This window comes from Homalodisca vitripennis, chromosome 5 (genome assembly GCF_021130785.1).
Source record: "Homalodisca vitripennis isolate AUS2020 chromosome 5, UT_GWSS_2.1, whole genome shotgun sequence".
Lineage (NCBI taxonomy): Eukaryota > Metazoa > Arthropoda > Insecta > Hemiptera > Cicadellidae > Homalodisca > Homalodisca vitripennis.
This window is the reverse complement of record NC_060211.1, coordinates 95521775-95758805: the sequence shown is the minus strand read 5'-3', so window position 1 is coordinate 95758805 and position 237031 is coordinate 95521775. Positions and strand designations below refer to the sequence as shown.

Genomic DNA, 237031 nt, shown 5'->3' with positions numbered 1-237031 from the left:
ATGCCAAATTTCAAAGTTTTTAATCTCCACAAATGTTCTTTTAGGTATGTAGGTCCAAATGACATTGTTGAGGGGACTCATTGGGATTTTGAGTTTTTCCCTTAGTACATTTGCCCAGTAGAGTTGGATTGGCTAGATCTTGAAAAAATAGGTTTAATAAATGTCATTAGGTTTTCAGGCAAGTGAAAATGGCTGCCATGATCATAGTTTTCATTGGATTTTACGGCTTTGCGGTACTTTACACCAGGGTTTTCTTCATCATCTGGACATAGTCCATGTTGAGGCCTTTCATTAGAAGACATCACATGGAAAAAACTCTGCCCAAATGGCTTTTTTCATGTCTTCAACAGAGTTTGTGTTGCGTACTAATTGCCAATCCGTAGTATTTTTGGAGCTGAATAATGGCAGAATCTGTTAGCTTGTTCTTGCCGCCAAGTCGTGAGCCGTCAGGGAGTGTTTTAGTCTTAGCTTTTAGATTTTTTAATCTCGATCCATCCGTTTCTGGACATGGCCTATGCATTCTATCTTTGTTATGGCGAGTATCACCATAGGGCTTGGGCTTCGCATACACTGGAGTACGCCTTGCTGTCTCCATCACCAAGGTATTCAAGGTAACGAGCCTCATTACAATGCCTGCGAGCGCTGAAAAATTGCGACTGCTCCAGCAACTTCCATGGCTCCACTAGAACCTTCAAAGTTTGCGATACAAGCCATCACCATGCGTGTCTGTTTTAGTCTATTAGTGCATCTGCAATATTTAGATAAAAATCTCGATGTCTAGGACCTTTACCGGTTGATAAAGATGTCACTGAGTTTACCACTCCATTTAGTGAAAGGTGACCCCGCTTCTGCCATGAGCCATCAGCAGCTATAGCGAGGTCTCTGCAACCATCATTATCCCGATACAGTTCTTGCACAGCACTTTTGCATTGACTTCTTACACACTAACTCAGCAATTGAACCCAAAGTAATGCTCATGTTCATGATATCTCAAAGGCGGAGGTGTAAGATTCATAAAAGCGCAAATTTTCTCCGCAGCCACTCTACCTTTGCCTATGTTACGCATAGCATAAACCAAACGAAGATTTAGGTCATAAAATGTGTTAGGCCTATCAGACTTTGCTTCATTCTGATTAGTGTTAGGCTCTGACTAATTCAGAGTTTGTCACAGTAATAGTGTTTTCACAATCAGAACAGCTGACTATAATTTTTGATGCTAGGCCTACAATGTGTTTTACTTTGTAAACAAGTTGGCCATGGCAATTTTTACACACTGAAAACGTTACTAAGAGCCTCATTCAACAATCCTAAATCTATATTAAATATACAGTTTTCAGACTCATCATTTTCATTCAAATTGGTACTGTTTCAAAAAAGGACTGACCTTCTTAGAAGATGCCACTTTGAGGTCTTGGCCTATCCACATTTGGAGTATTGGTACCTCGATTGTTACTTGATCCTGAGAAAACTAGGCCTAGGACTAGTTGGAGGGTTATGTTTGATTTCCTTTGAAAAACGCGTTTCTTGAAAGCAGGCTTTGAACGTGGCATTATAAAATTCACTACACTTATAACAAAAAATACTCAGACTCTCCACTAAACTCACAAAAAACCATAATCATTTACGTAATTTTCACTCTCTAAAACAGAAATGTCAGTAACCAAATCATGTATGCTACCTAGGTTATAAGCAATGGTTATAAAACAGATGTTTTGTTGGTTAGTGTAAGTTGTTGACATAACAAACTGTCACTGCCAACCAAATCATGAACATGACTGCAACGAAGTAGTACTATAACAGCACCATTCAAAGTGTGACTGCTACAGGCCCGAAACTGCCTGCAGGCCTATTTAAAAAAAAATATTTCGGACACTTCTAGTCATCATAAAAAAAATTTAATACCACCATTGTTATCGGGAAATTCCAAACTTTAATAAAAAAAAAAAAAAAAATTTGTAATTTTTTGAGATTTTTTACGAAGTGCTCCCCTTAAGACCAAAACTTTATCAAAGATAGTTGTGCTAGGTTTAAGTGTGTAATTTTGCATTATTGAAATGTATGATTAAAGGTTGTTTCCAAAATACCATTTTAACTTTTATTCTTAACCGGTGGTTCAAAAACAATACAACAGTGACAATGGCATTGGTCACGATATGGAACTTTTAAAGTCATTATATCTGGCGTGTAATTTCGTAAATCACTACTTAGAACATTAATTTTTAACAACGATTTAATTATATATGACTTTGTTGATTCATCGTGGCCGGCCTCTGTTTGTTGGCATGCGCAAACCTTCAGACCTACAAAAGCAGTGTTGCCAATATCGTACGCGACCCGCTCGTACTGGGGCTGCAAAAGGAAACCGCAATAAGTTATAAATATTGTTTTAATATATTTAACTAGTTGCTGTTACCTTTTATCATAATGTTTTTGGACCTCCTATGGCAGATTTAAAATAAATTGCTTGCTGTGAAGCCGTTTTCAAATATTTATACATATTTTCTGTTTTGGTAATATATTAATCTCCATAACCACCTGTCTGAGTACTCTGTCAAGCGATCATTTAAATGTATTGTAAATGTTTCCACAGGAAATAAGTAAATCAATATGTCGTGTTTTCCAATATTTACATTTTATTTTCATAATTTGCTGTAAAATTTGACCAGAAATTGAACTATTGTTAACTTAAGTCATATTTTTGGACGCATTCTGTGTGTGCCGTTCGTTATATTCACATCAGCAACAATACCTAAACTGCTTGCATATCAGATGGTAGTAAAGTTGTGATGATTATTAGTGCCATATACTTTGTCAAGAGTGATTAAGATATTATGTGTAATGACATATGGTGTACCAAAATATTTTGAAGTACGAAAGTCTCAAGCAATAGTGCAGAGATGTGGTGCTGGCATAAAAGAAAATCAAGAGCACGTAGACCAAAAAAGCGTTAAATTCCAATGGGGCTACTAAATATCAAGCAGGACGATCCACTCGGAATAATTAAGAGAAATATTTATTTTAACTAAATAAGTACTAGTAATTATTTACGATTAGTAATTTACAGAACAAACTAGTTCAGACTATGACTGATTTTCCTAACATCTAAAAAAACACTATCTTCTTTCTTTCAACAAAAACTCTCAACAAATCACTATGGAGTTCATTATTAACTACACATGTTTAATGAAAATTAAGGACCTCTGATCAAAATAGCATAACATATGTTTTACAGGCGAAATTTGGTGTGGATAAACTACATGTAGTTTTACGCTTGGAAAGAGAATGTTTAAACCACATTGAACAATAGTCATTAGGCTACCTCTTGCAGTCCAGAGTGGAAGGAGCAACACCGCCCTCGGGAGTCTGGCTGTTTGCGCGTTCCAACGAGCAGGCGCCGGCGTGGTAAATGAATGAACAAATTCTGTTCTATTAAAATGGTGTTAAATTAGTTTTAAATTCTGATATAAAAAATTACACGGGCATTAAGAGACCCTATTACACGACAAATGCCGAATGTTTTAAACTACAGTGTGAATCCTCAGCACCACAGCATAATCTCGGATTGATATTTCACTACTTTAGGATATTTACTTTACTGTGCTCTTATTGTATGCTTCCATATAATATTTTTTTAAATTAAGCCAGAAAAATCCTCTACCTAAAAGTAGCTTTTAAGATGGACATGCATGTTAACTCGTAAGAACTACAGACCACATGCAGGGAGATTTTAGGTTTTAGGATAATAACTTTAAACCTTGCAAAAGAAGTGTAATGTATAAGGTATAAGCCTTATGTATGACACCCTTTTTGTGCTGAATGTAATATAATTAAATTAAACAGTATAATATAATACATTACAATGATAATGTGTTTTGCATTATTTAGACTTTATATTATTATATACTTAAAATAGAAAATTAAACTGCTAGTATGATCAGAAAATTTAAACAATAAAATTTCTTGAGAATGCGCCGAGAATTGAGTAAACGAATCAGGAGGACCGATGAAATAGAAGAGCCATTAATAAATTGCCGTCTGCCACATTGTTTTAAGTAATTTTAAAATTCAATTTTGTGGGGAAAATGTTTTACGTTTATTTAGAACTTCCACTATAAGTGGTAAGCTGTCAATGAAATAAAAGAATATATGTAAGTAGTTTAAGGTTTCCTATTCTGTTTATTACTTATATTTATAAAACATGATTATGGCTTTTTACCTCTTTAATTTACTTAAACACGAATTTATTTAAAACCCCTTCTTATTACACATAGCCTACAGAGCTTAACTACAAACACTGTACCAAATTTTAAGTGCATATACTTTATCGTTCAGTGAGTGAATATAATTGAGTGGTACGGTATTTTATTTTTATTTAGATGTAGCCTATAATCACGATTATGGCCGCTATTCTGTAATAATACGCATGGAAGTCATTCTACAAGCGAATAGCAAGGTCAAGTTCGTTGTTGGGGCTAATCGACTATAGAGGGACGGAACCTAAGGTTGAAAACCTTTTCCATACAACTTCTGTACCTTGTGGACAGATGAATTTTAAACAAAATTGGAATGGACTTTCAACTTGATGAATTTAATCCTGGATAGGGTCTGACATTAAGATTTGATATTTCTCCCCCATTCAACAGATGATGTCTTTCTAACTTCATTTCAATTTCTAAATAACTTATTTAATTACACAAGTCTATTTGTTTCTTGAAGTCTTTGTTGCCTTGAACTATATGTAAATTACAGACCGTAAACTCGTGTATAACATTGTGTAATACTAAAATTTTGTATGTGACATTATTCCTTGTACAAAAAATGAATAAAGAAATGAAAATGAAAAAACCGTACTTTTGGGTAAAATGGATGGAACTCTAGGCAAAATCCATTTTATAAGCAATTACGCTAAACCATAGGTTGGATGGACTCTAATTGAAATGATTGTTTTATGGAACAAATAACCAAGCATAGCTTATAGCCGGTTTTGAAGACTTGGAAGTGGAGTCCTCAGACTTGAACATTATATTGACACAATAACTAAATGACTTAAGTTTGTAAGGATTTTAAATAAATTTAGAATGTTTCCAGCACCCCTGAGATAAAGAGGTGAATCTGTAGGAACAAATATTATTTTTATAAATATGACCTTGCCATTAAATCTTAAACAAAATGTTCTATGAAATAAATACTACCACTACACAGTGGATTTTTTCTAATTCTGAGTCCGAATAGGGGAGCTCCAGAGAAAATACCCAGAAGCTAGGAGCTCGTAAAGAATGAGTTCCAAAAGCAGGGAGTTAGGTATCATACATCAGAAGTTCTCAGAGGCTGGAAGCTTCCAGTAGCCAAAATCTCCAAAGGTCATAGTGGATGCCAAAGCCCAAAGCTGATAGAGCGTAATCTGTCAGAGACTACAGATTCCACAGGCCAGACGCTTCCCAATGCTGAGAATTGTCGTAGACCGGGAGCTGCCAGATGCCAGGGCCATCCAAAGGCGGGATCTGGCTGAGGCCAGTAGCTACTAAAAGCCGAGAGTTTTAAAAGTCTGTTATAGCTGCCAGAATCTAAAAGTAACCAGAAGCTGAAAGGTCCCAAAGACCAAAACCTGCCAGAAGTCATAGTAATTGCCAGAGGCCAGAAGCTACCTCAGGTTGATACAAAACAAAGGCCCACAAATGATGAAGCAAATTAGTTTTCATTTGCGGATGATCTAGGCTTATGGGTTAAGACTTCTAATGCTACGAGCTTGGCTAAAGTAGTTGATTAGGGTTCACGGTGATGAGGTATAGGATCTCAGGATTAACCTTGACTAGAGAAATGAGGATGATGCTTTGTTAAAATTCCTAGGAATCACACTACAACCCAGTCTCAAATGGATAATCATATTAATGGTGTTGCTGCTCGTTTTGCCAAGGAATTTCCTTATGTAGATTCCATAAAAGATAGTGTTACCCCTAATGTTATGTTGAAAACACTATTCTAATATTCACAGTTATTTAACTTATGGTGATTTCCTTACAGGGTAATGTTGGATTAGCAAGTAAAGTGTTTGACCTACAGAAAAGAGCTGTGCATTTAATTTCTGGAGTACCGGCAAATGCACATTCTAGGCCACTTTTTATTACCTTGGAATCCTTACTCTGCCATCTTACCATATATTATATACGGTTATGCTCATCATATGTAACCTTTCTAGGTATTCCATATCAAACCAGACAAAGGCACAACATTAGTATAGTCAGTTGCATCTACAGTAGCACCCAAAATACTTTCAGTTAAAACATTATAAAATTATTTAGTCCATTACCACAGAATATTAAATGTTTTCCTCAAAGATGTTCAGATCAGTAATTAAGACTATTTTAATATATGCATGTCTCTAGAATGTCCAGGGTTTTTATAGTGTTGATTTTAATTATTGTAATTTGATAAACTGACTTGTTGATTTTAACTTGGCTTATCAGCTCATTTTACTGATTTTTGACATTGTAATGAAACTGTTTTCCTTAACAATAATGATTCTTGATTATTGATTCTATTAAATATGCATACAAAAGTCTTGATGCTGTCGTTCACAGTTTCTGTGACTTCATGTTCATAATTATCTTGCATTCATATGTACATCTGATTATGATGTTGGTACATGCAAAAGAATAATAAAGATTAAATTCATGAATAAAACCACCAAAGGGTTACATAAGACTTATTCATGTGGTACCTCATTTCAAAAGTCTTATAAATAAAAAAGTCAAATCTGTATTAAAAATTATTGTAGATGCTTCTTGACATAAAATAAATTATACAGAAGTTTAGGAATTTGATCCAAGAGAGTAGAATATGATAAGATCCTTTTCACTTTACACAAGAAGAGGAATGGATTAGTGAAAGAGTTGAAGTGTGATGTGTTGCAAGGTATCACAAATTTGTACATGTCTTTTAGGAGAGATGAGAAATGAATTTAACCTTAGCACTCGCAGTCGATTTTTTATCAAACCTGTTATTGGATGATTCGCTCACTTTTTCATATGGTATGTAAAAGATCATGGTTTACTGTAAACCTACATGCATTACCTCTAGTAATTTTGTTCATAATGGACTAGAGAAACTGTGATGTATGATATAAATTATTAATATTAATATTTAAAATTTTCATTTTAAGTCAAAGTTATAAAAACCAGTTATAAAAAATAAAAATGTAGTGGTGGTGTAACTAGAAAGATAGTTATGTAACCAAATTTAAAATTCCAAAATAATATTCTAGTTTTAAAAATGTATAGTTTAATGGTTTTTATGTACTGTGTATGACATATTACAGTATAAAAACTGGAAATCATACTTGAAAATCATAATTTTTTGTCATGGAAACATTTAACATTTAAAATTATAGCACAAAACACATCAATTGATATGACAACATACTCAATGACATCACAATTAACATAAAGGGAACAAATAGACACAATTATTCAGCTTTCCAATGATATATAAATCATATGGTTTTTACAAATCATCTTTTTTTCTTCTCTTTTAAGTCTCAGCTTAGCTATGTTGGTTTCGATGTACACTGGTTTATTTTTCAAAGTACACACAGACTGTTTCGTGTCTATACATGATTGGCCCTCCCCGAGATTTGAACCCGTGATCTCTCAGTTAAAGAGCTGAGACTATAACAAATTAGTCTACGGAGGAGGACTTATAAATCATATCACATGTCATTGTTAACCATTTTGTATATCTCATTTGATCTTGTTTGAAAGTTGTATAACATTTTCTAAACCATAAATAAAAGGTTAATGAGCTGTTTTGTTAATCTCCCAAGTTTTATTATGTATGTACTAAAATATAACATTTTTAATACAAATTATGAAGGAAACAGGATTTTTCCGGACATTTGCCATCGTTCAGTGAAACAAAAAATCAACAACAACAAAATAACAAAAAACAAAAAATATCCGGAAAAATCCTGTTTCCTTCACTGAACGATGGCAAATATCCGGAAAAATCCTGTTTCCTTCACAATCCTTCCATCGTCAAAAATAAACTTCAAACAAAGAATACAAATTAATCAACTGAGATGAAATAAATCAATTTATTGTTTTTTATTTCAAATGTAATTTAATTATACAAAATATGAATTGACACAATATCACAAAATACAAACATCTAGATCTACAAAATATTGATAAATAATTTTTAATGCCAACTGATTCACAAAATTTGAAAATCACTATATGAACTGATAATAGAATGTAGTATTATTATGTTTATTGCTACACCCAAACAAAAAAAAAAAAAAAAAACTATGATGTGAACTGATTTTAGAATGCAGTATTATTTTTATTACCTACTGATCCATACATTGGAAAATCAGTGTGAACTGGTTCTAGAATGAGTTATTTTTATAATGTCATTTATTATTTTATCACCGATTTATTATCACTGATTTTTATCAGTTTTATATTGCTAACATCACGAATGTTACAATTATTGCAATAAATAAAAATTATTTCCACACTCTTTGACAACTGAACTTTAATTATGAAGTTAAAATTCTGTGTGAAATTTAAAATTTTTAGTAATTCTGTTCAGGCAATATGGTAGAAATAACTGGTATAGTTTTAAATGAAAAATGAAATTTTACAATAAATAACTTTGTAGAAAACACTCACTAGTCCAAAATATAAGTTGTATTATAGTGTATAATATAATATACTAGCAGTTACCCGCGACTTTGCAAGCAATTTCTAGTCATTGCACGTGTTATAAATTTATGGTCATTATAATTTATTCAGGTTTTAGTATTTTTTGTGGCGTAGTTTATTTTGCCTTGTTTCCCTGATCAAGAATAAATAAATAGTAAATTTATATATATATATATATATATATATATATATATATATATATATATATATATTTCTTTTATTACCAGCTGTTAATACTTTCAGCTGAAGTTCATCAAAGAGGCAGAAACATTTGTTTACATTTAAAATTTAGAAAATTATTATTGTAACGTGCTTGATAAGTAATGTAATGCAGATTGCATAGAAGAAGTTATTACCTAATTTCAAATTTAGATTACACCAATGATCAATAAACTATCTAATGCAATGAAAATACTATTAAACGTTGTTATAAAAACCACCTAAAAAGGCCGTAAATGTCTCACATAAGGTAATCGAATTTGGTTAGATCGAAGGTAAATGAAAAGAGCCGAAAGAAGACGCTTTGATCGAAATTAGTTTTTGTTGATACATTTTCTTGATCAGAGCACAAGGAAAACCACAACCACAATAATACTGGAAATATCTTAGACAGAAAATTAATTTTAACATACCGAATTTGATTCATTATAACCTAATTAGTTTATCGAGATTCATCAATATAAATTATTGTACTGAATAACTTATCAACACCTAGCATAAACCATGAAATATAGAGGTAGGAAATATGGCACATACCTTCATAATGTGCTCAAGAGGCTCACGAAAAAACTACTATCAATTATATCAGGAATGTTGAGAATGCGATAGAAAAAGAATATGTGAACACAGTGTATTGTTTTTCAACAGGAAATTGCGTGCGAAGCAGCGGGCTACGTCTAGTATATATATACATACATACATACATACACAGGTCTGAGAAATCTACTTCTGTCAAAAGACAACTAACAGTATGATTTTATAAGTCTTAAATTTATAGTAAAAGTTAGATAGTAACTTTGTCTTTGATATCTGTATTACAGTACTTACCAAACACTGCATACTTAATATTTTCTAAACTGTATAGTTAAAAGTACATTTTTATTAAAACTTTTAATTTTTTTATCTGGATATTTTCTTAGTCTGTGCTCAACAGCGGTTGCAGAAAATGTTGAAATAAGACATGTTATTACTATCAAATTTACTCTTATGCTTTCAAAAATGTAAACGAATTGAAAATAGTTATTAAATTAAATAAACAATAGCTGTGCTGTCATAAAACAATGTTTACACAGAACAGTTGATTACATTTAGCAGGTTCTATCAATTAATAATATTTATTTGCTGTAATGCAACTTTAGAGGCCAAGATAGGATTTCTCAAAACTTTAGAGACCAGTGGGGTGTAGCCTAAATGGATTTTTAAATTAATAATAAGCTTATATGTTAACCTGGGACCCTAAGAATTTCCATGTAAAATTTCAGTACAATCAATTCAGTAGTTTTTACATAACACACACACACAAAATACACAGGCAAACAGATTTTTATATAATAGTATAGATGTATTGTAGTACAATAAAGAAATGACAGACAATTAAAACAAGACTAGCATCAAGATTACAATTACACACAAATCTAGTAATAAGAGAGTGCACTGCTTATGTACAAACAAGTATAATATCTCATTATTAGATTCAATTATCACAAAAATATTACAAAATAAGGTATAATTTTTACTTCACTGTGCTAAATACAGTGGATAGTTTAATACTTTAAATTCTATGACAAATTTAATTATATCATACAGTATAAACAACTGGACCAGTGGGAACGTATATATTCATCTTCAGGCTCTAGTATCTATAACTTTATAAAGTAGGACATTTTAAAATTTGGCTATAGTCTAATACCCTTAATTTAAATATGCTTTAATATAGTTAATTCTTTTAAATAATTTCTTAAAATATATGGCTTAAACAATAAATTAAAATGTATATCTTAAAAGAATTACAGTATTTAGATATATAGAAGGATATAACTTTGATACATCATTCAACTATTTTAATACTTAGATTCAGCAATAAAATACTTTAAATTTAGTACTACCATCAACTATAAGGTGTATAATAACACTGAAACTAATGATGGTTTAGTTACCAAATTAATTTAAAAAATCTCATATAATATTCAGAAGAAGTTGGGGGAAGTGATTTTATTGGTTAGAAAACTTTATAAATTCCCATAAAATTTAAAAACACAATTCTTAAAATAAAATGCACTATTCAAGATGAAGACTTAACAGCAGCCATTTATACAAACTATACATAGTGCTAAGTAATACCAGTGATGTATGTAAATAGGTCTTTACAGAATATATAAATAATTACAAAATATTTCACATTATTGATTATATTTAAAATATGATATTCTTCCATTTTTCTTTTAAGGGGATATTAATAGGATATGTCTGTTTGCATACAACATGTATGTCATCTATGTAGAAGAGCTAAACCAAATGGATAAAACTTATGAGAAAAAGCGGAAACACTACAATACTAAATGAATATGATCTTATGAAACTTATTACAGGCTGACAGAATGATCACAGGTTGCTTACACACTGTTGCTGTTACTATTATTGAAAATTAACTATTGCATACACAGAAAATAAATTTATAGCGTATCCCTATTACAGATCAGAACTTGTAAATACTTATCAACATAAATAAGATTCATAAAAAAAAGTTGGTAGGTATTATTTTAACAACATCGTGACAGTTCCGTGAATATTTTTTTCGGACCTTAGACCTCTGCAATTGTTTATAAATATCTTCAACAGAAGAAGAAATAAAGGAATGCCTGAAAATTAAATAGTTTTCTGCACCACAAACCTTAAATAGTTATTCCTATCGTATGAATAAGAAAATTATAAACACACTTCTGCTAGCTGTTGATTTGAAGCTGTCTGGAGGTAGCCTCTGAGATCTCACGTAGTCTCCTGGTACAAGGTGCCACTAAAGTACTGACCCACTCTGAGATAGTCCTCTCATAGTATACTTCAGGCAGATGCTGGAGAAGGTATCTTTCCAATGATTGCCACTCTTGCTCCAACCTACAGGAATAAAATAATCTTAACTGGTAGAAACAATAAAAATACAATTCCTACCTGACTCAGATAGAAGTGGGAAACCTTTCACAGCAATTGTTCTATTCCGATACGGGTCCAGCACACCATTTCCTGATCCTTAACCCTTTACTTAGCATGTATTCATTTAGATACATCATCCTGAGTGTATCCATGCTCAATTCTGTGACACATTTACTATATACTGCCATGTAAATAGGCTTAAAATAAGTATGAAAGCTTTCCGTTTTAAGATATTCCCATTATCCAGCAGGCTTTTACAGAATCTTTGGAAGAGATTATGGCAGCTGACTTCCAGGGAGCATTTGCAGTGTGGCAATCACATTGGCAACACTGTATCATTGCTCAATGAGCTATTTCGAAGATTTAACAATAACTGGTGATCAAATCAACTAATTGATCAACTCGGAGACCTCAGGAGAATTCACTCCTGGTTGATTAATACCTACCAGTAGAACTATACTGAGTACAGCAAAAGTCACTGTGTTACATAAATCTGGACATCCTTATGGATGTCCGGGAGCGAAATACTACTAACTGCTGTCTCTGGAAGTCAGCTGCCATAATCTCTTTCAAAGATCCTGTAACAGCCTGCTGGATAGTGGAAACAAAGGGTAAATTTTCAGACTTATCTTTGATTGATCTAGTGTACTGTGAAGAATGACTGTTTGAGGGGATGAGGCTCCCTTAAGGTTAAAGGCGTTTTAAAAGTATAAATGAAAGAGTGTTTTCTCTGTCTGCTTTGACTGGAAGAAACTGGAACAAAACTACTCCTTCTTCCCATGTAACATGCCTGAGATAGTACTCATTATCCCTCCTCAAGGAATCTCAACAGGAAGCTGCGCCTATCCCCGATCTTACCCATCCTAAATATTCTTTCTCTCCAAAAGCAGCACAATGATTCTTTAGGGCTAAGTACAAAGAGGGTTTCTTCACCTTCTTGTCTTAAATAAAAAAAGTAGTTTCAATAATAAAGTGCTCCTTCCTATACTATCTAAATTAATAATTAGTGAGAGATATATTCAAGCTATAATTAAGGTAGTTTCCATTCAGAAAGTGATGTCATTACCTCTATTTGGATACTCCTTACTCATGTATCAGATTTTCTGTATATGAAATGTGTATTCAGATTCAATTAGATGTCAGTAAATAATATTTAAATGTAATTTAAAATACATATCATAATTGTAAGATAACATTATATGCAGAGACAATTTATTATCATGTGTTTCTATAGTTTGAATATTAAATTTTAGTTCATCCAAATGACCCATTTTTTCTTTCTGTACTAAAAAACATCTGAACAGACAAGTTATACTACATTATCATGTAAAAGTGTGTATTGTGTAATGGGCTGTTTAATTTGTTCATGTGATAAAAAAGAAGAGTGCTCTATGATTAATCATCAATATAACATTGCTTTCAGGGTACAGTTTCTTTCTCAAGGCCCATTTGGTAAATCGTAAGGCATTGATGAATAAGCGCACGAGTTTACAAAGACTGAAGTTTATTTAGACTTCACAATAAAATCATATAAATATTTGAATTTTTGCTACATGGGATTAATTTGGTAAATTTTGATTAGAATGAAGTTCTAATAATAATAATAATAAGAATGGCTATGAGTTTGGTTTCTATTGCAAGCACACGTGAATAACCCAAAATTTGAGATTTTAGTTAATAATCTGAATTTTATGTTCTTTAAAAATGTTTTGCCATGATCACTTGAATGTTAAAACTATTTATATTTAAAATTTAGTGTAGTAGGTTAATTATTTATGTGAATTTACATATATTAGGTGGGCGGCTGTAGACTAAGATCCCAGTTGAGCTTTAACTGATTCTCACAAAGGAATAGACATTCTTCAGGCTGCAAGTGTCAAATTTGAGTTTTGTAATTTTAAATAATAAATGAACTTTAACAATATGAATTATTTCACTGAATTTAAAATGTTATGTTATTTATAATTGATTCTATTTTATATTATTATAATACTTTATTATGAAATGTGCTTTATAAAAACATTGCATATAGAAATTTGCTTGAGCTCTAGAACTCTATATTATTTCCTGGTAAATACTTTTTAATAACTTAAATAGTTTCTGGCTGATCTTAATTATTGTAATTATTTGTTCTACATGATCAATCAATGTTACAACATCATAACTGCCATTTGCCTACTCCCACGCTTGATTTGAATGTTGTAAAGTCGTATGTAATAAACAATCTACCTTTTATTATTTTAATATAAGAGGAAGACAGATCAAGCTGGAAATACATCTCAAATGCAAGGTAGCTCAAACTATATGATGACTAAAGAGTGAAACGAGTGTTCAAAATTAGTTCTAATCCTAAGCCAAGGTAATACACATTAATTTAACACTTAAAACACAATGTAATCCTCTTGTTCCTTGACACAATATATTATAGTCAATAATTTTCCATTTGCACAATAAAACTTGTTTTTATAATTTTTTAAAATTATTCTTTTCATGATTTAAAAATTTTAAACTGGGTATACAATTGCAAATCAAACACTGTGATATGATAGCTACGTGTGACATGTTTGGTAACACGTATGAAGCTGTAAAACATGAGTGCAAAACAAATGTTTGCTGTTCATGTTGAACACTTATGCACTTGGAGTTGGTATGGTGTGTGCATCAAAATGACCTGCTGAAATGTTTCAAATTATAGTAATATGTTATGAAAAAGTCTATAAAAGTTAATACTTACTGCATACTTATTGCATTAGGCAATTGTATTTATGACATTAGCTAAAAAATATGTAGTAGGTGTGTCATGTTTTTGTGTACATTTAAAAACATTATATTAGACCAATTGATCATCCATTTGTTAAATTACTACAGATAATCAAAACGGGTAGTCAAATGTATTGTATAAAAGAGAGAAGGAACATGAAACATTTGAAAATAATAAATACTATTACTACTACATAGTAACTCACTCTTTAAAAACTGAATGTAAACTCTCGATCTGCATGGGGTTGGTGAAGTTGTTTTCTATTTGCCAAGGATTTAGCCATGTTTGGATTCTGAAAAATATTGAAAATATAAAGTGCTAATTCTTCTGAGGAAACTTCTTACCTTTAAACAATAACAAACATATTATAAAATATCACTTAATAATACTGGACTTCACATGAACGAGTTTCACTTATTTCATTACATAAAGGAGTTTCTCAGCGGTAAGCACTTCAGTACTGATGATGAGGTGAAATAAGCAGTTAAAGATTGGTTATCCTCATAGGTGGCAGACATCTACGACATCAGCATTAAAAATCTCGTAGAACGTATGACAAATGTTTAAACAAAAAGGGAAACTATGTTGAAAAATAAAGAAAAATGTCAGGATCAAATAAAACTAGATTTTTAGTAAAATTTGTTGTTATTTATGATTGTTGTTAATGGTTAGGTGTAAGAGAGGACTTAACAGTCCTAAACTTGCCAATTCAGTTTGTTTTTCTTTGTGTTCAATAAAGACATCTTTCACTTAATTTAATTTAATTTCATTATTTATTTCTTATACGAAATTGAACCTTACTTTCTGGATGACCCTCCAGACCCTCCTTGACGGATCACCCTCCCTTGACAAGATAAGTAGAGCGTGACAGTAAAAATTAATTGTTACGAAGTCAAGGTTTACAATTTGTAATCAAAGAATTCGTTTATGGTGCAAAAGCGTTGATTTTGTTGCCAGTTCTTCAGGTCTTGGGTAAAGAGCTGCTTGTTGCTATTCTTCAGTACATCTGGCAAGGCGTTCTACATATTGGCACCAATATAGTTTTGTTTTCTGTGGAACTAAGTTGATGCACAGACAGGCTGTAGTTGTTTACATGCCTGGTATTGTAATGGTGATTAGATATACTTTTAGCTGTTTCTGATTCCTTAATGTTGACATTGGTTATCTCGTAATGTACATGTTGACCACTGTGAGAATCTTTGATTCTTGATAGGCTCTTCTACTCAGGTTTATTTGGACTGTAGATTATACAGAATTACAATTGTCCGTTTCTGAAGAACAAGAATGCGTTGCATGTTTTCAGCTGTAGTGCTGGCCCAGACAGCAATCCTGTATCAAAGGTGTGACTTAAAGCTTGGCACACTGTTAATGCTCAATGTGTGTCATGTCACTTAAATTTTTCATTCATCTTATTATAAACAAGCCTGAGGGTTGTTGATTGCAGAGGGTTGATGTATGCTGTCCATGAGAGTTTTTCATCCAGTGTTGTACCAAGGCATTTTATAGTTGTGAGTTCTTATATTTCAGGTAGTCTTCTGATGTTCTTGCTTTGCCTACCCAGGACTAGCTGTTTGGTTTTACTTTAATTCACAACAAAATCATTGTAGTGGTAGTATTGTATTGCCATGTTTAGGGCAATAGTACAAGTTAATCACCTCTTGGTTTACCAAGGAACAGTGTGTCATCAGCATACATAATCGTTCACTATAGTTTTGCATGTACATTTGAAGTCACTTATTATTTGATGGCTAGAAACTGAAAATAAAGCATTCTCAACTAGAAATATTTAACTAAGAAATGGAAACTATAAATGAATTTGAAAGACAACTTCTGCATGAAAAACAATAGTGAGGAAGTAAAAAAACCTCTGAAGATTGTGGCAGAGAAAAACAGAACTCATACATGACCATAAAATATTATAAAAAATCTCAAGAAAGAACTTGCACAGTTAAAGAAAAGCATTAAAAATACTAAACTGAAAGGGTAATTAAAAAAAAAAAAAATACATTGTTATAATTTGTATAAGTTAAATATTTTTATAAAATACCTAAGTGATTTTTCTAGCTGTTAGTACTTATGTAGCCTACTGTTAAAACTTAAAACAACTGTGCATATTTACAATAATTAAAAGAATGATGAAAATATAACCAGTGCAGTCTGTATTAACTTAAATTAAACCATAAAAAGAATGTGCTGAATAATGTGCTTGGCACTGTTCATTGATGCATAGCACTGTAGAATTAAAACTTGTACTTGATTTCTGCAGTGTTTTTTTTTTTTTAAAAAAAAGCTTATTGACATTTTAAATCAGATTTTAAAATAATTTTTTAACCATGAAAACATAATGCTCAATGTTCACACTCACTGGTCACTATCCAAAACATGGTTTTGTTTTGCTCGTAAATTGGCCAGCCACTCTACACCCACAGCTACCTTCCAACCTGGGAAACCCAACTCTTTTGGTATTGGCTGGGGTCTGTAAACAAACAAAAACGCAAGATTACTGAGAATTATTGAATTGCTATAAAACAAAACAAACATCACATTGTCATCATGTTCTTACAAAAAGAGCTAATAAATAGATGTGTGGTAACCAAATATGTTTAGGGAATACAAGGTACTTACCAAAGCATGGATTATATCATATAAGGGTTATTGTGTGAGAGGAGGTTTTGTGCTAAATTAAAAGCAAATTTGAAGTATTTTTAAAATATACTCCTCCAGTATCAATGCACTTTTAAAGTTGAATTTTCCAAATGAAGAAAGCACCCAGACACTTAAATTTTTTGTATAAGTAAAAACATTTACTAATTATGTTTTCTATTTCAGTTTCTAATTTACTAAGGTTACAAAAATCTGTTTCTAGTTTTAGAAATCAAAAGTTACAAATAGCAAAATTAGAAAGCACTTTACCTCACACAATCCTGTTTATATAGCTGTGTCAGATGAAGCACTGAGATAAAGAATTAGACTTCAAAGTTAGCACAATGTTTGATGAAAATTGTTGAGTGTATTATCTTCTTCTAAAAAAATTATGTCCTTTCACCTAAATCATACAAACAAAAGAAAAGAAAACTAAAAACCCTACATTATTTTCTTAACTGAATGCTCTTTTAAAGCACATTACAGTTGGTTCATTAAATTCATATAGAAATGTTCACACATCAATCTGCTAATCTAATAACTTCTAGCTTTAACACTTAACTATCAAATGCCAAGTGGGGCACTTAATTAGATTTACAATTATAATAGTCTAGTAATATACACTGTAGAAGTGTTATATATTGTAAGACATACGTAATTAATAGTATAACACAATTCATAGAATCAATGTACAGATAGTTGCTGGAAAGGAAGTCTTGTATTACAATTCGATACAAACATCCTCTGGATGTAAGTGGATACGCACATCCGCCCAGACACCGATGATGAACAAACAGGAAATGCTTGTTTAAGCAGCGGAAATGCTTATTTCTAAAAATCATGCGACGATGTAAGGGACAGCCATGGTGATATGAAAAATTGGTACTCACCAATTATGATGGAGAGATTTGGCAGAGGCGTGGTCATGAGCTGGCGGGAGAACAACATCAAAAATGAGGAACAAGGAGGAGAGGAGGAAGTCGAGGACAGGATTCGAAAAGCGACGTTCGGGAGTCCCAGTGCTTGTGTTCGTGTGCGGGAAAAATCTTTTAGGTGTAATAAGTGTCAAGTGCAAACAAATGTAAGTTAAGATAATCTTGTATTTAATTTTAGGAACGTAGTATTATATATCAGGATTCATTAACCCTCCGGCTGGCAACGTCGTAAATTACGACTCATTTTTTCCCGCTGTGAACTGGCAGAGTCGTAATATACGACTCATTAAACATCGTCTACTAATTACGTCATAGTTCCGATAATTACCGCTCGAATCGCATAAAAGTTATATCACTTTAATCACAAGATCCCAAGCCTTCTAATAATGTATTCACTTTTATATATATGAATATTTGTTATTTTACTGGCCGCTAAAAGCTCCCGACTACTTCCGCGTGACGCGACTCGGCAACTGTTAGTGCTTGTATATAGTCTTGTTTTTTTCAATTCTAATTTCATTTATAAATAAAAGTGTTTATAACTATGTATTTTCTTTTTGTGCACAAGTAAGTGAACATTATGCATATTTTAGATTTTTAAATAAAATTAATTTTGAGTTTTTTTTTTAATGGCTTAATATAAAAAAGTGTTTTTTTGAAAAAAAAAGTTTTGAGTTCTGACCATCAAACATCCACCATTATTTAGGCAAGTCAAATTATAATTATGTTTATATTGTACAACATATTCTGCAGAGTAATTTGATGTATAACACTTTTGTGTTTTTTCCAATAATTAATTGTACAGGATAAAAAATTAAAAACTCTGCACAAAGCTTCAAAACAGGGTGCCAGTCAAGGCTCAAATGCGCGCCAGCCGGAGGGTTAATCAATTTAATACGTCTCATTTACAATTCCAAGGTACCTGTACCTAAAGTAATGAAAAGAAAAGATTATAATGTGTAGAAATCAAAATGAATAGTTTAATATTGAAATTCATATTTTCTTATTTCATATATTTTATTTAAATGTTCTCAATTTGGAAAAGTCTCTCATTTGTTTTAATCATGTAAATTTATGTAAATGTTTAGATATTTTAAAAGAACGTTTTCTCATGTTAGTTCATGAACACATATTTATTGCAACACTACAAAAATTACTAATAAATGTTATAGTTAAATAAATTAAACATAAATTGTAATGAATAATTTAATATTAAACATAATTGGTATTAAATTTTGTGTTCAATGTGTCGGTTGACGTTATCCATTGTTAATTAAAATTTTAATCAATATAATGAGATGCTATTACAAATCAAATATGTGTTGGTTCATTTGAGGGTGTTGTGTTGCCAATCGAACCTGTTATTTAAATCCTCTCACAACAGCCCTTGCTCATAATACATATATATTTCACAACCTTAATCTAAACAAAACCAATCTTAAAAACCTTACAATATGAGTATCAGTACTTCTCTGAATATATCATATGAAGTTGTATGTAGTGCTGCTTCAGCATAAAAAACAAGATTGAGATATTTAACAAACTTGCCTTAGGATGATAAACCAAATTAGGAATAGTAATACAGGTTAGCCCAGAAACTATTTCACTCTAAAGTTTAAACTTCTTTCACTAAATGATCCCATTAGCAACAACTAACATTAGAATAATCATCAGATAAATAAAATTGATAAAAGATTATCTTATGGTAAAGTATCTATCCATTATGTATAAAATTAAAAATGGACCTTTTTTACATGAAAGATTAAAAATACCAAGGAATATGAAGGGAGAAATGAAATGAAAAGAAAATGAAATGAAATGAAATTCATTATGAAGGGAGCATTAAGAAGAATAATGTTCATAAAAATAAAAAAATTAGTTCCATTAATAATGTAATTTTCAAAAACTTTGTAAAAAATCTAAATAATCTTAGGTTGTAAGCTTGAAAAAAATTCAGCTATTATTTAGATTAACAGCTAATCCCAAAACATTTTTTTAACACAAATAATGTTTCATTAAACTGACCTTGGATAAGGGTTGAGGGAAAAACTGTTCTCTGTATACCCGAGCTGCTTTGATACAGAACGAAATACCTCCTCATTGAACTGGCGGCTCAACCAAATTTGAATGCAGAGGGCTAAGCTAGGAAGTGAAGGAGGTAACAGTTCACACAGGGTGGCATAGTGATCGTATCTGAAATGTACAAAAAACTTACGTTTAAATATCTTGATTTATAAAATAATACCACCCACTTAAACAATACTACAACAACATAAAACAAGATAAAATACACCCATTTTGGCCCTGGATTGGATAGTAACCTGTACAAAGTATGAATGGCCTAATAGACAAAATGTTAATAAATTAAACCTGTTTACTAATAGTGCTAATTAAAAAAAAGTTCAATGCAATGAATTGTCTTCTTATAATACATACAGGTAATTAATGAAATTGCCATTAGGAGATAAAAGCACCAAATTTAGAATATTTGTGGACAAAAAAAATGGTTTGTTCTATTAAGTTAACAAGAATACTTGTTTTATATAACATTTTCCTACAATAACAACATAAACCAATACAAAGTATCCTCCTCATAAATTGGTATTTAAATTTGGTATTCATTCATATGAAATAAAAGTTACATGCTTTTAAAAAGTTATTGAAGTTATAGGAATAAAAGTAAAAAGCCTCTGCTGTACATAAAATCTCTGAGACTAATCATTATTTAAAACATTAATAAGTGTAAAAATACAGTAACTAATATATATTTACAATTGATTTTGTTGTAAGTTTTTTTACACCTGAAGGAGAGGATGGATTTCAATTCTCAATATGTAGTGTTGTATTTTTGTAACATATACTGATTCCAAATGTCCAAAATCCTGTTATCCTTTCAAATTATTCATCATCAGTAATAATTTTTAAACAAAGAACTTAGAGCATAGTTGATTAAAAAGTGGATAAACTTTTAATTTGTTGTACAAAATGTTTTATTATAACATTAGAATTAATACTATAACGCACACACACACTCACGCGCACGCGCGCATATAATGTAAATGCCATCGTTCCTATTATATGGCATTGGGACTGACCCATGCACAACTCTTAGAGCAATGTTAATGCTATCAAAATGAGAATATAACAGTAGATGACCTGGACCAGCCAGTGAAAGCGATGCCGCAGACTTGCTGAAACCTGTCACTGATCTGCTCCTGGGTAGCAAGCCACTGTTGATGGTTAGAGACGTGATGTGAAATGACTGGCAACAGCTGACAGCTGCCTGTCGCCCCCTTGAAGGCCGAAGCCAACCAAATCCGAGGGAACACTTGACTGTACTTGTGCCACATTTCTGTAAAACAGTTGATTTATATTTACAGTATGGGAAATTTTGAGATATTTACTCTTATTTTACTTTTCCTATTTATGAAGTAAATCTTAAAGATTGACTGCTGGTAAATATTTATATTTTTGAAATACTACAACAATTTATTATTTTCTTCACACTAGTTATAGCAATTGTAAGGAAAGGGAGAGTTATGTTGTTCATCACAGCAGCAAAATGTTCTAAGCTATACGCACTCCCTGGGTGGTTAAAAACAAATGGCAATATTGATAGGTGGACTTTTACAACTCATGATCTCCCAGCTATTGTATGTCAGCAACCAAATGGCCATTTTCAGTGCGTTTCAAAAATGCAGGTTTAGTTTTAAATTAATGACACTGCAGGTTCAGGTGTGATTGTTTCAGAAACATCCTGCTACAAAACGTAATTTATGTACTAGCATTACAAGAAAGACACACGTAAGACCTGCTATTCACAGGGAACTGTGCTTATATTTTTAATATAAGCTTTTAGATGGCATTGAGCACAAGTGAGTGTAACTATGTTATCGATGACAAAACAGTCTGCCATAACAGCTGTGATGACGACATATTTATCGTAAGTGAAATTACTTGAAACTACCATTGTCAACATTAAAAAATCATCCAAAACCCAAATGTCAAACACATTTTAATATCCTACAACATAATATTTAACTTTAATGTCATTACAAGCAGTGAGAATACTCCTCTGATTATGATAATGACAGGAGTCTGATGACTTAGCCTGTAAATAATAACTTACTTTTGCTTTTGAATACAACAGATTTACATACTTTGTACTTAACTTGTTGCCAAAAATGGTATTCACTGGACTTATGTTTCTGTTTAAATCACCGATCTTTAAGACCTATCTCAGCGTGCAGGAAGGTTCTTCGTGCCTTACTCCTATCATAATGTTGACCTGTTCTAATAATGCCAATGCATGGATACTAATTCCACTCATAAGACCCTAGGTCTCGTTGGTACTTTGCCAAAGCTGAGAGGTATTTTACGCAACTTGATAGTAGCAAGTTTCATTCCTCCTACAGTAAAACAAATAATATAAAATTTAAAAAATTAATTATGTTTTAAAATCAATGCCTGCTTTGTGTTCAACTAATATAGTAAGGCAAATATTTTAATTTAATTTTTTATAATTTCATAACAATTATAGTAAATTTTACCGTGTGATTACTATCATAACATTGTATATGTGCTAAAATAGAATTCAAAATGTATTCCTTGCATTTTTAATTTAACTTTTAAAATTAGAATCTTTATTGTCGGCCCACAATAACTGCATTGACAATGTCATCAAATGTTTTATACATATACACAGTATAACACCAACATTAAAGAATAAAATAATACATACTACATACTTATGGTAAATAGTACAAGTCACAAAGCATAAAAACTAAAAGAATAAATTATCTACATTACAAGAAAGCATTTCGTCTACTGTATAAAAAGCTTTTTGTTTTAACCATTTAAGCAGAGCATTTTTAAATTGTGTGCAAGAAACATCTTTGGCTGTTAAAGGTAACTTATTAAATAATTTTATACCAACATAAAAGTATGTGTGTCAATAAGGTCTCGATATCTGGTGGAATAATCATGACTAGAGTTTCTAAGACTAAGTGTTTCAAGGTTTTCTTTAACAAACATTAAACTTTGAAATATAAACATACAAGGTACAGTAAGAATATTATGTTCTTTGAAAAAAGGTTTACATGAGTCACTAAAGGCTATATTGAAAATTGTGCGTAAAGCTCTTTTGGCATAGAAAAACCTCCTTAGCACCAGTTGAATTACCCCAGAGGAGAGTTCCATACAAAAGGTGTGAGTGGAAAAGTGCAAAGTACGCTTTTAATAGCAAGGTGAAGCTAGTACAAGTTTTGAGCTTTCTTAACAGAAAAATTACTCTGGATAAACGGGTACAAAGAATATCTGTTTGATTTTTCCAGGTAAGCTTAGTGTCCAGGTTAATTCCAAGTAGCTTAACAGAGTTATGTACAGAGTTATTTCTTAAACTAAAAGTAATAAGTTCAGTCTTATCTTCGTTAATTTTTAAGCCATTAGCGGAAAACCAGAGGTCAGACCTCTCCTTCATGTAGCCAATCATAGCCGAGTTAATTTCAGAGAGCAAGTTAGAGCACATCAAGTTAGTGTCGTCAGCGTAGAGTACACTTTTATTAGGCAATAAATTTGATGTAAATTGCATAGCCTACCAAATTTAAAGACATACAGTCAAACTTAGATAATCCAACATTTTAAATTCAAAGTTTCGGTTATAATGAACTTTTAGCCAAGTTCTCTGGTCACTCTTAGGTAGGAGTACACCACACCACATGTCAGGATTCGCTGAGGTTGCATTCAAAATTGTAAGTGTGAAACTCATTTTATTCTCAAGATGTCCAATAGACATAGGATACAGAACACAATTATACATCCCACTAAAGAGAAATTGTGTCAGCGTACAAAATGAGTATCAATGACATTCAGCCAAATTTCATAGTTGGTCATGCACCATCATAAAACTCACTGTTGTCTATGTAGTAATGAATTTCAAGCACAATTTAAAACCTACAGATGCAATTTTTCTTGATATATCTTGCTACATATATACATACATATACACAAAACACATACTTGTAACTTGTATCAGGAACACTAAATATATAAAAAACAAGCTGGCTTAAATTAATATTGAAATTTCAATAAAACAACAAAATTAACAACTAATAAAAAGCATAAACTACAAAACTTTAAAATTTCAAATCACTTATCATATATTGATCTACAGAATAAAAAGTTTTCTCTTTCAACCAAGTACTTAAAACATTTTTGAATCTAATCAAACTAACTAACCATGTCTTTTTGGGTTTTGTTACACTGTTTAGTTGTTACCTTTTATAAATAATAATATGATTATTTTAATAAATGATTCCTCTTAAGTTAACAATGTAATTTCATATAATATTACCAAATGTTACATGACGGAAACCCTCTATTGAGGAATGTCAATTAATTTAAGTGATTTATTACTTTATTTTTTATAATGGGTATATACTGTGACAATGTCAAGTGCGATTTCATTGTGTCTAAAGAATAATAAAGAATCTTGAATCGTATGACTAATAAAATTATACTACTATAACTTTTTTTTTTAAAGGATTGCTTTACCATAAGCAAAAGATGTGTGTTTAAATACTGTTATAACAAAATATAATACGGAGTAATTAAACCTTACACTAAAAACTTATACAAAATAATCACCTTTTGTTAGTGAAAATGTTTGGGCAGGCTGGTAATGCCACACCATTGGCTCCACTAAATCTCCAATTTTAAATTCTGAAAATACAAACAACAATCATTTTTAAACATTTCCATTTTTTATTAACTAATAAGTGGTACATAGAGGACACTTTTACATTTTTAATCAATTAACTATATTATAAATTAATATACTTAATTAGGATTCTTCCTCATACAAAGTGTAAGATGTACAATCCTAATTATTCTGAACTGTATGTGATTAATGTGGAAATATTAAGATAACTCATAGTAAATCACCATGATTCACCTAAATAGAGCAAAAAGATATATACTATAAGAGATTATAAAACTGCTATTTTACCATTATAACCCTTGTGATCGGGAGGCCACAAATGTTGCCTAGACTTATCACTCACTCAGCTCGGATTGAGTCTCATATGGGGGGCACTTGGGTAACAATGTATGTCACTTTTCCTCTGATTTAAATGGCAATATTTGACCTTTGGTTCAGCAAATTACAGAGATTTCAATTAAATTCCCAAATAATTTACAAAGTTTATTAGCTTCAAGTTTAAAATTTTATCAATTGGTTATTTATTATTTGCTTTGTAACGAACCAAGTAATATGCAATTTAAGTTATTGGTCATCCAGTTTTAAACGTATTTTTATATGCAGAATAAAAATACAATCCGTCTCAATTAGGTCTTTATTATCAACAGTATATTATCTCATTCAATTAGGTCTTTATTATCAACAGTATATTATCTCATTTCCACATTTTGAGCTTAATGTGCACTAAATGCACTAGTATTTTAATGAATAAATAGGATTCACTAAGGCAGTTACAGTGACCTTGACAATCGGATAAAAAATATTTATTAATTATGAGTACTAAGATGTGTTCTGCAAATAGAGAAATATTAATGTAGTTACTTATTTGGCTGAGAGGTAGGCACCTTCCAGCTCCAGCTGGATAAGGATTGAATTTAATAACTGTGCAATATAGTGGGCCACACTGCGTGGCCCGCCAAGCTGAGGGACAGGATGTGGTTATAAATCACCAACATATGGCAAAGAACACCCCATGGCCACATTTGTGGCCTGGAAATATGAGAGGACAATCATGTATTTGATGCTGATCGCAAAGGGTTAATAACACCTACCTTGTTATAATAACATTCAAACCACTCCCCTGTAACTTTACAAGTCCTCTGTTTAGGTGAGTCTTATGTACCACTAAGCTATAAGTAATAACTGAATTGAATATAGAAAGCCCTTACTACACAAAATATAATGATATTTCAATACTTATGTTAAATTTATATTTTTCTTAAATATTTCTCCATTTAACTCTGAAGCTACACATTAAAAAGTGTTGTAAAATCTTTCATTCCTAACCATTAATATCAGTGAAAGCTTTTTTGGGTTAAAAATATGGTGGGAAACTAAATTCTTTGCAGTTCGATGGCCATCTGGCTACCACTACTTCTTTAACAAGTTAGAATTGTTTTGTTTGGAATATCTTCTCAGGTCAGGTGGTCAGCATTGCTGGCAGTTGCAGTTTTTTGTCAGCACGTTTTTAGTAATTTGGTTTTCCCTTCGATTGGATTTCCAGCAAAGCTGTTCATTAATGATTCTTCATCATCCTTGTTATCCAGCACAAGAATTCAAGAACTTTTTTTATTACATTATATAATTTTGCTGGGAAAAATGCAAAAAAGAAATTCCAATGGCCAGTATTGCTGCTGGCTATCTAACCTGATGGGAACCCTCATAAAATACTACCCCAAGAACAAAAGTTTAACTCCACAAGATAGCTTCTGTTAGACAATAAGATTATCTTCCTGTACAGTAAATAATAGTTGTATTTGCTTTTACCCTTATTATTATGGGTACTACATAGCTATAGTGATGAGTAGAAGTTAGTTTTTATGTAAAAAAGTAAGCACAGGTATTGAGATAAATAATTCAGATTAGGATTATAATATTATAAGTTATATTGTAGTAAATGTAAACAATAGTCTAATATTGTGAGTACAGCCAGTTAACTTAATTAGCAAGGAGTAAGTACATTATTACGCTTAGGTTAGTTATCAATGTGCCATAAAAAAACTTGGGGATGCATGAAGGCACTCTTTTGCTACTTGAATACAAGTTGCTGAATGATCCTGCTATTCATAAAAACTTTCACTCTTGAATCATTATTAGTTCTGGAGTTTTTAAGGTAGAGAAGACAACATACCCACCTTGTAATACTGACTGGTCTACATTCCTCAGCATGTCGTCCCACATGATCGGTCGAATGTGAGGATATCGACTGCGTAAGTGAGAGAGCACCGCTGTAACGTGCAACAAGAACGTCCTCTCTTTGGATTTGGCTGTGCACAAGGAGCACAGACCTAGGTGCCACACCTATGTGGAGAACACCTTCTTTAGTATTTCGATTCAATTTCACTTTGGTTACAGAAAACTGGAACTAAGGTTCCTGCTCAGAATGTTCAAGAGTAAAATAGACCTACCTCATCTGCTCCAATGTGTATGTGTCTAGCTGCCGGGGACAACTGTATCATCTGGTCCAACATTTCAGTAACCAGTGGCAGGGAAAGAGGATGGGAGGGGCAGATTGAGGATGGATAGTGTGGCACCTCTCTCAACTCCCGCCATTCTCCATGTTTCAGGACAAACTGCAATGTATTAATATTTTATGTTATACTTATTGTGATAAGTGTGTGATAAGTAAATCAAATTATGACAATAAAGACATAAAATAAATATATTTTGCTGCATAGACTAGTATATTTCAATTGAGATTTATTTAAACAAAGAAAAATACTTATATCTGTATAACTATTATTTTATATTTCACTGTTATATAAGCTATTGTACCATATGTTAGCCTAAAATTATACAATGAACATAAAATATGTAATTATACGAGGGTCGTCCACAAAGTAACCTCCGTTTTGAAATAAAAAATAAACCAGTTGAGATACAAAAAGTTTATTATATAAATGTTAAAACTACAGCTTTTCTCTACTTTTCTACATATTCACCATACAAATTCAAGCACTTATCATATCTTTTAACAGTTTTTTAAATTCCGTCTTTAAAAAAATCTGCCGCCTGAGAACTTAGCCAACCTGTCACAGCGTTTTGATGCTCTTCATCACTCGCAAACCTCTGAGATGCAAGCCACCACTTCATGTACGGGAAAAGATGGAAATCACTGGGAGCCAGGTCCGGGCTGTAGGGGGGGTGGGTCAAAAACGTCCCATTTGAACTTTTCCAAAAGTTCTGTTGTTCTTTGAGCTGTATGAAGACGGGTGTTGTCATGGACAAACACAACACCAGATGTCAGAAGACCATGACGCTTGTTTTGAATCGCTCGTCGTAGCCATTTTAAGGTTTCACAGTAAAAGGTTTCAGGAAAATGATCCGAAAGTTCCGAGATTGTGAAGCGACGGTTCTTGCAAATTTTCTCATCCACTTTGTTCACCAAGTCATCACTGACGAGAGATGGCCTACCACTCCGGTCTTCATTGTGAACGTTCGTTCTTCCATTAAAAAAAAAAACGAACCCATTGACGGACTACACCTTCACTCATAATGTTTGGGCCATACACCGCACTCAATTCACGATGAATTTTAGCTGCTGTGTAACTTTTTGACCACAGAAATCTTATTACACCACGAACTTCACACTTGGCGGGATTTTCTATCACGGCGCTCATGTTTTTGCGTTGTAACAAAAGAACGCGCGATCGCACGATGCTCTCCCTTGCACAGCTAGAAGCGTACTGAACGGCTGCGCACACCGATGTGAGAATGGCGGCGCTACCCCCACTACTTATCGCGCTACGCCCAAACGGCGGTTACTTTATGGACGACCCTCGTATATATTCACAATGCTCGATTTCTATAACTATAGGTGATAGAACTATTACAGATGGAGGAATTTAGCTGCAGGCACAGAACCCAAATACTAACTTTTCAATAAATAAATATTATATGTTTTGCTCGTTGCGTTTACTTGCTAGCTGAAGGTGCAACAATTTCTTTAATGTCAGTTTAAAATTAAAGTTATTTTGAAAAACACGTTAAATGACACTGTAACAATTGAAAAAACAAGGATATGTGTTTCTCTAATTATTTAATTTTCAGTCACTTCAATAATACTTAGTTAATAAAAGGCTGGAATTAATTTAGTTTTCTAATAACAAATGCAACACACAATGATTGTTTTTTTCATTGGAGTTCTTCAATTCCATTCAAATGGTTATCTTCATCTGGGTCAATGTCACTGATGTCTGTATACGAACCATTTCCAACTGATATAATAAAGGATTCTATAATATTGTCAATCTGGGATTCAGATTGTACAGATTCTGAAGAGTACAGGATGTATTCCTCTTAGCTAAACAACCTTTGACTTCGGCCCAAATTAACTCAATGGGATTGAGGTCTGGCGGAAGTTGTAAGATGTCATGACCCTCCAACTGAACAGTTTCGTCTAAGGCGTACCGGACATGTCTTAGTTTATGTAGCTACACAACTTTGTACAGTTTACGTAAAAACATATTGTCACCTAATGGTATTCTGCTTTTTCAAAGCCACGCCTTCATGTTTTGCTTCCTACTTTTTGAAATAAGAGTCTTTTTCAATTTGTTTGTTATGGTAGGGTGTGTTATTGACTACCAGTACTGAATTTGGTTCAAAATTCGGTAACACTTTTTCCTTCATCCACGTGATAAATATGTCCTCATTCACGTTGTTGAGGTACTCTCCACTGTGGTTGCTTGCTTTCCAACAGGTAAAAGCATTAGGCACGAACCCTTTCTCTCCATCCAGTGGTAGAGAGGACTTTATAGTCCTAACTTCGCCCCTAATAAAGACATTTTTCATTTCACCCGCATGGATAATTAGCATCTCGCCCTTGGAAATCAGCACGTGCAACCCTTTACTTGAGCCATCTGACAAAGTTTGATTAGACACGTGAGACGATGGTATGTAATACTCGTCTATATAAATTATTGGGTGTACTTGCTCCCAACTGTAATTTTTCAATGCCCTCAAGTACGTTAATCATATTCTCTTGGATTTCTGGTTTTCAATTAATAATTTCCTCAACTTTTTCAATTAAAATTGTATGCACATTTACCTTTCACAACACATTTATCGAAGTCATCTAAATAAATAACTGTTCTTTGTCATTGTCGGTTTTTGTTTGGTGTAGTATAACTTGCCTCACACTGATCATTAACCTTCAATTTTTAAACTCACTGTTTGTTGTTTAATCACTACTCGCTCTGATACTGCAATTGCTGCAGCAGTTCTTTGTCAAGCCTTCTACAATGAAATATTAATAGTTTGATGATCTGCCTCTTCCTTCATAAATTTAAAACATTACTCACAATTCCGTGGTCCTGACTATGAATAATTCTACCTTTAACTTTTGACTTTAACTCATCAGACATTAAAGGAGGCAGTTGCCGATGAGTCACAGGAAATGTTTTTGGACACAGCGCAAAATGCTACCCCGCCACCCCTCCTATCACCACACATTTAAGGCGAACCGGTGAAGTCCTTGATTTGTACCTACAGAGGGTCTGGGGCTATGGAATACCAATCAGAAGGAAGGGAGTCTAAAAAATGTAGAATATAGAGGTCTCAACAGTGTTTTGAGGTACAGAAGGAAGTTTTCCACACAAGCCGAAAGTACTTAAGTTTTCTTGGAAAGAAGTACCGAAACACCATTTTGTCTCAAATAGAGCACTGCATATTCATATAACATTTTATTTTTGTATGACCAAAAATCAATTTTTAATAAATACATTTAATATAAACAAATTCTTAATCACAAAAATAATAACTTAAGGTCTTTTAAAAAGAATTGGTTAATTTAATAACCAATGCAACAATATTCAGGTACGAGTTCCAATTTAATTTTCATTAATTTCATAATAGATCTGGGGCTAACCTCCAAATGGCCGAAGGTCTGGACCAATGGGATAGCAGACAAGTTATTTTCCACGGCCAAATCGTGAATTTTTCGAACATCACTTTCAGAATAGACAGGGGTTGAAGAGGCGAGGGAACCAACACCCGCAAGACGGCCAAAGTAAGGGAACGTGTCCTCCCACTCCAACAGCAGACCAGTGGCTCCCCATGCTGCCAGCACTGGAAACAGCTGAGACCAAAATACAACACAAGGATGAAAAATTGTCAAGTAAGCTATTCCAGACTATTATCTTCAAAATGTATAACGAATAATTTTTGTTAAGGAAAATATTGATACTTGACAATAATTATTCCTCACAACAGTTTATAAACAACAAGAAATTACTATTTTACATTTTGGTATGCTATAACCAGAGCATACTGAACCTTTCTATTATACTTATATAGTTCACTAAGGGTTAAGCGTTGTTTAATAAAAGGCATTATTTATACATTCTAAAGTATTTATTCAACTATACAACATTAAAAGGTTTTTATTGCAATTTTACAATAAGTCTTTATTTATAACATCCAACAACAAACTAAAAATGGTTAAATAATGTGCACCATAAATGTCCACATGGAGTGAAAAATACATTGTATTAATCACTCACAGAAACTCCAAATGCTGTTAAACTAACTTTCATCTAACAGAATTTGCACAACTGGTGGGTCATATCAGGTTTTTGAAAGGTTTTAAATTACACTATCAATATACAAAATATCCAGCACAATTTAGATTGTACAACTGTGTTAATATGGAAATTGGAGCCCAATACATTTTTATGCTTAAAGTAGCACAATAGTAACACTACAGGTACAATAGCATTTAGAATTCATACCTTTTCTAAAAAATCTACTTTAAGAGGGGCTCTCTTGAGGTCCAAATGGATCAGCCTGAAACAGTCAATACCAACATAATATGAGGATAAAATTAACACCAATTAAGGATAATGACTGTATCAATACATTTGAAAATATTTAGAATAATAAATTATACTCCAAATAAATATATATATATATATTTCCCCTTGCCTTACTAAAATAAAAACACTTCCAAACAATTACAAGTTTTTTAATTATTTACAAATGCTGGCAAAATGTTACTAGGGGGAGTTCATTACCAACCTGAATCTTTCACTGAGTGCACTATATATGTAGTAAAATATCACCGAGTTTTAAATAATAATATTTAAGTTCAAATCAAACTTAAATATTATTGAGATTGAACTTAAAGACTATTTACCTGATTTCTGAGGCAGCCATTTTCTTCTTTTATTCTTGAAAGACAAATGTTCAGATTTCACATAGCCTACAATGAATAATAGAAAAATGTTACTATTATCAGACTCATTAGCATAGATTTCTTATGTAATCGTAATCATTATTTCTTAGCCACAGGACGTACCATTATCTGGGCCTGAAATCACAATGTTGTATAAGTCCACAAATGAGTAGTATTCAAACAACATAGAAAATAATTAGTATACACCTCCAAGAGATCACTTAATGGATTTATACCAAGCTTTATTAATTTTTAAGCAATAATAGTTTATTTATTGAATGTTAAAAAAACCTAATGTTGTCCTACAGAGCAATTTCATTCATCCACCAAATTCCGAACTTAGTGTACTGAAAGCTGATAAAGTGATATTTGTTACTTATTTCACAATGGTATTGATGGAAAAAATGAAAGACGACTCAATTGTTTCATGCATGGAGACCTGAAACAGCTAAAAAAAAGCTTCCAAAGTGCTGAAAATGTGTGACCATTTTGAACATTTAACATTACACAGATCTAAGGTTAATTAGTTGCAACAGTAAAACCAATCAACACTGGATACAAGGAACAATATAACCTGCCAATTTGAATGGAGTGGAACATTTGGGGTCAGATTTGCAGAATGTTCTCCTAATAGAGACCTTTAATATTATGAACTACTTGATCTATGCTCTCATTTAAGATTTTATTCTGACTCCTTGTTGGTCGTCTCCTTATACTAAGAAAAATAAGTTATTTGCACGAATATCTTTTATGTATATTATTAATGTGTAAATTTTTATCAACAATTCTTTAAAAAATACAAAGTTATATAGGTCTGATGATGTGTTCCTTGAACACGAAAGGCCTCACAAAAATTACATTCAATAATTTGTGGAGTTTTTAAATTAAGTACTGTAATATAAAACTGTTCTCATACAACCTAACTTGATTGTCAGCTATGGCGGTGATTATTAAGTTTTATGCTTATGTAGGTAATTTATTAATCACACTAACGTTTTATTACTGAACATACACCGATGCTAATGGTTCATTTAGCAATAACATAATTTATTAAGTTTGAAATTACTCACACAACAGTTCTAAAACATTTCAAAACATGAAATTTAAAACAACTTTAATAGGCTGTGAGCTGAGTAAGTTGAAAAAATTACCAGAAATAAAAACATTTAAAAATGTTGTTTTAAATCAAAATTTGGAAGAAAATATAGGATTTCTAGGTATTTTTAAATTGGTCGACATACTGGAAAATTGCAGTAAAATTTTGATATTCTAAATTCATATATTTTATTATCACTAAAAAGTAGGTGAAAGTTATTGCAGTTTGTAATTTTCACATAGTGAGAAATAAGTAAGTTTTATACTGATTTATTTGTTACTGTATATTAAACAAACGTGAGTTAGTTTTTAATTAATCATTAAATGATACTTTATTAGAAATAAGAACATAGCTGATTTTAATATAGGCTATTTTGAAATGTACCTATAATGTATTAGAGATTAATATTTTGTTGTTTTATTGTTCAGTAGTTAAAATAATCAAAAATATCAATGATTTGATTATATTGGTTGCTAATCATACTACAGTCTAAAATTTTGAAAAGAAGTTAAATAAGAACCCATGAGTGTGAACTCAACAGACTGGGTTTCAGGTAGAGAATGATAAGCGGACCGGTTTTATTATATTGATATTAATAAACAATACTGCATAATTTATTACTGTACACCCATTGATATCATCAACCAATACTCATTAGTTATTTAACTGTCAACTTCATCATCTGTACTAACTAAACACATTTTCAGATTGTAACCATGATATTTGATAAGTGACTGAAAAATGTTAGATAACTAACCGAAATAATGTTGATATGTATGTGATAATCAATATTTCAATATGTTTGTTTTGTTATTATTATTTAAGATTTCTTTATTATTTAAATGAAATTATTTCTATTACCCATCCTGTTTGTTTGACAGTTATAGTTACTTATAATGATTGTCATTGTATATTAAATTAAACCTTTTAATTTAAAAACTACGACTTTAATTTAGTATTTTAGATATGTTAATAGTTAGTTCTATTTGAAGTATTTATGATGGGTAGAGGATGATAAGTGCACCTGGTTTTTTATATCGATATTAACAAACGATATTAGGGTCATTCTCCACTAAGTAGCAAATTTCAGAGTTGAAAATTCCAATTTATAAACTATAAAATAAAACAGAATTTTTTCACTAATTTGGTTTAAGGTACCTTGCTTAAGATGTCAGTGAAACAGGAAGCACAAATCACCACTCATTTATAAGATATTAATTTTTTTTTTTATTTCAACACACAGTAGAGAGAATAATTTCCACAGTGGAGAGAAATGGCCACACGGTTGAGAGAAACACAACCACAGTTGAGAGGAAAATACTATAAATTCTCATTAATTTCTTGTATTTATATGAAAATAAGTATATACTAAATTAAATAATTATATGTAAGATAAAAATAGATTGTTAGCATATTATAGCCATCGAAAAGTTACAACAACTCACTGAAGGAACTAATGTTTTTCTTTAATGTTTATTGGCTTATTGAAGACTTGAACGATTTTTCGTCCTTTAACCAACATGGATGGGCTTGGCAGAACCTCAAGAATGTTGTTTTTTGACACATGGCTCACATCATTTTCAATGATTACAAATTCACGGTTTGAGCCACTGCTTTGAAAAGCTTGAACCTCGTATTTTCCGTCAGTTTCAATTCTTTCGATGCAGCACACATAGGAATACCACAAGCTGGTACTTGGATTCTTTCCCATTGAAGAAAATTTTACCAACAGGAAGACGCCAGGTGTAAGGGTTGCCTCATCGATAATCACAGCTTGGGTACCATCAGGGTCATCTTCTGCCATTGTTACATCGTCAAGAATTGAAAGCGATGATGGCTCTGAGTCTGCTTCTGAAGGTAGTTGGTGTATACCGAGAATGTACTTCTCACAGTCATAACAAGAGAAGCAGCTCAACGAGTTCATCTTAAGAATGTCTGGATATGAAGCGGAAAAAACCACCTGATGAACTTTCATTGATCCCACATAAGGAGGTACTTTGGTGGGGATCATCGTGGCCAAAGTTGTCACATCATCTTCCTCAACGATAGCGAGGCGCACTCTTCTTGTGTGAGTTTGTAAAACTTCAATGAAGGTTCTAAAATCACTGATGTCATTACCAAGTGCCACTACCCTGTCGGCTGTCCTTTTCAGACACCCCCCAATTCCATCTGGGGCACCTTTCCCGTGCCCAGGAGCTCCGTAGTTCCACGTAGCAAATTTAAGGTTTTCAAAGCAAGCTCGCAGGGCCCTCGAAAAAAGATAGAACAGAGTTCTATTCCTGTATTGTGTTGCAGGACAATCAGATAGGAAGTGGAGCACATTGACTGTGGGCAGTTCTTTTTTGATGTATTCAAAAACATGTTGTAGATGTGCCCACACAGCGACAGGACCGTGCTTATTATATTCTGATAAAGTGCAAAATGACTGAGAGGTGGTTTCACTGTAGATGTTTTTTCGATAATAAATTTCTACTGTGAAGAAGTGTGTACTGCTTTCGGCTTCCACCGAAGTGGAAGGATTGAATTTCATTTGCATATTTCATATTATAATTTTCACTGAAGTCGCAGTGAATGAGCACTTCATTTTCACCAAGCCTAACCTTCAACTCTTTTATTTTTCGGAACTGGTGAATCATAATCGACTCGTGGAACATGTAAGCATGAAAATCTTTTTCAAAAGAATTAACTACCTCATGTGAAGATGCTGTAACAGTTGTTTTGGTGACATTTTTAACACTCTTTCCATTAACCAGGGAGCTCACTGTAATCCATTTACTGTAATTTCTTTGTTATCATTTATAAAGTAGGGAATTGTAAGATCTTTGCAAGCATTGCACTGTCTTCGAAGGCAAGATATGTTCCCACTGTCACAGCAAATATTCTCAGCTATGCCTTTCGGAGTTGCTTTGTCAACAATACCTGCTTTGTGAAGGGCAGCGGCCAGATATTCTATGTTGGCATGTATCTTGCAGGCAACAGTGTTCCGGTCATCAACGTGTGGTTCTACGACCCAGAATGGCCTCAGTTTGCAGAATGTGCTGTAGCAAAGCTTATAGGAGGAATTCTCGCAAAATTTGCAATGCAAGTTCTTGATAGAGTCTAATAAGAAACGCTTTTGTTTCTTTATTTTCTTTCTTGTAATGCAATCTTTCTTCCCAGGACAGATCTTGCTGTTATCATCTTGTTGAAAGAAATTTTTGACATCAGTTCTTACGGCATATGTAAGTTTAGTCATTCTGGTTCGCAAGTAACCGTTGTTGGTCAAGTGATGGCGACTCTTGTTGAAGAGACTTGGCTTCACATAGTTCAGCTGTGTAAGTAGACGATACTTCTTCATAATTTCAAAATTTGGTGAAATCTTTGATTTAAGCAGAGCTTTCTCTTTGGTCGTGGAGCTTGAGTATGTGTCTTTAAGCGTTTTTCTCATGGTTTCACCAAATAGTAAACGCCTGGCTATTTCCTTCTTATCATTTTTTTTTAATTACTTGTTTGACTACTGACTTAGGCGACTCAGATTTTAAGCCAGAATTATTTCTGAGTAGTCTCATTTGTAATGTTCTTACTTTTCGTTGGAGTATTTCCCTGCTAGCTGCAAGTTTTTTATTTTCACTGACCAAACGTTGGTAGGCAGTTTTTGCTTGATGTCTTTCCCTTTTTGTAGCACTCAAACTTTTATTATGATTTAGCTTTTGCACTGGTGGTGAGCCATCAAAATTTTGGCAGCTTGTTACGTCTTCTTGCACATTTTCATCTGAAGTTTGTTTCTTTATCTTCTTTCGCTCATACGCTTCTTTTGCTTTTTTCCGCCATTTCTTGCGCAGTTCTCGTTGTTGTCGGTTAGTCATCTGCTTCTTTTTTTCTTTCTTCATTTTGTTCCATTTTGCCTGCTTTTCAGCCTGTAATTTTGCAAGAGTTGGATCCTTCTTGATTTTTTTCTCTTCTCAGGCGTTCTGCAACCCTTTTTTTCAATAGAGATTCCTCCCGATCCGCTTTCTTCCTCCCCATTATTTAGCTCTGCAATAGTGTTTCAATATATCAGGTGTTTCAAAACTCAGTTCAATAAAAGTGTTTTGTTAACACGTAAAACAAAAATGTCTAAAAAGTTTTTACTTGTGCAGCACGGGAACCCATCGCGGATCACTGATGTGCAGGCAGTGAATGGGCCAAGTGGCACAGTGAAGAGTTCACGAAGCGGTACATTTTTAATTGCCTCCAAATAATTATAATAATGTTTGTAAGATTGCGTGAACACCTTCGCTAGTCAACTAAGATTGTATAGCAAGGTTTTTGTTAAGTTTTTTTAAAATCTTTAATAAAATTCACCTATAACGCAGCTGTATGTAGAAGTTGAAGAATTACTCAGTTGAGTTTACTCTCTGCATGTAGTGCAGCTGATTGTTTTCCTCAACTGTTACTGTAGCAGTGAATAGTATCGTAAAGAGTGACCCAGACCCCTACTGACCGAATTTAGGTCAAACAATGAATCGGATGTTGTTATCGCTTCACCTGAAATGCGTGAGCTATATTTAGACTATGTATTTCCTGCCACTCGCTCTCGTCTTATCTTATCGCTGCAGGCCCATTATGATAAATATCTTGTGTATTTTAAACCACGAGCTTGTTTACTGTCGATGCCAATGATTTGCTTAAAACACTTTTAAAATAAGATTCAAAGAAGACCTCGACAACTGTTTGATAAAAATATCTTTTAATAAACCGCGAGCTGTATTTTGGTTAGGGTAAAAGTGGGTGTAAACTACTCCCTCACCACTAAACTTTGATGAAAGAAAGAAATTTATAATACTTACCTGTTTGAAGTTATGAATTCCACAGTTAAGAGATGCCTGTGGTGAGGAACTTCACTTTTACAGCACAAAAATGTCGAAACGACCGGGAAATAGACGTTTTACAGTGAACAGATTCCTGCCTTTTAACGATCACGTGATGAGCAGAGCTGCCAACATTAGTTACTCTCTCTATGGTTACCCACTACGTATTGGCGCACATTTCAAAAAGTGACACGGTTGAGAGACTTGATTCTTGTAACACAGCTTCAAAGCTCCGTGTATTTTCGTCAGTAGACCGATAAATTTTGTCAGTGCTTTCTCTCTTCTCTACAGGACATACTGACACATATATATTTTTTTCATCCTTAAAAGCCTTGAAAACAGCCTAATTATTCAACAAACAAGTATTGAACTCAAGGTTGTCACAAGCCACAGTAGAGAGAAAATGGTACTTTATTAATTTTTTAAATATGATTGCACATACAGAAACATGTTTTTTAATTATGGATCATGTGATAACCAGTTCCCTCTATTAATATTCAAAATCACCGCATCTCTCAGACTATAAATAACAGAGCTAGAGTTTTGTAACATAAATTTGCTACTTAGTGGAGAATGACCCATTACTTAATATTTTTGTAACTACTGATATAACAAACTGATAATGATTTTTAACAATAACTAACTTGTATCAACTTTAAATACTTTTTCAATAATAAGACATTGCCTTATATAGATAATAACACAATCAAAAGCTTGTAGAGGACCGTGAAACAAAGTTTAAAATGTGGCATATGAGAAGACTTGCTTGCAGATCATCTATTTAAGTATTTGTACAAAAGAAAAGTATGGTTTTCTAGAGAGGATGCTTTAGGCATATTTCATATTTTCTGTTATAAATGTTTGTAATTATTCATGAGTTTTTCCTTTTGGGTAGGGTACGATAAGCGGACCAGGTTTTTTATATCGAAATTGGCAAACGATATTACTTAATCATAACCACCGATGTAATCAATCGATACTGATTAATTATTTTGAACAAATAACTTAAATAATCTATATCAACAGCTGTAAACACTTTGAAATAATACATGTAAGGTAATATTTCAATTTTACATATAAATAACGGTACTTTGGGATTATACCGACCACACCAGTATGAAGAAGAACACAAAAATAGAAATTTATAGAAACAAAACATGACAGAACGAAAAAACAACAACTCTTTAATTACAAAATTACAAACTAACAAGCATTTCCAGGTATTGTAATCAGTATTGTTGTTGCTGTTGTCTTATTTTTCTCGAGAATCCCGATCACGGCAGGCCGCGCGGCATCACATGATTATTTAAGATTTTTGCACGGTACATAATTGCCTTTCCATTACAATTCGATTTATATTTCTGATCAGCCCCTCTAGAATTTGATATTTTACTGATAGGTACTATCTCGAGGGATGTTTTTCTTTCGTTGACATCAGCGTGGGCTTCGGATGTCCGGAGGCACTCGCATTTTGGGTGGCGGAATGTGATCAAGAATAAAAACAAGTTTTGAGTGTTTTTTAAATAAAGAGTTTAGTTTGGTAAATGTTTGTTTTTGTTGAATTTTTGTGTTTGGAGAAATGTAGAGGTAAAACACGGAAGTACAACAAAGCGATGCACCAGCTGAACGGGCGGCGAGACTCTGCAATCACGTTATCTACTAGACGCTCGACTTTGCCCTCTGTCTGAGGATGGGGAGGGGTTTGCGATAAGACAATTCCTGTTTTATATTGACGAAATATTGTTCTACGCTAATCTAGTAATCAGTAGAAACGAAATGTGAAATAACGATTCATGTCTGGGTGTGGTCGGTATAATCCCAAAGTACCTAAATAACATTTGATTATTAAAAATGGCAATCAATTTTAGAAAACTACACGACATTGCTTTGAAAGATGATAAGACATGTTTTACGTGGCTTCAACATTTTGGACTCGTACCGAAAAATCTATTATGTGAAATTTGTGGGAAAGAAACAACTGTAACTGTGAGAGGAGCAAATATGGTCATCTTCAGTTTTCCTAATTTTGCTTATAATAATTTGTTTCATCACTGTAAATATTAAATCCATATTTTAATTTAAAACATATGATTGTTATTGAGGACTATAGACACTTTTATATCGATTTTATATGATAGTCTAGGATTTGAGATGCGAATATTAGGTATCGATGATTACATTCTTCTATATAAAAAACCGGGTCCGCTTATCGTACCCTACCCTTCCTATTTCCAATTCTAATTTGTTTCTTTGATTGTTATAGCTCCTTTATTATTTATAAGATTGTCACTTTGCGTATTATATTAATTATTTTAATTTCAAACATGATTGCTATTATGAATATAGATATGTTGATGTAATTGATACTCTTATTCGATACATGAATATTAAGTATTGACGATTTTACAAATTGATATAAAAACTAGATCCCCTTATCCTACTCTACCCTTGATGATAATACTAAGTAACATAAAACCGGGTTCTGCTTATCCTACTCTGCTCAGAGTTTCTGTTCAAGATTTAGTAGCCTAGCTTTTATTAAAGATATTAGGCGCTATAAGAAACACAATAATTTATACCATGGAAGCATATTATATTATTCTTCCTATCATTTAATATTTTAAAATTATTTAGTTTTAAAATTGTGTCATAACTTGTTATAAATTTTGTTGGAAATTTGTGTCATAACCTAGCCTTACCAAACAACTGCTCAGTGTATAATATACATTGACTATATTATAGTCAATAAAAATCTGATGTCGGCTTAGTTAAATAATTCACCTTTCCCACCTCGTCCAAACTCCACGTGAAAGAATTCCAGCCACAGTCACATGACATGGACAAATTGACATTTTCAACCGAATTCAGTAAACAATTACAAACCCAAACATATCATCAGCTGATTATGTACCAAACCATATGATTTACAACCTGCTGTAAATTAAAATAAAAAGGATACGCATGGCTTTTTTTTGTATAATCTATGATGTCGACTGTTGTGAATGGTGTAAAATTGGCGGGTTTGTAGGAATATTAAATATTGGAAGTGCTTACTTTGTTCTTCTGATGCTCTGCTATGTTTTAGTGTTGTTAGTAATTTAATTCTATTTCACATTGTTAAGTAGGCCTAATTGGTTATTGTTTTCGTGTTGTAAATTTTATAAAGTAAAGTTTTCCTTTGGTGAGTATTTTATTCAGATCTATCAGTTGTAGGAAGTAATGAAGGTATTTTGCAATGTAATAGTAGAAACAAATATAACCTATAAATATGATAGGTTAGGTTTGTAATTATTAGTTATTAAAAATAAACCAGACAATTACTAAAGTGTTTAATATATTGGTAACGTATATGTAGTAAGCTAAGCCTTTCTATTATATAATATATAACTCAGGCCGCAGTATAATAAGAGAGCACCACAACAATTGAATCCAAACCAATTATCGATTATAAATATCTAAACTATCGAATCAAAACCATTCTTATATTTATTTACAGTGAATTAAAGCTAGCTGATTTTAATGTATTATAACAATAATGTTAAATTAATTCAAACAATATAGTGTAATTTGTGGCATTTGAGTAATGGCCGCATATACAATTTTCAACGAACGTACATTATTTGTGTCACAAGCTGTCAGACACCCTTATTCTGCAAAATAGTAAGAAGTAAGTTTTACATCGCTTTATTACACTTAATAAATACACATAGATAGTTTTTAACTCATTAAATTATTACTTTTAACATATAAAAATTAGCTGAACTATACTACAATATGAAATAACATAATTCGGTTTGTTATTGTTCAGTAGTTTAGATAATCAGAAATACCGAAGATTTGATTATCGTGGTGGCTTTTTAATAAGTGCAGTGGTAGACTTTAATTAGTGGCCTACACTCGTTATTTAGTTGTTTTTATTGAATGGTTTGATTTTTCCAATCGGAATGAATAATTTTATGTTACAACTTATATAACTTATCATGTAATTTAGACTTATTAGATACAGTAAATTTGAATGTAAACAATCTACAACGAGAAGTAACTAATTTTGAGAATTTGAAACTGGCAATGAATACGAGAAAATTTTGTGAGATATTTGTTCAAAGTAACAAGATTTGTTCAAGTAGCTTCAACATGTGGGTTTGGTTTCTGGTAACCCTTGGAGAGAATTCTTTCCTCTATTTCACAAAAGCGGTTGCTCTCTGCTATCTAAGCAAGCATAAATATTGTAAAGTTTTCCTGATATGACAGTCTAGCCTACAGTTGGTTTTATTTTGTTTTATAATTCTTGTAACGTACGATTATTATATCGAAGTTGGATAATATATCAAATCATTCAATAATATACTAACAATCAAATAACGTGTTTAGGCCGCTTATTAAAGTCTCCCATAGTGCAGCTATAACTCTTCCCTTCCTAACTTTAAAATAATATCTTTATTAAAATGAAATTTGAACTTTTAATCTGCCAACTACAACAATGGTAGCCTAAATATGAATTTAACGGCTTGAGTGGCAAAATATAGATTTCACATAAATAACTTATTGTAATCGTCCTCCTGAACAAAGCCATATTATATAGAGTTTAAGAATTGAACATGAGAAATAATGAAGCTGTAGAACATTAAACGTTGAACTGCTTTCCTTGCAAGATAGTAGGAAGTTTTGGTTGAATAAATTTACAATATTTATTTGCTCTGACAAGTTGTGTTTTCTAGCTCGCAGTAACTCGTGATCAGACCCTCTAGAAATTTGATTTGATTTTGCAGTGGTAGGTACCTACCATCTTTTAGGATGTTTTTCATTCGCTATCTTTAGTGTAGGCAGCACCAAAAGCATGCTCACCTTAATAATAAATTGCTTCTAAAAGAATCTGACACCAGTTATATTTGTTTGCAACTATTTACACTTTTAATAATGGAGTCAAATATTTAGTCTCAGTAACTGTTATCATGAAAGCAACATGATTTTAGAGGTAATGTATATTGAATATGTTGCCATTTTCTTATTATTGAACAATTGCTTATTTTAATGTAATAAAATTGTTTTGAACCCTTTGTGTACCAATGTCCTATCATTGGTAGTTTGTTTGATGTCTTCCCAAAAAAAGTCAATGAAGCTAAACACTAACATACTATAAACTACAAATTAAATGCATAACAATAGGTAATAATCCAATAAGAATATATAGTAACATGTAACTAATTATATATAAATACATAAATGAATAGTATTGTTTACAATGTGTGTGTGCCAAGTAAAAACTATAAACAATATTAATTAAAAAAGACATACAAAGGAAACAAAGTGGGGATGAGTAATCTACAACCAATTACATGTAACATAATTTGTCTTTAATGTAATATAAATGTTTATTTAGGAGCATATTTTGAGTTAGCCAGTACTCTTCGAATTGTTGAGGCACTTTCATTGAAGAAATCAATTTTATGGTAAAAGTTGTTTTCAAAAGCCCCGTCATTCTCACAAGTGGACTATGGAAGTCATAACCACATGAGTAGTGACCCCTGCCGAACAGATCAAGTGACCTGAGAGTCCTTCATGGATCATGGAAACCGACTTGGGAGAGGAGCATTAGACAGTCGAGCTGGCTATTCATTAATTTAGCAAGAAATAAGATATTGGTGACTTCAGCTGGCTTGAAGATCCAGAAGTTCAGCGAGTGGCACCTCTCTGAAATGCAGTGCCTGATGCATCCCCACCAGTCTTAAGAACTTTCTCTGGATAGCTTCAAGCATATTAATCAGACCAAGCTGGTAGGGGAATCAAACAGGGCTGATGTTCAAAGGATAAAAACAGTGTTTTTTAAAACAGCAGTCATGCCATGAGTTGACCTTGCGATGAATTCTAACATCCTGTGTACACGTCTGCATAAATCACAAATATGCTTATTGAAGGAGGGATCAGCAAACAAGGCACCACCCAAATCCTTTATGGCGGACACCCTATGTAGTGGTTGACCAACCAAAGTGTACTGGAAATAGTGTAGATCGTGCTGTCGGCTGAAAGTTGTTTACAAAGATTAAGTTTCATGTTATTTGTTTTACACCAATGCAGGACACTGTTGAGGCCAGACTGCAGCCAACTCAAGTCCTCTTGGTTAGAGACCGTTGTAAAAATCATGTCAACAGGGAAGAGTAACACTTCCACTGGCAAGATCGAAGTTATATATTTGATAAAAACAATAAATAAGGATGGGCCCAGTAAGGAGCCTTGAGGAACGCCCGAGATTTGATAGAACTCAGTTGATAGTGAACCTGGAAATTTCACTCAGGCGATGCAGGTATTCACTGAGTCAAGAAAGTAGTGGGCCTTGGATCCTATAATCCTCCAGTTTACATATAAAAATGAAGTGGTCAACTTATCGAAGGCCTTGATAAAGCCAACAAAGGCTGTTGCCCAGCTGTTTTCCTGCCTTGAAGGCTGATAATATACTTTCTCCAAGCAAGTTTGTTAATGTTGATCTGGCGGCGGTTAAAACAATGTTTGATGGGCAAATTAGAGGATTGAAAAAAAAAACTTTAAGTCGAGACAGTACAAGTCCTTCTCCACAGATGAGAGGATGATTATTACTGAATTATAAATAAAATTATAAGCATTGTGCATAAGTCAAGTTATGTGTTCTGATTTCTATTAGGTTGGTTTGGTTTTAAGGTTCTGTTAGGTATGTAAGCTACGTAAAAATGTAACAATTACTGGTACTTTGGGATTATACCGATCACACCCAGACATGAATCGTTATTTGACATTTTGCTTCTACTGATTACTAGATTAGCGTAGAACAATATTTCGTCAATATTAAACAGGAATTGTCTTATCGCAAACCCCTCCCCATCCTCAGATAGAGGGCAAAGTCGAGCGGTCTAGTTGATAATGTGATTGCAGAGTCTCGCCGCCCGTTCAGCTTGTGTGTCGCTTTGTTGTACTTCCGTATTTTACCCATACATTTCTCCAAACACAAAAATTCAACAAAAACAAACATTACCAAACAAAAACTAAACTCTTTATTATTGAAAAAGAAAACACTCCAAACTTGTTTTTATTCTTGATCACACTCCGCCACCCAAAATGCGAGTGCCTCCGGACATCCGAAGCCCACGCTGATGTCAACGAAAGAAAAACATCCCTCGAGATAGTACCTATCAGTAAAATATCAAATTCTAGAGGGGCTGATCAGAAATATAAATCGAATTGTAATGGAAAGGCAATTATGTACCGTGCAAAAATCTTAAATAATCATGTGATGCCGCGCGGCCTGCCGTGATCGGGATTCTCGAGAAAAATAAGACAACAGCGACAACAATACTGATTACAATACCTGGAAATGCTTGTTAGTTTGTAATTTTGTAATTAAAGAGTTGTTTTTTCGTTCTGTCATGTTTGTTTCTATAAATTTATATTTTTGTGTTCTTCATACTGGTGTGGTCGGTATAATCCCAAAGTACCCAATTACTTTTGGATCTTTTATTCATAAAACAATTAAATGTGCTAAAAAAAGACTAAAATGGCACTTTTTTGATAAAATTGATTTACTATTATTGTGACTTATCTACATGTACATAGTTTCATACTTATCTATAGATCTTTATAACAAATATTTTCATGTATAAAATATTTTTTATTTACTAAACTTTACAGTTTCAACTCAAAATTTAAAACATTTTTAAACTGTTAAAATTTATTTTAATTTTGAAAGTAATAAATGATTTTTTAAATGTTTATTCCTTTTGATTATTCAATTTATAAGGAACTATTTACAAAACTAAATTACTTTATATATCTCTATAAACAAATGTACAGTAAGTTCCCAAACAAAAGCCTGAAAAAATTGAGTCAGATAAACTGATGATAAAAATGGGGGTCGTTGAAATCAGTGCTATTTGCCAGTGTTTGTTGATAGAACATAAAATTAAATAAATAATTTTGTTCTCTATTTTAGCCATAATTTAATGGGCTATGTATAAAGACAAATTTTTATAGAAATAATGGCTTAACATTACATTAATATTAGTTTAGAAAGAGTAGATACAAATATAGATTGTCTCTAAAGCCTTGACCTGGGATTTTACAATATTGGTTATTTGTATTACCATAATAAGTGGTGTGCCATTCTAGTAAAATATTCAAGTTAAGCTTATATTGGAACAAAGAAAATTATAGCTTCATTTTATGTGAGTTCAGTTCCAATATTTTTCAGTGCTTTATGAAAAAAGGGTTGTCATGAGCATTAATTCAATTTAGAGCATGATTTTTGTTATTGTTCAGAGAAGGTGAATGGTATAGTACTTATTTAATATTTTAAACACTCTAATATATTATATGTATACTTAAATTTTTAATTGTCTTACATAATATGTTTAATTTGTTGTTGCTTTATGAAAAATGCTGTTGTATAAGTCTGTTTAGTAATAATTCAGTTTTCCAAATTCAGTTTATTTCTTGTAAATTAACATCTGTTTTTATTCAGATATACAACTTCTAGGCTGTTGCACACAATTTTGGAAAGAACCAACATGGCTGACGAATATCCAGACCCAGATGAAGAATTTGAGCTAATGCATGCCGAAGAAATGGAAATGCTAAATGAAATGGATAACATGGATTATGGTAAGTAAAACTATTATTCAATTAGATTAATATAAATGTTCAGATATTTTTCTACTTACACATTATACTGACTACACTTACAGGTTTATCCATTTTTTATAGAGAAACTAAAGAATTTATCGAATTATACTAAATATATCCTTATTGTTCTGACGGTTTACCTTATTTTTTATTGTCAGTCAAGTGACCCATCTGCACATCAGCTTGGCAATCAGTCATAGGTCCTGTCGGCATGGCAATTAGCTTTTCAGCAGTGCCATGGCAAGTACTACATTTGTATTAACCTACCCTCCCTATATTCAACCTGTCAAAACCATATCTTAATTCGTCAAACCTATCGGGTGCTATGAGAAGCAACTTTTAGTTTTGAACGCATGGGTAGCCAAACAACACTTGAAAACCTCAAGCATTTAAGCAACTGACAAATGTGAATCTTTGACACAAGATAAGCTGCAAAACTTAACAGCTATCTTGCTAGAACTATACCAAATTAAATCCAGTCAGAACAACATGGAGACCGCCCTCAAAGATTTGAGTGCTAAGTGCCTCAGTGTCACTGTTCGTCAAGTCAAAAAAAGCTAGTTGGATATGAGCAAAGCACCCAGACTGAAAATATCCCCCTACAAAACACCACTTGACAGTACCTGTCTACCACAAACACACATGGCAACCTTCGAAGACCTCAAGTTATAAAGACCAATGGAGGTGAACGCAGAGACAAAATAAGTGTCTCCCTTCAGTTAAGGTTTAAGGCTTTCCAGAATAAAAACTGCCATCTTCCAAAGGAACAACCCCAAGAAAGCGACAACTTACCAAATCCCATTGAAATAACCGCAACATCCACTCCTGAAGCCCCTGCCATTGAACCCCCTACACCGATGAGAAGGCTACCCATAACTGCTACATCTTGACCCCTCAGAAACCTTCTTAGAGTTTTATGAAAAGAACATTGAACAATTCAAAGCCAACTACTACAAAAATCATCTCTCTCATATAGAAACGAACATCTCACCTTTTTTAGAACCAGGCAACAACATCTGACCTCCAACATAATCAAAAACAAGAAAAAGGATGGTAAACCAATGGCAATATTTCATCAAAACACTGACAGAGTGTCAAACAAAATTGAAAGACTAAATCGCTAAGATCGTTAAAACCAGATAGGCTATAGTGATTTTAACAGAGCACGGCCAGAAGAAGGAAACTCTTGAGAACACCAGACTCACTGAATACTCCATGAAAACAGCATTCTGTCGAGAAAACCACCAAAAAGGTGGAGTAGCCATCTTCACACGGACTCCATAGCAACAAAAACAGAAGCAGTTGACTTAAAGGATTTTTGCATTGAGAACTGGAAAATGTTGCAGCAGAAAAACACTACAATACTGATTGGAGACATCAACATAGACTGCCTTGCCAAAAGGAACGACCACCTAGAGCTAACGGACACACTTGATGGCTTTGGCATGTACAGGGTTGAGCTTCCTCCCACTAGAATTACACCAACATCACAAACCTCCATAGACTGTGTTTGCACTAACCTACCAACAGCAGATATAAAGGTGCAAGTACTCAACACCTGCATATCTAACCACACAGGCCAGATATGTGAAATAGTGAGCGCAAGCACAGAACCACCAAGTGCTCCAATAACTAAAAAAAGGAACTTCAGTAACAAAAATATATTCAAGAAAACCTTACAACAGGAAAACTGGACAGATATCTACAACACAATAGATCCAAACAATGCATATGCTAAGTTCAACACTACCATCCAACGGGCACTAAACCATGCATGTCCTTTAAGCGTCACAAGGCACAAAAAGAAGAAAACTCCCACTATAAATGACCAAACAGCAACTGACTTAAAACAACAATACTTGAGAGCACAAAATGTTGAAGGCGTGCGAGAACGAACTAATAGAATCATTGGTAGACATTACCAACAAGTCCTTCAGCGCAGGAATATTTCCTTCGGCACTCAAAATCGCTAAAGTATATCCAAAGTTTAAAAAAGACTCTCCTACTCAGGCAGTTAACTACCGACCCATTTCACTTATACCCACCTTTTAAAAAGTGATTGAAAAAATAGTACTAACAAGACTGTTTGAACATCTTCTCAAAAACCAATTGCTAACACCCCATCAACACGGCTTTCTGGCAGGGAAATCTACTACTACAGCACTGATTAGCTTAGTGGAATTCCTTTTTTGACCAACCAGAAGAGGGTAATACATCAACAGTAATCCTCCTAGACTATAGTAAAGCATTTGACTGCCTGAGCCATGACCAGCTCTTCAGTAAGATAACTAATTTGGGAATACAAAGGAAAACAAAGGAATGGTTCTCCAGCTACCTATCAGGTAGAAGTCAGTTTGTGGAAATAGTAACACACCTCAAACAACAAAACGGAAACAATGAAATCCTAACTAAAACCAACCACGCGAGGGGTCCCTCAAGGTTCAGCCTTGGGGCCTGTTTTGTTTATACTGTTCACAAATGACGTTCCACAGCATATGCAGTTGTACTGCAATTCCCTTATGTATGCTGACGACACAATACTTCTTCTTGGGAGACCTAATGTAGAACAATTGGAGGTTGACAGTTTCATTGCACTGAATATGGCAGTTCAGTACTGCCAGAACAATGACCTTGCTGTAAACGAAAATAAAACAAAACAGCTAATACTGGGAGGACAAAGAGAACATACTGGAAGGCTTCCCGGACTAGAAGAAATCACAAACACTAAATATCTGGGTGTCACACTGGACGATAGACTCTCATGGACAGCACATATAGACTCCCTCTGCAGTAAATTAAGTACAGGACTTTTTGTCTTAAGGCGAATTAAGAACAGATGTGACTTGGCGACAGCAAAAGTAGCCTACCATGCCTTCTTTGAGTCACATCTTAGATACGGAATTGCTGTATGGAGTGGTACTACCGCAGGAAACCTACAACGTGTCCTTGTACTCCAAAAGCGAGCTATTAGAATCCTAAAAGACTTACAATCGAGAGACACCTGCAGGGAAGCCTTTCAAGAACTCAAAGTCCTCACAGTTATTGGTTTGTAAATCTTAGAAGCAACAACTCATGTTTACATCAAGATGCCAGACCTGGCAAACAAGGGAACACAACAACACCAGTATAACACCAGGCACATCTCCATCTACTTTCTACCAATACATAGGCTCAGTTCAACTGAGAAGAAGACCAGCTACATCGGGGCCAAGATGTGGAATGCTCTGCCTGAAAACCTGAAGAAATCAAATAAGCTGCTTTTTGGCCAATATCTCAAGACGTGGCTGCAAGAACGCCCATTTTACTCTTTAAATGAATTTTTCAATCATTAACCCGTATTGTATTGACCTGGTTGGACCTGTATTGTTCTTGTGTACTGTAAATTCTCTTTGACACCATTCTCATCTTGACGATGATGTAATAAAGATATTTTGACTTTGACTTTGACTATACTACCCAGGCCAAATATATTGGTCTTTAGAAAAAAAGTAAAAATAGAATCTAACTAGCTTACTTTTTTCTTCTGCTCTAACCTACTCTTCCCAAAGCTCCATCGAAGTCCAAACTGTCCAGGAGAAATTGTGATCAGTATGTTTCTGTGATGAGATCACATTGATTTGGCATAGAAAATTACTTATTACAAATCCCTTTGATCATCAGTGCAGGCTTGGGTTGTGCCACCTCGCACTGCTAACACAAAAAGAAATAAATTCCCAGAGATAAATAAATTCACCTAAAGTCAAGTACAGACCAAGTTAGTGCTCTGGTCTGGATTGTTATTGCATTGATTAATTAGATAATGTAAGAATATATTTACACTTTTATCCATTTATAATACATATTAGACTGGTTATCATATACAGGACCGTTTTACTATTTCCTCCATGGCAAGGGGCCATGACCTTTGAAACTTCTTATCCTGGGGTGTACTCATAAACTTTCTTTGCTATCCCCAGTGGGGTGGGGGTGGGTGGGTTATGGAATCTCACAGCAAATCAGGAGTCTGGGATCCTCTCACAGAAAATCTTGAAAAGCATTATTTTTAAGAACGAGGTTTTATTCATCCTGAGAGGAAGAATTAGAACTAAATATACTTTACATGCTAAGATTTGTTTTGATACGCTGTTTTAATACACTATAAAAAACAAAAGTAAATAACTCTTATGAATAAGACATAATAATCTTAATACTGTTACAAATACCAAAAACAACAATTAAAAATATATATTATTATGACTAAACCTTTTATACATATTTCACTCTCCAAAACATACAATTTTCTTAATAGGCCACTGATCAGGTTCAAACATTGTAAGTTCCTCTAACAGATGTATTGGACGTTTGATCAAATGGAGGTCTCGACAGACAGGGTTCGTGGCTGGATTTTGTGGATAATACTTTTTGCAAGTTGTTTACTCTTTTTGCAAGAACCTTTTCTGAGGGTGGAACAACATTTCCTTCACTGATGGTTAATTATGCTTCTAAAGTTTTATTTTCAGGTATTTTTAATTTATGGCCTCTACTAATGTACACTTCTCCTTTTAAGTTGCTGCATACATCACAGTTGTTTTATGGTTTTACAGAGATTCTGAGAGCATAGAAAATTCTGCTAGGATGTTATATATTATTGTTAAGTTAAGTATAAATCGGGAAAATGGCAGTTTTTTTGACAAACCACTGTACGTTGTTAGCTCTGTAGAAGCTCTAGTTTTATCAATTTTAAATTATCCAAAGTACTTAATAGTTCCAAAAAACCAGGTCAGTGCAAGGCCCTTTTGTTTTTATCAATAAAGTAGGCTGTTATAAAAGTAGTTTTGGTTATCTTTAAGTGGGTGTTGTATGTACATTAAAGGCATATTATTCAATTATATCTCTTTTAACTAAGAAGTGATTCTGTCATCAGTTGTATGGCTAGCAGAATGTTAATATTCTAAGATCTTTTTTCTGAAAGACGTCAATAGCAGTTTTGCTTGATCCGTAGATAAATTACCAAGTAGCTACTTATCTGTTAAAAAAATGTGCTTTAATAAGAATAAGAATTTTATTCTGCCAGAAAATATTCCACACAAACACATTGGCACGTCAATACAATGTTACAACTTTTGTAAAACAATGATCATTCCAAAAGTCTTGCTTCGTCCACACTATTGAGATGTACTCTTCCACCGAATAGAATGATCTTTTACAAAGAAAATAATTTAGTTTAGCTTTAAATTCCATACAGTTAGCATCCTTATACCTAATGGTAACTTATTGTATAGTCTAATACCCATCCATCATCATTGGACTTTTGTCGGTTTTGCCTAGAGTCTAGTTTGAGGTAGGTTGATATTGTTACAACTTCTTGTTTCATAATTGTGAACATTTTTCCTTAGGTTTACTTTATCTAAATTAGCTTTGAGGTAAAATAGGCATTGTTGTATATATAAAGAGAATAATGTCAAAATTGTAAAACGTTCTCTACAACTATGATATTTATTGACTCCTGCTAATATTCTGACAGCTTTTTCTGTTTTGCATTGACACCTTTGATTGTAATTACAAATTACATTTGAATAAAATATTAACAGAACTAACTTTGTTTTCGTTTAAGCACATGTTCATCAACCAAGAGCTTGTTTAGTAGAAATACATGAACTTCTAATTTTTATAACTGAAAAAACGCTATTGAAACTTTTAATAATGCATTAGTGGTGATAGACACTGACATAGAGACAACTAAAAAAAAGGTTGACTAAACTGTTTTTAATTGAACAATGCTTATCAAGAAGTAATTATAAAAACTACACAACTGCTTTTAGTAGCAAAAAGAATTGTCTAAACTAACTCTAACGCTCTGAACTGAGAGATAGCTTAGTGTCTTCTGTGTTTGCACTGACGACAGATAATATGCTATGACGAGATGAGAATAGGCTCGGATCACAGCACCCTTTCTTGGTTTGTTTAGGCATAAAATACACTACTAACATTTCAAACAACAGAGTTGAATGGAGTAATACCTCAAGTAAAACTTACACAACAAAATCTACTACTAGATCCTTAGTCTCTGGAACACATTTTATCCATAAATGAATTTTTCTTCCACTAAAGCATAATAGAACGATGTTCCAGAGCGTTCCAGCCCCAGCACCAGTCCACCCCTGTTCTTATCACTTGGCAAGGTTTTCTCATTTTTCTTACTTTTTAAGTACTGCCTGGTTGTCATACTAAAGTAGGAAAGAAATTTAAGTTGACCCAATAAGGAATTGCTTGGAATTATCCCGACCACTTTAAAGAAGGGCCAAATGCCCAGTGTTCATTTTTAGAAATTACTGTTTATTATGTTTGTTTTGATTAGATCTATACTTGTATTAAGTTATACTATATCTTGCTATACTTGTATTAAGTTATGGTTTCGACTAACAGTGTTCATCTTAGTTCTGTTTATTATGTTTGTTTTGATTAGATCTATACTTGTATTAAGTTATGGTTTTCGACTAACAGTGTTCATTTTAGTTCTGTTTATTATGTTTGTTTTTGATTAGATCTATACTTGTATTAAGTTATGGTTTCGACTAACAGTGTTCATCTTAGTTCTGTTTATTATGTTTGTTTTGATTAGATCTATACTTGTATTAAGTTATGGTTTCGACTAACAGTGTTCATCTTAGTTCTGTTTATTATGTTTGTTTTGATTAGATCTATACTTGTATTAAGTTATGGTTTCGACTAACAGTGTTCATCTTAGTTCTGTTTATTATGTTTGTTTTGATTAGATCTATACTTGTATTAAGTTATGGTTTCGACTAACAGTGTTCATCTTAGTTCTGTTTATTATGTTTGTTTTGATTAGATCTATACTTGTATTAAGTTATGGTTTCGACTAACAGTGTTCATCTTAGTTCTGTTTATTATATTGTCTATTTAACGGTAATAATTATGAGTTATTAGTTTTTATTTTGTAAATAAGTAAGAAAAATATACACTCTTTCAAGAAATTAATTTTTTTATTATTTGTTTTTTTAGATGATATGATTCACAATGCTAGACCCAAAGCTAAAAGAAGCCTTGATTTCAACAGTCAGAAAATTAGCAATGGCACTAATGAGAAGTTATCTTCTGAACCAGAATTACTGCAAAATAATTCTATTACTTCTCTTAATGAATGTGAAGAAGTATCAGCTGGTGGTACTCACTCAACAAGCACTGTGGCCAACAATAGCCAGGAGCCTGTAAGTAATATTGGAAACAGTAGTTTATTATTGTCAAGTTTCACAGAAGTTTGAGCACTCTAAAGTTGTAAACTGATTGTAGATTTATGTGTTATGTTAAAATGGTTATCCATCATTATATATGATGATTTATTGTTACTTTTTGTATCATTAAGTGTTTTGTACTTGTATTTTGGTTTAGGCTAGTTTATACAGCAGTGAATAATAACAAAGCATATTATAATAATCTGTCACTGTGAGGTGAGATTGTAGACTCATTGAAGTAATGTAATTAAAATATACTATTATTTGCTCCTTTTAGGTTAAAATTCCAATAATTTACATTTTCTTACCTCTGTCACATCCAAAAATAACTATTGGCTTTATTTCTTAGTGAAAATCATGGAACAAAAACCAGTTACACAGTTTACGCTAGTACATTAACACTCTGAAGGCCAACATTTACACTTAAATAAAAATTTAATTAAAGTAGTTAAGACCCCAAAAGAGAAAACCAAAAAGGAGTAGAAAATGAAAATGAGTTTTCTTACCTGACTAAAAATCTTGAGTTAATCAGCTAAAATGTCTCAGAAATCGATTTAATAATAATACGATCATACCAAGCCATGTTGAGCTAAAACTTCTTTGTTCAGATTTTTTTGTACATACAAGTAGCAAATTCTTAGGGTCACTATGGAACCTTTGTTTTACTTTGAGAAGATTAAATTAAACTGGACATTGTCTAGTATCCAGAGTTCACATATTTTAGTATGCGCTGTTCTACCTTGCCTTGGAAATATGAAAAAGAGAGATAGAAGATGGAACCAGAGTAGGATTTTCCCAGCAGTGTTTGAGCAGTTGTTTGGAATGTACATCAATCAAAAAAGAATGGAGTGAAGTTTGAAGGAAAATCAGACAGAATTACCATATTTATGTTTTATAAATTTTAATAAACTAATTCCAGAAACATTTGACTCTACATTGCACAAAAAAAAAAATTTATGCAAGTTAATTGTAAAAATAATCTTTTTCCTATGAATGCTTTATAATATGAACAGAGAAGGATGCATATTTATTCTAAGTACTGTTATATTGTCCTCCAAAAAAATTGAAGAAAAATGAGCATGCTGTTTTGTTTCAGGTAAATACAGAAAACATCATGCAGGCTTTAAATGAAATTCCGGAAAGTAACAAAAGAAGAGTTGAAGACTTATTTGGAGATATTGATGATATAATTTTTGACGATGAACGTATGAAAATAATTACTAATACATACTTTAAATGAATTAGATTTTTGTTACATAGAGTTTTTTTGTTTTACTTCCGAGAAAGCCATTCTTATGTTAATCCATTGGCATGCTATTTTTCATTGGCTTTTTAGCATCTAGGACTTTTTATTCTTCATAATTTAGTTAGTTGTACAAACTTCAAAAGTCTTAGTTTTATTGCAAATATAAAATTTCACCTAATTACCCTTTGAGTGTTTTAAATTCATTTCAAAACAAATAAATGTTTACTGTTATATATATAAATATTATGTAGCCCCACGTGAAATATATAAGTATAGTATTTCATATAAAAAAAAAAAACACGTTTTGATCATCAGCATTCTTACTCTTCATATGGCATAGATAAACAATATTTAGCTCTTACAACTATGCAAATATGAAACATAAATTTTAAACCAATTCAGTAATAACCTTTAGATAAAATAATGTAAGACTGGTTCAAGCTTTGGAGCCAACTGGCCAAATTCTAATGAACTGAGAAGAACCATTTGTGCTACAAGATCTATGCCTACTTGATTGATCGTGTTGTAAGGGGAAGTATTATAATCATGTGTTTTTATGTTGTTTTTGTTTACATAGTTAGCACTTATTCTTTCTAAATGTAATCATTAACTTAGTTGTGTACTTGCTTAACTCGTTCAATGCAAAAACCATTCATTAAACAAATATTATCCAATAAAATTGGTGGAAAACAAAAAACAAACTAAATCTTTTCATGCAAACAAATTTTATTGTCGTAAAAAGCTGAAATATATAGTCAAGATTATTACTCTATCTAATCTATTACTCTGGGAAGAAAAATAATAGTTTTTAGGCTACAAAATTAGATACTACTTTTGGCTGAGTAATTTTCAATGTTCTTTCAATAAATATCTACACTACTTAGATAAAAAAATTTTAATTGCTGTGATATTCCTAAAACCCTTTTCCTTTTCAAGCAGATTTTTCTGGACAAGCCTCACAAAGAAAAATTGGTGTCTTTCTTCATGCTATTTCTGTAGTAAACTTGACATTGTTTTCTACCTCTCTTTCATTTGTTTGTAAAGCTAGCTTTATAGGGAAATGCCTTGCAGGACTTGATTGTCATTATTTGCATTGTGAGGTCCAGGTGCATGAAAACAATCACGGCCACTCAAAACCTAACATTGTCATTTTCTTGACACCATTATGCTTATTGTACAGTATAAAAGCATGCAGTACAATCCATGAAATATATTGTTGTTGTAGTCAGTCACTTGTAATTATTTATCTTACTCATTTTTAATTTAATTTTATCATTTATTTATTCTTGATAAATTACTACTTATTTCCACCTTTATTTCCTCTAAGAATCATACTACTATTAAGATGAGTCTCAGTTGCAGGCCAATTTCTCTTGCCTTCTTAACACAAAGAGAAATTAATTACACACTGAATATTTTGGTATATCTCTGTTTTATCTTCTTCATTTAAAGGAGTTGCTATTTTGTCGAAATTACGATACTCTGTTTACTGATTTAAAAGTTAAATTAAATTACTTTTAAATTGTAGAGGAATTCTAATTTTTTATACTTTGCAGATAACATAAGAGTAAAATGTTTCTATAGAAAAATTACGGTGTTTATAATTATTAACATGTAATGATAATAATCATAATAGTTTTTGTGCCACAATATTGTGATTAACAAAATCGTGTTTAAAATATAACAATGTAATATTGAATTTCATAAATATCATCGGTTTGGTACCATACAATACTAAAATAATACAATATTTCAATGTGACTATATCTACTTAATATGTGTTCAAGTGTACTTTAATATTTTCACATGCAATAATTGTGCCCTTTGAGCAACTGAAAACGACCTGATATTATCTTAAACATGCTGTACTTAAGAAAATACACATTTTAATGGCTGAAATAATTGACTTTCTGTACTAAAATCATGTTTCCAAAATAATTAAAAATGTGTGCTTTTTGTAGCATTTGCTAAGAAAACCAAACATGATGGGTTGACTGAAGATGAGCGACAATTACTCACCATAGAAACAATTATACAAGAAAGAAAACGACTTCAGGAAGAAAAAATTTTACCACGATTGACAAATGCAAATAAGAGGTAAGAAAAATGTAGAATCAATCCTTTCAAACTTAATATTTTCTGATTTGGTAGTACAGAAGGTGTGATGTTTAAGCACTGTTTTACAGTTTAAAAAACATATACTCTAGTCAAATATGTATTTCTAAATGAAAGACTGTTTCTTAATGTACTTCTCTAGATAATTGTAACTAATATTAATTCATTAACATTGTACAAGCAGTTTTTGTGACAGATCATAAAAGTGTCATCCGATTACCTCTGCAAAATGGATATATGTTCTCATCATCTTCATTGTGGTGTTGGTCACCCAGATACTTTTTGGAATGTAGAAACAGTTTGTAGTACTGGCAGTTTGTATATTGGAACTATACAGAGAGTGAGGGAGTTGTTTCCACTGAAATGATTCGATGAATTCTTGGGTTTGATTATCTTGGAGTTAAACAATCCTCTTAAATAATAAATAAATAAAAATGCCTTTTATTACAAGCATTTATCAGTACAACTATTTTCCGGAACAACTCATGTCATCTTCAACTATTTATATTACAGAAAAATGTACATAACGAGTGCACTACAATGTTTCTGACATGATCTCTAATCATGGTGGAGCAACCGAGTTTTCTACACATAACGTAGCTATGTTAGGAAGAGTTGATTCAATTTGAATGTTGAGTTTCACTCCAGTTCACGTGTTGTTTAAAAATGATATTTGTATTCATTTCATATTTTCTAATAATATGTGTGATTGTAGATCCTTCCGGTCAGATAAGGTAATACTTTCACGCACTGTTCCAAGATGGAATTTCATGCCACTCACTGATAAGAAAGGAGAAAGAATTTATGCTAGATTGCACTCAGAAGAAGCATTTGAAAAAGAGGTAAATCTTAAGTGTAGACTGCATGTATGAAAATATTTATAAACACTGTGAGAAAAAGATTTTTATTAAGTAAAATATTTATTTAATTTTTTAATATTTATAATGAAATCATAGAAAGATTGGTAAATTTGATATTTACATTTGATTTCAGCTATCAGATATGTCCAACCAGAACCATAAAGGTGGATTATTGTCTGTGCCTTTTGAACAGTTGCAGAAGCTGGCTCATGAGCAGGTACAATCCAAATACATATATTAGTAGTTTTATTGTTCCTTTACATATGAACATTGAGAACTCCTGATGGTATCTGGGAACTTATTGCATCAAACTACTTTTTTAACTGAAACCACTAATTTTTGGAAAATTTGAATTTGATGAAACCGTTTCGGGGATATAAATTTTTAGTGATAATTCTATTCTTATTGGAATATTTAAAAAATTTTATATAAGGAACAGTATTCTTAGTTTTTTAGTGTAAATTTAATGTGGGTTTATAATTTTCAAAGTTTTTAAGGCATTATTTGTACATTTATTTAAACTGAAGAATATGTTGCTTTTAAGCCTATATTTTATTTCAGTTACAACTAAAGTGGGACAGAATCGAGAAGAAAGAAGCTGAAAAGAGGACAACGGAAGTAGAAATTATAAATGATCCTGAAGAAACTCTTTGGGTTGAAAAGTACAAACCAAAATCATATTTAGAACTACTAAGTGATGAGGTGAGGAAAGTAATAGTAAATTATATTGAGTGGTATTAAATACAATAAAATCTGCTGATTCTACTGTGGTGAATTTGTTCATATACCAGTGAAAATTCAGATTATGTTACTATAATGGAATGAAGGTATTGTGTGTGTTATCAACAAGGTATTCAGATATTTTTAGTGTTGTGAGTGTACTTGTTCTACAGGAATCAAGGATCATACGAGGTGTGTTCAAAAAGTATCGCGAATTTTGTGTATTTTCAAAAATTATTTATTTATTCATGAATATCTATTTTGTCTCCTTCAAATTAATCCCCCTGGGATTTCCTATCTTCACAGCACTTCAAAAAATCATTTTTTTGTATCTTGTTCAGCTCCTCCTTCGATGCCGTCTCTATCTCTTAAATCGTGGCGTAGCGTCGTCCTTTCATGGGCCTCTTCAGTTTCGGGAACAAGAAAAAGTCACAGGGGGCCAGATCTGGGGAATACGGTGGCTGTGGTATCATTAGTGTGTTGTTTTTGGCCAAGAAGTCGCGTACAAGCAGCAATGTGTGAGCAGGGGCGTTATCGTGGTGCAAAAGCCAATTTTTGTTTTTTGAAAAATTTGGGCGTTTCTGGCGGGTTGCTTCGCGCAAATTGCGCGTAACTTGCAGGTAATATTCCTTATTCACCGTTCTACCTTGTGGCAAGAACTCATGATGCACCACGCCCCTGCAATCGAACTTTGACCGAACTTGGCGTGCTTTTTTCGGTCTTGGTTCGTGCGGCAGCTTCCATTGAGATGATTGAGCTTTGGTTTCCACGTCATAACCATAAACCCACGATTCTTCACCAGTTATGACCCTCTGGAGCAAATTCGGGTCGTCGCGGACAGATTCCAACATCTCATTAGCAATGTTCATGTGATGCTGTTTTTGATCAAAATTGAGCAATTTTGGTACGAATTTTGCGGCGACCCGTCTCATGCCCAAATTATCGATTAAAATCAAATGGCACGAGCCAATCGATACGCCTAGGTCCTCGGCAATTTCTCTAACAGTGATTCGACGATTGGCTAATACCATTTTCTTCACTTCATCAATTTTTTCGTCTGTTGCTGAAGTGCTCGGGCGTCCGGCACGCTCTTCGTCGTTCACATCTTCTCGGCCTTCTGAAAACATTTTGTACCACTGATAAACGTTGCTTTTGTCCAAAGTAGCTTCTCCGTATGCCACAGTCAACATTCGGAATGCATCCGCACACTTAATTTCGTTTTTCACACAAAATTTGATACAGGTTCTTTGTTCCATTTTTTTGAATAGGTAAATCGAAGACGAACCAAAACACGTGCAAGCAAAGCAGCTGTCAACAATTAACTGAAGAATCAAAATGGCCAAAATTGTCAAAATAAGTGAGAGACATATGTACCAACATAACACCACAAAAAAATCGAAATTCGAATATATATGGATTGTAATAATATAATTAAAATTACTTCTTAATTTCAGTAGCTTTGTGAGCTTGCTTGTTTTAAAACTACTTGTCATAAGCCTAGAGTAAATTAAACACAATTTTAAACTGAGCAATCTTTTATATGTATCTTGTAGATGACAACAGTAAATCAGTATTGCTGTACAAGTACAACATTATCAATCTTTTAATCGAAACATTGAATGAATATTTTGAGAACAAAATAGAAAAAGTTTTTCTGTTTCACTAACAGGGAACACATAAAGTACCACAGTTTTAGATAAAAGAAAATGAGAAGAATGAACATCATTGTGAACACTACAATGCAAAATTAAAGTCAAGTGGTTTCTTTTTGGAAAGATTCTTTATAGAAAAATTACTTGGTTCTTAATATGATCGAGACATGGTAGTTCTAGATACTTCAACTCTTTTTACAGAATACCAATCTTGATACAGACTTATTGGTGTAAGTAGACCTACACAGAATGCACAAAAAAATTTACTGAGCTGTCAAAAATCTGGGTTATGAAAAAAAAAGCTTGTTTCCATCAAGTTTCCAGTCTCTAGCATATAAATATTTTATACTGTATTACGGTCAGGTTAATCGTTATTACATTTTTGTGTTAATTATGTGTTTCAGAGTACAAATCGAGCTCTTTTGCAGTGGTTAAAATTGTGGGATAAGGTGGTTTTCAATATAGATAGAAAGGTGAAAGTGAAGCCCAAAGAAGAACCCAAAGCAAAAGGTAAATTTGAAGATGAAGTATTTATATGGATTTAATGTTCATAAAAATAATGTTTTGTTAACATACGATGACAGTTGAAAATTGGTCTTTACAACTTGAATCCTCTGAGAGATTTTGAAACACATATTTGAGACATAGAAACATATATTTGAGACATAGAAACATATATTTGAGACATAGAAACATATAAGGGAAGAAATTATTGAGATGGAACACTCAAACTTAACAGCGGTATTTCTCTTTTGTATACCTGATATCTGTATTTGATAGCTTTTGTACTTGTGTGTTGGACTCCTTAGATACAACTGCCTTGCATGTCTAAATTATTAGTCTTTATTCATTTAGACTATATGTATTTAATTGGACTGAGCATATTGACAGTAGACCTTATTCTCCACACCATGGATGTGACTTGAGTTGCCTCACAGATACCTAGGAGCATTGGTTGAATGTGATATTTTTTCAAGAATATTAACAAGTCAACAAAATGTCATTAGTTTTAGAGATTTAATTATGTAATGTTTGAAATATTTAATCCTTGTATAGTAAAAGGCTGCAATATAACTGCCAATAAATACAACTTGGGAACAATGGACAGCTCAAAAGTTTATTGTAATGTTATTGCGCTGCTATATCAGGTGGTTGGTCCGGTTAGAGGTAAACAACTTCTCATCAGCTTTTGCATGACTACTAATTCATGGAGCTCCATAAGCCCAAGCCATTACAAATGTAATGTATTTTAGATCTATACATTTTCAATCTAGTAAATAATTAGCTACAATGTTTATAAGTGTATACTCATGTACTCGTATGTGCTTATTTCTAGGAGGAAGGTTCCAGAGGAATACTGGACCTGTGGTGAACGATGAGCTGGATGAACATGGCAGACCCCACCACAAGATAGCACTGTTGTGTGGACCTCCTGGGCTGGGCAAGACTACTTTGGCACATCTGATAGCCCATCAAGCAGGTCAGTTTGTTTTACTCAGGTACGAGTTAAGCGTAGGTAACTGAAAAAGTGTGTGTAAGGAGTGGAATAATTGAGTAGTTGAGTAGTTTTGGACCTGTACTGATACTGTGTATTCTCAAACTTTAGACGGATCTTAATGTTGTTCCCTAACTTATAGAATGTAATAGCAATGAAATGTGAAGATAATTAAAGTTTTGAAAACAGTTGAAATATTTTTTGATCACATATAAATAAGTATCTACATTCTCGAATTATTCACTGCACATTGGTACATTATTCATTGTTATGGAAAATCTCTACTTGATGTTGAAAGATTTCAAAGATTGAATGACAACATTCAGGATCCCAATGCAAAATTCAATGTAAATGGTCCAGTATCATTATCCTTGTTATTTAAACTTGTATGTTGTGAATGTTGTTTATGACAAATAGTGATGGAAAGTTGTTTTTTTGTTATGATATCAATATTTGAGCCATAAGTTATTGGATATTGGATATCTAAAGATTAGATATTGGAAACCAAAGAATCAATTAAATGTTCTAAACATGTTTCTAGAAAGAAATATCACTATTGGTGTGCATGAATAAGTTGCAAAGTATTTTTCAAAATTGATGAAAAAGCAAATTAAATTGGATTCTATGTAACATTTTTATACTGCAAATCAGGAACTCACAATCCTTGTAAGATTCATAAAGATAGAAAAATTACTTGATTACTCATGAAGTATACAGTATTTTGTATTATCTTAAAATTTTAGCCTGTTTGGTCAAAACTTTATATAGAGAGTAAAATCAGATTTAGTGTTATAGAAAAAATAAAGAAGCAAAGTCAACAACTTTTTCTTTTGAACAGTAGTGTCTGTATTGACTTTTACATGCTTATCTAAAATGGAATCATAAATCAAGCAGCTTAGCTTTACTACTGTTAATGACAGTGGGGTTTTATCTCTGTAATAACTAAGCCAGTTCAGTTAAAATAAAAACAGAAATTAATGAGGTTTTTGAGACGCAAAATGTTGATAAAGTAGTATTATAATGTATGACTGAAAAATATGTATTTAAAATGTTACATTGAAATTAGACATTGTTTTAAATTTAGAAAACTAACATTTCAAGATTTACAAAAACAATAATTGTGCAATTTTTTGAGAGAGATCAGCAATGATTGGAAGCTAAAAAAACATTTGTGCCACTCTAGCAATTATTAATTCAATATTTACCACCCAGGTTTTAGAATTACATTTGAAACAATTGACAACTAACAATTAAATTTGTATTTATTTTGCATAAGTAAAATAATTACTCAGACATATCAAAGTTTTAATACTTTTTATTAGAAATCATGATAAAGTTATTCGCTACTTAAAGAAAATTGTTCTATTTTCATGCTTAATAATTAAGACTAAATATAATTTTAAAATTGGATCCTTTAAACTAAATTATATCAATTAAGGCTCAATTTTCTTAATCTTTACACTGCTGCTTATAAGCAGTGTTAGAGGTTTGGTAAAAAAATAATCAGGTTATTTCAGTAATTATTACGTAATTTACTCAATTAAAAAAATTGTTCTTTTCTTAGCATTAATAATTTTATCTAGATTTAAATTATATACTTAAAATTAAATCAGTGTTCAATCATTCTTGAATTGTGGAACAGCACAAAGCGAGAAAACAATACACAGTCCAACATTGTACTGGCAGTGCAATTTGCAATATAGGACAAAAGTTATGTCCAGTAATAGAAAAGAAACATTACGTCTCACTCTGTAAATCAACATAAGACCGTTAACTCATGGAAGCACAACATAAAACCAGCTACGCAACCGACATTCAACAAATCTTTTCCAGAATAGAATGACATTTAGAAATCTATTAACTCTTTATTTAAAGATTATTATTGACTGTGGATGATTTAAATGGATAACAGAATTTTATAGGGAGTTGTCGTCATTTGTAATTTTCGTTATTTTTTCAAATCAATAAGAATACAATTTTTTATTAAAACACTTTTTCACTATTAAAGCTTAAACAAATATTTTATAGATATATCAAAACAGATACAACAAACACTAAAACTGCACTGTTTGGTATTAAAATCAATAAAATTATTATTGCCCAAATGTAATATAGCAGTGTAAATAATTTACTACAATAAACGCAGATTCGATCTTTAAAAAATCTCAATTTTGTTTGGTTAGTTCTTGGAGGTTTTTGGAAGCGCTAACAAGAAATTTTAAAGTATAATTCTCAAGTACCTTATTTAGTTTATTTGGAGAATAATTAAATGAAGTTTTAAATGAACATTTTAAAATTTTATTACTTATAAACTTTTCTTATAATAACAATAAAGACTACAATAAAAAAATAAAGCATTCTGAATTAATGTAATATAAAATAAATTTGAATGTATGATACAAAAATAAAACTAAAATATCAAACTGATGGAAGTGTTTTGTAATGGTTAAAAAAATAAAAAGTTATTGAATTTAAATTTGTCACAGTAAAATATTGTACCCTATGTATCTAAATTATTTACAACTTTATTGCTAAAATAGGTCAGTAAAGAAAATTAAGGTTAACTAAACAACTATTGATTTTGTGCATATTATTCACAGGATACAATGTGGTGGAGGTGAATGCCAGTGACGACCGCAGTCCCGAGACTTTCCGCACACAGCTGGAAGCTGCCACACAGATGAAGGCTGTGATGGGAACTGAGCGTCGGCCTAATTGTCTGGTCCTGGATGAGATAGATGGAGCACCTGCGGTCAGTTGTTGCTTTATATTATATTTTCATTGTTCTTTGTGTAATCTTTATAATTGTAATTAATGATGGATGATTTGAAAGGGTAACAGGTTTTCAGACGTATACCATTATTATATATTGCACAGTAATTTAACCTCTTCTTCATGAAGAAAAAAAAAACCTTAAACACTGGTTTAACGCATTGAGGATTGCTACCAATCGTAGCAATCGCTCGTAATAACCAACCGTTTTTAATGTTGCTTTATAGTTATATAATAATGCTTATTAGAATATGGTGTTTTGTAGACAATTTAGTATCTTTAACAATTTTCTAAATTTTTTTTCCAAATGGTCATACCAGGGCGCCTAGAATAACTGCAGGATAGCCTCTCTTTTGAGAAGGAAGCACAAATTTGGAAAACCGATGGCTTAAGGAGAGATGAAAGAGTACGTCTGAGATTCAAAAGACTAAACTTCTGAATTTCTGAGGCTCTGAGTTCCTTCCCGACTATCTTTCAAGCAGAAATGCTTGCAATAAATCTATGTGTCTGGATCAACTTATCTAGAAAACGTAAAAGGGTGCTAAGATCTATATCCTATTGAACAGTAAAACTGCGCTGAGATCTCTCAGCAGCTTCACCTTTGTGTCTGAAATGGTCTGGGATTGTCTAAAATTACTTAAAGCCCTGGCTTCCCATAGCAAAGTTACTCTGATTTAGACAGCAAACAGGTTGGCAAGTGTTGAAATCATGAGACGGCTCGTAGGCCCGGCACCCTTTTGTGGCTTGGCTAAGTGTCAAATCAGGAACTCTGCTGTCACAAAATAGGTGGCAGAGTAGTATGGGGAAGACTTCCCTCTACTAGGAAAGCCTCACAGGTCTAAGGCAAGTGAAAGCTGTCATAGACACCTCAATCGATAAACAGCATTTGGACTTGGAGTAGACCAGACATCAGATTATTCTCTGTCCAGCTAACACAACATTGTCTTCTTTAACTACCACCTTTTAAGATGGGTATTTCTGTCAGAGATATGTGCTTCAGCGGAGAGTCCAGTAGACTGTGTAAACTGCTTTACACATAATTTGTGACTGCAAAGCGATTAGGTGTCTAGAGAATTCATTGGGTGCTGAGGTAAGATTTTTAGCTCTTGAGGTTTATCAAGCTGTTCTGTTGTAATTATTTCACCTGTTATTAGCAGGTGTCTATATAATTAACAAATATTCCAATAGACTGAGAGAGCATTCACTTTACTTTGATTTTGAAAATTATAACTCTACATCAGTGTTTGGGTTTTATTTCTAATGCAATATGCCAATATTGGCTTGCAAAGTCAGTTTATGTTAGGAAATAAGGTGCCGTCCAAACTTCATTTTATGATATTGGTGCAGCTTGAAATAGTCAACGAAAGATCGTACTGTTTTTATTATAAGATCAGTATTTGAAGGCGAAAAACTTTTTATTGTGTGACACATGTAAAAGAAAATCAGGTTTACATCCTGTACATTGTCAAAAAATCCTTAGTTTCCAAAATTAAATTTTTGTAAATATTTTGTATTTTATAAATACTACTAAATGTTAATAAAAACAATACTTTTCCAAATTGTTTTTGGACGAGGCCTTTTGAAACCAAAGGTTTCGTCATCAGGGGACTCCACAAAATGAAACCTTTGGTTTCGAAAGGCCTCGTCCAAAAAATAAACAATTTGGAAAAGTATTGTTTTTATTAACATTTAGTAATATTTATACATTTTCCAATTGCTCCAAGAGTCTTCAATTTTGTATTTTGTTCTGAAAAAGTGATTATGGTATAAATGTACATGTAAAGTTGCAATTTTAACAACAAGAACTACAAAAAGTATAATGTAAGTAATTGCTTACCATTTCTGTCATTTTATGCCTAATTTTATTCACTCCACATGTTTAGAGGTCTAGGAAACGAATATACTTTAAACAAAGTATTAAACTACTGATCAAGGAAAATGACATTTTGGACTCTTACAAATTGTGGTGCAATCCACTGTCAGGTTGAACCTGATGCAGCGCTAACATGCATAGCTTATGCTACTTTGGGGATATGAACCTCCTGTCTGGTCATGCTCAAGCAATTCTTGCTCACTAGAAAGGTGATTCACACTGTAATCCAGATTGAGAGCCTCTATCCCTCTGGCTTTTTGAACAGAGTGTGTTACCATTTCAAAAATAGCTCTGCCGTCCTGTGTCGCTAAGGTATTGAGAGCAAACTCTCATGCTTCCTTGTTGAAGCTTGGTTAAACATAGGAGTAGATATTCCTATTAGGGAATTTGTTGTTAGGGAACATTGTTGTTCAACATTGTTTTGTCTCTTCAGAAACAGATAGCATATTTCAGCTGTAACTATGTTACTACAGCATACTCAGATTAAGAGCTTTCTATCCCAGCCAATGCAGAAGACTAATTACTTCTACTGAATACTTCCTAGCTAACAAGATCTTGATAGACAACAACTTGTTATATATCTTCATGGATTACTCATTTAATAGCATTGCTCGTTTTTTTTTGTTTTACTTGGATATACCTGTACATATTTGTGATATTTTATTCAGTTTCCATAAAGGTGCAATTAATATATTTAAAACTGAATTTATTTAGTTTATTTCTCTAAAATATTTATCTACACAGTTCCACCAATGTTCAAACACTTGTCCTGCTGCTGTTGCTGACAATTTTATGTGAGCAATATGTTAAAAGAAGCTGTCAATCCGAATTTTTGTCTTAAATGTTTCTACTCCCCAATAAAACCGCAACACCAACCTGTGTTTTTCTTAGTTTTAAAACAACATATAACAATAATTGTAAATAATTACAAGGTAGAATTACACTTCATGTTGTGTTGCATAACAGGCTTTACTGAGGTTGTATGTACGATTTCAAGTTTCTAACTCATTTAATTAGCTTCATGTGTTACTATATCACTTGTTAAAATGTCATATGGTTGTACACAATTTGTTAAGAAATTTAAATTATGCAATTTTCTTGTTGCTATCATGGTCACCCATAAGACCAATGTAAAACTATTTACTCACTCTGCTACTATTTACTCACATCCCATGGAGTGACATGCACCATCATCTAACTCTTATGTTGCTTATACAGGAATGAAGCTTCATGCAAAATTTTGAGTCTACAGGTTATTTTGTTCTCAAGATATCATGCGGACAAACAAAAGACAATTTTTGCAGCCTCTTGAGTAATAGGTTTTGCTAATGCTAAGCCAAATAGTTAATGCCAAACACAAATGTGTGCATGATGTTTAGGACAGGCAAATGTAAAATTATTTTTTTGTTTTAAATGCTGTGCAATGTTTTTTTAACACACCTGCTCTGCAATCCAAAAGATGGTTGACGTGAAATTACATTTTCATGTTTCAACACTAATCTCACACAAGTTTTCTATAGGTTTGTTTTGGTTCTTTCTCATGTTTCATCATTATTGACCTAGCTCTCAAAGATTACAGTTATTGAACAAATTCAATGCTTAACTTTAGTAGTACATGTGTTACCCGGTTCATTTCTGTAAAGTTGATGAATTACCTTTGATTTCTTATAGGCATCTATTGATGTTCTGCTAAAGTTTTGCCTTGGGAAAACAACAGGAAGAAAGAAAGGACCTAAAGTAAAAAAAGGTGCTGGTGGTGACGAAAAGTCTGGAATTCTTAAAAGACCAATCATATGTATCTGTAATGATGTGTATGTGCCTGCTCTGAGGCCTCTGCGGCAAGCAGCATTCGTCGTTCATTTCCCACCCACTGCTTCTGCCAGGTAAGCTCATTTCTCACCCACTGCTACTGCCAGGTAAATTCATTTCCCACCCACTGCCCCCATTTAAAAAAAATGCCAGGTAAGTTCATTTCCACCCACTGCTACTATCAATAAGTGATCATTTTAAAACAAAAACTCTCAGAAACTTTATAATTTTTCGAGGGTAAGTTTTAAACTTAATATTGTGTTTGGGAATTCAATTTGTTGAAAGGTGAAAGACCTATTAAAGGAATATTTAACCATTGTAGTGTTAATCAACAAAATTTTGTCGCCTTTTGCCATTTCTAACTGACATGTTAACTGACATAATTTTGTCATTCAAACGCTCCCTCACATAATCACTTCTTATAAAATACTGCGGCAATGTATCCATTTGATACATGCACCATTTGATTCGGGAAGAAAAATGATAACAAAAACTAAAGTTTTATTCCTCTTTGTTATTATGGTTGTGATGTAACAAGTTTATTATTCCAAATGAAAACAAAAATTTCATGTGTTTGTTGTGAACAGCCGTCTTGCTGGTGTTGTTTACCATTACGTCAGTGCCGAGCCATGTATAAATCGTGTTTTAGAGTCAAAATTAAATGTGTAATGTGTTGTTGGATATTGTGATAGTGCAAATAAATTTATTTTACAATATCTTTTATGATTTTTTAAGATATATCTTTTACTGAAATCTGTTTGATAAGTTATCGGCTCTAAATAGAGTATTAGAGTTCGTTTGGCTAAAATTCATTCCACATAGTTTTTTTATTCTTTTTCACTTACTAAATGTTATTTCCGACACACTTTTGTTATGAAGTAACAATTTAGGCTTGGTAAATATAAATTTTTCACAACAGGCAAAAATAATTCCTTTACATAAAAAAATGACCCTGAAAATATATCAAACTATCGCCCAGTATCTGTTCTCCCTTCAATTTCTAAAGTATATGAAAAATCAGTCCATTTACAATTATCTGAATTTTTGGAAAAATTTAATATTTTAGATGATAATCAGCATGGATTCCGGAATGGAAGATCGGTTGTGAGCACCGCTGTTTCTTTTATTGAATCTGTTATTGAGTCCGTTGACAAAGGAAAATATACAGCTGGTATATTTATGGACCTTTCCAAAGCGTTCGACAGTGTAAAACATAGTAAATTATTAGAAAAACTTCATATCATTGGAATATCTAAAAGGGCTCTTAATTGGTTTTCTTCTTATTTGACAAATCATAACAGAATTATCAAATCATCATCAGCTCATCAGCCAATTAAGTTTGGGGTGCCCCAAGGTTCAATCTTAGGGCCTCTGCTTTTTTTGTGTTATCTTAGGGGTATAGAAGATACCTTAACCTATAGGCAAAATTCAAAACTATGTCTTTATGCTGATGATTCTAATTTGATCATGTCATCTAATTCTCCAGAAGAAACAGAAATCTTTACATTTGTGGGATTGAATAATATTGGAAACTATTTTCACAATCACAACTTATTGTTAAATTAACAGAAAACCAAATTTATAAATTTTAAAACAGCACAGAACAAAATCACAACAGAACCAATAATAACTTATAACTCATTTAACATTGAAAAGGAAAATCAAATTAACTTTTTAGGTTTAACAGTTGATGAGAATTTAAATTGGGATGAACATGTACAGAAAATGTTAATTAAAATTAATTCCGGAATCTTTGCATTATCAAAAATGTCCTTTTATTGTAATTTGGAAACCTTAAAAAGTATATATTTTGCCCATGTTCACTACCACCTTTTATTCGGTATAGCGTTATATGGATCAACAAAAAAATTAAATATGGATAACATTTTGAAGCAACAAAAAAGGGCCATTAGAATTATGCTTAAGCTGAAACGTGATGATTCGGCCAGAGAACATTTTAAAAAATTAAAAATTTTTACAGTTTTTGGTCAATATATATTTGAAACAATTCTTATTGCCAAAAAACAAGAACTAGAGGCAAAATCAATACCATTGTCCCACTCTTATAATTTTAGGAGGAGAAATGAGATAGTTCAGCCTCACAGGTTAAAATTTTTCGAAGAAAAAGCCCTCATATGCAGGTAACACATTTTTAAAATGTGTTCCTGAAAATATTAAAAAAGAGAATGATTGGTCAAAATTTAAGAAAATGCTCAAAGAATATATAATAAATTAAGCAGTTTATTCATTAGATGAGTTTTCCACCTCCCATAGTTAGCTGTAGTTACACAACATTTCTGTATGTAGTATGTATTATTTTTTGTTTTAGGTTTATATTTTATTTTGACACTATTCACTGTACCACCAATGTACATGATTCATGAATAAAGACGTTTGACTATTGACTATTTACCATAATTCTTTTGGTTATATATGATAACTGTTTGGATCTTCGTTTGTCATTTATATGTGGTTATTTGAGTAACCCATGTGGTTGTCAAACAAAAATTTCAGGGAGCAGGTCAGGGAAGTCAGGGAAAAAAAACAGGACTGGAAATCAGGGAAAAGTCAGGGAATCCGGTCTCAAGTCAGGGAAAAGTCAGGGAATTTCGACGTTGGTCAGGGAAAAATATAAAATCCCTGTACACAAATAAACTTACTGCTGCCGCGCCGAGTCCAAGCCTGCAGACAACGCGGCGCATGAAGCAGGCAGCCGAGGCGGCTCGGCTGGCCCACCCATTAATTGCCAAAAACCCTGGGGATTGCGTCGAAAAAAGTCAGGGAAAAATGAAAAATTTGGTCTGGAAATCAGGGAAAAGTCAGGGAATTTCATTATTGGCCTCCTGTAGCAACCCTGAATTTAGTCTTGGTCAGATTTCAGTAATAAGATATAGATTTTTTATAAAGAATTGCTGATAAAATAGTAGTTTATTGTGGGCTGCACATAAGTAATAGATCGTGCTCTGACCTCAAGTGATTTAAGGGAAGTGGTGGAGGAGGTCTCAGAAAGTGAATCTACCGATGGGTCAGATATAGACAATATCTTAGTGTAATAATATTTTGATATACCTGTTTATACTATTATTCATTCTAATCCAGCAATGTTCATACTGATGTAAATACTGATTAGCTAATCTAGTAACACTGTGTATGTTGAGGACTTGAATTTTTTTCTAGCTGGTGCGCATTATGAAAATAAAATGAAAAATGTCTTTATTAAAGAGATGGAGTTAGGGCTATTAAGCTCTCTCTACCACTCAAACTCATATTGTATACAGTAAATTTACAATAGTTTAATACAATATTGTGATAAATTATCACATTTTCTTTTGTAAATTTGGGATTATTTCATATACCTAGACATAGTTTATGGTTTTTTTAAACTACAAAAACTTTCCTATCAGTTATAAAGTATAAATTTTGATATAGTACACACTTTAAAAAATATGTTATACTTTACTGTATGACAATTTTTTGTAAATTTTTTAGTATGACAAAAAGTTACTTTTTGTACTTTTCAAAAAATGGGTATTGGAATTTATTTCATTGTTTCTGTATAGTTCATTTCATTTTGAGTAAGAACATATGCATATAGGATATACTAATGTGCAATTGTATAAGCAAAACTTGTATTACCAAACTTTCGTACAGACCCGATTTTCATAATTTATACATATAACAACTTTTTTTATAACTTTATAATAGTTTCATATCTTTATAATATAGTATTTCACTTATTGAAATAAATTTTGCAAGAACCGCAACATGGATAACTGCTAGTACGTGTATAAAGTTTTTAAGTATATTTTTTTCAGAAACTAAATGAATTTTGACACAAAAGTCTATTTCACATTTACATTTTTCTCACAATAACCTGATTTGATAGGCATGGTGCCTTCAAAATCTGAGAAATTCTTTTTGCAATATTTGCATTTCATGAAAAAAACTTTTAAATCAATTTTTTTATGGCCTGCTTTAAATGCAAATATTATTCTTTGTTTAGTTCTGAAAAAATATACATTTGTATATATTACACCTAATTTATATTTTTAATTTGTTGAAATAACCTTGCATGAAGCTCTAAAACAGTGTGACACTACAGGATGATATGACCACCAGTTGTAGGGTTAGTTAATATCCATTGTTTAACTGAGAATCGCTTGGATGATTATCAGGTTAGCGCAGAGACTGTGCGAGGTGGCGAGGCACCAGTCTATGAAGACTGATCTGGGTGTGATGATGGCACTAAGTGAGAAGACTAACAACGATATCCGAGCGTGCCTGGCACTGCTACAGTGCCTCAAGATGCAGTCGGCCAGTGTCGTCAAGCTGTCCCAGGTACATGCCGCCTCTCTCGGCCAAAAAGACATGCAGAAGGGTTTGTTCACAGTGTGGCAAGAGATCTTCCAGATCCCAAGGCCTAAACGGTAGGTGAGAGTTAATTTATATTAATAGTTTATATGCAAATTATTATTCCTTATTATTAATAACTTTTATTCTTCCTCTTCAAAATTTGTAAGATTTCACAATATGTGATCATCTAAATTTGATATTCACCAGTTTGTGTAGTTTATGACTATTTTTTCAATAACAGAGGTAGTAATACAATACATTAGCTTTTATATAAAATGAATACTTTAGACTTTTAAGGTAGAAAGAGAAAAAATATCACTTTGTGTTATTGTTGTCTTGTTTCCATCTTGCCTTTATATGTATTAGTAATTTTTTTTATAAATGTTTACACATTATTTAATTTAATTAAAAGCTTGTAAGTAATAAAACTAAATTATTTTAAAATATTTATGTTCAAGTTATTTTTATATTTGACATAGTATTGTTGCTTAAAAACATATATTTTATATGCAAGTAAATAAATGGCTTGAAAAATATGAATCAACAGGAGGCAAGTAGTTTCTACTAAAGCGATGTTTATCAGACACACTCCCATTACAATGCAGTAATTTGTTATAATGCATAAGTCAATACTATTAACTTGATTCATATATAAGTGTAATCAGAAAGTGATGCTGATTCGAATGTTGTATATTTTTTTAATATTTACAATGATACAATGTTTACAAAATAATGGCTATCAATTGAAAGTGTAACTACACTTCTTTATGAATAACAAATTAATTAATTTCTATCAGAAGTAGCTTAGTTTACATTTACAATTGTGTCCATTTATTTTTTGTATTGGCAATAAACTCTTAATTATATCAATGCTATTTTCAGGAAGACGTTTGTAGATACAGTGAATCGAGATTCAAATCAGAATCCAAGAGTAGACCTAGATTCTTGTGAGATCAAAATGAATTCATCAGCTTTAACAGAAAGGTAATACTGAATTGTTGTAGAAAAGTAACATTTTAGTCAATCTTAAGAGTAGTTTGTGTAATGTGTAAACTTTATCAAAATTCTTACACCCATAAAATTTAAGTTGCAGTCATTGGGGATCACATAATGTTTTAAATAGTTTAATGAATTAATTTTGAAAGTTCTGCTTTTTCAAGAATTAAGTAAATACAATTTATTCTTTAAGAAATGTAAGTAGTTTAAAAATCTTAATAAATTATTATAAAACTTGAATTTTTATATAATCAGTGTACTATTTGCTAAAACTAAATGTACTCTTACCATTCAAGTGTTAATGTTATTTGAAGATTAAGTGCCATACTGATTTAAACGGACAGCATTATAAACTGTGTATTTATTTTTCTGATTTCAGGGCAAATTCAGTTCTTAGAACAGTTCAAGGCTGTGGTGACTACGAACGTCTTGCCCAAGGTGTTTTTGAAAATTACCTAAATATGAAGATAAAGGACTCTTCAATGATATCTGTAAGCTATTAAAAAACTAACTACTTCACTTTAGTACATTAAGTGTAATGTAGTTTTAAAAATTATAACTAATACACTAACATGGTTTACTAAATGAGTACAGTTTTGAGTAAGTAATAAGAGTTTGAAGACCAGGAGTTAATTCAAAAAATTAAATATAAAAGTTAATGCTTTAATTTGAATTAGGCAGACCGCTATGTTAAATTAAGGAGAGAGAGATTATACGAGGTATGGCTATTAAATAACGGGACTGATATTGTAAAAAAATTTATTTTAATTTTAAACATAATTACTTATTATCACCTTCAATATACACCCCTTCTCTATCCCTGCAACGCTCCATGCGAATTTTCCATTGTTGGAAACAATGCTGAAAGTCATCTTCTGTCAACTCTTTCAGGAGTCTTGCCGCTTTTTCTTGAACAGCTTCTACGGATTCAAATCTCGTACCTTTCAATGCAGATTTCACCTTAGGGAAAAGATAAAAGTCGCATGGTGCTAGGTCTGGCAAGTAAGGTGGATGTTCTAACACTGGGATGCTGTACTTGGTCAGGAACCGCTTGACAGATAACGCGGAATGAGCTGGCGCATTGTCTTGGTGCAAAATCCATGATTTGTCCTTCCACATTTCGGGTCGTTTTTTTCTTACTTTCACGTAGTTTATTAAGTACCTCAAGATAGTAATGTTGATTAATTGTTTGACCTTCAGGAATCCAGTGAAGGTACACAATCCCACGAATGTCAAAAAAAACAATCATCATTGCTTTAAATTTTGACTTGCTCATTCTTGCTTTTTTGGCTCTCGGTGAAGTTGAGGTCTTCCAATGCATGGATTGGCGCTTCGTTTCCGGATCATAAGTAAAAAACCACGATTCATCACATGTTATTATTCTTTCCAATAAATTTGGGTCATTTTCAATGGCATTCAAAGTGTCAGTACAAACATTTTTACGAGCTGCTTGTTGATCAATCGTAATAATTTTTGGTACCATTTTTGCACACACTTTTCGCATGTTCAAATTGTCATGTAAAATTTGCTGTACACATTCTTTATCAATGCCTACAGATTCAGCAACTGCACGAATGCTTAATCGTCGGTCAGACTGAATCAAATTAGCAACTTTTTCGACATTGTCTTCCGTTTTTGATGTTGAAGGACGACCTGGCCGCGAATCATCTTCCACGTCTTGTCGACCATCTTGAAAACGCTTAAACCATTCAAAAACACGAGTCCGCGATAAACATTCACTGACATACACTTCTTTTAGTAAATTATAGGTTTCGGTAGCGGTTTTTCCAAGTTTAACGTGAAATTTAATAACAATTCGTTGCTCTATTATTACGCTAACCATTTTTCCGGCAAAACAAAATAACAACACTTACATAAATGAAGGTTATGACACAACGATGTTGTTTACAGAAACGAGACTAACTGCATTCTGAAGAGGAAGTCTCAAACTACACAGCTGTTGGTCATTGTTGGTTGGCGCATGCGCACTCGTTCCACTGCAGCGTCAGTCCCGTTATTTAATAGTCATACCTCGTACATAATAAGAATAAGTGTTTCTAAACATAAACATTTTAAAATAACCAGCTCATAAAGAGACACATAAGTGAGTTTGTTAGTTTTGTATCTAGGCTGTACACTGGAAAATCTGCAATTATGAGCTTATATACTTACAGCATTTTTCTTAAGGTTATCATTCAATTTTAGAGTGAAGTTTCTTCAAATAAAATTATTTTTACCTAAAACAGTGTTTTGGCTGTGGTCATTTCAGTACAAAAATGCACTTTTCACGAAGAGGTTTAATACTAGATGTCTAATATATTTGGAGACCACGTTTTCTCCCGTGGAGTGACATTTTTGTGCATGTTATCTCTCACCAGACTATAGCTTTAGAACTTACAGGTGGGTTCTTTCCTTTTCAGCACTGAAGAGTTTTCTCATACTCTTCATTTCTGTCAAAACTGAGACTGTATGGGCTGTATTTTAAATATTAAATTAACTGCTTGAAATTGAAATATCTGGTTACAGATTTACATCATAGTTCTTTAAATCCAAGAGCAGGGAAATATTTTCTTTGGGTCTGGCAACCTGTACTTAGTAATGATGGGAAGGCTTTCATTTGGCCCGTTATTGGTATTGTTCGTTGTATGCCTCAATTTCTTTTTTTTTATTATCAGTGATTTAAAGGATAATAGGATTTCAAACGTTTGTCATTGTTGTATGGCACACAACGGTGTTATACATTTTGTAACATATAATGATGGCATATATCCAAAATCTAATTATCCTTTCAAACCTTCCATCATCAATAACAAACTATAAACAAAATATCAGTGATTGCCATTTAGAACTTTTACCTATAAGACAGACTTCTTTTGTCATGCATATTTAGGAAATATTCCCTTCCATATAATTTTTAAAAGGTATATAAAACCCTCAATCCACAGTGGTAAATGCTGTTTGTTTCAAACTATTAATGGTATTCTGAACAATTTATTATACACAATTAATATTGATATGAACTTCTTGTTATCCAAATGGTGTGGCACTAAATGGTATAATTAGTGCCTGGTAACATTTTTAAGCTTCTTTCTGACTATAAGCAATCTATTATGCTATAGCTTTATCTTCAGTGTGAACTAAAGAATAAACCTTGGGTTTGACCTGCAAAAGCTGTATTTTTATAAACTTACTATATTAAACAACTGAATGGATAACAGTTTTTTGGACATTTGCCATTGTTATATGTTGCAAAAATAAAAACACTAGTTTCGAGGATTGAAATCTATTTTCTTCTTCAGTTCTCAAAAAACCTTAAACCATACGCCAAAATTTAAAAATGAACACTGTGTGTGGTTATTGGTTATTCTAACCACTCTGTACCCTCAGGTATATGGTTGTTTTTTCACTTACTTGTTTTTTGTCAACTTTAGTTCGGTGAGTTGATTACCATATATATAATTAGTTTTTATACTTGCTTAACCAATGATTCAAGGTTATTTTTTACACCTGAAAACGAGGATAGATTTCAACTCTCTAAATGTAGTATTCTGTTTTTAGCACGTCCTAAAATCTGTTATCTTTTCAAATCATCCATTATTAATAATACTTTTTATTAAGAATTCAGGTTTCATTTTATACACTAAATCAATTATTGGTTATAAAATTTTAATTCTTTTTAAACTTAAATGCATGGTTTCTTTATTATACATTACTTCATTGACTAATCAATCTTTATACATTGAACCTACCAACAATTAACAGCTATATCAGAACAGTCTTGTTATATGTGCTATATTTTGTTTAATCCTCTTCTTTATGATAAGGAATTTTATGTTTATTTCCCCAAACAATCAGATTTAGTAAATTACTTAGTGTTATTATTTGGGAATTTGGTATTCCAATCTGTTGTATTTAGCTGTAAAGGGTTTGTAATTATTTCATAAAAAGGTAAACACTGACTATAGATTGAGTTTGTTTACAGATAGCCAATGGATTATCATGGTTTTGCCATTTTGACCTGATCTCATCGAGGATTCATGTTACACAAAACTACATTTTGTATCCTTATCTGGCTTATCCTTTCGTTATATGGCACCTGCTGTTTGCCAATCTTTCTTGGCCAAAACTGACGTATCCCAGCTCAAGCTATGAGGTAAGCATTGTAATATGTAACATTGCATTGTCTACAATGATTAGTTATCAGTTATCTAAGAACACTAGCTGAATACCATATGATGAAGATTGGAAATATTTGATGTATTTAAAATGGGTTAAAAAACATCCTGGTAAACTTTCTACTTCTATCTGAAGGCTTTACTTAAAGTACTTCTTACTTTATCTTTGATAAACTACAAATGTTAAACTAATCTGTTTTACATTTAATTTCACAGTTTGTACTTGTATTTTGTTCTTTGAATTTTACATGCTTTAATTAAAAGAGAACAATATTGATTTACCACACAGTGCATAGTTTTGAGTTGCTTTTCTAAAACCTATGGCCAATTAGGTAGTAATGCAAATTATTGTTAGCAACAAAACGTTGTTTGTTGTGAATTTCTTTGGCTGTTCTTTGAACAAGTCATGCATCATTATTTTGATTGCTTTGGAATTTTTTAATCTGTATGGGATATTTTGCCATTTTTAACTGTGAAAAATCATTGTAACTCTCTTTTAAAACTATTTTATATCCTGAACTGAGTTAGACAGTACTGAATAAATCTCATTAAATTTTGTTACCTCTTGCTCACTAATAAACACATTATTCATGGTTACAGTTTGCTAACTTGTTAACCTTCATTAGGAAAATTAAACTTAGTAAATGCAGAAACTACTGAAAAAAGGCTGAAAGTTTGAAAACATTTATAGTACTCAGACCAATTGGCATATTCATTAAAAAAAATAAATAAAACAACTGATCAGAATCTACTTGGGGGGAAACCATGAAATTTTGATGACTTTCATGATACCTTCCTTATATGTGCTAACTAGTTTTTTCTATGCCCCCAGTATTCTTTGGCATTCCTTCAAAATAAAACTAACTGAAATTAAAAGCTATTGAATAAAATGCTTTGAAATTTTGCAGACATTTGTGCTTCATAAAATAAAACCAAGTAGACATTCGTGTTTATGGGACATACATGCTTCCTAAGAAATGTGGCTTTTGTAGCCTACTTTTTCTTCCCATTGCCACTGAAATAGAAAAATACTTACTGAGATAAAAAACTACTGAACTAAATAACATCACCTTTTGCAAACATATTAATGTAACTTCATGAGGAAACATGAGTGTTTTCTCACCTTCATAGCACGTAACTGTGTTTTCTAGATAAAAATAAAATCTAGAAACGTATATTCTCTCTCTAGGACTGCCATCTAATAATAATGACAGTTTCAGAGTTTCACTATTTGAAACTGTGTCCATTACTTACATCTGATGCCTAAAGTAATGAAATAAATATTTATTTTTAAATTGGGTTAAATCAGCTATAAAAAAAACTGTTACGGTTGAGGCTGACAAATAAAGTATTTAACAATTTTTACATTTCACTAGTTATAGATTATAACTTGATGACAAATGAGGAACAGAATACAGTAATTGTACACTCAGGGCTCACTGCACATTTAGGTTTCATTCAGTTGTTTTATATAATGTGATTTTCTGAACAAGGACTAATTATTTATATTGAGTGTAATAAACTATCCGACAGTCGGTTATTGGCTTTCCAGTAATATTCAGTGATTACAGTAGTTTGTTGATTTTGTAATACGGTAGCGTACAGTCAACAACTGCGTACTGAAACTGTAGTTATGCCGGCTTAACTAAGCTCCAATTGATGTGTAATTAGTATCTGTCTAAATTTAGATTTATCTTTCATTATTTGACTTAACATTGGTTGTTGTGACCAGCTAACAATTCTGTAGGAGGGATGAGATTTGTGTTATATTATTAAAGAATGTGATGCAATATGTAAACTACAACTGATTTCACTGTAATCAGGTAGATTTTGTACGGCATAAAAAATCAGCCTATTGCAATTTGTTCTTGTAATGATAGTATTTATGAAAATTCCACATAACTTTTCACCGATCATGACACCTAATGCACAAAACCAACTCCCCTTTCAAAGTTCATTAGCCAACTTTGTATGCAGTTTCATTTCAATATGGCAACTGTTTAAACTTGACAAAATTTACACATCCATTATTTATGGACCCATAGAAAAAATTAAAAAATTGTTTTTGAATACTTATAACATTTCCTAATAATTAAACACTTTTAGTATCTTGAACAGGTTTCTAGACATTGATTTCATGTAAACCCCATAAGAATTTCTTCATCACCAAGAAGTAGTGAAAGAAATGCTGAAAAATGTTCGAACTTGGTGCAAAAATGTATTTTATAAATTTCTCAGCCGCGTTCATTTGTCACCTTTATACACCATTTTGTGTCAATATGGCGGGCATTAAAATTGGTTTAAAATTTACAACTTAGTTATTTAAGGACTTGGAGAGTAGTAAAAAATGTTCTGGAGTGCTAATGATGTTTCCATAACATTTTGTAATAAACAATGGTTTTGTGTTTTAAAACGGTTTTCCCACAAAATGATTACATGTAAATTTCATAAGAAATAAATTAGTAGTATTTTTGCTATCACAAAATCTACCTACTTCATCCAACTGAGCTGGATGGGCTATTGAAACTCTTTTAAAATTCCAGAACATTTAATAAGTGACATAAAACAGTTTGTCTTTACTTAAGTATAATATTTAAACTAAAATAATTTAAAATTTTTTAATTTAGTTGATTAGTACAGGTTAATTGTGCAGTAACTATTAGTGTAAAATTTACTGAGATTTTTTGTGAAATTACATAGGTAACTTAATTAAATTCAATGATTTAAAATTCTTTAATTTAATTGGTGATTTATCGTTAGCTTGAATAGTTAGTTACTAATGTGTTCAATAATGAAGAAAACAATAGTTATCTAACTGATATAGTTTTATTATTTGTAAACCACTTGTGTTCTGCACTGACTTACTAACATGAGCACTCTTATTCTCAACTCTCCTCATAATGAAAAAATCAAAGTTTAATCAGGGGCGGAAGAAAAAGAAGTTTTGTTAGTGGTAATTGATGTGATGAAATATTAAGAGTTGTGTACGGTAACAGTACGTTGTCGTACTCTTGACCTGGTCTCATCACATCAGCTGTTCTGAATAATGCAGCTGTCATTAGCTGACTCCTCGCTAACAGTATTGCTATTCACACTGCTTTATGTTAATTTACTCTTTTATAATGAACGTTTTGTTCTCCCTCAACAAGGAATGCAAAACTTCTCATTTACAGTGTCAAAAGCTCCTCCCCTTGACATTTTCTCCTCCTTTGTTGATTCACCTAATTGGTTTCCCTTGCAAGTTGTTTTTGGGCTATTCTTCAGTATCGCTAAAACCCTTTTAATATGAGCGTAAGACTTATAAATTTAGATGTTTTCTTGAAATAGCTATGAGCTTAAGAACTTATAAATTTCAATGTTTTCTTAAAATAGTTATGAGCATAAGAACTTGTAAATTTAGATGTTTTTTTAAATTGTTTACTGTGTAGTACTGTTGACTGTTTCGTACTCAAGTTCATGCTGGTATCAATGGAAATAAAAAAAAGTGTAGATGATAGAAAGTTCTCACAACTGACTCCTCTCATATCACGACAACAACTAAAAATGTGTTAAAATATTAATGCTGAACATTTTCAGGCCGTAACCCTCTTTGAAAATATGTAGCAATAGTATCACTATTTAGGTGGTTCTATGAACTTTGTGTTGGTTGTCTCATATAAATTTTAATATTGGTGTTTTTTTTTACAAAACTGTTGTCTAAAATTAATCACAAACAACTAAGGGTTGTGCTAAAAGATGGATATTTAGGCATAAGTATACACACCTTTTTTGGAAAATTATCCACCATGTTTTGTTTTAGTCAAAAATCTGTTATCTTTGTATGAAAATTATCTAACTTCATTTGTATGTTTTTGTCTTTTAGTATTCCTTAATATTCTGCGCAGTAATGTGTCTGCCTCAGTCAATATGTTAAACTATTGGAGTAATTTCAAAAATTTTGAAACCAGTAGATATCAAAACAACACTTTTCTATTATAATTTATTATTAGGACGAGGCCTTTTGAAACCAAATATTAGGAAACCCTAAACACAAAATTTCAAATGAGAACAAATCAGGAATTTATGAAATTGATGCGATCACTGTGACTAAAGTTATATTGGACAAATAAGAATAACAATATAAACCAGATTTAAAGAACATTTATCTCACTTAAAATATGGAAGAGTTTAAAAGTCTGCTGTGGCCAAGCACTGCATTGATTTGTAGAGTCACCTGTCGATGAAACATTTGGTTTTGAAAGGCCTTGTCCTAAAAATAAATTATACTGGAAAAGTGTTTTTTAATATCTACTAGTGTTAAACAATTGTACAATAACTGTTTAGCTATAATACAAGTAGTTAACACCTTCATTGTAGCTCTATACTGAGTGAGACCAACTACTCTCCCTACTGTTATGTGTGATAGTGCGTCTTTCGCATTCAACAAGTTGCAATTGTGTTTTGTTTCAGTAGACTTATTCAATACCTTCTACTTTAGTAAACATGTTATTAATTTCCTAAGAAAATTGTCCTTCTGGCTCAGTCGGAAGAAGAGGTAGATTTTGTGACAAGTGAAATGTTATTAATTTAATCTCATAGGATTTACATGTAATCAGTATCTCAAAAACCATTTGAGATTCAAACAAATTGTTTATAAAAACGTGAGGATCATTAAACATAAGAATGCAAAGAAAACAAGCTAACAGTAAATAACTGCACATCATTGTTGGTCCGAAGACATTCATATGAATTAGGATTAAACCAACTCATACATCGGGAACTTTATTTCTTTAAAAGGAACTTAATCGAGGTATCTTATATTAAATTGGTAGACCAATCCATCAGTCGAAATTAGGCCGCTTTGATTGTCAATTATGATAAATTAACTAACAAGGAAATCTAAAGTATTACACAGATTAGAGATTTTTAATAAACCAATGTGGGGTCACAGTATGGTTTTAAGAAGTTCATATAAAAACAACCAATAATAATAGTAAATACTGACCAGGCCCATTCCCGTTCTCTCCTTATTGATGCCATGACAATAGCCATTTACTATTGGCCTCTAGTCAGTTCTAGGCGGTTGGTCGGCAAATATAGACCTATTGTGACCTGTATTCTGTAGTTCAGTTTTAATAATTAGTGTTGTTTTGTTTTTTATTACATGTATGTTTTTGAGTTAGTGGAGTTGTCACATGATATGGTTGTTGTGATTCCTGACTTATGTGTGTCACAACACTCTGGTATGATGTTTTTATATTAACTTAGATTGTAGTTATGTGTTAGTTTATTTATTCACCTAAGAAAGAGTGCAGATATTGAAATGTAGTTACTGATTTTTTGTATTATTGAATGATGGAAAATTTCCGGAAATATCTTATTTCCTTCACATATTTCTTATCATTGAAAAATGCCATTTCCGTTCTTTTCAATACTAAAAATATTGACTATGCTTCTAAACTGTGATTTATTTGTTATAACTGTAATCTGAAATATTCTTTAAATTTTCAGATGACAACCAGACTGCAACGATCTATCCAGTTAGTAGATGAAGTGCTTAAATCCATGGTGCCCAAAGTGAGAGCCTACACATACAGGGAACAGTTGGTTTTGGATACTTTACCCTTGTTATTGGAGGTCATCGTTCCGAATCTGCGACCTGTAAGTTTCTTATTGCATTAGAAGTGTTTTTAGATGTAAATGTTTGATAAGTAACCAGTGGTTAAATCCATCAAATTCTAACATTTGAACATTCTCCCGGAATGTAAGTTAAGAAAAGGTTACAAAGAAATGTAAAAGATAAAAATAGACTAATAATCGTAACATCCATTTGATACTGTGTTTATCTTGTATAAATATTATTAAGTAGTTCCAGCAATAATACTGTGGTTTAAATAGACTTGCCTAGTAAAATAAATTTAAATATTTATAAAATAGGTTTTCGATAAATAATTGGAATTTTAAACATAAAAAATGTTTTAGTATTTGAATTAAATTGGTAAAATTAAGTCATTACTTAATAGAACCCATAATTCTATAAACCTTTTCTGTTTTGTTCAAACATATTGTTTGGCTTATTTTAAAAGTCACTTTAAATTTAAAGGAATCTGTGTTACTGTGTGTAGTTATGAGACAAAATATAAATTGTTATTTATCTCTACTAGTTCCTAACATACCATAAATTTAGTTTGTACTGAAAAAAATGCACTGCAGATTAACAATTGTAATTTTTATCTGTCAAAAATATATAGTTGGTATTTCTTGAGTAGAAAACACAATTAATTGTTTTTTTTTTTTTAATGAAAATTCAATGGTACAATTTGTGACTATATTCATAATAATAATAATATTTATTGTCATATTAAGTTTTTGCACTCATCAACAAAGTCACTTTACAGCCAGTAGCCAAGTCAATAAATAAATACATTAAAAAAATTACAAAAAAATTGAAATTGTCATTGCTATTCTCATATTTGTTTTTAACTCAATGAGCAGTGTTCTCAGACTGTTGTCATACTATAAATATACATTTTTGTTTGATAGTTCTTAATGTTTTGAAGAAATCATTTTTGAAGTACTAAATATTGTAAAATGAATCGACAACTTAAACTTAGCATTTTACTTAACGAGGTAGAGTTAAAAAGTTTCTGGAATCATTAAAATATACAACCAGCGCACTCGCCAATGGAAATTTTTTTCGCAGCAGTTGATACTTCTTCTGAGGAGACGATACATATATTGTGTAGATAACGCTCAGTTGCCATTCTTTACTTGTTGAGAGTGTTTTCATGTACCTGTAAGTTAATATTTTTAATAAAAAAAAGTGGAAATTAGAATGTACTTTTTTCAATAAATAAATTTCAAACACTATTATACTATTTTAAAAAATACAAGGACTACCCAGAAAGTAGATTATGTTTCGCTCTGTAGCCGCTAGAGATGGGACCATTGTGGCCATTTTGGTGTCAGAGCATTTCTCCGTTCAGTGGCTATCCAGCCGTACTTGTGAGAGGTTACTACCTCTTCTTGTTGTTTTAAAATAGCAGTTTAAAATGTGTGACACAATTGAAAATTCCTCGAGGTGTGAAATACGGTAGGCAATATGGTTTTTGTTGGCTAAGTACAATAAACCAACTGAGATTTATTGCCAACTCTGTGAAGTTTATGGGAACGATGTGATTACTGAAGGTGGAGTGTGTCAGTGGTACATTAGATTTAAGAATGGCCGAATTAATGTGCATGATGACAAACAAAAAGCACAACCAAACACTGTGACCAATGAAATTGTCTCTAAATTCAATGAGAAGATTAAAGAAGGCCATCAAATCATAAAAACAGAACCCTCACTTAGTTTTCCTCAAATTTCAAGGAGTTTGTTACACAAAATTGTTACGCAGAAGTTGGGTTGCCATAAATTTTGCGCAAGATGGGTACCAAAAATCTTAAAAGAAACCCATACAAATCAGGCTGCTTCATTAACATTTTTGGACACTTACGAAGAGATGGTGACTCACTACTGATTGAATCATTACAGAAGATGTGACTTGGGTAAAACATGTGAATTATGAAACCGAATTGCAGTCTATGGAATGGGGGCACACACATTCCTTCAAAAAAACAAGGAAATTAATGCAAACATTACGGCACAGCATATTATTGCAATTTTTTGGGACAGGAAATGAGTTATTGTTGATTTTTTAGAACGTGGCACAATCATAAATTCTCCGAGGTATTGCACAAGTTAAGAAGAGAAATAAAAAACAAGTGTAGAGAAAAGTTAAGTTCAAAAATTTTGTTTTTGTAAGACAACACCCAACCAAATACGGCAAATCAGACTCAAGAAGTATGGATGCTTTTACAGTTGGAGGAATTTAGCTGTGCTCGTGCAGCCCTAATACTACCCTTTCAAAAACAACAATATAACAACTGAAAAACAAGGATAAGTCCTATTATTGTTATTATTTGGTATTCTCTTATTATTTAATTTACAATCACTTCAATAATATTTAATTAATTTAAATGCTAGAATATAATTTTCTAATAACAAATGTTACCTACAATGATTGTTTTTTCATTGGAGTTCTTCAATTCCACTCAAGTTGTCCTCCTCTTCTGGGTCACTGTCACTGCTGTCTGTATCCGAACCAACGGATATAATAAGGGATCCTATAATATTGTCAATCTGGGGTTCTGCGGCTGCATAGTCCCTTTCGATTTTCTCTACGTGCTTGCACTTTACTGACCACTCTTCTGCGCCCATACTTGATATCTTGTCTTCGCATAGAGCTTTAGCTTGATACATAGTGAAAGATGTATTTCTCATAACCACATGATGTTGACTTCGGCCCAAATTAACTCAATGGGATTGAGGTTTGGGTGGTAGGGCGGAAGTCGTAAGATGTCATGACCCTGTAGTTGAACAGTTTCGTCCAAGGCGTACCGGACATGCCTTGGTTTATATAGGTGCACAATTTTGTAGAGTTCAGGATAAAAGGATATCGTCGCAGAATGGTATTCCGTTTTTTGAAAGCCACAACTTCATATCTTGCTTCCTACTTTTTGAAGTAGGAGCTTTATCAATTTGTATGTTATGGTAGGGCGCGTTATCGAATACTAGTACTGAATTTGGTTCTAAATTCGGTAACACTTTTTCCTTTATCCACTTCATAAAAATGTCCCCATTCACATTGTCGTGGTAGTCTCCACTATGGTTGCTTGCTTTCCAACATGTAAAAGCATTGGGCAAGAACCCTTTCTCTCCATCCGCATGGATAATTATTAGTCTCTCGTCCTTGGAAATCGGCACATGTAACCCTTCATTTGAGCCATTTGACCAAGTTTGGTTAGATACGTGAGACGATAGTATATAAGATTCGTCTAAATAAATTATGGGGCGTTCTTGCTCCCTGTAATTTTTCAATGCTCTCAAGTATGTTATCCTCTTCTCTCGGATTTCTGGCTTTTCAATTAATAATTTCCTATTGTTTGCCTTCTTCTCCAAGTAAATTCCAGGTCCTTTAATACCCACCTAAAACTTTTCTCACAACCCTGGAAATATATTTTGTCCCTTAGTGCCTCCCTCAAAAGTTTTGCAGTTGGTATTCGATGTTCTTCAACATGGAAATTGTCAACTATTCTACGTCGTTGGCGGTTTTTGTGTGATGTAGTAAAACTTGCCTCACACATGTTACTAACTTTCAACTCGTTAAGTTAACTGTTTATTTTAGTCACAACTCGCTCTGACACTCCAGTTGCTGGAGCAGTTCTTTGGCGAGCCTTTGACAACAGAATTTTAACAGTTTGATGGTCTGCCTCTTCCTTCATAAATGTATAAACATTACTCACAATTTCGTGAGCCTGACTATGAGTAGGCTTTTGACTTTAACTCAACAGACATTATCAGTAAAAGCGAAACACAAGCTACACTCAGCACTGTCACAAAACAGACTGATTGTGGCGAGTGCGATGAGTTATTTGGCCAATACAATTCCTGAAAGGAGGGTTTTAACCATGAGTCAAAGGAAATGTTTTCGGGACGCAGCGCGTAATGCTACCTCCCGCCCATCACCACACACTCCAGGTCACGCGCACAGCTAAAGTCCTCGAACTGTAACTGGGCGGTGTTTCCACATCCGCCTTACAGTCCAAACCTTGCACCCAGCAACTACCATCTGTTTCCAGCAATGAAGACCTGGTTTTGCGACTCAGCGCTTTGATGACGACATGAAACTGTGGGAGGGTGTTACTACCGGGTTGAAGTCTCAGGTGACAGAATTTCATAACGTGGAATTTCAAAACTAGTTCAGTGCTATGATAAGTCCATAAATATATATACTATGTTAAAAAATATAGTATTTTAGTGTCACTTTCAAATTTATGTAACACAATTTTTTTCTTGTACTTTGTTTTTTTTTTTATATTAAAACGTAATATACTTTCTGGATAGCCCTCATATTTCGAGTGTATGACACACAACTGATAACCAGTCACATGATTAATAGTTAGGGTGTGTATAGGTGAGCCTTACACTGTACAGTAGCAAGGAGAAGGAGGAGCTCCAACATGTGATCAGTGTGATGATAGATTACAATCTCACATACACTCAGGAGCGCACTCAAGACGGCAACTTTGTCTTCAACCTAGATCCGTGAGTAGATTATTGTATTTATATTAGGTTACTTTGTATAATGTTCACACTTAAATGTGACTTAAGGATTACGTACGCTTCCAGAGGATTACTTAAGTAAGTTAGTAGTGTTTAACTAGGAAAAATATTGCAGATCACAGCAGTAAGGTTGATTCTGAAGTATTGTACATTTTTGTTTTGTCTTTTATTTGTTGTAACACATTGTATTGTAATTGCAAATATTAGGTTTCCTACTTTTACTTTTTTTTTCTCAGATGCAATGTGACAAAAATCAATTTTGGAAAAAATTGACATTTATTCAAATAGCATACAAATAAGTATACAAGCCTATTATTGAACGAAGTATTTAATCATTAATACAATTCAGAAAAAATCTTAATATTTATCTTAATATTTAATATTTACTTGAATAAATTCAGTTTCAACAAAAATGGTACAAAATACTAATTTTAGGCTTCGGCTGTTTTACACAAAACTAAACTACTTATTACTAATATAAAAATGTCGCATTCTAAAATTTGTGAAAAATTTGTTGGTTCTAAGAGGTAAATTGTTTGAGTAAATTAATTCATAAGTTCTTATTCATGTTAACACCAATGTGTTTTGTCAATAGAAACGTGGAGGAAGTGAGCAGGTTTGATGGAGGAAAAGGGTGTAGGGTGCTGAGTTATGCTGGAAGACAACTGGTGTCTCGTGAGATTGAGCTGGAGAAACTTCGGAGGGCAGAGGTCAACCTGTACAAAGAAACTGAGTCAGCAACTCCGCACCCAACAGCCTGCCCCACTGTCAATAAGCCGGTCAAGATAGCAACCACCCCTAAAGGTAAGCTTGGCTATTTAGTATTTTAAATAATCAATTTCAACAAATTTTAAATAATCAATTTCAACAAGTGCAATGAAACATTCCCAGAATACAAATTGTAATACTATTTGTTAACCAACAGTAAATGTAATACTAATGATAAATAAACCTGTAATATTTTACAATAATTCATTGCTTCTTCAAAGTAGGAAAGTGAGTATTTATAATACAAAGAAAATTGGTTCTCTAAGTCTTTTTTCCACTACACAAGGCTGGAGCTGTGATGTCTTATACACAGCAACAAAACTAAGGTTAAAGATTTGATGTCTCCTTTGCACAGCAGCACATATAAGGTTAAAGCTCTGATGTATCTATTGAGTAACTACACAAGGTTAGAGCTTTGATATTACTCCTACACACTCATGAATACCATTTAATGTAGTCTGCTGGTTGCCTAAGTTGGAAAATGTAATATACAATTTGATTTTGAGGTTAGAAATGATAAATTTGATTTCCCACTTGAGACAAGGTCCATTCTGCTGAAATGGTGGCTGTTGTATTGGAGGAGTGTGAAGGAACAACATATAGAGGTTCTGAAGTATTGTTTTAAACAATTTCATGGTGAAGGAGTTGTAAATGTTAAGTAAGTAGGGAGAGTGTAATTGACAGGAACAGAGTTTTTTGTCTTTATGAGGTGTTTAAGATATAATGAAAAGATCAGTATTTGCACATTACATGGTAACTTACAGGTGTGGTATACCTGTTGTGTGTTGTTATATGGAAATGCTGAAAGCATAAATGGATTAGCACAACAGAAATGGGAGATATTTTAGGGAAAGGCCAATTTTCAAAAAAGGATATTAACGGAACAGAATAAGGAGGAGAGTTGATACAGTACAAGGTTGATAAAACTTATAAAATGTGCTACCCTCATAGAAAGGGTTTTAACCTGCACTATTTCTAACTAAAATCCAAAATCCTATGTCTTATACTGCTCAGCTATCAGCTCTCCTCATGTATGATTGATTTTCATTTTGGTGTATAGATTTGTTGATTTATCCATATATTGGATTGAAACAAATTGAAGACAGGAGTTTTTAATTTGTTTCAATTTTCCATGGAGATGGCGGTAGACTTTTATTGCATTTTTTTAAGGAAAGGCTTTGAAGATTAGAAAATGCTTTTTGAAATTTAAAGCTAAGTAAAGTAAAGTAGGTTAATAATAAGTGACATGATTTAGGTGATCATAAAAAAGTTGGTTTGTTGGCTGAGAAGGAGTTACATGTGTAACATGTTTGTAAAACATTATCTACAGCTGTGTATATTCATAAGCTAAAATTCAGTGTTAGTTTTAAAATGCTTATTACAAGCCTATTATGCCTTTTTTCACTCTCATTTAATATATAGATAGTAGCATTGTGGCAAATATTTTATATCACAAAAGAAAATTCTGAGAATTAAAAGTGTCCCAGACAGAGTATATTTAAATAGTTCAATATCATGAAATTCCCTGGTATTTACATTTTCTTTTAGTCTTGTTACGGCAAATGAAAATGTAACTCAATACAAAATAAGAGGTTATGAACATAATTATAATACAAGAAGTACAATATGTTTGAATTACTACCATTAATAACATTGGAAAAGTAAACTATGAATATGATTATTTTCATGGCATGAGAGTAGATCTGTCTAATCCTCTGAAATACAAATTTTTTATTGAAGTTGTGCTGTGAAGGAAATGGTTTCTTTGCAGATATTAACTAAAACATAGGACTGAAGAGAAGTGCGATTTTTATTAATGAACAGAAATTGGCTTAACGTAAAATTTTAATTTGAGTTATACAGGGTGACAATTAAGTCTGGAACCTCTTTTTTAATTTTTGAACCACAATAGAAAGAAATACCAAAGTTCACACGTGCTTACTGGTGATAGTAACGCAAACATCTACCCAATTACCGACCAGATAATCCCTTTGGGGGACGGTCCACAAGGAGTCAGACAAAATTCTTAAATAGCAGCATAGGTCAAGTTTGGTATCAAATTAAAGGTCTTACTTAGCAGAGTACAATGCCGCAAACCGGACTTCAAAAGGTGGATTCATTCAGTAGTTATAGCTATTTGAATTTTAAAACAATTGAACAATGTAAATTATTAAGTATTACAAGTAAACACCAATTTTTAAGTTCCAGACTTAATTGTCACCCTGTATACCAGGAATATTGTTAAGGCTATAAAGGTTTTAAGCTGCTGATTGCTTGAAATGACAAAATCGTTCAGCCCATATTAGGCAAAATCATCCATGAGTTATTTTATACTGGTTAATTTAGAGTTACGCACTGAATTTTATAGGTAATGCCATTAGGAAACTAATTAGCCTAACTGATAAGAAAGTAGAAAAGTGCTTATTTATGGCATGGTGGCATGGGAATTGTTTCTGAATGTTTTTTGTTCATCAGTCAAATACTTTTTATTTGGAGAAATTAGATGATTGAAGATCATCCATTGGGGTAATATTTGTTCAAGAATATGATTAGAGTCTTTGTTAACATAATGAATTTTGATGTTAGGAACTAAAAATCATTTAATGAAATTTCTGATCAGTTAATGCTTTTAATTAACTATTGTTATCATACAGTACTATAATAATATTTATAGTAAAATATTTTATTCGTGTTTTACAGGAACAGGAAAGAAAGTATTACCAAATCATTTGCAAAAACTGACACCAAGAGCGCTGAAGAAACCAGAAGATTTGGTGAGTACAAATTTAATCATCAAATTTAATTATAAGTGACCAACTTATGTGAACACCAGTTTAATTTGATCATTTGAAATACCGTTGATTTGTCTGCCAGTAGAACTGTATTGATATTCAGATATATTATTATTAATTTGGAGCTCGATATAACATTAAACTCTGAAAAATATAATAAAGAAAAATTAATACCAAATTAGTTATAATAGAAATATGAATTAAAAAAAGTTGTGAAACGTTTTCATTCTTAATGCTGCTTGTGCTGTTGTATACTGGTTGAAACATCAATGTGTCACTTCGCATATTTTAAAGCAAGGTTCTTATAAAAGACGTCTATGGTCTGAAGGATATCTTGAGACATACTAACTCAAAACAGTTTTGTGCTCATGAGGCAACAAGCTGGACTGTTATCAAGCAGTTTTACTTCTGGTGTGATGGTCTTTCTGTCTTACTTTACACTCCCTTTTATAGTTTGTTCACCTGCTAGTTCTAATAAGTGGTCAAAATATTTTGTAATATTCTAAGTTCCACGATAAAAACAGAAATATTTATCTTTTGGTTTATGGCATGAACTCAGTATTTCTTCCAAATGGTGGCTTTAATAATTGTATGGTCTCCCACGACAGAGTCATGGCAATGTCTTCATCATCATTTATTTGTAAAAAAGCACACACAAAACTCATGAGTGCAGTAGTCACTGTGCAACTGAAATTTTTTACAGAAACATTTTGTATTCTGAACCAAAACGTGATATGTGTACATCAAGCCTTAAAAATAATATGCTTAATACTTATCATGTATCAATTAATAATTTTGTAAATATAATAATACAAATATTATATTTACTTGTTTTGTACCACTTTCTTCTACTGGCTAGTAAAAGACCTGGGGGCAGTATTTTTTTACTTTATGGCTGCGTAACTATTCTCAGTTTGTGATAAATAATTTTCTGTAGAGAGTGTTTTCCTATCTCCAATTTGTATTGGAGGCAAATTATTCAGTAATTCTCTCATTGTATATAAACCTAAAAGGTCTTGTATAGAAATCTTCAGTAGAATTTTTTGTAGTTGTGTCATATGAATCTGCTGGATTATGAGTTTATAAATTTGGTGTATAAATTTATGCAACTATTTGTTTTTTTTCGCTAAAGTATCATGAGACATAAGCAGTGAACTTGTCGTTGTATAATTTCCTAACTAAGAAGTACGTGTTGTATGTTGGCTATAAAAGTAAATCTGATTTTATTCTTATCAGTGCCCTGTTCGGAGAAGAATAGTTTTTTGCCACACTTAAAATTATGTGGCATAACTTGTGTCCTTGTTTCTAAACTGGTGTTTGTGTTAAATATATGTTAGAATCTCTTTTAATAATTGATTTAAAATCAAATTGATTTTATGTTTGTGAGTCGTTTCTATGCTGTGTGCCATTCCTGTTGTTTATTTCGAATTGACTAATTTATTACTGCCTTCACAACAAGTTTCTAATCATAAGCACTTTAGTTCCTCAAAAACCTTTCATGGTTTTTTTATGTAATATGATGCTAATTATGTAATAATAGGTATGCTAATGAGATAATATTACATATTGTTATATTGTTCCAGTTTTATTCTGTTGTCTCCCGTAATATTGTACAAGAAAAATTGCTATGACAACCACACATTGCACAAGTAGATCTGACATTTTCTACTAGGTGCTAGCTTTTCCTTGGTCATCTTTCACGAGTGTTTTTTACCTTGGTAATTTCGCTGAAGTTGCACAGTGCAGACAGCTACCTGCATGGTTGCATGTCACTCGTCCTGGAGTATTTTATTGTTTTATTTCTATTGTGTATTGTACCATGGAAATATCCGACACACAAATAGACGATTGGCTTTGTTTGCATAATGATGACACAGATAGTGAAAATGGTTTATTAGGCAATATATAAAATATAACAAAAATTTGAAAAAGACACTAAAAATAATATCATAAAAAGGTATATATCAAAATTCTAAAAACCTGTCTCTGTATAAAACAGCAAAATAATTCAGTAAAACAACATAATTTTAAGTACCTAAAACACTGATAAGAGATTAAGTGTTTTTAAGGCCTTTTCTGTTTTTCCTGGGTACAACTTCATTTTTCTTGGTATTATTGTTTACAAAGCTTCTTGTATTACCTTTGTAGTCTTTTCTTAGTGTATCGCATAGGTAAGTTCCTTTTGTAGGAGAAACGTTGTTATAAATATTATCATCATGAAATGTAGTCCCTTTTCAAAAATATTTTCTATTAGATAAATCACTACGTTTTGAGCATTCTCCTCATTTTAAGTGAGTTATCTTTATCAAGATATGGTTTTAATTTGATTAACAATTTTTACACAATTTATGAACTTTCACACCACAATAATGTGACTTCTGAGAATTTTTTGCTTCTTTGATGACAACAGTTTTCAACCGGATTGACAACTGCTTCAAATCGAGCGTCTGTTGGAAATTTTTAAAGTCAAATAACTAAAAAGCCAGTATAGTTGTAAAAAATTTACTTGATACCTAAAACTATTTAAGCAATTTTATTACAATTTTAACAGTACTTTTTTCAGTGAAGTCTGTCAATACATAAGTGAGCACAACCACTTTAACGATAAGCTTGCACAAGTTCAGAATGTCAAACATGTCACAGTTGTGACAGTTTACTGGTTTTTAGATTGTTAGTAGGGAAGGATACCAAACCTGACTGTTAGTAGAAAAGGGTACTGTACTTTCCTTAAATTGATCTTTTCATATAAAATCACATCTGGTTGGAAGTTCTTTTGCTATCATATGCAAGAATATTAATTTACATTATGTTCTTTATTCTACTATTGTGTTTGTTTAAAAATGCATCAACATCTGTTTAATACAAGTTCGCATTAAAGTCTAAAAGAAATGGAAAACATTAATATGACTTGACATTGTATTAGTGTAAATGAACAGTGAACATTTACAGTATTTAAGTGTGTTTTATGAAGTCAGGAAGAATTCTAACAGTAAAGTAATCTTGAATTTAAAATTTTCCCATAGCAGAAACAACATAAAATGGATAGCAGCATTTTTATATGATGTACTAGCAGTTTCCCACGGCTTCGCACGCAATTTCCCGTTGAAACAGTACATTATATTCACTTATTCTTTTTCTATCACATTCTAAACATTGCTGAGATAATTGACAGTCGTTCCTTCGTGAGCCTCTTGGACGCATTATGAAGGTATGTATTCCTGCCTCTATCTTTCGTGGTTTTTGCTAGGTGTTGATAAGTTATTCAGAACAGTTACTGTATACGGATGAATCTCGGTAAACTAATTAGGTTATAAAGAATCACATTCAGTCTGTTAAAATTAATTTTCTGTCTAAGATATTTCCAGTATTATTTTAGGAGTGTGCCTTCAAGAAAATGTATCAAAGAAACCAAGTTTCGATCATAAAGTGTCTTCTTTCGGCTCTTTTCATTTACCTTCGATGTAACCAAATTCGATTACCTTATGTGCAAACATTCACGGATTTGTATAATGAGGTTGTTTTCATAATAGCGTTTAATAGTATTTTCTTTGAATTAAATAGTTTATTGATCATTGATGCAATCTGAATTTAAAAACACTACTGATCAAGCACTTTACAATAATAATGTTTTAAATTTTAAATGTAAACAAATGTTTCTGCCTCTTTGATGAACTTCAGCTGAAAGTATTATCAGCTGTTAAGTATCAGTTCGCTTTGTATTACGTGTCGTAGCGCAGTCTGTCGGATCCAATATAAAACACACCAACATCAACAACAATTTATAATTAAAAAATTAATGAAATAAACTATTCAAATTGGACCAAATACCTCTCTAAAAGTATGCCTATGTTACTTCCAGGAACGTGTAGAATCACTGTACAAAATTTCACGATGTTTCGTGCATTGGTTCCAGAGTTATAACGGAACATACAAACAAACATTCGCATTTATATATATATAGATTATCTTCTGCGATGATCATGCAAAATGTTTCTTTTGGGAATAGAATTTACATCTATTTTTTGTTTACTTAGTTTTGAGTGGTCGTCCAATAAAAATTTTGAAGTACTAGATACAATATGTGCATTATTTTTCTTAGGTGTTTGAGTTTTTTTTTAAATTTTAATGCAATTGCATTTTATTAGTTTCTACATTGTTTCTATCGTTTTTGTATTATTGTTGTCTCTTTATCACATAATTTAAAAATGTATCTGAAGAAAATGTATATAAAACTTAATTTTAGTTTATTATTTAATTTAATGTAATTATTCTAATACATTTTTGCAAGACAACACAGCTGTATAAGAAATAATCATTATTAATATACTACAAATATTAATCGTTTTCGAGTGTTTAAAGCATGGATTTTGGGGTAATTTAAAATTGTAAATAATTTCAGCTGCCTTGGTGTAAGATAGAGCCTTATGTTGAAAGGATAACATACATTAGAGGGTATTTGCTCGATATGCCTCTTGGTGGGATTCTGTGTAGAGAGAGAGAGCATTACATCGTGAATGGCCAATATGATAGCAATAGGCGCACATTGAGTGCTATGTCTAATGATTAGCACCAGACCGTATCTGACCTAACATTAGGTGATTGCTATGTTAATTTGTATTGTCTCTGTATGTTGCTGTTATTGCTACTGCACTGCATTATGTATACATTAAATGTCAGTATTGGAGTATTCAAAATTAAAATGTACATCATCATATTTCTTTAAAAGTTTGTCAGATTTAGATGGAACTATTCATTATTTTATTAATTTAAATAGCAGAACAACAAGTAAAACTATGTAGGCACTTATTAAGTAAAATTAAAAAGAAATTTGAATTATTATGCCTAGTTGAAAGATTAATAAGTAAAACACAAAATTCAATGAGCAACATAAGCAACAAACTTTTGTATGAAAATAAAACAAGTACTTACTAATATTGATTTACACAAGAAACACTCATAAGAAATATAATTATTCGTATAATGCTATTTGTAACTTTTGGAAAAAAATAATTACAAATTTGTCATTTTATTCAGATTGAGCTAGTTATTTTGGTTCGGCTTGAGTTTCATGGCCTAAAATCCTTTCAAAGTATTCAAACTATCATATGTGTTTTTCTTTCGACAATGTAGTTTTATTTCTCCTGAGCACCAATAAGATTGAAATATAACTTGTTTAAATCCAAGCATATTGAGGCCTGCTGTTACAAGATGATGTTTGCTAGATTTCACAAAATGATGGTTATTTGAGATATGTCCCTATTTAATGTGATAAGTTGGTTGCTTAGCAAATCAAGCAACATTTTGGATTGGATTTGAGGATTCCTATCTATTATGATGTCTGGACTCCAGTGATGTGCATAGGCACATTTAGCGGGATGTCCAATGAAAGATTTTCTTTATGCTCCTGAAGGGAAGTTGTGGTTTCGACATTGAAATGAAGTGGGGTTCAAATATTTGAGATTCATTCCTGTGGTCAAGACATAAATAATGAGAATACACTGTTATCCAAAGAAGAGTGATTGATGACGACTCTGTTGAAGGCTATATTTTGTGTAGTGAAAATGAAATGGGTGTGGCGATTTGAATCTTTCCCAAAGATGTTAATGATTTGATAGCTCACATTTCATCATCTAGTAATGCACAGTTGGTGCTCAAGTTGAGGTCAACTTCTGATTCATCTGAATTGGTCCAGAATTAATAGGTCAATTTTCTTAATAAATGCCACTGAGATCAGTCATTGTTGTTGACATAACATTATAAACATTCATATGCGTATCTAGGGGGGAGAGATTTGGGGGTTGTAACCCCCCTCCCCCCATTGATGAAAATATTCAAGGTATATTTTGAATTGCGTTAAACTGAAAGTATACTCGTAGTTGAACAGTGTATCATAGTTCAGTTTTGTTTTGATATGTTTTGATATTTTATCTATAACAGTTCACATATAGTAAATACAAGATTCATGTTTCGTAATTTTTCGGTATGACGAGTTCGTCTGCGACCCGTGGGGTCGACAAATATATTACAGATCTTCCCGCGGTTCGGGCGAGAGAAACAGCGAGCAGTGGCCATGAACGCCTACCGGTAAACGCGTATGTTTGAACGGCTAATTTGTAATAGTCTTTACGTAATTCTCATCGCTTTCGTTGTTAGCGCTAGTCGTGTATTAGTGACATGTGATATTAATGAATACCGATATTATTGACAAAAATAAAATGAAAGCAAAAAACGTCTAGATTGCTGATTTCACCATTTACGAGTAGAAATGTTATTATAATTCTTAAAAGTGATTAAATTTTACTTGCTGTTACTATTACACTTCTCCGGTATTGTTTCAACCAAAATTGTATACAAAATTAAATACTTATCAAAATGTCTTTTATAGTTTACCTTTTGGCGGTGAACTTCTGATGTGTCTGGAGTTACGAAATAACCCATTTAATTTACTTTATAACATTTTAATCATATTTTCACAAAAACTGTAAGTCTACAACCAAAGTAAAGAAATATCGTGGTTATTTAAATAATACGTGACTTGGAGTTCGTAATTTTTAGTGTTTTATTTTACACTCTAGAACATGTTTTGTTTAGATCAATTTCAGGAATAAAATATAAATAAATAATAATAACAAAGTAGAATGAGTGATAATTTTCTAGGTTGCCCTTAAAGGTTTACCAACAGCAACACTCAAGCCCCTGGCAAATTTTACTCTAGCAATAAAGTTTATGTTTAAACTTCTTTAATTTATAATAACTATTAATTCTAGTGGGCCATTGTGTAACATATAAGTATCTTAAAGTTCTCCTTTGTTAATTTCTGTTTTTTTTTTTTTTTTATTAAATAACGTTGGCTGTAAAAATTAATGATTTTTCTTTCAACATCTCTTTCATTGAATAATTTATTCAAATTTTCATGTCGCAGTATTTTTCGATACTTTTCATACTAAAAATTATCAGTCTTATTTTTTCAGGTTCAGCGTAATTATTTCTAAGAATCTGCTAAATAAAAGGCTAATTTTATTATGTGAAAGGTTAACAAAAATGTTGTCTATACCTTGCCTCCCCTATCAGATCTCAGGTTGATGCCTGTAATTGTTTGTCTAAAACTCTAACCCAAAATAATGTCTAGAATGGCAGTAGAGTCTTAGTTTTCAGTATTATGATGACATTAACATCGCTAAAAAATAAAAACAATTTGATTTATTTTTCGTCAATTTGTAGCCTATTAGTTCGTGTATATTTGATTTATTTACCAATCGCTATAACGTGTTTCTATCATACTTTCTGTGTAAAACCCCAAAATTACATTAACGAAGTATCGTGCTTTGTAAATAATATTTAACTTGACATTCATATTTTGTATGTCCATTTGTTCATCACCAAGCGTCTGCTGCGTCTATGCGCAATGCTCGTAGTGGTCTTCAACCGCTCAGCCGCGGCAAAAAGCACACAATTTTTAATTTCATGCCTCGAAATTTGCGTAGTTATATGTCCTGTATAAAAATAAGAATCAATTTATATCCCAATATTTTTATCAGGGATGACATGGTTTGAAAGAGAAGTAATTTAAATGCAAAATACATATTATTTAAGTAATACAAATACACGCCCATGTTTTCAAGTAAAATGAATGTAATATATTTGTAAAAGATATACATATATGTCCTGGAAGCCCATATTAGAATATGTAAATTCTAGGTAAAAAATGGAGGATGTCCTTTAGTTCTTAAGATATAGCCATTTTCCCCAGCTTTCGTTATTCTCAATAATACAGCATAATTTTCTTAACATTCTTTTGTGTTATCGGGCGGCCTCCAAAAGGGTAAATTTTCGCTTATGTTTTAGCTGTTTTTTAGAGTACAAATAAGAATAATAATAATGTTCCCATACGGATGTCAAACTTACAATTTTAATGTTATTAACATTTAACATATTCCGGGTGGGGGAGGAGATTTTTCCGTACTCCAACTTGACTGGGAGGTAAGGAAAATTTGTATTGATAACCCCCCTTCTCCCATTAGGTCATCCTAGATACGCCAATGTATACATCAGAGCGATGTGTCTCTTGAGATACTGGGGTAAGAATTCTTTTCAATAGTCGAAACGTGATATTTGTGTTGACTGGAAACAACTTGGTTTCTAGGAGAGGGCATTAAATGATTCTGTTTCGGAAGACATACAGTACTTTAGTGCTGTGATTCTAATAGTTTAGAAAGATTCCATAAATTTTGTTTTTGGTTTTCCTTTGAGAAAAAGCGTTTAGTATTAAAATTTATTAGGCTGGAGCCCTTTTTACAAAAAGATATAAGTAAGTGTATAGGAACTTTAGGCTATAAACATCTTGCGTTTCAGAGATGTCAGTGCTAGCTCACCATTTATATGAATTTTTTAGATTTACGCACTTTGAGTCAATGTAAAGTAATTGATTGAAATTAGTTTAATTTATAAATTGAAAATAATTATTACTTTACCGTCTTAGTATATATATATATATATATATATATATATATATATATATATATATATATATATATATATATACTAGCTGTTTCCCGCGGCTTCGCACGCTTTTCGTAAGTTTTGCCCGCGTATGAGCATTTCTGGTTGAAGTAAATTATATTTCCAACCCCGATGTAGATTTTACCTTGATGTCACGATCAAGAAAATATGTCAAAAATGTATTGTACATGCATAATGTATTTTATTACAAAGTGGTCTACCACTCAACCTTTAAGTTCAACCAAAAATTTAGTTTAGACAATTATACATCATAACTTAGCGCCTTCAAATAGTGTTTCACTGTTTAATATACGTATCTATCTCGTAATTGCAGGTTATAATGTGCAGGCGCTTTGAAAACTTTTCTTCATTTTATTCGTTTATATTCACGACATAAGCGAATAATTCAGATAATAACTATCCTATCTTCTAAGTTAGACTAAATTACGGATACATGTGAAATTTTGATTGAAATTGGTTCAGTCGTTTTGGAGTTTATTGGCAACATACATCGTGACTCAAGATTTTTATATATATAAGATATATATATATATATATATATATATATATATTATTTATAGTATATAACAATTTAAATTATTATATTGCGTACACGTATTATTTTGTCTCTAATTCTGTACAATACAAAATTGCGTAACAGAGTTAAATTGTTCAGAAATGCTTGAACCAAACTCTACAGTGCGTGGGGCAACATTGTAAAGCTCTTAGACCTGTATTTTTCTCTCTGCAGTTGTGTTTATCTTCCGTACCTCAAATGAGTGCAGTTATTATAGTCTCAGATTTTTTTCAATTAAAAAGCTAAATAATAAAAAATGTACGCACAGTTATAGAAACACTAAAATTTCAAAAGATATGTGTGTAGGTAATATTTAAAAAATGAGACATGTTACAACACTGGACATATCATGGGAGAATTGTAGTTTAAGGTTGAACATTGTTACATCCTAACAGCAAACCTTAAGGTCATATCAGCGAAGGGCATTCTGCGGACGTAAAGTCGGGACAACGTCGCGTCGGTCTCAGTCATTTAAAGGCGACACACTTCCAAAACAAACTATCGTTAAGAACCAGCTTCGTTTCGTTAGAAGTTTGACATAAGGCACAATTCTCATTTTACTAATAACGTTTCTTCATCTTCAAGAAGCTCACGTTAACGATGTTGCGCAACAGCGCTGATTGTAATTTCAAAGTAAATAAGGCTGAGTATTGACGACGCGAGTTGATTTGTCTCACCTCTCCCCATTATTCTGATTGTATGTTTTCATGAGAGACAATGACTTTCGGTTGATCGATTTTAGTGTTTATGACTTATTTATCAACCTAGATGAAACCAGTGCTCTCAATATCAACCATTCATGATTGTCAAAAAATTACCGTAACTATGAGGATGCCAGGCGATTTTGTTTGTCCGGCCGCTACAATTCTTTAACACTTCAATCGTAATATACGTTAAAGTTTTATTTCTCCATTGTTTTAGCACAGTGGTCCATCTGAGTATTAATAAGCTACTCAAATTTGTTGAACATATCATCATCACTTTACTAACCTCATCCGATTTGAAGTCAGTGTAATTAGATTTTTTTCTTGGGATTTCCAGGAACAGGTGATTATTCTCGTTATTTTTAAATTGTTGTGATATCTGAATATTTCAAACGAGATTCATCTAAGTACTTAAGTACTTATATAAGTACTTTGCATTAATAAGAAGAAAAATACTATTCAACAATTCTGTACCTGGGAGGTAAAGGTACAGAATTTTTTAAATTAAATTTTTTCAAAATCGGGATATCAGCACCAAGTTGTTCTAATTGTATGTTTCTTTTGGGGTAGAAAGCACTAAGTCCAATGTTTATTAAAAGGGAGATAGCCAGTGGAAAAGGGCATTATGTCACTGAGTAATTGAGAGGTAAAAAGCACCAACTAGTTTATAGTGCTTTATACCTCTTATTAAAATGTAAATCCATAGAGGAAAAGGCACCATTTGGACATGGTGCTGTTTACTTTTAAACTTTTAGAAAAGACCTGGTATTAGGTACAATGTGTTTTTGCCATGGTGCCACTGAGACGTTTACTGAAAATAACCTCAAATTCCATGATTTGCATTATTTTAACACATTGCACACTAACTTAATCTGTCATAGTATTTTGTCTTATATAAACTATTTCCTGATAGAAAATTCAAGAGGATGGCAAATGTTGAATATGGCTAGGCAATACAAGCCGAGTACAAGAATCACATAGATGAATCAAAGAAGCTTTACGATTTGAAAGCCGCAGACTCAAAAATTGCCAAGGAGGATCCTTCTTATAAAGTTTTGACTGGTGATTTACAGAAGTGTAATAAATGTAGCAAAATACAATGATCCGATAGCACTACTGCCATTACTCCCATCTGTGTGCCATGACTACTTCAAAAATCTGCCGAGAAGCAACAATGCCTCCATGTACCCAGAAGATGACCCCGAAGAAGACTCTGATTAGTTGGCACTATTTTGGAAATACAGTGTTTATTTAATTTTGAGTTGCTATGGTAACCAGTTAAGTACTATGAAGTATTAAAACTGGAAAAAATTCACAGAATTAAAACTCTATGTCCTTTTCATTTCTAACAACCTGCTACTTTATCAGAGGTAAAAAGCACCAAGTCCAACAAGTTTTTTAATAACATATTTTAAAATAGATAAATGACCATTTTTTTGTTTTAAAACAGTTAGTTTAAATAGACAATAAGTTAAAATATCAAATATAAAAAAAATCAATTTAGTAATGAATATAAATGATAAGGTATAACATTTTATATTGAAACATTTTCTTCAAACTGTTCTCCTGAAAAGTAACAGTTTTGTGACATAGTGCCCTTTACCTCCCAGGTACAGAATTATTTCTTGTTACCCGTGGCATAGAACATCTCTGCCGAGGCAATGAACTCCACGACACTCCAGATGTCATGTAACAGTATTACAATGTCATCTAGCTTTGTTATCGACGATTCGTTGTAGTAGTCGCTTTACCTTCTCAAGAGCGGATCCATACTATTGTGAGGGTAATGTGGCAGAATACTGTGCGGCACCCGGCGATTCGTAGCGTAGAAAACGCAACCATGCTAAATCACACGGTTGACCTCTGGTTGTACATGATTTTGTTCATGTTAAAGTATGAGTTAAATTTAAATACCAAGCTTTTTTGTTGTTATTGTCAGAGTTTACTCGATTCAAAATGTTAGATGTTATTGTGCAATGCATCTATAAGTATTTTGGTTACGATAACAATGTATAGCTCGGAATCACAAAGTATTACGTATTCAAAGCTATTTATTATGACTACTTCAATAAGACTAAATTAGTCAGATAATTAATGTAATGTGCTCAACCTTTTGACTTTGTAAACAGAACGTTCGGATTTCATTTTAAAAATTGTTTAGAGATCGTTAGGTCTACTTTTTTTAAATATATCTCAACAATAAAGTATTTGTTCAAAGTTACCTCAAAAACTAAGATAAACTTCGCCTAAATTGGTATGGATGTATATGTTATAACCCGATAAATATAATTTTAGATTCGAAACTCGAAAGTGTAATCCACCACTAGCATGAAAACCCAAACGTATAATTTCGTATTCATTATTATATTGTAAAACTAAAAAAAAATGCTTGAAAGCACATTGTTATTTTTAAATGTGAAATGCATTACAGCAAACAAAATTAATGTTACTAAAACTGAAAATAATAATTTAATTTCAGTTAGATAAAATTATAAAAATGAAATGCTTATAATTATAAATGCTTACTTAAATGGTGTATCAGATTAAAGTTATATTGTCTTATTTTTGATAATAGTTTGATAATACACGGCATACTGTTATACACTTTATTTTTCTTTGGCATTTTGGCATTTAATCAACGCGGAATAAACTATTTACTCTATTACATACATTGTTGTAGTTTTAACTATCAACTGTGCTCATTTGTGCATCATTGAAATATAAACATATTACAACTTCCATATTTTGTAATAATTATGTGGTGGTGAAATATAGTGGTTGGATGCAAAATTGTTCACGTATGCAATAATCATAGGTAATGGTAGTTGAACTTTCTTCGCCAGTTCATTGTGGGTTAGGGAAAGGTACTGGATGAAAATGTGTTAAAAGCACTAACGACCTAACCCAGAATGAGATGAGATCACATGACTCATTTCTGAGAAAAGTCAGATCCTCTTAAGGCCGAGAGGTTACGCAACTATTAAGATGCGTGGCATGATATATGGTATGTCGGACTCGCGATGACTGCGCTGCGTCCGGAACCAATCGCACAGATAGCGGGGGAAAGTCGCCGTACTCCTGGCGGGAATTTATTATCTGCACAACACAAGATGAGCGCCACAGAACCGAGGGGGCGGAGGGGCGCAACTCCTAAGAGCTTCATTACAATATGAAGAGCAAGGATAATAAATAAAATAATGTAGTGTGCGGTCCATTGAAGAGATTAATTACTGCTGGGATGCGGTAGACTGAGCTAAGAGGCCGCCATAATGACCTAGCAAATAGATTTACAGCCGGCGTTTACGGCGGCCATTGCTGCAGCCGTATATCTCCGGTTCCAACATTCCACCCTCTATTGTTTCCGAATTGAACTCGACATACTCGAGCTTCCGCCTTAACGGCGGTTATGGCTCATTTCATATTTTCCTCCGTTTCCTCATTGTTCCCGTCGGTTTGATGGCCTTTATCTAAAAGGTGTGGAGTGTTTTATAGTTATCGCTTTTCGTCTGATGGAGCTGAAACGTTGTTCTCTGAGATACTCGATGTTGTGTGTAGAAAACGTTTTAAGTGCAAGTGTAACGTACGTTTTGTTCTAATTAATTATGCCAGTGTGTTATTTTCCCCCATAAAGGATTGGAACTATTTTACATTGTGAAATTGCGTACAATTATACTGTAAAAGAATAGAACGAAAGTCTTTACATCAAATAATACAAACATGTATTATGTTTTATGTTTTAATTGTTTTTTTAATTTACCTTTGAATATTAATTTTGACATAATTTTATTGTTTTATTAATGTAATGATACTTATCCTGAAGCTTCAACAAATGAAATTGATCAAATACAAGTTCATGTAATTTCTTCCAGGAGCCTATTTCGAAGAAAGTATGAAATACGCATAACACATCGGTAAACATATGACTGTAAGGTAAATAATTATTTAAATCTTGAACTTGTATTCGAATTCTCTTTGTTTTGCAAATAAATATTACACGCAATGTTGTAGTTTCATGTAAGCAGATGAGTGGATTAAGATTAACTTTTAAAAACAAACCATGATTCAACAAAACAACAGTTAATGAATTTGTACTACAGAAAACAACAACGCACTAAACAATGGCTCTTAATAGACATCATTGTCAGTCCTCATGTTTAAGAATTTTAACCCTTAACGGTTCAAGTCTAACACGGACGACATTTAGTTTATTCATTAGAATTCAATTTTAGCAATGAATGACATCGAAATAGTTTTAATTAAATTTTGCTTTAGCACAATTTAAAACATTGTTTGGAGTGAGAAAAATCACAAAGTATGTAAAATTTGCCCGTTGTTACCGTAAACAAGAAGGGTTCTGAATGGAGCGCCACCCGAGTAAGCCACATTGTGCCGTGTAAGTGCTACAATCTGATGTCTGGGGCTGGACAGGAAGGTATAAAGTGGACAGTGGACAGCGCGGCCCCGTGGCGTCACTCTGCCCCATTTACCCCGTGACGTCGCTTTTATTGGCCGCTTCTGCCGTTTACACTTTTTACTTACAGCCTTATACAAGTCATAACCGGTATAAGCGATGGCGTTTCGCCGTCTCCACCAGAATATCTGTCCATTGTGGCGATCACACAGTTTCTGTTGTATCATTCGTCCCCGAAATTTTCTAATTTTTACAATGCAGATTCGTAAATTCAGAGATTTGTTTAGCCATTGCTGTTTAGGTATGCTGTGTCGCTGGATTAAGTTTATTTCAAAATGTCTTGTGTTCTTGGGATGAAAGCTATGTCAGAATATTATTTAACACGATAGCTCTTGTAAGCTCAGTCTTTATGAAGAACTTCATCGAATCAATTGACGAATTTTTAATGAAATTGAGTTTATTCTTAGATTTCCAGAAAGTTGAGATTGCTTGAAAGCACTGCGTTTCTTCTCGGTAGTGCTGCCAAAGGATCTACCAATAATATATTTCACGCTAAGTGTTCGATGATGGGTTCAAGTCTATACGTTGAGGATGGAGAGTGATATTCCCGCCCGCATCGCGGCAGTCCTCCAGGGTTTTGACCGATCTTGTAGAGAAACACAAGAAAGACCACATGCTCCGTGCGAGTTCCTAAGTAATCGGCACGCCGATTTTAAGCGGTGTTACAGTGGCGTTTTGCACCAAGATAAGGCTAAGGTATCCGTGGAAGAAATGGGTTAAATCATATCAGCACTTAAGTTTTGGAGGATCTGAATGTCACTACCTTAACTGTATCAGTCTGCTTCTTTTGGAATTATTGGTCGAGATTACAGTTCGTTCATTGTAAATCAACTGTTTTCCATCAAGAATAGGCTAGAGACATTTGTACATGAAATAAAATTACAACAAGTGTAGTAGTATTACCTACACATATCTCATATACCGGTACTGTATAGTATAAGAGTGAATTTGAAAACGCCTGATGTTGTTATATATAGTACCGTTATTTCATTGTTTACTTTCTAACCATTAGTTGTTTTATTTCGACACATGTTCTTTTTTCATCGATTTTAATTTGTATTTTTACTATTGAAAGATTACAAAATTATCATTTCCATTCAAAAATGTGTTTCTGTAACACAAGTGGTTGGTTCATATATTAAGTTTTAGCTCATATAGTTAACTAAACCAAAATGAGCTAATAAAATTAAGGATAATCCCCGCTCTAATCACGGAGAAGCACAGTCTCCCCACTGACGTGGAAAGTTTTAACACAGGTAGACGGTTCCTGGTCCATCCTCAATTTTGTGCTCACATAGTTAACTAAACAAAGTGGGCTAGAAAATGAAGGATAATGAAAACTCCCCGCTCTAATCACGGAGAAGCACAGTCTCCCCAATGATGTGGAAAGCTTTAACACAGGTAGATGGTTCCTCGTCCATCCTTGATTTTTTGCTCACATAGTTAAAACTAAAACAAGTGGGCTAGAAAATAATGGATAATGAAAACTCCCCGCTCTAATCACGGAGAAGCACAGTCTCCCCTATGATGTGGACAGCTTTAACACAGGTAGGTGGTTCCTCGTCCATCCTCGATTTTGTGCTCACATAGTTAACTAAAACCAAGTGGGCTAGAAAAAGGATAGTGAAAACTCCCCGCTCTAATCACGGAAAAGCACAGTTTTCCCACTGAATTTGTGCTCACATAGTTAACTAAACCTAAGTGGGCTAGAAAATGAAGGATAATGAAGACCCCGCTCTAATCACGAAGCACATTCTCCCCACTGATGTGGACAGCTGTAACTGCTGACATCAACATCAAGTAACGACGTTACCTCGTGTAAGCACTGGTACAGTGCTGTACGTGATGAATGTGGCTGTTGGGGGAACTCCGGAGATCTACTTAGACTGCCTTCCTGTCCTGCCGACACTCCGCTCTTAGACACGGAGTTGCCGCACTCTAATCGCATTATTTCCTCTGGTGGGGGTTTCCATTGTCAGGGAGATAGTATCGTGGTTGTAGTGCTTTGTCGAAGTGACTTTTGCAATAGTATCTTTCAGCGTCAGTATAATTGGAAATTAAATTTGGAACGTTATTGTAAAATATGCTAAACTTATTGTGTAGCTCAATTAGGGGTCGCCATTACCCGCTTCCCGGGTGTACCCCTGCTGCATACTAGTTTGGTTTGTAATATTCAATAAACTAGCGGAACGCAATGGCTGTTAGAATAAATATAAACACATCATTTGACATTTTTAATATTCATCAATAGTGCAAGAAACAGATCATTGTAAAAATCTCAGCGGATCATCTATATTTAATAAGTATTGTTTTAATCAACAATACAGCTAATGAGTTTTGATACAACATCAATAGTCGATTTGTTTTTCCTGAATCCCAACTGTTAAGGGTTAATAATGCTAAACCGTTCAAGAAAACCTTCAAGTCTTCTAATGAAAGTTTTTTTCGAGAATTTTGCTCATAACTGAAAGAATAGAAACAAGACAAAAATTATTTGCGATGCTACGATCATCCTTTTTGAAGTTCTTGCTGTCTTCAAAGCCGAAGGAGAAACGCCTTGGGCGAAGGAAAGATTTATCAATTTTGTAAGTGGCATCAAGATGTACTTGATCAGCTACGATGACGTTCCGTTGATGTCGTTGGACTTCTTCGGTTGGAGGTCCCTCAAGACGACTGCCACCTCCACCTCCCGCACAGGAGACAGATCCATGGAAGAGACCGATCTCTATAGTAAATTTTCGTTATTGCTGTCACAACTGAAAGATGGGCTTGGTGCAGCCACAGTCAAGGAAAAATTATTGAATTTGACAGCCACTAGAAAGGGATCGTCTGTTAATTTACCGTCAATTTTGAGTTTCGGATTTGATTTTTTGAGTAGTATGTTGGGGGTGTACCGCTTTTTATTATTTCCCACGTCCTTTTTGAAAGATTTTCTGCGTTCTCAAATGTTTTCGACACCTCGTACTTTAATGACTTTTGTTTCCGTGCGATAATTTTTTAAATGTTCTATTAAAAAACTGAAGTCCTCGTTATCAGATTTAAAATTAATTGAATGGTAAAATTTGAGCCTTTGTCTTTAGTAGAGAATATCCGGAGTAATCCAGGTATTACTCTTTCTATGAGATCGCTCCTTTACCATTTCATATGGGTAATTGATATTTAAGTAATAATTAAGGCAGTAATTGAACACAGTGAATGCTTCCTCTACGGTTCAAAAGTATTCAACAATGACCACGATTCTCTTTGGAGAAATCTGTTGAGTAAAATATCCGTTAGTAAAATGATAACGGATATTGCACTCGCTGTTTCACATTACTACGCCAGGCATTTTCACTGCCAGACAGTCCAAGGAGAGCAGTTTGAACATCTACTTTAATTATCAGGTATTCCCTATTCGCTTGTTTTACCATATCCTTGTTTTATACTGATACAAATATGATTAGACTTTTTTATATTCAAATAAGCGCTTTTTTGTTATGGGACAAGATAGACACCTCTAGTTTTCACTATTTGTCTTCTTTTAACAAGATATTTCTTATGAGGTATCGCGTGATGGGACGTGCCATATAAAAATTTTGGGGTTACCTCCCATATCCCCCATTTTGGGAAAAGGGACAAAGTCCCAATGGTCATTAAACATCACATTTTGTTTAGTTGTTATAGTGTGCTGAATTTGGTATTTGTAGAGAATACCGTTCCAGGGATACACAGCCGTTTCCACACTTTTGCCCAACCCTGTATATTTTATTTATCTGGAGAGAGGCAAAATCAACTTTGGAACAAACAAATACTAATACCAGGGTAAATTTTAATGACCGTAAATATACACTTTTTAACACATGTTCTTGATCGTGTGAAGAGGGCAAACTAAACTCAACTTAGGCGTCGGAAATGTAATTCACTCCAACCAAAAGTGCGCATACAGGAGCAAAACCTGGGAAATTGTGTGCGAAGCCGCGGTTAACTGCTTGTAATATATAATTAAAGAAATAAAATAATAGCACTTATAAACGTTAGCACTATAATAGGCTACAATTATTTTTACGGGTGATATTTTATTTCTTAACTTTACCCTATAGGCGCCGGGCGCAAGTCATGGACGAGTATGAAATGAATTACTAGTATGAGTGAGGGTGTCCAGAGTATAATAATATATTATAATATCAATGACCATGTATTAATCTGGGTGTATTGTCTGATATACAAAGCTGACCTCATTTATCTATCCCAGATAAGAGATATACTTGGCGTGTTATATATTTTAGTTTTATAATATATTTAAAATAATTTAATATCAATAAAATTGTACGATATACATTTCCTTACCTTCAAATATAACCGTGTAATTGAAATAAATAAATCAAATGTATTTAAATCAATTTAAAACAGTTCATTATTTAATAGTAACGTGTTGTAATAAAGTGTATATGGATTTATAGTGTTTTAATACTAATGTTCAAACTACACTTAGGATTACTATTTGGTAATCCTTGATATTTAAGTAGTGGAATCTGAACAGAACATTTACTATCACATGACACAATCGGCACAAGTATATCCTTCAACTGCTTTCATACTTGTTTTACACCAAATTGCTTTTTACAATGTGTACGATTTATGTTTCGGTGCGTTGCTTTCAATGGACCCACAAAGAACATACAATTTATTAGTAATGAGACGATTCCATTCTCTTGCACTTGCCTATAATTTCTAGCTGCAAAGTCGGACATAGGAAGTTTATGTGTAGACAGTTCAATACTGAACTGATACTGTAGAGAAGATGTATTAGTATCATACTTGTTTTACACCAAATTGCTTTTTACAATGTGTACGATTTATGTTTCGGTGCGTTGCTTTCAATGGACCCACAAAGAACATACAATTTATTAGTAATGAGACGATTCCATTCTCTTGCACTTGCCTATAATTTCTAGCTGCAAAGTCGGACATAGGAAGTTTATGTGTAGACAGTTCAATACTGAACTGATACTGTAGAGAAGATGTATTAGTATCATACTTGTTTTACACCAAATTGCTTTTTACAATGTGTACGATTTATGTTTCGGTGCGTTGCTTTCAATGGACCCACAAAGAACATACAATTTATTAGTAATGAGACGATTCCATTCTCTTGCACTTGCCTATAATTTCTAGCTGCAAAGTCGGACATAGGAAGTTTATGTGTAGACAGTTCAATACTGAACTGATACTGTAGAGAAGATGTATTAGTATCATACTTGTTTTACACCAAATTGCTTTTTACAATGTGTACGATTTATGTTTCGGTGCGTTGCTTTCAATGGACCCACAAAGAACATACAATTTATTAGTAATGAGACGATTCCATTCTCTTGCACTTGCCTATAATTTCTAGCTGCAAAGTCGGACATAGGAAGTTTATGTGTAGACAGTTCAATACTGAACTGATACTGTAGAGAAGATGTATTAGTATCATACTTGTTTTACACCAAATTGCTTTTTACAATGTGTACGATTTATGTTTCGGTGCGTTGCTTTCAATGGACCCACAAAGAACATACAATTTATTAGTAATGAGACGATTCCATTCTCTTGCACTTGCCTATAATTTCTAGCTGCAAAGTCGGACATAGGAAGTTTATGTGTAGACAGTTCAATACTGAACTGATACTGTAGAGAAGATGTATTAGTATCATACTTGTTTTACACCAAATTGCTTTTTACAATGTGTACGATTTATGTTTCGGTGCGTTGCTTTCAATGGACCCACAAAGAACATACAATTTATTAGTAATGAGACGATTCCATTCTCTTGCACTTGCCTATAATTTCTAGCTGCAAAGTCGGACATAGGAAGTTTATGTGTAGACAGTTCAATACTGAACTGATACTGTAGAGAAGATGTATTAGTATCATACTTGTTTTAATTTATTTGAAACCCATTCTAAAAGCATGTCGTTGAAATCGTAACTCAGAACATCACTTGTTTCTCAATATATACAAACAATAAAGTTTGCATTAGGTATTTATGAACTACGTAAGAGAATTTATATTTTTATAAATAGCCCATTTAGTACTTTTCTTAAACTTGCACATGAATAGTGATGTAGACTATTAACGTGCTACTTTGAATAGCTTATTGGCAGAAAACTAAATATACAAACTCGGATAAAGAAGTAAACTGCTTTCAATCCCCCCCCCCCCCCCCCCCCGAATGAATGATGACAAGCGAGTTGATTCACTCAAGTGTCCCGGGAAGTAAATGATGCCGGGATAGAAGAGATGACATGGTGGGGTGGCCCATAAACAAGGTGTATAGTCTCTACAAACAAAAGGGCTAATAGCGGAGGGGTGGCGCGGCGGTGGCGGTGGTGGAGGCGCTCATAAATATGATAATGCGTCAGTTACTCATTTCTGTGGTGCAACCCTCCTTACTGTTGCCAATTGTGGCCGGGGCCGGGCCGTATTATGTGGCCACATCCGAGCCCCGGGCGAACATCTGTGAGAGTCGGTCAGATTTTTTAATCGAAAAATTACAGGCCTGTGATAGTCGTTTTAAAGAACTAACTGTTCGTCGACTTTAGTGAATTTATCGTATGCTTCAATTTTTGTCAATTAAACATCCTATTCAATAATGTCTGTATGGAGATACATAACAACGTTTCGTATAGTGCGAAAATTGTACAATTAGTAATATCAAAGTGTTAACACGTTCACGACGACCTATACATAATCGGGTACACGCGATCTTTCACAACTGCCGTCGTGTACCTGATCGGGTACATACTGGACTTTCGTAAAGCGCGACCGATGAGATACATGTTCCTATGCATTTCCTTATTGCATTTTTTCTGTCTTGTTGTTAAATTTTTTCCCACATTTAAATAAATACCTCAGACTATCGTTTACCCCATCATGGTACACAGAGATATATTGAAATAATTTTGTTGTGCAAAATTGTGAAGCCTACATACTTTCCTCGGTGTAGTGTCGTTCAATGTTGAAAAAAGAATACGGCTTTGGCCATTATTATTGAAAAAATCGACGGCATATAAAAGTACATAAATTAGCCGTCGTTGTAGACATGACATGTATTATACAATACATTGTATTATATCTTTAAATAACGACGTGCCATGATTTACATTTTGATTATTTCATGTACTTATTCTTTTACATTAAATTCAAGATTCTAGTTCTGTTTATTATTGTCGGGGGGGGGGGGGCTATGGATAGCTCCCAACTGTCGATCCAAAGTCATATTAATAAGTAATTAATACTAATCTTTATTAGTAATGTTAATATTAAATCTGTATACGTGATTAGTACTAGTAGGTATGTTTCTTATAAATTAAAAAAATAAGATTTTTAGCTGTTAGAATTGAATTTGAAAATTTGTGTTAGTGTATTGGATGGTTGCGTCCCATGAGCCCGCTAATTTACATTCCACTATCTTTGAACCGTTCAAGTATTGGGCCCGTAAAAACTATGGCCCTATACCGCTAACTGACAGAAGTATAAAGTTTCAATTCCAGCTCGCTTTGAACATAATGTGCTTCATTCAAAAGCTAAACTTTATTTCAAATTTCGTTGTGCGCATTTTCAGTAAAACTGTGGAAAAACAAAACTCACAAAGGATTAGCGTTGTGTAACAACAAACGATGAAATAAAAGCGCAAGATATGGCACTCTATTGAATTCGTTTTACAATATCGGAATTAAAAATATTGCCGGTCCGCATGTAAAACAGTTGTGTTCATTCTATCTGTGTGGATTAAAAATGCATCAGACTGAAAGGCAGCAGCTAAATGTAGGAAACCGAGTTAATGCGGGCATAAAGAGTCGAAACGCGACAAAAGGTCGAAGAGTGAAATGTAACAACGGAATACATTAATGTTTGTCCCTTACATGATTCAGGGCTAAAGAGAATCACGAGGATAAAAACCGTGTAGGGGCGGGTAAATGTTTGATAGCCGCCTTGCCATCATCACCATCAGCTAATTGTACTGCCGCTGCCGGGCCTCTACTGAAAGTTTAACCAGTCAAGTTGTGGGCCTTGTGGCTCTAATCCGGCCCTCCGCCGCCCTTTTAACCTGTCATGTGAACTGCCTCACTTCTTAATGGCGTCCGTTGTCCGTGACGTGAGGATTTGTTGCTTTTCGCCTCTTGTCACGGAACGTCACGGTGTTTATCGGCTCTGAGCCGTATTTGTTTTGTGCTAATCGCTTACACTGCCGCGCCCCCTCTAGACAACCGTTGTTTGTAAACCTATATTGGTCAGTAGATTTGGACTTGTTCTTCCAGGCGCACTTCACAAGTACCTGAAATTGTAGTGAAGCAGTTTAGTTCGATTTACTCTTGTAGACCAATGGTTCAATGCTCAATCTGTGTTGTCCTCAGCATAATTCTATACGTTGTGAACGAGATTAAAATTAACTCTTGAATTATCAGAAGTTTTTCTGTGCTGTTTTGAAAGGGACAGAGAATTCTTTACTCAAATTGCTAAGCGTTAAACTAAGATCGAAACAAGGTTGGCGGAAGTGTTTTTAAACATTCAACTTTAATTCTGTAAATTTAAATTAATGTTTTAAAACAATAATATAAACATTTTTTTTTTCAAACATTTACAGAAATATGATCTAATACACCATGTGTTATAATTTGCGTAAGATAAATATAAACCATCATGATACCCTGAATAAAACTTGATGGTGATGATTTTCCTGTATTGGTTGTCATCTCCTGAAATTCTCTCATTGGATGGAGAGTGATCGATAGTTAAGAACGCGATACACCTTAAATTAATTGATCGGCGGTTCATTATGGTAGCTGTTATTAATCAGCTCAAATTATCACACTTAGAAAAGTAATTTATCCGAAATGTTTGTTTATACGTGTTATAGAGTTTTTGGCTGTTTTCTCTTCTCCATATTAAGCAAGCAAATAATATATTACGCTTTAGTGTTATATTATGGTTGGTAGTAAACCCTTTCACTAATTTATAATTAAATTATTGAATCTCCTTTAGTTATTAAAGGAGGATATCAATAACGTAATAATTTCGCTGCTTATTGTATATTGTATATCTTTAACTAATAAAAAAGTGAAGCGATGTTTGTAAGTGGGGCAATTAACTTGTCGTGAATTAAATTATTGTGGAAGGACAAGTTATTCAAAATACAGATCATTTTCCTCTAAACCGTCAAACCGTTAAGTATAAAATTTTAACGTAATCTGCCAAATCAAACCAGGAAAATGGCAGCCAAGAGAGGAGATGAACGGTCCACAATAGTACACGGTGTGAAGAAAACCTATAGGTATATCCTCTTGCAGCTGCATCATGGTTGAATGAAAATGTGACCAGGACGATACAGTGATTAACCAAGCAAAAAACGAATAAAGATGGCGGTAAAAATAAGCTCAAAATTGTATTGTGTAGCTTAGCATCCTTCGTTATAAAAACAAATAGTCCCACTCAGCTTAACATGAGAGTAAGTCGAGTTGTGGCTGTGTCCAACGTTTGGTGGAACGTGCAGATAAGAGGACGTTAAACACAAGTCGTTGTTGGCGAGCAGATCCGGCGCTTAAGTGCAGGCGGAAGAATGAGACGGTCCAGTACCAGTGTAGTGACAGTGGGCTTAGTACCATTAATTGTAATCGAATCTAAGGGTAATGGCACGTCTCCACCCCTCTGTTTAGGGTGCATTCTGGCAGTGTTTCCGGGTGGCTTACAAAGCACACGTGCTCGAGCCATTCGATCCGCAATTGTCAGTCAATATGGTGGACCTCCCGCGCTCACTTCCCTCGTCAGACAATGGCCCGGTCTTCATGGGTGGTGACAGGGACTACGCCGCCCCGCTCATGGGAAAATAAATAATCACCGCCGGAAAACAAAGCTGTGTGAGAAGAGTTGATGAGTGAATTTGCCAATCAGGCCTCCCAAGATGTGTCCGAATCATTGCGACAAACTTGTATGAAGTATTAGAGGTTAAATTAAGACACCTGTTCTTGAATTCCTGTAATAAAAGCCCTTTCGTAGGTAGACCCACCCGAAGGTAAAGGAAACTAATTAAAGGCGTATACATACCTTTTTGATGTTGTGCACAATCTGATGGTGAAATTTGGCATATATAATTTATAGTGACATACAAGAGGTACAAAAAGAGGGTATAAACACACCTAGTAAAAATACTGCTGCCACTGAAATCATTACTAAATTGATTCAAAATACGTTGAACACTGTAGTAGCTACAACGGAATGTGTTTTGTTGGTGGTTGGGGTGGGAAGAATAATCGTAAAATGTCTTATTTTTACATTGAGAATTGTAATGGACTGGACTTTTGTTACATAGGTTGAGTTATACCTTGGATAGCTTTATGTTAGAATCAATAAACTCGTAATTTGGATACATGTTTGTAGCTTCAATACTTACCATTACCAAGCTAAGATTACCATTACTGCTACGCCTAGTAACAGGCTTCGCTGAGATTAAATGCAAAATTTCAAGTAAACAGCTTATTTCATTGTTGACAGATATTATCACAGACAATCGTATAGCAAAAATAATTTGATATCCTCTAGTAAACATAATATAAATTGTGTCAGACTACTGAGTGATAGATTGGCTTTAACGACGCTCAGCCAAGTTCCATAGCTGAATATCCAACATCATAGAATTCATTCTTGTGTGTGTAAAATTCATGCTAAATTTAGTTTACCGATGAAATCTTTCTGAAGATATCTTGCCATATGATCCATTTGTATTCTTGTGTATTAAATTGTGTTTTATATCAAAGTTAGGCTACACACCAAACCACCATAAAATTATGTTTCATGTGTTAGGATAATAATTATGCTACATGTGTTAATATGTCACATTTTATTTTTCTATTACAGTATTGGCATACTGAGTTTGTTTACAAATTTATTTATTCTGCTATTTTCTCGTTATCATCAAGGTTACCCATAAAACCAATATAAAAATATTCGCTAATGCTTTGCTAAATCCCATGGTGTGAGTGACATGCAGTATATTCGAACTTAGTGTTCCTCATATAGGAATGAAGTGCCATACATGATTTTAAGTCTCTAGGTCAGTTCGTTATAGAGATTCACGCGGACAGAAATGAAATTGTTCCAGCCTCACAAGTGATTGGCTTCGCTAACTCTCACTCAATAACCATATTGTGAAGGGGTTAGAAACATTTGCTAATGTTTTCAATTTGATTCATTGTATGGTGTGGTGAAAGGCTGGGATTGTGTTGTGTTAACTTGATCTACTTTAAGTATATAGTAACTGTTTTCATGTAGTAACCTCGATACTTGTTTTATCTGCACTTTTGTAAAAACTATTTCTAAATAACACTTCTACCCTGACAATTCAGTATAGCTTACTTAAAGAATGCATTCATAAACTAAACAATATACCTTCAATGTACATTGTACCGCATCCCTCGAAACGCCAAGAATGTACATTACCCATCCATTGTGTCAATAATAATTGCAGTGTTGCATTTGTATACCTTTCTTCCAATTTCTCCGTGTCATTGTCATATTTATTTTATTTTAAAAGGTTTTTCACAACTGTTGTTAATACTTCGTTCCAGTTACTCACAACCTAGTTTTAAATTTATGTTTACTAGGACAGTTTTTAAAGGTATATTGATAATGTATTGTTGTGGGTTGATTGTAGATTTTATTAATACAAAGCAAATTTTTTATATGTCTTTAAAATCCACATTTAATCTATACCGAGTTACGGGGTTTGTTTTCATTTGTACAAATCTTTCTAAAGTTTAATTGTAGAATAATTGGATCTTGATTCAGTAATTACTTGCCTTTAACCAATTCTGTCTCCAGAGTTCCAGTCAAGAGTTTTCAGATTTTAGATGGATGGTTTCAAGGTTTTTTTGTATTTTCTCTCCATCTTTGCTAACCTCCTAGTGAACATAAGCTATTGTTGATACATAGTGACCATGATCACAAAGGTTAGATGTTTGCTATAGAAGCATCTAGAACACATAATAAGTGGAATTATCTTTTATACTGTTTTATTATATTGTACATTTTGTACGAAACAAAATTGCATTTTAGAAATTACCGTTTTTTACAATCAGCTTTTTAAGTAAGGCGTCACATTTCTCGAGTGTTGCATGCACGAATTTTAAGTTGTTACTACAATGATATAGCTTTTTTTTGCTTTGTATTCTTGATGGAAGTCACCAGGTTTTAATATAAAAGACATCTTTTATCCTTCCACAATTTTAATTTATTTCAAAAGCTATTTCAAAATTATATAGCTGTCCAACAATGTATCGTTTAAATTTGTTAGCCGCACCGATATGTCTCCTCCATTTCTACTGATCTACATATTCTTCTGTAGCTCTCAATACATCAATATTAGACTTTACTCGGCCCCACCACATTTGTCTTGGCCTTCCTCAGGGTTTGTTGATATTATTCCTGTTCTAAAAATGTTTCCAGACCACCTGATTCTTCTACACCTTTATGTCACTCGCTAAGTCACTAAATTGATAAAGATCCCTGATCGACCTTTTGTGTCTTCTCCATTCTCTTTTGCTTTTTTTTTGGATCTGAAATTTGGAAAGTAAACAATAATCGGTACCAAAGTTACTAGACTTTTAAAACAAAATACCGCAGAAAGTGTATGGAGCAACATATCAACAAAGTAAATGGAGTACTTCAATTCATATCCATATTATACAAAATAATACACAGTGTGTATAACAACGGAGGCAATTTTGTATTGTATCACATCTTAACCTAGTTTTCATTAAAATTTATGGACAATTTCGATAAGGAAGAAATCTATCGTTAATCTCTAATTTTAGTAAGGACGACATGGAAGGTCAAACATATTGAACAGTGAACAGTATTTGTAAAGGTTTTAGCTTGGCACAATACAAAATAATCGTCAGAAATTAATAATATATATATCGCCACTAAACAAGATAGACATAATTTTGAGGAAAAAGTTAGTGAGTGCTGTAATTAAATGAGTATAGCGTAGTAGTGTTGTCACAAATGGAAATGTCGCTATATTATCCCACAATTTACTTCCTGAACACCATTTCCGAGAATTTCTCGAAAATCATTATTTCGACATTTAAAATAATTGCAGGTATAATCTGAAAAGCTAAATATTTCATGAAACAAAGTTTTATTTTATTATTATTACTTGAGACTGAAACTGTTTGATGGATCACATTACACCAAACATTAAGTACTTCGAACTGAGAAGGGACGATAAATTAGGAAGTTATCTGGGGGTTGTGTTTAAAACACTGGGAAAAATTCAAACTTGATATTTTTTTTGTATTTTAATGATATCTTTGGAACTAAACTAATTCTCGAGTATTTTATACTAGATAACAAAGCAAAAGGAGTTTTACGAAACAAATTCGAAAAAACTAAGTAAAAATCACCAAACGTTTAAAATGTACTAAATTAAAAAAAAATTATTTAAAATATTAAATATTGGATGCAACAACAATTATTTTGTAGTTAAAACCTGTGTTCACCAAGGCCGAAAGTACATTAATGTGGCCAGTCACTTGAAATAGTTTAAACGTTTTAAAAGACACTTGCTATGGGTGTTCAATTCATAGAGTTATAAAATGTAAACATATACCTCCTATAGTACTCAGAAGAAAGCTACATAAAATATAAATTAAATCCTAGCAGTTATGAAATTCCAAATTTTGGTACATTGCTTAAATTGTGACCAGGGTTAATTATTATTACGTCTCCGATAGTATCACTAGGAATTTTGGTGAAAAATAGCTTTGATATGAATGATATAAATCGGTTATTATTTGGGATGACGTTACAACTATACTATTGAACACCGTTTTTAAACGGCAGTAGGTTTTTATTTTTGTAAAGTTTTAAATATTGCTTGCAAATGCGTTGATAAATATTTACATTTTATGGATTCAGAAATGAAACAAAATCATTTTTTCTTTACATGGTTTTAGCATGTCTTTCTTAACACTATTGATGTTCAGATCCGTAATCGTCTATTGATGTAATATTGTAATCCTTATATATCTATACTTTGCCATGATCGCAGAATTATACTCGTACCACGTGTTTCACTACGTATACCATGACGATTGCCATTTACTATTTTCAAGTGTTATACATCGCCGCCTTGAAAACTTAACTATTGACTTCTCAAACTATTGTAACAATCAAGCCCACATTGATAACAGCTAAGCTTAGAGTGACGTTTCACAAATACCAACGTGCTATATCGTGACTACCAACTACAAACACGCGACTCACTTTCCTGTGATATCATCATAATTTGAAAATCATATTTATCAATATATATCTTTATTCAAGTATTTTTGTATGTATTCAGGACTAAAGTCTCAATTGTATACATAATATAAATTAAATTCGAAAAACGTTTATTTAAGAAGATAGGTGCTTGAGTGAAAAACGAGGGTAGATAGTAAGAGTAGGATAAGAAAGTGGCTCGAGCGAACTAACACGCGCGGCAAGAAATCTGGCGGGAGTGAGGGGGCGTGGTCCTCACAAATCCTGCGACGGCCGGACATAAACCCTACTTAGATAGAACTTAACGATGTTTTCCCGAATAAAGAACAAAGTTTCTATTCGCTCTCCTAAATGGAATCGCACCGAAAGCGGAAAAAGCTAGTTATTTATCTCTGTGGGTGGAGGGGAAGGGGAGGCGCCACTGCAGCCTTATCGTACATCAATTTTGCCAATCAGGCGCCGGCCTCCAGCCAGCCTATTGTTTCTTCCCGAAGGAAATCACTTGAGTATTTTATGAAATTTTCTTACTTTATTTACTTGGTAAATACATTTGAATATTTGATACTGGAGTTCAAAGTTCTCATCTTTTATGGCGTTTAGTTATTTAAGCTTAGCCTCAATTACAAAACTATGATCAAATTATACGTGTACACTGAAAATATCGAGTTAACACGAAACGCATATATATATATATATATATATATTATATATATATATATATATATATATATATGTAACTTTTTCTATATGTATATAAGTATAAACTTTGACTTACTTGGAAAAGTATACTGTACAATAGAAATTCCGTAATTAAAGAGACATTCAGCGTTTGTACCCAATATCTACCAATATTGCTTATCTTGTTCTAACTTTAACTAGCTTTTTACTGCCTCCAATTAAATATTTGGTGTGGCGTTCGAGACAATTCCTATTCAAATGTTTTGACCCCGTGATTTTGGAATCTCTTGTCATGTAACACCTCCTTCACTAGTGCACCATCAGAGCTGTGGTGATTATTTTGTTTGCGATTTCTTGCGTTAGTCGCGCGGACTTGAGGCACGATGTCGTGCTGGAGTATCTCTTCTCACTTGAAATCCACAACATCTGTCTACAATTGTGGGCTTCGGCTTTTCGTATATTTGTAATAAAGGTTGAGTAGTATTGGTTGTTATTGCACGCAGAGTTTGAATTTTAAGTGCAAGTGTTAAAAAATAACTGATCGGCCAATATGACATTCATTGCAACTGAGTTTAGACAGTGTTTGAAATGTTCAACCTACTTACAGGAATTTCAATGCTCTATAAAAAGTTTACCGTATAATTTCACCGCTCCAGAGTAGATTTGGCTATTCATTTATCTTCAAGACCTAAAAACTTGTTCAACCAATGTAAAATGTTAAACAAACCGGCATCTCTAACATTGATTTTGAAGTTATGAACGTAGCAACAATCGTGGTTTATCAGCTGTTCTGGTGATTCTAGTAATGCTAACGTAAAAACCTTATAAGCAGCAAGTTTCTATTGCCGATTGTATTCTCTAAATCATGCTTATCTTTTAAGCTATCTAACGCTCTAATAAATTGCTATAGATAAATTAACATAATGTCTAAACTCATCAGTTATTATTTCTTGTATGTTAACTAGCATGCCATCTCATCTCAATTCGAAAGTTTTCAAATTCTTTTATGAATAGAAAACATCCACTTAAGTTCATTTTTTTTAAATTGTTAAATAGATTTCGATATTAAAATGTGTTATAGTTATACAAAGAGTAGAAACGAAATGAGTAGAAAGATACCCCAGCTATATACGGTTTATTGTCACCACCCCAGCCCAGTTGTCTTAGTCCACATCCGTCACATAAGTACCCGGGTCTAATTCAATTGTAGCTAAGTAATTGCTAATAATGAGGCCAGCCATGATTGGTTGCGCCAGGACACTTCCTGATTGAGTGACACCCGTATCCCGCATAACTAGCCCCTTAATGAACACATCGGATCACAGAAATCATTGTCATTGTCATCGTCACTCCCGCACCAGTCGTTCACATTACTGTTTTATTGTTGACCCGCTGGCTGCTGCGCTTGATTGAGTGAATTGTAATTTCTTCTGTGTCGAGAGTTGATTTGTCTCGTTAATTAATGACTTGTAACTGTTGTAGGGCCGAATTGGGCGACTGATACTGTCCTCGCGTACCTTGAGTTCTTGTTGCCACTGACAATGTACGGTGATCTCCCTTTTCAAAAAGTAATACAATAGTTTAATATTAAATATAAAGTTATTTCTTGGTTTATTAACTTAAAGTTTATAACTCTCTTGAAATCTGTTGCAGCAAACCAAGGACTTCTTTGGGCGTGTTGTGGAAAATTCTTTGGTGCCCAACCAACTGAAAGGTAATGAATTATATTCAGTTTATTTAATCCATTTTAACATTTCAAGGTAGTAATAGTTTTATTACGTCCAGATACCATTAGAATGTTATTGATTTCTCAATTTCAGTTTGACTAATTGTTGCAGCGATCAAAAAATCAGGTTAGTCGCAGGTGGAAACGGATTGATCCCACTTACACAGCGGCAGTGGTAATGACAATGACGTTCTGTTTGAGTTGCCGTGATGGAGACGGATAGGAGCAAACACTGAGCAATTGTTTAATTGCGGGAGTCGCGGCGCAGCGAGGAATTGTCGCAATTTTCCGTGCGATTAACAGTCGGGATGTAACTATTAATTCTCCGTTTTGATTGGTTGGCTGGAACAATGGCGATGGCGGCTTGTTTGTTTTTCCTAATGAGATCTGCCCGGGGGAGGTCGAGAGGAGAGGGGGCGGGGGTAATTACACTGCCACAGCCCTCACAATCGAGTCACTAGAAGTATTACAAAGTTTAATCCGGCTCTCGGTTTTGATTAGTTCGCTAAGTATTTAAAGAGTGAGACTGTCGAATGCTGATAGGACGCCCCCTCCCTGTTGGCGCTTCTCGCCCCCTTTGCACGGTAAACAGCTCCAGCTCGTCCCTTCACGGTGGCTTTGTTCTCTGAGCATGTCATTTCCTTCTTTTGTTCGGCGTAATTAAGGTTTTAAGGGCAATTGTATCAACCTCTCTGATATTCTTGTTTAAGTTTCACCTCTTTAAAAGTGCTTTGTTTACTCCCGGCGAACGCGTAAAAGTTTAACCGCTCTTTAGTAGTTACTCGATCATCTCTTGCAGCGCAGTGTAGCTTTTCACGTTTTATGCATTGGTAAAATTACTTAATTTTATCTACTGAATATTTTTCCATAAGCTAATTTGTAATAGTTCTGCGTGTAATTATGATGGTGATTCAGTTTTAAATGCCAGAATCAGAGAGTTTGACGGTTTAAATTTGTTTTGGTTCTTTTCACAAACAAAAACAGTACACTTTATATTAGAATTTGACCATCGTCGCCTACATGTAATTTTTTGTTGGTTTCTGGCCATGTCATCACCATTAAGGGGAGTTAAAAGCGCCTTTCCTGCTCATGCTACTGTAGGAACTTTAACAACATCATTATTTAGGAGCTAATTATATTTACAATAGCTGAACATTTGTAAATGTTGTTAATAAAGTGCATTTCCGTCAACAATGATATTTTCTTCGTATTTCATTGTTTTATCTATATTGTACTTGTATATTTAGTAAAAATGTCACATCTATATTACTATTATAATCTGAGAAATATATGTATAAAGCAAAAGAAATATTTTGGAACACGTTAAAATTTAGAAACTTCTGATTTAACGCCTTGAGTGCGAACGTTTCACACTCTTTGACACTACCTACATGTCCCTCACAGTCTAAGTAATTAATTATAATAATTATTTTACCTTAATATCCTCCTGGGCGAATTAGGCGTCTTTGATTGCTGTCTATGCAGCTCGACGAATTGTGCAAGAGGAATTTCATTAGCCTTCTTCAATTCCTCATTAGTGTTTATAGTCACTAATTCCTAGTCTTGCTTAATTCTTATCATTAAATGTTAAGGTTGTTTAAAAATCCTTATTTCTAACGTGTTTATTCCAATAAACACATTTTTAGATACGCTTTCTAGTCCAAATAATGCTTTGAAAGAGTCATGCAATATTTTGCCTTGGAAGTATTTCGTAAACTGGAATAGATGCTTGAAATTTAGGCTCTCCAGTCTCTGGTTACTGCAATCCAATACAACCTTTTTTCGTCATTTACAGGATGTGTGTATGTACATCAAGTTTTCGGTACTGGTGTCGACTGGCTTTTCTGATTATGGCCATGATTCTCGTCTTTACATAAATATAGATCATACAGCTCATTTTATCTATCCAAATGGTTTTAATGTTCCCTTATTGCATCATCATGATCATAAAATTGTATTCCTCAGTCTGTAAAAACCTTTTATTTGTTCACCATTTGGGATAGGCTTACCCCCCAAAGCGTGTTCTTGCAATTTCTGCAAATTTCTGCAAATGTGTACCATTCTTTGGAAATCCTATTTACACATGTTCCCCAACAGGGAAATCATCTCACCATAGTCGCCAGGTGAGTCATATTGTCGCCGTTGTAAACATTTCACATATCGCATTCCGCGAGTAGATGTTGACTGTCGATAAACTGCGAGAGGCTGTAAAAGTCGCCATTTTTTTTTAGATTCATATGCTGCTTTTCTACTTTCACGATATTTGAGTTCTCACAACCACATGGCTACTTCATGAGCACTTCCAGCTTTGTACACTGGTAGCCGTTAAAAATGCATTATTCGATACAAAACCTATTTTCAGTCATGTCCCATAAAATTATATAAGAATATGTTTAATGATTTTCTTTTCGAAGAGCATTTGTATACTTAGCTGCGTGGGTTCATTGCGGAGGTAAATTTAACATTCCGTATAAACCTCTGCCAGTATTTGGTCCCTTTACTATGTATCAAAATTCATAAAACAATCTTTTATTGATATGAAAATATGTTCTTTGTAGGCTCAGTACTGAAGGAGTAGACTCTGTTTTGGCTCATGCATTTTTACACCCTTTGCAGTAAACCTTGCATTTATTGTACACGTTATACTGTTAGGATATTTTTTCAGATTCACTCTCTTTCTTAAGGTCATAAAGAAAAATAAACTGAATTATGGCACTAAGTAACATTTCAACGACAAATAACAATACAGCGTGATTTATATGTTGAAGATGGGTCTTATATTGGATTTTCTTAGTTCAATCACTACATTTAAAAGTCACAACAGCCTATATTGACAACTTCTTTGATGTGTCTGAACAAGGGGGCCTTGATGTCGAGAAGCATCATAAAATAAAAAGTTATCAATATTGGTTGTGAGCTTTCAATGTAATAATTAAACGTGAGTGACAACCCTGGGTATTCTATTCACCTCAACGGTGTCTAGGTGCTAATGAATTGTGCGAAGGATCCAAAGGTATGCAACACAGTTGTTTAGTGTTTAAGGCTAAAATTGGATGGTCCCATAGTACATTGGAAGAGTCACTTTGCCCTTGAGTTTCATTGATGCATGTACCAAGAAGAATAGAAATTAAGAAGCGCTCTATGATTATGTATATTTTAGATACGATGGAGACATGGGTTTGTTTTTAGTGGTGAAGGATAGACAAATTTGTTTGGCTGAGCTTAAATTTATTGCAAATTAAATTTATTAGTCAGATGGCACGAAATTTTGTGAGTAGATACTGGGATATGCTTACTATTGGTAGATAATTTTTGAGATCCGAAATATGTGGCTTGTGAAATATGGAATTAGCAGATTCAGAGCACCGAAGAGCAAGAAGTGTTGTAGGATGGTGAAGATTTGAATCTGAAGAGGCTAAAATTATAAAATCACTAACTTCTTTTTTCCTGATTAGGTCAGTTATATTTGTTTCTTTGTTTGAAGTTTATTTATTTTTTACGATGGAAGGCTTGTGAAAGAAACAGGAATTTTCCGGACATCGTTAAGTGAATATTTTTGCTTGGTGTGAATAATGTTTTTTGATATGGTTTCAGTGTTCCGTTTCAATTGGTTTGTTTATTCATTGTTTATTCACAGCTAGAACGGATGAGATTGTGAAGAGTGATATTTGGTACCACTTCAAAGAGGGCTTCAACAACGCCGTCAGGCGGAACGTCACCATGTCAGACCTCTACTGATGTCATCCTGGGGATCATCCTTTACTGGCAACAGAAGCTACATCTCGTTGGGCATACTACCGTGGCACATCTAACCTCTAATGATAGCGTGTGTCACCCAATGATAATAGCAATGACACTAAAGGAAATTATTTGCTGATGGTAATGCCACACTTTACTTTGTTGATCTGCTCCAGCTGCTTTTGGCTTGTGAAAAGTACAGTTGTCATCCAACTGGGATCTTTATTTAGGCGCCTGGTTTTCCCAAAGCAACCAATTATTTGTCCTTGCTATGTAGCTCCTCTACTTTTCTTCTATTATGTGGTAACACTAAATAGTTTGAGTCACTGGACATACAAAAAATACTACTGATAAATGAAACTATTGATTTGATTTTAAGCTTGGTTGGTGTGTGCATTTCATGTTGGTATTGTCGGCACATTAAGTAACAGTGAATATTGATAGTTGCAACGTATTCGTTAATTAGGGTTTAACAAGAAGTATCCGACATGTAATAAGTTAATCATAAGAGTTATTGTTATTAGTCTGAGTGTCATCAGGGAAATACGTTTTTAAAAAACTGTCACAATATATTTTGAATGTATACGAGAGGATTAGTGTACTTTTTCGGTAAAATGTAAGAGCTAGGAGACAAATCGCTAAAATTTACTATTATATATTTTAATATCAGTTTGGTATTTGTTGAAAATGGATAAAGATGAAATAAAAAATATATAGTTGGACAAAATGTTGGGTAGTTAAAGTAAATATTGTGCGAATATTTTAATAAAAAACTTTTAGTGTAAAGCTTCTTTAGCAACAAGTAAAAATCACGAGAAACTATTTAATAATAAATATTTGACAAAATATCTTCTCAAAGAACAGTTGACATGTTTGGTTACAGATTGAATGATTTTATTGATAATTGATTATTAGTCTAGTAATCCTGTATAACATTGAAATTCTTTAGATGTATCACAATTTTTATTCTAAAAGAGATTCAGTACAAACAATTACAGAATGCTTATTCTTTCACTTTTCAAAACACTGCAGGAAATGTTTCTTGGATTGCTTAATCTTTTAACACTTATTTTGTATCAGATCAAGAAGTTTTATTACAGTTCTCTCTTTATATAACAGTATTATAGTACCATTTTTATGCAAAAAAATTACACCAATACAACTTGAAACAACTGAGAGTACTTTATGTCAAAAATGAATTATTTATATTTTTAGAGCCTGGAGAAAATGTAAAATAGTTATTCAACTGGTGTTTGACATAGATTTAGTCGTAAACATTATAAAATAATGTGCTAAAGAAGGCCGTAATCGCATTTCTCGCATAATACCGCGAAGTCCTTACTGAACTCTTCGGGACTCGACCGAGCAAAATATAAGAGCTCGGGTGGGTTCCACGGTACTCAGCGGCTTAACAGTATTGTTTTTTTTTTATTCTTAGAAATTTCACTAGTTTGTTGAAATGAAAATTTGTTTTGCAAGGGGATCTTTTCTATTGTATGGTTTAACCATCCTCTATTTTTTCAAGCAAATATAACTGTATTTATAATTGTTATTTAAATTTCTTGTACTTATTTAATTTTTTTAGAAATAGGAAAGAAACTTAGGAAGTTAAGTAGTCAGTAAAGGAAGTAAACCGTACCATAGTAATAAACAAATTGTCAAAAGTGTACTTTTAGACATATATTGTATATTCCTATGTATTACATTGTAAATTTAGGGTTTAAATATGTTAATATGTGTATTTTTATAAAATAGTTCTTTAATCGTTATATTGTTGATTTATTTATTGATCCTGTACTTGATTTAGTTAGCTAAATTCACTTAAAACGATACAATTATATTAAAGTACAAAAAGAGATATATAATTACAAAATCTACTTTCTTGCTGTTTTGAAAAAATGAGCTTAATGTGAAAAAATGTTTTTCGCACCGTCTATACTTCTTTCGTTTGCATATAATCTTTCCTAGATAGTGGAACTATACATGTATTTATAAAGCTAGTTTGCAACTATTGTGTCACAGCTTAAGTTATCATACCTACCACAATTAGTTTAGAACATTATATACAGTTGTAAAGCTAAATGTTTTAACTCCTTTCCCCACCACTAAGATATATTAATTTACTGGCTTCTTTTGAAACTAATATAAGTACTTTATATATGTGGCAGTCACGTGTTTACTGCAGAATATTCCAGCAAATAACGTGGGAGAGCTGTTACGTACCGATAAATTATGAGTCTGAAAGTAATACAATGTTTCAGTGTATGTGAACATTGTTCCAAACATTTGATAAGTTTGTATCATTTTACCATATCTCGTTAATTTCATCGTTGATCAAACCTTTCTGTAATTATGCACAATTTATTCTTCTTATGACTAATGAATGAGAGAGTAAACCGTTTGCTCCTTCCGGTATTGTCAAGAGTGTTTATTTATTTGGAGTAATCATATACCCTACGTAATTTTTTTTGTTTAAGAATTCCATTCCAATGAACTCTAACTTAGTTTAGTTGTTACATAACTTTATGTAATAACCTACAATTCGCTATTATTTTGATGTTGGAATTAAAATTTATTGTATTTTCCGAAGGTAAGCGGGTGATATAATTTTATTAGAAATATGGTCTACTATTGATCTTTAAATAACTATCTACAATCTTTGTAAACCACCATAGTGAGGCAAAACTCTAGATTTGCTGGCAGAAGAAAAATTAACGGTGAATCTATTCAAAATACTATTGATTTTCTTATCCACACTACCTATACATAGCATGCATTCCATAAAATAAGAAATATACACAACCATTGTAGAGTAGCAACTGCAACGTAATAGAAAACCATTTTACTGACATATGGCATCATCGTATGTTAAAAATACTACGTTTCGAAACTGATGTCTGTCTTCTTATTCTGGTATCGATATCTAGATCATAAAATTAATCATGCACGAAAATATTGCTCCATAAAATCTTACTGTGCAATGTTTGCTCAAAGGTAGCATACTACTAAATGGTCTAACTGTTTTATGTATCCCTCTTGATTTATTAACCGAATAAGGTTTATTTATTTTTTTACGAGGAGACGTATAGCTGTAAAATATTTTTTAGGTAGCTGCACTGAGTAAACACTTATTTTTCAGTAGAGATTGTCGCGTACCCTCACCCCTCACTGACTACTGCGGGAGTTAAGCAGCCTACTACTACTGCCTTACTGTGTTATAGCTATTTTACCAGCTTATTTAAAAAATATGATAAAACATAACCAATTTTCCATAATTATAGGATAATACATTGATGTCACAAAATATCAACGAACTGTTTAGAGATACTACACGACATTAACTGTAAGTATGAACGAAAACTTGAAACTTTCTTCAGAACATATTGGAGGGTTATTGGTGTGTCATATAAGATGCCAGAAAATGATGTCAATAGAATCATTAATATTTGTGAATATTAATAAAAAACTGCCTGGGGAACTGAATTCGTGTGGATAATCGTTCAAGATCAGATATAAGTATCAAATTAATTCAATACATTTTTCCCGTGTGACTTCATTGAACTCGTCTCTTCATTTAAAGACGAGGGGGAAACGATTCTCCTTCATCCTTAAGGGGGAAACGATTGCATCCATGATGTTCGTCCTTGTGGACGAGGAAGTCAGAAATGCCATACTTAAAAATTTAAAATAATAATTTGCATTATGAACATATTTCTATATTTAATCTAATTTTTATTTACATTGTAACGCCATCGATACAATTCGGCGAAAAATATTCAAATGTTCAGCATTTAAAAAGAATAGTGAGTTACATTACTAATAAATTACGAGTACATGAAAAGTAACCAGTTTTTCTGAGGGTAATTTTAAAACACAGAAACTGGCTTCCATCCACCATTCCTGGTTTTACTCATTCAATTCCTCACTCTGATTTCAGGTTTTTGTTGTTGTGAATTCAGTGTATTATAGTAATTTTCAGTTCTTTAATCTGCTTTAGTAGCAATTAGTGAATCCGGAGAGAGAATAAACCAATAGGAATACGGCTTTTGAACATTTCAATCAACTGGATTGTGAGGGTTTTTAATATTATGTAACCAAAAAGTCTTATACTTTTTTCTGTTAAGAGCTAGGAGAAATAAGATTAGTTCATTATGTTTACAATTTTAATTCTATTTAGTATAAGGGGGCTTATTTTTTATCCTTTTCAGAAAACTAAATTTACATATGTAGAGAGATGGTTCACTACACAGTTATTAGAAAAGTAGTTATCAATGCTTAAGGTTTGGTAGGCTTAGAATATATGTCATATTAGGACCCTTTTATGTACTCTGAAAAATTGAATACCTAACACAAGTATCATTGGGACAGCGCGATCTAACCGTACAAACTATCATTTACTGGATATAGCGCAACTCTAGCGGATTCTTATAACGGATATATATATATATATATATAAATAATATCTGATCAATTAGTTGACTTTTTCACATATTTCACAAAATGTTCAATTTTTATAATTTGTGTATCTTACTTTTATATCTCTTTTGGTTCATTTTCGGCCTCATTCTTAAAATTAGTCACATTTATTTAAAAAGAAATAGAATGTTTACCTAGGCAAGTTATAAGTTAACGTAAAAATATGTTCATTTTTTTATAGAAATTGAGGTAAGTCTGAATTTATTCTATCTATTTATTGAAAGTGTGACTTTTAAAGTTCTTTTCTAAAAGATATGCTTAATGTTTAACGTCTTGAGACCACTCACAAAATAATTTGTCATTTCAAACAAGAAATGTTTCTTTCTTTTTAAGGCAAGGTCATCCTAATTTTCAAAAGGTACATCCTATTCGCTCGTTCAGTTATCGTCAAATCATTATCTTTACGTCCTCATCCAAAGTTTAATAAAAATTCAGGCATCCATAACAATTCGGATTTAGAGAAATCAAATCATCAATTGATGTAGTAAACAACTTTTTGCACAATCATATCTATCATTTGAAGATCGAGCATGCATTGAGCATAATTAGAAACTTGTTCAAAGCTTTTCAGTTTGTTCACCATTAGATATAATTGCAATTAAAGAAATACGGCATCATGCGTCTCCATCAAGTAGTTATGGTACGTTTCTTATCTGATCAAGATCAATGTGTGGACATTTCCAATGTAGTTAGAAACTAAAAGATGGCTCAGGTTTCTATCCTTGAATTTGTTTTCTCGTGTTGTGTGAATGTAGACTTAATTAAGTTATTCACCAGAGAAATTAATTCATCATACAGATGACTTAGCTCTATGTTTTATAAGTAGGTCAAAAGAGGATTTAGAAATCCTGAATAATTAATCCTCGATGTTTCAAGCATGAATTTTTGCATGTATTGCATTTTTTTGCAGAAATTAACTTGAAAATCATTCAAAGTCAAATGTAATCGGCTTCTCCCTTTTACCGCATGTACTGTACGGCCTGATTATATTGATGATGATTATAAATGGCATTGTAATGCAGTTGTCTCATTTATTGAAGTACAGTAAACTAATATTGTTACTACTTTTAAAACATTAAAGTTCAAACCTGATAATACTGTGGAGTTTTTAACACTTAACTAGCGCTAACTAGAACCGCTCAGTACGACTAAAGACACGACGCGCTCTACTGTAGAATATCCAGCAGATAAGTCAGATAGAACAGTCAGATAATTTGTTATATCTTTGGATTTTATTACAATTGAAGAACAACAACTGAATAGAACAAAACTACGCAGAGTAAAATCATAAATGTAATAATATAGAATGAAAAAGATCATATGTCTAGTGAGAACATAACTAATTTAATAATTTACTAGATCGCCTAGCCCTTTACCAAACCGTGACGGTCACGTAAAACTGTGGAAGCGCTGCGAGTTCAGCTGAGACTGTCACTTGAAGCCACGTCAAAGACGTAAAATAAAACAATATAGACGTTGTTTTAAAATCGGATAAGATAATATTGACCATACAGTTAATTTTTTTACATCTAAGGTTTCTTTTATTTTTACACTACATTGATATTAACGTAGCGCTATAAGATGTAATCAAATAAAAGTTTGTTCAGCGCGCAAATATGAAGTTTAAAATTATTCATCTCATGTGGAGCAAAAAAAAAAAAAAAAAAAACAAAAAAAAAAAAAACGGCTCAACTCAATGCTTGTTCTATGCAGTAATATTACAAATTTAATTTCTATACAAAATTAGGTTGATTAAACTAATAATTTCGATTGCTAGAAATGTAAGTTTTTATATCATAATGTGATAGTTATTGGAGAAAATACAGTAAAACTAATAACAAAACAGAACGAAAGTGAGAATATCTTTAGGAATTAAAAAGGTTTTTATTTCATCTTAAATTTTGTGTTTTTCATCCTTTTTTCCTTTCACATTTCAAGAAACTTGTTTGTACTAGTAAAATCTGTAAAAAACGTGTTTGATGTGTTTTTTTTTTTATTAAGCTAAGGCGTAATTTCTTTTACTTCAAGGTGGATCATGAGATTTGTAAAACGTTGTGATTTTAAATTATTATAATTCTCCTGTTAAAAACTATAATAATGTATGGATACGTGATTAACTTACGATAATGAGTGTATAGGGTGTATTCCCCCTTGCCATTAAACAATACGCAGTATCCGTCCAGTCCACAAGCGAATTACCGACATGAATGTATGCATGAGGCCGCAACGAGACTATTCGATACTGCCATAATTTTCTTCAATGAGTTTGGCAAAACGAGTTTACTGCTGGTACATACCGTAATGGCAAAGTAAAAGCGGATCAGCATAGTCTATGTACACGCACAGTAGGTGTTGTAACTAGGCTCCCCGCCTGTGTAAAATATGCACGCCTATGTAGTTGGGAGTGCAGTGTTGCCAATATTACCAAATATTTGTGTAAACGCGCGACGTGACGCGCAATTATGAACAACAGGCTGTTCACATTATTGATGCGCGCATTGTGTGCGAAACGGAATCGCTAATGTGCGCGCACACAAGAGCGACCGCACGGGGTAATCGCGTTAGATTTGTTTTGTATTTTGTCCGCGCGCCAGATTCCATTCGGAATTGCCCCGGAATTTTCAACAAGAACTGTTATTCAGTGCTGACAGGTGGCTTTCCGGCGGATTATCTGATTTATTCGCCAGATCCTAGTTCCACTCATCACTTCTATGTCCACTTCCGCTTCGCTGTAAATATATTTCCGCTACACCGCCCGTTTCTTCTTTTTCCGTATTTATATTGTTACTGTTCTATTGTTGTTGTGAAATATGTGAATCGCTTGTATCGCTGACGGCTGTTATGAATGGACTGACCGATTTAAATGCATAGTGCCCAAACTACTCCCGGATGCGAATTATTAATGTGCTATCATTCTGTAAACGTTATTACCATCAGCTGTTGTTTTCCCGTTTTGCTGGCGAGCATCTCCGCGACTTCGACATCACATCCTGAGCTGTTCGGTGGATTTTCTTGCTCTGGCTGTTTAGTTTGTACTGTCTTCTGAGCGTGAGTGAAGCCTCTTCATGGATTCCCGTGTACACACGAATTGCCATTCGTGTTGGATGAATGTATCTCTTAACTCACACTGCTATCCGAGTAACAAAAGAAGGGGCGCTTCATTGTCGAACATTTTCCTACCATAAACATGAACGCGGAAGGCAAGTACCCTACTGTAAGTCATATAACAATCCTGAGACTAAAATACGACTGAGTTGTAATAAAATTATTTCCTATTAATATTCCTGAAATTACAAAATAAATATTGTCTTAAAAATTGATACATGTGCTTTATTTTTTTAACGGAAAATAATTAATAGTAATAACAAGTACTTTCAACGTTTTACTAGGCTCAGGTCCAACCGGTCACTTGGGATCTTTAAGGTCCCAGGGAGGTCAAACACACTTCCCGGGTCTAGTGATAGCCTCAAACTTCTCCTTGAGATTCACTTCCCTGATTGTATCTTTGAGAATGACGACACCAGAAACGTCTGGTAACCACGAGGCAGGCTCATGCCAAGAGTTTATCGTGGTAGCTGGGCCATTGCCAGAAGGATTGTCTCTCTCTAAAGCCAAATGGGCAATTTCTAAATTTGCCCCTTTCAAATCTGCAGGAGGGGATGGAATCTTTCCGGCCCTGCTTCAACAAGGGCCGGAGAATCTCCTTACCATTCTATGTGAACTATTCAGGGCGAGCCTAGCTTATGGGTACATACCACAAGTTCTGGCGTCTCAACAGGGTGGTCTTTATCCCTAAAAAGGGAGAGCAGACTATTCTGTCCCTAAATCTTTTCGTCCCATCGGTTTATCTTCGTTTCTACTGAAATCATTAGAAAGACTGGTGGAGAGGCACCTGAGAAAGGGAGTTCTCTCAGACACTCCCCTTCATCGCAACCAACATGCATACCAGCAAGGCAAATCCTGTGAATCAGCACTGCACCAACTAGTCAGTAGGATTGAGGACAGCCTGTCCGCCAAGGAATTGGCATTGTGCACCTTCATAGACTGAAGGAGCTTTTGACAATGCTAAATTCTCTGCGATGGTAAGTGGAGCACAGCGACGTGGCCTCGAGCCAGCTCTGTGCCGGTGGCTTAGGGCCATGCCTGTGCTCCAGACGGATCAGGGCCGATCTCAATGAAGAGTCGCTTGTGATCGCACCCACAAGGGGATGTCCTCAAGGAGGCATCCTGTCACCTCTACTGTGGAATCTAGTAGTAGATGGTCTACATGAGGACCTTACTAACAATGGAATCTATGTCCAAGGATATGCAGACGACATAGTCCTTATGGTACAGGGAAAATATACAAATGTTGTTGTTGATATCATGAATACCAACCTTCAACATGTACACAACTGGTGTCATGGAGAGGGACTGAAAGTAAATCCCTCTAAGACAGTAGTTGTTACCATTCACTAGGAAAAAGAACCTAGAGTCTCTTTCTAGGCTGAAACTCGCATCCACACAGCTTGAGTGGTCAAAGATAGTCAAATATTTTAGGACTGACTCTAGACCATAAGCTTACGTGGAACGATCATCTTAACAATTCCTGCATAAAGCAAAGTGGGGCGCTCATGACGTCCAGGAGACTTTGCAGGATTCTCATGGGGCGTAAAACCCCATATAGCACTATGGCTTTACAAAGCAGTTGTAAGGCCTCAAAATCACTTATGGTTCATTAGTTTGGTGGACAAAGGTGGAATCAGGTAACTGCTAAAGCCAAGCTCGAAAGCTTACAAAGGCCTTGGCACAATCTTTGCAACCGGAGCATTTAGGAGCAGTCCCTCAGCGACCCTCGAGGTGGCTTTAGGACTTCTACCTCTTGATGTCCATATAAAAGCTGAAGCGCGTAAGTCAGCCTATCGGCTGATGGTTGCTGGCTTGTGGAGGAATGGCGCGTCTAACGCGGGCCATGGCACCATCACTGAAGCTGTAAACCCAAGCGCTATTCTCGAAATGATCTCCGACATAATGAGAACGGAGTTCGTATTCAATAAGCCATTCTCTGTTGACTTCTACTCCAGAGATGAGTGGAAATCGCAAGATGACATCCCAACAATAAGAAAGAGCTTTGTCTGGTACACGGATGGCTCGCTTATTAAGGGCAGAACTGGATATTGAGTGTTTAGTCAATCCCCTAGAACTGCCCTTTTGCGGCAGTTTGGGACGGAACTGCTCCATATTTCAAGCCGAAATCTATGGTATCCTGGCCTGTACCAACCTAGGCCTTACCAGAGGGTACCAAGGAAAGAACATCTGTATAATGTCAGACAGTCAGGCAGCTCTTAAAGCTCTTGACTCCAACAGCATTACATCCAAGCTTGTGTGGGAGTGCTTTAACACTCTCTGCAAACTTGGATCACGCAACTTTGTGCGTCTTGGTTGGGTACCGGGCCACACAGGCATAGGTGGCAACGAATGCGCCGACAGGCTTGCCAAAAGCGGAGCAAGCATGCCATACACCGGTCCTGAACCGAGTTGTGGTATAAGCAAGTCAGCCGCTTACCAAAGTATAAACCAATGGTCCAGGAAGACACACCGCTTGCGGTGGCAGAGTCACCAAGGACAAGCACTCGGCAAAAGACTGCTTGCTGATTCTAGCTCCGGCTTTCACCAGATGGCTGGTGGGGCTGGGCAGGGATTCGGGTTAAGGCAAGTGATTGCCTTGATCACTGGACACGGCCACTTCAGGAAACACCTAAACACTCTAGGTTTACGAAATGAGGACTCGGAGTGTAGTCTCTGCAATAAGTGTGAAGAGACTGCAAAACACATAATACTGGACTGTGAGAGACTGGGAGCAAGGAGAAGGGCTCTTTTCGGTGATAAACAACCAGGCGACGAACCAGATGCTAGTATCGGGGAAAAGCTTCTTAGCCTAATTAAGGGCACAAACATAGGCTTACCCCTATAACATCAAAGGGGCACACAATAAGCTCAGGTTGACGTGTGAGGATCTGTGAATCCACCCCAATACCCCAACGCTAAAAAAAAAAAAAAAAAAAACAAGTACTTTCCTTCAACACTTCAACTACAACTGGTATAGTGTCGCCTTCTAGCAAGTCATCTTCTGGCGTCAATAAGTATTAAAAGCGAAGATTATCCTTCTGGAGTCGTCATAGTTTAAAATTTACAAATAGCACAAAAAGCAACAAATAAATAGATAAATAACGAAAACTTAACATTCGATAGGCCTACCACACATGAAAAATAACATACCACAAAATTGCTGCTGGCAGAAAACAGGACAACTTACACCAGGTGATACCAGTTCCCGATATATCTACGTTATCAGGTGATCGGTCGGTTGGCGAGACGCTGTTACTTTGGAGTTTGTGTTGAACAAATAATTGGAGTTGAATGTAGCTTCTCATTTAACATGGGATCACCTGGTGAATTCCTCTTAAAATGCTTATAAATTTCGTATCTTTCAAGTGTGTAAAAATATGACTTACTAGAAGTGGAAACTATTGTAGCGTTATGAGTACAATTTGAACGTTTGGCGAAGGTACGTGCTATTTTTATTAGTCAATTCTGTGAATTGACTAATATCAATTAATATATACCAATATAATAATTAAATAATACCAATAAATATGATCATTACGCATAATAACCAATCATTATAGGTTTGACTAATCAATTACAATGACTGTAACAATGCCAATATTTGTACTCGTAATATAGACCTGCATTGACGTGACCAGTTCAGGCTATATAATATGGAAATAAATTTTACCAGAATTCATTCTTTAGCATGTTATACACATTAATTAAATAAGTTTTAATCTTTATTTTAGCTTGATATTGTGTGATATTTTAAGTTACAGTTAAAAATAGATCGGTGTAACTGTGTTTTTAGATATAGTGTAGACAGAAATTATGCTAAACATGTTCAGAGATGTGGTGTCTTTAATGCTTTGTTAGTGTTAATTTTGTCAAAATAACACAACGGGGGCAAGGAATGGGGCCCTGGCCACAAAAAAAACTTGATTCTAAAGGTTGTTGAAACTATAAGAGAATCGAGTCAATGCAAAGTTTGCAAAGTACGTGCCGATGATGTGGGTATCGTAGAATCTGTCAAGCAAAATTATAGGAGTAATGTCACTTTCGGTAGTAATGGACGAGTTCACAATTCGGCGCAGACAGACCTCACCAAAGCCTCTTTTAGAGGCTGGTTGGATACATTCAAATGAATTTGCATATTATTTTAAATGAGCTGTATGTAGACAGTAGAGGAGCCAAGCTTGGTTGTGAGGGATACAGTTCCCTGTATCCCGTAGGATCCACCCAAACGTACAGTCGAAAAGAAGAATGAATTACCACAAATTAATCGACGCTATGCTAGCCACCTATTTATACATGATGTAACTCAGAACCATAGCTGAAGTTTTTCTATTGTGCATATGTATAAACTGGCAGTAAAACTAACACACCCCTTCTTGAAAACCCTGTCTACGCTGTAAAATGCGACAGTCAGTGTAGCGGATAAGACTAGCAGGCATGCGAACAGTACAGAAGTTTACTTTGATGGAGAAACAAGATGACACTCTATTGGCACGAACCTTACTCTGACCTAGGTCAGTTGTACGTATCTAACACACTACCGTCTTGTCCGTATAATAAATACTGCTGTTACAGCCAGAGTAATTAATCCACCTTTAATATATTATAATATCAAGTCATTATTTATAATAGTTAGTGATTTTGGCGAAAGTGATTAGTCATGCATGCTTTGTTTATTAGTGCGTCCAATATACAACATTGTTTAACATAACCTAACAAACCTAACCTAATTTCCTAGTACTATTATAACTTTAACAGAATGTATCATTACTGGCTAGTCATTAATTCATCACTTTGATTAATCAATTTGATAGTTATGCATAATAACCAAACATTATACATAATGACTAATCAGTCACAATGACTGTAACAATTTTAATTTTCTTTTTAGACCTGCATTGACGTGACCGTGCGGGTCGCTTTCCACACTTCTCTTTATTTCCGTAGCTTTACATAGAAAATAAAGATTTTTGCACTTAAAGATGAGTATTTTTTATAAAAAAAGAGATATCTGCCTTAAATGGAAAATTAAATTTTCTGCAAAAAATTAAGTTTTCAACAACGAATGGAAATCCATATCCAGACTTACGATTGGTACTTTGTCTGTTGACAAACAGTAGACAATTAGCTGAAAAGATTTGAGTATTTCAACCGTAATTGACAACATAATAACAATTAGAAAGGGGTGAGAGGATGAAGACCTCGCGACGCATCTGGTGAAGGACCGTTGTCGTGGTGCTTCTGAGTGATATCTGCATGTTGTGAAACACAACAAAGATTTGCACTGTAAAAGTAATTGGCGATACACTAAAGTTTGATTTTAAATCATAAACAATGACCTACATTAAATAATATTATATAAGTAAATGTTATAATATTTTGTATAGTAATTTAATTTGTTAATAGAAGTTCTTGTTATTATAATTTAGTTATTCATTAGTTGACGATAATGTTACTATCCAGTTAAAATAAATAAATATACTACAGACAAAACTTAGAGAGAATAATTTAATATTTTGTAAGAATTTGTCAAATTTTAAATAACACGTTACTGGATATTTACTGTTTTTTCTGAAATGAAATAAGTTATTGGCTATAAATTAAGAAGAAGATTTTACAATTACAAATTAAAATAAAAAGCAGTTTACAATTGAATAAGTTTAATATGTTGTGATGGGATGTGCATATTCTTCAATTTAGAGTATATCCGAGGTTACTATTATGTTCCTGTTAACATTATTAATTGAAAAATTGTAATAATGTACTAATTTGATAAAATTATATTAACATATGATAAAGACACGGATCCCTACATAAGCTACAATATCAAAAGTATTACTTCCAAATTTAAATTGGTGGCATTAACATTTGCATGAAAATTAATTTCTTTATAAACAAGATAAAACTTAGATCATAGTGCATGTCCCTGAAAGGGATTTGGCTGGGCGTCAGCGAAGCCTAACTGTGAGCAGGATATCTCAAGAATGAATTGAGCTATAGACTTGTAATTTTGTATAAATTCAACGAACCTATAGACACGTGGTGTGGTGCACCTTATATTCAATCAGTGTGCATAATAAGCCACAACGTAATCGTCAGGTTTAAGTAAATAGTACAACAAGTAAATAAATAAAATTAATAAAGCATCGCAATGTAACACCTATTATACATAGTTGGAGCCTATTTAACTGAGTTCAATAATCCCCCTCATTCATTGTCATACATTTTTATTTGTTGAAAAGTACCGATGACTGGCGATATTTTCATCTGCGGTGAGGCACAAAGCCAAACGAATCAGGGTGGTGTGCATTATTTTATTTTATCCGCCTGCATAACCGATACCCAAGCGGGAACAAAAATCAACGCAGTCTATCGACTAATTGAGTAATTAGTCAACTTTTCCGGAGCAGTTTTAATCTCCCTGATCCAAATTGTGTAGCCCTTTTTTAATTGCCTTTTTAATTTAAAATTCATTGTTTTACAGTGATGTAATCTGGACTCCGGATTTTTTGTTGGTATTTAATCTGAGCATTGTTTTACACAGTTTTTGATGACGCTTTCAGTGTTAAGCCAACTGTTATTTTAATAACTATCATGAGTTGGGTTAATTTGTATGTAGTTATATATAGTTAATAATGTTTTATTACAACAAATATATCACTCGATGTTTAAAATAAAAACTACATTTATTACGTTTTTATGTAAATTTTATACTCTATCCATCAATTGTTGGTGAAGTATATGAAGACTGGTATTTCCAAATAAGCTAGAAAAAAGTAGGCCCATATTACCACACCCGAGTTCTATCTTTTTATGTATCTTTTATGTCTAATACGTGATAGTAAAAAATAATTAAATAGATAGTATTGATGGCGGCTCTCAATAACATTTAGGAAGTAATTTTATAATTTTTTGAGAAAAATGGATAAATTGGCTTAAATATCCGTACGTATGTTTATACAAATTATATCATTATTTTTTATATGTTTTTCATGTAATACCATTTATATTGAGTACATATCAATACAACGGTCGAGGTTTTACTAAACAATTAAAGTTTGATTGGCTAATTTGTAAACTTTAAATAGTAATGATACAAGTATTGAATAAGTCAAAAATATAACATAATAACAAATTGAAACTCAAATTTTGGTTTTTAACCATTTCTGTATCTACCTAACCTACAAATAGTTTATTATTTAGATTTCTAGTTGAAAATCTAATCTGGCGTTTTGATTAGCGATTTTTCAATTCTCTTCACGTTTTAGAAAATATGAAAAAACCCAAGATTGTGTTGCGAAAAAATAAGAGGATTTTGACTGTTATCCAAAAACTAACAATCTCTAAAATATGGTTTGTAGTAAAATGAATTAGTTAGTACATTAATTACTTTGCTTACTTTTAATATTTAAGTGTGATGTGGGTGGGTTGAAGTAGTTGAATTAGCTTAAACATAATGTTGTGTATAATAGGATCCCTATACAGTTTTACAAACTAAAAAGCATCTGGGTGGGATAAATTGCATACAGTTTGTTAGACAGTTCTGGTTTTGCTATAAGCGATACGTGGTAGATGGAGCGTGGCAGTTTAAGGCAAAAGAAACTTTGAGTCCGCTTGGTTAGTTTTAGTCTAACATGAAGAAGATTATGACAATTATAAAGATAATGATATTGGACTAAATTCTGAAAGTAAATAAACCCGTGCCTCTATATTCATTATTTTATTCATATCTAATTTTTTTCTCATACTATCACTTGAAAAAAATGTTATTTATGTGTGCCTGTCTGCATGGTATCTTGAAAACGAACTGATCTACAGATTGAAATGTCCATCGATATTCCGTTTCATCAGTTTATTTGTATATCCATATTCCAAATAGAGTTAAATGTTGGTACATGTCCCTCCATGGGATTTGGCTGAGCGATATCCAAGCCTATAACTCGGGTGATTTCTCAAGAATGAACAATAAATTGTGCTATAAACTTTATTTTTTAAATGTTTTGATTAGCTATCACAAAGACTTCTGGAACATTTCGTATTATATCTGTTTAACTGCTGTCAACCTGTCTGTGTGTTTGCTTTCGTTGGATATCTCAATAGCAAAGCTACGGATTTGCAATTTTGCCTGTAACGTCATTTTTACTTAGACAAGAATTTGTCAATGGAGTTGCATGCCTTCCCGTGGGAATTAACTAAGCATAATTTAAGCTTGGCAGGCTGGCACATTTCTCCTCTGTGTGCCTGGAGGCTGTAAAAATTTCTTTTCTTTCTGATTAAATGTTCTCAACAGGACATCTGGAGAATGAAATCAGTTAGAGACCTGAGCGAAGCCTGTTACACGACACATGGTGTGGCGTACTTGTTTATTTAAAATATATGGCAATAAAGTGATACCTGCACTTTATGTAACGTACTTAACTAGTGTCTAAGCTTCTAGTGTAATACGTTTTTATCTCAACGTCTAGAAAAAAGGAGAAAAGTCGACACGACGCGATGTCCAGAGCGCGTGCCAAGTTGAACTCAAATGTGTAATTAATTACATGTTTTAAAACACAATACAATACGTTTCGTAAGTTTTTTTACAGTGATACATTCTTTAGGAACAGTACAGTCTTTTTTAAGGACGAAGGATAACCCCTAAACATTGGAACCGCAAGGTCCGACGGACGACGTCACTATTGCGTCATTAAATATGTCCTGCGCCAATAAAACGACCCTTCATTTCCATTCATAATAGTCAGTTTCAAAGCCATCCGAACGCCATAGATAATGCAATGCCAGTGATGGCTGTAATGTAGTTAAGTCGACCCACCAACAAAATGCTCTCTACTACTGCCGACCAATTATTTTACGTATTATACTATTACAGGAGATTATTCTGCTTAATATTCGCGTCCATATCGACCGTGGTAAAAGATTTTCTAAGTGCTGCGGATTAGATTAGTCATTAAAAGTCATCCATAGTAACATGCTTTCATTAAATGTTTGCTTTTACTTAAATATTATCGAGTTTATAATGGAAGAAGGTGCACACTACATTTATGATCTACTTTAAAAAAGCATTATTTCTTTAATTTGCTTATAAAGAGCATTTTTAGTCAACGATAAGCAAACACTTGTTACGCAAATTTGTACACAAAACATATTTTTGAAAATTATTTAAAAACTAATATTAGAACATCATATAATTTTACAGAATATAATTTTATATTTTATGGATATAGGCTTAATTTTGAATTGTATATTTATTGTATTTATAATTTTATATCTTTTACGAACGGTTTATCAGTAAAATATCAATATATTCTTATTAATGTACCTAAATAATACATTGAAGTACCTACAGAAAAAGAAAGTTTTTTGCCGAACTGACCGCTACATTTTCTTGAATTATTTATATTTTGATATTTTGATCCCAAAATCAATAGGGATTTTCCTTGAACCAAGATGACTCTATGTACCTAGCTTTTGCACCTAGCTATGTACTAGACCTTTTATATCAATAGTTATCGCAAAAACGGTCAAGCAGACAACGACACGGTTTTAAGAACCCTAAAGGGCCCTTAATAACATTTTGTACAGTTCATAAAAAACTTATTGCAAGAGATTCCTTTGTCTCCTATTTCCTAGAGCTTTGTAAAGGATGACAAGTCTCACGTTTCGTAGGGTTAAATAATTAATCATAGACTATATTTATCATTTATACATCATCATCACCTGTGGATTGTACAAGTGTTATACATCATAGCCTGTGGATTCTACAAGTGTTATACATCATAGCCTGTGGATTCTACAAGTGTTATACATCATAGCCTGTGGATTCTACAAGTGTTATACATCATACTCTGTGGATTCTACAAGTGTTATACATCATAGTCTGTGGATTGTACAAGTGTTATACATCATAGCCTGTGGATTCTACAAGTGTTATACATCATAGCCTGTGGATTATATAAGTGTTATACATCATAGCCTGTGGATTCTATAAGTGTTATACATCATAGTCTGTGGATTTTACAAGTGTTATACATCATAGCCTGTGGATTCTACAAGTGTTATACATCATAGCCTGTGGATTCTACAAGTGTTATACATCATAGTCTGTGGAATGTATAAGTGTTTATACATCATAGCCTGTGGATTCTACAAGTGTTATACATCATAGTCTGTGGATTCTACAAGTGTTATACATCATAGCCTGTGGATTCTACAAGTGTTATACATCATAGTCTGTGGATTCTACAAGTGTTATACATCATAGCCTGTGGATTCTACAAGTGTTATACATCATAGCCTGTGGATTGTACAAGTGGTATAAAAAGATAGGTAAGTCGGTCTGGATGACGGGGATGATGTAAAAAGGTAAGGCACCCATGCCCTATTTGGCCGTTAGAGACTAAAACGAGCAAGCCTTCTCTTCTTCTAAGCTGGTTTGGTTGAGACAAAGTTTACTAACATCCTAGTAGGCTGTACTGTGAAATCTCGGTATGAGGTGACCAAACTCTCCATCCTGGATATCATGTAACTCCAGAAACCGAGCAGTGAGTCTTTTTAATTTAAGGAAAAGAAGGAAAGTTTTTCCAAGCATTTTGACCTAGAGTATATAAAACTTAATGCAATAATGAATTCGGTTGATTCCCCGCATAAAAATATAATCTAGTTCACAACTAGTTTCCTTCAAAATCCATATTTTTTACTGGAAATTGTATAGGCAACTCTCTAATTAAAATGTTCCTTGTAGCAAAGTTGTATCAAACCAGAAGTTACCGCTAGAGATTCATTGTATTTAATGTTTCCTTTAGTTATTTTCTAAGCTTAATATAGCCGAGTTATGAAGAAAATGAAACAACTTTTTGCATTTCCAGAAACCACAAATTTTTTTGTTTACATAAAAAACAGAACGGCACCAAGCGTACTTCCTTGTATAACTCCGTTACTTGCTTATTTTTCACTACTATTGTGCCCACAAGTATGCATATATAATTTCCAATTTTAATTTATTCCATATTTAAATATTTTGAAAACTTCGAGATTAATTTCCTTAACCTCCCACAAAGTATAAAACCTAGCGTATTTCTACTGCTATTCGGTGCACATCTAGTCCCTATAGTCTGACTTGCTCTTTAGAAGAGGACAGGATTATGTCAGAATGAGCTATTCCTGTTACAGAATTGTAGAATGTGCTTCCTTCTGTTACAAGATGGTTGGGTATTCCCTTTTAGTGGCTCAGTTTACCAAGATGTTTTTCCATTTAAAATATATCTGTTTTATAAGAACTAAAAATATGTCTGTTCAGACAAATCTCAATTATTCCTACATTTAAGGTATTAGAGCGCCTAAGGAGTGTCATTACAGATTGTCAGAATTTGTCAGTAAGTTCCCTCATGTCCTTCCCTCAACCTTTTCCTCATGTTCTCATTACAGTATGTATTATAAACACCACATCTAATGGAGTACTATGGCTGTCTATATGCTAGGAAGCATTTAACCGGTATGTTCTGCAATATACCACCGGCTTCAAGGAAAGTCCATTACGGTGTCAGGAGCACTTCGCTATAGTGGTTCCATTCATGCCTTTCTGGACGTTATTAATTTATTCAGACTATAACTGCTTTAGGTAGAGGAATTTCTGACCCATTATAGGTAGAACATGGCGTTCCACACGGCTTCTTTCTTGGGCCCTTAATATTTCTAGCTCACAGTATGGTTTTATAAATTCCATTCATGACACCTAGTGGAGTACTATGGCTGTCCTATATGGAGAGGAGTATTTAACTGGTATGTTCTGCGATTTGATCCAATGGACTGCCGGCTTCATATAACATTCACCACTGTAACAGGAACACTACGGTACAATGGTTCCGTTCATACCTTTATGGACGTTACTCTTTATTTGCTTATGCTATTCCCTATGGCAAACGATTATCTGATCACTTATCTGTAGAACATGGCGTACTACAGTGCTTTATTCTAGGGACCCATGTTATTTATAGTTTACGCCTATAATCTGAATGGAATCGTAAATATACGTCTTCCAATAAGCCGATGACACTTGCGTATTAATTCGTACTGTAGTCAACTGCTATACTACTGTATATATGCTCTCAATTCTAATCAGTTTTAAAGTCGTTCAGTTCATAGTTTTATAGAAACATAAAATGTAGTGTTTATCAATATTTCATGAATCATGAGCGTCAGTGTACAATGAAGAATTTTGATTTTTATAAATACTTTTCAAATCTTGAGCTTTCCAATGCCTTAAAAATTCTGTGTATTTTAACTTTTCTACCGAAAATCTAATCTTTTTATAGCTTTTAAGGTGATACCAAAGTTATATGAGTGTTGAGCAATATGGCTGAAGTTTGAAAGATAGATTGGCAAAAGTTATTGCCGAACGAAGATTATTTTTGCTTTGGCATTATAATGGTTGATGCTTTCTACCTGATTTCATGCAGATATGGAGACATACAGTATGTGATTGATGTGAGTTACAGTGATGAAATAACTTCACTCTTCTCGCAGAGGGTGCCAGTAATCCATTACAACACGAAATAATTCCCTCGTAAGAAGTTCTAAAGTGACTACATTGGTGGGCATAATTATTAATCAGACAAATTAACTATTTTATTGGTACTTAACAATTACAGAATATGTGTACTTGTACTAACTAATCAATTTAATCATTGTATTTGACCATCAATAGTGGTTTTATTAGTTTTTACTTCAATAAATACTCCTTATTTTTTATTTATTTTATTTTAATAACGAAGTAAGGTCAAAGTTATATTAGTACGATATAAAAATAATAATTCGTTCCCTATAAGCTGTATATCTTTTATGTGAATATATCTTTAAATCTACCTATTTTTCTGAGGTTCTGTTTTGTACATGTCTGATTTCTTACTCAACTTCTTGGCAACCTTCTTTTCCTTTTTATAACTATTTAATTTTACTAGTACCAGGGACATAGCCAAAGGAGGAATCAGGGGAATGTCCCCCTCCCTATTATGTCTCTCATAGGAATCACAAAGTACAATAAAGGAAACAGATATATTGAAAAACATTAATCGATGTTATGGTTATCAAATAACTTTTTGACCAGCAATTACCAACCACATAATTTATATTTAATAACTCAATAATCATTAGTTTTTGCTGTGGTTGGTCCACTGTGCATACGAATAAACTCTAGGAACCTCCCCCCTTTGGAAATTTAGATTACGCCCCTGATCGGTAAATTTACCTTGATACATACTAGCACTTTATCATGTTTACATCTCGCTAGAGACCAGTGGTGTTATAACACTACTCTGATTGGAGGAATTATTGTGTTAGTTGCCTAATGTTATTGTATATTGTTGGTTAATGTCATTTTAGAAGTATTGTATTCGCTAAACCTGGCTGATCGGTAGCAAATCTTATCATTGTAGAGAATGTACAAATTTTATTTTAGTCTTTCCGAGCAATATCTCGAAAACGAACTTACCTATCTCCTTGAACTTTTGCATTAAGCTATTTCTGTATAAGCAACAAACATCGAGTTTGATTATTGTGCTTGACATATTTATCAAAAGATTTATACAGTTATCTTATTGGTAACCATGATAGCAACGAAAAAATCGCACATTAATTAAATCTTTTAAGCAAACTGATTACAACGTCATGGAAATTTAACTCGTGATATTATTAGAATGCATTGTAAGACATATGGAGAAAGATTTAAAATGAAGACTATAAATGTTGGATGGCGTTTCAATTTTATATAAACAAGAATGAGTTCTATGATAGTACATGTCCATCTATGGGATTTGCTGAGCTTCATTGAAGCCTGTTATTAGTTAGACTAGCATAATTTCCTTTAGTCTGTCGTGACGGTGTAAAAATTCCTTTTCTGCATGATTCCTTTCCTTTGGTATGGGGTAAATTGGAGTACACAATTGCCCAAACTATTTGCTTCATATAGCACACACAACACTAGCAATTGTTTACTGGGACTGCAACTAACGTTAATGAGAAGTTCAGGTTTGGATTGTCATTGATACATCCATTAAAAGGGTCTTAATTAAGCATACTTAAATAAGTTTAAAAATGTGCAAGCGATAATAAGTAAATGGACTTTTATGCAAACTCAATGAAAATATCAGACTCAACTATGCGAACACACCTGAACTAGCTATAGTTATTTATATTAAACCTAGTTTTCAAAATATGAGTTAAATCCAAATTTAAATAACGATTTTGGTTCTCTCGGTAAGGTTATCAAAGAGTATTGTGCCGAGTTAGGGAAATTTTCCTGCCGCCCTCTAGTCTTACTTTGCGGAAGTGCAGGCCTTGGTTATGACGGGTGTTGTGTATAAGTGATCTGAGGCTTCAGTTTACAACTATTGAGAGTTTCCAAAGGAACTGAAACTGGTCGCTCTAATAAAATTAAATGAACCGTGAGGTCTTAGTTTACATGCATTTCACATAACATTGAACGCCATTTTAAGACTCGAAAAAAGTCCTATGCTTTCTTTACGCTTCAGGCAACAACAAATTTTTACATACAAAAGTTTACATTATTTACGTTAAGCATTATTTTTTATTTCATGAAGTTGTCCTTCGATCCGGGAAAAGAATTAAGTATATAGTGGGCTTTGTGATTTGTCAAGTTTAGAAAATTAACTGAGACACCACTGAGTAATATAAATCCTTTGAATCACGTCCACTAATTGGACATTTTCTCAAAATTATTTCTTAATGTGCGTTATTTTAGTTAAGTATTGCGTCCTTAAGATATAAAAGGTTACGAAATGTGTGAGGCTCATAGAATATCAATTTGGTTATTCCCAGAGCTGTTATAAAAATGAATTTTCTTTACAACCTTGAGCCAAATAAGTTCCTTTGGTAGATACTTGCCATTACAAATTATATTCGTAGATAGGATCATTTGGCCACCAACTACATTGTAATGACTGATTTAACATTTCAAAAAAGTATATTCAAGGTCACCCAGGTAGTTGGATAAAGAGTGAAATAAAACAGTGATTGACGCAAGAACGATTTATTTACAATTCTATAATTACATAATTCTCAAGTAGCTATGCTAAGTAAGGGACATGAAGATACAAGCATATTGTCGAAATGTCAACATCGATTCTACTGGTAAACTATTATTACAGATTACACTGATTATTACGTAGAGTACTTATATTCTAGCTTTGGCTTTAACTCGTAAGTATCAATTAAATTTGGTATTCTAAGATTTGGTTCGTTTAATAGGCCTATATTACATTTGGTAAACCTTTCGAACTGTATTTACAAATATACATCACTTAGTAAGTCATTATGGCACGTAAGATCCACAACAATGGTGTGTGAACGGAAATACAATTTGATGGATTGCTTTGAGACATTAGCCTGTTTTGTTTATGTATAAAATCTCGAGTTATTTTAAATTTTGTTGAAAAAAATTTAATCTATAATGTACCTCATACACACTATTCTCTTTAATTCAATAACACACGTAAATGTATAGACATCGTCAAGTACTATAACTCAACGTTAATGAATTAAGTGATTAAAATATAAAAAAGTAATAGTTGAAAAATAATTCTGACATTAAAAAAGTATTTTTATGTCAAACGTTAAAGCATTTATAAATGTATTTGGCGATGGACGCTTGTCCTTTAAAATCAAACACAATTAACTAATTCTTGTTTATGAGGAAATAAAACAAATTACAAAGTGTGTCATGTGGTAAAACTAAGAATATTATTTAGTAGAATAATATTTGGAATATAGCACAACATATATTGGAAATATCCAAAAACCTTTTATTTTATGTTTTGAGGTCTCAGTAAATTGTATTTTTGTTGTTGAAAACATAGATTTCCAATAAACTAAAACTACAAATCAAAATATTTCTTATAAATTTAACACTTGTATTACCTATAGAGTTATTGTGTAGCTATTTTGAGGGCATGAAATATAAAACAAATAACCGTTAAACACTCTTATTTTATCTTATATAAAATATCTAGTTCCATCTCTCTGATCGTGAAAAACATGTAAACAAAACAATAATTAACATTATGTGAGTGTCTATAAAAACTATGATAAAGCCTCCTTGGAACCGCCATAAGTGTTCTATTTTAAACAAAATTATTTAAATTAGTTAATTATAAAATACTATGAATAATATACATATTCCTTGAATTAGGACCTCGAATTTGGAACCTGTTGATGATGTGTAGGTTATTGGTATTAGAAGCAATGTTCCTTAAAATTTCCAAAGTTTTCGTTTTATTTCCAAAGACAAATCTAAACTAAATAAACAGAATTAATAACTGAACTTTAAGTTGTTATAAATAAATCCCAACATATTGTATTATAAAAAATTTATGAACCACTATTATTTATTCTATGGGAATTTTGTTTATGCATTTTATTGTTATTTACAGCTTTAAAATAATTGAACGAAATTAATTGAAGGCGGTTTAGACAAACACTAAGAAATAAAGAAAACACTCCTAATGGGCAAAAGATAATACGCATTTTAAAATTATTTGTATAATCTTTAAAGTACGTGCATTCTACAGATTTGTACAACTTTGGAATGTAGTCGGATTCTTTAAAATCACTTATATTAAGCGCTAAATTATGTTTATTTAATTAAAATGGTATGTTGCTTAAACTAACTAAACGTCAACAGACTTATTCTTATTTACATAATAACACTGACTTAATTCATAACTTAGTCTTATGTCTAAGGTTTTATTGGTAACGCTTTGGCTTGATTAAGATTAGTCTAGCAAGTATATACAATGGTAAGACTTCAGTTACATGTACTTGTAACATTTTTTTTAGAATTGTAGCATAAATTTCTACAATGAAGATGAGTAATCTTGTAAAGTTTTGTGCAATAATGGTGGATAATACTGCAAAGGTAACTAAGAGTACTATAACATGAACGTAATCGTAACATAATTGTTGTAAAAGTACAAAAATTAGAGTATTTAATTTGACTAAATTTATTTGAAACGTAATAAGTCAAGAGAGATTATTTCCCAGGTAAGTTACGTTCTGTGTTTTACGGTACGAAATTATACTAAACTAAATAATGTACCTATTGTATTCAGTAAACAATTACATAAAATGTTTTGCAAGTAGAACTAACATTATATTGATTTGGTTTTGTAGATTTACACAAACTGTTTTGGAGCTAAAATAACAAAATATGTATAGAGGTAGTTCTTAAGACTGCCAGGGATTGTGCTATGAAAGGCTTCCCCATAAGAAAGGAGAAACAATGGAAAATTTTAGATGTGTTCAAAAAAATAAAACCGCTTGCTGTTCGGACTGCCAGAACGTGAACTCTCTCTGTTCCTGGGACTAACGGAACGCTGGACTTAGGACTGGTGAGAGCTGACAGGGACGAGTGGGCCAGGCGATTGCGAGGGTGGAGGGTCGCTCTTCCTGGCGAGAGCCTGCAGCGTGGACAGTGAGGGCAGCTGGAGCGAGACAGGCAAGTGTAGTGCTGCTGCGGCCTGCTGCTGGAAGCTAGCTACTTGCTGCAAGCTCTGGAGCAGAGCGGCGCTGTGCTCCTGGGCCTTCCTACGCAGCTCGGCCACACTGGAGGAGCGCTGCTCGGCCCCGCTGCCAGCAGCCGCCTCTCCGGGCAGCAAAGACAACGGTTTCATCGGGCAACATGAGCACAGTCCCGGGAAACCTGCAACATGTCCTTTAACTTTGAATAAAATCGGTTTTTAATATTAAACAAACAAATCAAATGTCCAATAGATGGAGGTTTCAAGTTTTTGCAAACAAGTATTCCTTAAAAAACAATACTTTTGTTGCCGACTTAAATACAACAAAAATTTATTATAACATTGGTATTTTCTATAAAATCAATTTTGATGGTGGAAGCTTCCACGACTTTTCCTGGGCAGAATCGTTGCCGTAGCGGGAAAGGTGAATTTGGTTGTGGTTGACTGCTGTGATGTCCATCTAGTAGTTACGCTATAATTATAGCGTACTTCCTAGTTGGACATCACAGGGCCATATCCACCTGGCAGCTCTATCCGATAAAAAATTGTGGTATCTTTCACCATATAAATGTATATCTTGAAAACTTACCAGTTTTGTTATAAATTGGCATTATATTCTAATTAGGGATCATTTGATTGAACATTTAACGTTAAATTCATTTCAAACTGATGATAAAAAATTCAGGTAGTCTTTAATGGTAAAATATTTCTATATCTACAATAGACTACATTCTGTTAATTGCAATCATTGTTGTCTGTGTTGAACTTTTAATCCCTAGAATTGATACGCTAATATAATTAATATCATAGACAAAAGTTACGTTTTCTGTGTGGTCACAGCAAAGACAAAACAAAAGTATCACTGGATCAACTGTTTGTAGCGCAACCCTACGCCTATTACGAGCACCAGGGCACTGTAACGAATTCTGTCGACTAACCTAAATGAGATGTTCATGTGTGCATTCACTTTGGATATGGTTCCTCAATGTATTGTCCTATCATATAATCTTTGTACCCACATCGAGAGATACATATCTCAGATAAGAGCATATTTAGAGGAACGTATCGATACGTTAATAATACTAGTGTATATTGAAAATTGTATTTAAACACATAACAACCATAACACGTATGTTCTAAGTATGGAGAAACTTAAGTACTACGTCGTTAAATCTTTGGCATGATTGAAATACAATAGATAATGTAATTCATTTTATCGGCATTACTGTTGTTGCGAGAACGAAGATTTCCGATGTTAAAGTTCAGTTTTGAATACAGCAGATCTGCCATTCACACGTGAACAACGATACACAACTCCACCTCTGATTGAAATTTTAATTTCATTGCAATCCATTAAAGGATATTTGTTTGTTTTGCTTTTAACGAATAAATAAATGCAAACACGCGGCGATTAAATCTGCATTGTGTTTTAAATGTCGAAACACTCTTTTGCGGATAAAGCATTTTTAACGGAGCAATTATGTGAGAGAATTAATGTATATTTGTGAGGCGAAATTCGATTTGGTCCGGAGCAAGTATCAAAGTATCATTAAATGATTCAGCGTACTCATTAAATAAATGGATTATTAATGAACATTTGTGCGAGTTTAAATGAGGTAAATCAATTAGGAGCGGCGATTATACCTCACTTATTCGCAATTACTGAAATGTACGGCTGATATAGGACCTGTAGGATCTTGATACTTGTTTCAGTTACGTTCTTCGATTTCTTTTAACACATAAAACTATTTCGAGCTGTGGTAGTATGGACGCTGCGGTGAACTATGTGGGTTGGATCTCTAAAATTGTGTAATGAAGAATTGTGATAGTATCAACATGATTTCCAGAGGTTGAACATTAAGAAAAAAAAAAAACATTAAGAAAACCTCAAGGAGAAAAGATAAAAAATTTATTTTTAAATCATCTGAACCGAAAGTCATTCTGTAGTCTGAAATTCCGCATTGGTTGGTAGACCAACTTAATGAACGTGTAATTACAGTAGCCTCTCTAAAAACACACCGCTTTCACCGGTCACTGTTCTCAAAACATTCCCATTCTTTTAATCGGCCAATTTTTAATAAGACGTCCTTATAACCGTTGTAATCGGTCGGAAATGAAGAACGGTAATATTTCAACTGAACTCTATGACTTACGGACCCGTTGCAACATGAACGTCTTTGCCCCATTCATGTTCAGACTTAATATTCAAATTTAACTAGGGAACTGTAATATAATGAGTTTTAGAGCACATCGGTTTATCCGATCTGGTCTTCAGTCCAGCCGGATAAGTGGGAGAAGACTGAAATGCTATATAATCGGGTTCGAAAAATAACTTTTGTGGTGTTGCCGATTGGGGAATAGATCTTTTTAATGAAATATGATGAAACAACAGATTTTACGGCTACCAGAATTATTGTTGATATCGTAAAGGGATGCTTATGGTCGAAATTTGTTGTTACCTTGATATGTTATTTAAGTATGAATTGTTACATATTGCCATTTATGTACGATTAGTGGTAGCCGTTTAAAATAATAAAACTTATTTTTTAGTGCAGCTGTAAGTAACTACTTTAATTATTTTTTTAATTAAGATCGGAACGTTTCACCTCATTGTTAGGTTTACAACTATCGTTAAATTTATTTGAATCTAGGTGTCAATCTTTTGAAAATTATGTTACATTGATCTTGTAGTAACATTGCTTTTCATCACCATAATCACTTATTAGTTAAGGCAAGAACGCGTTTGCCATTGTTATATGTTAAAAAAACAGACACTCTTTAATTTTTGTGTGTATAACCTTAGGTATTAAGGTTCTTGCCACATGAAGAAGGTGATAGATACCAATCCTGGAAACGTCGACTAATTTATGGACATTTTACTGTGGAAAATGTCCAAAATCCTATTATCAAACGATAGGAAATGTTAGAAACCCTATTATCATTTAAAATCGTCATCAATAATAAACTTTAAACAAAGAAATATGTTATGACTTTATTAATTACTTAAAACACACAAAGGGGATGAAGGTGACGTAAGCAACAAGATAACGCGCATATGTCTTCCTAACACAATCACCTTATTGACGGCGAACTCTGGCGGGTAAGTCGGTAATCACACATTAGCGCATTATATGTGGGGAAACCAGCTGCGACCCGCGCAGCGCCTAATGGGCTAACTTATTGCAGATTTACCGGGTAATCCCGCCCCCTCCCCGCCACACCGACTCGATTATGCGCCAAGACATGCCTTTTTTACTCGGACCCGACTTTCATTGAAATTAATTGCGTCCGCCCGGCCTGACAACCTGGCGAGTGATGAGAATTAAGTGTCCGCCGGTAATGTTCTACTTTAGCGGTAACTCGAGTTATTGAGATATATTGTCGTTATCAACTTTGCCGTCCTCTGATAGCTACGCTGATGTATTGCGCTCGTTACGCTCGGTAACCAATTACATCATTTCGGCTCCTCGCGGTATTCATAACCGTTATTACACTGATTAGATTCGCTATCAGTACCCTGTACAAGGTACTCAGCAGTACAACATTTAAATGAACTTCAACATTTATGTGCGTTGTTTCTCTTTTTATAAATTAGTTCATTGCCAAGTAATACTAATGTCATTTAAAATCCTTTATAGAATAGCAAAAATCGGATTTAATTATTCTTTCCTTCAAGTATTTAATTAACAACCCAATACAACATCGATGTAGTATTTAAGTAATTGTCCCTTAAATTATTTTAAATTTCTATCACTGTATTATCATTTTCTGTGCTTTTAAATTATAGTTTAGTGTTTAGTTAATAGTAAATCATATTTATTAAACACATTTTATGTGTATAATAGTTTTTTTTAATTAACGCGTTGGCAGCAATGTGTGCTATATTTGATACCAATACATAACGATAAAGGTAAATAATATAAATTGTCATGTCATAAAAATATTAAAATAAATATTTATCATAAGACACCTTTAGTATCATTATCTCCTTAATTCTATCTACTTTATTACTACATATCCAAATTCATTAAATTACATATTTCATTTTGATTATTCGTGTTTATTTAGACGAGAGACAAGTATAAATTACTGCGATACGTAGAATCATAAAAGATGGAAGGACAAGAGTTAATTTTGTAATACGTATCGCACAACTCTGAATTCAAACGTATCAAAATGGAGATGTAATTTTAATACTGTTTATTGTAGTTACTGTATTGCAAGTCACAAGACGACCCCTAGCCCATTACACAGCGCAGTTGTTTATTGTATTGGTATCAACTTATTTTGCAGGTATTTAAGTCAGTAATTACGTCTGCACACGATTATAGAGTCTCAAGATACTAGGCGATTAGCGCCTTCAATTTACCGTTATGCAACGAGTCCAGGGTTGCCTCGTGACTCGCCTACAGTATACGAGTATTGAAAATTTGAACGTCTACTAGGAAGCAATTGTTGATTAGATGTAATATAAGGCTGTGAATACTTGTAAATTAACCAAAATTTCGGTTGAGCCGTTATGTATGGATTGAAAAAATTTAGAAATTTATTTAAAATGATGTAGAACACTCTTCTACATGAATACACAAGTATACGAATATTTTTAATTACAAAAGAATGACTGTATCCGAAATTAAATTTAACTGAGGATCAATAAAAAAGTAAAAATAAAACATTATGAAGGGTTTAAACCAAAGAAAATTGTTTTGTCGTTTTCACTTCATAATGAATCAATTTAGGCGTTATTGGCCATGTTATGCTATAAAAATTTAAATCTTAAGTATTTTCAATTTGATTCTGATCTTTTTTCAGGATGTTTAAAACCTCACTACAAACTTTGGAATATTGTTCTATGGAACAATTTGAACAAAAATTTAAGGTATCAAGAATAGTTCAATAGTGGAACAAATAACAGGTGACTGACAAGTGAATGGGACCGTGCTGGTTTATTGGCAATAATCTGTCTCGATTTAGAATTATAGTTTAACAAATAGTTCTTTCACTTGGTCCTCGAAACAATATGACAAAGTTTGTAGTAAGAGTTCTGGAACACCCTGTATATTGATGTATAAAGTCGGTAAATCTGACTCGGGCGAGTTTCGGTAACCTGGAGCTAAAGGTACCCAGACTGAGGAGAGACGACGGCGGCGGTGGCGCGGGTTAACGTTTATTCGGTTTGTAAAATTAAGCATAGTGCGAGTAGGTGGGGGTGGGGGTGGGAGGTAATGTAGTTGTTTACGTACCTTTGAGCGAGGGAAAGAGGGGCGGCGGGAACTGCGGCGGGAAGAAGAGGGGCGGGTTGTGGCGGTGGGCGGCGACCGGGCCCGGGCCCCCCTCGTTCACCGGTCTGAAACTGCCGGACCTGTAACATAACAATACACATCAACACTGATAAACAGTAAGCACAAGATAATGTATGGAATCGTTATTAATACATGCAGTGGCGTATATAAGGGAAAGGAGAAGGGGCTCAAGCCTTCTCCCGAAATTTTGAAAGGCAAACATTTAATTGCACCCTGTAGTTTTTTATGCTCGGTCGCATTTATGAGACCTTAAAGCTCATCAATTTCCCGGGGGAGATTCCCAAGCCCCTATTTTTAGAGAGCATTTTATATTTCGTAAATCTCTCATTGTGTTATCCCCCAGGATTAAATTTTCTACATACACATGTAGCAACATCTGTTAAATCCTAAAATTATAAGGATGCCAATAGTGAGAATTTAACCATCCACCACTTAATTTATAAAACTGACTGTTATCTAAATCAAATTCAATATACATTGATATCTACCTCTACCTCAAGTAGAAAAGTATGCTTGAAATGCTAGGAATTAAAACCGTTAAATAGCGCAACCATCGTCATGTTTTTGTTAATTGGTTAAGCTTAACATTGTTTTGCGTTTCTTACAAACGAAAAGAAAACATAAATCAGTTCTCCAAACGCAGTAACACAACAACGATGGCACACTTCTGGAATCCTAATATCCTTTCAAATTCCCCATGATCAATAATGACCTTCAATCAAAAAATTAAATAATTGTTATGTCAATATATAGCCGGAATAAAAGTCACGAGAAGGTCAGTAAAAGTGCTTTTAACAAAGTTTTTATGTTGGATTCATTGACAGTGTTTGCTTCTTGTTACGATCATTACAAATCAATATCCTTGTAAGTAAATACACGAACCCCGTTGTGTGACTACAATATTAACCAGTGTTAACTATTGTTCAAAGAACAAGTTGTGTGTAATATTTGCTGAACGTTATAAAGCCCGCTTTATTAAAACACCCTTTTTAGTGTAGGATACATACGGAAAGTTTACCCGAATTTATATTTATAATAACAGTTTTTTTTTATAAATCAGAATAAAGCTTTAAAATTTATTGTTTGCCACTCATAACATAACGTTAAGAACATAAACTTTCCGAATAGGAAACACATTTTTTTATTTTACAATAAATATTTAACAATATCTGTATTAAAAAACCAAACTAGTATGATAAAATATAATAGTAATAGTAGTAATAATGTTGCATTCATATTTAATTATTTTTGAGAATATTCATAATTATTGTATTTAACTACTGTTACTAAATGGTTTCAATTAATATAGGTAAGTGTTGTACTGTGAAGATATATTAATTGTTATATCATATTTTATCATGAAAGCGTAAATGTGGGCCGAGCATTATAAATCACTACAACACTACATTGCAACTGAATGTAAAAACCTCGTTGAACTGTGGTGCATATTTTGAAAATAGGGATTTCGATAAATTTAAGAAAGGCGCATAGGCTGAATATTAAAGCAATTAATTATACTTTTAAGGTGCACATTTTGTGTATTGATGCAATTTACCGTTCAAAAATCTAATATTTTGCACAAGTACACTGTATGTATAAGTGCTTTTCACTTGCTGCACGGTTTCCAGGCTCGTCTTACTTCACGCTTGAAGAGGTTGCACATTGAGAAATGTCCATTTCGGTGCTTATCATGAAATAAAAATTATCAATAACCAAACAAAATTTTATTTAAATTAATTTAAATTTTGTTTTTAAATTAAATTTATTTTTTTGTTAAATTTTATTGTTATTTTATTTATTTATTTTTTTGTAGATTACAGATTTCCAACTTCGTGATAGACGTAAACATAGTAAACTATCAGATTGTAACACTATGGATTGCTTAATTGTGAAGTATTTTCGTGGCATCAGACGATATTAAATCATTGTTCAGGCAATGGGATAAGTGGGTTTACTCCTTCAATACTCTTTTATCAAATAAAAATATATAACACATAAATGTATAATTTTAAAATAATATTGCATTATTCTAATACTGGCATCAAGCAATAAAAAATTGAAACTTAAGAGTTGCAAAGTAATATAATTTATAAAACAAGTAACACAAGTTGAAATTATAGGAATAAACTATAATTCTTACATCCTGAAAAAGGTGGTGCAGAAATGGTTTGGTTAAGACATTTTTTATTTCAAAGTCATACTAGTTTAGATAAAATTCTCTGGAGGCAGAGAAAGTAGAAACAATATTTATCGCTCCACGAGCAATTTTACAGGTATTTAAAGAAGGAAATTTAAGAAATTAAATGTTGTAATCAGCCCCAAATAAAAATATCTAAAGATAAAGGTGTGGAATTTTATAGTATTTACGTGAATTATAGGTATTAAATCTTCACAAAATCATATTTTTAAGGAAATGTATTTTTTTTAATTATTTCAAGGTAAAAAGGTAACATTTTCATAAATAAAATATAATTCCCACCAACTATCTTTTACGTAGGCTGGATATTGTAAGAAATCCATATCATTGTCTCCAATTTTTGGTCTGGTTATAAGATGTTTCAAAATTATGTTTTTAAATTAAAAAGTAAGGAAGCGCCTAACGTCGCTAAAAATACAGAGCTCATATGGACGGTTATGCATTTGAATTAGTGCAACTACTCTTGAAACAATAAAGAAATGCATATTTTCATTTTTTTAAAGAACCGATCCCATCATCCTAGAATTGATTTCACTATCCTAATACTGTCTTATTAGAAAATAAAAGATTAATTAAAATAAACGTGTGAAGACTGTAGGCCTAATGAAATTTATATAAAAGCCGGAGGAGAACGCAGGAGAAGGGTTGCTAACCAATATCCAAATTGACGAGGCAGACTGACGACAGGTCGGTGCGGGGATACGGCCTGGTTAGACGGCAGGCTATCGGTTGTCAAGGTACTTGTCGTTGTCAGTATATGGCTCTTAATAATTTAGCACACACATTCAGCGCGTTTGATCATCACTATTGGCGCTTTGAGCCGCCCGGTCCCCACCCGCGCCACCCGAGCCCCTAGGCCGTGGAGGAATCCATAATTGTCCCTCATATGCGATGGAAATAGATAGGAGTTTTACCTCAGATCTTATTCTCGTATTTCTTGGTTTTATGTTTGTGACTAATCGAAAACCAACATTACTGTTCAGCCTCATTCTTACAGTCCTAAAATTAATCATCTACGATATATTACGTTTTATTTTAGCTTTATATTCGTACATACAATTTATGTTATATAAATAAAATATTAATTTATATTTAAATCATCTAACGTTATTTATTTCGTATTTTTGAATTAACTTAGGGTTATGCTGGATGGTTAAGAGAAAAGTTGCAATATTTTACATAAATGCAAAATGTAAACCTATGATATGTTATAAGATTAGGACATAGTGGATATGTACACCGGCTAATATTTGTAATATTTATTATTGTAATATTTTATTTTTTCCCGCACGCACTTTTTGTAGTGCATGGGGCTTGTTGTAAATTTATAATGTCTGTTCTGAATAAAATTAGTTGAATTGAATTGAATTAGTAAATTAACAAGGAAAATAAATAAATGTCTTCCTTCTTATATTTTTATGGTTGGAGAAGCTTTAAGTATATTTTACCATGTGTGTTATACAAATATTAAGTCAAATCCAATAATTATAATCATTCACTGTTTAATATTACTTTATTCTCAACTAATCTATTGCTAAGTTAAATAAAATTAGTTTTTCATTACGACAATTTAAGAAATAAACGAAATTGTGTAACCTGGTACTGATATAGAAAAGTATTTGGAATATATAACACTGTAATGAATATCAGATTGAAAAGATGATCTAAAATACATTCCCGGTACAAATAATTCAATCCTTGATGGAAGCATAAAAGGTCACGGAGAAAACAAATAAGAGGAATGGAATTTGTTCGGATTATTTGAAAATCAAGTACTCTATAAGTAATGTTTCCATTATAATAATGCAGTTGCCTGACGAGTATGAAATATTAAAAACAAACAAATCCAAAGGGGTTTAAAAACAGAGTAAATAAATGATGGAAGATGGTATAAGAAGACAGCGTCGGGCGAAGGGGAGGGGGTTAAGCGCCTTTCCATTGGGATCTGGAATTATGTAAACCATTTTAAAAGATTTCATTTTTGTACTTATACTGAGAGGTACGGTAGGTGGGGGAGGGGGTTGGGGGGCTAATGCACTTTCTGTGGCGTATATGCTCGGAGCCACGCTTGTCAAAGTACGTTTGCTAAACTCGTCTTCAAGTGGGATTTAGGGCCGCCCATCCCCCTCTTCCACGCTAAAAATAAGAAAATACGATGTATTAGACAGCTCCAAATGCAATTCTTCACCTGATTTATAGCTATCAGAAAGCTCCGCCATGAATCCACTGGCCTGGATACGTCGACCTGACATCTCTCCATTCTAATAACCTTCCCTCGCATCGCTCTTCAGTTGCTTACTACTCACACGCACCTACGCAGCCAGGTGGTGGGTTCGTAACGGAATAACATGGGCACGAAACTGTCGTTGTACATAAAATCAACATACACACATATTTCGGTTGCTATTCAAAAGAATTTCATTTGACTATTATAATTTGTATTATCCACTTTTTGTGAGCGCCAAGGGTTCAAGGTGTAATACTTAAGATTTTGGAGGTGAAATAGCGAGGCGCATGTTTTAATCCTGTCTGTAACGATATCAATCTGATGGTTAGTTCTATGACCTTATATTACACCAACTCTTTCCATCATCCGTTCGATGACACTCTCGGGCTTTTTTATAATTGAAAAAAATATATAAAACTGTTATGCCACTGCTATCTGACATGTTTTACAATATTTTAGTTACAAGTATTTCAATTTTAGTTGTAAGTAAATCTTCCTGATTTTTGCGATTTCGAATAGAAGTGTTGGCATGTTGTGATTTTGCTTCCAACACTTTTGCACATACTATTAGGGTGTTGAATATTATTTCCAGTATGGTAGTACAGACTTGGTTTTCCAACATTGATTCACTTAGGATTAGCACAATGCTACTTAATTCGTCACAAGATATATGTTTTAAAAATGTGAAGTGTAGAAAAATAACTATTGAAGGTGTTTGTAAATGCCGTTGTCTGTTTTAACTCAAGATTTGTCATTTCAATATCACACAGATTAAACATGCTGTTGGGCCGCAGGTTAATAATAATGGCTCTCAACAACATCCCCAGGGAGGTCAGCACGAGGAGATTTCCCCTCCCCCCCCCATCACGCTAGGCTCTATACCGCGTGCTCACACGGTGTCGCCAATTCAATTACTTGTTTTTAAAAGATGCAAACAAGCCGTCCCTACCCCCGGAGTCAATTATTCAGGGCGACAGTGGTTAATATTTGATGCGGCGTGGCGCGCCCCGCTCGTGTCGGTGTAAAAGAAGCCGACCAAATGGGCCAAGTACAGTTAGTGATTACGTGAATCGGTCTGTCCCTCCTCTCCATGGTCGGGTAATGGAGTAACGTCACTTCTGTGATCCGGTTATCCCAATTACTCCTCAAAAGGAGCCGCACATCTGCGCCATTACTACATCAACGGACTCGGAGGTAAAGTGCGGGTCTTTGCGTGGTCCCAAAATTGTTCGTTTCCTGGACTCTTGAGCGATGCGATGTATATGATGCCTGACGTTGTCATGGAACCTCTGCCTCTCATTATTGCCAAATCTTCTTCTTCCCTCGATTATGTATTCTCAATACATGTAGCCCGCCATTTTTAATGTTCACCTTGCAATTTTGCCCTTCTTAGTCGCACGCTATACCATAAGTTGCATACTATCATGTGTAATAACTTTAATTGACATTCCATTCAAGAATATATATGTCACACCTAAAATACTTAATCCAGCCAATACTCAGTCATTATGTAAAACAGCTAGACATTTATCTCTATGTATCACTTTTATCCAGTCATTGAGGTCAAGCCATGTCAGATTAGGTTAGGATAAGTCAGGTCATATCACGTCAGGTCAGGTTAGGTCAGAGGTCAGATTAGGTTAGGTCACGTTAGGTAGGTTAGGTCAGAGGTCAGGTTAGGCCAGGCCAGGTTAGGTAGGTCAGAGTAGGTTAGGTCACTTCACAAGGTCGTTTGTTACGTCATATTCCAGACGCTTCATTTAGAAAAAGGTGAACTGGAGCTAAACTCAACATTCACATTGAATTAACCCTTCCCACCATAGCTACGTCATGTGTAGAAAAACACATTATATATTGATAGAACTGAAATAACATAAACAACCACGAATTTATTCTACATTAAGTATAGTTTTATTCGTCAAAATAGGGACTTAAAAAGATAAATTACAAATATTTGCCACACTGTCTATTAATCGCCGCACCCAATTACCAATCACAGACACGCAACGGAAATGTGTACGGTAACGACCCATGTGTGTTTTACAAAGGCTCTAATGAAAAGGCGCAATTTCTCTTTCCTCGAGTTTGGGGTTTTGATTTTTTGGAAATGGAATTATTTAATGTTTAACCCTTTGACTAGTAATCCCACCAGTTATACGGGAGCACACATTGTAGCACACGATATGTACTACATCACCAGACAATATTTCCTGTATTATTTCGTGAGCTACAACTGTTCTCCTAGACGCATATGAGGTTCAGCAGAGAATAGTAGAAATACTTCCGTGTAGTTTATGGTGTTTCCAACAGAGTACAGTGGCTTGTTTATCTGTTCTTTACAGTTATACTTTTTAACTGAATCACTTTAGCTTCTCGTTAATTTTAGAGCAGTCGTCATTTAATTTTCTGTTACTGTTCTTTTAAAATAAATTTATTACGGTTTTAAATTAGTATGTTTTTTTCTAAATTAGTTTTTATTTTTATATTGTAGTTTTATCAAATTATGATTAATAATGGCAAGAACTTTAACAAACTCAATTTTTGGAGCCTACTTGAGTGAAAAAATCAACCAGTCAAAAGTTAATTTAATTTATAGTAAGTAGATAAGAAAATATTGTACAAGTAAAAATATTTTTTTAAATTTAATTTTTTTAATTTTCTGTTACTGATTGTATAATCCAGTATAAGAGCAAAGTTTAAAAGCGTGTACTTAAATTAGAATCAACAGCAGCACCACCAACTCTATATATTTTCAAAACGAATAGCTGCTTAAATGAATGTTGCACTTTTGGTCCACAATTCCCTAAAAATGTTCTTTTCAACAAGGACAATCTTGAAACTTGATAGTGCACATAAGAGCAACACTCTAAACTACAGCGAGTCCCGATATAAATACAGGATAGTACTACTGTACAGTAGACAGGGTGAAGACGTAGTGAGCCACCTAGAGCACTGACTCGCCGGTCTCAACTAACTCCATTACAAGTAATTGGCTCTTCCACCTCTTGTGTTTCCTCTTATTGGATTCCTCACAGTAATTGCTCTTATCCGCTTCTAATTGATTCCATTGCCGCCACTTGCGCCGCCATCTTCCTTACATCTAATATTTATCACCCCTCCCCCCCTCGCCCACCGTAAACTTACTACTCCCATAATCCTGTTGGCGGTAACGAATGGTGCTTAGTCACCTGCCGTCTTATTAATATACAAGTTATTGCTAAACGTAACTTTGTCTGTCTGCAGCTTTACTGTACGGTATAGTAACATTTGGGAATCTGCTGACACATTTGATAATGTGTTGGTTATTAAGTACTTAAAGATTTTAATGGTTTAGTCAAGGAAATCTTCTGAAAATCTATTGAAGTAATTAAAACGAGCAATTAAAACACCTAAAGTCAAACAAAAATTGTTAACGTTCAACGTATCATTTCAAAATTGTATTTGTTAGTTCGTTCCATAGAGTATCGTCATAGTAACTGCAATCAGGCAGTTACTGTTCAAATGTTACTATCTTGTGGTACGTATACGATTAGCTTAAAAAATTAGAACATTAGTAAAATTTTTATATTTATAATCAAATGAATGCTGTAGTCTATATATCCAAGTATGTTGGTTTGCACATGACAGTTGAAGTAAGATTGTACTTGTGAAGCTCAGTGTATAACATGGAGCTAGATTTTAAAACTAATTTCTATTTAATATACATTTTTTAATGGGAAAATCTATATAAACCATTATTAGTAACACATAATCTTATATTTTACAGCCTATTAACTAGCATTGGGGCACTAAAATCTAACTTTAAAAAGAGTTGTTTCTTTGTTTAACAAATATTTCAAGTCAGAATTGATTGGATAAACTTTAGCGAAGCTTAGCGAATGTTTTTACATTGGTCTTATGGGTAACTATGATACGAGAAAATAGCAGAATAAATAAATTTTGAAATAAATATGAGATTTTATTTAACATGTGACATTGAAAAATCACAAAGCGGAAAATCGGTATTTAATGTGGGTGGCAAGATTTGATTTCAGCTCACTCTTGCGTTGTACAGTAGTACCCTCACTAGGTACCGGAACTTTTATTATTTGAACACTACTATGAAACCTAACAATGAAGAAAACAATTAAATTTATCGTGTGGCAATATATCCCAAAAGATTTCATCCGTACACTTTCAGTTTTGCACTAAATTTCATTTCTGCCTAAACAAGAATGTGTTCTGTGATGGTGCATGTTCAACCTTGGAATTGCGTTAAGCGTCTTTGTGTCAAGTTCTTTTCTGTATGATTTTATGTCTGTGTATCTGCCCGCAGAATATGTCGAGAATAAAATGAGTAATAGATTTTAAATGTTGCATCAGCGAAGGTGGTTACTCGATACCTGATGTGGCGTAATCCTACCTTGTATTCCTAGATAGTATACACTCTAAAAATACGAGTACTTATCAGATAAAAAAATTATACAAGAGGTAAAAGTACTACTATTAATTTAGAGATAGTTTTCAGTAAACAGTAATAACAAGAGTGTTGTTATTCGTTAAAATTAGTTACTTTGTCAAAATAAAGTACTGAATTTCAAGTTAAGTCAATATTAAATAATGCTTATTTTACTAAAGTGTAAAAGAGCAAATGAAAAATATGATGATTACTGGACGTAGCTGAAAGTGATTAAGAAAAGTAGTACTTTGTACTTTAATCTCTTTATCTTCATTTACGAGAAGTGAAACGTGCCAATAGTAGTTATATTTCTACTGAATACGGAATATAATGTACCTTGATTAATTTCAATATTAAATATTGCGTATATTTTAAGAATTCAACATACTTTATAAAAATAACAATTTTTATACTACGAATAAGTATCGTAGTAAATTTTTTTTAGTTATAAACAACTGTTTAGCAACAAACAATTAGATTAAATAAGAATTTGATCATCGTTTTGTAGATAGGTATTGATAATTTGTGTATCCATTATAATCTTTTATCTCACTACCAACAACTGTAAGAAAGGAGCTCATTGTTTTAACTTGCAAAAATGTAATGTGATAAATACTAATAACAATGCACAGATCAAATTAACAGTTTACTAAGAGGGAGTCTTGGTTCGCTAATCCGGCGGTTTACTCCTGTTGAGCCCAAGAGCAGAAGAAGAGTTTCCCAAAGCTCCAGAACCCTTTTAACGTCACCTTATAATCCGGTGGAGAGGCTCATTTAATTACAATGCTAGCCACAGCAATCCGGGCTGCCGGATTATGTCGAGATTTGTTTCTGCTCCTTACAGCAGCCTCTTACATGTCCTGTAATTACAATTATAAAGTCTGTTTGTGTGCCTCTTCTGTGTGTTGGCTTAATGTGCGCGACTTCGCCTAATCGGTTTTAACAAAACACGTTAAGCCGTAAGTGGTTTTAGGACTTAAAAATTACTCCATTAATATAATATTTGTTCAACTTAACAATCTGAGCCTCGTGTAACGAACGACCTAATGTGACAGTATAACCACATTGATCTTACTATAAACACGTAGCCTAATGTCCACAGGATGAAACTGAAATATATATGGCAAGAGTTCACATTGAAAAGTAATTTTTTAACATTTTGAAATTCGCTCGAATTTTTATTGTAATAATACAGGCTCGTGCCTTCACAACAAGTTTGTGAATCAGGATTGTATTAAAAATGAGTAGAATTACATTGAAATACTTTTATGAATTCCAATTCTTTTTATGAACAACACGTTACAATTGAAATAAGAATTTTACTCAGCCAATAACACGGTATAACATTTTGGAAGATTTTCAGGTTTTTCAATAAAAAATTTGAATATAAATCCTTTAAATTGTTAATTTCACATTTAATTGAAAAATTTCGTGACTATTAGCTGTTTTCTCCATATTATGTGTGATAAACTTGTTCTAAGTCGTATACACAAAATGTTGTTAATTGTTTTGTAAAGACTTCATATTTCAAAGAACAGGAGTTTCAGTAGGTTAAAACATAATACGTCTGATCCACGAATCATTATTTTAATGTTTTGAAAAGCGCAAGAAACATTTTCAAAATATGAAGCTTTGTTCATCTTAATCCTACTGTTCAGGTTTCACGTCCAACCACCCACAAATTAAATCCTCATGAATTCAATCAGGAATGCAACACAATTCCGCTTGGACTAAAGTAAACCGGTTAAATTGAGTTACTAGAGATGAGACAAACAGTAACTAACATACCAGGCTTGAGGCCCCGCTCTAATTTGCCGAGATGAGGTAAAATCCAGCAAAGCACCTCTTGTGGAGGAAGTTAGCCTCAAACGACGGCCTTAATTATTTAAAAAGTGGCAATTACACAGCTTATTGTTGGACAAACCTGGGCCCGCGAGGTGTTCGGGACTCAGTTAGAGGCAGGGGCGGAGTGGCGGGTGCCCTAGGGGGCACTCTCGACAGAGGATCTAACACTGTTAGTTATAATTGGCTTGCAGACTCTGCCCCCTTTCCCCACCACCCCAGCAGCTAGGTGCTTCACTGTGACACGCCGCCTTGTCTCCAGTAAAAACACACCCGGGGGAGGATCTCTCTTTGGACTTCACTTAGCCAATAACCTCCCTGAGTACAATTATGCTTTGTTTCAACCTAAGATATTCTAAAACAATCCCAATTAAGCCCTCAACAACGTATAAAACTAAACTCGAAATGGGCAGTAACTTACGTAAGGCTTTATCTAAAATTTCCAAACATTTTCATGTCTTCGCTTAGCCAATAGATTTTTAATGGTTCAAAGTTATGCTAAGCCGTGTTTCAATGCTGTGACAAGGGTTCTAGTCCTAACGACACTTCATACATTTTAATATTAGAATGTTACATTCAGTAAACAGTCATAACGAACGTGATATTATTACGGCTTTACAAATCTTACAACCAGTCACTGAGATGATTCGTTTAATTATTTTTAATTAATGCCAAGATGATCTTATTCTAAATCTTTGTTGTAACATGACCTGTACATACCCGTACTGCCATAGGTGGCATAAATTTAAAAAATAATGCGGGAGACATAAATTAAATGTTTAAATACCCATTCTCTGACGCTATCGCATTTACTAAATCTACAATGTTTGAAAAAAACTTTTTGAAATAAAATAATAAACTAACGTTTTCACAATTGAAATTGGGAAATTTTGAAAGATGAGTTGTTTAAATTAAAACTTTAGAAGTGTAAATTAATATTTATAGAGGTTGTAAAAGCAAACAAAACGTGTATATTAACATTATTTCTACTGATAGTGATCTGTATGCGCCCGCACTGTTATAGATGCAATTGTGCGACTACTCTTGAATTGCCATCAATACGATGAAGGCGCTAAATAATAAAAGGTTCAAAATCAATAGGCGACTAGTGAACGACCTTGGGGGTTTTGTTTAGTAAGAACATTGTCGAACCTCACACACTTTTATGTTTTATTGTTGTCGTAATTTTATGGATCATGTCTCTTTTTTAAGATAGGATTGATACACATCCAAAAGCCTTTGAGGTTTTATTTTTGTCACAATTATGGGAAATGTCTAATTTTAAAGATAGGGTTGATATGCATCCAAACACTTGAGTTTTTCTTGGATTGGAAAAAGTGATTGGATGCGTAAGTTACATCTACCAAAGTTGTACAAAACCTATAAGGGCGTAAAACATTTTCCTTCGCGGAATAAAATCAAAATGACCACCACGTACATCCATCCGGCTGTTAGCCTAGAGATCAATTTAAAGTTAAAACTAGAACAATATTTTTTATTATAAAAACGTTCACACAATCTTTTTCCATTCCGATTACTATTTTCTGGCAGGAATGATAAATCAATCTGTTTAAGTTAGAAATTAAATGGTCATTATTGTTTAGAGAAATAAAAAAAACATAATATTTTTATTATATTTTATTAATTTTATGATAAATAAGTTCATAAACAAAAGCGTTAGTAATTTAGCAACTCGATCCACTCCCATTATGTATTTATGGAATGAAACATTACTTCCCTTGATAAACACAATGTGATTCTCTACTAACACAGGAACTAACAAAGTAATTACCCTAAACAGCTGTTTAATGTGAAAATAGCGCACATTAAATGCCGTTTAACATCGTAACAATTAACAAATTTAGTGAACAAACTGAGCTAATGGACGATAATCAGCTGTTATTAGGGGTAATTGCATAAAACAAGCCATTAAAGCGTTTAGAGCGTCCAGCTGTCTAGTAGATCAGCTGATGTGCCTAGTTTGACAACAAACGCCCGCCGTAACGCTGTTGACAGCCTTCACTTCAGCCTTCAAAGGCTTATCAGAGATCGCTCTAAATGTATTATAGGTGTAATAAGTAACTACAGTAATGCCATTTGGAATTGTCCTTCAATGCAATATTGAATAATAACTCAAATATAGGTTTTATTTAAGGATGCGTTGACAAAATTTAAAAAAGTAGAGTTCTTACATTTTATATTAGACGAAAGCATTATTTTTAAAAAGGAACTCAACATATTGGTCGAATCTCTTTTATGGAAGGCAAGGGGAAATTTAATTTATTGTAGCCATACAAAATGGAATTTTTTCATCAATTACAGCTGGTATAAAAATAGATCAAAATCGATCATTCACCGTGCCTAGGTGTAAGGATGAGGCTTCCTTAACAAGGATTCACGGGTTCGATTCCTGGAGAAGTCATACATATTAGTAAATGTGTTTAGACCCTTATCCACAATGTTTAGCTGGTATAAAAATATATCGAACTTTATCTTTCAAAGTAGCATAGAGGTAAGATTACACAGATCTCTAACCTCTAGGTCACGGGTTCGATTCATGGGAAAATTATACAAAATTGCAAGTGTGTTTATAAGCTTAACCTTTAGAAACATGAAAGGTTAAAACGTGACTGTAGAAATGTTAAAATCGATAATTTTCACAATATTAAAATTATTGAACTTAAAATTCCTTCTCAAATATTGGTAGTTCTATGTCCTCTTTCTGCTTGTCCCTTAGTTGATTTTCATGCCCCGATCTCAAAGTACCACTTCTGGTTGTTCCATTGGAATCCGCAATAAGTTACGATAACTAAATGATTGTACTGTAAACGATTTGAGTTTGTTGTCAACTCAGAGTTCCTCGATGGTAGCTTCCAAACAGCACTCATGACGGCAGCCCTAATGACCCAGTAGAGACACGGGGTCGGTGTCTCAATGGTCCGGGTGGACCCCGGCTATAGGGTGGCCATGCGGGTGCCACGTGGCCGACAATACGTTTAATTGTGCGCGCAGCTCACTGTGCTGCTGTTGTGCCCAACCCCTTGTTGACAGACTGTTAATAAGAAAACAGCACAGCGCTGCACACTGCACAATGACAACCAAAATCCTATTATCCGGCTTAGTCGCGCTGCATCCCCCTCCCCCACTGCCCTCTCGCCCACGGAGTCACGCGGTTTCAGGTGAATATAGACGATTTCTTTTCTTTTTGTTTTGATCGTGAAAGGAATTTTTCTTCTCATTACTCTCTCTTATAGATTCTTACAGATTTATTCTTTTTTAGATGTTCTTTTCTCGCTAAAATAACATATATTTAGTATAAAATTCAAACTGTTACACGGGCAGTTTTTATAGTCAAACATGACTGGATACAAATTGTTTTATTATAAAAAATTAGTGATTATGTATTATAAAGTTTGATTATATACTAATAGATGTTTAAAAATCCAAACTAAATAATAACGTGTATTTTGTATATATGTCATGACTGATAATTTACAACGAATTTCAATAGTTTAACAACTGCCATATTTTCCATTACTTTACATTGCTCCATACCTGATTTTTGGGGTTACGTTTACATTTCGGTAAATTATTATTTTATAAGTGTTGAAAACGTTATTATTGTCTATTTGGCGCTAACCACATAGAACTGAAGAAAGAGTGGAATTATGAAGAAAATCCCTAAAAAATGAAACTGTTTTCAACTCGATGATTTGACATTTTGAGTTAAATGTGGTTTTTGTGTCTTCCGGTGTCAATCTCTAATTGAACGTAAAAAGGTAATTTACTTGTAAAATATTTGATAATAAAGGAAAGAAGAACAAGCAGTCAAGTAATAAAAACTTATGAAAACTAAGAAAACTTTCAAATTCTTGTAATTTTTTAGAAACAGAGCCTACTTGAAAAAACAATTGTATTCATTGGCCCTGAAAGTCACATATAACCAAGCATATTTTTAAAACGTTAAATAAAGCACTGTAGAATCATTAAAAATACCCAATCTCTTCCTACATAACATATTATAAACATTTCTCGAAATTCGTTTCCAAATGACGAAGAACGGACCCCTCTTTAGAATGAAATCATGAGTAGATTGATGCATACAGTATACGGAAAAAGCTGCTGGAGTACCATTAATAATTCATTCACCTTCGAGTCAATACTAGAGGCTCCGTGCGGGATGAAGGTCGACCAGACCGGGGATCCCATTGCTCAAATGTACCGGACTGAAGAGCGACCAGGAAGTCGTAACAGAAGATAGGTTCCGAGTCGTTTGGCCTCCGACTCTAATGATGCTCTCGCCGAGGGCAGGCCGGGGTAAGTGCATTAGCAGCCCCTTGTGTTCACCTAATCACCAATCTATGTCTTGTAGTTGCCTGCGATTCTGTTTTTACACCGGCGCCGCGAACATTCCGTTAACTCCACTGTGGGTGGATTTGTATCGGTGGTGTACAAGAGTATGCGGATCAAGACTAACAACAAATAATAACAATTATAACAACCTATAGAAATCTTCTACAAGAATTTAGAAACTATACTCGGATGTTTTGTGGGACCTTTTCAGTTGTAATAAGTGAAAAATGCTGTGAAATTGTTAATAGGAATTAGGAGAACTTGACAAGAAAGCTGAGACCTAATATTGAAGTAAAAATATCCAATTTCTTCGAGATAAAACAAGTGTGAAATACTCGATTAATTTGGGCTAAATTTACTAACGACGTACTGTGTGCATCGTAAAATATATAAAACATTATTGTTAGGTAATTGCGAAGGCTACATTGCTTTTTATGGTTCCTTTTACTCTAAGCTCAATCATTTGCTTTTATTGGTAGAGCTCCAAATAAATGCTCTACAGAATTTGTTGTTAAAATGTCTTAAACAATTCCAACAAGTACTGCTTTACAGAAATATTGTTGTAATATATATTTATTGTAATATAAACTGAGGAGGAGGTTAAATTATATGAATTACAATTTATATTTATAGTCATTCATTATTTTCTATTTCAGTATGTTGACTTGCATATGCTCTGTGATTTACACGAACGGTAACATGTCCTTCACTATTAGACACGAGTCATGATGAGTAATCTAAGTTTTCAGGTTTATTCCATGTTGAAACATTGTTAACGTAATCACATTTTTGAAACATTTCGGCTCTTCTTCGGTTTTGATTTAACGTCTAAGCCGATAAACGTCCGAATGGTGATAATGTTTCGACTCGTTGTGAATCGAAAAACTTATTATTCTAAGTTATTATTTATGGCAATTTATTAAATACAATAATTATATTATTACATTACATTATTTTAATGGCAACTTCTATTATTTTATCAATTATTAAACTCCTTTCTGTAGAACTAAATGCAGAACGAGCGTTCATCGGATATACTTCAAATCCTATCACGTCTTACGTGGTTAAATTTCGAGAACGCAGAAATAAGCTGAAATCCTCTCGGACCAGAAAGTCATTGTTCTACGCCAGTGTCGAAGTGTAAACTCTCCGCCAGGACAGGAGACCGTAGCGGCTCGGGGAAGTGAGGTTTAAAGTTTGACGATGGGCTTAGCGGACCCTGCTCACCGGCGACACAAGAAACAGACGGAAGCGCAGTTTTAAGTTGTTACCCCGGTAATGTGGTGGGTATCACTGCTGCCCTAATCCCCCCTCCTTCTTTTTTAACATCGTTTTAAGCCTTGTGTGGTTAACATTTAATGAGCGGCAAAGCGCTTCCTTCTTACTTTCCGACGAAAGAGACACAGGAAATTGTTTTAGCTAATGCTTGCGTACTTGTTGTCAGATTATTTATTTGGGGTGTAAGCACAGGATTTGGTCGTTGTTAAATGTACGATTGTAAAATACTAAAAAACGTCTCTGAGTATAGAAAATTCAATTTAATGGAATTCCTTTTAATGGAAAAAGAAAGGTGGTGTAATTTTTTCCGGTTGAAATATTTTTCATTTTTTCAACGATTTTTATTAGTTTTTTACATTACTATTTATAGAAACAGAACAATATTTTTTTTACTTGTTTTATTACTACACGATTATTAAGAGCAAATAGAGTAATAGGTATTTTTGGACATTTTATAATGAGGCTCGAAGAAAAACAGTTGAAGATGAAGTTATGTATTACGTACACGAAAGAATAGTGGAGGGAGTAACATGTGTTTTCATACATATAAGGATATTTAAATTACTACGTAAAAAAATATTTCAAATGTAATTTTTGTAAATTATATGTAATTACAAAACATGATTTCCTTAAGTCATAAATGGATTAAAATGTGTAATGGTATTAAGCTGCCATTTTTGTGCATACTGTAAAATCTTCACATTTCATCTTTAGTTGTTTTTTGGCTTGATTACAAATAGCCTGAATTTCTTTTTTTAAATGCCTGCAATTCCTCAGTGATAAATAAAGGGTTTGTCTGTTTTTCTTTTGTGTCATGAAAGCTATTTAAAAGTGCTACGAATCTCAAATAAAAAATGTGTTTAAACCAAAAACCTATTGCAACAGTGCTAATCGTACCAATGTAAAATTAAGATAGTTTTGACTTAAAAATCTGTATTGCTGTTCTTAACACTAACGTTGAATCATTGGTGAACAAGAAAAGTATTACGTATATCTAGAATACCTGTGTTTTGATCCCTGTCATTATCCAAGCTCTGCAGATCTTTAAACTGATAACCCAGTCACCAGGGAAAGTTAAATAGCTCCGGTGATCTGAATCTGAGGATACTGGCTGATTGAAATAGTAAACTTGCAATTCTCACGTTGGTCTAGATCTGATGGGAGTAATAAATCTGCACCGATGGTGACTTTTCTATCCAATATTTTGTTACCTTTGTAGACCATATCTACCAGCTCTATCAACTTCTGTGAGACTGGCAGCTCTCGTTACTGTTACTAAATGGATAAATAGTCTGTTCATATGTTTTTCTATATTATAATAAGAATTGGAAAATGTGTGCATTGCACTATTTTGAATTACGAAAACTCTGAAGAACTATATTTTTTAATTGTTTGTTGAATGAGCTTGACTCCTCACGTTTAACTGTTTTAGTATTATTAAATCAGGAATTCACAAGCATGATTTTTCTTGTAACATTAGACTGTCTTAGTGGAGCTCTATTGTTTTATCCACTAATAATCGATTTAGTTAATTTAAATATTACTACGATCTCTTCCTTGTTTCAATAACAAATAGCAACACTTGTATTAAAATCACATTACTATTATGCCATTTCCTTTTGCCTCTATAAATGTGTAACGCCTTAAGGGTTGAGAAATATATTAAAAATTGAGTTACGTTAGGTTGAACGTACTCTAATTCAAACAAAAACATGTTACTAAAAGCACATAAACTGAGCTGCTGCACTTTACCCAGCCTGCACTAGTCTAGCTTACGACAGATAAATGTAATGAAATGGAAGAGATGCTATTATACAAAACAATATTACTTGCAGCTGTATTCTAAAGTAGTACTAATTCCAATAGTGAGCATTAAAGTTTGAAATCGTTATTGTATCTCCATCACAATTAATCATATATTAGTCTGTGAAATTATCACAATATCGTAAAAATTGAAGTGAATTTTCGATTGTATTTTAATTTAACTACTTCTAGGTCTGTCTTCTACTCGTATAGACGGACCTGATTTTTGACCTTGCCTTCCCCCTCTTGTTGCCCCTTCAACAGCACCGATGCCTCTACATAAATTCTTCCTATTTTATACATTTATTTTTTATTTCATAACATTTCGTCATGAAATCTGCTAGTAATATATTAGCTTGTGCTGCGTGATGACTTTTTTTGATCCTTTTTTTTATGATCCTTCAAATACATAATTCTTCAATGTTTTTCATTTCTTTAAATCTTTCCTCTAAACTATTTGTAGTATTTAAGCTAATAAATTTCAATTCCGTACTATCTAAATATGGTTTTTTGGTTGTGTGTGTGCGCGAGCGCGGTGTGTGTTGATGTTATATGTAAATTAATCACCATATTCAATTCGTCCAAAATCTCCAGGGAAGCAACTCGAGCCTACACACAGGCTTTTTGCCCATGTAGGCTCATTTTCCTAGGCCACTTTAAATTGATGTGTATAATACTTGTATGTAAACATTTAACTAGTATAGTAATAAGATAACATAAATTTGATAGTACATTTGCACGCGTGCAAATATGTTTTGGAAATAAATTATGATTCGATTCAATTCAAATTCTATTATCAGTATCTTATCTCATGTTAAGGATACAATCCTGCCTTCATTGAACAGCTAAACGTAAAGCCGAAGCGAACAGGAATAAATTATGATAGTACATTTTTATAGAATGTAACTGTTTAGTGATATTAAGATGACACCGTGTGTACTAATCATAGTTGACAAGTGCCCATATTGTGGCGCCGTGCCGTGAACACTTCAGGCCCGCCGAGCTCCACGCATATCGGGCATCTTAACAACGCGTAATTACGTGAATTATCCAGTTGAAGAGCCATTAGCGCAGGCGAGAGAGACCAAGTTAATATTAATAGCGGCACAGTACCGCGAGTGTCGGTATAGTCAATGTTGTTAAGCATCTGTCTTGTCTTGTGTTGTAGGCCGCCCCACCCCGCCTCCCCAGCCCGCACTGCTCATTAACTATAATTGTCACACATTAACTGCATTCTAATTGTTTGCTCATTCCGAGAACTTTGCTTGATTAATTCAATTAGTCGGGAGCTAAACATAGCGTTACTGTCTCTCAACAGTTCAGTAGTTATTGAACAACACAAGTTCTGGGCATGTCAGAAGGAAAGAGGTAATGCCGAGTACTGTATACACTCATATAATAAAAAAATAATTTTTGGACATTATTCGATGTTTGATTAGTTTTTAATTTCAATCGATTGTGTTTAAGCGCATACAAAGAAAGATTGTTGGAACAACAAAGATTTGACGATACATGTTGCTTTTGATTTTGGTTAATCAAAAAGATTATTATAAGCCATTACTATAACGAAAAATCTTCCGTATGCTTTCCAATAATCAAATACAGCTGCTCTCTGCATGCGTTCTCCCATACTCTAGTAATAATTTCAACGGAACGGAACGGCGGTGTAGTCTTTTGAATTCACGACAATAACATACAATAGTTCGTAAAACGTGTGCAAAGTCATAACGGTATCTTTTGACTGTTTTTACTTTAAGTATTATATTGTGATATGTGTGTGTGTGTGTGTGTGTGTGTGTGTGTGTGTGTGTGTGTGTGTGTGTGTGTGTGTGTGTGTGTGTGTGTGTGCGCGCGCGCGCGCGCGCGTGCGTGCATTACAAATTAACATTAATGAAATTTTTCGGTACAAACGTCCGAATATTTCGGGAGAATATAATATATAAAATATAATAAAATTTTATTATATCTTTTTGAATAAGGCAAATGTCAAAATATGAAAGGGCATTTGTACCTAGGAAGTCCAATTAATGTTTATAATTGAGCATTTTGTATTTATACAGCCGAAGTGAGTATATATAATAAGTGACTGTTTAAAATAATAAATTGTAAGATATTGGCCGGAATGAATATAAGCTGTCGCTATATCACAGGCATTGTAACGACCATGGAAATAATGCTCATTACAAATGTATTAACTTGTTTTCAATACGTTAATTGGTTATAAACAAAATATTAAAGGTACAGACAGAAATATACTTAACCAATGTAACTTAAATATTCGAGAACAACGTGATCTCCCTGTCATCGACAACCAAACAAAAATATTTGTCAAAGGGAAATCACGGACGAGTGACAAGTATTGTTTCCCGGCTGATCTACTCCAATTAGAGCGGGAAAAGTGATCCGGCCGCCCACCCTCGCTCTCGCCACGCAGCTGCACGACAGTCGGCACTCGCGACACGACAGCGACATCTCGGGGTCGGTCACGTGGCTCTCGCTCTGCGCTAAGCATTTAAAAATAGAATTCAATTGCAGTAATTGATTATAAGAGACGGTCTGGCAGGAAAACATTAGTCCTAATTAGGGAGGCGACCGTGATTGTAATGAACGTAGGCTAACGTTGTCAATTGGAGCAATGATTCCATCAAGTCTGACATCACGCTGGCAGCTCGCTGGAAATAGCGCATACCTTTCTTTCTCTAAACTCTTCTCGGCCCGCTGTTGTTCGTCGTTCTCTGATTGCCAGCTCTAGGTGGTAGCCAACCAGTGCTCAATAGTAGAGCATTCGTTGTACAATGACCTTCATCGTAGCATAGGGGTAAGTTTGCGGGTTCGATCCCCGGAGAGGTGCAATAAAAATTCCCATATGTGTTTAGATAGTTTTCCCCTTAGTATACGTTTAGTATAATCAAATTTAAATGTCACTAACGTAGAAAGTACCCTCTAAAAAGATTCGGATTTAATTAGCTAGATAGTTGCAGAGATGAAACTGTTCCCATTTAGCCACTAACCCGAATTCAAAAGACGTGTTTTTACTATTAAGGCCAAGGTTGAAACAGCGTCAAAAAGTTGCTAAAACTATTCAAATCTTGGAATATTTCGACCTTGCTGTGAAAAACCATTTTCGGTCAACAAATGTTGGATATAAAGTGAGTTTTGAATATTTCAGTTATTTTGTTATTAACTCGGATTGAAAGGATTTTGTTTTTATTATAAATTACAAAATTCTTATTTTTTGAATATTCGGCGTTGCTGTAAAGAATCATCTCCAGTCAACATATGTTGGTCCGAAAACTTTCAATTAAATTATTTCAAATTTTGAATTTTGATAGCAATTTTGTAACGCAGTTTGATTAGGAAAACCTTGATGATAGCGTTAGATTAAGAACAAATATTTCCAAATAGTTTCAACTTAAGAATTAATCAATTATATACGTTGTTTATACTAGAAAAAAGTAAATCGTGAGGATATTTTTGAAAGGGGCTAAATTAAGTAGTAGAAGTGACTTTACAAAGTAGGTTGTTTATAAACAGAAAATTAATCAAGCTAAAAGAGTCAGTGATTTATAAAAAGAACTCCCTATTAACTTTACACTCGTGTGAGTTAACCTCCAGGCAGTTGTGCTTGTGTCGACGGTAAAGCTAACTGAAAAGTGTAACGTAGGTGTAGTGTATAAGGACAATTAAGGTGGGTAAAGCGATTGCAGCGATGTGTTTGCGTCTGCCGTAACAGGATTGGCCCATCCCGGGAATACACTTGCATATTTCATGAAAGTTGAGAAAAAGACGTTACATGTCGCATACAAAATGGCAGACTATACAGCAAGAAGTACGGCTCCCTTTGTGAGCCGGGAAACCGAGTTACCATCTCTCTCTCGTTGAGAAAAGTATATCAGAAAATGAACTTTCTTCCTTTATGAAAAATGTATAGCGTAAAGTTTTCTAAAAATTCTATCAACTTCTTCGCTTATTACATCAGAAGGAAACGAATTCGCGCCCTGGCGCGGGCTATTTTTTATTCAGCTTCTCCCTCGGTGTATCCGAATAAATTGGATTTCATTCGGAAAGCATCGCGTCGACTTTTTATATTTTTTAACTTTTATGTACTTTTCCTTTGATGGTATAAAAATATGATAATTCGTTCAGGAAAGAGTGGAGTCCGCCAGTAAGGCAAAAGAATTTTTTACCGGGACGGAATGTCAAAAGGAATGAAATAATATGGCGTCATTAAATATGTATGCCGTGATAGAAGGTTCTTAATTAGCCTAATTCATTAGAGACACTTAGTGGCGGAGAAGTTATCATATTTTATCATTTCGCTTAGACGCGACTAACTCAGTTATGCAGATGAGTTTCAGCCCTGGCCACTGAAAGGGTCCATCTCTCCCCTTTCCCGTGCCTCTCGAAATGCAGATCTTTGGTTCGATACACTTTACCTACCTACAGTCCGCCAATCCAATTATTTCAACTATTGATTTTCCCCATTTATTCAAATATCACACATAATAAGATATAACATACTCTAAATAATTCCTAAGAAAGCCTATATTGTTTCAACTACACTCGCAAATTACTATACCTAAAGGTAGGCCTAAGTATATAAGTGGGTTATATTGGTGAAGGATGAAAGGTGCATAATTGTAAAATGTGTGAATGAGAATTTTGTGGTATGAATGTAAGAAATTTTAGATTAAACTGTGTGACGTTTGTTATGCAATGTACTATTGTCGCTGTAATAAAACTGATTTGATTTGATTTGTTTTAAAGGATGAAAATTTCCAACTAAGCACTCTTATTTCAACTAAAAATATAACTACGCAGTTATTATTTTCCCATTAAACTAAATTCAAGTAATAGAAAACAATAGCGTTATTGAGAAAACATCGCCTATTGTAGTAAAGAAGTAATGGATTAGAAAAGGAACTGAAGGTTGATGTGGTATCCCTACAAGGTTTGCTCAGATATACAATTCCGAAAGCTAAGAATGCGAGGCTAAAATTGCCGTAATATTGAAAACAACTGAAAAGCGTGTACTGAATAATAAGCAAACATAATACACAAAACACTAGGAATACGCTCTGTGAATTGCATAATAGGCTGATCGAAGAACAAAAGGATCTTCAAATCTTGAAAATTACAACATTGCATTAGAATAACTTGTGAACTCACTACGGCACGAACTTTTCACCAATACGTACTGCAGACAGACCAGTCGGTTACAAGTATCAACTCTGGTAGACATGGTAAATCTAGATGGATTAGACGATTCTTACATACTATAACCAGAATTGGTATGTTGGATCCTATATTACTGTTAAATAAAAGAGGTAGACTTTGGTTCCATTAATAGAGGTAACTCACCCGTCAGTGGTGAATCCTGGGAACAAGGGATGAGTGAATGTGGCAGTGGGGGTGACAGGGGGTCTACTCTCGGCGCTGGCTGGGGAGGAGGCGACACTGGCAGAGCCCGGGAATAGGTGGCCTGGGGGAGGAGTCTCCACCGCTGGGGAAAGATCAGAAGTCAGATTACAGAACTGAGTCGGATATATCAAATAATACTGAACAGGTTTGAATCCTCTGAAAGATCGTGTACCTGGGAGAGTAGGGTCTGTCCTCGTCCGCACAACTGACGGGGGTCGCACTACGGTCTGAGACCTGCAGGGGGATGTCCTCCATGTCGGCATCCTCTCCGCTACTGCACACTTCAGGCTCGGACCCTAGTGCCTGAGGACAACAAGTACACATCAGTGTGTGACCAATCATAGTGTAACATTCAGTTTCACCTGAATATGAGAACAGATTGCAGATCTCGAAACCTAGAGTTACTCATTTTTAGGATCACTAAATTAAGGCAAATGTCCGAAAAATACTGTTATCATCTAGAGTTGTCTTATAATTAATATTTTTAAAATCCCGATTAATATATACGTTAAAAACATTTATATTAGAAGGATATTAAGAGGTCTATGTTCAAGACACGAAACACTCTCAATAATATATTACAGACGAGCTGCTTATGATGAGCTACAACTTACTACTGGTATACATTCGAAGTGATAAACTTATAATCTTAGAAAACGCATACAAAGAAGTTTATGAAATATTCACGGATCAGAATCATAATTAAAGTGTTTCTATAAAGCTGGCCGCACACACGAGCAGTTCGTGTGAGCATTTAATTGTTTGAATAGAGTATTTTGTTTCCATTTTTACACTAAGATACTGTCTCATACGGACATCACACGCTGAAAAGAGCGTCAACTCTTTCAACTCATTCTGATTCCACCATGCTCAAATCCTATGTATCAAGGTTTTGGAGTTCGTTTTTGTTTAGAGAGATGCATAGCCAATACAACACCTCATGTCATATCAAATGTGGTGTTGTAATTAGAAGGAAGGACGAACTAACAGTTTTATAAAGTCTAAGTGTGGAAGGCTGTACTGTCATTCCAAGACGCACGTGTTTCCAATAACGTATCAGTACAAGTTACTAATTATCATTTGTTTGATTTAAAACCGGAAACTGTGTAGAGGTATAAAATAATTTACTTTGAAAGGTTATAAGGAAAGTAGTGTAGTCAGCTATGGGCAGATGTGGGTAAGTGTAATTCTAAATATTATTTATTGCAAATTGACTAAACAATTTTGTTGGCTGTTTCGAACAAAAAATTAATTAGTAGAATTTATTTATTTTCGATTATGATCAAGAATGAAAATAATAGTCTTTAGATACGGGGAGACGTCAATGTTCGTGATATAATTTCGTGTATTTTGGTCCGTCGAATGAGTAAATAAACAAAAAGGGGTGTTTACGAGTATTTATATGTACATCACGAGTATTTGTCAGGCGCTCGAGTTACCCAAGTACTAAGTGTGAAGGTGTAAGCCTCAGTAATATTGTAAGTGTGATTGCTCCCACTATTGATCTCAAGATCTCGCAATCTCCTCCGATTGCTTCTTATGTAATTAATAAGCGCGCCTGTGTGCAGGTGCTTGTGCTGAATTATTGTCTTTGAATCCGCCGACTAATATACATCAGTGGAAGCCGTCTTTAATGACGATTCCACCACGGCTTCTGCTGGCAATGCAATTACTAATTAGAATACGGCTTCCCCCGTGACAAACAACTCTATCTTCGCACCTGCGTCTGCGACACGGCTTAACTCTCCTTACAGCTAATGACGCTAACTTCTACCCGTTTATCACCACTCCCTCCTTCTCTTCCCTTCCTTTGATTCTTAACTTCTGATTTATCGCCCCGCCGCCATTGCTTTGTTCCCGATATTTACTTCTCGCTTTTATTTGTTTTAGCGGGAAATTTATGACATTTAGCGCCTGCTAAAGGTTTGGAAGTTTCCCAGGAACTTAAAATATACATCCTCTACTTGTTGCCTCGGGACAATACACCACCTGAGTTGGAAGGATGAACATATTTATATCTCTTACCCACAAAATGTTCCCATAAAATATTTTCAGGCGAAATATGTGTTATTTCTCTGACAACAGTTATTTATACTTTCCATTTTCATACCATACCGAGATTGGGGGTGTATCCGAGATTTTAATCAGAGTCGGAATAGCGAGACGTTATATGTCTGTGGGTGAGGGGTCAACAATAACATATTTCCATTTGATATATATGTATGTAATAGATGTATAAAATAATATTATTATGCATGACTATTATAATTACACTTTAAAGTTCCAGGGTATTTTTTCTTTCAAAATTTAGACTTGAACTTTGAGAAAACCGTAAACTAATTATATTAAAAAAATATTGCTTTGCCGTATATCACTGTGTTTAATATTTATTAAGATTTTATTTGGCATTCTTAATTCACAAAATCTTGTAATCTAACTTTTATTTAAGAATTTATTAAGTAGATTTTAATAATAGTTACAACTTATCAGAATGTTGAATATCGAGATAGTTGGAATAATTACTGTTTAGTAGCCTACCCTTTTTATTTAAACTTAATATTGAAAGCAATAACATATGTTTAATTCCACCTTGTACTCAATTACATCTTACTGAAGTGAGTAACACATATAATATTTAAGTGAAAGCAAACCACCACAGGAAGCCATTTTGTGATTTAAATTTCCCAATTGCACATTTTCCAATAAAAATACGTTATAGTCAAATATAAATTGAGTAAACATTCATTAAATCATAAAACTATACGTATTTTTCAATTACCAAAAATGTTTTAGAAAACTGTTGACTTAATGTGTTTTATGAAATAATTAATTATATTTAAGTAAAAATCGTTTAATTAAACATATATCATATTATATGTCAAAGTATACGAATCTGAGGCCAGTTTTGGATCGATAATAAAATGGAAATATTAGTCATTTCCATCTTTGTTACTAAATAATGTAAATTTAAATTTATATCTTTTCCACATTTATTTCTTTCCTCTCTTCAAGACGTTAAATTTTTGTTTTAAACAACTATATAGTTGAAATCAAGATTTTAAAATGTTTAAACTGAACATTTACAAACGAGTAATCAACATACTACATGCCAAATTTGAACCATATTTTCCAGAAGACTAAAATTTCCAATAATTATATTACGATGATTCATAAAACTACTGACATTTACTGCAGCACAAACAGCGAAATATAAAAACGTTTTAACTTGTAAAGTTAGTAGTCTTTGAAGTTGTGATTCTTTTACGAAATTGTTTGGCTTTACGACTTAAGTTTCTGTTTTGTAACAAAAAACACGAGGCTTCTTTATTTGAAAAATAAAAAGTAAGCGTCGATTCCATGAAGTTTAATAAATAAAATTTCTATTCAGAAAGATAAATGCAGTTTCGCGCGGTTAAAATGGTTTCACAGCTAAAGTAATGCTGGGATGGCGTTACAGCGAAAACGATGTGTGGCAACAATCGAGCAAGGATGATTGGATACGAGTCAAATAATCGAATTTTAACGCGGTTACGTCCGAAATAAAAGCGGACTGCGTACCCGGCATTCGGGCTCCATCATATTGTATATGTAAATGGTCGCCAGGGTGTGGGGAGGGGGAGGGGCAGATCACGTCTAAACGGACTCCATTACGAGACAGCTGTTATGAAATATTTACCAAGACGGATGGCGCGGATTGTAAGGAATCAGGAAAGCAGAATATGATAATCAACACGATTTTTTGGCTTTTCCAGAGAAGCTAGAGTCGTCTCCCCCGCGCTATGCTAATGTCGAACACAACGGCATAACTGATGACTGCTTCCTTCCCCCCGCATATTTTATACTGAGGATATCTTTTGTTCCCTGGATGAATGGGTTATGTCTTTGATACATATTTTGTGTGTTTTATGCCGAGATGGCCGATAAATTTTGCACAGCGCAGTGCTGCCGTCAGGCGGACTTCTTTGTCGCCGGTTCCACCATTTGCATTTATTTGAATCATTCTATAGTGGGCTGTGATATTCGTTTTGTTCACCGTTGTCACCGTGACGAGAGACGGCGGCTCAGCGCCGGCGCAGTGATGACGAATGGGGCTCCTGAACACTTGCCAACCGACTCAACCGCAGATAGTATTGTCGGCCAGTTATAAAATAAAACTTCCCGCACAATGTACTCGTAGGGAAAGTTGTCTCTCGAGACAGTTCTCTTCGCTTTTATGGGTTATGGTTTGACAAATGACGATGGGATGTTTTTGTGTTGACAAAGCACGTAGCTTTGAAGCCCTCAGGAACCTAAGTGATGGGTTGTATTCAACTTAGAAACTTTTTATATCATAGGAAAACACGGGGAAAGTTTTTAATGCTGGTCTTATATAGAAACGTGAACGGTAAGTTGGTCGCTACAGAATCACAGTACACTGCTTCAAAACGTTGTTTAATAAATTTGCTACACATAATGATAATCGACGGAGAAATTAATTTGGGAGTTGTAGTAGATTCTCATTAAAACTATTTTTGGAACAAAAACACTCACCTTGTTTGGTGAAGAATCCTTGAGATCCTTGTCAGGATCACGTTTTCCTCTCTCCTGGTCCTCTCTCTTGCGCTGCTCTTCTTTTAGGCGCTCGGCCTTGCGCCACTTCGCTCGTCGGTTTTGAAACCAAACCTAAAATTGAAGAGTTAGGTATCAGTTAGAATTCCTTCTCCTTTAATCTATTGACGCTTTATTTGTGTAAATATGAATATGAGATAAATGTAAGTGTAGACTTAAAAAAACGATAGTTTATTTTTCTAAAATAGTGGTAATTTTTAATATTTGTAATGTAAGAATTTTATACACGGCACTTCTGTTGATGTTAGCTGGTGTTCGACCAGTTTATGCTGTATTCATGTACCCAACCTCAATTCCATGTACATTGTACACAAGCATACCCCGTTATTTGGAATACTATGATCTTAAATTTAATAATAGGATTTGGGAGTAAGCTACATAATAACCGGTTTAAAGAAAGGTAAGTATTAATATTTCTTATCATTGGTATAATCTATACAAGTAGAGATACACGTTTACTGTAACGTTATGATTTTATGAGAACAACTCTCTGAAATTGAATCATGTTTTTATTAATATCAATATGTTACGTGTGTAGTTTAAAAGAAGTACTGAATTGATTATTTACAAGAGGGCAAACTATTTTACCGTAAGTATTGAACGGCCAAATTTAAATAAATGTATCTATCTACAACGATATCCGTATATTCCACAACATACTAATATATTTATCAAAAGGTAAATAATTATATTAATTATTAAGTTTTAAAAGAAATACAGAACAGTTACTGACTTTTGATAATTGTTATAGCGAGAACTACGTTCAATAAACTGTCAAACCTGAAGAATTAACAATTTATCACAAATTATTGAAACCAAATAATGATTACATATTAAAAATTCCAATAGACATTTTACTATCATTTACGAATGAGGTATGACTACAGTAATATACTGAAAGACAATTGATTATTTTCTCCTGCAGCTCTTCTAGATCAGAGCTGGCAACACCAGTTTAAGTCCTGCAATGTCAGAACAATCCCTGTCTACCATTCCTCAAAAGAAACTCGAAAATCGGACTGTGAGTCCTAAACCGAGACTGTGAACTACAGTCCACATTGTATAAATAAACACACAACCTGGGATTTCAAGAACTCGATGGAGAAATTTATTTTAAGTCAGAAAATGATCGTCAGAGTTTTCATCGAGATCGAATCTTGAAGAATATCGAAAACTATTACAAATATGTAATTATAACAATTGTTTTCTCAGATGATATTTTGCTTACCTTGACATACTTAAAATTAACTATCACACGTATATGACGTAAATCAATGTTTAATATCAGCTACTGCTAACTAAATACAGACAAACTGTATGGGCTAAAAGTGGCGACTGTCTGTCTCTTTACCTAGTTGTCTGACAGTTATGTAACTATTACTGTGTCCGGCAGTTGATTTGAAGTATATTATAATTTATGGGCAATATGATCTGAGAAAACATTTTTTTACATTTTTTTATTCCTTTACATAGCCTACTCTCCCATTTCGACTACCTCCAAAACTAGAACGACTGAAAAAAGAACTTCTTTCTAAGGCCAAATTCCTCTATCGATTTGTAGGTAAACCAGGTTTTGTGCTCAATTTCAATTCTCGAAACGTAGTGTTATACAGTATATTTTTCTAATATATAACAATGTCATAGATCCGTAATCTTGTTATCCTTTCACATCATCCATCGTTGGTAATAACATTTATGTAATGAATACGAGTTAAATATTAATATTTAAGATTTATTGCTATGTACGATAAAAATTACCAAATTGGGTCCACATTCAGTTTCTTACAAATAACATAGTGAATCAATAAGTGAATGTTCAGTTTATCTCAATTTCAGTGATGCGCCAGCTGCATAATAGTGCATGTGATGAGACATTGAGAAGAGATCTTCATCTAGATTACATTTGATTTTGTAATCTAGGTGGCTCTGACGACGAAACGATGCAAAGAGTCAATTTTGAGAATCTTCGTCGCCGATCTTTTTGTCATTTTAGACGGACGTTGATTCCAGATAGCAGTCTGTCACAACGCCAGATGCGTTCAGCTGCACAATGCGGAACGTGAAGTGGAACCGAACTCAACAATCACATTGAATAAACCCTTCCCACCATAGACTCGTTAAAGGATTTTATTGATACCTTTTGAACTCTTACATTATTGCGTAAAACAATAAGTTCTGGGTAAAATACGATTAAACAGTAATGGTATATTACTGTTATTTTTGGTCTTCAACTACCTGAAAAAGAAACTTTGATCGATATCTTATGCTTCTACTTCTTAGTACCTAATGTAATAGCTTAGTTGATATTTATAGCTTTTATAGACGAAGAAGAATTAGCATACGTCTAATATTTTAACCCCATGAAATTGAATAATTGCCCATGTATAAATGTATTGAAGACATTCTGACAATGGATTCTGGACTCGGCGCTGGTGTAAACGACACAAACCGGATTTAAAAGGGAGCAAAGACGACACAACGATGTTTGAGAGAAAGATCTGTATGATTGGCAGTATCGAGTCAGATATGCACATATAAGATCTCGTCTGCAGAGAGAGAGAGAGAGAGAGAGGGTGAAGTGTGCCGCGTCTCGCTCTGCCTTTGACTATAACACGATATTCATAGACCTTTTCTCGATACACTGATGTGTGACGAGTGCAGACGAGGAAACTCGGTTGATAAAACCCAACTACACTCACTGTTCTGCCCGTTTATTGTCTGATAGTGCGTGAAAACTGAGTGTGCCGCGTCTCGCTTTGCCTTTGACTATAACGCGATATTCAGACCTTTTCTCGATACACTGATGTGATATCAGACGAGGGAAACTCGGTTGATAAAACCCAACTACACTCACTGTTCTGCCCGTTTATTGTCTGATAGTGCGTGAAAACTGAGTGTGCCGCGTCTCGCTTTGCCTTTGACTATAACGCGATATTCAGACCTTTTCTCGATACACTGATGTGATATCAGACGAGGGAAACTCGGTTGATAAAACCCAACTACACTCAGTGTTCTGCCCGTTTATTGTCTGATAGTGCGTGAAAACTGAGTGTGCCGCGTCTCGCTTTGCCTTTGACTATAACGCGATATTCAGACCTTTTCTCGATACACTGATGTGATATCAGACGAGGGAAACTCGGTTGATAAAACCCAACTACACTCAGTGTTCTGCCCGTTTATTGTCTGATAGTGCGTGAAAACTGAGTGTGCCGCGTCTCGCTTTGCCTTTGACTATAACGCGATATTCAGACCTTTTCTCGATACACTGATGTGATATCAGACGAGGGAAACTCGGTTGATAAAACCCAACTACACTCACTGTTCTGCCCGTTTATTGTCTGATAGTGCGTGAAAACTGAGTGTGCCGCGTCTCGCTTTGCCTTTGACTATAACGCGATATTCAGACCTTTTCTCGATAAACTGATGTGATATCAGACGAGGGAAACTCGGTTGATAAAACCCAACTACACTCTTACTGGTGATCTTTTCAGCTTTATATTTAACTATCACCTTTCCAACATTAGGAGCTGAGGTAAGAGAAGGCAGTAAGTACCTTATTGTAGTAACCACCATTCATGACCAGCCAACGATAGTACGGAGAGGGAGTGGCCGGAGAGAGTGACGTCATTACCTCGTTGTCCCATGTCGGCTGATGATGACTTTTCAGCCTCATATGAACCACAATCACCTTTCCAGCATCCAAACTGAGATAAGAGGAGGCAGTAAGTACCTTATTGTAGTAACCACCATTCATGACTAGCCAACGATAGTACGGAGAGGGAGTGGCCGGAGAGAGTGACGTCATTACCTCGTTGTCCCATGCCGGCTGGTAATGACTCCTCAGCCCTGTATCAAAGGGTAATGAGCACCCTTGCTCATTACGGCTCTAATTGTATATCCACTCAGTGCCGTGATTTCTTCAGTCCAGCACCTCCACCCCCTTCGCCTTGCCTGTGTTTGAGTTCAGCTCATTATAAGACACACCTTTGTCCCTCTCTCCTTATTGTTCCACCAGAGTCATTTCCTTCTTTATCCTCTAGTTTGGCTCACTCAGTGACATTTTCTCATTTTCCACAATCTATCCGAGTTGGCAAGTTACTTTCTCTTTTGTTTTTGCAGTTCCGTTTGATCTGACGTCGTTTTTAAACTCTATTGTCTTTATAATCGTACACTTAAATGTCCCTTAGAATTAGTGATTTAAAAGGGATAATTATAACTGGGAAAGTTATTAGTAATATAATTTCTTTCTATGAACTATAAATTACATTGAATAAATATTTATTTCTTTGAAGTTGTATTATGCAAACTAAAATACTGTATGAAAGAAAATCTTTATGTTAATTATGTAACATTATTGCTGTTCGGCGATGAAATTAGACGCTTTCTTATTTCTGTTATTGTTCATTTACATGTTGTATATGTAATATAAAATGCATATATGTAATATAAAATGCATATATGTAATATACTTATGCATATATGATAGAATTCATTGCTACTAGTAAAACACTGGAATTGTTTATATTGCTGATACTATTAAATTAATGTGGTTGGGAAATTTTGTATCAAAGACTACGTAATATATTAATTAATATTACCGTTACAATAAATACGTCTCTGAAAATAATTATATGTATTTTAATTTAAAAAAAATTAAAATTCGGTTGAAATATATTTTTATTTAAAATAATATACTTTTGGACATAGTCCTTTAGGATATCTCTCCTGAGGAACAGAAAAATATTTATTTTACTGTTAATATAACAAGAGTAGTTGTAGTAATTTGAAGTAGAATTTAGTGGAGCATCTTACAATCAAGCCCAAAGAAACATAGTGGACAATAGCTATATGCACATAATTGTAATGTAATTTCTTTAGGACAATTATTTATGAGATACATGTTATTTTACTAAAGTATATATTTGTTTAAAACAGGAATAAAGCATTAAAAAACTATCACTCATTGCAGCCAAACATAAGATATATTAATCTTCAGTAGTTTCTATTTACTAAACTCGGTTACAAAACTGCCTAAATTTAATATTTTAAATGCTGGTAACTCTTCAAAATTTTATTTCTTCTTTCTTGTCTTTAGGGATGTTATAATTAAAGGATATTTATTTAAAATTAAACATAATCCTCCAACTAAAATTTACGTCCCAGTTGGAGATCTAGAGCTACCGGACCAGTTCCCATTAATTGTAATGGTGTTGGGATGTAAGACTTTTAACCATACAACAAAAGAAACAAACGCTATCCTAGAGGTAATCTAGTAAAACGATAATGCTGCTAAACCAACTACTTCAACCACTTCCAATTGTAGTGAACTGTGATGTAAAAACCCACATCGAATGATGTAGAGAAGCAGACTTAGGGCACCAATACCATTGATTAAATAAGTCTTAACTATTATACGGTAGATCTTTCTTTATGGTCGGTGTTTCCAAAGTAAGAACACAATATATAAATACAAACATACAGTATATATTCAAGAGAGTTGTGTGTTAAAAAATGTTAGAGCTAACTAAACAACGTCAGCCTTGAAAACACAACCACCAAATCTGAGCACCGATTTATAAAAACGCGTCTCATTATTTGCCTTCCGAAGACACTTTGTAAAAACTCCTCTTACTGCGAAAACAAAACAATTGTCGGTCAGTAAATCTCGTGGTACGGAACGCGGAATTTATTTACTCTGGCGGAGTAGGTTCGTTTGTGGAGGGGCGCCGGGGGAGCCGGCTATCACAACGGGAACACGGCAAGGACCGCGATCTCGCGAGCCAGAAAACAAAATGTTGCCGCACAAACAAGATGAGCTCTATATAAACAAGCAAGAGAGCTATTTATCTTGGGGTTGTGACCGTATGCGGTCGGGCCCCGGGTGCCGGAGTGCGGGGGGAGGGGGAGACAATCCGCTGTAGCCAATATTTGCGGGTCTGACATTGTTGAGGGCACACACCCCCGGGCTGCCACCCATCTGCACTATTGACAGTAATCCCACTCATTATCTCTACGGACAACTCATTTCACACCACAATCAACCTGAACCCGGTTGTCACAGGTTTGTTTTTCGTAATCGAATCAAACATGTGATTTTAACTCATTTCAGATTTATTGGTTTCAATATTGCTGCGATTTTCGTTATTTACTCCAATTATCTACTGCACAACTCGATACGATGCTTCATTTAGCAAAAATTAATTTCCCAAAAGTGTAATTCGTTGTTTATGTACATTAATAATGTGCACTGTTTGGAAAGCGTGAATGTACGGGTATTCACAAAGTAAATACCCAATGTTTTTTAATTATAAATATTTTCAGAGCCTACGTCGAAAATAAAAATATACCTTTCATAAAGTTGTTTTTATACAGTTATACAAATTAACACAAAATTAGTTGTCAATGTCTCGTTGTCTAGATTAATTTTATCGAGATTTGACCAGCTTAGATCTGGTTTCAATTTATTCTCAATTTATTTCTCAATTGGCAACACATATATCGTGCACGTGAAGAGACGTACTCGTATATTATACGTTTCAGACACTAAGGTGAACCTCTAAAATGCCGTTTTAATGTATGATTGTATGACAGATTTAAAATAAATTGGTCACATTTTATAAATGCTATTTCGAAAGCATCACACATTTTTTCGAGCTACACATCTAGTCGATAAAAATACTTCTACTGTGTATGTAATTTTACTCATATCTTTGACTGAGATACTTAATATAAGTTTGAGGACATTTAATATAGAGCTGTAGCATATCAAAGTTGAGTCAGCAGTACTTTAACTTTACAAAACGGTCTATAGTTAAAGTAGCCTACTGTCGCGTGCGGAAAATCAGTATAAAACTTCGACAACTTTGAGTATAGAAATTAAATTATGAAAGCATAAGAGTTCTAATTCCGATTACTTAAGTAAGGCTTCAGTTCTTATGTTTCAGTCTAATCTCATTGTAAGGTATAAAAGTGGAGTTGACAGATAAGGAACTTAGTTTTCAGTTTCCCCATAACTGACACAGCTACTTCACCGACTTGATAAGAGAATTGCCTTATTATAACTCTCAAAACAGTTCCAATACAGTAAAATCTGTTAATACATTCCAAATCTATATATCTGGGTTATTGTAGCTTTTTGCCTGAAATCTTTTCCAAATGTATACATACACTTTACTACTGTTGAGCACTGCCAGCAATAAAACTGGAAAAAAAACTGACACAAGAAAAAGATGTATGACAATGGTGCCCGAAAGACTTGTATAGAACAAGACAAAGAAAAAAACATATTCGGGGAAAGATTTCGTGAAGAAAATGTGTAATAAGAAACCTAGACAGGAAAGGATATACGAAAATAGGATGTTGAAAAGATTTGGATATTGAGACTTGATTATAGATAAGAAGAGCGTTTGGCTTTTTAAAATTCACCTTACATTTACGCTGAATTTTGATGACGTAATCTTTGATCCCTACAACAATGCAGCTCTAACAGACATTGCTATATCTATTGAATTTCATATATCTTCCTTCTATAGCTCTATTCATAATACAATTAGCACAAGTAATAAGTATGGAACATTGAAAGAAGCACATTTCAACCATTTCAATCTCTGAGACGATCAGATGTCATATTATCGTGCAACGATAGAATGCAAAAGTAAATTTTTCTTATTCCGAAACATTGTTTTGTATGTCTACCTGCACTGCTTACAGTTGAAATAAACTTTCGGGTTTACAAAACAATTCGGTAGGTAGGTTTTCAGAAGGTAAAAACACTACTGTGGAGACTGATGAATCAATAACCGGCGTGCCCTGACGTGTATGTGTATGTGATATGACGGTGGACTCTGCACCTAACTTGCTATGTCCAGCCGCGCCGTGCCGCGCCGCGCCGTATCGCACCACTGCACCACAAATCTAATGGATGCGCACGACCGTTCTTTATCAATATGCACCCGTCAAAGGCCTGGCCATTTTTCCCTTTGCAATTCAATCTGTGGCGACTCGACCAAAGAGAATTGAAAAAGTGTGTTTGTATAATAGATGGTACCTGGTGCGCCAAGCCAAGACTCCATCGGTGCCGCCAAAATTCATTTACTCTTTGACACCGTGAGAGTGCTCCACGCCCATTACACTTTAACTGTCCGCTGCGCGGGTGTACCGTCAGGCTTCTTTTGCCAACCAAGTTGTTAGTATAAAATATCAACTTAATTAGTAGAAAATAGAAAATTATGTTTCAGTGTCCAGTATTCATCCAATTCTTGGATTTTATATCAACTTCATAAAGAAAGGATTTCGTGTGGCTGAGCACGCCGAGAAGCGGCAATGAGAAATTTTTGAATAAAAATGTTCCCATACAATATTTGAATTGTACATATACAAAATATATGTATTTACATTAACTATTGCGCCATAAGCATTGGCATTTGAAAGGAAGTCTCAACGGTACCATCAGTACTATGAGCGGCGGATTCACCAATAGCCTCACTAGGCCGACACTACGTCCGGTGACCTAAAAGGGTCGCAATCTAGAAAGTACATTACTTCCTACCAGTTTTAACGGTACATTACATTCAGGAATACTATTTTGAACTAATTATTAAGGCTTCTTTGAAAAAGTCTCTTCAAATAAAGCAAAAATTTAGGGACTTATATGGTATACTCACTCAGTATTGACTTTTCTTCTCGTTTCGTTACTCAAATTTTTTTGGGAGGGCAGAAATCTATTCGGGCCTAATGGCCCAAAATATGACATCTTCCATTAGATAAAAAAATAGCATGATAATGTTAGGAAAATAATAATATTTTGAAGAACATTTATATTTTAATTAAGAAGCGGTAATTTTCTACATGTGTAGAAACTTGCCTTATATGTGGCCATATTGCAGCAGGATAGAGTATATTTCTGCGACCACGTTGTGGAAATAATTTATTTTAATGAGATACTTTGGGTGTTCTGTTACCAAATCTATGTGAACAAAAGATTATTGGTCGATCTTATGTGGCATGAAGACGATATGAATGTATTTTTTCGAAGAAGATCACGTCACAAAAAACTAAACGTCTGATATATATATATATATATATATATATATATATATATATATATATATCCAATTTAGACTACAATGTCTGTCGCTAAATAACCAGTGTTTAACACACATCCGCTAAAGTTTAAGTTAGCAAGAAATGATTGATATTTTTGTAAAAGCTTGACGCTGAGGTTAATATAACACAAGGAATACTAATAACCAAATTTATCAAAATTAAAACATTAAACATAATTGGTTACAATGCCTTTGGTTTGCTTTTTAACTTTAAAGTATGTTTCTCCATTAAAATATTAAACATTTTCACTCATCAGTAAATTAAAATCTTAGAAGATCCTTTTATTTACGAAGTAAATTTTAATTGTGATAAAAGGACGGTTTCAAGTAATTATAAGTACAATTTTATCGTCAAACATATAATGAGACGAATATAAATTTAGAATTCAATTTGCTGGAAGAGAACACTTTTACAGCCGCGCAGATTCATTAAGCCAATTTAACAAAGTTTTTAATTAGTTCCTAAATTTATATTTCGCCAAGCGAAGTTCATTCATAAAATTACTTTTCGAAAAGAGTTATCTCGTAATTATAGAATTTCCCTTTGAAAGCGGCAAACAACGTTGGGCTTAATTGGTTTCATTATTTTATGTAAATTGTGTTCAACGCCGTGTGAACACTCATCTAAAGGTAAGACGCGTTAAACAAGTTGTTTAAGCAAATTGTGAGAATTTGAAACAAAATTACCAGTTATATTGCGGTTAATCCTCTGTACAGAGAATGTGAGTAATTACATCGCTCACAGAATTAACTCTTATTTGCTTTAAAATATCAAGAGAGAATAATGTACACACGATAATTATAATATTGTCAGTCCACTTCTTAACAGTCTACCCGCGAGATTCTTGTATTCATTTGTGTATTTATGTCATTTTAGAACGTAATATTAACGTAAAAGTATATTAAGGCCAGTCTTAATTTAACAATAAATTAAATATCGAGCTAGCTTTTTTCCTACATAGTTGCTGTTAAATTACTCTTTAAACGCAAAAGGTTATTATAATTCAAAATTATTATTTTAAGATTCCTCCCTGCACACAGACTTTAATAATATGTTTTAGTTAGATATATAAGAATATTATGACTTTCATTGTAGTTAAATTTATCCATATATAATATCCATTCCTATCCATCACAAATTTACAAGCAGTGTGTCCTTTTTGGAAAGATATTATAAGCATGTGGGCAAATTACAGATGAAGAAATACTTTAGCATCAACAATTCCAAGGTTTTTGTTACAGTATTTCTTCACCTTTCATAGGGCGGTTTTCAGTTTTCTTAACTTAATAGTGTAACGTAACAGCAATGCGGGAATATATTCACATAGATAATAATATCTAATGTAAATGTATAAATAATATTTTTTTGTGAAAAAACATTTTTGAGTTACAGTTGATTAATGGAATCTGTTTTAATGCAACTGTATACACATTCTATTGATTCCATAACTTAATTTACATGTAGTATTAAAAAACGTTTACCGAGTACTCTATTTATTCAACAAAGTTCGTCTAAATGTTAGTTTACACTGTAAGTGTTTTGAACATTTTCAGGTGGACCTCATATACAATGATTATGTTTCCTGTAAGTTTGCGAGAGGAGATGTGTAAGGAAGGTTTCATGCGCCACACTATTCTGCCCGCCTGCCGGACTCCGCCGCGCCGCCACACAGCACCGCTTGCTCTCTCACTCCGCGCACAATTCAATTTATTCACTGCCACTTAGTTCAACTCCCATTGTTGCTTTCCTGGACGGATTCTGACAGTGCGGGGAGGGGGGGGGCTCTGGGGAACTACTTCTCAGCTGCGTTCAATTCCTTTAAGCGGTCGGTAATTCGACATGACCTCAGTCAGTCCAATTCTAGCTCAAAATTTATTTGAAGACCAATTTATCACGTCTTATAACATGATTTTTGTGACAACGTATCTATGCTATAAATCCATCCTTGAATTGAATATAACAAAGTTATCAATTGAATCAGTGAACTGGATTTCATTGTTCATTATACGAGTAAATATAACTGTAGGAATTCGTTAATGACTCAATTATTAAAAAAACCTCCTCAATTTCATGCGACTTAAAATATTAATCCACAAATTAAATTTGAATTATTAAAACCGGAAGCATAACAGAAGTTTTCATTTTATTCCTACGTGACAGTAAACTTTCACATTTATAGGTCACAAGTCGCGTCACAACTTTTTAAATATTTCTAGATATACTGTAAGCTCGCCTCGAAATATAAGATAATCTCAATAAAATCGAGTATTTGCTTTAGAGCCGGGTAACTCGCAATGGTCGGTGATAAAGGTAAAGGGAAGAGTATAAAATAAAGACGGAACCGACTTGGAAGTAAAATGTGATAACATAAAGAGGGCTCTATTACGGAGGGGTTCGATTGCGTTATTGATGTGGCCATTTCCCTTAACATATTATCGAAGATTATAAACTCCGGTTAGGGTGAGCCCGGTGGGCTGCGCGGGGCATTTTAAATCCCCTCCCCTGTGTAAACCGACGCAGCCGGGGATCTCTAGACAAATTATTGACATTCGCTGTGGGCCTATTAGCTGTCAGATTAAATTGGAATTGAAAAATATCTTGTAGCAGGCTGAAGGAAACGGACACCGCACTGAGACGGCGTTCCCCCACCACTTCACCACAACCCCCCCCCCTCTGTACCCTTCACCCGTAAACCGCGGTGTGATTGGTCAAGGCACTACCTAAGCGGGGCTTCCTCTTGGGTTTATCTTGGGACCATTACTTATGGTAAATCCTATTATATACAGGTTTCTCCCCATTTCAAAATCATGTCCTTTCAAATCTATTCCTTCTGAACCCAGTAAGGGACTATTGAATCAATCCAGTCCTTTTTGCGTTTCCTTCAGTATAAAACTTCTTGGAAAATATTATTAAGAAAAGGTATCACTTGATATTTAAATTTATTATTTATTTAAAATACACCTTAATAACCTGGATAATAGCGTATGGATAATGCGTGGCTCTCTAAACGTAAGATCACGAGATCGATTATCGGGAAGGTAAGTAAATGAAATATTGCTAGAGGGTTTGGTTTATTTAAAAAAATGATTTTAGTATGATAAAATTTTAATACCACAGGCCTATAAATAATCCTTATATATATATACATATATATATATATATATATACTATATATATATATATATATATATATATATATATATATAGATATATATATATATATATATATATATATATACTATATATATATATATATATATATATATATATATATATATATATAAAGCGTAGGTGTATCCTGAAACTTACATTAAATAAGATATTTCAAAACAAGTGTACTCCGACGTGATAAATATAAAATACAAAGCCGTCTCTAGACGCAATAATTTATTTATGAAACACTCATCCGATAAAGTAAAAGAAAAATAAATGTAATTCAAATAATTATCTAGTAAACGACTTCTTCAAATCCTCCTGGCAATAAAGTATGCATCACTTCGTTGTCAAGCAGATAACGAGCTAATAAAAGGATATTCCCTTTGAATACTCTTCTCAAATTGGAAAATAATCAGGAAAAATGTAATTCCCGGCTCATTGTTTAATAAAGACGAGAAGGGTCGTATCTTGTAACGTCGCACCGTCCCGCAAAAAACGATCCTAATAATCTGTTTCCAGGAATTGGCCGAGTGACACGTCTCCCTCAATTATACCGGGGGCGCGAGTTGATTAAAAAATTAGACTTCTTTGGAGCTCTGCATCAATAGGGGGCCTGACCGTCTCCTCGCAGCACAGTAATTGTGGGGGGAGGCCCTGAGTGAGGTGAGAGCCCTCTAGCGCCGGCTCTGTTAATTACTTTCATTAAACAAACCTCTTTATCACCGAGGCACGCGCATGCGCACTACCCGCGGTCTGACTTATGGCACTGCCGCCATTCTATCTATTCAATACGATACTTTAAGTTCGACTTTGGTTAAATAGCAACTGTTCTTCACTATAGGAAAACGTAACACTATGTGAATAGCAGATGTAATGACTTCTTTTCAGACTATGAATATGTAGGCTACCTATGGGAGATGACAAGATAAGAATGTCCATAACCTTGCAAGTCTAAACTTGTAGATGTCACAAGCACGGCTCATATTGACAACATCCTGGCATACAGTATATTATGTAATATGCTTTCCTTTAATTCTTTTTACGTTCAATAAAAAAACTACAGATCCCAATAACTCGATACAATCACAGCAAAGTTGAGTTTGTAGGCTCTCTCTATCATTGAACCTAATGACCTGAAAGTGCAAATCTCAAACTTGTTTCCTTTTTAATTCCTCCTTTGGCGTCGAAAAACATCTGTTTTATTATATTTTGTGTAGATTTAGTGATAAGGATTTCATTTGTGTTCAAAATTCAGTTATTCGACTACGTTCGTTAGAAATTAACAACCCGTACAGTAGAATAGAACGTAGATAGTTTCCATACTTGGTTTATGAAATACTAAAGTTTAAAAAAACAAATACTTTGCATTTTGAACTAAAATATTATGTATTTTTTAAATTTTTAGCATTTCTTGTAACGTACGAAAGGGTGAACCTTTAAATATTTCTTTGCTTCTTGGTGAGAACGAACGGTTTGGATAGCCGAGACGATTACACTAGACGATATTAGTTAAGAATTCACAAAATACATATCTGACGGTAATTATTAAAATTGTGAAGTGTGCATACTGGAAGGAGGTAGTGACGTCAGTACACTTGGCTGTCAATTGTCAGTAAATGTGGCGGTGGGTGTCACATTGGTTAATGAGTATAACGACATAATGTGACGTTAGCCTCCTGTTTCCTGGAACCGCCGCAGCACGTCGCTACTTCCAACTACAACATATGGTAGCGTGTTGTGATAGGGGTAATTTTCTCATTACCACCCAGTTGACATAACAGTTTCGGTTTATTAAATAATTAGACCGAATTTAGGCCTTTGTTTCAATTTTCATTACAGAGTTGAGGGTCAAGATGATGTGTTCTAGGACTATTAATTTACACGTCTGCCTAGTACACTGAATGTGTTATTTAGGCAGATGGTGTGGTGAAAATATGTTCAGCATTTTATTAACAAATTTAGTTGAACTTGTGAAAATCGAAACAAATGTTCAAAACCTGTTTACACATTAAATATTATACCCCGTGACACACTAATGCAAGACACTCATAATACGTTTTCATTTTCATCACATCTATAGTTTTAACTTGAATCAATTCTTATTAGTACGTCAACATTTTTAATTCGTATAACTACTTTGATTTAAACATAGACGATTAGAACGTTATGGCACTCTCCGTAATTAACCGCTTAAGCGTAAAGTCTGCTTACGAAGCCCTATGTTGGTTTTATACAAATCTTTGAATTTGTGCAAATAGTATATTTTAATATTATTTTACTAAGCCCAAAATTTAAGGTTTTAGTAGATAAAAATCAAAATATTAGGGCTACCATTGGTTTTAAACATTTCATGGAATTAAGCACGTTAACATTGTACAAAATAACTCCCAACAAATAAATAAACAAATGGGCATAATAATTTTAATATAATATTAAAAACTAAGTTAAACAGATGGCTTTTTTAGAAATTTTACTAATTTGAAAAGTGGAATAACATAGAAATGTATTAACTCTTCCTTTCATTACGTTAACGCTTCACAACATATCGAAATATACTTATATTTTTAAAGAAACAAGTAGTTACATAGTATAAAAATCGTTGCGGTGTGTAAATTGTCACAACTGGCGTGACTATATACAATTGTACATTTATAAATGACAACAAGTGTAGTGCTTTTCAAAGAATTATTGACATTAAATAACTGTTTTAACTGTTTCTCGTGAACTGCGAACTTGAATGCTAATAAAATCACCAGTAATGTACCGCTGTAAGGAAAGCTGCCCTTGGACACTCTTGGCCTACCTACTCAACTGTAAGAGCTGAGCTATTTTTATTTTTACTGAACAAAAAACGTATAGCTGCATACTGACGAACGGCCGAAATGTGCCAAGACAAGGCTAAACAAGGAGGTCGTATTTTTGTGATTGTCGAGAGCTGAAGCCCCCCCTCCCTCCCCCCTAGCGCTCCAAGGTGTGGAGTAACAACGGCAGAGCGGACTTTGTATTGTTAGTGGGCTCGCATTGTACAATTTGCGTGAGGACCCTCGTAGCGCGTACTACAGCCTGGCTGCAGTGTACACACAATCTGGGGATAATTAGATGAGGCTACGGCCCCGCTCTCTCCTCACTCCACTCACTCCACTACTCGCTCATTCAACGTCATCCTGCGTCCTTCCGTGTGTAAGTCGGCTTTCTTATTGTCCGAGGCTACCTTATTACAACGGTGTCGGAACATTTTCAGACCTCCGTGACTACACAATGGAACACCAAATACAAGAGAAAAACTTTTAATCCTTGAGATTTTAAAGTCAGTCACATTCGGCAACATATATCAAATCACTGTACTCAATTCATATAAAACTACCCCATGCAATAGAAAATATCAATCTTAGTTACGTACTTATTATGAAATATAACGTACCAGTGAAATATGCACATTTTTAATTTTTCGATATAAATGATTTGCAAAGCCTATTTTAGCTCTGGAGAATTAAAAAAGCTTCAAAGTATAAACATTTATAGTTCACGTTATTAGTATTTGAAACCAGTGTGCTATTAAACCCGATTTTGGGATAAAATATAGTTTGCATTATTTTACAGCAGGCGACAAATCTTTAAATTGCCGTTTTGACACGTAATTTGGCATATGTTATTTTATTACATACTTTTCGGTAGGTAATACTAGTATGATCATAACCTTTATACATTCATAAAAAATGTTGTCTTGGTTGACAAACTAATTTTTCTTATAGAATAAGGAAATAAAAAGAAACTAGTCGAAGCAATGGTTTGGAGGAATGCATACTGTTACTTCCACAGAATCTACCAAATCCCTTCCTTCCTGGAAAACCTGCCTCCCTTCTACCATGAGAACATGATTGGGAGTGATTCAAGAACCTCGCTGGTGAATGTGTTTGCTTCGAACAAGATAGACAATCATAGATTTTAGGACAAAGATTTGGTTTTCGAGGATCTGTAAGAAAAAATATTCTTACAAACTCCAAAGAATAATATCACTTCGTAGGTGAAGCTGTGAATAAATGTTGACCTTTCAGATACTGTAACTTGAGGGAACATGAATTTAACAAATTGAGAAAGCTTTGATCCATTTTGAAAACCGAGTTTATAGACAGAGGAGTCAAACAAAACGAAACTTAATCAAAATCAAAACATTAATTACAAGAGAGGAACATTTTATTATTTACGTTTACTTTAAAATTTCATCAGTACGGTATCGTACACGTATTATTGCTGGATTTTGATATAAACATATTCTGGATGCTGACGGTGGTATCTTTGATGTTGAAATTTCTCGTGAAATTGGTTTTAAATTATTGGAAAATTGTTTATTTTCTATAGCGATAATTTGTTGTACAATAAGAACTCCTCCTTCAATGCAATTTGCACACATAGTTTGTTACGGTGGACTAATCACACTTATAAACTATTGCAAAAAAGTGAGTGATATTTATTGGAATTTCAAAATAAATGTTGGGATCAATATTAACTAATTAATTATTATTCATGTATAATTAATAATGTTTACTTCCTACTGTTTCAACAACAATGGTATTACGCCTACACATGTTTGTCTCTACTCAAATAGAAACATATCTGAGAAATATATTGTTTAATAAGTAAAATTATGGATGATCGAGAGACGTAATAAAGTTTTCCGCAGTGTTAAAACCCAATATGAGGCAACTTAAGCAACTCTTCACTTAACGGTTTAGTTGACAGCGAAGAATATAAGTGTAGGAAAGATGTGAGGTGTTAAGCAGCAAGTCTAAGCGGCTTACTCGGTCCCGTAATGTCGTGAACAGGAAATAAGCGGGTTTGGTAAAGTGCACGAGCACGGTACGACGATGACGATGACGGGTGACGACTAGACCTGACGATGACGATCGGCCGGCATCAGAACCGAAACGTCCTATTGACAACAGTGATTTCATTACGACTAATGAGCGGTCGAGGGGAGTGCAAGGCGCAAGTCTTGGCGTGCGGTCTCCATGGGAACGGGGACTCCATTGGGGGCGGTGCGGTCTTACTCTTCGGCAACGTGAATAACTGGATTGGAGTAAATGTCGGCCAGACACCCGCCACGCCGCGCTACGGTCGTTCACTCCGGCTTACTCAATGGCGAGGGATAAAAAACTCTGCCACGGAAATTATTCAATATTTAAACCTAAATAGGAATCACAAACTTAAAATCAATCGATTTAGAAGTGGAGAGTTTAAAATAAACCACTTGTATCGATACCTTACAATAATAATAATAAAAAAGGAGCCACATTTTAACCCGAAAAATTAAACTGCTTTATGTTTTTTTTTTTTAATTACGTGATTTTTCTCTGCCTGTCGAACATGAACAAAATTGTATCAGTTTAGCCTACATAGAAACTTGCTGATGACAATCTATTTTTTATTATAATTAAAAATGTTTAACTATAAAAAACTATTTGAAAACTATAAAAGTTGAAATGTATATACATAATCTTCTTGCACAATAAATACACTGAAATATATATCAATCATAAATGACAAAATGTCGTGCCATCTACTGTAGAACTAGAAGCTTCGCCGTTTCGCCGCAGGCCCGCGCCATTACAGGTATTCTCATTGATAAATAACGTACCATCCAGACATTTTTGAACGCTATTATGTTGAAGTTGAAGCGTCTAATTATGCTCTTACAGAATAAATACATTGAAACGGATACAATAACTAATGGCACAATATGGTGTCACCTAGAACTAGAAACAGTTTCGCAGTTCCGCCGCCGAGCGGCGCCACTATGGCCATTCTCATTTCTTACCAGAAAGTGTTTTAATGCTAAAATAATTATTAGTTTGTTCTCCAGCCAAGTAAATCATATATTTATTATTTTACTATCCTGTTCTATTGCCAGATGTTATATCTAAGATTAAGCTACATCTATACAGAGCGTTCTAGAATATCCGTAATCACCTGTGGTTGAACAGTTTGACAATAATATGTAACCCTAATAAATCTCATTTGTTTGTTGTATGATTTGCTTATCTTAATTACGAATATTATTTATTGAATAAATTTAGAAATGCAAGTGTTCTTTTTTTTTCATTTTATACTGTTAGTCCCCTTGTGATACATAAGGCACACGCAGTTGGTTTGGAAATTAATTTTACGAATGCTGAAGCTTTTAATATTCTTATGGTTTAGAAGAATGTTTTCATAACTGTTACAAGTGCTGGACGCTTGTACACAGAGCATCCCACACGGAACACATTCTAAGTCACGGTTATCAGAAATCGATAAAGGTAGAAAATAATATTGATGTTAAGACAAACAACAAAGGAACTGACAACAAGCTACAGTTGGCAATAACGTAATACAACGATTGCATACGTTAGAAAACATTTGTTATCGTAGTATAAGTATCATTGTTTATCAGCTGTTTTAAGGTTTGCACAAACACATTCGAAGACGCTGTAGGCTAATGGATTTCGAGTAAATACCAACCTCTCTATTCAGATTATAGGATTTTTGAGCATATTATAGTACAGTGATTTTTTTATGAATTGCATCATACATGTTTCACTGAATTTGATTGTAATTTCCATAACTGTTATTTGAAATTACTAAGCAGAAAGCTTGAACCGTATAGAGATACCGATTTATTCAAATAACTTGTAAGCTAGAAAAGATAGAAATTAAGGTTATAATTTGAAAAGTTTGTTTTTACTTACCTTTAATTTGACATACTACATGACCTATGTTCTCATTCAACATTTTTTGGCTACGAGGCTACAAGTTTTTCAAATTTGAAAATTGTGGTGGTATAAGAAAAACTAGCAAAAATGGTAGCTTGGTAGCCTAGCAAAAAGGCTAATCTTGTGTTTTTTCCTACACAACGTTTATACTCTCGCAAATTTAAATACAAAAGTATCACAATAGAAGGGAAAAATTAAAACAATTTCTAAAATAATCTCTTTGATTTGGACAAGCAAACGTTTTTGAACCAAATTGTTCAGCGTTCAAAGACCTTTCAAATTGTGTTCCATGTGACCTATCTTGCTATTTGATATTTTAGGGTTATAGTTTATTGCATTGTTTTAAACCAAACGGTTGAACCACAGAAGATTGAGGCCGGGTAGTCTGAAACACCTGGTGTATAACATTTAAAATTAATAATTTTAAAGTTAGAATAAGTTTCTGACGTATATATGTCAATTAGTAGTGTTTTATGTATTTTTCACGTGTTTATCAACATGATAGTATGCAGTTTTCATCACCTGTTATTTAGAACTGATAAAATTAACTGCTAAATGAAAAAAATAGAGTGAAGAATAGAAACTCACAACTCGATACGATTTAAATGTACTTTATTTATAATGTAATTAGTTTACACTTTGTGCAAAGTATATTTTTAAATAAGTATATCTAATCTAATTTGAATTCATGTTATAATAAACACCTTATATACTACTTACTACTTATAAGTCTACTATGTGGTCATAGTAGGCTGTGTAGTGTACGTTTTAAAAACGTATAAAATATTTTGTAAAATCTGTTATATTTTAATATTTATAAAAGTAGTTTTTTAGGAGTAGACCTAATTAATTAATCATTTTGTATGATAAACGTATTTATAACTAGAATACCTAATAATTTTCAATCGAAATAAATTATAATTATATGTATATCTGATATGGAATACTACATCTGGAAGTACTTTCATAAAACTTTTCAGAACCTGCAAACAATTTCATGCAATATATATTACATAAAAAGTAGTTGAATATACTAATATTAAAAGACACACATTAGGAAGATATTTCCAAAATATTAGTCCATACAATGTAGCTATGGGAATGTTCCTCCCCACCATATTTCCCTTCTATTATTTTTTAACTTCTTCATTTTGAAAAATTAAATTTCTTTGAGAAACAAAATGTACGCAGGAGAACCTTACATGGAATATCCAAACAACAATACATAATGAATACTCCTTTGAGCAATCAATGCATTAATTTAACGCGAAGTATTAGCCTATATTGTCTATGCTTTGTGTGTGTGTTTTTTTTTTTTTTTTTTTTTTTTTTTTTTTTTTTTTTTTTTTTTTTTTTTTATTGCTGACAGACAATTTATAACTTTAAAATGAAACAACCGTTTCAAGTGATCATTAAATGGTGTGATGTCTATTTCTCTAAAGTTTTTTATACAATTTTCTTCTGTTAAACCAGTTAAATAGGCTTGTTTAGTTGAAAATAAGCAAAAATTTAAAAACGGGACCTAATGAACGTGGACAATAGCAGTTAAGAAATCTTTTAATGCAAATTGGATTGTGTGTGTGTGTATATATATATATATATATATATATATATATATATATATATAGTATGTATATATTGTATATATATATATATATATATATATACATATATAATAGATTATAGATATTGTGTGTGTATGTTTTATATATTTATATAATATTTGTATTATACATAATAATATAATACATACATAAATTATAAATATAAAATTGTATTTGTACAATTTATTTACTCACAGCTTAAAATGATTTTTAGGTTAGTCATATTACATTATTAATATTATAAAGCAAACATGTATTTGTTATTCAAATTTTTGGAGAGGTTTTAAAGTACATTGTTTGTACAGTATACTTTTGATATCCTTAATGATTTACTACTGTGTCAAACGTTTAACATTTAAACAAAACAAACTAGTTAGCAAAAATTTAAGCTGAGTCAAATCGAGTAAAAATAATTAATCTTAATAATAAAATAAATCTTACTTTTTCAATAATATTGAATATTTAACATATAAAAATATGGAACTCACTAAAATGTTTGAAAACAAGCTGTATAAACATCTAACAATGATTATAAAGTGTAAGCGACAACGTTGGAAGGTGCAAAAAGATGAGGTCCCACCGAGATTTGAACTCGGATCGCTGGATTCAAAGTCCAGAGTGCTAACCATTACACCATGGGACCGGGTTGAGAAACGAGCGCTCTCTATCACTCACCACTCTCGCCGGCTCTCAGCAAACGTTTGAAATTTTTCTTGATTGTATTTTATTTTATTATATTATATTATATTCACAATACAAATAACGACTTACGTATATTTTATCCGTAGTTCAACCGTAAGCACTGCAGTTGTATCTTCCGGTGCACTTGCATGTTCATATTCATTTATTTCTATCAAGTAAATCTCGGTTCTTATGAAAGTAAAATTATTTACTTTAAACAAAAAATGTAATTTTAAAAAATCTTATTGTATATACTGTGTTATTAGTAAAAACGTATTTTAGTGTCATTTATATTAGATGATTTTTATATTATAATTTGTAATGCAAATGTGAGAAAATTTGTTTTTAAAATTTAAAAATAATATACTATTTGTATGAATAGTTTTATTGGCGAGTGAAATTAATTTTCCACTCCTCATTTGTACAAATCACCCCGCATATACGGTTGATCTATACTATAACCATTATTAAAATTGTGTTAATATAACTTAAAATTATGTCATCTTTAATATGAAATATGTTTTAACTTGTATAAATTAATATACTTTTGTACATTCTATTACTATCTGGTGTACAGTAGTATTTTGAAACTGTTAAAACGCAAATTTCTAATCAGACAAGGTTTTAAAAAAATTTATTTTAACATTCACGATATTCACTATTTTGGATGGTTTTTTAAAAAATTTACAGCTGGATTGTAAGGAGACTTTAATTTCTTGTTTGGAGCAGACAGAGCTGATTTCTTATTACAAATGTAATGGAAAATGTATGTGGTATGTATTAAAACATTGCAAACAAAGAATAAAAGATCAGTCAAGACACATATTCCAAAAAGTGATAAGAAATGTCAACAGTTTTTAATTAAAATATATTTTTGAGGCCAAAATTTTAATCAAGGGAATTTATCGTCAAATAGTTGTTAACACTCTCTTAAGTTCATTATAAACATATAAATAACGAAATAGTAACAATTTTGTTAACAACACATTAAAATGTTACTGAGCGGTGTAAAAGACCAAGTAGCCTACCCGATATATTGATCTCGACCCCAAGTCAGGCTCCATCACCGCATAAGCCACAGGGGCCCGGCTGCCCGTATTTGCATCCATACTTTGGGTCGTACCCGCGGGACGCTACGGATTTGATATAACTAAATAATGCACGGCCTGCGATACGATTAGGGCAGACCACGGAGCCTTATTGCATACTATTATGAGCCTTATTGCATAGCATTATCGGGGACGATCAAACTGTAATGGTATCTTACTGTACAGGGCTCTCGGGGTTGCCTGCTGACATTGGCTTATCAATTATAAACCACCTTATCATTGTGATTACTAGACCTTTCGGGGTGATTGTGATACTAGTGTTTATGACCGGCGGAATTAAGTTTCGTGAACATATTTCGTGTATCAGTTTATTTGGGTACGGAACAGGAAATTATTATTTCGTTTATTCCAATTAAATTCGTTTAATATCAGTAATTATTTGTGACACTTATTTATCAAAAGTTTAATATGTTTCGTGTATCGCCCAAAACACATTGATCAATTTTTATGTCTATAATATAATAACTAAAACTATTTTTATAGTTATTTTTGTATTGAAAAATCCATTTATGTTATTAACTGATGCAATGAAGTATTTTATTGCAAAGCGATACAAGTAAAACAATTCAGAGATATTATAACTCTTGTAGAGGTTGGTCATGAACTCGGAATGGACTTTACAAAGACCACCTTCACTGAGAGATACTATAGCAGAAAACAAATATATCAGTACGAGGAAGTAATTTTTCTTAAATTCTTTCACCGCCAGTGGAATTTTTCTAGACGGTGAAATGAAATTGAAATGAAAAATGTTTTTTATTGAACACAAAGAAAAGCATATTCAATTGGCGAGGTGAGGACTATTAATTCCTCTCTTACACCTAATCATAAATTTATAAGCGATACTTTTAGTGTAAAATAGAGCCACAGTATAGTCTACATTACTGTTTTACATTCAAAAATAATAATCTATATTTATAAAAAATAATAAAACGAAAAGAAGGTTCTTCATGAAATTAAAAATAAATAAATAAAATAAAAATTGGAAGGAAATTAACAGACATTCACCTAAACGATGCCAAATGTTTAAAGGAAAAAACGGTCCAAACAGACTTGATCATTTTTATTGACTTTTCTGGGAATCGAACCTGTGTCCTCCCGGTCAGAGAGCCGTAGTCGCACCTCTACGTTACGGTTAAGACCAATAAATTGTTAATTATTGTGTAAATTAACTACACTTCCTTGCAAATTAAAAAAAAAGAATTTGAGTGACATAAGATTTTACTTCTGCAGGAACAAATATGTCCGTAATTCAAAAAATGAGAATCCTAAAACTAAGAATATTAAAATGATTTTATACTGTCATTTGTTTTATTGACATAATAAAAATGTTTTCTTTAATCTTGTTTTGTTACAGTTCGCATCTTCTCAATCTATTTAACCACAATATCCAACATTTGAAATAGGTGATGGAATCAACTTTCCAATTGAGGAAGATCAAAACAAAGATAGAAAGTAGAAGACCATAAATTATGATATTTGAGGACTGGAGCTCACCTGCACTCTAGCCTCTGTAAGGTTGATCTTCATGGCCAGGTCTTCCCTGGTGAACACATCAGGGTAGTGAGTCTGGGCGAACGCCGTCTCCAGCTCCTCAAGCTGTCAAACAGTAACATTTTAGTAGTTGGTAAATTTGTTTTAATGCTCTGATCATCCAAATCTCATTGATTATATTTGATTAATCCAAACTTATCCAAAATATACACTGATAAGACAAAAATATGCTATGATTCCCATCACGAGAACAAAAATCTGTTCCATTCTGCTATCCCATACACATTGCTTCCATATTTTTAGTCAGTGTAGCAAAAACTACTAGATTTGTCTGATATTGTGTTTACTTCTAAATTTGTAATGGGATATTCTGTCAAAGGGAGCAAGATGTGAAATGTATTAAACATGAATGTATATTCTTTAATATATTGAAATATTGTTGCAACATTCTGGTGTTACGAGTGTGAATGGTGGTATGACTGTAAAAAAGTATTTCTGAATGTGTAAAAGTGTGTGTGGATGGTTAGGTTATAAATATATAACGATTGACTTTTGCATCACAATTGTAAGTGTTTCATGCAATAAAGAAGTTATTACTTTTATAGTTAACTTACACTAAAAATAATTAGTTAAACTAAATTATTCTAGTACAACATTAAAGTCATATTGCATTCCTGCAAGTCAAATACAATTTACAATGAATTCAACTTGCATAAGGTAACTAATTAATTTTTTTAATGAAAATTGCGTATACGTAATACATATGCTTACAAGAATAAACCGACCTTTGTATGAAAACTTTCATTTAAAAGTATATTCTGTTTCTAAATTGTCTATAATATTTTTTAATTCTTGCTTGTTCATGATCAATTTTATGGTTTTAGAAAGCTTCCAAAAACACATGGCACCTACTCGTACATTTAGAGACAGACCCCGCAGCGAATGCTGTGACTGTTGAAAGTTTACTATTTAACTATGAGCTTAGCCAAACAATTTTCACCCTTGACACATATTTTAATATTTCCACTTTCACACAACCCCTTGATTGACACAAGTCCAGTGCCCTCACCTGTTGCAGAGTGAATGTTGTGCGGTTACGTCTCTGCTTACGGCGTACGAACGAGTCATCATGGATAGCCGGGTGGTAGGAGTAGCTCGTATCTGTAACAGATAAACCACTTAGATCCTGACTTTTAGTTATATGAGAGCATTAAACTAAATAAATAATCATTTTTAAAGGAAGGTAACCTGAAGGAAAGTTTATGAAAATGATCATTGTTATGATATTCTGATACTTATTTGTACTTTCTGAAGGTCTAGCTCTGAGCCGTTTATCACATTGCTTCATACATGACTCTAATAATTATTTATGCATGTGTGAAATGCCGTGTTAGCCGGGGATTAGAACTCGGAGGACTTGGGGAAAGCTGAGAAACTGTCCACTCAGATGTCAAGGAACGCACTCAAACTTTGAGAAAGAGTTTACAACTTCCGTTTTGCTTAGTGACTAATTGCATAATTTCTAGAAGCATAACACCATGAATAAATCTCCTAGGGTTAAAAGCGCACTTTTGTTCACAAAATCGATCGTTTTTCGCGAAACAGAGGAACATAATTTAAAGGCACTTCTAGTACAAAGTGACATTCACGAACATCGCTCTTGGGCAAACATAGAATTTCCAGCATGAGTGAATTTTGCACATAATATTTTGTGTTTCCAGCATTATAACGTCTTGCAGTCTCATACTGTTATCGTGTCGTGCTAAACAAGTGATTTGTCCTTCAAAACATCATATTCTGAGTTGAACCTTAAACGAAATTAAGTAGGTACCATGTAAGATAATTTTTTCCTAATTTGTTTATTTTGTAAGGAACAATAAAGCAATTTTTATTTTAAATTATTAATAGCTAATGTAGTGGTTTTAAAATTGCAGGCCAAAATAAAAAAATAATAAATCAAGGATTAAAAGTATTCTATAAATGAAATTTATTGAAGTAGGTTTGGTGATACAAAAAATCAGTAACACTAACACTACGTTTCGAAATCTACAATCTGATCTCTTTCTCAGGTGAAAATCTAAATAATCTATAACTAGACAACCTGAAATGTTTTTTAAAATTTGATTTTTGAAATTTTTATGATTATTGAACATGAAGAAGAATAAAATAATAAATATAAATAATTAATATATTTAGTATATGTATAATAAAGATGAGATTTTTCATATATGTGACTAGTAATTTTCTGCCGTTATATGAATATTGCATAGATGAACCATTTAAGTGTCCCGTTTATCTGAACCCAGTGTACCATTTTAAGATTTTGTAAACATTATTAAGATTGTGTTAACATGTGCAGATATACATATGTGCTATATTTATATTGATATGTGTGGCGGAGGATATCGACACCGAGGCTACATGTGTGGTGTCCGGCTCAGGCTATCCCGCTGATTGGTGCGGTCCGCAAACACAATTCCGGCCAACATTGCGCTCGTTCTGTTTTTTCGCAGAAACAATGATTAAATCCTGCGGGCGTACTTGCCAGTTAATTGCCGGTTCGTTGTTTTCCTAATCCGCGTTTTTAATTAAAAAGCTCGCCCGAAAATAGTACAAAACAGCGCTCGCTTGTCAAAAACACCATTTTTACTTTAATAACATATTCAATTTAAAAATTAAGGCCGCAATTTCCGCGAGCGCGCTCGGTTTAAGCCCGCTGCATTGTCGGGGCGCGGAATTTAATTTCCTCCGTCATAAAAATTCAATGTTTAAGCTTTTAAAAATAATTGTATAATCTGCCGCTATTATCTGTCTATGAGGGTCGGGCAGGGCGCTGTACACTGTACAGCTGTCCCCACACTTGATACCTCGTCACTCGCTTCGCTCTCACTCTACGCGCCGGAAGGGTTGATCTTGCTAATTACTCTACAGGGAATAATTGTACCCTTGCCGTTATCGGTACCGCGTAGGAGCCTAACTTCCCCCTCAATTTGTATATTTTCAATAGACCGTGTTCTATCATTACAATGGTTTTCTATAAATAATGTGTAGATGCCATTGGCATAAATTTAATTAGAGGAACAACATTAGAGGAAGACAACATATTGTTGGACATAACGCATAATATGTGCAACAATATCCACGTCGCTTTTACAAAGTCTGAGTCAAAAAATTAAGATCCCTTTACTGGCATGGATCCCAAAACACGTTAATTACATGAAATAAAATAAAATATATAAAATTAAAACTAAAAAAAACCATCTAACAATGCAAAGACCATTATATTAGAATATAACAGATTTACGTATAAAACACACATCTTAAATAGCGGCTAGAACTTCCCAATTAAGTAAACACCTTTACAAAGTAACAATGATGTTAATTTAGTCATGGAACCACGTAGTTCTACTTTCCTGTTTTAAAAAATTTGGTTTTTTTTATGTAGCCTCCGCATTTTGAGGCAAGTTTCCAGCTAGAACTGATTGGTGAGGATCTGTTTCAAGTTTATATCAGCTCTTGTTAAAACCCCCACACACCCATGCACTTCTGGACTTACTATTGTTTGTGTGTGTTTGCTTTTAAATTGTTAAAACAAAGGTTTCTTAAAGATATAAACAGGGAAACGTCAAGATTTACAAATGGTTAAACAAGTTTCTGCAAGAGCTTCCCCTCTTGAGTTTTGCATTAAGCCTAACTGCGTGGTTCTGCAGCACTTTTCCACAGAGCTGAGACGAGGAGTACAAACACCTAACCTGTACCTCATACGTGAATCGGTAAATACTTAGTAGGTAAGTTTAATCACACTTTGATTGTTACATTGTACTCAAATCAGTAAGTGTTCAGGTAATTAAGATAAAAGATAAAAAGGATAAGGGGAACGATATTTCATGTCATTCCTAAATAAAACTACTAACAATATTTAAAGGTAATTTTGGTAATAATATTTATTGCTGTTAAAACTGTATAATTCCAAACCAGTAAAAGCAAAGAATTCAGGACCAATTGGTGTCCATCATATCCGTATAAAAGGAGTTGAAACACGATTTTTGTATTCAGACATTAATCTTACACTGTCCAAAGATTACAAAAGTATAAACATGTATTTTATTTAAAGATAAGGCTAATTTAATTTTAGCCCTGAATAATTACTGTATGTGTAACCCTCATAACTGGTTCCATTAAAAAAAACACACAAAACACAGTAAGACGTCTTAAAACTTTCCTACATTAATAGAATAAAACTATTTTTCCAAATTAATAAAACTTTTGTTAAATTGTATGATAGAATATCTTTTAAATACCCAATAAGTCATGTTGGCTCATGAGTCATGTGGCTGCAATGCATGAATATAGAAGTCATATTTACAACTTCCCGATTGCATCGTCAGATTTTCACGTATCGTTTATTCCACGTTTTGCCCTTACCGGCCTGTAAAATTCAAAACTTTAAAACAATCATATGTAAAGCTTTCTTTATAGTTGTATTTGTTACTGATATTTTCGATTGAGCTCAGTTTTAAATTATTTAAACGAGATTTGAGAGTTCCCCAACGACAGAACTTCACAAATCTGTGTGGATGTAAAAGCTTTTACTGTAGGGGTTCGGTCGTCTCAAATATCCAAGATCCCTTGCACCCTCCTTGAGGGCTGTTTCCCGCTGTCACTTGTATGTTCGTGTCTATACGCTACTAAGTGAAGAACTCTGGACCTTTTAAATCTTAAAAACGCGCATTGTGCTTAAAAAAATGACAGCTGCAACGCATGTATCAGATCAGTATTTTTACCACTCTGCGCTGTACGAATGTATCGAGGCTCAGACGAACAGCGAGTAAGGAGGGTGTAGAAGATAACCGGGGGAAGGACGAGGTTTATGCCGATGCCGTTTTTAATCCCCGCTAACGGAGGGAGCCGCAAACGAAATCTCCGGTAATTAAAAGGTTTGCAAGGTTCAAATTACTTTGTCTCACGTCGGGTCGAGCCAAGCTCTTCAATTTCCTGCCAAGTGTGGTGGTGTGATCATTCCAACACTCGCTTCGCTTCGGCTTATTCGATTAAAACTTCATCATCCCAGCCAACTTTCTGCTTCCGGTGTTCTTCCCTTGATCTTCTCCCAATTAACTGCTTTTCATGTTGTTACAGGGTCACTGAAAATTCACAAGAATAGTACGCCAAAGTGACTGTTTTTAAAATCTTCTGTTTGTATCCAATTTGGCACACCTTGATTGTGAGAATTACTCCATGGCCTCATCCAAGATGAAATATTCTTAAGTCTATTCGACATAAAGGCACGCTGGAGAATAAAAGTTTTAAAACATTGTGTGTTTTATAGCTTGATTGTTTAACCACATTTTAGTTATGAGGTATGACTTTCGCTAATAGTTCACGCTGAGCAATGTCGGACGAGGTCCTCCTCCACAAGACAAAGTAGCCAGTGTTAATCTAATGAGGGAGTGATGGGCAGGGGTTGGGGTGGGGTTGGGGGATTACTGGCATCATTGTCACACCTGATGACACTTCCAGGTGATGTTAGGCCAATCACTTTGTGCTGAGTCGCTCAGACCGCAGCTCAATAACGCTAATAGTCCTGTCGCTTCCGACCCATTCTTACCTCTCGTTCCCTTCACCCTTCATCCCGGCCGGCTTTCCGCCCTTCCCCGTGACATGCGGTGACCAGGAGCGATCGGGGATGATCACAGAGCGACCGTGTGGCATTGTGAATGTAAAGATAAGGCCTACTGTCACTAATACATTAATGGTAGCTTCTGAAATGAAGAAACAATACGATTTCTTTTCTTTGTCACCGTTTGTTTTTATATTAGAACCGATAAACCCTATTGATTTTAAAAATAAATTTTAACGTTAAAACCGCGTACAGCGATCTCAAAAAAATATTGAGCATTGCATTCTTAATCCGCAGTTACAGCGTACATATAACGTAGGAACATAAAAAATAAGTATTCACGCCAACCATAAGCTAACAAGATAAAAAGAGCACCGAGGCTTAATAAAGTTATACTGCCGAACCGTTAAAGCCGCGAGGTTTACGTCTGCTGTATTGAATTGACGCGTAAATTATATCCACTAAAAGCGAGTTTAGCCTATCAGTCCGCAGGCTTTAACGTGAGCAACCCGCGAGTTAACCGCTAACAAACCAGCTCAGCATGAATAAACAAGACGGGCCGTAAGAAAAACATCGCAAGCCGATTACACACACACACACACACACACACACACACACACAAACACGGTCGAGACCGATAACTGGTGGTTTGCGCTAATCCTGTTGTTTCCACCTCCTTCACGCGGTCCGCGGCACGGAGGCGGCCCGAGTTCTCGCGGTCCTCGCCGACAAATCCTCGGGCCATTAGCGTCCGCGGCCATTACGGCATTAAGTCTCGTCGTAAGCGAGTTACAAGCCAAATTAGATGAGCGTATTGAATTCGGTAGGGGGCCAATAATAATTATGATTTCATAGGGAAAGGAGGACCGGGGTCCGGTCCCGAGGGATGCGGCAGACGGCTCGCCCGACCGCGCTGCGCTGCTGCTCCGCTGTAAGGCTCTCTAATCCGCCTAATTCGCCTTGGCATAATGTTAATGGGACTAGCGAAAATTAGGATTGTATTATGGACAGTGGGATCAGCGTCAAATTGACAGGAGGGTGAGTACCCTACTTGAGTTCCCTGCCGCGCCGTACTGTCGCGTGGGTCAATGGTCAAACGTCAACACTTCGCTATATTGAAGAATGTGCCCTAACATGTGTGTCACACACTGACCGCCTAAATGTACTGAATTACAGTAAATCGATAAAAATCAGAACTGACTATTGTATTTTATCTACCGAGATATATTTTAATAATAAAGGAAACAGCTCATATCGTGTGAAGCACTGATGTAATTGGCGCATAATGCCGAACATTTAAACTAGCTGTTACCCGCGGCTTCTCAAATTTTCCCACAGGCAAGAATAATAAGAGAGTAATAAGAATACACTTTATGAATGAATTATACTTCTCGTAATGTATGTGGTTATTTATCATTGGAAGGATATCTCTATCTTCGGAACCAACCCTGAATCCTTGATATGTCCACCTTTAATTTCCAATGGTAGAGAAGCCATCGGCATAGCACCGGGGTAAAACTGCGACTATTTATCGAGAGGTCAGGATATCTCTATCTTCGGAACCAACCCTGAATCCTTGATATGTCCACCTTTAATTTCCAATGGTAGAGAAGCCATCGGCATAGCACCGGGGTAAAACTGCGACTCTTTATCGAGAGGTTACGGGTTCGATTTCCGGGGAGATTAATAACAATTTTTAAAATGGGTTGGGAACTTTATTGCCTTAAAAACTGTTAATGTAATCAATTAAAATGCCACTGATATAGAAATAACGTCTTTTAAAACCAAAGGTTGTAGAATTAAACTGTGCCTTAGCGACCATCCATAAGCTATGGACGTCAACTTTAAACCCTTACAAACTCTATAAAGTCTGACATACTCCCTCTCTCATACCCAATTCTTTTACTCACTAACAACCTCAATAGGTGAAATTAGCATGCTTTGCATTTTGGAACAAATTATAAGACATTTTGATAAATAATTAGTTAAAGTAAGATGTTAAACTTATTTCTTAATTTTGTGCTTCTTCTACAAAAATGAAAATGTAAAATAACAAGACTAAAAAATAATTTCTGACGACTCGTATCACTTTTGTGTGTTTCTTGGAATAAACACAGCCAGCGAATACAGTCAACGCAATTACAGTATTACAAACAACTGATTGCAAACAAGGTATTCTTGTCGATATCTTAGTGGATCTCGATATAAAAGCATCGTAATTCACTCTTAAGTAATTAATATTTTTTCTCAAAGTATAAAAATGATTTTGTTAAAAAAAAAAACTATTAAAAAAATTAAACCCTTTTAAACTTACAATTTAGAAACTCATTCCGTATAGTTCAGAGAGGAAGATTTTCTCTAATTTTGATGCGTACATGGGGAACACTCAAAACGTTTTTTGCGGGTTAGGACCATTCCACATTTTATTCTTCCAGTCTTAGAGTAAAGAAAGAGTTTATACAAACAAAGCTGCTGATCTCCATCCTTATATCCCAGAAGGAAAGGGTCATCAGAATTATTTATATCAATTAAACTAAAAGCTATAATATTTAATAACGTTATCTATTGCTATATATTTGGGTTATAAAACTATTAATAACTTTTGTATCTTGGGTATTTGAATTTTATTTTTCGAGCTGTGCTTAACTGCTGATCCTCACTGAGCTACTCATATAATCCACACACTTATAATGGAAATATGGATCAGAAATGAAATATGACATTATGAAATTTGATTTTTGAGGTAGACTTGAAGGTCAGATTTTGAAAGTATAAACTACCTAGCATTATCTGCCGACCAACGTAAGCTTTTGTACTACGCAAAGCATTTTAAAGATGTCTCTGGGTGGAGAACAGATTGAATTTTTCACTAGAAACTGGATTTGTTAACATTAAGGACAGAGCCTCCTCATAGCTCTAGACTCTCGTCAAACATCAAAACTCTCTTAATTGTCCTTAAAAAATTTGCTACGAATTGCTAGCCAAGACAGAGTCTAGATCAGATCCATTAAACTGATCACGTCGTATCGACATCAGAAGCTGGTAATTTATATTATTACATCGATCATTGTCAAATCAAATCAAATCAAATTTCTTTATTGCCAAGACATGGTTAACATGTATAGCATGCGTCAAATAACGTTATTGTAACTAAAATTTTTCCATCCGTTCTACATCAAAATCCTCAATCAAACATACAATTTCACCTTCATTCATTTCCTTTTATTCGCCAATCATCCCACCACCAGCGACGGGGCGACATACCTATTGGCTGGTCTCCCAGTTTTTTGCCAAATACTCGTCGACATTATAAAATGCCTGTGTCGCTAAAAAGCGTTTTAGACGAATTTTGAACGCCTTGGGCGTTGGGGCATTTTTTATTCGGTGTGGCAGCTTGTTGATGAAATGAACTCCTGCTTGTGATGGCAGGCGTTCGGTAGTTTCCCCTGGCTCTGGTCTCATATGAATGTATGTCTTGGCCACTTGTCTTGACGCATTTTGACATACAATACTGTGTTGTTTCGAAAATGTAGAGACTCGGCAGGGTCAACAGCTGCAAACTTTTGAAAGATTCTCTGCATGACTCTCTGAATTTCAAATGTGCGATTATTCGAATCGCTTGCTTTTGCAATCTGAAGACCCTCATCAACTGATTGTTTGCACAAGCACCCCACAATGCCACTCCGTAGGTAAGGTGGGGGTAAATCAAGCCATAATACGCCGTCATCAGTACCTGAGTGGGGCAATATTTGGCTAGATTCCTCAAAACAAAATTTCCTGAGGATATTTTGGCGCAAACGTGATCAATTTGATTATTCCATGTCAACCCTCGATCAAGGTGTATTCCAAGGAATCTCGAACTATAGACCTCTTCTAGTATGGAGTCTGCCAACATAGTGGCAGGACCACACCGAGAATCCACAGGCCGAAGAGCAAAGTTGATGACATTTGTCTTCGTTGTGTTTTGTTTGGAGATTGAGGCTGTTGAAGTGTTGAACGCAATTGTTGACATCAACAAAAGAGCGTTCTTCCAAGAGAGATGTTGATTTTTCACTGAAAAAGAGAGTCGTGTCATCAGCATACTGCACGGCCTTTCCGTGCATTAGTGATGACTCAATGTCATTGACATATAGCAGAAACAGAATTGGGCTAAGAATAGATCCCTGAGGAACCCCATAGTCCAGTCGGATTTTGTTTGAAAGTTGATTTGAGATTTGGACAACTTGAGTTCTGTCGCTTAGAAATGATCTAAGCCACAAGTGTGGCACGCCTCGGATGCCGTGTGTTTCCAAAATGTCGAGCAGATGTTCGTGGTCAACACAATCGAATGCCTTAGATAGGTCGAGAAAGACACCTAAGGTGGCATTTCGATTTTCTATACCCTCAACAACCATTTCAACTAGATTCGCCACAGCGTCGGTAGTTGATTTTCCTTTTCTGAATCCGAATTGGTATTCAGAGAATTGGTTGTTTTGATTTAAAAACTTCAGCATTCTGATTGTAACAGAGTACTCATCATTACTATTGTAGTTGCGCAATAAACCTCGAGATTTACTCTCGACAAGCGGTCATTCTGGGAGAGGTCGATCCAAATTAACTAAACTTGGCAATTGAATGAGACCATTGCCAATGACGATGGCGTGTCAATGTCCAATACGGGCAAGATGACTCACTCGGACCGCAAATCGTAGACCGTGCAGCGCCCTTCCGCGCCTCGCCGCGCTGTGCTGTCATACTCTTGTCAGTGTCCAATACGGACAAGATGACTCACTCGGACCGCAAATCGTAGATCGTGTAGCGCCGTTCCGCGCCTCGCCACGCTGTGCTGTCATACTCTTGTCAGTGTCCAATACGGACAAGATGACTCACTCGGACCGCAAATCGTAGATCGTGTAGCGCCGTTCCGCGCCTCGCCGCGCCCTGCTGTCTTACTCTTGTCAGTGTCCAATACGGACAAGATGACTCACTCGGACCGCAAGTCATGGACAGTGCAGCGACGTTCCGCGCTTTGCCGTGCTGTGCTGTCATACTCTTGTCAGTGTCCAATACGGGCAAGATGACTCACTCGGACAGTAAATCATGGACAGTGGAGCGCCGTTCCGCGACCTGCTGTCTTAACTCTTGTGAATGTCCAATACGGGCAAGATGACTCACTCGGACCGCAAATCATGGACCGTGCAGCGCTGTTCCGCGCCTCGCCGCGCTGTGCTGTCCTTCTCTTTGCCTAATTGATAATTACACTTGTTAATGGCGCAATTGGTTAATTAATGCTTGTTAGCCCAATTTGGAGGCGAATGCGCGCAGTTGCTGCTGTCACAGCGGCAAGATTTCCTTCCTGACATTACAATAGCAACTGCTTGCATTTCCTTCCAGAACATAGGATGATAACTTTCCGATTTTTTATTATATAAGATTTATATAAATGCGATTTTTTAAACCAAATAAGGTATATTATCACAATAAAAATTAATTTTCAATAAATATTTCGATTATTATTTTTAATAAATACCTGTAATATTATTTTAAATTACAATTAAAAATCCCACTTTTTTAAATGGATTTCTAGAGGTTTACGAAACGTTCTAACAGCAGTTCTATGTTCAAATTGAATTTTTTAGAAAGTAAATAAACGTATTATCCTTGTTTATTCTCGTTGCTGTCTCTTAAATTTTCCGTTAATTATTTTTGTATTTAAGGGTCCTCGTTAAGTCTTTATAGATTGAATAATAGTAAAGTGCAATAATAACAATTTTATTACTTACAAATATTGATTCATTAATAGGAAATACTTATACTTTACCTACTACATAAAAAACAGCAAAAACAAAAAAAATTTTCCAAATTTTCAACTCCGACACTTAAAACAACAAATAAAATAATTGATGATCCGTTTGAAGTGACAAGCGAATTTAACAAATTTTTTCAACTGTGGCTGAACCAGACGACTCATTTTCGGATAGCCCTCGCGATGATCCATTGACGAGACCGATCTCGTTCTTATTCCTGTGAGTGAGGTGGAGGTGGCCCGTATCGTGCGGGATTTGAGACCGAAAAAATCCAGTGACACCAATGGCATGTCTGTGTGGTTGCTCAGGGGGTGCTTCAAATACCTCTTGACTCCAACCACCCGACTGATCAATCTTCACCCAATCACCCGTCGGCATTGAAGATTGCTAAAGTTATACCAATTTTCAAAAAGGACGATGCTTGCATTCCATGCAACTATCGTCCAATTTCTATACTCCCAGTTTTCAGCAAAATTTTCAAAAAAGCTTTTCTCAAACAATTTGAGCAATTTCTTGATCGTTACGAGATTCTATGTTCCTAACAATTTGGGTTCAGGAAAAACAAGTCGACAATCGATGCTGTAACGAATCTAATTTACAATGTTGTCGAGGGCCTAGAGAGGCGAGAGCATGTGCTTAATATTCCTCGACCTCTCTAAAGCTTTTGACTGTGTGCATCATGCAACACTGTTGCACCAGTTGTGGTCAAGTGGTATTCGGGGACTGCCGCACGATTGGATCTCGTCCTATTTAAAAGATAGAGAGCAGTGCGTGCAGATTGCGAGTGTCTTGTCAGGCAAAGTCAAAATGCCCTACGGTGTCCCACAGGGATCAACATTAGGACCAGCCCTTTTTCTAATTTACGTCAACAGATTGAATTCTGCAATCCAGAATGGAAAATTGATTCAATATGCTGACGATACGACTCTCTGCATCAGATCAAAATCAAAAAACGAACTTGAAATGGAGTCATTCATTTAATTGAATTCATGCTTCGAATATTTCTCCAGAATCAATCTGAAAACAAACAGTTCAAAATCAAACGTCATACATTTTTGCCTTCGGCAACAAGGTCAAGAGCTCCGACCCGCGGTGATGGTGGACGATTTCCTTCTGGAAGAAACAGACTCCATTAAGTTCCTTGGAATGTACCTTGATCGGGGGCTGACATGGGACGATCACATTGAAAACGTATGCTCTAAGATTGCTTCGGGAATTTATGTCCTGCGCAATCTTGCAAAATTTTGTTCGGTGGATGTATTAAAAATGGCCTATTTCGGTCTGATACATCCACATTTGACATATGGCTTGAGATTGTGGGGAAGCTGTTCCAAGTACAGATTTGAAAGAGTTTTCAGATCTCAAAAGAAAGCCGTAAGAATTCTTTCAAAATTAAACCCCAGAGAGTTGTGCAAATATGCCTTTAGGGAGCTTGGATTGCTGACCCTTCCCTGTCTCTATATTCTCGAGGTGGCCTTGTACTGCCGACTTAAATGCGAGTTGGTACGGGGCAGGGATGTCCACCAATATGGGACTAGAGGCAGGAATACCTTTCGAGTCGAACAGCACAGAACGGCAGCTTTCGAACACTTACCATCTCAAGTTGGAGTCAGACTAATCAATAGGCTCCCTGAGGGCATCAAACAACTCAATGAAACAAAAAAATTCAAAACTCGACTAAAACATTTTCTTATGTCAAAGGCATTTTACTCAACTGATGAGTTCATGATGGGCCGCTGGGATGAAAATTTTTGAAATTAACAACAACCACGAAATCCCCGGTTCTGATACATACAAGAATTATATTACATTGTATGTATTTACCTTGACCAACATCATTTATCTGATGTACTTATTTACTTTATATAGTTACGTTGACGCATGCCATGCAATTTTTAATTGTTTCACGCAATAAAGAATATTATTATTATTATTACTCATTCGCTTATATTCATGACATACGAGACAAAAAATAGATCCTTTACCGTAAACACAAAATTTTCCGATTCATGAAAGTAAGACGTAGAGAAATGTTTCTAATTATCCATCAATTCTATTTTACATATTTTTGTCCAGTCCAGGTTCTGCATTTTAAATCCAATACTGTGACCAAGCAAACATTGGTATCTTTATACAAAGTTTCGGTACTAGAGAAAAAACAAGATGTGCCATAAACAGGACGTTTTAGCCAGAACTCGGCTGGCCTGTAATTTGTAATAGCTCGTTTGGATGTTCAATGATCTGATTTGATTTTTTTCTTTGTAAATAAACTAGAGGCCTGTTGTGATTTTGCCCGTTCCGGTTCTAACTGTAGGGGTTCAAATATGTATATTATTGAGCACATATTAACATTCACCGTTCGTTGTAAGTATATGTTTTCAATTTTCAATCTATATTTCTAACCTCGGTATCCAATATTTGCAAAGTGTGTAAAGTTCACGTCAGTGATATCGCGGATTTCCTTGAGTTCTCACGATTCAAAATACAGTATACAACAAAACTTCTCTCAATCGTATCTATAATAATCACTATAAGATGTGGGCGCTGAACACGCTGAGTCGCTGCTCTCATCTATATACTAGAATAATATATATATATATATATATATATATATATATATATATATATTTAAATATATATATGATCACAATTATTTACTGAACTAATTAACTTTATTACACGTAACAAACTTTCTACTATTTTTGCAATGCCGTCTTGCGCCGTTTCGCCTCTCCGATGGTTTTAAACACCTCTAATAACCCAAATTTAACCTAATTATCGTTAGTAATTAATTTTGTTAAATTTAATGATTTATATATAGCAAATAACATACCTTATTTGTTATACCAAATAATTAGGCTACTGGGTATTGTGGCATAATTAATGTTGTCTGTGGCCTACAAATTACACAGATTATTTTAGATTTTATATAATAATTTTATTGTTTAAAAAAATAATTAAATAGTTTATTATTATTAATGATAACTATTATAATACCGCTGTGCACAGCAACTACAAACAGACTCGTCACCACGCACAAGCCTCTATGGCCCATGTGGGACTAATTTCATGCATATTACGTGTACTATGCTTGTTTGTAAATTTTAAAATACTGTAAATTTGATTTTGATTTGATTTGAATTCCATTGTTTGCCCTTGTAATTTCCAATGTAACTGTTGTAACATTTGTTCAGTGGGCTCTTACTACAGTGTATACCCCCTATCGGGCAAACTGCCAAATAAAAGCAATGCTTCAGCTCAATTGGCTCTGTGACATTGAGAGTGTACTCACAGGGGTGAGAGGACGAGAAGGGGTAGTCCAGCGACGGCAGGCGGGGTGCCGAGCTGGGGTGTAGTGACGGCGGGCAGTGGTAACAGAACATGCCGTGTCCGTGCCCGTGGTCCCCGGCGATCTACACAGACCATAATAGTGCATGTTAGACACCTGCATAACTATTGTCATGACATTCAATAATGATTAAGAGAATATAGTACATCTGAAAATGAATTAAGTGTCGAATAAAGAACTGTAGACATCCATTACAATGTATTATTCTTTGTCTTATAATACAAGAAATCGTGTTTTCTTAACGCCCAGGCTGAAGATAAAAATGATTACTATTGATTGGCTTGGTTCCCGAATTTACAATAATCCAAGTAATCTGTAAAAACTCAAATGTCGTAAAGATATTATCGTTTAGAAATTTGTGGGGAGTTTGAGGATTTATCCCACCGTCATTCACATACAATATAAACTTTGGTGTATTGTTTAATATGTATATTGTAATGTAATGTTGAATTTAATAACACTATTTAGATCTTTGGTGCAGAAACAAATTTCAGATATAGACCTACACCCTAACTGAGAATGACTGAAAATAGTATATCCCTCGGAAGTTGGGAATTTCACCAAACGTGTCACATGAAGACAGGTCTGTGTCAAACACACTTTCACAAAACTTGGTTGGATTATTTTGAAAGCAATACATGATAGTGTACTATACTTAGATTAGACATAAATAGACTACTATATATTTCAATTATGAGTAACACACTGGCTTACGTGTAATATGGGTTTCATACAATATTATGTAAAAATTAATTCTCTGTTTAAACGCATACTGAAATTTTATATGGGTACCATTGTAACTTTATATATACTGTATATATATAAAATCTTTGTTATATATTAGAACTTTTCATTAAATAATGTAGAAACGAGGTAAACCAGGGGAATTTTATATCGAGATTTTAATACTTTATATTTTACAATGACCGCTTGATATGGTCATTTGTTATACTCATGACAAATCTCGGTACAATTTTAGCGTAGTAGTTTCAAAATTTGAAAAGCTGCACGTAATAAAAAGTTGAATAACGAATGTACTGACAACTGAACATTTAGTCGCTCTCCGAGATAGTATACATTTCAATTCGGTCAAATCGCTGAAATAATCTAAACATAATCCTTTTTGTCAGTGTTATTCTACGTGGTTAGTTTAACAACTTATTTAACTTGAAGATAAGACGCTTATTTAGTCGTAGATTCAGTAGTTCAGTCGGTCAACAGTTTAATATTACATATTTGGCTTAACTACTGACTAGGTAGACAGGGTAGACATTCAGCTAGTAGTCGTGGAAATTGTTTTGTAGTGGTGAAGGGATCTATTCTGAGTCTGAACAGAATATGAGCGATTCGAGGATGGCTCAGGAGAGAGCATGGATCGTAAAAATTGTACGATTTATTTGTGATATATACTGAAAAAGAAGAAGCGGTAACCAAATCATAATATATACTGATTCCTTACCCTTGACACATTTATAGTACGAGACAGCCTGGCCGTTTAGCTTCATTGTTTACTAATAATATAAAATTATCAAGATTAATAATTGTAATACTAATGTTATCGCAAAAAGATAATCTTCTAAATTCATCATCCCAGGCCTAAGCGCACTAAACAACAGTTTATTTGTCACAAACCAGGCTTATAATTATATGCCTTGTACTATAGTAAATATAAAAAATTAAATTGTCAAATTTGAATTCCTACGCATTTTTAAAAAGTACTCGAAAATAGTGTATGGATCAACTCATTTTCACTCTGGATTATGAAAATCAATATCAATTTATACCGAATATAAATAAATTTACTCTTATAATAATATTTAATTCATTTGATGAAAGACTAATTACGCGTATAATGACGAGCGAAAACCAATTATTTTTGGATTCTCCGGCAGTGGTTGAAGGTAAACAGCGCAGATTACTCGACCTCCCTCGGGCTCCCAGCTAATGGAAATATACCAAAGCAAATTATTTAATAACTGTAAAAATTCCCAGATAGCTTTGGCCGGCGCCGCCACTCCGCACTATAGTGTTTGGTTACGTCCGGTCGATTATGGCGGGCAAATATTTGGGAGCAATTACAGTATAAATTGAATCTGTAGCGAGTCAATAGCGCGCAGGTAAACACACCGCTGATTGGCTTAAGGGTTGCCATGGATACCGTCTCATACTCCCGCCAAATTGTTCTAATTGAATATGTCTTCTAAGTTGGCAAATTGGCTTTCACGGAACTTTGCGTTTACACATGTAGCGCACAACCAACATCGCCTAATGGAGAAACTGTTTTACCTCCTAACGTCGTATTCGGTTACTCGTATCCCGCTCCGCCCTCGTTCCCGTCTCTAACTCAAAGCCAACTTCGCCGTTAACATCCTCTGCCGTGTTTTAACACGGTTTAACTTATGGCCTTGTTAGCCAAAAACTACTCCGACTCTAATGCTCTTTCGCTAGTTCCGATCGTCCCAGACAGAACCGGTTGCTGTCATTAACCTCTCATTAATCACACCGTACATTATGTTTCGCAATATTTCGTGACAACTGAAAATTGCATAACAAACAAAAACCTAGTTACCTTGTCCCTGCATTTTCAACGAATGTTGTTTTTGACTTCTACTCATAATAATGGCGTTCTATTACCATCCATATCTTGACCCAAAAGGAAATTAACTGTGAAATTACGTATTAGGCATTTTCAGCGCTTCTCCTTAAAGTTAAATATTTTTCTTAGTTTTCTTATTAAATTTGTGTGTTACGAGCCTGTTAACATGCAATACGAAACCAAGTGAAATCTTCCTTTCCTACATTACTCTATAACTTTTAGTCTGGGTGTTTATGATGTAGAATTCAATTTGAGCTTCTTCGTCGCCGGCTTTTTTTGGATCTCTTCAGACAAACATGACTCCAGATTCGAGGAGTCAAGTATGTGGCAGTGTCAGATTTCTAAAACATCGCAGTTCACTCAATTGTGCACCTGATGAGACGACGAGAATACCTCTTCACCCAGATTACACTATATTTTGTTGTCTGGGTGACTCTGATTTCAAAACGATCTCGAATTATTTTGAGCTTCTTCGTCGCCGACAGTTTTTATCTCTTCAGAAGAACATTACTTCAGATTCCAGGAGTCAAGTATGTGACAGGGTCATATTTTACATGATACACTAAGAGGAATGGGAACTGGAGCTAAACATTCATATTGAATCAAATAAATGATAAGGTTTCCTTTAAGACGTACTAAGAGTGAAATATAAAGTGTTTTGTATTAAAAATCCGCGATGTTGTAAGGGATATATTGAAGGTTGAATGTAATATAAAATATAAACTGAAAATAAATCTACTAATAATATATAATAATCACGATTAATGTACTATTCGCTATTAAAAAATATTGCTCTTCTCGATTCATTTTTTAGAATTACTAATAGTATTACTAGTTCAGTATAAAGGTAGACATCGTTGACCTATTTTTTTATTTTGTAATAATTTAAAAACTCATAAAATTATACAAACATAATAATTTGAAAAATATTTATATAAATAATAAGAATATAACTTTGTAAATTAATCCGGAAAGTCGGAAATTTAAACGAATAAAAATGCGTTTTCAAGATGAGACCAGGTTATTATAACGATTAATTATATGCAGTATATATTTCTATCTTTTCTTGTGTTATACTATACTTGATTATGAATAAGACATAATTATGAAGGTCTGTGTAGCGTTTTTAAAGCTACATTGATTTTGTTTTAAATCTTAGATTAAATGAACATTTTAGGATCGAAATATTGGGATTTAATTTTAGATTAGATTGTGAAAAGTCAGGGTAAAAACGAACATCTAATCCTTTGGCAAGTTAGTACTGGTAGTTTTAAATTGTTAGGAAGGCAGGTTGACTGCCTTGAATTGATTAGAACTTGTCTTGTTGCGAGTATTGTTCTCCTGGTTTGATACAGCTGGACCAATGAGAGAACACCGCGGATGTCCTGCAAAGTTGATTGGAAAGGGAAGTATTTAAGCGCCCGCTCATAATTTTCGCCCTTCTTTTGGTTATTTTGTGATTAAGTTGATTACAGTGCACCGTGTTTCTTAAATGTTTTTCCGCGAGGAATTTTGAGGTAAACACCAAATTTATTGTACGTTTTATTGAAATAGTCTACCTGATCTGATATTAAATTAATTTTGTTGCCTTTTTTTATAGGAAAAAATTAAATTCATAGAAACTACAGAGCAATCTGAATAACTTATTCTCGAAGAACAATAGAGCATAATAGAATCATACAAGTTACATTTGCTTCATACTTGCAAGAAAAGTGAATTAAATTTGAACTTAGTTAATAACTTTAATTGAGATTTGGTAATTTATTAATATTTAATTGGATCTGTTTTATTGTGAATTATTAATTGGAAATTAATTGAACATTAATAATTGTTTGAGAGAGTTGTAATCTGAATTGCAGAGACTTGAAAGTTAAGGTTCGACTAGTGGACAGAGAAGTATAAATTTTTATTTTGAATTTTGAGTGAACTTAGAAGTGAACATTTTTATTTTAGTTATTTCCCAGTGGTATTTGATTTTTATTTTAAAACCTTATTATTTTATTTTAGAAGAAAGCTCTGATTTTTAGTTTAATATATTTGATTAATATTTTTATTTCTTGCCAAAGGAATTTTTAAATTTACTAAAAGGTTTGTCAATTCATTGTGGAAAATAGAGTGATAAAAATTCTGAAACGTTGAACTTATTAATTTGCCAGTTTAAAATAAATCCATTATTTTTATTTAGAACTGTGATTTTTATTTTAGACAAACCAGATAATATTTAATAGTTAACAAATTTAGTAATAAATTGTACTGAATATTCACTAGGAGCTTACTAATCAAAAAATATTTTATATCGTCTTGGATGTCTTATTGATAATTTAAATATTAATACTCTGGAATATTAATATCAACTATCCAAGTCGTTATAGTCTGCTTCTCAGAAATCTTCAATTGAAAACTCTTAAACCTTAAATAATGTTTTCAAAGAGTACTAAGACAAAAACATTGTAAACCTCTTTTAAATTATGGGGTTTTTATAGCCTATGCCTAATATTAAAATTGAATTTACCTATTAATAAAAGTCTTATTTTATTTAAAACTAATTATTATTTTATAATACATTAAAACTATTATAAAAATATACAAACTTATAATGTTTTTAAAATTATATAAATAATAAGGTTATAATTTTGTAAATTAATTTGAATTGTTAGAAAAAGAACGAATAAAAATATGTTTTAAATGCTTACTTTATATGATTTTTTCTTTACAAGATATTTTGTCAGAATAGCAATTAAATATATCTTGTTATTGGATATAAAGTAATTATCTTAGAGTGTGCCACTTAGAAGTGTAAAGATGTTTAAAAACAAGAGCAAAATATGTATATTATACAAATAAAAGTGACCTTTATTAATATTTCTTGAAGGTTAGTAATAAACCTCGTCTTTCTCGTATAAACTTCATTTTTCGCTAAGAAAATATTATTCAAGATTTGATACAAAAATACAAATAATATTTAATTAAATGTAGTATATATTTTCACAAGGTCATGTTTTGTATTAAACAATAATTAATTATGAATCAAATATAGCCTACCTATGACGGTCTGCTTCTCAGAAATATTTGATGAAATTTGAGGAAAGATTCAAATTTGGTGAACCATAACAAACGTTTTTAAATACAACCAAGACAAAAAATACTAACATTGAAACCTTTTGTTTAGTTATGGGTTTTTTATATATGTTTAATATTTCTCCTGTATTCAACAAGTTCATTCCGTCACAAATAGTTTATTTATGTTAATTATTTTGTACGGAAAACAGATTATAAATAGAACATATTGTATAGTGAAACATTGATGCAATAGAAATCCATTAGACAATATTAATGGCGAGATAGTCCTTTATTTTGCCATTAGAAAAAAATCCTGTCTTTCCTATCTGCTTGAGAATGTTTGACTTCAACTACCTAGATGACGAGATAGTTCTCCAAAATTTTTGGAGAAACCCACATCTCAAGGGGCATCATTTTACTTAAAATTCGAGAATAATCTAATCACTCCAACCTTCTAGAAGATTGTAATGAGGGCTGCCCCTCTACCCTAGTCACGCAACTGCACACAATGTTGTTTGCTCATTAAGATGTGATAAAGGTTTGATTGCATATATAGCTACAGCCGATTCACTGTGTGTTGAGAGTGACGCGCTGCCAACATTGGGCAGGCCGGTTCACAGTGGGTCAACCCCAGCGCAACCCAACTTTCGACTTTTTATATTGTTAGTAAACGTTTTTTCAGTGGTATAACTGGTAGATCGTTGGTAATATGCCTTTCAATGAACGTCATACTCATCCATGATGGGAGGATCCTCTCTTTCTAGGGAAAGAGGCAAAGCGAGAGTAACTGGTTATGTACTCAGAGCGAATGAATTCTGTGAACCATCTTAGGACTTTGTCAGATTTTTCGCCCCTATGGTCACAACCTCAGAGGCTCACCGTGCTGAGAACGGAGCATCACTCTCAACCTCGATGGTTAAGACTGTACATAACAGGGCCGCATCTTCGCAGGCCTACCCAGCGGATGCAGGGCGGAGGCGGAGGCCGCTAGATCAGTTTGTTGGTGTCGGAGAGAATAGGTTTGTGCGGTGTGGAGCTCGGCCGGCCGGAGACTCGCTAGTAATAGTCTAATCATCCAGTTAATAAGTGTAGAAGATTTAATCAAGGACAATTAAGGCCGGGTATCGGGGGTTCTACTAGCCGGGCTGAATATATCGCTCTCTGTGCGCGGTACAGCCTCGGCTTCAGCCAACTGTCAGGCAACTAGCACTCATCTGTCACCAAAATCTTATTCCAGCTTTCTGCTATTAAATTTAGAACAGAATGGCTGCTTTTTATCGAAATTAAGGAAATGTAGTGAAATCGTAATATATTTATAAGTTTTATTTATTTATTTATTTTCAATTTTATATGACAGCTACAGGACATGATATAGCACAAACAAAGTACAAAACCTTCAATTATTCCCAAAACAGCTATCCTAACTAAAATTAATGTACTCTTAATATGAACTTTACATAACAAACTAAACTAAACTGCTGGCAGTTACACAAATTAATATTAAAATTTCTTTACACAACATAAATAAATGAACTCTATACAATTTAAAAAAAATAACAATTTAGAACCCCAATTAAAAATACATTACTTTGGCAAATTAGAATTCAGAAAGTAAAATATCTAGGTTTTTTGTAGCAAAAGTATATAAATTATGTAAAGGCGTTTATTTTATTATGACGTCAAAATTTCCTTCAATTAATGAGTAAATCTCATATTACTTATTACACACATATCCTTTCTTTTGAAATTCTGTAATATGTTTTTGTTTTCATAATTTTTACTACTATATAAAACAAAGTAAGCCTTAAAATTTGAAATAATGCTGTCTAAAGTTTATTCAGTCTTCTATAAATATTGTTATACCATATAAATTTAATGAATGAATTCAATGCCATGTAGCCTACCCATTTACACAAAAAATACGGACATTTTCGACAACAATTTTATGATGCGTATTTTAATTCGGCAGTTAAGATTTTTACAACATCAAGCTTCAGGGTTTAATTTATAACTTCTTAAAAATTGAGATATGGTCCTAACTATACGTATGCGATACAATCGATCTGCCCATAATCTAAAACGCTAGCTCCAATAAGCATTTTTCAAATGCACTTATACAGCTCACAAATGACGTTACAACAACACAGTTTCCCAACTGAGTTACAGATGCTAGCCACGACCGAAGTTCTAGAGTGACAATATTGGTAAGAAAGAAGCGAAATCCACAAAGAAGGTTAGCCAAGTCAAGTTTGGGCTAACTCAGTTTGCCGAGTCTCCCCGGCGCGGCGCGGCGCGGCGACCAAATCAAATAAAGACGACATGTTTGTAAAAATAAAAGCAAAGCTGAGTAATGCTATTTCAGTTGGTCCAAGTTGGTCACAATGAAGGGGTTAAGTGGGGTCAATCTGGAATCCACGCGACCTCTGGACTGGTGCAACTCGGCCGGTTATTAGATCCACAACAGCCTAACTCAATCACAATCAGCTGGCGACACTTGCGGACACCGGGCCAAAATAGATGTCTCCCGTCACTGGAAAAATGTGGAATATGTTTCGGTTTTGGAAGAATCTCAAAAAGATAGAATTGCACTTAGTTTAAGTGAATAAAATTCCAAACATTGTATTCTGGCATGATGATAACAGAGTTGCGCTTATAATTATTAATTTATTTATTACAATAGTTGCTTGAATATGTTTTACGTTTGTACAATACAGAGGGGAACCCCCTTGTAGAAACGTATATTCGACTGGTTGGCCGATGTGTGAACTGCGTAGGGGTACTCAACACGTACTCAGCCCCCGCCGAGTTGTTACTGGGGCAAAACTCAGAGCTCACACAACTAGCAGATATCATATTTTAGTTTTTTTTTTTTTTTTTTTTTTTTAAGGAGAGGCCGGTTCCCGTTTAGGCCTTATTCTGTCAAACTGAATAAAGGGGAGAGTCGATATAGTACAAGGCCGATGGAACTGATAAAAATTTTCGACAGTAACATACAGGATTCGAACCTGCGTTATCTCTAAGTCTGATCCAAAGTCCAACGTCTTAGACCCATTAACCATCGCCACTACCAATCCAATCTCCGATTTCCAATCTTTGTCATTCTGTATAAGTGTATTTCAGACGGTACAACGTATTTCGTTTTTATATGAGATGATAAGTTTTATTGTGACAAATTTTTAATTAGATAAGAATGTTTAAAGATCCTTTTTTGTTCCGAAATTAAAAAAAAAAAATACCTCTCAACATACCTCCGGGAATATTTTCTGCCCATTTCGCTCAAATAACTTAAACAGTTTTTCTTTTTCAGCTGACGATCTAAAATTTTTTCAATGTCAATGCATTGTGTACTTCTAGAACCGATTAAAAGTGTTAGGATTTCTAATTCAAAAAATTAAAACTATGTCCAAATAACCTCCTCTACCCTGGATTACTGTCAGATTCAGATTTACTTAATTTATAAAAACATTCTGTCATGTAGTATGATAAAAACAAATATTCGTGTTAGCTTTCTTTTTAAAAGCTCCAACACGTCCTTCTTAAAGCCATATCGTTGTCTTTACGTCCGTCTTTGCGGTAACTCTTGGTAGGAAGGTTCTGGAGATTTTAAACTTTTTTCAATTGGTCCAAGGAACAACTGTAATAGTTTTGGGATCAAAAGTTCAGCAAAGTTTTATCAGTAACGGTCCTTCCATTGCATCAGTTTATTGATTGAATAATAAGAGTTTTGAAACCAGACGTGCGACAATATCATTATATTCTTCTTTTCTCATCTCTCGGCGTTAGCAATTGTGTAATAAGGAAACCTCAGGTCGAGGAGTCCTACACCGGAGTTTATACAGTTTTATGGTTGATCATCTTTTATAATATGAGGAAATGCCATACCCTATATCGATAGTAGTACTATGTATCGTGTAATGCTGATTAATCTTGACAGTTATCTCTCAATGCCAGACGTGTGTGGAAGAGTGACACTAGAGGTACAACAGTGCACGTCACCACTGTAGCGGGATGTTTATACTGAATTGATAAGCGCGTCCGCCTTCGTACCATTGATATGCGTCTGGTCTAGCGGAGCTGTGACGGATCCTATCTACGAAGATAATCGGACCCTAACTGAACTTATAACAATGTTAATTCCTCAGAGGCAAAAAAATATTCAATAATATTTTTGAAAAGTCAGTTTTACATGAATGTAACCAGTTTCGTTAAAATAAAAGTTGGCGAGTCAATAAGAATCATCTGTCTTATATCGCACACGTGATTGTTCCGTGTAAAATTAGTTGTGATTATAAATGTTACTCTGTTCTACGTTGTAGAGAGACGCGTAGAATGTTTTGCAGACACGAATACACATCGAGATAGCCAGCATTATGGGCAGTATTGTGCCAGAGGAACAATGTTGTTCCGTCGTGACCGATTACTTGAAACCACCTTATGAACTTCATAACGTGGAAGATGGTGAGCTCAGAAATGGAGAAGTTGCACAAGTTGGTCAGCCCACCTATTCCAGATTTGGAAATTAGGTGAATTAAAACACGTGAGTAATGTTGGTACCAGCGCACTTTCGCCGGTTCTTTCTTCAACATTTTCATAAATGTTCTCATTTGTTTCCTTATTGCTGCCAATGTAACGAATTATTAAAAGTTATAACAACAAGAAATAATTAATATTCGGACTTATAACCGTAACAAGATATGTCTGATTGTGTCTGTCCTCCAGCATTGCAATATTTTATACTTAAATGTTGTTATGCAATTTTGATTTTGATGGGTTAAACGTCTGAGGCAACTAAATTAAAATTCATGATATTTAAATAATTCATAAGTGCACGTCTAAATTGCAAAAAATTTAAAGCAACCAAGATGCTATCTGAATAAACATATAACTATTATCAAAATTTTTAAATACACGTCACTAAATATGAGAATAGGACCAAGGATTAAATAATTAATTGCGAGTTTAAAACTGTGCGTCAAGGTGTCTTATTTTTCTTGCCTAAATCAAAGCTAATATTATGGATTTTCAATCTGATTATGTGTAAGCTATTTCGGAGCGATATTCTACCATATTAGAGTTATTAGAGTAATTATTTGAACAGTTCATTTTACTTAGTTAAAACTATTAAATTAATAGTCAGGTTCAGGAACCTGATTTCTGTACAGCATACAGGTCTGATCAACCACACACACATTGGTCGTATCTGCATTGGCAGCATCTTACAAGGAACTAAGAGTTTGGAAAGAGATGAACAAAGAATGTTGGCAATGAAGATTGGATAATATTGATTTATCCTCACCCATCGCCACATTCGGGATATATGAGCGAACTATATTATCCGTGCAGCCCCTGCAGCGCTGGTGCCCCTGTGTTCCATGTAGTAAAATTCATACTGATGTCACTGAGTACGCAATAAGCAGCTGGATGTGAGGCACTCTGACATTATGTTGAAATATAACAATACTTGTAACGTTCATAGATTGGGGTTGTAGAATCTGTTGGATAAACAGCGGTTATATTTTATTATAAAAAAAAACTACTCTTATCAACGCTTCTAAGGGAATACAAATCATTCATTGCTGATATTTTAAAATCATATTCATCCTAACTTAATTATCAACTATACTTTTGTAGCTTAACAGTATCACTTTAATTTTAATGAAATGACACATTATAATATTTTATTCATATGATTGTAGTATAAATTCTTCAGAAGAGATAATAAACTAAATATCCGCTTAAGAAATCATAGTGATAGGTATATTAGTTAAGACTTAAATACAGTATTGATTAAAGCATTCATATCATAACTTATTTACTATTGGAGAGAGAAAATGTTAAATAATAAAAAAATTAAAGCATTTAATAATATAATTTTTAAATGTATATAATTTATACTGGTAATGCATGTATGCCCTATTTAGTAGTATATCTATTAGGTTATGTGAATTATTAAAGTAAGAACAAACAATGTTTATTTGGATTTAAAAACTATATGACGATATAACTACGTAGACAATAATCATACTTTTAGACAATTCTGATTATTGATGATAGTTTTAAACTTGTTACTACTTTAAGTATTTCAAGAATTAGCCTCTTTTTAGGTTAAACGTGTTTTTAGAAGAACGCTCTTTGATTAATACTATGTGAAATGGTAATATAATAAAAACAGCGTTCGTTAATAATTCCAAATTTGGGCTCGACATTTAAACTCCCTCCCCCTCTCTATAGTATTAATATAAAATATAATATGCGATTTGAAAAAATTTGTATTTGTAGAAGTATCTATGACCTATTATAGTTTTAGGGGAACGTTCAAGTATGATTGATGGTTTAATTAATAGTTGATATTAATTCAATAATTATATTAGAAGATCAATCTAGTGGCAATAATGTGGCCTGAATTGCACTTGCAAGGTAATCTAAGCTCAGATCATCCTTCCGCCCGCCCCTACACCAAAAAGCAGAGATTTCACGCAAAATTAAAACTGCTGTCTAAGTCATAATTTGGTACGCACTAACTAGGTCTATACAGATTTGGTACTTTATTTGTTAACTAGAATATCGTTTGGAATAAAGCTGCTAAAGCTTTCTAGAAAAATTATTGAGATAAAACTAATTAATAGACATTGTTGTGTTTTGATAAAAAGATATCATGTGAGGTGATAACACAGAATGTAATCTCTGATGTAACCTCTAATTTAATTATGTAGTATATTGAAATGAAATTATCCTAATGAATCCATCTAGTAACTTATATATAACATTAATTACATGTAGACCTACATCTGCAGTAGGCAGTTAGTAGTTGATCTCTAATTGTTATATGTTGTGTGATGTTATAACAGTTTATAAACTGTTATTTTACTATCCAACTCCTGAACGAATGGATTATTACGATGAAATACATAGTTTTCAAATATAAAAAAATAACGAAGGCTTCTATGATTCAGTAATCGCCATGATAAAATAATTAAGATTTCATAGACTGAAATATTAATAATATGTAAACTTCAAACCGTAGCCTACACTAGGCATTAAAGGTTAACTAATTATTAGTTAGAACAAATATATGTATCGTACTTATTATTATTATTATTAAGAAACCTTGTTCTCGTTCAAGTTGCCTGACCTACACAACGAACTGCAAGTAGTCTATCTTCTACAACTAACAATAATAAAAATATAACTTACGTTAAATTAATAAAATAACGATTGTTAATGAAATACCTTGAAAACTGTAGACGACTCCAGTGGAGAAAGTCCCTACACAGACGCGGCTGTGGCGCACTGATAGATGTGATAAGGCTTATCAGGAGTCTGTACGAGGGGTGAGAGACACGGCTTGCTATCTGGACGCGACTGATAGCGGTAGCGGCGGACTGGGATTGCGGGTGCGCGTACAGGAGTTGTGCGCATGCGCGGGGGGCGGGGCCTCGCAATGGATCCTCACGTGCCGGGGGGCGGACCTACCCCCTCCACCCTCGCTAAGTGGTTTGCTTCTTGTAAAGTAATTTTCTGTCAACGATTTGTCTCGCCATGTGATACCGTTTAAATAGGCCATTAGAAATGAAATCTTCCTGCAATGGTTTTATTATGTTGGCATTTGCTTAAACGTCTCTATAATTATCGGAAACGACTACTAAGACATGTGCCTTACTTAGCTAAGTGCGCACACTTCTACATTACACGTCTTGGCTATTTATGGACGTTCTTATTGCTGTAATTATTTATCCCCGCTATAATAACAATTGTCTCCGTACTTCTGGCAGTAA

At 33.7% G+C, this 237031-nt stretch overlaps 3 protein-coding genes and 1 non-coding gene across 9 annotated transcripts; 1 reads left to right on the top strand and 3 right to left on the bottom strand.

Annotated features, from left to right (window-relative positions):
* Positions 1-10017: 10017 nt before the first annotated feature.
* LOC124362548 (hexosaminidase D-like) lies at positions 10018-40943 on the bottom strand. Of its 5 annotated transcripts, none has more exons than XM_046817160.1 (12): positions 40823-40943; positions 32078-32143; positions 31674-31728; positions 30812-31021; positions 27354-27518; positions 27081-27246; positions 24834-24908; positions 21345-21540; positions 20214-20381; positions 16976-17086; positions 14816-14902; positions 10018-11813 (listed from the first exon to the last, which is right to left on the bottom strand). In XM_046817160.1, the coding sequence occupies exons 2-12, from the start codon at positions 32095-32097 to the stop codon at positions 11645-11647; spliced, it is 1422 nt and encodes a 473-aa protein (XP_046673116.1). In that variant the 5' UTR covers positions 32098-32143; positions 40823-40943; the 3' UTR covers positions 10018-11644. The 5 variants fall into 5 exon arrangements, with proteins under 5 accessions (XP_046673116.1, XP_046673117.1, XP_046673115.1 ...); XM_046817161.1 differs by having other exon boundaries at positions 32078-32251; positions 40823-40931; XM_046817159.1 differs by having other exon boundaries at positions 32078-32251; positions 40741-40925.
* A 112-nt stretch (positions 40944-41055) lies between these two features.
* On the top strand, positions 41056-128137 carry LOC124362547 (chromosome transmission fidelity protein 18 homolog). Of its 2 annotated transcripts, none has more exons than XM_046817157.1 (22): positions 41056-41222; positions 46542-46666; positions 53693-53898; positions 55019-55127; positions 57130-57265; positions 57999-58125; positions 58277-58360; positions 58705-58845; positions 60920-61025; positions 61852-61995; positions 64611-64762; positions 68327-68538; positions 72640-72891; positions 73700-73801; positions 74193-74304; positions 77796-77966; positions 83479-83628; positions 87984-88114; positions 88728-88936; positions 91601-91674; positions 122558-122618; positions 126268-128137. In XM_046817157.1, exons 2-22 carry the CDS (start codon positions 46573-46575, stop codon positions 126366-126368), a joined length of 2874 nt encoding a protein of 957 aa, XP_046673113.1. In that variant the 5' UTR covers positions 41056-41222; positions 46542-46572; the 3' UTR covers positions 126369-128137. The 2 variants fall into 2 exon arrangements, with proteins under 2 accessions (XP_046673113.1, XP_046673112.1); XM_046817156.1 differs by having other exon boundaries at positions 46527-46666.
* A 20839-nt stretch (positions 128138-148976) lies between these two features.
* On the bottom strand, positions 148977-236612 carry LOC124362549 (dorsal root ganglia homeobox protein-like). The gene is given in 10 exon segments (XM_046817164.1): positions 148977-151659; positions 156721-156839; positions 180280-180406; positions 180408-180421; positions 180512-180642; positions 184870-185001; positions 208849-208950; positions 209915-210006; positions 223544-223664; positions 236487-236612. Coding segments are annotated over 9 exon segments (1128 nt in total). The 5' UTR covers positions 223635-223664; positions 236487-236612; the 3' UTR covers positions 148977-151339.
* Trnaq-uug lies at positions 206133-206204 on the bottom strand. The gene has a single exon. It is a non-coding gene; the product is annotated as a tRNA-Gln (tRNA).
* Positions 236613-237031: the final 419 nt, after the last annotated feature.

Coding starts and splice junctions, on each gene's coding strand:
- LOC124362548 (XM_046817160.1), bottom strand. CDS start 32,097: ATGGCTGCCTCAGAAATCAG. Junction 31,729..32,077: donor ATGGCTGCCTCAGAAATCAG/GTAAATAGTCTT, acceptor TGACTGTTTCAG/GCTGATCCATTTGGACCTCA. Junction 17,087..20,213: donor TCCCTCAACCCTTATCCAAG/GTCAGTTTAATG, acceptor GTTTGTTTACAG/ACCCCAGCCAATACCAAAAG.
- LOC124362547 (XM_046817157.1), top strand. CDS start 46,573: ATGGCTGACGAATATCCAGACCCAGATGAAGAATTTGAGCTAATGCAT. Junction 58,846..60,919: donor TAGAACTACTAAGTGATGAG/GTGAGGAAAGTA, acceptor TATGTGTTTCAG/AGTACAAATCGAGCTCTTTT. Junction 88,115..88,727: donor TTTGTCTTCAACCTAGATCC/GTGAGTAGATTA, acceptor TTTTGTCAATAG/AAACGTGGAGGAAGTGAGCA.